Source organism: Geotrypetes seraphini, chromosome 5 (genome assembly GCF_902459505.1).
Source record: "Geotrypetes seraphini chromosome 5, aGeoSer1.1, whole genome shotgun sequence".
NCBI lineage: Eukaryota > Metazoa > Chordata > Amphibia > Gymnophiona > Dermophiidae > Geotrypetes > Geotrypetes seraphini.
This window is the reverse complement of record NC_047088.1, coordinates 250,618,763-250,832,502: the sequence shown is the minus strand read 5'-3', so window position 1 is coordinate 250,832,502 and position 213,740 is coordinate 250,618,763. Positions and strand designations below refer to the sequence as shown.

Here is a 213,740-nt window from a genome sequence, read left to right as displayed (position 1 = left end):
CACAATGCAGGTGTAAAGAGCCTTAGCCTATAGGAAGAGGAGATGCAAATGTTAAGAGCCTTAGCCAATAGGGAGAGGAGGAGAGAGTGGCTGTTGCAGACACCAGAAAGTATTTCTTCACAGAGAGAGTGGTTGATCATTGGAACAAGCTTCCAGTGCAGGTGATCGAGGCAGACAGCGTGCCAGACTTTAAGAATAAATGGGATACCCATGTGGGATCCCTACGAGGGTCAAGATAAGGAAATTGGGTCATTAGGGCATAGACAGGGGGTGGGTAAGCAGAGTGGGCAGACTTGATGTGCTGTAGCCCTTTTCTGCCGTCATCTTCTATGTTTCTATGTTTCTATGTAAACTTAAACTGCTGCCCCTGTGGTTTAAAAATCAGTTTCAACTCAGCTTTAAAATAGTTAAGTGAGAACAGTGCTGCATTTTTTAAATTTTATTATATATGGCTCTGTTTAAGTCTTTCTGCCGGCTCTTCTTGCCCATTGGGTTCGTCCATAATCAATCTTCAATATTCCAGACCTCGCCTGCTCCCCATCATGTGTATCATGAACATTGGAAAAAGAATTCATTCTGCATTAATTAACGGCCAAAGCTCCCATACTGAATCCATAATTTATCCTTATATTGTGCTTCTGCAGGATAAGCACGTGAGATTTCCCTTAATCCTTCTTTTATTAAAAATGTGCAAAGGTAATTACATAATGTGTGGATGAGCTGGGGGAGTGTTACTATAAATACTTTTGAAATTTCAAAGGCTCCACCAGTAGTGGTTTGATTTAGATCTAGGCCATAGAAATCACAGAGCAATTCTGCTGTATACTGCCTCACGGTTTTAGTAGCTTTCCTCTGGAGTCGGTCCAGAGGAAGGCTACTAAAATGGTGCGTGGTCTTCGTCATAAGGCGTATGGGGACAGACTTAAAGATCTCAATCTGTATACTTTGGAGGAAAGGCGGGAAAGATGAGAGATGATAAAGACGTTTAAATGCGCATGAGTCGAGTCTCTTTCATGTGAAAGGAAGCTCTGGAGTGAGAAGGCAAAAGATAAAGTTAAGAGGTGATAGGCTCAGAAGTAATCTAAGGAAATACTTTTTTAGAGAAAGGGAACATGCATGGAACAGTCTCCCGGAAGAGGTGGTAGAGACAGAGATTGTGTCTGAATTCAAGAAGGTGTGGGATAGGGAAGTGGTATCTCTTAAAGAGAAGAAGAGATAATGATTACTGCGGATGGGCAGACTAGATGGGCCATTTAGACTTTATCTGCCGTCATGTTTCTATAACCATAAAGTTCTATGACCTCACAATGCAGGTGTAAAGAGCCTTAGCCAATAGGAAGAGGAGGAGATAGTGGATGCTGCGGATGGGCAAACTGGATGGGCCATTTGGCCTTTATCTGCCATCATGTTACTATGTTTCTATAACTATAAAGTTCTATGACCTCACAATGCAGGTGTAAAGAGCCTTAGCCTATAGGAAGAGGAGATGCAAATATAAAGAGCCTTAGCCAATAGGGAGAGAAGGAGATAGTGGATGCTACAGATGGGCAGACTGGATGGTCCATTTGGCCTTTATCTGCCATCATGTTACTATGTTTCTATAACTATAAAGTTCTATGACCTCACAATGCAGGTGTAAAGAGCCTTAGCCAATAGGAAGAGAAGATGCAAATGTTAAGAGCCTTAGCCAATAGGGAGAGGAGGAGATAGTGGATGCTGCAGATGGGCAGACTGGATGGGCCATTTGGCCTTAATCTGCCCTCATGTTTCTATGTCAAGTTACCCAGTTCCGGGTTTGAGATTTTGGCACGGTCATGGATTTCTGACCACCTCATCCTGGTGCATGGTGAGACTTGCAGCACTGATTTCAAATGGGCTGTGGGATGTACAGGATGTACAGTTATGCATAGGTGTCGCAACATGGGGGAGAGGGGGGGGGCACAGGGGACATGGCCTCCCCCAAAATTGGTGGTTAGAAGAGTTGATTATGGCTCTACTCCCCCAATCACCATCTCCTGGCTGCTGTAATTTTAAATCTTTGGGCAGCTGTTGCATTCATTGCTGCAAACGAAGACTTCTGAAGACTTAGAAGTTGCGATTAGAAAATCTGGCAACCCAACCCCCAAACAAAATAATTCCGCTGCTATGTTTCGCAGTTAACACCTTTCTGGGTGTAAACCCGCGACAGCGTTTCCCTGGAGATTCCAGAGGTTGCTGTGTGACTGAGGGCTTGTCCGTTTAACACTTATATCTTAAATTACAGTTTTCTTTTTGGACTTATTTCAGTCTGGAGTCGGACTTCATCTCTTTCCCCTAATCTTTGTAGACTTCTTGGGGTGAGGGGGGTTTCTTGAATTCTCATGCTGAGCAGTGGAGCATTTAGCGCCTCAGGCAGTGGTAGAAACCTCTACCACAGCTTAGTAAAAGAGGGCATAAGGGGGTTTCCCCCCCTTATTTATTTGAACTGTGGCAACTGCGGTTGTGAATGAAAATAATGTTTTTGGAACTGTATTTCTAGCTGTATTCTTTCGGGGTGTGGTAGGGTTAAGTTTAATATTTTGTTATGTTGGATTTTTGTAGTACTGATTTTTCTCCCAGAGTGGATTTTGTGGACTGTGCTATTTTTCCTAATTTATTGAAAAAAACAAAAAACATAATAAGTACAGGTGGATTTAGAGCAGTTTTGGTGCTGCAAATTGGAGACCGATAGTGAATGAGGCTTCTATTATTTAATGACTGGTATTTAATAATTGCCTTCCACGCCACTTGGGAATTTTAGCAAAATTGGTGTATTTTGATCTCAGAATGAGGGGATGCTGACGTTCTCAGCCCAACCAAGTAGGGAATGATGTCGAACTGTGAAATGAAGAAGTTATCCCACATATGCACCCCCCCCCCTAAATTCAACACACTTGGCACATTGTCTCTTCCCTTGTAAACCGCTTAGAACTGTTTGTGGTATGGCGGTATATAAAAATAAAGTTATTATTATTGTGTCTTCCAAAAAATACTCTGATGTCTTGTCGCTGAAATAATGCTCCGCTGCTGCAATCGCCTCTGAATCGCTCAAAAACTTTCCCCCTTTCAAACTCTTTTTATGGTTTGGAAACAGAAAATAGTCAGACGGAGCAAGATCCGGTGAGTCTGTGTACTGAAACCCCGAGTGTGTCAAAACATCCATCGTTTTCCCAGCCTTGCGAGTCTTGCAAAAAGAGAATTTCTTTCCGCACTTCCCTCTTCTTTTTTTTTTTTTTTTTATCAATGCCTCATTTAATTGGCACAGCAAGTTACAGTAACATTCTGCATTAACCTTCCTGATCCCAAAACACTGCGGCCATGATCTTTCCTGCTGAACTTTGGGTCTTGAATTTCTTTGATCTTGGAGAACCGGAGTGCCGCCAGGATCATAGTGGTGTAACCATGTTTCATCAACAGTAACTAGTCATTCCAAAAAGTTGGCACCAGCTCGCTGAAAATGCTGCAAAATTAACTTATTTATTTAAAAATTTATTACTCGCTACATCCTACTATCCTGAGCAAGTTACATTGTAAAAACATGCAAAAAATGTAAACAAATACACAAAACATACCATACACTCATACCTCAATAAATCAACTTAGAAGTGTCCACTCGATGTCGCTTTGTCATTTGGGCACCCACTTGACTGACAGCTTCTGCATTCACAGCTGCTCTTGGATTACATTACATTAGTGATTTTTATTCTGCCATTACCTTGTGGTTCAAGGCGGATTACAGAAGAGGATTTCTGGACATGTCCAGAGGTGTTACAGAGTAGAGTGGGATGCTTCAGAGGATTGAAATGTTTCATACGGTGTTATACACCCAACACCTTCCCTGGATATCTGTAGTGTCTCAGCAATTGTTTTAGCTGATATACGCTGATCTGCCAAAATCAACCCTATTACCAAGTGTGCCAATTTTAACATACCAACCTTTAGAGGACCTTAAACAACTCTTGCAAAGTATTAACATTAAAGGCACAGGCTCTAACTCAATCTCTCCTCTTTTCATAAAACATTTCTTTTGCTTCTTTGGTCCCTTTATTCAGACAATGATTGAAAATAGTTTAACCACAGGATTTATACCGAAAGAATGGAAAGAAGCAATCATCTGTCCACTAATAAAAAAATCTCAAAGACTCAATTGCAATTGAATCAAATTACCGACCCATTGCCAATCTCCCCTTTATTTCCAGGGGTCTCAAAGTCCCTCCTTGAGGGCCGCAATCCAGTCGGGTTTTCAGGATTTCCCCAATGAATATGCATTGAAAGCAGTGCATGCACATAGATCTCATGCATAGTCATTGCGGAAATCCTGAAAACCCGACTGGATTGTGGCCCTCGAGGAGGGACTTTGAGACCCCTGTAACTAATAGAAAAGGTTGTTTTCAATCATGTAAGCAACTTTGTAGAAAAAACACATACATTCCATCCTAATCAGACAGGCTTTAGGGTTTAATCATTCAACAGAACACTCTATGATAGGTCTTACAACCAATATCCAATACCACTTGGATCACCATAAATCTGTCCTCCTGATCTCACTTGATCTGTCTGCAGCATTTGATACTATTGACCATCATTTACTCATCAAGAGACTGTCCTCCGTTGGCATTTCTGACCAAGTGCTAAACTGGTTTAAATCATATTTTCAAGATAGGTCAACCAAAGTTATTTTCAACAATTCATCATCAAACAACTATACAAATTCTTATGGGATACCTCAAGGTTCAATCTTGTCCCCTCTTTTATTTAATATTTTTTTGTCGCCATTACTCACTCTAAGTCAATCCATTGGATTCTCCTCTTTTGCCTAAGCAGATGACATCCAGCTTTTGTATCCATTAAATATAGCTGACTCCAATGAGATAATAAATATAAATAATAAGTTAAAACAAATATGTCAATGGCTTAAAGCCAACATGTTGGCCCTGAACGCATCCAAATCTTCAATAATGTTTTTTCCATGGAAAAAGGATCTTACACTTTCATCACAAATACTCTTAGATAATTTCCCACTACAAAAAGTAACAACAGTGAAAATATTAGGAGTCTTACTAGACCAAGAAATTTCTTTTCATGATCAGATTAGTTCATAGAAGATGACGGCAGATAAGGGCCATAGCCCATCAGGTCTGCCCACTCTACTGATCCACCCCCAAGTCTACTATCCTAGGAATCCCACTCCTGGTGACAGGTTCCCTTGGCTTAACCCTCTAAGGGATCCCACATGGGCATCCCATTTGCTCTTAAATTCTTGCACACTGTTTGCCTCGATCACCTGCACTGGGAGCTCGTTCCAAGGATCAACCACTCTCTCGGTGAAGAAATATTTCCTGGTGTCGCCATGAAATTTCCCGCCCCTGAGTTTGAGCGGATGCCCTCTTGTTGGTCAGTAGTTAAAAACTATTTCTATAAGTTACGTCTTATTAGATTTTTATCCAGAGTTTTAAAATCAGAAGCTCTTAACATTCTCATTCATTCCTTGGTCATTTCTAGGCTAGATTACTGCAACACATTGTATCATGGCATAACCCAGAAAGAAATAAAAAGGCTACAAATCATACATAATACAGCAATAAAAATTATTACTAACTCAAAAAAATATGATCATGTCACACCTCTTCTACAAAAAGCACACTGGTTACCAATTTTGCATAGAATAATCTATAAAATTGCACTGATGACCTTCAAAATCCAACAAACCAATGCACCAATATTTCTGGATCATTTTTTGATATCATATTCTCCAGCTAGGACACTTAGATCAACGGAACAGCATTTGCTGACTATCCCTTCTCTAAAAATAATAGGTACCAGAAGAGCTACAATTTTTTCAGTCATAGCACCCCAGCTTTGGAACAACTTACCAATCTATCTAGGTGGAGAAACCTCATTAGAAAAATTTAAAAGCATATTAAAATGCCACCTGTACAAAGACGCATTTGAGTCATAGATGGGATAATTCATCTATCATTAATCCCAGGCTCAAATACCTAATTTTAACCAGACCTTATGTAGAGGTCACAATCTCCCCTCTCCTCTTTTTTGGCTTAGCCACATTTTTAAAACATTCTTCATCACCCTCCTGATGTTGGTTTTTCCCTAAATGTACTCTTACTTTTTTCAAAGATTGTAGTTCACCCCTCTTCCCTTTTGTATCGCTAATTACTTGTGTACATACATTGTATGTTTATTTGTATAAATTATTTTATTTTTGTCTCCTAATTTTAAATTGTCATACACATTGAAGTATTTGATATTGTGTGTACAACAAACTTTTGATAAACTTGAGTTAATTTAATCATGTATTTTTTTTTATGAGTATAATAATCAGCAGACTGGATAGCCTGTTCTGGTCTTTATTTGCCATCATTTACTATGTTACCATGTTACATTCATGGATTTCTTTTGGAGTTTTCTTCTGCAGGAATAGGAACTTCATGACGGTTCGGAGCTGCACACGTGAAAATTCCACACTTTTTGTTGTCATGACTCAATCAATGATTTGAAACAATGTCAAAACATAGCATTACGATTCTGCAAATTGGCACTTTGCAAAATAAAATAACATAATGATTCAAAATGTTGTGTGATCGTGGCACCGAGGTACCCCCCTCTTCAAACCCAGCATGCACTCAAAAAGAGGGAGAAAAAGCCTCATGTAAAAGACTAATGTAGCAGTATAGAACCAAAAGGTACAAGTCAAAACTGCTTTTGGTACTTTCACTGGCAAAAAAAAACAGCTCAGGGTTAGAAAAGTCACCCGGAGGCACTTTCGAGGACTTAGCTGACAAAAGACGATTTGAGCTCCAATGCTGTCACGTCTTCTCCAATTTTCCCAACAAGCAACCTTGTTTCACCAGTATTTGGGCTCATCAGGGGAATAAACAATACAGCCTTGAAAAGTTGTGCGTCCTCGTAAAATTTGTTAACAAAATAAAATAACCCTCTTTTCAGCTACAGTGGCCAAATAACGCTCAGAATTTAGGAAGTTGGTTGGGCTGAGAACTTTTCAGCATCCCCTTGGGGTTTGCTTCCCCTGTTTGTGGAAATCTATGTGCTCAACCATATCTCACAGCTATGAAAACTGGGTGCTCATATAATACTTTAGACCAGTGTTCTTCAACCTTTTTACACCTATGGACCGGCAGAAATAAAAGAATTATTTTGTGGACCGGCGGTTAAAGAGCCAGACCCCACCCATCTCTACCTCAGACTCCGCCCCTAATTGTAACACTATTTTTTCCATTCATTTTTCATATATACACACAATATAATCTTATTAACAACACATAATGGTTAACCACAAAATTAAACTACACAAAGCACACTGTATTCTTCTCAACATTCATTCCTACCAGAAAAACAGATAACTAATATATACAAACAAAACCCTAAGATTCAAGACTCTTCATGCAGTACAACCCCCAGAGAAAAAGAAACAAATGCATTTCTTCCTGAACAGTGCATAATACAGACCAGCAGATGAAAATTCTCAAAATTGACACAATTCAATCACTAAATTCAAAACTAAAATTATTCCCCCTACCTTTTTGTCTCCCTCCCTCCATGCTGTGCCTTCCCTTCTGGCCTGCTCCCACCTGGCCGTTATATGCTGCCCCTGGTGTTATCTTCAGGCCGGCTCCCTCTTCCTCACTGACGCAGTGCACAAAGCTGCGGGCAGCGGCTCCTTGCGCGTCCTATGCCTCATCTGGAAGCCTTCCCTCTGACGTTGCGACATCATAGAGGCGGCTTCCAGTTCAGGCGCAGGACGTGCGTAGGAGCCACTGTCCGTGGTTTTGCGCACTGAGTCAGTGAGGAAGAGGGAGCCGGCCCAAAGATAACGCCGCATCGATCGCACCGCGAACCGGCAGTTGAAGAACACAGTTTTAGGCCTGATGCACGTGCTGGCCCTGTGGACCAGCAGGAAATTTCTGTGGACCGGCACCGGTCCATGGACCGGCGGTTGAAGAACACTGCTTTAGTATTCAAATTTTTTTTTAGATCCAGTATCTTTCTGTAGAACAACTAGTAAATTCTCCAGAACTATTATCGAAATAAAATGCTCAGGAGACAGATTATTTTTTCTGCTTTCAAAAGATCCACCACTGGGACATTATTAGAGGGGTCACTGTTGAATTACTTTAGCTTATTATCCAAACCCATCTGTCTTTTATTGTGCACGCTTTCACTTTACTTTGTCATCCCCTGTTCATATGCGGCAGCCGCACGGTTTCATATCAATTACTCAGACCACTGCTACCACTATGATTAAAAGCTAGAGTGACAGTTCTGCTGTGTAAAACAGCTGCATGCAACATCTGTACACCCCTGTGGGTCGAAAGTTCAAATCCCTCCATGGCAACCTCAGTCACTTACCCTTCTGACCTTGATATAATGAGAGCCAATTTAACTTGGGCAAAAATTGTATTTTCTTCACCTATAGTACTGTAAAGAAAAAGCAACTACTACTACTATGAATTATTTCTATAGTGCTAGCAGACTCACACAGCGCTGCACAAAGTCACAAAAAAGAAGAAACAGTCCCTGCTTGTAAGAGCTTACAATCTAAACAGGCAAGACAGACAAACAGGATGTCCTGGATACAGTTAAGGGGAAGGGTTAATCTGCTGTCTGGGTTGGAGGGCAGAGGAGAGTACAGGACAATCAAGCCATTGTGACATCACTGAGGAGGTTGGCTCTTATTGGTGGAATGAGGCATTATGACATCACAAGCTCAGCTCTGCTTCCCAAAGACTGAAACTGTTCACGCTACTATTATTAATTATTTCTATAGCGCTGTACAGAGTCACAAAGAAGACAGTCCCTGCTCCAAAGAGCTTACAATCTAAATAGACAAGACAGACAAACAGGATGTCAAGGATACAGGTAAGGGGAACGGTTAATCTGCTGGCTGAGTTGGAAGGCAGAGGGGAGAACAGGACAATCAAGCCATTGTGACATCACTGATGAGGTTGGCTCTTATTGGTGGAATGAGGCATTATGACATCACAAGCTCAGCTATGCTTCCCAAAGACTGAAACTCTTCACACTACTACTATGAATTATTTCTATAGCGCTGTACAGAGTCACAAAGAAGACAGTCCCTGCTCCAAAGAGCTTACAATCTAAATAGACAAGACAGACAAACAGGATGTCAAGGATACAGGTAAGGGGAACGGTTAATCTGCTGGCTGAGTTGGAAGGCAGAGGGGAGAACAGGACAATCAAACCATTGTGACATCACTGATGAGGTTGGCTCTTATTGGTGGAATGAGGCATTATGACATCACAAGCTCAGCTATGCTTCCCAAAGACTGAAACTCTTCACACTACTACTATGAATTATTTCTATAGCGCTGTACAGAGTCAGACAGGAGACAGTCCCTGCTCCAAAGAGCTTACAATCTAAACAGCCAAGACAGACAGACAGGATGTCATGGGTACAGTTAAGGGGAAGGGTTAATCAGCTGGCTGGGTTGCTCACCCCTGACCCCTCTCCCCCAAGCTATAATGGATTTTCAAAGTTACTCGGTGCTTGATTGGGTAAGCCAGAGATCTTTATTATTTTTCAAGTGAGGATCAGTTTGTCAAAAAAATAAAAATAAAAGTTCAATGTGACAGCCATGACTGTCACTAGACAAAAAGAAAAACATCCTGTCAACCTAAGGCTGGTGCTAGGGTTTCTGGAACCTGCAGTCTACCAGTCAGTGTCATTTCCCCCCCCCCTGTCCAGCATCTGTCTTCTCTCCTCCCCCCTCCCCAGGTGCAGTAGAACACCTTTTTGTTTGGGGGAACTTCAGCTCCGCCCCCAGCTCCATTTCTAATTCCTACACTGATTGTTTGCATGACAGAGTTGGACCATGAACGAATGCACGGTAAAGCACGCGGTGGACCATTTTGTACATCGGGCCGGCAAATTAGGTCGTCGCTAAACCAGTCTGACCAGTCGTTAGACGGTCGGAGAGTTTGTAGCATCCGGGCCTTATGCAAATTATACACCCCCCCCCAATTCTATAACAGGAGGTCTAACGTTAGGTGACATTTGCGAGTGTATTTTGAGGACTAGTAGTACAGGCAGTTCCTGAGTTACAGACGCCCGACATAAGTAAGACTCGTACTTAAGAACATGGTTGCAGCTTCATTTGATTTCACTGAGCAGTATTTCCAGATTCAGGAATGATGCCTGGCTATATTAAGAACAGTGTGTGGTTGTGCGTGTTGCACCTCAGAGGGAACACTGGTAGGGAGCTGGGAGCAGAGGTAAGCAGCAAGAATCTTAAAATCTGCAAGTTCTGAGTTCCTGTAGTCAGTGGCGTACCAAGGGGGAGGGGCGGTCCGCCCCGGGTGCCAGCCCTGAGGGGGTGCTCTCGGCCTTGCCGTTCAGTCCCCCCCCCACCCCCGAAGGACCGCTCGCCCCACTGACCTTCCTGCACCACCTATTAAGCAGCCCGCAGCAGGATCGCGACGTCAGCGATCCCTGAGCTGCTTGGGCGCTGCTTCCTGCGCCGCGGTCCTGCCTCTCCTCTGACATCAGAGGAGGGGCGGGACCGCGGCGCAGGAAGCAGCGCCTAAGCAGCGCAGGGATCGCTGACGCCGCGATCCTGCTGCGGCTGCTTCATAGGTGGTGCGGGGAGGCCAGGGGGGCGAGCGGGTCCTTCGGGGTGGGTCGGGGCATCAGGCCTTCAGGGTGGGGCGGGGCGGGCAGGCAGGCTGGCTTTCAAGGGGGAGGGGGGGGTGACAGGCAGGCAGGCAGGCCTTCAAGGGGGGGGGGACAGGCAGGCCTTCAAGGGGGGACAGGCCTTCGGGGGGTGTGCAGACCTTCAAGGGGTGCAGGCCTTCAAGGGGGAGGGACAGGCCTTCAAGGGGGGGCAGGCAGGCCTTCAAGGGGGGGACAGGCCTACAAGGGGGTGGGACAGACCTACAAGGGGGTGGGACAGGCCTTCAAGGGGGGGACAGGCCTTCGGGGGGGGCAGGCCTTCGGGGGGGGTGCAGGCCTTTGGGGGGGTGCAGACCTTCAAGGGGGTGCAGGCCTTTAAGGGGGGACAGGCCTTCAAGGGGGGGACAGGCAGGCAGGCCTTCAAGGGGGGGACAGGCCTACAAGGGGGGGGACAGGCCTACAAGGGGGTAGGACAGGCCTACAAGGGGGTGGGACAGGCCTTCAAGGGGGGGACAGGCCTTCAGGGGGGGTGTAGGCCTTCAAGGGGGGGGGACAGGCCTTCGGGGGGGGTACAGACCTTCCAGAGGGTACAGGCCTTCAAGGGGGGGCAGGCCTTCAAGGGGGGGACAGGCAGGCAGGCCTTCAAGGGTGGGACAGGCCTACAAGGGGGTGGGACAGTCCTTCAAGGGGGGGGACAGGCCTTCAAGGGGGGTGCAGGCCTTCAAGGGGGGACAGGCAGACCTTTAATGGGGGACAGGCCTTTGGGGGGGACCCTGGTTTAGAAGTACACGGAGGGAAGGGGTGTTCAAAGAGACGTGCATATGCCAAACTTTGGGGGGGAGAAGAAATAATGGGTCTGAAAATAGAGGAGAGGGAGAGAGATGATGGACCATGGGATTTAGGGAGGGAGGGAAGGAACAGAAAGGAAGAGAAATTGGACACAAGGGATGGTGTGGAGGAGGGATAGAGATACTGGATAGGAAGGTAATTGGGAAAAGAAAGGGAGAGATGGTGGACTCTGGGGTGGTGGGGAAGGAGGGAGAGATGCCGGATGAAAGGGTAGTTAAGAAAAGATGGATCTATGGAGGGAGATGAAAAAAAGGAAAGATACCAGACTTCCTGGGGAGGGAAGGGAAATGGAAAGGGAGGACAGAGTTGGCAGATGGATGGTTAGCATGCAGAAAGAAGAAAGAAGGAGACCCTGGCAAGCAAGTTATCAGAAGAAAACCAGAGCCTTGGACCAACAAGATTTGAAATATAACCAGACAACAAAAGGTAGAAAAATTAATTTTATTTTCTGTTTTGTGATTACAATATGTCAGATTTGAAATGTGTATCCTGCCAGAGCTGGTGTTGGACCGCAAACGTGAGCTAGGATTTAACAGAAAGAGGAAAAGTCCTTTTTGTTTCTTTATTTTATTTACACCACAACGCCAGTGTGGTTAGGAGAAGCCAAAGGGGGTGAAAAAGCTATAAAACCCACCAGGAGTTTTGAAAAAAATCACCCAACTGGGCAGGAAAATCGAATCAAAATTTTTTTTTCCTGAATCTGGCAGCACTAGTTTGCGCTACTGTCTTAGACTTTAGGACCTGGGATTGGGGAGAGATGGCATCCTCAGTACTTTATAATGCAAGTGAAACGAGGATTTGGTCAGACTTTTGAAGGGTCTGCAGAAAAAAAATATTGTATAGGCCAGGGACATGAGACAGCAGGAAATGGGAACTTTTCTTCCTTCTATTTTTGTGAATGGAAATGCTGAGGATGACAGAGAGTTCAGTTAAAATATGTGCTTTATAAGAAAATATAATAATGTGTTTTATAAAGTTTATAGCATAGCTGGCCTACCCAGTGAGGTGTTCCTAGTGGTGGTGGTGGCAGCAGCGTGTCAATGTGTTGAGAGGAAGAGGTGGTCTGGGAAATTCTGCTGAGCAAACTCCGGGCCCATTTCCACCCCCCAGTTAGTCCACTCCACTCAACTGGTTCACACACTGAGTGGATCTTTGGGTGTTGTTTTGGGATCTCTTCCAGTGGTTTATCAGTATCTCCTTCTGGTCCAAGGAAGGAAACTTTGTTATCCTTAGCATTGACCTACAGAATATGTTTGTAACAGCGCTGCTTGTGTGGCATTAGGCTATGTAGTGATCGAAAGAAAAAAACAGACCTTTGCACATTTTTGCACTATATGGTGGGTGTATGAGGAGATTCACATTTCCTGCACAGCTAAGTCCATGTGAAGTTACCTTGTGCTGTATTTGACATCTAGCAAGGTCTCTGTTTGAAAGGAAAGATCTAAACTTAAAAATGAAGTGGCCAGAAGTTATGGTAAAAGCAGATAGTGTAGCTGGTTTTAAGAAAGATTTGGACAAATTCCTGGAGGAAAAGTCCATAATCTGTTATTAAGACATGGGGGAAGTGTCTGCTTGCCCTGGATCGGTAGCATGGAATGTTGCTACTCTTTGGGTTTTGACCAGGTATTAGTGTCCTGGATTGGCTACCATGAGAATGGGCTACTGGGCATGATGGACCATTGGTCTGACCCAGTTAGGCTATTCTTATGTTATGTTCTCATCTGTAGGGGCCTTTGTTTTCACTTCTTATTTTAATATATTTTTTTTCTGGGAACTTATCAGTGTTTTTTATAATGGGAACAAAAATGGAAGAGAATTAATGTGTGTGGGATGAGGGGGTAACTAATTTCTTCAGCTAAATAATTCAATCCACCTCAAACAGACATAGGAGAACTCACGTACCATTCACACACCCTAACATAGCAACATAGTAACATAGTAGATGACGGCAGATAAAGACCCGAATGGTCCATCCAGTCTGCCCAACCTGATTCAATTTAAATTTTTTTTTTTCTTCTTAGCTATTTCTGGGTGAGAATCCAAAGCTTTACCCGGTACTGTGCTTGGGTTCCAACTGCCGAAATCACTGTTAAGACTTACTCCAGCCCATCTACACCCTCCCAGCCATTGAAGCCCTCCCCTGCCCATCCTCCTCCAAACGGCCATACACAGAAACCAAAAACGTCAAAAGAAAAAAACTGTTCGACAACCTCCTAGCCATTCGAGCTGCAAAACTCGACCCCCAACTCTACAACCAATTGACATCGACCACAGACTGTAAAACCTTCAAAAAGAAATAAAAACCCTTCTATTCAAAAAACACATAAAACCGAACTAACACAATCAGAACTGTCCCAAGCATCACCTGCAACTACTCCATATGTACTTCTGATGTCATGACAATTCAGACATAATTTATGTTATGTTATGTTTGGAATATAAGAAAATTTTCACTGCCTGTTTCTATTCTGACCATTTATTCCGTTTCATGGTCATTACAAAAAATATTTTTTTACATGGGGGGGGGTGTCAAAAAATGATGGGCCCCGGGTGCCACATACCCTAGGTACGCCACTGCCCGTAGTCTCTCGAGACTACGATGGGAACTCACGGCAGCCATTGTGGATGAGTGATCTGCACGGGGCAGGAGCGTGGGAAGATCACTTCTGCCCCGAAACACCGCTAGACTACCAGGTAAAGTCCGGGCAGGTCTGGGAGGCAGGAGGAAGGTGGGGTGATTCCGGTTTTAGGAAATCGTGAATAATCAAAATCACGAGTCCTAAAACCGCGAATCGGGAAGGGGAAGTGTAAAGGGATCCCTAGTTGGGGCCAGTTTTATAAAGGAAAGTAGATGATTACTTTTTGCTCTCTAGAATTCTACTATTACCCTGTGGCATCAATCAGTAGCGTAGCAAGGGTTGCAGGCGCCCGGGGGCAGTGGCACTCCCCCTAGTGCCCTCCTCTCCTTCCGCATACCCCACGCTACACTTGCACCCTCCCTTCCTCCCCTCGTACCTCTTTAAATCTTTGCCAGCGCATGCAACTTTTCCGGCCTGCTGCTCCAGTGTTGGCTTTCCCTCTGATGTCACTTCCTGACTCCACAACCTGGACGTGATTTCAGAGGGGAGCCAGGTTGAAGTTGCTCGTGCTTGTGAGGATTTAAAGAAGCACTGGAGGGGGGGAAGGAATGTGCGAGTGAGGCATGGGGTTGGAGAGGTGCCATCACCCCTTTCCCCACCTTATTATGTCACTAACATCAATTACTTTTAAGACTGCATGAAGGTTCGCTATATTCTGCAAGCTAATTCCAATGAATATCTGCTTCATTTTTTTTCATATCTATTTTTTTTTTAGGATAGGTGATGCATTTATATTACAATTCCCCTCTGTAAGGGGAATATGTTTATAAGTGTCATTATATGTAGGATGTACCAGATCACTCGGGTGATTGAAGGGATCAGCGACCTCTATTAAGATTTTACCTGAATTACTTTGCCTGAAGGAATGTGGGCCTTGTTCATTATTTTAGGATAAGTTTCATTTCCTTAGTTTGGTGCCTTTTCTGGGAAATCACGTGTTACATTTCTGTTTTTGCTGTAAGAAAGTGATAATGTACCCTCCTGGACATATATCAAAACTGCAATGCTTAGATAAGTTATTTATTATAGGCTCATAAGGACACCCAGATGACCAATGGTATGCTTTGTAGTAGGACCAATCATGAGTTGTAAAACTGTCTGCAACTAACCTATAGAAACCCCCCCCCCCCTGTAGCATCCCGACATGTATATGAGAATGGTATAAAAGAACTTGCTTTTCCTCATTTGGACACTTCTGAGGCCGAACCTTTACTGCACAGGAGTCCTGCATATGCTGAATAAAGATACTTTTGTACTTTCTTCACGTCTCTGGTTTTTGTGGCTGCCCAAGTGACCTTTCATGATAACTGCAAACATTGCAAAATACTGCAGCCAGGCTGGTCTATTTTGACTGGGAAATTTGAGAGCGTAGCCGCTTTGGAGATAAGAGTCCACTGGCTGCCCATAGAAGCCAGTATTCTGTTCAAGGTCAGCATCACTGCATTGAAAATCTTAAGGGATCTTGCTCCACAGTTTATGCTCTGGTTTGTACTTTTTCCTTCTTCTGACATATTAACAAAATTGAGAGATCCTATGAGATGACATTTTCTGTCGTCCGAGGGGGTTAAATAACTGAAAATCTTTAAATCATCTTTCACTTATATTATAGCAAGTCCATAGAATAATTCACCTAACCATCTCAGATATTTGAATGCCTATGTGCCTTGTAGGAAACAATTGAAAACCTGGCTATTTAGTAAAAGCTGATACTTCTCTGAGCTATCCCCAGTTCTCTTCGCCAAACTTAATATAAGCAAAGTAATGCTATAGGTTAAATGCATGCCTATATTTTAGGGGTGAGCATTTACATCAGCCAAAGAGTTGGTATAAAATACACCTAGACTCCTAAGAGCTGTGTGTAATTTACAGTATTCTCTTTTTCATGCATATAACTGTGTGCTCCACCCAGACTCCATCTATGTGTATGTTCACCTTCAAAGAACAGAAGAATAGCCTTATTGGGTGAGACCAAAGACCAATCAAGCCCAATAGCCCGTTCTCATGGTGGCCAATCCAGGTGACTAGTTCCTGGCCAAAACCCAAAGAGTAGCAACTTTCTGATCCAGGGCAAGAAGTGGCTTCCCCCATGTCTTTCTCAATAACAGATTATGGACTTTTCCTCCAGGAAATTGTCCAAACTTTTCTTATATCCATCTATGCTATCTGCTCTTACCACAACCGCTGGCAACACGTTCCAGAGCTTAATTATTCTCTGAGTGAAAAAATATTTCCTCCTACTGGTTTGAAAAGTATTTCCCTGTAACTTCATCGAGTGTCGCCTAGTCTTTGTCATTTTTGACAGAGTGAAAAATCGATCCACTTGTACCCATTCTACTCCGCTCCGGATTTTGTAGACTTCAGTCCTATCTCCCCTCAGCCGTCTCTTTTCCAAGCTGTAGAGCCCTAACCGTTTTAGTCTGTCCTCATTTGAGATGAGTTCCATCCCCTTTATCATCTTGGTCGCTCTTCTTTGAACCTTTTCTAGTGCCGCTATGGGCTCCTTTTAGTAAGCTGTGCTAGCGTTTATAGCGCGCACTGAAGATTAGCACGCGCAACCCTTGCGTTACACAGAAATACTAACGCCAGCTCTATGGAGGTGTTAGCGTGTAATAATAATAATCATTTATTTATATGCCGACATACCAGGAAGGTTCTAAGCGGCTAACAACAGGAAAGTAGTACATGCAATTCTAATAAATACATCAAGATAAAAATACAAACATATAAGTAAAATGAATAAAGTTAAAAAGATGTGTTAAAAAAAGCAGAGAACATTAAGATACAAGCCTAACGAATAATGGTGTATTTAGCAATTTTCTAAAATCTAAATAAGAGAAAGCTTCTAACATCATTTTGCCGAGCCATGCATTCAATTTGGCGGCCTGAAATGAAAAAGTTCTCTCGAGGAACCTCTTATAGTGACAAGATTTTATGGAAGGATATGTAAACAGATGTACTCTCCGTGTATTCTTGTAGTGCGCGCTGAAACCGCTAGCACAGCTTAGTAAAAGGAGCCCTATATCTTTCTTGAGATGAGGAGACCAAAATTGAACGCAATACTCCAGGTGAGGCTGCACCATGGCGTGATACAGGGGCATTATTATAACATTTCTAGTCTTATTAACCATCCCTTTTTAAAATAATTCCTAGCATCTTGTTCGCTTTTTTGGCCACGGCCGCACATTGGGCGGAAGGTTTCATCGTATTGTCTACAATGACACCCAGAGCCTTTTTAAGCGCCATGGTATGGGAGAGCACGTAGCCAGAATCTTAGCATTTCCATGTATAGGAGCATTGGCACCTTTCTTATAGAATTATCCTTCACATGTGCAGAAAGGTTTATAAAATCACTCTCTAAATGCAAAAGAACAATTATAGAAATATTCAAAAGTTGCTAAGATTAAGAAAGCATAATGTCTTGACTGATGAAGCCTTCACATCCTTTGTCACAGCAAACCCAACATAAGAACATAAGAATTGGCGCCGCTGGGTCAGACCAGTGGTCCATCATGCCCAGCTGTCCGCTCACGCGGCGGTCCTCTGGTCAAAGACCGGCGCCCTAACTGAGACTAGCCCTACCTGTGTACGCTCTTGTTCACCAGGAACTTGTCTAACTTTGTCTTGAATCCCTGGAGGGTGTTTTCCCCTATGACAGACTCCGGAAGAGCGTTCCTACCACTCTCTAGATGAAGAAGAACTTCCTTACGTTCATACGGAATCTATCCCCTTTCAACTTTAGAGAGTGCCCTCTCATTCTCCCTACCTTGGAGAGGGTGAACAACCTGTCCTTATCTACTAAGTCTTTCCCCTTCAGTACCTTGAATGTTTTGATCATGTCCCCTCTCAATCTCCTCTGCTCGAGGGAGAACAGGCTTCTCTAATCTTTCGCTGTACTTTGGTTTCAAAGATTTCCTTAACAAGGTCTATAATAAATTAAATCGAGCACACCTGTGTATACTCAGAGTCATTGAGCTTATCTGAATACTACTGGATGAAGAATTATCCTTGTTCTGTCCATGAAGCAGATTTGAAGCAAAAATTTTAAACTTGCCAAACTCGGAGCTGCTGAAAGAACTCCAGGATAAAGTTATTTTAAGGAACAGACCTGGGGGGAAGACTATAACAACATTTCAGTGTGTTTGAATATCACTTAAGACAATGCCAAGCCCACGATTACAATATGGAAATAGTGTGGCACCATCAACATACTGGCTCGGTCAGGCTGTCCTTCCATAGTCAGTAGCTGTGAGTTAACCAAACTGCTGAGGAAGGCCACTTTAAGGCCAAAGATTACTACAGAAACCTCTAAAGTTGAATCTTAGATGGCAGAGACCTCTAGTGGTTCTACTAATACATAACAGCATTTTAGAAAGGTCATACAATTTGGAACTGAGATGTCCAGGTCCATTTCAGAACAGGATCTGCTGATGTAGACCCTGGTCTACAATGCAGGGAGAAATGGGTGTTTATACACTTAATACTACTGCTTATCACTCTCCACTTTGCAACCCCTTTCTGAAGAGTCCAGCCACATCCCTTGAGTCTCGGTTGCTTACCACCAGAATCTAGAACAAAAGGGAGATACTAGCCAGCGTGGCACAGTGGTTAAAGCTACAGCCTCAGCACCCTGAGGTTGTGGGTTCAAACCCATGTTGCTCCTTGTGACCCTGGGTGAGTCACTTAATCGCCCTTTTGTCCTAGCCCACCAGGACAGACAGGGAAAAATGCTTGAGTACCTGAGTAAATTCATGTGAACCATTCTGAGCTCCCCTGAGAAAACAGTATAGAAAATTAATAAATGTATAGTATGGAAAGCTTCAGCCTCTAATAACCAGAGCTAGTATTGTGACATCATAAAGCCTCATTCCACCATTGCCTAAGAGCCAACCTTATTAGTGATGTCACAATGGCTTGATTGTCCTATATTTGGCTCACTTTTACTACATTTTGATTTCTAGAGTGGTGCACTGAGGTTGTGAGTTCAAACCTTGTGACCCTGGGCAAGTCACTTAATCCCCCCATTGCCCCAGGTACATTAGATAGATTGTGAGCCCACCAGGACAGATGGAGAAAAATGCACGAGGACCTGAATAAACTCATGTAAATCATTCTGAGTTCTCCTGGGAGAACAGTATAGAAAATTGAATAAGTGATTGTAATGTTAATAATACACTAAGGCCCAATTCTTTATTGAGGCCATAAGGTGTCACCATATCCCTTCCATTTATCATGTTTTCTTTTTATTTTAATAATTTCCTATCTCCCCCTCATCACAGAGAACAAAACAGAGAATATTATAATGCCTTCGGATCTTGAATATTGTGTGCAGTTCTAGTCACTGCATCTCCAAAAAGATATAGCCGAATTAAAAAAGGTTCAGAGAGGGGTGACCAAAATGATAAAAGGGATAGCATGACTTCCCTATGAGGACTCGTCAGCTTAGAGAGGAGATGGCCGAGGGGGGCTATGATAGAGGTGTTTACTCTTTCTGAAAGTACAGCGATTAGGAGGCTCACAATGAAGTGACTAAGGTAATCCATTTAGAAGAAATCAGACAAAAAAAATATTTCTTTATTCAACGTATTATGTTGAATCGATTTTTATTATCAAATAACACAGAACAGACCAATATGTCAGAACCACAGGAACAGAAGAAACATCAGAAACAAAATAGTAGATCCAACAATCCCACCCACACCCCCCCCCCCTCCCCAAACCCCCTAGTCTGAAGCGGGAAAATTATAGTGCAGTAGGCTTGGACTCAGATAGCCCACTGCCCAGTACAAGGAGTAACACCAACACTGAAAGAAAGAAGAAAGAGAGGAAAGAAAGAGAAAGAGAAGCATACCTGGCGCCCCTCAAAGATGGAAAACAAGCCCAGGTCTCAGAAAAAGTCACAAGGAATTTAGAATGTCACTTCTAGCCCGTGGTGATAATGAAAAAAGGTAAGAATCCCAGATCCGAAGAAAGAGTCGCTTCCGTCGTAAGCTGTAAGACGCATCTTTACACTCCAGCAGCAGCAGAGCATGCAAACGATTCCTCCAGTCCCAAAAGGATGGAGAAGATTCCCCAATCCAAACTGATAGAATAACCTTCTTCCCCAAGACCCCCACCCGTCTCATAAACTGCCGCTGACCCGAAGCAGACAAGCGGAAGGCCTCATACTTATCCAGCAAGAGACCAGCGGCAGAGAAAGGTAATGCATGGCCTAAGACGCTTATTCAACGTATTAATCAAACTCTGGAATTCATTGCCAGAGAATGTGGTAAAAGTGGTTAGTGCAGCAAGGTTTAAAAAGGGTTTGAACAAGTTTTTGAAAGAAAAGTAGATCGACTATTATTAAGGTGGCCTTGGGAAAATCCACTGCTTATTCCTGGTATACGTGGTATGAAATTATTCTATTCTTTTGGGATCTTGCCAGGTACTTGAGACCTGGATTGGTCACTGTTGGAAACAGGATACTGCGCTTGATGGACTTTAGGTCTATTTCAGAACGATAGTGCATATGTACTTATGCACCTATGTTCTAATAACAGTAGGTTTCATAAAAATATGAGATGGTGGGTGACGTTCAGGGCTCCTTGTACAAAGGTGCATTAGGGCCTTAACACACGGAATAGCGCGAGCTAAATTTCCACGCGCGCTAGCCGCTACCGCATCCTCTTGAGCAGGCGGTAGTTTTTCAGGTAGCGTATGCTAATCCGGTGCGTGCGCTAAAAACGCTAGCGCACCTTTGCAAAAGGAGCCCACAGTCTATCTATCAAAAATATAATTGAATAAACCTTCAACAAAATGAACTGCAAAATAATATTTATTAATCATTTCTGAATAGTCCCTCTTTCCATCTGGTACACTATCTTCTACGAGGGCAAGGTCCTTATTTTAGAAGCTCTGTTTGTATTTTGGCTGTCTGAAAACTGGCATTTGGACATTATTATTCCATGAGATGTCCAAATCCTTATTTTATGAAGCCGGGATATGGACATCTTAAAATGCTCCCGAGCTGGAAGCTTTTCAAAACCTCGACAACGTGCCAGGTTATGAAAAAGTGTTTGGACATGCCGGGTTTAGGTTTCAGGTTTATTTAAAAATTTGATATACTGCCTTATTAAAAATTTAAAGTGGTTTTACATTATATAAAAACAGAGCATAATAAAAATGTACATTAAAAACAAATTACAAATAATCAAACGCACTGACAAACATAAACTTACCGATACAAGATGGAGAAGGGCAGAAATACAATTTGTATGAAGAATAAGAGAGGGGAAAAGGGATCGAGACAAAAGGAAGGGGAACAAAGTATAAAGAGAAAGAGAGGGGAAGAGGGATTGAGACAAAAGGAAGGGGAACAATGTATAAAGAGAAATAGAGGGGAAGAGGGATCGAGACAAAAGGAAGGGGAACAAAGTATAAAGAGAAAGAGAGGGGAAGAAACATCGAGACAAAAGGAAGGGGAACAAAGTATAAAGAGAAAGAGGGGGAAGAGGGATCGAGACAAAAGGAAGGGGAACAAAGTATAAAGAGAAAGAGAGGGGAAGAGGGATCGAGACAAAAGGAAGGGAAACAATGTATAAAGAGAAAGAGAGGGGAAGAGGGATCGAGACAAAAGGAAGGGGAACAAAGTATAAAGAGAAAGAGAGGGGAAGAGGGATCGAGACAGAAGGAAGGGGAACAAAGTATAAAGAGAAAGAGAGGGGAAGAGGGATCAAGACAAAGGGAAGGGGAACAAAGTATAAAGAGAAAGAGAGGGGAAGAAACATCGAGACAAAAGGAAGGGGAACAAAGTATAAAGAGAGGGGAAGAGGGATCGAGACAAAAGGAAGGGAAACAATGTATAAAGAGAAAGAGAGGGGAAGAGGGATCGAGACAAAAGGAAGGGAAACAATGTATAAAGAGAAAGAGAGGGGATCGAGACAAAAGGAAGGGGAACAAAGTATAAAGAGAAAGAGAGGGGAAGAAACATCGAGACAAAAGGAAGGGGAACAAAGTATAAAGAGAAAGAGAGGGAAGAGGGATCGAGACAAAAGGAAGGGGAACAAAGTATAAAGAGAAAGAGAGGGGAAGAGGGATCGAGACAAAAGGAAGGGAAACAATGTATAAAGAGAAAGAGAGGGGAAGAGGGATCGAGACAAAAGGAAGGGGAACAAAGTATAAAGAGAAAGAGAGGGGAAGAGGGATCGAGACAGAAGGAAGGGGAACAAAGTATAAAGAGAAAGAGAGGGGAAGAGGGATCAAGGCAAAGGGAAGGGGAACAAAGTATAAAGAGAAAGAGAGGGGAAGAAACATCGAGACAAAAGGAAGGGGAACAAAGTATAAAGAGAAAGAGAGGGGAAGAGGGATCGAGACAAAAGGAAGGGAAACAATGTATAAAGAGAAAGAGAGGGGAAGAGGGATCGAGACAAAAGGAAGGGAAACAATGTATAAAGAGAAAGAGAGGGGAAGAGGGATCGAGACAAAAGGAAGGGAAACAAAGTATAAAGAGAAAGAGAGGGGAAGAAACATCGAGACAAAAGGAAGGGGAACAAAGTATAAAGAGAAAGAGAGGGGAAGAGGGATCGAGACAAAAGGAAGGGGAACAAAGTATAAAGAGAAAGAGAGGGGAAGAGGGATCGAGACAAAAGGAAGGGGAACAAAGTATAAAGAGAAAGAGAGGGGAATAGGGATCGAGACAAAAGGAAGGGGAACAAAGTATAAAGAGAAAGAGAGGGGAAGAGGGATCGAGACAAAAGGAAGGGGAACAATGTATAAAGAGAAAGAGAGGGGAAGAGGGATCGAGACAAAAGGAAGGGGAACAAAGTATAAAGAGAAAGAGAGGGGAAGAGGGATCGAGACAAAAGGAAGGGGAACAAAGTATAAAGAGAAAGAGAGGGGAAGAAACATCGAGACAAAAGGAAGGGGAACAAAGTATAAAGAGAAAGAGAGGGAAGAGGGATCGAGACAAAAGGAAGGGGAACAAAGTATAAAGAGAAAGAGAGGGGAAGAGGGATCGAGACAAAAGGAAGGGAAACAATGTATAAAGAGAAAGAGAGGGGAAGAGGGATCGAGACAAAAGGAAGGGGAACAAAGTATAAAGAGAAAGAGAGGGGAAGAGGGATCGAGACAGAAGGAAGGGGAACAAAGTATAAAGAGAAAGAGAGGGGAAGAGGGATCAAGACAAAGGGAAGGGGAACAAAGTATAAAGAGAAAGAGAGGGGAAGAAACATCGAGACAAAAGGAAGGGGAACAAAGTATAAAGAGAAAGAGAGGGGAAGAGGGATCGAGACAAAAGGAAGGGAAACAATGTATAAAGAGAAAGAGAGGGGAAGAGGGATCGAGACAAAAGGAAGGGAAACAATGTATAAAGAGAAAGAGAGGGGAAGAGGGATCGAGACAAAAGGAAGGGAAACAAAGTATAAAGAGAAAGAGAGGGGAAGAAACATCGAGACAAAAGGAAGGGGAACAAAGTATAAAGAGAAAGAGAGGGGAAGAGGGATCGAGACAAAAGGAAGGGGAACAAAGTATAAAGAGAAAGAGAGGGGAAGAGGGATCGAGACAAAAGGAAGGGGAACAAAGTATAAAGAGAAAGAGAGGGGAATAGGGATCGAGACAAAAGGAAGGGGAACAAAGTATAAAGAGAAAGAGAGGGGAAGAGGGATCGAGACAAAAGGAAGGGGAACAAAGTATAAAGAGAAAGAGAGGGGAAGAGGGATCGAGACAAAAGGAAGGGGAACAAAGTATAAAGAGAAAGAGAGGGGAAGAAACATCGAGACAAAAGGAAGGGGAACAAAGTATAAAGAGAAAGAGAGGGAAGAGGGATCGAGACAAAAGGAAGGGGAACAAAGTATAAAGAGAAAGAGAGGGGAAGAGGGATCGAGACAAAAGGAAGGGAAACAATGTATAAAGAGAAAGAGAGGGGAAGAGGGATCGAGACAAAAGGAAGGGGAACAAAGTATAAAGAGAAAGAGAGGGGAAGAGGGATCGAGACAGAAGGAAGGGGAACAAAGTATAAAGAGAAAGAGAGGGGAAGAGGGATCAAGACAAAGGGAAGGGGAACAAAGTATAAAGAGAAAGAGAGGGGAAGAAACATCGAGACAAAAGGAAGGGGAACAAAGTATAAAGAGAAAGAGAGGGGAAGAGGGATCGAGACAAAAGGAAGGGAAACAATGTATAAAGAGAAAGAGAGGGGAAGAGGGATCGAGACAAAAGGAAGGGAAACAATGTATAAAGAGAAAGAGAGGGGAAGAGGGATCGAGACAAAAGGAAGGGAAACAAAGTATAAAGAGAAAGAGAGGGGAAGAAACATCGAGACAAAAGGAAGGGGAACAAAGTATAAAGTGAAAGAGAGGGGAAGAGGGATCGAGACAAAAGGAAGGGGAACAAAGTATAAAGAGAAAGAGAGGGGAAGAGGGATCGAGACAAAAGGAAGGGGAACAAAGTATAAAGAGAAAGAGAGGGGAAGAGGGATCGAGACAAAAGGAAGGGGAACAAAGTATAAAGAGAAAGAGAGGGGAAGAGGGATCGAGACAAAAGGAAGGGGAACAATGTATAAAGAGAAAGAGAGGGGAAGAGGGATCGAGACAAAAGGAAGGGGAACAAAGTATAAAGAGAAAGAGAGGGGAAGAGGGATCGAGACAAAAGGAAGGGGAACAATGTATAAAGAGAAAGAGAGGGGAAGAGGGATCGAGACAAAAGGAAGGGGAACAAAGTATAAAGAGAAAGAGAGGGGAAGAAACATCGAGACAAAAGGAAGGGGAACAAAGTATAAAGAGAAAGAGAGGGAAGAGGGATCGAGACAAAAGGAAGGGGAACAAAGTATAAAGAGAAAGAGAGGGGAAGAGGGATCGAGACAAAAGGAAGGGAAACAATGTATAAAGAGAAAGAGAGGGGAAGAGGGATCGAGACAAAAGGAAGGGGAACAAAGTATAAAGAGAAAGAGAGGGGAAGAGGGATCGAGACAGAAGGAAGGGGAACAAAGTATAAAGAGAAAGAGAGGGGAAGAGGGATCAAGACAAAGGGAAGGGGAACAATGTATAAAGAGAAAGACAGGGAAAGAGGGATCGAGACAAAAGGAAGGGGAACAAAGTATAATGAGAAAGAGAGGGGAAGAGGGATCGAGACAAAAGGAAGGGGAACAAAGTATAAAGAGAAAGAGAGGGGAAGAGGGTTCGAGACAAAAGGAAGGGGAACAAAGTATAAAGAGAAAGAGAGGGGAAGAGGGATCGAGACAAAAGGAAGGGGAACAAAGTATAAAGAGAAAGAGAGGGGAAGAAACATCGAGACAAAAGGAAGGGGAACAAAGTATAAAGAGAAAGAGAGGGGAAGAGGGATCGAGACAAAAGGAAGGGGAACAAAGTATAAAGAGAAAGAGAGGGGAAGAGGGATCGAGACAAAAGGAAGGGAAACAATGTATAAAGAGAAAGAGAGGGGAAGAGGGATCGAGACAAAAGGAAGGGGAACAAAGTATAAAGAGAAAGAGAGGGGAAGAGGGATCGAGACAGAAGGAAGGGGAACAAAGTATAAAGAGAAAGAGAGGGGAAGAGGGATCAAGACAAAGGGAAGGGGAACAATGTATAAAGAGAAAGACAGGGAAAGAGGGATCGAGACAAAAGGAAGGGGAACAAAGTATAATGAGAAAGAGAGGGGAAGAGGGATCGAGACAAAAGGAAGGGGAACAAAGTATAAAGAGAAAGAGAGGGGAAGAGGGATCGAGACAAAAGGAAGGGGAACAAAGTATAAAGAGAAAGAGAGGGGAAGAGGGATCGAGACAAAAGGAAGGGGAACAAAGTATAAAGAGAAAGAGAGGGGAAGAAACATCGAGACAAAAGGAAGGGGAACAAAGTATAAAGAGAAAGAGAGGGGAAGAGGGATCGAGACAAAAGGAAGGGGAACAAAGTATAAAGAGAAAGAGAGGGGAAGAAACATCGAGACAAAAGGAAGGGGAACAAAGTATAAAGTGAAAGAGAGGGGAAGAGGGATCGAGACAAAAGGAAGGGGAACAAAGTATAAAAAGAGGACATGTCCGGGTAATCCTATCCCTATCCATAGTCTTATTTGAACATTCTGATCGGCTAAATAATTCAGTTTGCCTATTCTGCCTAGTATATCCAACCAAACTACATTTTCATTTGGCTTCCTATATCATTCACAGGATAGCATAAAACTGAAGGCCTGAAATGTTCCCTATACTATAGGGGGCCAATGATTAGCACTCCCAGTTTGAATAAGTTCCTTCACTATATCCAGGGAGGGGAAATTTAATTATTTAATTTTCTATACTGTTTTTCCAGGGGAGCTCAGAATAATTTACATGAATTTATTCAGGTACTCAAGTATTTTTCCCTGTCTGTCCCAGTGGGCTCACAATCTATCTAATGTACCTGGGCAATGGGGGGTGTGGAAGGGAATTAGGTGACTTGCCCAGGGTCACAAGAAGCAGCGTGGGTTTGAACCCACAACCTCAGGGTGCTGAGGCTGGAGCTTTAACCACTGCACCACTCTAGAAATCAAAACGTAGCAGAAGTGAGCCAAGTATAGGACATTCAAGCCATTGTGACATCACTGATGAGGTTGGCTCTCAGGCATTGGTGGAATGAGGCATTATGACGTCACAATACCAGCTCTGGTTATCAGAGGCTGAAGCTTTTCACACTATTTATTTATTCAGTTTTCTCTATTGTTCTCCCAGGGGAGCTCAGAATGATTTACATGAATTTATTCAGGAACTCAAGCATTTTCCCCCGTCTGTTCTGGTGGGCTCACAATCCATCTACCATACCTGGGGCAATGGGATGACTGGCCCAGGGTCACAAGGAGTGGTGTGGGTTTGAACCCGCAACCTCAAGGGGCTGAGGCTGCAGCTTTAAGCACTGTGCCACACTCTCCCCCTATGCGCATTGCGTTGGTACAGATGCTCAGCATTCGTTCAGTAGCGGTAGCCTCCTGCCGCAAGTTCTCGCCCGTGAACAGACTGCAGGGAGGAACACAAGCTGGCACCCTGGTGCAATCAGCAAACGCTTCATTCATCATCCTGGTCCTGCAACATATGGGCACTGTTAGCAGAAGCTCAGAACCTGAATCAATCTGAATATCTTTAAACAATGAAAACCATCAAGGATGGTCCTGTGAGATCATTGCATCCATCTCAAAGAAATTTGCTCCAGCTGCCTGGACTACAGGAAGTTAGATTGCTGTCTACCAGGAAAAGAGTCTTTTTGAATGCAGGCCCAGAGCTTTGGAACTTTCAGGTGGGCGGCTTTCAGTCTAATTGGGCTTAACGCTTTTCAGAAACTGGGGGGATAAAAAAGGATTTTGTTTCAGCAATGCTATGCAGATGCTTAGAATCTTTTCTTATTATGGTGAAGACCGCGGTTTATTTTCAGTTGTGGCTGCTGCTGTTATCTCGTGTTTTGATTAGAGATTGTTACACTTTGTACACCAACTAGTACTTATGTCAATTGCGATATATCACGTTAAATACTCGTAAATCCATTCCAACTGGAAAAGACTCAATAGGAGCCGTAAATAACATAGCTAGGCATAAATTAAGCACCGTAGAAGGAATCTACATTTATTATAAGGAGAAGGTGCCACACAAGTATAAAAAGGAAGAATGCGGGAAAAGAGGCTTCAGAACTATCCCCCTGTTTTACTAAGGTGAGTTAACGCACCTTAGTAAAACAGGGCCTATGTCACCCAACCAAATCTTCTTTGGGCTTTATTAAGAAAAATAATGATAAATGAATGCAATTTTATAATTTGGAGCCACAACAGGCAATTTTATAATTTGGAGCCACAACAGCGAGGATGAGAGGTCCCGGGGGTGGGGCCCCTCCCCAGCCCTCTTCTCCGCCCCTCTGCTCCTTTCCCACCCACCCCCTGCTGCTCATGCGCACTGCTTCCCTGTCCCCATACCTCTTTAACTTTCCCGGCATGGGCAGCGTCGCCAAGTCGGTGTCGGTTCTCCCACTTAGGCGTGGGGACCCGGAAGTGATGTCAGAGGGAGAGCCGATGCTGGTGTGAGCAGCAGGTAGGTGTTGCTCCTCGCACCGGCGAACAGCTAAAGGTATGGTGGGGGGGAAGTGAAGGCAAGCATGCGGCAGGAAGGAATAGGGGGGGGGAGCGGTGAGGAAGATGGATGCTGGCGACCCCTCCAATATGACGCCTGAGGAGGACCGTCCCCCTGCCTCCCTTTACAATGCCACTGACAACAGGGCACATTCAGTGCCAGTTCCATAATGGCATTAATCACGCCCAATACAAAAGCAAACCCAGTTGGCATGACCACTCATGCCGGTTAATGGCGGGCACACACTGTGTATTGAAATTTTCGCTGTATTTTTTCTTGTAATTCGCGACTTTTTCCTAACAGGTCCCCTCTGAAAATTCTTAACAAACTGTTTATTGTAATTTTCGCTGTATTTTTGTAATTCGCGATCTTTTCCAAACAGGTCCTCTCGGAAATTTCTTAGCAAACTGTATATTTTATTTTTTCGCTTTCGTAAAATTTCTGTACTCTGTATTTCCTCTGACTATCTGCATATTGTAACTCACTGAATGTCCAGCTCTCTTGAATGAAAACCGCCTAGAAGTCGCAAGATTGTGGCGGTATAGAAGAATAAAGTTATTATTATTATTATAGGTGCACTACTTCAGACTAACTAAGGATAGGGACACAAACAATCACCATTTATCTCAAAATGCGCCCTAAATAGAACATTCAAGGGTCTTATGGGACAAGGCAAAGCCACCCACACATCACACAAACACCAACAGATTGAAAAAAAGGAGACGCAGAAAAAAATGTGGAGAAAAAGCCTCAGTTAAACTTCATATGGCTAAAAAAAAACTCCACTTATGTGTCTTCACTCAATCAAAAACAATGGTGAAAAAATGAGGCACAGTAGCAGCCCCCCCCCCAAAAAAAAAACACCTCACATCCAGCACTCCAAAATCTCACATACAAACATTGTGTGAAAAAAGATTGCAGTCCAGAGGCACAGTCAGAAATATTGCGACTTGAGCAAGGAAAAAAGAAAAACTTAGCTGTCCAAGAAGTCCCAGCTGTCTCCAATCAGGCTTATTCGCAAGCCCCACTACCCAGGCCTCGTGGATAAGCAGCCCACCCGACGGGGAAATCTACGTTTCGCTCTTGCTGCATCAGGGGTGAAAAAGCTTCCTGCATCAAAGGACTCTCCGTGCAGATCCTTCACAGATTTCACAATCAATGCCTAGGTGCACCCATCCGTGTCCACCACTGATGTTATTCTATAAGTTGTATCCGTTGTTCGTCAACACACCTGTGGCCTACCCGTGCTCCTTCCAAATAGAAGCCCTCCTTGCCATTATGTGCTATAGCACTTAGGTCACAAAAAGTAGACGGGACGGGGCCTGAGGAGTCTAAGCAAATCAGGGCCTTCCAGTATCCACTAAAAGGGTTCCCATAATCATGATTAAAACCTAACCCTAACACTAGGTAGGAAGTGAATGTTATGAGTGTAGTGGGGGATCCTCACCCCTGACCCCTCAACAAACCTATTCAGTGTGCGCATTTGTCCGTGCACACAAATGTTGGGGCACAATTGTCCTACTCACATTTGATGAGTCACCCATCCTCTATAATAAAACCCTAAGTGCACATGCGCACTTAGGACGGCGTGTTCCCTGCGACCGTGGTGTCTGGGTCCATGCCGAATTCCATTTTCGAACACGGAGGCAGGGAAGACGCCGGCGACTCCCCCTCCCACCCTCACTCACCAACCGCTGCTGCTGCTGCTGCCACTCCTCTTCAAAGCAGCCTGCTGAGATTCGCCGGCCGGCTGTAGCGAACCTCGCAGGCCGCTCTCCACCTCGGTAGCACGTTCCCTCTGACGCGATCTGGGGGACAGACAGCAATCATGTATCCCATGCTGGTAAGAAGTGGAGGGGGAGAGGGAAAGGGGCTGCTTTAGGGGGAGGGGTGTGCTGAGGGGCAGACCGCAATCATGCTTTGCTCTGGGAGGGGGGGGGGGAACAGAAGGGGGCCATGGAGAGACAGGCAGGCAAGGCGCAACAGAGAAATACAGGCAGGCAGGGGGCCAGGGAGACATAAAAAAAAAAGACAGACAGGGGACCAGAGAGAGACTCAGACAGAAAGAATGACAGACGGACAGCGTCCAAGGAGAGAGACAAAGAAAAAAACCCAGACAGACAGACATCTATTCTAGCACCCGTTAATGTAACGGGCTTAAACACTAGTTTATGTATAGCACTACTTATTACTGGGATCAATGATATCATATGTGATATATGCATATTTCTAGGCATCTATTTATAATTGTCATATTATTGCTCTGTCATATTTGCTCAAACAATGGAATTGTCTTAGAGAGCTCTGATGGGCCCAATTTGAATTATTATTATTTTTGCTTAACGATTGCGCACCTCGGTGAAATTTGCTGGAAACCACTGTATCAATTCACTTGACATATCCATCCATTTTCTGGACAGTATCGCTACGATGCAACAGCTGTGTAATATCCCAAGGTAAAAATTCACTCCATTAACCAGTGTGCCTTAATCTGCATCTGAAACAGGACGAAAACAAGCTGGATGGATAATGCCTGGAATAACGAATTTGCTCAGGGCATTTGTGCATGAAATAGCTCAGGTGAATAAACAGCGTTGCGATTTTTTTTCCCCCTCTAACACAAGCTGTTGTGCCTCAGCTCTTTTGCTACCAATAGCAGAGTTATGTCAAAAAAGCCTATTTAATATGTTTTGAACAATTAAAAAACCAGATGGAGCTTTAGGGCATGCTCTCAGATATAAACAAGCAAGGAAGTACTGTAATGGAAACATTCAAATTGAATTTAATTGCACATTTATAGCCTGCTTAACACATAAAATTCAAAGCGGTTTACAAGTTACAATATATAACATCTAATATTTTTCTTATAACAAATGATTTGTCTGGTTAACTTTTCAACTTGTGAACACACATCAAGCAGCTTATTGCCCAGTTAAAATTTAGGCAGTATTATGTGAGGGATTGGAGGTGTTCCAGAGGAATGGTTAGAGATTACTGGATAGTGCTGATAACTACATCCAGGTATCTTTATACAGTAAAGTCTGATTGGGAAAATAACTGTGCTAAAGTTAACCGGAAAAGAGTACCAAATATATTCGAATATAAGCCCATCCGAATATAAACCTAGGTAACCCTTTCTCCCCCAAAACGAAGGAAAATGGTTGACTCAAATATAAACCAGGGGGTTAATATTCAAGTGCCCTGCCCTGCTTTGCCAGGCTATGCACCCAGCCCCCCCTCCCTCCCTGCCCTGCCAGGCTGCATCCTGTCATCCCTTACTCACTCTCTACCCTGCCCTGCCAGGCTCTGCACCCAGCCCCCCCAGGCTCTGTACCCAATCCCCCTCCCTCCCTGCCAGGCTCTGCATCCTGTCACCCCTTACTCGGTCTCTCCCCTACCCTGCCAGGCTCTGCACCCAGCCCCCTCCCTTCCTGCCCTGCCAGGCTCTGCATCCTGTCACCCCTTCCTCACTCTCTCCCCTGCCAGGCTCTGCACCCAGCCCCCTTCCTTCCCTGCCCTGCCAGGCTCTGCACCCTGGATGTTCCACAGCTAAATATTGACCTAAAACTTAAAGGCACAAATTAATTTCTAAATAGGAAGATGCTGTTGATTTCATTATCAATCTGGATATCTTTAATCTTCTGCTTTACATATTAACAACACACTGGTTTTAAATTTTTCTGTTTCTGGAAATACTTTTAAAACCAATAGGGGGGTAATTTTTTTTCACTCAGAGAATCATTAAGAAAGTCAAATTTCGTCAAAAAATAACAAACTTTTGTTTATAATGACGGGAGTTGCCATTCAGCTTATTATAAAGAATTGGAAAAATTGGAATAGATTAAATTATCCATTCTGGTGGGAATCCCTATGTTATATCTTTAAAACGGAAAAGTTTATGGCCATTCAGAAGGGTTATTATAAAAAATTTATGACAGTTTGGGAACCATTAACTAAGGGCTCCTTTTATCAAGGCGCACTACGGGGATTCGTGCGTTGGACATTTCATCATGCGCTAATCCCCGTGGCAGCCTAAAATCCTAACGCCTCGTCAATGGAGGCGTGGGATACTAGCACGGCAGGCGGTTTAACGTGCGATATTCCACGAGTTAAACCGCAACTGCGCCTTTGTAAAAGGACCCCAAATATTGTAAAGATTGATTTGTATAAACTGATGGAAACATACACATCCGGGGAGGGGGGAGGGAGATATGTTTTGGCATTTAAGAAATATAGAAGGGTTGATTAAAAGTATTTTTATGAGGTGTTTGTAAATTGGAAAGTAGGTGGGAGAAAATAAGTCTTGTTTTTATTCTATTAAGTATATTGTGCTGTAATGATAATAATTTATGTAAATGCATTTTCTTTTATGCACAATTGAAGTTCTAAAAATGAATAAAGAATTAAAAAAAAAAAAAGAATACGGTGGGAGGAGTGTATCTCTTTTATTATTGTGTGTTGTTGCTGGAAGACAGAGCGATTCTATACATTTGAAGAAATAAATACGCAATATTTTTCTCTTATAGAAGTTACAGGGAGTCAGATTGTTGGAGCAACGATACACCATGTCAAAACTATTCAGGCATGCCAACTTGCTGAGGTTTCGCTTAGCATTTTGTCCCAGGCTTGGCGTAAAACATCTATCTGGCACCCGCCTTTTTGAGTTCATAGACAACCCCGCGAAAGACAAAGGCACGCGCCGACAACTGAGCGCAAGACGAAGGCGCGCGCCAAAGAAAATTACAGTTTTTAGGAGCTCCGACGGGGGGGGGGGTTTGTTGGGGAGCCCCTCCAGTTTACTTAATAGAGATTGCGCCGGTGGTGTGGGAGGTTGTAACCCCCCCCACACACATTTTACTGTAAACTTAACTTTTTCCCTAAAAACAGGGAAAAAGTGAAGTTTTCAGTAAAATGTGGGGGGTTACAACCCCCCACACCCCCCACAACGCCCCCACAATGCGGCGCAATCTCTATTAAGTAAAGTGGGGGGGGTTTCCCCCCCCACGCCTCCCCGTCGTAGCCGTAAAAACTGTAATTTTCTGCGGCGCGTGCTGCGCTCAATTGTCTGCGCGCACCTTTGTCCTGGCGCGCTTTTGACCTGACACCGCCTTTTTGTGGTTAATTTAATCTAAGGTTATCACAAAATATCACTGCAGACAACTTTTTTACAATAATTTATGTTGCTTTTTTTTTTTTTGGGGGGGGTGTCAAAGAAGTGCTGAATATCTCAAGGCAACTGCCCACTTCTTCCTATGTGTAAGTCCCAAGGTTCCATCCTTCCACAATTACCTTCAGTCACGTAATCCATTATTCACGTCGCTGCGTCTCCCCTGAGTCTCTGAGCAAAACACACAGTAAGTGACATATTTCAGAACTGCTTTTCCTTTATTACAGGGAAACTCATCACCCATTGCATTTTTCAGCATTAGAGGAAGCAGTGACATTCTCACAGGAGTAGCCTGGATTTAATTAAGATGGGGCAGCTGAGTAGAGAAGGCTCATTTTGGGCAGCCAGAATGATGAAGTCTTGCATCAACTTGAGACTCTGAAGGGAGGGGTTGAAATGCTAGGTTGATGGCGAGAGAGCTTCCTGTTTTTGTAGATAAGGAAGACACAAAGCAGCTGACTCCCTTGACTCTTAAGATATAAACCATCAACATTAAGCAAACTTCTAACTTGTTTCTTGACAGTTACAGACTTGCCTACAAGTAACTGTAGAGATTTGTGAGTTTTATTTTCTCCTGCCCTAGATTTCCTCAGAGAGGCCTGGTAGTCTGAAGATTTGATTGGTGGATCATGGGAGGTCCTTTAACCAGTCAAACAATACTGGAAAAACCGAAAATGTAAGCTAGTCAACACCAGACATTCTTACCAAAAATACCTAGTTTAATGAACATCCTTTAACCAGGGTTCACGGAAGTTTCGCCCCCAACATTTCGCCCCTCACATTTCGCCCCCCACATTTCGCCCCCAGGTATGTTTTGCCCCCGGAACTTTCGCCCCCACACATTTCGCCCCCCGGATGTTTTGCCCCCACACATTTCGCCCCCGCACATTTCGCCCCTGAGCGTTTTTCCCCTAGTATGTATGTATGTGTGACTGCTACATCAATACCTGACCTAGATTTTAATGTTTGTGATGTATTCTGATTATAGTCGCCAGTGCTAAATTCGGCCATTTCGCCCCCGCACATTTCGCCCCTGAGCATTGGCCAATCTGGCGCCAAAATTGGCCAATGACTTTGCAAAATTTCGATAGGACCAAAGTAAATTATGTATTTTGGTCCTATCGAAATTTGATCGACTATCTCAGAGGAATAGCATACAATTTTGAATTTTGATTGACGTTTGTGCTTCAGACTTTTAGGTTCACTTTATCACTGTATTTCATTTTACTTGTTATTTGACGGTGTTGTGTTTGGACTGTTATTTCATTTGACAGGTTAGTTTTTGTTTTGCACAGTAAAAAATAAAAAATAAAATGATAAACATCACAGAAATCAATGACTTCGCTCTGGGGATAAAGGAGACATCTCCCCCAAATTTTCGATTTTTGAAACAAATCACCATTTTAACATGATAAAATAAAGCAAAAAAAGTAAATTATGTATTTTGGTCCTCTCAAATTCTGAAAAATCCGGTTTGGTCCCGGCGGACCAGTGACTTCTCTGACAAAAATCAGGTAAAAAATACCTACTTAATCATTTTACCTTTTTTTATTTTATTTTTTCATCATTTTAATCTTAATCATTCATCATTTTGATGTAGTACACATAATCCAACGCTCAGGGGCGAAATGTGCGGGGGCGAAATGTGCGGGGGCGAAATGTGTGGGGGAAAAACATCCGGGGGGCGAAATGTGTGGGGGCGAAAGTTCCGGGGGCAAAACATACCTGGGGGCGAAATGTGGGGGGCGAAATGTGAGGGGCGAATTGCTGGGGGTGAAATGTTGGGGGCGAACCTTCCGGATCCCTTTAACCAGTTTGTCCTTGTGTGAGCACAATCCAGTGAAACAGGCTTGAATTGGGCCCTGTATGTCTGATGAGGCCCAGATGCAGCCAGCTGAATCCACTTAGGCTAAATAGGGAATTCGATAAAGTTGTCTGGTTAATCTTTGGCTAGCTAGAGCTACCCAAACCACTGGGAGCAGTCAGGGCTCTGACTGGCCAAAGTGAAACCGGTTTTGGCTGAACCAGTTTTTTTCTATCCACAAAGCACTGTCAAAATTTCAGTTGTTAGGAATTGTCCATGAGATAGATGAGGAAACTCTTTACTATGGATCTTATGTAGTGTTTTTTTTTTTTTTTTAATATTCTTTATTCATTTTCAAAATTACATTAAGTGTAAAATATATTTATTCACAGTAACAATAAATATATCACTTATAAACAATCATTGGTACATTATATAAATTTTTATCCCTTCCCCTTTCCCATCCCTCCCATCCATATCTTCCATTATTATATAATATATGTAATAAGAAAAATACCCCCCTCCCTATATCCTGAACTGATAATTAAAAGGGAAATCATTTTACTTAATCCTTACAATATTTTGTTAATGGTTTCCACACATCCTGAAATTTCTTAAAGTATCCCCTTTGTAAAGCAATAAATCTTTCCATTTTATAGATATGGCATAAAGAATTCCACCAAAAGTTATAATTTAATCTCCTCCAATCCTTCCAATTATATGTAATTTGCTGAATGGCAACCCCAGTCATTATAAGTAACAATTTATTGTTGTTCGCAGAAATCTGACTTTTTGCACTCATTTCCATACCAAATATCACAGTATCATAAGATAATGCCACTGGGTTATCTAAGAAATTATTAATTTGGTCCCAAATTGATTTCCAAAAATTCATAATATATGGGCAATGAAACAATAAATGATCTAAAGTTCCTACTTCTAGATGACAATGCCAGCATCTATTAGACAAAGAACTATCTAATTTTTGCAACCTAACAGGGGTCCACAACGCTCTATGCAACAGAAAAAACCAAATTTGTCTCATAGATGCAGACACCGTACATTTCATCCTCCAAGACCAAATTCGTGGCCATTGAGATGCAGTAATGCTTTGAAAACAACATAAGAACATAAGCATCGTGCCCAGCAGTCCGCTCCCGCGGTGGCCCCCCAGGTCAGTGACCTGTAAGTGATCCTTTACTTAAGACATTTTGTCCTGTATAGTACCCCTCTAATTATACCCTTCAATCCCCTTTTCCTTCAGGAACTTATCCAACCCCTTTTTGAAACCCAAAATCATACTCTGCTCTACCACCTCTTCTGGAAGCGCATTCTAGGTATCCACCACCCTCTGAGTGAAGAAGAACTTCCTAGCATTTGTTCTGAATCTGTCTCCCATCATAACATGCAATTTAAACCACTAAAAGGAGATGCAATCTTTATAAATAATGGACTTAGATTTTTGAAAGTGGTATCTGCTGTCGTGGACCACCTTAAGAACATAAGAATAGCCTTACTGGATCAGATCAATGATCCATCAAGCCCTGTAGCCCATTCTCACGGTGGCCAATCCAGGTCACTAGTACCTGGCCAAAACCCAAAGAGTAGCAACCAATCCAGGGCAAGCAGTAGCCTCACCTATGTCTGTCTCAACAGCAGTTTATGGTCTTTTCCTCCAGGAACTTGTCCAAACCTTTTTTTAAAACCAGCTACATTAATTGCTCTTATCACATCCTCTGGCAACACATTCCAGAGCTTAATTATTCTCTGAGTGAAAAAAATATTTCCTCTTATTGGTTTTAAAAGTATTACTCTATAACTTCATCGAATGTCCCCTAGTCTTTATAAATCTTGATGCAGTAAAAAAATCAATCCACTTGTAACTCGTTCTATACCATTCAAGATTTTGTAGACTTCGATCACATCTCCCCTCAGCCATCTATTTTCCAAGCTGAAGAACCCTAACCTCTTTAGTTTTTCCTCATATGAGAGGAGCTCCATCCCCTTTATCATCTTAGTCGCTCTTCTTTGAACCTTTTCTAGTGCTGCTATATAATAATAATAATAACTTAATTTTTTTATACCGCCATTACCAGAAATTCTAGGCAGTTTACATTAAGAGAAACTGGGCAGTCAGCGAAGTACAATCACTCAATAAAAATACAAGTTACAATCTTAAAAACTCCTGCGTTAGATAATGAATTTATCAAACAGAGCACACTTGACTAATTTTCAAAAAGAACAGTATGACGTAGCTTGATGGATACATTCAGCTAACCAAGATTGCAGCTTGCCTGCTTGAAACGCTAATGTCCTGTCTAAGATAGTCTTATATCGACTACCATTTGCCTTGGAATAGGCAAATAAATGAAATCTTCTAGTTTCCCTCAATGGCCTATATAACTCAAAGTGGGGGGAAAGGTAAGTTGGAGACAATCCCGATATCAATTTAAAACAGATACAAGCAAATTTGAATACTCCTCTTCCTTCTAAAGGTAACCAATGCAGTAAAACGGGGGTGTCCAACCTTTTGGCTTCCCTGGGCCGCATTGGCCGAAAAAAAAAATTTCTGGGGCCGCGCAAACGCTGCAGCAAGACAGAGGAGGGAGCCGGCAAGACGGTAAACACCTGGGGGAAGCAGAGGAAAACACTGCATCACCCTCAACTGGGGCCGCACAAAATACTTCACGGGGCTGCATGAGGTTGGACACCCCTGCAGTAAACGATAGTATGGGCTGACATGGTCATTGTTTTTTAAACCAAAGATCAATCGGACAGCCGTATTCTGGATTATCAGTCTCATTAAGATTTTCTTAGAAGATCCCAAGTAGATGATATTACAGTAATCCAAGATGGATAAAATTAATGACTATACCAATAATCTAAATGATACTGGGTCAAAATATTTTTTGATGGTCTGTAATTTCCACAATACGAAAAATAATTATTTTTTTTTTTAAACCACTAAATTAGTGTGCTTGACCAAAGTTAGATGGTGGTCCAGCTTGACTCCCAGAATTTTGATGGAAGTAGTTATCGGGTAGTCATGTCCATTAAGATGAAGTAACATATCTGTTATTTTATCATTAGGACTGGCCAGGAAAAATTTAGTCTTTTCAGTATTGAGTTTCAACTTGAAGCTGATAGTCCACTGTTGAATCATAATGAACGATATCTGATTTATATCTTCGGTAGCAAAATTATTAACAGGAATCAAAATAGTTTTTAATTTAATTTAATTTAAATTTAATTTTATATTTATTTTTATTTATTGTATCTTTTAATGCATCATTTTTGTAAACCGCTTAGAAGCCTCACGGTTATTAGCGGTATATAAGAATTAAATTAAATTAAATTAAATTAATAACTTCGGTAGCAAAATTATTAACAGGAATCAAAATAGATTTTTTAATTTAATTTTCATTTTATATTTATTTTTATTTATTGTATCTTTTAATGCATCATTTTTGTAAACCGCTTAGAAACCTCACGGTTATTAGCGGTATATAAGAATTAAATTAAATTAAATTAATAACTTCGGTAGCAAAATTATTAAGAGGAATCAAAATAGTGAGATAAGGAGACCAGAACTGAATGCAGTATTCAAGGTGAGTTCACACCATTGAACGATGCAGAGGCATTAAAACATTCTTAATCTTGTTTACCATCCCTTTTCGAATAATTCCTAGCATCTTGTTTGCTTTCTTGGCTGCCACCACACATTGAGTGGAAGGTTTCAGCATATTGTCCACGGTGACAACCAAATCTTTTTCTTGAGTGCTGACTCCCAAGGTGGACCCTAGCATCTGGTTAATATGATTCGGGTTATTCTTCCAAAGTTGCATCACTTTGCATTTGTCTACATTAAATTTCATTTGCTATTTGGACGCCCAGTGTTTTAATTTCCTAAGGTCTTCCAGCCGTTTTTCACAGTCCGCATGCATTTTAAACAGCTTTGAACAGTTTAGTTTCGTCTGCAAATTTAATCACCTCACTTGTAGTTCCAGTTTCCAGATCATTTATAAATAAGTTAAATAGCACCGGTCCCAGTATTGATCCCTTGGTACACCACCATTTACCCTCCTCCATTGAGAAAAATGGCCATTTAACCCTACCTTTTGTTTTCTGTCCGATAATAAATTCTTAATCCACAATTGAACATTGCCTCCTATCCCATGACTCTTTAATTTTCTCAGGAGTCTCTTATGAGGAACTTTATTAAAATCTTTCTGGAAATCTAGATACACTACATCAACCAGCTCGCCTTTATCCACAGCAAATTGGTGAGGCAAGACCTCCCTCAGCTAAACCCATGCTGACTCTGTCTCATTACATCATGTTTGTCTACATGTTCCACAATTTTATATTTTATAATTGTTTTTACTATTTTGCCTGGCACTGAGGTCAGGCTTACCGGTCTGTAATTCCCTCTATCTCCCCTGGAATCCTTTTTTAAAATTGGCATAACATTGGCCACCCTCCAATCTTCAGGTACTACAAATGATTTTAGTGACCGGTTACAGCAATTTCATGTTTGAATTCTTTCAGTATCCTGGGATGTATACCATTTGGTCCAGGTGATTTATAATTGTTTAAATTGTTGATTTGGCTTAATACTTCTTCCAGGTTCACCAAGATTTCATGAATTCCTCACTACTCTTGAAAACCATTTCTAGTTCAGGAAGATTTCTTACATCTTCTTCCATAAATACTGAAGCAAAGGATTCAGTCTCTCCGCTAAGGTCTTGATATCTCTGAGCGCACCTTTTACTCCTTGATCATCCAATGGTCCCACAGATTCCCTCACAGGTTTGATGCTTTTGATGTACCTAACATAATTGTTATTATGATTTTTGCCTCCTTGGCAAATTGTTCTTCATATTCTTATTTAGCTTTCTTTATCAATGTTTTGCATTTAACTTGCCAGTGCTTATGTCTCTTCTTATTTTCTTCATTGGGATCCTTTTTCCATTGTTTAAAGGAGGTTTTCTTGGCTAAAAGAGCCTCTTCCACTTCACATTTTAACTACGCCGGCTCTCGTTTTCATTTCTTTCCACCTTTCTCAATATGTGGACTACATCTGGTCTGGGCTTCCATGATGGCATTTTAAACAACAACCACACCTGGTTTACACTTCTGACCTTTGCCACAGACCATTTTATCTTCTCTTTAACTATTTTACTCATTTTATTATAGTCGCCATTGCAAAAATTGGATATCGCTACAGTAGATATTCTGTACCGATTTTTTTCTGACACCATTTATGGAATTTAGTCCAAAATACTTTAAAAATTACTCCCAATGTTATCACCTCTGTTTTTTAGATATTTATATCTGGCCAAAAGTAAAAATAGAAAGTCAATCCAGCATTTGTTATCCTAAATAAGCATATGGCATTCAGCTTAGCTGAGCATTGGGATTAAAAAAATTCTACATCGGGAAGTAATTTAAATAATTATCTTTGTTTGGCAGGGAAATGGATGTAAATAAATGATGTCTGCACCCAAAGATGCCAGAAGCATTATGAACTACACAGAAGTTCAGAGCTGGCAAATGATAATTCCATATTGGGATAATGACTCTTTTGAAAGCGAAACTTACCAGTTTGGGTTCTATTTTTCATATACTTAATAAGGGGGCACAATTAATGATGGTGACACAGAAAATATTTGCTAAAGTATGTTTTAAAGATCAAATTCAGCCTTAACCATTTTAGTCGTTCTTCTCTGGACCCTTTCGAGTACTACCGTGTCCTTCTTCATGTACGGCAACCAGTGCTGGATGCAGTACTCCAGGTGAGGGCGCACCATGGCCCGGTATAGTGGCATGATAACCTTCTCTGATCTGTTTGTGATCCCCTTCTTTATCATTCCTAGCATTCTGTTTGTCCTTTTTGCCGCCGCCGCCGCACATTGCATGGACGGCTTCATCAACTTGTTGATCAGAACTCCCAAGTCTCTTTCCTAGGATGTCTCTCCAAGTACTGCCCTGGACATCCTGTACTCGTGCTTGAGATTTTTCTTACCGACATGCATCACTTTACACTTATCCACCTTGAACCTCATCTGCCATGTCGATGCCCATTTCTCGAGCTTGGTTATGTCACGTTGCAGATCTTCGCAGTCCCCCTGCATCTTCACTACTCTGAATAACTTTGTATCGTCTGCAATTTAATCACTTCACTCGTCGTACCAATGTCCAGATCGTTTATAAAGATGTTGAAGAGCACGGGTCCAAGCACCGAGCCCTGCGGCACCCCACTGGTGACGCTCTTCCAGTCCGAGTATTGTCCATTTACCCCGCACTCTCTGTTTCCTATGCTCCAGCCAGTTTTTAATCCACGTTAGGATATATTTCTATTGTTGAAATTTGACCTGATAATGCCTGTTTATGCTGTCTTGGAATTCTGTTATCTATCGTGGTGGGGATGTTAAAAATGTGTCTGTCCAGTTTGTCTGTTTGTGTTACATTTGTAGTGATCATAGGGAGCACAGGATAATATGTATGTAATGTGTAAACCGCCTAGTTATATGCGGTATATACATTTTTAAATAAATAAATATATCCCGCTTAAAACTAAGCAGGTTCCAAAAATACATACATAGACCATAAAACAAACATTAAACAAGTCATGTTTTAAACAATAAAAGCAAATAAAATCACACATTCTGTATCCAGCATCTTATAGGGGTCCTTTTATTAAGGTGCGCTAACCGATTTAGCGCACGCTAAAGATTACTGCGCGCTAAATGCTAAGGCATCCATTATATTCTATGGGCGCCTTAGAATTTAGCCCACGCTAAATCAGTTAGCATGCCTTAATAAAAAGACCCCGTAGTAATCAGCATCTTCATTTACAGAAAAGCTTCTACAAATAAGGAGGTTTTCAAGAGGCTTTTTTTTTAAATTGCTGTATATTTTTCACCATCCTTAGCTGCCAGGATTGTGCCACCTTTACTACCTGTAAAGCCAGTGTGGTAACTGCTAGGGGCAGGGCCAGCATCTGCCTGAGCAATAACTGCCTAGGGCAGACCTTGATTGCATGCTCAGTGTATTGCTGATGGTGTGGTTGTATCTATGGGTGGCATGTCAAATGCTCGCAAGACAAAAGCACGCAGACATGTGAGCGCAAGACATTTGAGCGCAACGACAATTGAGTGCAACCACAGTTGAGCACAATGACAATTCAGCGCAACACAATTCAGCGCAAAACACGTGAGCGCAAGGCAATTGAGCGCAAGAGAATTGAGTGCAATGACAATTCAGCTCAATGACAATTGAGCGCAATGACAATTCAGCGCAAGACAATTCAGCGCAATGACAATTCAGCGCAAGACATTTGAGCACAACAACAATTGAGTGCAACCACAGTTGAGCGCAATGACAATTCAGCGCAAGACACGTGAGCGCAACACAATTGAGCGCAACGACAATTAAGCGCAAGACAATTCAGCGCAAGACAATTCAGCGCAATGACAATTCAGCGCAACACAATTCAGCGCAACACAATTCAGCGCAACACAATTCATCGCAAAACACGTGAGCGCAAGGCAATTGAGCGCAAGAGAATTGAGTGCAACGACAATTCTGCTCAATGACAATTCAGCGCAAGACAATTGAGCGCAATGACAATTGAGCGCAACACAATTCAGCGCAAAACACGTGAGCGCAAGGCAATTGAGCGCAAGAAAATTGAGTGCAATGACAATTCAGCTCAATGACAATTGAGCGCAAGACAATTGAGCGCAATGACAATTGAGCGCAATGATAATTCTGCACATGGGCCCATCACTATCACCAGCAATGGGCACATGCAAATTTAGCGAATCTTCGCTACTTTCCACCAACCTCATTTGCATGTGAGATTTTTGGAGAATGACTCACCTTTTTGAAATTGCTACAATAACGGCTACGACAGTGGCCCATTGGATTTTACCGCCAAGTTTTAAGAATCTAGCCCAGAATGGTGCTCCAACTAAAACAATGAAATGCTGATTTTAGGAAAACTTTTGTGAAACTGATTCCCCAGGTGGCTAAAATTAGCCTAGTCCTGTGTAGATAGGTTAAATCTTATTTTCAGGCATTTGTGTTTTCCGAAGGGCCACTGCTATTCAGGACTTATTTAATAAAGTGCCGTGTTTTTTCAGGTAACTTGTTATGCAATTTTTGTATGCACTGTTTTTAGAATGAAAATGAAATATATATAAAAAAAATTTTTAAAAAGCCGTGTTACAATGCTTCATTAATATTTTCCTTTTTTTTTTTGGACCAGGTTTTTTTGTGTTATAGGCAGCGCCTACACAAATGATACTAGCATGTTTTTAATATCTCAGATTTAACATTAACAAGCATTTAGGCACTAGTTCAACTTTGTAAATAGGCTCCTGGTGTTTCTTAGATTACCGAGAGTTGTAAACATAAATGAACCATAGCTTTCCGAAGCGCCAGACTTCTGATCTGTTTTATTTATTTATTTTTCTATACCATTCTCCCAGGGGAGCTCAAAACAGTTTTACATGAATTTATTCAGGTACTTAAGCATTTTCCCTTTCTGTCCCGGTGGGCTCACAATCTACCTAATGCACCTGGTACAATGGGGGGAATTAAGTGACTTGCCCAGGGTCACAAGGTTTGAACTCACAACCTCAGGGTACTGAGGCTGTAGCTTTAACCACTGCGCCACACACTCCCCTGATCTAATCTAATCTTCCATTTCTGTGTTGCACATATCTATTCAGACTCTAGGCGACTTACTGAGAAGGGGTGAGAGGGGATCGGGGGGGGAGGAGATTAACAAGGCGGACGTGGAACGGGAGGCAGCAAAACTCAATTGTCTAAGAACTTCATCTAGAGAAGGAAGTGGAAAGTTCGTTTCTGAGAAGTCTTTTAGGTTCAGCTGTCAAAAAGGAAGGTTTTTCGCTTCTCTTGCTTGTGTGATGTTCCTTGGCGGCGTCAACTGCCTCCAGAGTTAGCAGAGGAAAATTGGCAGTGACTGGAAGAGGGATCCAGTGTTGCAACAGAATTTATTACAACCAGATGAGTTTTGATCATCGCTTGCGTGCTTAGTTTTCCACTTGGAACATCCTGATAACTTGCCCATGAACAGCGTTCACTTACAGACATGCAGTTCCGAGAGACTGTCTGCAATGCAACAAGAGTAATTTACAAAATATTTCAGGTGTGCATAAATATATGTTTATATCTAAGCCTGTGTTATCTAAATATCTTATAGAGAAGGGGGCTTACGTTCAATCCACTGGGGTTAAAATTAAAGCGGATATTCAATGTTAGTATCTAGACCAGCTGACGCTTTAAAAAAAAAAAAAGAAGAAAAAAAAAAGGTCTTTAAAATAGTGGAGTAGGTAGATGTGAGTCACTTGTTTACTCTTTCCAAGAATACTAGCAGTAGGGGATATGCGATGAAGCTACTAAGAAGTAAATCTAAAACAAATCAGAGAAAATATTTCTTCACTCAACATGTAATTAAACTCTGGAATTCGTTACCAGATAATGTGGTGAAAGCAGTTAGCTTAACAGGGTTAAAAAAAAAAGGTTTGAATAATTTCCTAAAACTAAAGTCCATAAGCCATTATTAAGATGGACTTGGGAAAATCCACTGCTTATTCCTAGAATAAGCAGCACAGGATCTTGCCAGGTACTTGGGACCTAGATTGGCTACTGTTTGAAACAAGATACTGGGCTTGACGAACCTGTGGTCTGTCCCAATATGGCAATGCTTATGTTCTTATGTTCTATTTTCACACATACTGGTCCTGTTATCTGGGAAGCAACAATATTCAGATAGTCAACTGGAAATTAGGAGAGCCATTTTGTTGGTTTATGGTTGATGGTCTGATTATGGCCGCTAACTAGATACCCGCTGGCTCTGCCCACAGACTGTCCTGGCAGTCACAGTACCACCAAGGAGTCCAACAGGATGGGAACCCATGGGCATAGTATAGCAGAGGAGACAGTGGGAACGGACAATGAGTAATCCGCCAGAACCGGCAGGGTAAAATCTTCTTTATTTCAATCCAGGACGTACAGTGATATGGACCCATATTAATAAGGTTCAAATAAAATCCAGAAAAGGGGCAAAACTGTGTCACATGGCAGGGCATTTTCGATAGGACATCTAAGGGCTCCTTTGACGAAGCCGCGCTAGCGGCTTTATCGCGCGCACGTTTTTAGAGCGCGCCAGCCGAAAAACTACCGTCTGCAAATTAGCGCGCGCTATTACGCGCGTTAAACCACTAACACAGCTTCGTACAATGGAGCCCTAAGTCTGACTTTGGAAGACATCCAAAGTTGGAGGCAATATAAACCCTACTTCGGCTTCTTAAAGTGTGTGTGTGTGTGTGTAAATTTTGTATTTAATCAATTATTGAGGCTGTTAAGGGTAATTTGCCAAATAACTCTATCTTTTACAAAGCCGTGTTAGGCTTTTTTTTTTTTTTTTAAATTCTATGAGCATCAGAGCAAATACTAAACTAAACTAAACTAAACCTTAGGTTTGTATACCGCACCATCTCCGCATGCGCAGAGCTCGGCGCGGTTTACAGAGGTAAAGGAGGAAAGGAAATTACAAAGAAGGGATATAGGAGAGGGACTGAGAAGATAGAGAGGGGCAGGGTACTAGAGACGGGAGGAGATTAGATTTTTGAGAAGAGCCAAGTTTTCAAGCGTTTACGGAAGGATTGGAAGGAGCTAGAATTTCTGAGCGGGGATGAGAGGTTGTTCCAGAGTTCCGTGGTTCTAAAGGGGAGGGATGTTCCAAGTTTTCCTGCGCGGGATATACCTTTTATAGATGGGAAAGATAGTTTCAGTTTTTGGGAGGGTCTAGAAGAGAGCGGGTTTGAGGAATTCCAGAAGAGTGGGATAACGGGAGGAAGGACGCCATGTAGAATCTTGAAGGCTAAGCAGGCACATTTATGGAGGACTCTGGAGTATACTGGGAGCCAGTGAAGCTTGGAGAGGAGTGGGGAAACGTGATCGAACTTGCCTTTTGCGAAAATAAGCTTGGCAGCGGCGTTCTGAATTAGCTGAAGTCTATGGAGGTTTTTCTTAGTTAGGCTTATATAGATGGAGTTGCAGTAGTCTAGTCTAGAGAGGATGGTGGATATATGGCCGGCAATAAAAAAGCTTAACATAGCTTCGTAATAGGGGGGTAAGTTAGGCGCCCTTTATAGAAACCGTCCCAATGTGTATGCAGAATTAAAAAAATAATTTCAGTGTACATTAGAAAGCTAATAAGCCTGAAAACAGAAAATCTATGCTTAAAATATTACCTAAATTCTTTATGCATGAAGCCATTTTAAAAGTACCGATGAAAGTAATTTCACCTCTTGAACATTTAAATAAGTTTGATATAAAAAAGCCACATAAAATTTTATTTAAAAAAATGTATAAACCACTTAAAATCTAAAGCGGTGTGCAGAATAACATACCTAATATTACAACAGACCATCCCCCTCTTTTACTAAGGTGCGCTAATTGAATTAGCGCACGCTAAACGCTAACATGTCCATAGACGAACATGTACCCGTTAGCGTTTAGCGTGTGCTAATTAAAATAGCACACGCTAATCGGTTAGTGCACCTTAGTAAAAGAGGGCCCAAATGCCCTAAGAATAGACTACGGGGTCCTTTACTATGGCGTGCTAACCGATTACGCGCGTGCTAAAGATTAGCAAAAGCTAAATGCTAAGGTGCCCATAGAATATAATGGCATATGGCGTTAGTGCGCCTTAATCAAAGGACTCAAGAGTCTCAAAACCCCAGGAAGCGAATTCCAAAGTTTTATGCTCACCATAGAAAAGATGGAGTTCCTCGATCTCACATAATGAATCTGTTTTCCTTATTAATCAGCCTCCCCAAAATACTGAACTTTTGAGAGACCCCTGCACGTTGTGAGACCCAAAGCGGTGGCTTATTTAGCTTATAGGTAAATCTGGCACTGCTTACAGCTAACTCCTGAAAAACAAAAAGCTTTATTTCATAAAATCTTTAATTGGCTCTGACTCCTCAACAATCTCATCCAGACAAACACTACTACTACTACAACTACTATGAATTATTTCTATAGCGCTACCAGATGCACGCAGCGCTGTACAGAGTCACAAAGAGCAAGAAAATAGTCCCTGCTCCAAAGAGCTTACAATCTAAACAGGCAAGACAGCCAAACAGGATGTCATGGAAAGAGTTAAGGGGAAGGGTTAATCTGCTGGCTGGGTTGGAGGGCAGAGGGGAGAACAGGACAATCAAGCCATTGTGACATCACTGAGGAGGTTGGCTCTTATTGGTGGAACGAGGCATGATGACATCACAAGCTCAGCTCTGCTTCCCAAAGACTGAAACTCTTCACACTTCTACTACTACTATGAATTATTTCTATAGCGCTACTAGACGTACGCAGCGCTGTACAGAGTCACAAAGAGCTTACAATCTAAACAGCCAAGACAGACCAATAGGATGTCATGGATACAGTTAAGGGGAACGGTTAATCAGCTGACTGGGTTGGAGGGCGAGGAGTAGGGTTAACGATTGAAGGCTATCAAAAAGGTAGGTTTTCAGTCTGCAGGGTTGGTGCCTTCGGTTTTTGGCAGATGTCGGGCTAAGGGCTGTGAGTTCCTATGTGACGGGGAGCTGAAGTCCTGCGTTGACTTGCAGCACTGTGGTCTTCCCTCTCTTGATCTTGCTTACGCACACTGTCAGTTGCAGCACTATGTGCGCTCGCTTCCTAGAGATTCCCTTTCTTTGGCCTTTGGGATGCGGTTTAGAGCTTTTTTGGAGGGGGGGGGGAGAATCCAGAACCTCAGATCTCGGTTTCTTTTTTTCATCGGCGGCTTGCTGCCCTGGGGCCTCCTCGTGATTTTTCCTCTGTCTTGGAGGCTGGGTGGAGGGATTTGGGGAGGGAGCTTGGGACGGACTGGTTGCTCCGCGCTCTCCGCCGGGTCCCAGCCTTAGTATATAATGCGGAGCTGCGTGAGTGCCATTACAGAACCTTGTTGCGGGCCTATACCTCCCAGAGCCGGGCTGTGTGGATACCCAGTATTGTCTCACCTGCCTCACTGAAGTGAATTCTTACTTTCATGGCTTTTGGAGTGAGAGTATTCAGGGTTTTTGGGGGGCTCTGGCCTCCTTCCTTCAGGGCCTTCTTCAAGTTCCTGTCCCTCTTTCTGTTTTTCCTATGCTGTTTGCTCACTTCCCTGCATTCTCTGTTTTTTCTTCTGCTGAAAAATTGTTTTTGAGCAAATGTTATATTTTGGGGAAGAAGTGTATTTTCAACCATTGGCTGGCCGATGTTCCTCCCTCCTTTTGGTATTGGAGGAATAAACTTCATGAGCTGATGTGCTGGGAGGCCAGGCTGGCTTGCTCCTCTCGTCGCAAGAGTAGAAACTTCATTCATACTTGGTCTCCTTACTTGGACAGCTTGCCGCCGGGGAGTCGTCGTCGAATTTTGAAAAGACTGCAACTGTATTCTGCTCCACCTGTCTGACCTGGGATTCTTTTTCTGTTGGGGGAAGGGGGGAGGGGGGTTTGGGGGGATGGGGGTACAGGTCTGTTGGGGCGTGTTTGGGTCTCTTTGATCCCTGAGAGGACATCAGAGTCCAGTCCTCTTTGGGGGGGGGGGGAGGTGTCCCTCTTTTGCCTGTTGTTGGAAAAGTTACAATCCTTATCTGTGTTCTGTGGTTGCGAGTTGTTATTCTCTTTACCAATAAAAAAAGATTTAATAATAATAAACAAGGGAATCTACTATTCTACTGTGCAGCTACTATGTATACATTTCTGATACCGTATCATGTTATTCCTATTATTAGGATTTAATTCTCCTTTCTGCAAATTTACCTCATTTATTGTATTTAAGCTTCTACTTGTTTATTTCACCGTCATTAAGCTTTTAACAAAATTGTAAGTTTTATGTCAAACTGTACCTGCTGTACGTTGCCTTGGGTTTATCTCTTCATAACGGCAGTTAATAATTTCCAGTAATTAACCCCCCCCCCTTATACAAAACCGCAAAAGCATGTTTTTGCACAGGCCGGTGCACCGAATACTCTGCGCTGCTCCCGACACTCATAGAGTTCCTGTGAGTGTCGGGAGCAGCTCAGAGCATTCGGTGGACTGGCCTGCATTAAACACTGCTTCTGTGGTTTTGTTTAAATGATTTTTTATTGAGCCCAAAACACTTTTCCCTCTGTATTCACGGTTTCAGCATTCGCGGTTTCAATTATTCAAGGTTTTTAGCTTGCTGGCTCCTCCCCCCCAAATGACGTCAGCTTGCATAGAGAAATCGCTGATTCCAAGCGTTTCCAGAGAAAATCGCCGATTCCCAGCACTTTCTTCACCGTGTTTTGCCTCTCCTTCAGGGACAGGCCAGGTCTCCCACCATGTTATTCATGGTTTCACCCTATTCACGATGGCTTTTAATAGAACACAGCGAATAACATATGAAAAAGTTATTTGCAGTTTTTCTGTATTTGCGGGTCTGTTAATCCCCCTATCACAGCGAATACGGAGGGAGAAGTGTAAACCTAGAGCTTGTATAGATAAGTGCGACATACAAAAGGAAGAAATAAAATAAAGTACAAACAGGCAACAAAAGGCTCAATTTTCAGGATAGGAATACAACCACTCCCCCAAACACCCCCCTATCTCCCCCCCGATCCCTCCTCCAGAGTTCTCAACATTAGACATAACAAAGCAGAGCAAAAAATCCAAGCAGAAACACGCCCCCCCAGGCCCGCCAAATTCCGCCCCGTTCTGCCTATGTCACACCCCGCTCTGCCCCGCCCCAGGCCCACCCCAGATGGCATCCGCGCATGTGCAGACACAACACAATGGCATCACCACGCTGTGTCCACGCATACGCGAATCCTCCTTCCCGACGCGATTTTGACGTGCTGCTTTTCAAAACCCACATCAATAAAGTGATCGAGTCCTCCAGAGAGAAACAGTGGGAGCATCAGAGTCCAGCATGTCCTTGAGAGCTATCAACACCGTCCTTGTACCTCTCTGACTAGGGCAGGGGTGTCAAAGTCCCTCCTGGAGGGCCACAATCCAATCGGGTTTTCAGGATTTCCCCAATGAATATGCATGAGATCTATTAGCATACAATGAAAGCAGTGCGTGCAAATAGATCTCATGCATATTCATTGGGAAATCCTGAAAACCCGACTGGATTGCAGCCCTCGAGGAGGGGCTTTGACACCCCTGGTCTAGGGTTATGGACAGGGGTAGTTCCAGATAATATCGTGACAGAATGACAAACAGTCATTTTGCTAATTGTGCTGACCAAAGGGAAAACTTGAGTCCAAAAGGCTGTCCTATGAGGACAAGACCAGACCATGTGACCCAGGCCCACCTTGGGTGACCACACTTAGCACAATTCGCTGTCAAACGAAACTTAGAAAGGAATCCGTGATTTTGTAAAAAGGGGGGTGGGTAACTCATTGAGACCCCCTTTTTTTTCAAGCCTCGTTAGGGTTTTATAAATCACCGGCTGCTGCAATAAATGCTCCGACACTCACAGAATTCCTATGAACGCTGGAGCTTTTTTTTTTTTTTTTTAATTAATTTTTATTAATTTATAATATTTCGCAAGTGATACACTTGTTTCAGAAATACAGAACATAAAATATAAAGAAAAAGAAAATAACATCATTAGTGGTATACAAATTATTGTCTTTCTTAGACCACAAATTACCAGGGAGATCCATTAAATTTCATGGAGAAAATTTTAAAAAAATGAATAGCGCAAAGCTGATTATGCTTAACAACGCCATATTTCTTAAATCCAGCTGATCACAACTAATCTCCGGAGACCTTTTTAAGGTCCAGAAAGGTTCTCAATTGTGATGGTAAAAAGAAAGAGTAATTAGTCCCAAGGTAACAAACCAAACATTTCCAGGGGTTTGCTAACAAATAAGACGCCCCCAGTTCCTTTGTTTCCTCACGCATAGAAAGAAATTTTTTTCTGCGGTCCTGTGTTATCTTGGAGACATCCGGATAAATCCAGATTCTTTGTCCAGAAAAATCCTGATGCGAGTTCCGAAAGTAAAGTTGGAGCTTTTACCTCAGCGGCCGGCGATAAACCCCCACCCCCCGGCACGGCTTGCTAAAAGGAGGCCTAAATAAATCTGAAGTCTGTGTATGGAAAGTTTTCTCCCATTTCGTGCTTGTGGGACAAGGTTCAACACAGAGGCTCTTTTGTGTAATAAGTCTCAGCATAGTAGACCGACACAGGACCGTCCCAACACATCAGAGGAACTTGTCGTAGGTCAAAGGTTAATAATAAGTAACTGAACTTGACTTGCGTTTTTTTTTTTTTTTTTGGTGAAAATGTGCAAAGGCAAACTGTTAGCAATTCAAGAAAGGCCTTCTTGGGGCAATGTGAAACATTAACAAGGGTTAAAAACTTTACACAGCAAAATGTTGGACGGTGAAGACTTCTTTTGAACACGTGAGGCCCAGATCAAGTTGGAAGATGTTGGGTTACAGCATTTCGATACTCAGACCGTGTGACTACAAGAGAGAAGACAGCACGGATGATTCGGGAAAGCAAAGAAACCTAATTCGATAGGAGGTCTTAACATTCCTTCTTTTTTTTTTTTTAATACAAAGACTGTTGAAGAGTTTTTACCAGCGGGTCTTGTAAAGATAAATATCTCTACAGGCTATGTTAGCTCTTCCACTTAGTGCTTAGAGATTGGAATTCAAGTTGGGCATAAATCACTCCTGTTATCCAGCTGCCAAGAAACTTCATAAAGTTGCAAACAGTGTTTTGAGGGCAAAGTTAAGTTTCTTTATATGTAGTCGTGTTGCTAGCCTTTCTCTTTTCTCACGTAAAAAATTGAAGTAATGCAGCTGTAGTCAGTTCTGCAAACTGTCCTTTTGTTTATATCAAATATAGCTATTTTTAACCGATGAACTGCTTAACTCTAGAGAGATGTACTGTACCAGTCCTTAGAAGACAGTGTGGAAGCATCTTTTTCAACTTCTTTTAACACAAATATAGGCGGAGCTGCCAAGGGGGCCAAATTGGCATCTTTGAAAATTGACTAGGGCTAAGATTCTACATGTAGATTTAAAATGGCATTTTCTCCTAAATTCAGGAGCCTAATGGTGGGCTCCAACAAGCGTAGATTTAGGATGGGGAATGAAAGTTACAAGCTTAGTATGGATTTTCAGCACTAGCTTCATACATTAGGCTGATACATTTGAGCAAATGAATGGCATAACCTTTCAGCTCTTACATTAGTTAAGCTCTGGAACATGTTGCCAGAGGTTGTGGTAAGAGCGGAAAGCGCATCTGGTTTTAAGAAAGGTTTGGACAATTTCCTGGAGGAAAAGTCCATAGTCTGTTATTGAGAAAGACATGGGGAAGCCACTGCTTGCCCTGGATCGGTAGCATGGAATGTTGCTACTCTTTGGGGTTCTAGAATCTTGTTACAGTTACTCTCTGGGATTCCGGAATCTTGCTATTCTTTGAGATTCTATATGGAATGTTGCTACTCTGGGGTTCTAGAATCTTGTTACTCTCTGGGTTTCCGGAATCTTGCTATTCTTTGAGATTCTATATGGAATGTTGCTACTCTTTGGGGTTCTAGAATCTTGTTACTCTCTGGGATTCCGGAATCTTGCTATTCTTTGAGATTCTATATGGAATGTTGCTACTCTGGGGTTCTAGAATCTTGTTACTCTCTGGGTTTCCGGAATCTTGCTATTCTTTGAGATTCTATATGGAATGTTGCTACTCTTTGGGGTTCTAGAATCTTGTTACTCTCTGGGTTTCCGGAATCTTGCTATTCTTTGAGATTCTATATGGAATGTTGCTACTCTTTGGGGTTCTAGAATCTTGTTACTCTCTGGGATTCCGGAATCTTGCTATTCTTTGAGATTCTGTATGGAATGTTGCTACTCTTTGGGTTTTGGCCAGGTACTGGTTACCTGAATTGGCCACCGTGAGAATGAGCTACTGGGCTTGATGGACCATTGGGCTGACCCAGTAAGGCTATTCTTATGTTCTGAATTTTCAGCTGAAAACGTAGACTGTTTTACTAAAGCCGCAGCAGAAGTGGCCTTAGCGCGTCTTTACCACAAGTCTTTTCCGTGTGCCACTTTTGCCACGGCTAGAAATAGGCAGATTTTTCCTATTTCTGGAAGTAATGGCTGTGTGCTAATTGCGCAATTAATGTGCGGCCATTAAAAATATTCCTGCGTGAGCCCTTACCACCACCCATTTTGTAGGTGGTAAGGATCCCTTGCTAAAGGCATGCTAACCAGTTAGTGCATGACAATGCCCCATGTGCGGATTAGCGCTGTCACGTCCCACTCTTCACCACCAAACATGCCCCCTTCCCTGGCTGAAAGTAGGGCACAAATTCAGGAACCTAACTTAAGAGCTTAGCTTTGTCTGAGTAGTCACCCCCTCTTTTACTAAGAACATAAGAATTGCCGCTGCTGGGTCAGACCAGTGGTCCATCATGCCCAGCAGTCCGCTCACACAGTGGCCCTTTTGGTCAAAGACCAACGCCCTAACTGAGACTAGCCCTATCAGTGTACGCCCTAGTTCAGCAGGAACTTGTCTAACTTTGTCTTGAATCCCTGGAGGGTGTTTTCCCCTTTGACAGCCTCCGGAAGAGCGTTCCAGTTTTCTACCACTCTCTGGGTGAAGAAGAACTTCCTTACGTTTGTATGGAATCTATCCCCTTTCAACTTTAGAGTGCCCTCTCGTTCTCTCTACCTTGGAGAGGATGAACAACCTGTCTTTATCTACTAAGTCTATCCCCTACAGTACCTTGAATGTTTCGATCATGTCCTCTCTCAATCTCCTCTGTTCGAGGGAGAAGAGGACCACTAACGCATCCAAAGACTAACATGCACATGTTAGCATTTAGCCCACGCTAATTCAATTAGCCACCTTAGTAAAAGAGGGCCTGAGTTTTCAAGAGATAATTTTCAGACTTCCTGCATGGGTGTAAAAGTGCCTGCAAGCCTTGCATATAATTTTTAAATATCTGCAGACTTCTCTTTGAAATATGCAAAGTAACTGCTTTCTCTGGAAGACAACATATTTACCGGTCGATGTGAAAATACAATCACAGGAGGTCATTTTACAAAGGCTTTCGTACTGCACGCGTTAATGTATATCCCACCAAATCCTCGCAAGTGGAATTCTAGGCAGGGTACAGATAATCGAAAACATTATTTTGACTCACAGATGGAGTTCTAGGCAGGTTACAGACAGTGGCATAGTAAAGGAGAGACAAGGGGACGGACTGCCCAGGGTGCCCTCCTTGCCTTCCCCCCTTGCCTCTAATTCTTCACAGGCATGAGTAGCATCTCTCCCTCTGATGTCACTTCCTGGACATCAGCGAGAGAGCCGAGGCCAGCGCGGGCATTAGTTTGGAGATGTTGCTTGCACTGGTGAAGTTTAAAGGGATATGGGGAAAGGGAATGGAAGGGGAGGCGTGCATGGTGGGGGGGGGGGGGTGGGGTGGAGAAAGAGCAGGGAGAGCGGGGGCCTCCTACCCTCGTTACACTGGCTACAGATAGTCTAAAACAGTGGCTCCCAACCCAGCCAGTTGGGTTTTTGGGATAGTCCTAATGAATATGCATGAGAAAGATTTGCATATAATGGAGGTGACAAGCATGTAAATCTACCCCATGCATATTCATTAGTGCTATCCTGAAAACCTGATTGGCTTGTGGTCCCCCAGGATAGGGTTGGGAACCATTGGTCTACTCTAAAACATTACTTTGCAAAGCTACAGTAGGCTTTTTCACAAAAATACCATCATACAGATGTCAGAAAGTTCGAGGTGGATTACAGATTGTCTGAAACACTACATAGAGGGTCTGAAAAAAAAAACCTACATAGGGTTATACATAGAAATATGTAATAGAAGCCAGGTTATTGTACTAACAGAGACATCTGGTATACTGGTTTACAAACATCATTACCTCCTTTCTGAGAGATTTCTGAAAAGCCAAGTTTCCAGTTTTTTGGTGGAACACGCTTTGGTGGTATATGCTTTTGTGACATGGATCTCTACAGGTAGTGAGCTCCAGATTTTGGCAATCTGATAATTAAGGGCTTTACTATGAGGCCATTTATATATTTTTTAGAGTTGGATATGGTAGAGTCAGGCGGTCAGAGTTGTGGTGCTCAGCAGATCTGCCCAATAAATCAGTAAATCTGGAGAAGCTATCTGGGGCTTCCCCATGTAGAGTCTTCAAAGTAAGACAATACAGCTTGAAATCTACTCACTTTTGTAATTCCATGAGCAGTGGTGTGACATGATCAAATCATGACTTACAAAACGCCACAGCAAAAACTTATATTCTGTATTAGCTGAATTTTTTTTCATTTGTTTCTCTGATATTCCTGAAAACAATGCATTGCAGTAGTCTAGTGTAGATAGGATAGTTGTTTGTACTAGTATTCTGTATTGCCGCTGGAAGAAACAGGATCTGATCCTTCTCGACTTCTGCGGTGTAAGAATCACTTTATGGACTAAGTTGTTAATATAATCTTCAGAAATCAGCATGCTATCTAGGATGAGTTCCAGGACTTTTGATGATCTTTCTGTGTTGAAACTACTGTAATTCCATTTGCAAGGTTGATAGTGTCTGGGATTAAAGGCTCCTTTTACTAAGCTGCGTTAGGGCATTAATGCGCGGAATAGCGTGCGCTACAATGCCGCACGCTAGACGCTAACGCCAACATTGAGCTGGCGTTAGTTCTAGCCGTGTAGCGTGGGCTTAGCGTGCGCTAATCTGCGTGCGCTAAAAACGCTAGTGCACCCTAGTAAAAGGAGCCCTAAGTGTGTGTGTTGATCAAACCATAGCAGTTTGATTTTTTTTTCTGTGTTTAGTTTGAGATGTTCATTGAAAATAAAATGCTGTATATAGACTTTTTACAGGGAAGAGAATCGGGGCTATCAGTCATTGCATAAGAACAGTGGTCCATCAAGCCCAGTAGCCCGTTCTCACGATAGCTAATCCAGGTACCTGGCGAAAACTCGAGGAGTAGCAACATTCCGTGCTACCAATCCAGGGCAAGCAGTGGCTTCCCCCATGTCTGTCTACAGACTATGGACTTTTCCTCCAGGAACTTGTCCAAACCCTTTCTTAAAACCAGCTATGCTATCTGCTCTGGAAATCCATTCCAGAGTTTAACCATTCTTCGAGTGAAAAAAATATTTCCTCCAATTGGTTTTAAAAGTATTTCCCTGTAACGTCATCGAGTGCCCCCTCGTCTTTGTAATTTATGACAGAGGGAAAAATTGATCCACTTGCACCCATTCTGCGCCACTCAGGATTTTGTAGACTTCAATCATAGCCGTCTTAGGTGCCCTGATAAAGACACCCGGGGGCAGTATTCTGTAAATTATGCAAGTAAATAGGAGCCCTGCCCAAGTCCCATCCATGCGCATGCCCCCCCCTTTTAGTTACATGCGATAGCACTTACACACCCCATTTTGGAATAGCGCTTGCAGTATTGCACACATAACTTCTCTTTTACTCTGCATTTACACTGCAAGAGATGCATAACTGCAGCTGCCTTGTTATAGAATTCCTTTATATGTATTCTATGGTTCACCTCAATTGCTGGAACTAGACCCCGTAATTTGGATGCTTTTAAGCATTTCTATTCTTTGTGGTTTTGACAGAACAGACTCCGGAAGAAGGTTGTTTCATACCGAAACACGGACCGTGTCGGGTCCATACCACAGACCTGATACTGTGCATTATTTGGATTTGTCGAGTATCGTATATGCATTGCTTTTATCCGTGAATACTTTTCACAATAAACTGTTTGTCAAGATCATCGCCTCCACAGTTTTGTTTTGTTCTTGGCTGTCTCCGTTGTACTGTGGATTCATTGGGTGAATTTCTCTTGTTTGTCCTGTACAATAAGTTCGACAGCACCCTATCAGCGCTTCATATATGCGACCGTTAGATAAAACATCTGGGAAGTACTGCAGACACCTCTTTCTTTTGAAACTTAAAGAGCTCTAGAATTGGAATGCAGGGATAGCATCATAGTGACATCACAAGGCCTTGTGCTTTGGATCTGTGGGATCCGTGGGGTCTGCAGGATCCTCGTTTTACTCCCTGCCGCATCGTGATAGTCCCACTTCCTGTGTGAACCTCCCAAACACACTTTGTTATGCAAGAACACTCAGGCCTAGATTCTGTAAGCGCTGCCTGCCACCAGTGGTATAGTAAGAGGGGGTGGGTGGGGGCATCAGCACCCCTCCTCCTTTCCACTCCTTCCCACTCCTCCCTTTGCCACGTGTGTGCCCCCTTCCCTTCACCACCATAAGCAACTTCAACGTGCTCCTAGCGACTACTTAGTCTCTCTCGCTGATGTCACTTCCGGGTGCCGCACACAGGAAGCGACAGCAGAGGGAGAGCCGATGGGGTTGCGGGGAGCATGTCGAAGTTCTTGTTGCTCATGGCAGTGAAAGACTAGAGGTACGGGGGAAAGGAATGGGGATCAGGGAAGGAGCGGGGAAGGGCAGAGACGAGGGCGGAGGAGGGGCTAATCGATTTAGCGTGCGCTAAAAGCTAAGGCAGCCATTATATTCTATGGGGACCTTAGCATTTAGTGTGTGCTTATCTTTAGCATGCTCTAAATCAGTTAGTACATCTTAGTATAAGGACTATAAAGAATTCAGCCAGTTGATAGCCAGGGCTGTATCTTATCAACATTTTAGAAAACTCCTGAGAATGCACTTATTTGATAAATTTTGATTGGAGAAAATTTGTATTTGTATTTGATATTTTTTTTTTTCCTGAGTGTATCTCGGCTTCTTTGAGCTGCGAATCGCACGGAACTGAAAGGTAATGCAGTATACACATAAAAGTGTTATGTTATATTGCATCAAAATGTAAACATTCGAGCAAACTGCTCTTACGAAAGAAGCCACCAACAGCTCCAGACCTGCCAGGAAACTTGGCAAAGTAAAAGGTGGCCGCTTCTTGCTTTGTATGACACCGAGTGCTCATTTTAATACATGAGCTCCTCGGAAGGCATTTGCATAGGATTCTTGGTAAAAGCCCCTGGAAACCATTTTGTTTTGCAAGCTAGACTGGCTACAACTTGTCTTACTGGTGTAGTAAGCTTTTGAGCGTCTGCCCCCTAGTCCATAAAGTTGTGCAGTCAGCTGGAACAACAATTCCTACTTGGCAATGTGCCTATAAACAGGCCAGCTTTCAAAGACGACCCTTTTGCATCGGTAAATTTTAGGACCGTGATTAGAATTAGAGGCACATCCTATATCCTACTGTTACTGACAGTGGGCGTAGCAAGGTAAGGAAGCACCTGGGTTGGTGGTTCCTGGCATCGCCACGCCGCAAGCCCCCCCCCCCCCGCACTCCTCTCTATCGCGTGCACCTCCTGCACTTCTTCCCCGCTGCACACCCCTATTCCCCCCCCCACATACCTTTTGAAATCTTCTCCAGCAGCAAGCAGCATCTTCTGTCTGCTGCTTGCGTCAGCCTCAGCGCTCCCTCCGATGTCACTTCCTGGTCCCGCAACCAGGAAGTGATCTCAGACACAGAGCCAAGGTCGATGCGAGCGGCCAGCATAGTTTTGAAGAGGTGGGTGGGCAGAGAGGAAAGGTGACAGCGCCCCTGCCAAGGTGGCACCAGGGGTGGTCTGCCCCACCCTCACCCTCCTTATCTAATGCACTGGCTATTGATAGAGCTGGTGTTAAACATGCTGGACCCAGGGTAGCAATTTGGGAGGAGGCCCGTTAGCAGGTTGCATTTCCTTAGGCTGCAGAAAAACTTCGGGCCCCTGTTTGTACCCCCTCCAGACACTACCCTGATTGATTACTGCTGTAATTGTCTATTGCCTATGTCTATTTATTCTTGTGGTACACTGCCTTGAGTGAATTTCTTCAAAAAGGAGGTAAATAGTAACATAGTAACATAGTAGATGACGGCAGATAAAGACCCGAATGGTCCATCCAGTCTGCCCAACCTGATTCAATTTAAAAATTTTTTTTTTTTTTCTTCTTAGCTATTTCTGGGCGAGAATCCAAAGCTTTACCCGGTACTGTGCTTGGGTTCCAACTGCCAAAATCTCTGTTAAGACTTACTCCAGCCCATAAGAAAATAATATGGGTCTGCATTAGCATGTTTTATTTATTTAATTTTCTATACCGTTCTCTCAGGGGAGCTCAGAATGGTTTGCACATGAATTTATTCAGGTACTCAAGCATTTTTCCATGTCTTTCCTGGCAGGTTCACAATCTATCTAATGTACCTGGGGCAATGGGGGGATTAAGTGACTTGCCCAGGGTCACAAAGAGCAGCATGGGTTTGAACCCACAACCTCGGGATGCTGAGGCTGTAGCTTTAACCACTGCACCACTCTAGAAATCAAAATGTAGCAAATGTGAGCAAGTATAGGACAATCAAGCCATTGTGACATCACTGATGAGGTTGGCTCTTAGGCATTGGTGGAATGAGGCATTGTGATGTCACAATACCAGCTCTGGTTATCAGAGGCTGAAACTTGACACACTGTCTATTCCATTTTCTATACTGTTTTCCCAGAGGAGCTCAGACCAGTGTTTACATTAATTTATTCAGGCACTCAAGCATTTTATGCTGTTTGTCCTGGCGGGCTCACCATAGGCACCAGTCCTGTGGGTGATGTGGGTGCCCAAGCACCCCAATATCTTTGGGACCGCAGACGCGCTAGTTGCCCTTGGCCCGGGCGGCTTTAGGGGGTCCTGAAAATGCCAGTATGCCCAGGGCAGGATTAACCAATAGGCCAAGTAGGCACGTGCCTAGGGCCCGAAATGGTCAGGGGGGCCCGATGAAGGAGGGCATCAACATTGTTTTTTCTAAATGGTGATGGGCCCCTCCAGCATCGATCGGCAACGTGGGCCCCCCCCCCCGATCGGCAACGCAGTCCCCCCTCCCCATCGACGGAAAGTAAGACAAGCAAGCAACGCAGGTAAGAGAGGCAACAATTGTGCAAGCGGTGCTGCTTGCCCAAAGCTTCCCTCTGACGCAGCTTCCTGTTTCCGCCTGAGCGCATGGTGGGGTGGGGCGGTGCAGGGGGCCCAGTGTACTTGGGTGCCTAGGGGCCCTCGATGAATTAATCCTGCCCTGAGCATGCTTCTCCCCGTTCTTCCTGGTCCAACCCCAAAAAGTAATTTTACAAGACAAAGTTCCAGAATTGGCTTTCTTCAAGCAAAAGTGGTAGGATGACTAGCAGCAGGTGTTTGCAGCAAGGGCCAGAGACCGGGTGGGGCAATCGATGCAGAGCCTTTCCTTGTTCTCCCTAGCACATAAAACTTTTACTTACTGTACTTTGTCCTTCATTCCAAGAAAAGCAACAGTGAAAACAAAATCCAGAAAAAGGGGGGGGGGGGGGAGTCTCAAATTGAGTTGTACAGAAAGCCCATCAATTTTACCAGCCTAGCATGCTCATAAATAAAGCCCAAGCAGGAGAGTCCTTCCACAATCTGTGTGCCACGCCCCTAAGCTCTCAAGGGCAAGAGGGAGAAGGTGCCTGTTTGTTTTAGGGTTAAACTTCACTAGGAAAAGGAGAGAGAGAGAGAGAAAAAAAAAAGGTCAGCGAAGCTGGTAACTTTCCCAGCGAGTGCAGTCTCTTAACAAACAGGAGTAACGTGTTCCAGGAAGGGAGATGGACCTGCCGCAAAATCCATCCGCCCGAGACACTCTCTCGCCCTTTTGCTCCCTCAAAGACGATGAGCGTTCAAATGACGTCTTTTGCGCGTCTAAAGAGGTGCCGGTGAGTAAAGGTCTACTCTCTGCTGAATTCATTTCCCTTAAATAGAGAACAAGCAAAAGGAACATGGTAAAAAAACAACAGGATTTGCAGGATTCTCAGGATCTCCAGGATGTTAGGTGGACCGGGATCCTGGAAAATCCTAGTTTTTCTCAGACCCGGTTTGCAAGTCTAATAGAAACGGACGATATACGTGTAAAGTCAGACCTCCATAACACAGATTTCGGTTGGAGGTACAGCAGGAAAGTTTCTCTTAACTCTTGAAAAGTGGTCAGAAATGCTGGCCAGAGAGCTGTCCCGGGCGACTAAGGTTTTCTTGACCTGCAAGTTAGAAACAAAACATCGTTACTCGAAAGATAGCTTGAGAGCTTGGGCTGCTCTTTGTGTAAGGGTGTAATGCTGGTGTTATTATCAGAGGACGTGCGTGGCATTTACACGTCGCTAGATAACCGCGAATCTTTGCGGAAGGGTCGAATGAATGAAGAAGAGACACTTTGAAAGGCTGAACCGAACTTAAAAGAATCAGACTTTCGGGGTGTGAGAAGGGTTTCCAGAGGCCGGACTCGCCTCGTAGGGAGCTTAGACCGGAGCTTAGCGGAGCCAAACACCTCAGCCGGTCGCCAAGAAATGCCAAAGGGTTTTGCCCAGCAGGGAAATAAGCTGGAAACGTGGCAGCGTCTCTTTCAGCCGGACACAGGCTTGAATCCCGACTGGGCCACCTCAGGGAAAGAGAGACTTAGGGTCTGGGTAAAAACCGGGATTTGCAGGATCCTCATTCGGAACCAATCCGTTCTTGGCAGTTGTCTTAGCTAATTAGGCAATTTCCTACGGAAGTGAAATGCAGAAATATCTTAGCTTCAGAATCTGACTCCCATTGAAGGACAGAAACACGGAAGATACCACCAGCAAACCATCCAGTCTTCCCACTCATTATACATTGTCTTTTTTCTTTAATATTTCTGGACAATAGACCATTGAAGCCCACTCCAGCCTAGCCTAACCCTCCTGTCACTGGAGCTTCTATCAAAGCCCTCTCTGGCTCATCCTAAACTGGGAACGCGGAGCTCACAACCTAACGGATCTTAATGACACGCCCTTAAAAATCTGAGGTCCGTGCTAGAGGTCTGAACGGGGATCGCAGGAGTCCCGCGGGTCCTCCCAGGGTTCCCGCGGGAATCCCCTCCATCCCACGGGACTCCCACAGGGACCCCCCTCTGGCCCACGGGACTCCCACGGGGACCCCCCTCTAGCCAACGGGACTCCCACAGGGATGGAAGGCTTTGGAAGCAGGGTTCATCCATATAATATAATGGACACGTCAGCTTTAGTAAAAGAAAGGGTTTACAAGTTAATTACCTGAACAGACAACAAAAAAAGGGTTCCACCAAAGAGATTCCACAAGGAAAACAGCAGTACAAACACAAAAGAAACTGTGGAATTGATGATCCTGTCAGAAGTAATTGTTGCTTTTTATGGGGATGGGCGGGGATGGAGGTAATTCCTTGCGGGGATGGGTGGAGACGGAGAGGATCCTGATGGGGACGGGCGGGGACGGAGAGGATCCTGGCGGGGACGGGTGGGGACGGAGAGAATCCTGACGGGGATGGAGAGGATCCTGGCAGGGACAGGTGAGGACGGAGAGGATCCTGATGGGGATGGGCGGGGATGGAGAGGATCCTGGCGGGGACGGGTGGGGACGGAGAGGATCCTGGCGGGGACGGGTGAAGATGAAGAGGATCCTGGCGGGGACGGGTGGGGACTGAGAGGATCCTGGCGGGGATGGGTGGGATTTCTGTCCCCGTGCAACTCTCTAGTCCGTGCCACTTTTAGTCTCAGCTTAGGTTATGGCTCTGATAGACCTCTATGACCCTTTAGGGCAATTTTCTATAAGAAGCGCCCAAGGTAGGCGCCTAATTAGCGCGATTCAAGTAAAATTGGGTGCAGTTTAATGAATCACGCTGCACGGAACATATTTTGGAGGCACCCAAGAAACAGGCTAGCTCTAGGCACAACTAAAAGTTAGGCGTCTAGCTGAGCACTTAAGCACGCTTAACAGGAATGATTCTGCAACAAGACGCCTTAACGTGTAGCCACGCCCACGCCTAACATGCATAGCGCCTATTTTTTTTGAAGGCCGCCTAAATTTTTAGAGGCGCCTTGTTACAGAATCGCGCTTTCTTGATAGGCGCCTATGTTTCAATCAGTGCTGATGAAAAAGCGTAATTGAGCTTGTTGGTCAATTTAGATAGGCGCCGATCTAGTTGGGCGCCTCCGAAATAGGGGCCTAACTTTAGGCTTTGGTTACAGAATTTTGGCCTTTAGCTCTGATGGATTCTAATGCTTTCCCCTCCCTATGCTGAGACCAAGGGCTTCTTTCACTAAGGCGCGCAAGTGTTTTTAGCGCACGCAGGATATAACCACGCGCTACATGGCTAGAACTAACGCCAGCCTAATGCTGGCGTTAAGGTCTAACGTGCGGGACAATTCAGCATGCGCTATTCCGTGCATTAATGCTTAGTAAAAGGAGCCCTAAAAGTGGCAAAACATTTGCCTTGAGGTCTGTGCCACTTTTTTTTTTTTTTTAAATTTAAATAATATCTTTATTGGGTCATGCAATATAACCATAACACAACCTTAATCTCAGCATACGTTGTGGCTCTGACAGACCTCTATGACACTTTAGCGTTGACAGATCCTAATGCTTCTTCCTCCCTATGCTGAGACTAAAAGTGGCACGGACCTCAGATATTTAAGGACGTGCAGTTAAGATCCGTGAGGTCCTTCTCTATGCCTTTCATGATTTTATGTCTCTATCATGTCCCCTCTAAGTCTCCGCTTTTCCTGGGGCTCTTTACCCTGGAAAAGCGTAGACTTAGAGGGGCCATGATAAGAGACTTATAAAATCATGAAAGGCATAGAGAAGGTGGAGAGGGACAGATTCTTCAGGCTAGCGGACACAACAAAAAGAAGAGGGCATTCAGAAAAACTGAAAGGAGACAGATTCAAGACGAATGCTAGGAAGTTCTTCTTCACTCAGAGGATGGTGGACACCTGGAATGCACTTCCAGGAGAGGTGATAGGACAGAGTACAATATTGGGTTCAAAAAGGGATTGGATGACTTCCTGAAGGAGAAAGGGATTACAGGGTATAGATAGAGGGTTACTATACAGCGTACTACAGGATTAGGATATAAACATTTTAGGCGGTGGAGAACTTACAGGTCATGGACCTGGGGGGCGGCCGCGGGAGCTGACTGCTGGGCACGATGGACCCCTGGTCTGACCCGGAAGAGGCAATGCTTATGTTCTTATGTTCATGTTTTCCCCCTTCCCTCCTAAACCAAATCACCACATATGGGACCCAGGTCGTGCAGGATTGGCTGATACCAGCCTTTTTTGTATACCATTCATTTCCTAAACTAGAGACCTTCTGTGTTCATCCCACGCTTTTTTGAATTCCATCACTGTTTTCATCTCCACCACCTCCCTCGGGAGGACATTCCAGGCATCTACCACCCTCTCCTTGAAAAGAGAGAAAAAGTCTTTTTTGTTTATTTTGTTTACGGCGTGGGGTTGGAGAGGTTGTAACCCTATGTAATGTTATATTGTAACACTGTGAATGTTAAACTGTAACCCGTTCTCAGCTCTCTGGGGAAGACAGGCTATAAATAAATACCTAGATGGGTCAACCTTCCACTACCATAACTGCAAAAGCCCAAGCAAGCAGCCTAGGATAACTCCCTTCCCAACCACATCTCTCAAGTGGTCTCTTCCTCATCTTACTACCTGTGTCAACTCCGGAAAATAACTACAGTAAAAACCTTGGATTGCAATTAACTTGCAAGTATTTTGCAGGACAAGCAAAACATTTTGTTAAATTTTAATCTGATATACAAGCAAAGTCTTACGATACGAGGACATACAGTATACACGCGTCACATCATCACAACTGAGCCGATGGTTCTTCTCTCTCGAATGCTGCGGGAGTCTAGTGACTGTCCTAAACAAGCGAGGTCTTGCAATACAAGTATATATACGTCACATCATCACAACTGAGCCGATGGTTCTCCTCTCTCTGACACTGCAAGAGTGTAGTGACTGTTCTAAACCAGCAAAGTCTTGCAATACGAGTACATATAGTATTTTGTATTAAAGTTTTTGGGTTGTGGAACGAATCGTCTTGAATGTCCATTATTTCCTATGGAGAAATTCGCTTTGATATACGAGTGCTTTGGATTACAAGCAGGCTTATGGAACGAATTATGCTCACAAACCAAGGTTATACTGTAGTTTACTGATTCCGACTTCACCCTTAGTCCTCTCCCGCATGGACTACTGCACCGTGCTATTCAGTGGTCTCACGGCGAAGAACGTACAATGTTTCCCAGTGTGTACAAAACGCGGCAATCAGACTTCTAAAAAAAACCCTCGATCCCCGCGACCCTGTCTCCCAGGCCCTGTTGTCGGCTCACTGGCTGCCTGTTGCCAAATGTTGCGTCTTCAAGGGCCTGATGCTAGTGTTGAAATCCTTGCATGACATGGCGCCAGGCTACGTGATGATCAAGCTTCCTTTGTACGTGCCAAACGGGCGCACTTGAGCCCAGGATGAAATACGCCTCAAAACACCCCAAGCTGTGCCCTTCAACTGCAAACCCACCAAACGACGTTCCTCCTTCCACTTCATACCGAACCACTGGAATCGACTGCCCCATAGATCAGATCCCTTGAATGACTCCTGAACTTTAGGAACATGGTAAAAACATACCTCCCGCGTTCCCCCCTCCCCCGAAAATAAGCCCTAGTCCCTGGATTCGCCGGCAGCAGCACTTCCCCCAGCCCTTCGCCACACAGCTGAACTGCCGAAACCCCGCTGACCCTCCATCCTTTCCTCCCATCTGAACCCCCACTGCCCGCTAGCCATAAATACCTTCCCGCAGAGCAGCGTCAGGCCAGCAGCACTCTAAACAGGATGCTTCGCGGCCTTCTTGTTGGAGAATTCTCTCTGCCGCGTCACTGATGATGTAATCAGTAACACTGCACACGGAAGGCCCCAACGAGAATGCCTCAAAGCGTCCCGTTTAAAGTGCTGCTGGCCCGATGCTGCTCTGCGGGAAGGTATTTATGGCTAGCGGGAGGGAAGGATGGAGGGTCAGCGGGTGTTTGGTTACATGGCAGGGATGGGGGGGCAGGTGCTCAAGGGTTCTGCTGCACAGGGGGATGGGAGGGATGGAGGGATAGAAAGATGCTGCAGAAGGAAGGCACAAGGGGACGGATGAGAGGGGAAGAAAGATGTTGCACATATGGGGGAGAGAAAGGAAAGATGAGGAATTGAGGTTAAGGAGAGGAAGGGAGAGATGATTATGTACAGTACATGAAAAAATTAAGCCCTGCCCAAAAATAAGACCTAATGCATTTTTTAGGCCCAAAATGAATATAAGACACTGTCTTATTTTCGGGGAAACGCGGTATTTATCTAACTCCCCTGCCCATGAACAATAGATTACAAAGAAATGTATATTGATACAAGATCCTCAATATGTGTCATGTTAGGATAAAAATTTGTACCTGAAACATCTTGTGTTGTAACTATGGGAAATTGTAACCTGTTAATTATATATTGTGCATGTTGACCTGTAACCCGTCCTGGGCTCTTTGGGGAGGAGAGGAGAGAGAAAATGAATTAAACCCCTCCCCCTTTTTACAAAACCGCAAAAGCGGTTTTTAGCGCAGGCCGGCAGGCTGAATGCGCTGCTCCCGACGCTCATAGGAACTCTATGAGTGCCGGGTGAAGCGCAGAACATTCAGCCTACCAGCCAGCGCTCCAAACCACTTTCATGGTTTTGTAAAAGGGGGAGGGGGTTAATGAAGTGTGACATGATTTTTTTTCCCCCAGCGTACTATCACAGGTAATAATTCATTTCCCTTCCGTAGGCATCGAGATTAGCTCCATTATTGAGTCAGGATTTTCAAAGGATAAAGGAGTTTTCAGCCAACACTATTCACTCAGGTATTCAAAGCCCTTTGTAGGGAAGAAGTGACAGAAATTTTACACAGAGCAGCAAGGGGTAGCCCATTCGGTACTCTTTAATTTCCTTTTTTTGGTGGGGGAGGGGGGTGCTGATCCTGTTCTTCGTATTACAGCGCTAGGAAAATGTAACAGCTGGTGGGTTGTTTCGCAGATCACTAGAGGCTTTTGAAGTGCTCGTGTTTGATCACAGTGTCGAAACGCATCACTGCCTCTCTCCTTTCACTTCTTATTCAGTGCATTAAGAATTAGGAAAATGTCAGGTACACACGACGCCTTTGTTAACCTTCTGTCATTCTAAAGCCAGAAAAAAATTGCAAATCTCTTTCCTCTTAAGCACTGAGGGCAGCCACTGTCTTTAAGTATGAAATGGGTTTGCCAGTTTTAAGAACCCCCATCCCTACCTGGGGTATATTCGCTAAGCCTACCGATCGTGTACCGACCCGATCCACTAACCTCTGTGCTGATCATCCTCCGATCCACGCATGCAAAGTAGGAAGGATGCGATTCACAAAACAATTTCAGCAACACCGACTGGGCTGCCCGATCAAAAAAACAAGTGATTGCTGAAGACCAGTCGCTTGTTTAAAAACTCCTGCTCTCCGCCCTGATTCTGCTTCTCCTGCTCTCCGCCCTGATTCTGTTTCTCCTGCTCTCTGCCCTGATTCTGCTTCCTCTGCTCTCCGCCCTGATTCTGCTTCCTCTGCTCTCTGCCCTGATTCTGCTTCCTCTGCTCTCTGCCCTGATTCTGCTTCCTCTGCTCTCCGCCCTGATTCTGCTTCTCCTGCTCTCCGCCCTGATTCTGCTTCCTCTACTCTCCGCCCTGATTCTGCTTCCTCTGCTCTCCGCCCTGATTCTGCTTCCTCTGCTCTCCGCCCTGATTCTGCTTCCTCTGCTCTCTGCCCTGATTCTGCTTCCTCTGCTCTCTGCCCTGATTCTGTTTCTCCTGCTCTCCGCCCTGATTCTGTTTCTCCTGCTCTCCGCCCTGATTCTGTTTCTCCTGCTCTCTGCCCTGATTCTGCTTCCTCTGCTCTCTGCCCTGATTCTGCTTCCTCTGCTCTCCGCCCTGATTCTGCTTCCTCTGCTCTCTGCCCTGATTCTGCTTCCTCTGCTCTCTGCCCTGATTCTGCTTCCTCTACTCTCCGCCCTGATTCTGCTTCCTCTGCTCTCCGCCCTGATTCTGCTTCCTCTGCTCTCCGCCCTGATTCTGCTTCCTCTGCTCTCTGCCCTGATTCTGCTTCCTCTGCTCTCTGCCCTGATTCTGTTTCTCCTGCTCTCCGCCCTGATTCTGTTTCTCCTGCTCTCCGCCCTGATTCTGTTTCTCCTGCTCTCCGCCCTGATTCTGTTTCTCCTGCTCTCCGCCCTGATTCTGCTTCTCCTGCTCTCCGCCCTGATTCTGCTTCCTCTACTCTCCGCCCTGATTCTGCTTCCTCTACTCTCCGCCCTGATTCTGCTTCCTCTGCTCTCCGCCCTGATTCTGCTTCCTCTGCTCTCCGCCCTGATTCTGCTTCCTCTGCTCTCTGCCCTGATTCTGCTTCCTCTGCTCTCCGCCCTGATTCTGTTTCTCCTGCTCTCCGCCCTGATTCTGTTTCTCCTGCTCTCCGCCCTGATTCTGTTTCTCCTGCTCTCCGCCCTGATTCTGTTTCTCCTGCTCTCTGCCCTGATTCTGCTTCCTCTGCTCTCCGCCCTGATTCTGCTTCCTCTGCTCTCCGCCCTGATTCTGCTTCCTCTGCTCTCCGCCCTGATTCTGCTTCCTCTGCTCTCCGCCCTGATTCTGCTTCCTCTACTCTCCGCCCTGATTCTGCTTCCTCTGCTCTCCGCCCTGATTCTGCTTCCTCTGCTCTCCGCCCTGATTCTGCTTCCTCTGCTCTCTGCCCTGATTCTGCTTCCTCTGCTCTCCGCCCTGATTCTGTTTCTCCTGCTCTCCGCCCTGATTCTGTTTCTCCTGCTCTCCGCCCTGATTCTGTTTCTCCTGCTCTCTGCCCTGATTCTGCTTCCTCTGCTCTCCGCCCTGATTCTGCTTCCTCTGCTCTCCGCCCTGATTCTGCTTCCTCTGCTCTCTGCCCTGATTCTGCTTCCTCTGCTCTCTGCCCTGATTCTGCTTCCTCTGCTCTCTGCCCTGATTCTGCTTCCTCTGCTCTCTGCCCTGATTCTGTTTCTCCTGCTCTCTGCCCTGATTCTGCTTCCTCTGCTCTCTGCCCTGATTCTGTTTCTCCTGCTCTCCGCCCTGATTCTGCTTCTCCTGCTCTCCGCCCTGATTCTCTTTCTCTGCTCTCCGCCCTGATCCTGCTTCCTCTGCTCTCTGCCCTGATTCTGCTTCCTCTGCTCTCCGCCCTGATTCTGCTTCTCCTGCTCTCCGCCCTGATTCTGCTTCCTTTGCTCTCCGCCCCGATTCTGCTTCTCCTGCTCTCCGCCCTGATTCTGCTTCTCCTGCTCTCCGCCCTGATTCTGCTTCCTCTGCTCTCCGCCCTGATTCTGCTTCCTCTGCTCTCCGCCCTGATTCTGCTTCCTCTGCTCTCCGCCCTGATTCTGCTTCTCCTGCTCTCTGCCCTGATTCTGCTTCTGCTGCTCTCTGCCCCAACTCCGTGGTTTTAACCCACGGTGCAGTCCCGCTTTCAACCCGCAAGTTAAAACCACAGGCTCGCAAATGTTTCCAGCTCTGTGATAACCACAACAAAAAAAAGTTTCAAGCTCTCTATTCGCAGTGAGCAAGCGTAGATCATCTACAGGCAAAGGAGATGGTCTGCGCATGCGACAGGATCTCTGGAGAGCGATCCGTGCGGTTGGTGTGTGTGTCTGTGTGTGGGGGGGGGGGGGGGAGGAGGGGCGTGCCTATGATCGCCCCCATTTGCATGAGGATGTGTTGAGAATTTGTCGGCCTGCCAAGGATCGGACACGATCGGGAAGGTAAAGTGAATCCAGCCCCTTGTCTCCTATCTTCATCCTCCCTTAAAAATAAAAAAAAGGAAATTCTGCTGTCCTATTAACATCTATTGTTTCTCAAATAAAACCGATTCCTGTTAATAGGGAATTCACATATACCTTGTAATTTAAGAAAATGATCTTTTTATTACTTTATAAGACATGAAGGTAGTTGTCAGCTCCAGAACTCCTGGGCGATGTGACTTTCCCCACTGCCCTAAATCAGCACATTCCACACAGTGATGACTGTTCAACATTAAAAAAAATCTCTCCGATGCACAACTTCTTGAATGGCGGCCAGTTGATAAGAAACAGACTTCCAGTTAATGGAATCCAGAAATGCAATTCACACATCACTCTACATGTCTTAGGATCTGCCTGAAGTAACCTCAGACTCTACTTAGGTCCTATCTTTCTTCTGCAGGTATCCTCTCATACCGTAAATCTATGAATTTCATCTCTTCCAGGCTCCTCTTTCTTCATTCATTCCTCTCTTAGGTCCCCTTTTTTACAAGGGTGCACTAGCGAGAGCCGCATGACAAATGCTTCGAAGCCCATTCAATCCCTATGGTCGTTGGAGCATTAACTGCGTCGGCCCTTGCTATCGGGCTTCGCTGCCCGGATGACACCATTTGTACCACAGAAAATGACAGGAGATGGAACTAAATACCGCCTCTCCTGTTTGCCCAGCCATTGCTTCCTCTCCCTCGGAGATCTTCTGAGCATGTCGAAAATGAAATGACATTGGACTCTTTGGCACCCACTGGATTTGGCGCCAGTGGACCCGGCTGAGCTCTCTCATGCAACATGCTGGCGACTTCTATGTATTTGCCCGATAGGGGTAAATTATTTAAAAGGCGACCGCGAAAGCTAGAAGGATGCTAGGGTGCACAGGTAGAGAGGTATGGCCAGTAGGAAAAAGGAGGTATTGATGCCCCTGTATAAAGACTCTGGTGAGACCTCATTTAGAATATTGAATACAATTCTAGAGACCACATCTTCAAAAAGATATAAAAAGAATGGAGTCTGTCCAGAGGAAGGGTCTCACTAGAGTCTTATACAGGGGCATCAATACCTCCTTTCTCCTACTGGCCATACCTCTCCCTATGCAACCTAGCATCCTTCTAGCTTTCACCATCACCTTTTCAACCTGTTTGGTCACCTTAAGATCATCACATACAATCACACCCAAGTCCCACTCTTCCGTCTTGCACACAAGTTCTTCACCCCCTAAACGGTACCATTCCCTCGGGTTTTTGCAGCCCAAATGCGTGACCTTGAATTTCTTAGCGTTAAAATTTTAGTTGCCAAATTTCAGGCCATTCTTCAAGCTTCGCCAGGTCTTTCTTCATCCGTAGTGTCCACGGATTTTGGTATCATTCGCAAAGAGTCAAATCTTACCTGACAGCCCTTCAGCAATATCGTTCACAAAAATGTTAAAAAGAACAGGCCCAAGAACAGAACCTTGAGGCACACCACTGGTAACATCCCTTTCCTCAGAGCGATCTCCATTGACCACTACCCTCTGTCGCCTTCTACTCAACTAGTTCCTGACCCAGCCCGCCACTTTGGAACCCATCCCGAGGGCACTCAGTCTATTTATCAGACGTCTGTGTGGAACACTGTCAAAGGCTTTGCTAAAATCTAAATACACCACATCTAGTGCACATCCTCTATCCAATTCTTTGGTCACCCAGTCAAAGACATTGATCAGATTTGTCTAGCGAATCCATGTTGCCTCCAGTCTTGTAATCCACCAGATTCCAGAAACTTCACCATTCTCTGTTTTAAAAGCATTTTCCATTAATTTGCTTACCACAGAAGTCAGACTTACTGGCCTGTAACATAACATAACATCGTATTTCTATACCGCATAACCTTAAGTTCAATGCGGTTTACAAAGTTATACATAATAACAAAGGAAGAAAGCATTAGAGATTTAATCGACCAAATATTTTGGAAAAAAGATGTCTTGAGTTGTTTTCTAAAATGTTCTTAAGAATGAGATGAGAAGAACAACGGTCGGAAAATCTTATCGTGGAAAGCTGCTTGAAATGAAAGCATATGATCCCTGCTTCTTTCTTACTTCCACTTCTGTGTAGAGGGGACCATATCCGCCCTTCTCCAGTCCTCCGGTACCACTCCTGACTAGAGTGGAGCCACCAGAACTTCCCTAAGTTCCTTCAGCTCCCTCGGATGTACAGGTATACCATCCGGCCCCATCGCTTTGCCTACCTTTAATTTAGCTAGCTCTTCACAAACAGAACCCTCTGAAAAACGTTCAGGGTCTACCACTCCTATTCACATTCTGCAATAGAAAGCAGAGAGAATGTGGCTCAGGGAGGGCTTGCATAAAACTTCCAAGCACAACTAAACCAGAGAGACCCATGGAAGACAAGCGATGCCTTCATGCCAGCAGATGCCTTCATGCCTGATGCCTGTTAGGGAAAGGGAAAAGGGGAAGGGATTTGATATACATCCTTTCTGTGGTTACAATCGAAGTGTTTTACATATTATATATATATTTTGTACCTGGAGCAAAGGAGGGTTAAGTGACTTGCCGAGTGTTGGCAGCAGAAGTTTAATTCCGATAAGCCAAGTTGGAACCTTGGAAGCTGTTAATCCTTGAGGTCGAGCCAGGTTTTGATTAATCCCTAAAACAAAACTAGTGCATACTGAGGCTGGGGGCCCTGTCAGGGGCAGGGCTGTAAGAAGGTTATTACATGAACGAAGACACTTTTGTTCTTAGTTTATTCAGTTTATGTAAGAAAGAGGCTTTATATACTTGTGAATATAAATAGTTTTTTGTTTTACTTTCACCACTCTGACCGACTTGCGGGGGCTCCAGGCCACACCCTCGACTACACCGATACATCCATAATAATGCATAATGTTTATTAATTTGATTAACTACAAAGCAGTATAGAGATCTAATGGGAAAGAAACAGGGTGTGCAAGGGGGCAGATATGTTGTTTTCGCTGCTTTCCAGGGCCACTGATTGTCGCAGGGATGTTCCCGGGCGAAAAGAGTTAGTTAAGCTGTCTTATTACTCCCGCCCCTCCGACTAACCTGCACATTTTTATCTTACGTTAGAAACTCTGTGGATCCCGCTATCCCATAAGCATCCCTTTCATCGTGGTCAACGAGTTCTGTGAACGCTTCTCGTACTATGGCATGAAAGGTATGTGAATAGACATTTCCTCTTTTCATTTTTGTTACAGATGTCTGGATTAGGGATACTCCCATCCTAAAATAAAATCAAAGCTGATTATTCATTTATATATTTAGCCTCTGTCCTTGTATCTGTGGTAAGCTACATACACGTGGTTCGGGTGGTAGTGTTGGATTTGTCTACAGCTTTTGACCTCATAGGCCAGTGGTTCTCAACCCTGTCCTGGGGACCAGCCGGCCGGGTTTTCAAGATATCCCTAATGACTATGCATGAGAGAGATTTGCATACTTGTCACTTCCGTTATAAGCCAATCTCTCTCATGCATATTCATTAGGGATATCTTGAAAACCCGACTGGTCCCCAGGACAGGGTTGAGAACCACTGGCATAGACCAGCGTGTCGCAAACTTTTTAAGCTGTGGTACACTAATCTCGGGGCAGCGGCTGGAGGGCACATGGAAATATCCAGATGTAGATGAGATGATGTCGCACGCATGCGCGGATGTCCTCCAGCCGCGGCCCTGAGCCTCCTATTACCGCCAGTGGAGGGGGTGGGGGTGCTACACAAGGAGAGATGAGGAGAAGGAGCAGAGGTTTCGGCGAGGAGGAGAGGCTCAGGCACTGGCTGACTGACCACAGGACTTGCCTCTGGGCTGACATTGTGGAATGATGGAAGGTGAGAGTAGTGGCCATCCATCTACCTATGTTCTCTCTAAGCAGAGCAAGTGAGGTCAGGTTTTAGATCTAATTCTAGTATTGAGACAGTACTGGCCACACTACAAGACTATCTTAATAGTCTATTAAGTAGGTGTATTGCTGCATTGGTGGCACAGGCAGAAACTCCAGGGCACGGAAGGCAAAAGCTGCCGCGAACAAGGCCCAGCACGACTCCAGAGGCACATGAGCGGCACATGGGGGGGTAGGGGGGGAGAGAGAGTATAGAGCGCAGGGAGAAAGGGATGGAGGCAAGGCCAGCCCGAGCCGCCGCTATCGCTGGAATAGGAAGGGCTGGGTCAGAGCACGCTGTAGGTGCCCACATGGCTGCCCCCCTCCCCCTCAGTGAGGACTGCCGAGCTACCGGCTGTCCATGCAAGGCCGCTGGAAGCTGCTGCTGCCCTTCAGGAAAAACCCTGGCCTAGGCGTCTGCTTAGGGCCACCAGATACACTGGTCAGTGAAATGAATATCACCAAATCAAGAAGCAGTAGATAAATTAAAAAATATCTACTGGACCCAGTTCAGAATGGTCAAATTCCAGAAGAACAAAAAAATACCCAGCAGCCCAAAACAAAAACACTTTTCCTTCTGTCTGTTTAAACAATGCACGTTGTGATTTCACTGTCCTGGGCTTTCTGGTCAACACAGGTAGGTATATTTCACCAGCGTAGGGTTACTAGATTTTCCGTTTGGAAAACTCGGACCCCTAGACCTGCCCACTCAGTTACACCCAGCCCCCCCCCCCTCCCCCACTGCCTTCTCTCATCCAGGCGCTCCTTGCTCGATGGAGATTTGATAGAAGCTTTTCAAAACCCGGAGAAAGTGCAGGACGTCTGGTAACCCTGCACCAGGGTAGTATTTTGTCAAGTCTTGCGGTTCACTGTCTCCGTCATAAAACATGGGGGGTTAATCAAGCGAGCGAAATAAACAGAACATCACCGCTTTGAAACTGGATGCTAAGGCTGCCTGCACCGCGGGCGAGAGCTTGGGCTCTGAGATAGCTCTATCCTAATACACAAAAGGCAGGCACTATCAAATGAAAACAGCCACAATGCTTTCATTAACAAGTGGTACGCAGGTTCGTGTTTGTAAGGAATAAGAGAAACAAGAGCCTTTGCAGCAGTATCCAAAAAAGCGAATTCAAAGATTCTCAGCATTGCACCGTTGTTCTCAGGTCTTTCCTCACATGAGTTTTTACAGGGCGGTTCCCTCCTTGCTGAGTTGCAGTACCACTCTGGCAGTAAAGGTAAGGGGGGAAATAAAGGCAATGCAAAACCAGAAAATAATGCCCAACTTGATAACACAGTTCCTTTCCTTTTAACTGGCTTTCAGCTGTCCTGGTGGGCAGCTGAAAGAGAACCCCCCCTCCCCACACACACACAAAACACAAAAATACCCCTTCCTTCCTTCCTCCTACAGAGCTTACTGCCTTTCAGCAGTGTTATTGAGTGAGAGTTCCCAAGAAAGGTAAATTTGACCATGTCTCCCCGCTCCTGGCCAAGCTCCACTGGCTTCCGATAATCGCCAGGGTCCACTATAAATGCGCCTGTTTAACTTTCAAAATCCTATATGGTATCCTCCCTCCCTTTATCCCTCTTTCTTGGAATTCCTCAAATCCTAATACCACCAGATCCTCCCACAAATTAAAACTATCCTTCCCCTCGCTAAAAGGCATTTCCCACACAGGAAAGCTAGGGACCTCCTTCCACTTCAAAATCACTGAGCTCTGGAACAACCTTACCTCCCCTCTTCGGAACTTGAGCTCTCTCCAAGTTTTCTGCAAACATCTGAAAACCTGGCTTTTCTCAAAAAATGTAAGTCTCCCTCCAACTTAGGAATCAAGGAAACTCTTATATCTTGGCATCCCAAGTCCTCAAAATTTTCTTCACACTTCTACCTCTAACCCTCTGTTGTAGTTCCTTCCTATTTCTCCTACTGTAAACCGCGTCGAGCTCTACGAACGTGGAGATGATGCGGTATACAAACCTAAGGATTAGATTAGATTAGATTAGACTTGGGGGTTATAGTTGACATGACAATGAAGCTGTCGGCACAATGCGCAGCGGCCACTAAGGAAGCGAATAGAATGCTAGGAATAATCAAGAAGGGTATTACAAGCAGAATGAAAGAAGTTATCCTGCCGTTGTATCGGGCGATGGTGCGCCTGAATCTGGAGTACTGCGTCCAATATTGGTCGCCTTACCTAAAGAAGGATATGGCGATACTCGAGAGGGTTCAGAAGAGAGCGACACATTTGATAAAAGGTATGGAAAACCTTTCATACGCTGAAAGATTAGAGAGACTGGGGCTTTTTTCGCTGGAGAAGTGGAGACTTAGAGGGAATATGATAGAGACTTATAAGATAACAAAGGGCATAGAGAAAGTGGAGAGGGACAGATTCTTCAAACTTTCGACAACTACAAGAACGAGAGGGCATTCCGAAAATTTAAAAGGGGACAGATTCAGAACCAATGATAGGAAGTTCTTCTTCACCCAACAGGTGGTGGATACCTGGAACGCGCTTCCAGAGGGAGTGATAGGACAGGGTACGATATTGGAGTTCAAGAAGGGATTGGATAATTTTCTGAAGGAAAAGGGGATAGAAGGGTATAGATAGAGGGCTATTATACAGGTCCTGGACCTGATGGGCTGCTGCGTGAGCGGACTGCTGGGCATGATGGACCTCAGGTCTGACCCAGCAGAGGCACAGCTTATGTTCTTATACTGTCATGTGAGGTCTCCCCTTTTATCCTTAAAAAAAAAAAGTTTTAATATAAACCACTTAGGATGTTATAGGCAGTATTTCAAGCAACATTAAACTTATTCAGAAATGTATTCATAAAAAAATGCAGTTCAGCAAACAACAATGCTATTCCTTTCCACCTTAAGGACCCACCACCATACACTTGGGAAGTGTTGCTGGCTCCTCTGGCCACCTGGTTATGTCCATTTCCTCACAGACTTCTGGTCCTTCTGTGGCTTGAGGCAGTCCTTCCTGTGCCATTTCCACCTCCTTGCCTAGCCACAGCTCAGGAGAATAGCTGCACCCTTCATGTTCCTGCCCCCCTTTCTGATTCAGGACCTGCTCTTTGTTTGTAATAGTCACGCCCCCTGCACCTGGGTAGGAGGATGGGGCTTGGCTTCCTTGGTTGTAGAACACAGATTTTCCCTGGGGCTGCCTTAAAGAGACAGACTTTCCCTTACGGGCAATAAACCTTGCTGGCTTAAAAATAAACCCGCTTTGCTGTCTGTCTGTTGCTAACAAACCAGTCTCTGTCTTGTTCAACCTCACTGTCAGAAGAGTAGACAGTTGACTCCTGATGTCTACCATTGACCTGGTCTGCTCTTCTTGTCAGGGAACGGATGATTTTACTACTTTTCTTTGGGACAAAGCTGGCACTGGGTTTGTCACACTGTGAACTTCACAAAAAGGGGTGCCAGATAAACATCTCACCAGAACTCCCTTATGGGTTATGTTGAGCCCCCCCAAAACTCACTATACCCACCTGTCTACAACCCCAATAGCCCTTATGGCTGCAGGTGGCACCTATATGGCAGTAGAGTAGGTTTTGGGGAGGGGTTGGTGGGCGCATATGTTCCACCATAAATGTAGTGGTTAGAGTGGCTTGTGGGCCTGGGTCCTCCTCTCTATGGTTCACTAGCCCACCCCACAGGCTATTTAAGACACCTGTGCATAGCTCTACTAGGCTTTCCTATACCAGGTGCTGATGTTCTGGAGACCGGTATGTACATTTTTATTCTGATCTTTGTGGGGGTGTGAGGAGGTCAGTGAACATTGGGGGAGTGCGGGGGGGTCTCTGCAGTGTCTATCTGGTCACTTTGGATACCTTTTTAGCACTTACACTTCTCCCTCATCATTCGCGGGGGATACGGGCAGAGCCGGACCGCGAATGCTGAAAAACCGCGATTATCCGGCTCTGACTCACCCCCACTTCCCTGCCGCCTTCCCGGCCTTTCCTGGTGGTCTAGAGGGCTTTCGGGGCAGGAGTGATCTTCCTACGCTCCTGCCCCATGCAGATCGCCATCAGGAAATGGCTGTAGGGAGTTCCCGATGTAGTCTCGAGAGACTACGGAAACTCCCAGCAGCCATTTCCTCATGGCGATCTGCATGGGGGCAGGAGCGTACGAAGATCGCTCCTGCCCCGAAAGAGCCTCTAGACCACCAGGTAAGGCCGGGAAGGCGGCAGGGAGGAAAAAAAAGATGGATTATTTTTACATTAAGACTGTTTTTTTTAAAATTTTCCCCCTCCCCAGAAAAAAATCGCGATTATATGAAACCGCGAGTGCAGGAACTGCGAATGGGGAGGGGGAAGTGTATTCCTGTTTACACATCGTCTAACTCGCCACGTATACTTTTCGTCCAGGAAGTCTTTGAAAACATTTGTTTATCCCTGCAGGACAACGAAGTCTAGGCTGGCCCCCATCCCGCCCACATACTGCCCTAACCACTCCTCCAGATACACCCCTATCAGCTCTGGGTACACAACAGCATTCAGAGGCATAAAAAGTCTCGCGGCACGTCCAGAAAGTTGGTTTGATTGTCGGCTCTTGGGCGACCTGTCTTTCAGGTCGTTCAAGAGCCGACTTGGCGGGTTTTTAAGCGTGTTTAAGTTTTGATTATGAGCCCCATAGCAAATGGGTATGAGATAGAATTGCATACATACAACCTGTGTTGTGGACACATTTATAGCATGCATAGTCATTAGGAATATCCTGAAAACCTGAACATTTTGCCTCCTTTAAGAGTCCGGGAGTGACGACCACAGAACTAGGCTTCCATAACATGAAGAATTGTAATTCTTTTGTTGTCTGTTTATTTTTCAGCTGTGTTGACTTTGTATTTCCTTTATTATCTTCACTGGGATGAGACTCTGTCCACTACCGTCTATCATGCCTTCAGTGGTCTCTGTTATTTCACACCAATCTTTGGAGCCGTTATCGCAGACTCCTGGTTAGGAAAATTCAGGTAAGTGATGCAATAAAACATCCCATCATTTTCTATTGTGTGCAAGTGTGTGGTAAGCAGAAGGGGAGAACGAAGACAACAGTGTCTATGGGGAAGGGTTACTTACCTCTAAATCAGTAGCTGAACAAGTAAGTTAGAAAAGGTTGGTTATTGTGAACTACATGAGATCACAGAAAGAGGAAGACAGGCAACAGAATCTGGAAAAGCTATGAAAAGCCGCACCTCAAATACTATGTGCAATTCCGGTCATCGTATCGCAAAACAGAAATAGCGGAATTAGAAAAGGTACAGAGAAGGGCGACAAAATTCATAAAAGGGATGAGATGACTTCCCTATGAGGAGAGGCTGAAGCGGCTAGGGCTCTTCAGCTTGGAGAAGAGGTGGCTCAGGGGTGATATGATAGGCGTCTATAAAATAATGAGTGGAGTGGAAAGGGTAGATGTGAATCACTTGTTCACTCTTTACAAATATACTTGGACTAGGAGACATGCGATGAAGCTACTAAGTAATAGATTTAAAACAAACTGGAGAAAATATTTCTTCACACAATGTGTAATTAAACTCTCAAATTTGTTGTCGTAGAATGTGGTAAAATCATTTAGATTAGCAGGGTTTAAAAGAAATGTTTGGCTAAATTCCTTAAAGAGACATCCATAGGCCATTATTGAGATGGCTTGGGGAAATCCACTGCTTATTCCTAGGATAAGCAGCATAAAATCTGTTTTACTATTTGGGATCAGGTTGGCCACTGTTGGAAACAGGATACTGGGCTTGTTGGACTTTTGGTCTGTCCCAGTATGGGAAAGAAGTCTGGAAAGTGAAGATACAAATAGAAGAAATTAACTAATAGGTAAAAATGGAATTTGGGTTGTCCAAAGGTTTGATAAAAGCATTGCAAGTGGCCCAAAATGCTGTAAGCGAGAGTTATTACATTACATTACATTACATTACGGATTTCTATTCCGCTTGTACCTTGCGGTTCTAAGCGGATTACATTGGGAGATAGCTGGACATTTCCAGGAAGTTACATTACATTGGGAGATAGCTGGACATTTCCAGGAAGTTACATTACATTGGGAGATAGCTGGACATTTCCAGGAAGATACATTACATTGGGAGATAGCTGGACATTTCCAGGAAGTTACATTACATTGGGAGATAGCTGGACATTTCCAGGAAGTTACATTACATTGGGAGATAGCTGGACATTTCCAGGAAGTTACATTACATTGGGAGATAGCTGGACATTTCCAGGAAGTTACATTACATTGGGAGATAGCTGGACATTTCCAGGAAGTTACATTACATTGGGAGATAGCTGGACATTTCCAGGAAGTTACATTACATTGGGAGATAGCTGGACATTTCCAGGAAGTTACATTACATTGGGAGATAGCTGGACATTTCCAGGAAGTTACATTACATTGGGAGATAGCTGGACATTTCCAGGAAGTTACATTACATTGAGAGATAGCTGGACATTTCCAGGAAGTTACATTACATTGAGAGATAGCTGGACATTTCCAGGAAGTTACATTACATTGAGAGATAGCTGGACATTTCCAGGAAGTTACATTACATTGGGAGATAGCTGGGCATTTCCAGGAAGTTACATTACATTGGAAGATAGCTGGACATTTCCAGGAAGATACATTGGAAGAAAGTTGGACATTTCCATGAAATTACATTACATTAGAAGGTAGTTGGTTTCAAGTTACATAGTGAGGTTTCAGGTTATTTTGTGACATAGAGAAGAAGATTCCAGCATGATGGGATTCATGTTAGGTTAGGTTAACCGAATATGTTTTTTGAATAGTAGTGTTTTTATTTCTTTTCGGAGTGCTTTATAGTCTGTTGTTGTAGTCAATAGGTTGGATATGGAGGGGTCAAGTTTCACTGCTTTAGTAGCTAGGAGGCTGTCGTATAGTTTTTTGCGTTGGGTACCTTTGAGTGCTGGGTAGGAGAATGGTGTCTGGGTTCTCCTAATTCTGGGTGAAAGGTTTTGATTTAGGCGATTGTTTAGGTAGGTAGGCGCAGTTCAGCTTATTACTTTGTATAATAGAATGAATAATTTGAACTGGATTGGATTCTGGCTTGTATGGGTAGCCAGTGTGAGTCTAGGTAGGCATTGGTGATGTGGTCAAATTTTCCGAGTGAATAGATTAGCCTGAGAGCTGTGTTCTGAACGGACTATAGTTGTTTAATTAAGTTTATTGGACAAGGTAGGTAGAGGATGTTGCAGTAGTCCAATAGTCCTAGTACAAGGGATTGGACTATGATCTGTATTGTTCTTTGTTGAAAAATTTTCTTATTTTTTGTAGGTTACACATGGTGAAGTATGCTTTTTAGTGGTAGTTCACTTATCACATCAATATTGAGGAAATTGCATTGGTTGTCGATTGAACAGTGAGTGTGCTATAAAATTTTGATATTGGTATTTGAAGTAATGAGCGACAAGAGTTTCAGTGATAGTATCATCAAATCTTAAATGGTATCAACCTCCCAAAGCTTTAAGATTGGCGAATAAAAGACTGCGTGATATTCATGCCACTTGTACAGTTAGGCTGGAAACATAGAGGACCTCTGTGTTTTTTTTATAGTAGGACCTAGGACAGGGGTAGGGAACTCTGGTCCTCGAGAGCCGTATTCCAGTTTGGTTTTCAGGATTTCCCCAATGAATATGCTTGAGATCTATTTGCATGCACTGCTTTCAATGCATATTCATTGGGGAAATCCTGAAAACCTGACTGGAATACGGCTCTCGAGGACCGGAGTTCCCTACCCCTGATCTAGGATGTGTGGAATGCCTTGCTAGAAAATATGCGTGAAATTCAACCTGTAATATAATTTTTTTTTTTTTTTTTTAATCTTTATTAATTTTCTAATATTAACAGTGCAACACACAGGTATAAGAACATATAAGTCAAGAAAAGCACATTCGACTTACAGATATTCAAAATCAATCACTTTATCCCACCCACCCATCGATTAATCAATAACAGAAATGTAAATACTCTTTCAATAACCTACACTTATTTAAAATAATACAATAGTACAATCCCACCCCTCTCCTTCCCTCCCACCCTGGATGTGTAAGGAAATGGCACAGAAATGAAAGACAAAAAACAGCTACAGAGAAACGATAAAGGATGTAAACGAGCCCCAAACCAGTTTAAATACCTTCAATGCCCCAGCATTTCAGCATTCATTTTTTCATACCTATAACTGGAGCATTGGTTCGCCCACCAAAAAGTAAAATTGAGGCGGTTCCAATTACGTGTTATCATCTCCATGGCTATCCCAGTCATAATTAGGAAGAGCCGGCATTTATAACGATCCATGGGGGGGCTTAATATGTAATAATGTTCCACATATGTAATACAATTAAAAAAAGAACTAAAGAGCTTTCTCTTTCAGCAGGTGTATAACATAATTGAGGAGTAAGACTGATGTACAGAATAAACTGGATGATATGATCTGAAACTGTACCTTTTTTGAATAAGAACATAAGAATAGGCTTACTGGGTCAGATCGATGGTACATCTAGCCCAGTAACCCGTCTTCACGGAGGCCAAACCAAGTCACAAGTACCTGGCAAAAACCCAAATGGTAGCAGCAATCCATGCCATCGATCCAGGGCAAGCAGTGGCTTTTCCCACGTCTGTCTCGTAAACAGTTTATGGACTTTTCCTCCAGGAACTTGTCCAAACATTTTTAAAACCAGCTACATTAACTGCTCTTATCACATCCTCTGGCAAAACATTCCAGAGCTTAACTATTCTTTGAGTGAAAAAATATTTCCTCCTATTGGTTTTAAAAGTATTTCCCTGTAACTTCTTCAAGTGTCCCCTCCTAGTCTTTGTAATTTTTGAAGAAGCGAAAAATCAATCCACTTGTACCCGTTCTACTCCACTCAGGATTTTGTAGACTTCAATCATATCTCCCCTCAGCTGTCTCTTTTCCAAGCTGAAGAACCCTAACCTCCTTAGTCTTTCCTCATACGAGAGGAGTTCCATCCCCTTTATCATCTTAGTCACTCTTCTTTGAACCTTTTCTAGTGCTGCTATATCTTTTTTGAGATAAGGAGACCAGAACTGAATTCAGTATTCAAGGTGAGGTCGTACCATTGAACAAGTACCTGGCAGAAACCCAAAGAGAAGCAACATTCCGGAGCTCAGATTGTGATGTCATAATGCCTCATTCCACCAGTGCCTAAGAGTCAAACTCATCGGTGATGTCACAATGGCTTCATTATACTATACTTGGCTCACATAAGAGAGTATGAATGGGCCCAGTCGCTGACCCTTAAGCCTTGCATTGAAGAATACTGGTGCAGAAGGACTGAGGTCGAGATAGACACTAAAGAATGACACAGGATGGTTGTGGGGGGGGGGGGAGCAGAGTGGCCTGGGCACCATATTGGTAGGGGCACTGGCACCTCTCATCTTTCCACCCCTGGAAATGAGAGGGGTCTCTTCAGTGCCCCTCCCACCTACATATCTCTTCAAATCTTCGCAAGCCTCATCTCCTAACTGTTGCTCATGCTGGCCTTGTCCCTCCCTCTGATGTCACTTTCTGTTTGTGGGATCAGGAAGTGACATCAAAAGAAAGGATTAGCCAGCACAAACAGTGTCTAGGAGATGGTGTTCATTGCTGGTGAAAATTTGAAGAGGTAGAGGGAGGAGATGGCACAAGGTGAGATGAGGCCAGGCCAAAGAGGGTGGGGCGCAGGTGGAGAAGAGCACATTATAGGGGGGGCACATGACATTATGCCAGGCACCTCTGCCCGGGGCGCAAACATCCTTCACTATATCACTGGCTTATACCAAGGTTGCTCAATTTATAAGTCACCTATGTGGAGTCTTGCCAAAAACTTTATTGAAATCTAAGTACATCACATCTAGCACCATGCTACTCCGAATACCAGAAACTGTACTATAATCGTCTATTTTACAGTTACACTGGTACCTCGGAATCAGAACGCCCCAGAACTCGAACAACTTGGAATCCGAACTATTTTTTTAAATTAAATTTTGCCCCGGAATCCGAACGCTGCTTTGGAATCCGAACTTACGGGAGCTGCAAGCGTTGCTCAGCCCAAAGCTTCTCCTCTGACACAGCTTCCTGTTTCTGCCTGGCAGGGAAGGTTTGGGCTGAGCAACGCTTGCAGTTGCCGTTGCCGATCTTGCTGTCTATGCCAGCGGGGGCCCGATCTTGCTGCCTATGCTGGAGGAGGGCCCGATCTCACTGTCTCTGCCAGGGGGGCCCGATCTTGCTGAGTTTGTGGGACCAAGGAAAGGATTAATCCAGTTTCTATTATTTTTTAATGGGAAAAATTGTCTTGGAGCTCGAACGTTTTGGAACTTGAACTGGGTTCTGGAACGGATTAAATTCAGATTCCGAGGTACCACTGTATTCCATTAATTGGCTAAGCACCAAGGTTAGACAATCTGGCCTGTAGCTAGCCATCCCATCCTTACTTCTGCTTTTGTGAATAGGACTCTCATTCCCACATCTCCTGAGTCAGACAGCAGGGCCGCCCAAATTTTAATTCCCCTCTATACTCTCGGAAGCATCTTATCTGCCTCCGTTGCTTGGCTTACTTTTACTTAAGCTCACTCTTCTGAAAATTATTCAAGGTCCATTTCACTTCCTTACTTGTGTTTGACTTCTGCAGTCCCTACTCCCGATCCGTCATCAGACAGAAATATCTGAGCGATTTTACTTCATCCTTATCAACCTGTTCATATTCCTCACCTTGACCCTCAAATCTAACAATGGCACTTATGTGCTTTTCATATTATTGTGGTCAGAGGGCCAGGTATGAAACTATACACCCTAGCTAAGTATCATCATAGTTATATTACATTATAAAATTGAAATAAGGGAAATATCAATTAAACTACAAAAAATGTAATAATTGATATCTAATAAGTCATACGCTTTAAATTGAATAAAATAGATATAAGGACCGATGATAGCTCGCGAAATAGTTACAGGCCAAGACCAGTTCTGTAAACCTGCAACTGCGAGCGCTTGAGATCCTATTTTATCAAGTATATTCAATTTAATTAAATTTAGTGTATGAGTTTTTGGGTCTCGCACTAGTCTTTCTCGGAAGGGAAATTGTGTGCTTTTCGTATTACTAACAAAAGAGCCTCATCATCCCCCAAAAGTGTCTTCCCATTTTACTCTATTAGCGATTTGTTTTTCTATTTACATCTGAGTTTTTCCAGGGTGACCTGTCAAATGTTCACACGACATTCGCGCCCCGACAATAGCATGCATGACAAATGTGCGCACTGAATGGGAGGTGACCCATCAAATGCGCCCCAACAATTGCGCTCCCCGATCACAATCCACAGCGGTACTATTTTGTCTTTTTGAGGGTTACAAAGTAACCCTCTTTATTGAGGGGGGGGTGGGGGACCCTAGGGTAAGGTTTAGATCAGGGGTGTCCAACCTGTGGCCCAAGGGCCGCATGAGGCCCAGTAAAGTATTTTGTGCGGCCCTGGTCGAGGGCGATGCATTGTTTTCCTCTGCTGCCCCCGGGTGTTTACCATCTTGCCGGCTCCCTTCTCTTTCTTGCTTCAGCATTTGTGCAGCCCCAGAAACATTTTTTTTGGCCAATGTGGCCCAGGGAAGCCAAAAGGTTGGACACCCCTGGTTTAGATGATAATTATGGGAACCCTTTACATGCGTATATATCTGGAAGGCCCTGATTTGCTCAGACTCCTCAGGCCCCGTTCCTGAGGCGCCTCAAGCCCCTCCCAAGGGACGGAGCCTGAGGAGTCTGAGCAAATCGGGGCCTTCCAGATATCTACTTATGTAAGATTCAGATTGGTGTGCACATTTGATGGGGCACAATTGTCATGCGTGGATTTGTCGGTGTTCTGTTTTCCAGCTTTTCATGGATTTTCTAGACTTTGTTGCCTGCCTTTTTCTTTCTGCAATGTCATATAGTTCATGAAAGTTAATCTTTCTTAATTTACCTTCTCAGATCCTGCTTTTGAAAACTATAGCAGGCTTTTGGCCTTCTTATTTACATTGACTTTCTTAACAAAGAGGTTGAGTTAGCTTAGCGGGGTTTCAGAAGGTTTGGATGAGTTCCCAAATTTTTGTTTGTTAACACCAGAAAAAAATGACAAAAGGTTTTCCTAGGGTAAGCTGCATTAAATCTGTTTTACTTACTTGGGATCTTGCCAGATACTTGTGACCTGGATTGGCCACTGTTGGAAACAGGATAGTCTTGTCTGTTTCAGTATTCAGATGAAAATGATAAAAGGGATGCAATGACTTCCCTATGAGGAAAGGCTAAAGCAACTAGGGCTCTTTAGGCTGGAAAAGAGATGATTCAGGGGTGATATGATAGAGGTTTATAAAATACTAAGTGGAGTAGAAAGGGTAGTCACTTGTTTACTCTTTCCAAATATATTAGGACTAGGGGGCATGCGATGAAGCTACTAAATACTAGATGTACAACAAACTGGAGAAAATATCTCCTCATACAATGTGTAATTAACATCTGGAATTCATTGCTGGAGAATGTGGTGAAATCGGTTAGCTTAGCAGGGTTTAAAAAAGGTTTAGACGATTTCCTAAAAGAGAAGTCCATAGGCCCTTATTGAGATGGCTTGGGGGAAATCCACTGCTTATTCCTAGGATAAGCAGCATAAAATCTGTTTTACTACTTGGGATCTAGCTAGGTACTTGGGATCTGGGTTGGCTACTGTTGGAGAGAGGATTCTGGGCTTGATGGACCTTTGGCAATTCTTACTTGTATTTCACTTAATATATCTCCTTTCACTTCTTCTCTCAGCTTTTATTTATTTAATTAATTTGTTTTCTATTCTGTTGTTCCCAAGAGCTCAGAATGGGTTACAGGTTAAACATACATAGGGCTAGATTTGCAAAGCAAACCGATTGGTTTGCGACCCCGGCCCGATTCACTTACCTCTCTTCCGACCATCCTTCGATCTGCGCATGCAAATGAGGGCAACAGCATGCAAAGTAGGCAGGGATGTGATTCACTACACAAAACCCTGCAACACCGATTGGGCTGGCCGATCAAAAAAAAAAAAGCGACTGCTGAGGACCAGTCGCTGAAGCCCTTTCCGGATGCCCTGCCTTCTGCCGCCCTGCTCTCTGCCATGTCAGCCGCTATCCTGCAGCTCCGAACGCACCTGCCTGCCTGCCCCGAACACGCTGCCTGCCTGCTCCGAACACGCTGCCCCGAACGCACCTGCCTGCCTGCCCCGAACACGCTGCCCCGAACGCGCCTGCCTTCCTGCCCCGAACGCGCTGCCTGCCTGCTCCGAACATGCTACCCTAAACGCGCCTGCCTTCCTGCCCCGAACGCGCTGCCTGCCTGCCCTGAACACGCTGCTCGAACGCGCCTGCCTTCCTGCCCCGCATTGCAAGCCCGTGGTTTTAACCCACAGGCTCCATTAAAATAATCGCCTTTAAAAAAAGAAATAATAATCTATGCCGGCCCTGAGGTCCAGCGCATGCGCAGACCATCTACAAATGGTCTGCGCCTGCGCGGGGATCACTATCGAGCGATCCAGGAAGGCAGATGGGGGCGTTTCTCTGATTGCCCCTATCTGCATATTGGGGCTTCAGGAATTCATCGGACCTGCCCGGATCGGGCCCGATCGGGCAGGTTCGTGAATCTAGCCCAAAGTATACAGTACAGTTAACAGGTTACAATTTGCACTGGACTTTTGCCATAAGCTCAGTACATGTTTACGTTACAAATTATTTTTCTAACGTAACACATACTAGGGATCTAATACTAATATACTATGTACCGGTTATAATTGACCTTAGTTATCCTCACAGTGCAAGTTTTAACCTAATTGACCCACAGACAGTTTACAGGTTGGATTTGCCGTAGTTACAGTACAAGTTTCCTTACGTGGCGCATATCGGGTTCTGGTACCAATATTCCTCTCTTTGTGATCCTAGGTTTTCCCATATATCTAGAGACTCCTTCAGGTACTCCACCATCCTGACAAAGTTAGTTTTCCTGATGTCTAGGACCCCAAACTAGAAGTTTCCATTTTCCTATGGCGGAGACCTAGTCAGCCTTACATTAAGAAATATTTTAAGGCAGTGCAGCTTTGTTAAAAAAAACCCCCAAAAAACCAACCACCTTACAACCTTGCAAAAGCATACTTGGCAGTGTTAATGATGAAATCTCAAATTTGATATTTTGCATGGGCCTAATTCTGAATTTTATTTTGTAGGACTATCATCTATCTTTCTGTTGTTTACGTCCTTGGGCATTTGATCAAGTCTATTGGCGCTATCCCACCTGTGGGAGATTTGACAACTCATGTGTAAGTAAAACATTTTCATGACAGGTTTTGTGTGCTTTATGTCAATACTAAGGTTTTACAATACATTTAATATTAGGCAGCAAATATAATCTACTAATAGCACATTTTAAGGCCCCTTTTAGACTGGTTGTTAATAACATAAGAATAGCCTTTCTGGGTCAGACCCAAAGGTCCATCAAGACCAGTAGCCTGTTCTCATGGTAGCCAATGAAGGTCACTATAGTAGTAACATTCCACACAGAATCTCAAAGAATAGCAAGATTCCGGAATCCCAGAGAGTAACAAGATTCTAGAACCCCAAAGAGTAGCAACATTCCATTATCTCAGAGTAAGCAACATTCTGGAACCCCATAGAATAGCAACATTCCAGGCTACCAATCCAGGGCAAGCAGTTGCTTCCCCCATGTCTTTCCAGGAAATTGTCCAAGCCTTTCTTAAAACCAGCTATGCTATCCAGTGGTGTACCAAGAAGAGGGGGAGGGGGGGGTTTGGGGGGACAGACCACCCCAGATTCACACCCTAGGAGGGTGCACAGCTGGCCGGGTCTGGGTCCAAAACCTCCCGCCCTAATGTACAACAGGACCTGCACCTCAGCGTGGTTGCTGGTGCACCCTCTCCGACATACTTGCTTTGGAGCAGAGTCAGCAGCCACGCTGAGGTGCAGGTGCACGATGACTACGTCTGGCGGCTCTGCTCTGGAAGAAGTAAGTTAAATTGGGGGGGGGGGGGTGGACCGGCAGATGCAGGGAGTTGCGGCAAGGTCCCGCGATGGCTGCGTCTGCCGGGTCCAACCCCTCCGACGTAACTTACTTCTTCTGGAGCAGAGCTGCCAGACATAGTCATCACGGGACCTTCCTGCACCTCAGCGCAGCTGCCGACTCTGCTCCAGAGCAAGTATGTCGGAGTGGGGTGGACCAGCAGCTACAGTCATCGCGGGACTTGCTGCATGAAGGAAGAGAAAGGAGCAGGATTGCTGGTATGGAAGAGTGGTGGAGGGAGAGAAAAGGGGAAGGGTGGTGCTCATGGAATTGGTCTGCAAGGAAAGGGGAGAGAGACATAAAGGGGAAGAATACTGGATGGAATTGGATTGGAGGGAAAGAAAGAGGGCAGATGCTGATGGAAGTGGGGGGAAGAGAGAGATAAGGGGTAGATGTTGATCGAAGAAGGGTGGATGGAGAGAGAAAGGGCAGACATTGGATGGAAGTGCGGATGGGAGAGATAAGAGAGAAGATGCAGGAAGGAAATGGGGAGGAGAGAAAGAGGGGAGCAGATGCTAGATGGAAGTAGAAAGAGCGAGGAGAAGGTACTGGATGGAAGGGGTAGAGAAAGAAGGCACATGATGGAAGGAGGGGATAAATAAAAGAGGGCACATGATGGGGGGGGAAAAGGATTGAGTTAGTGAAATACTGGAGGGGGTGTAGGAAAGAGGTGGCGAGCTGTAGGTAGACAGTGAAAAAGGAAATTGATGACAGGGTAGTAAGAACGTAATCTAGACAGATGCAGAAAATAAATTAAAAAGAAAAATGAGGGGAAAAAGGAAAAGGGATTGCAAAGGAGAGGTGTGGGAGAGGGAAGGAGAGGAGTGGAGAGAGATGCCAGACCAATGGGGCTGAGGGGAGAGATGGAAGGGAGAGGCACACAGTTTCTGGAAGGGGCATAGAAGGAGAGAAGTGTTGAGACTGGGAATTAAGCATTTATGTCAGGGTGTGCTCAATTCCCCCTGTATTTTACAAAAGGCACTGCTGATGCAGAACCTTTTGTAAAAGACACATAAGAATGTGCAGAAGCACATACATATGTTCTTGCATGTAAAGCAGGGGTGGCCATTTTGCAAATATACCTGTACACAAAAACTGTGCAATTTCACAACTTCCGTCTACAAGCGCCGGCGCATATTAAAAATATGTAACTGGGTGCTTCCATTTATCCTGAGCCCTGGTTGTCTCACACAAGTAACCCAGTATTGGCATACCTAACACTTAGGTGTCTGCACTTACACTGGCCCCCAGCTACCTACTACCTCACTTCGAATTCCACTCCTCTATTAGGCCTACCAGAAACCGTAACCTCTTTACCTACCCAAATATCATAGGCTGTAGATATCGCACTTTCTTTGATAGAACATTCAAATTCCAAGCAGGTAGACTGCAAACTTGGACAGGTTACTTCACTGATGCCGCCAGAGACTCATATAGTATCTTTAGGAAAGAACTAAAAATCACCTTGTTTAAGAAATTTATAACCTAACCAGACTTCTCCCCTAAAATCGGAGCCTCCTCCCAGCCCAAGGAGTCCATCTACCCTCTTCTGCCAAAATTTCTATCTTTAATTGTTACCAGTTTTTCCCACTGGTGCCCGTCCTTCGTTCAAATGTACCAAGTTAACAACTTACTTCTCATCAACATCTTATGTTATCTTTTTCACCTTCGCAGTCTTGCACCTTTGTAACTCAAAGCGCAATCTCCTTTCTCTTCTCCTACTTATGCTCTGAATATCGTCGACTGTATAATGCTACTCATTGTGAAACCGTGTAATACACAGACCCTGTAACTCTCCTGTTACTATCACTAGATGTTCAATGCTATACTCTGTAATTCGCTGTTTGTACAGTTTCTCTTCATTGTAAACCGCCTAGAAGCCGCAAGATTGTTGGCGGTATATAAGAATAAAGTTATTATTATTATTATTATCTGTAGAGCTGGCATAAGTGTGGGCTCGTACATGTGGCAGGTACACATATAACTTACATAGTAACATAAAATAGTAAATGACGGCAGGAAAAAACCCGTAATGGTCCATCCAGTCTGCCCAACAGTCACACTCGTTATCGATTCATGATTAAATTGGTTTTTCTTTGGCATTTCTGGGACATTAATCGTAGAAGTCTGCCTGGTACTGACCTACAAGTGAATTTTGCTCCACAGTTCCTCAGTATCTCTCCTCTCAAGAAGTGCGTGGGGGGCACCCAAGCGACGGGGAAGAGTGGAGGAAAAGCGCAGTAAGGACAGGCCCCACCGCCCTGGTCGCTAACCTCCCTCACTATACCACCGTCTCATCCAATTTGCTTTTGTAACACAACAGTTAACTTTACAGAGAGGTTGCTGTGGTACTTATCCCAACACATTATCATTAAATAGGGAATAGTAATATAACCCTCATAGTCCATCACTAATTACCCTTCCCATTTCTTCTTCCCCATTATGTCCCAGGTTTCACCCTTAGGCTGTAGTACAACTGGACTGATGGCTTCTAGGACAGTCTATGGCACCTTGCCTGGTCAGTATCTGCTTTGGCTGTTGCCTCACCCTAGAGCCCCGCCTTCTAAGCTTCAACTTTCCTGGTTCATCATCCATTATCTACTGGGCCCATGCTTAGGGTTACCCGATTTTCCAAACGGAGAATCCGAACCCATAACCCTGTCCCCAGGCCCGCCACATTCTGCCCCCCCAGGCCCGCTTCCAGCCCCACCCCCCTCAATCTGCACGAGCAACGTTGGACGGCATTCGTGCATGCACTGGTGTGACCCGATGACATCACCGCATTGCATCTGCACATGGGCGAATGCCATCCCGACATCACTCATTGCCAGAAGCTTTTCAAAACCCAGACAAAGTGCCGGAGGACATGTCTGGGCAAATCCGTACGTCTGGGAAACCTACCCGTGCCAGTGCTGTCAGGAATTGCCCACCATCTCTGCTGCTGGCATCAGCATTTCCCAGCTGCCTCTTCTGCTGAGCCCCAGAGTTCCGCTTGTGCTACCACAGACCACCCGTCGCCTCTGCCTCTGGATCCTGCACCGCCCCAGTCATCTGCCAAAGTCTGTACCGAATCTTATTAGGTTCACAGCTCTTGTAAATTAAGCTCTTTTCTTCACCTCGTTCTTTTAAGAATCTATTTCCCGGAGCTTCAACCTGGGGAATCCAATTCCCTCTCATCCAAAAGGTCAAAAGAACCTCCCAGATCACTGGGCACATCTCACCTCCCAATTTCCTGTATCCTTTTCGGTCTTGGGTGAAAAGAATGCCTCTCGCCAAATGCGTTCCTACTACCTCCATACAGCACGTATACCTCAACGCACAAACTCCTACCCTTCAACCTTGAAAGTTCCCGTTATTTATGTGTGCAAATAATCATGATTTGTGATTCTTTTTCTAACAGTGAAACTGGCAATTTGCATATCACCCCTGCTGTTTCCCTCTGAGCTGGATACAATAATTACCTAGTTACCCACTGATTTATATGATGACAGCTGGTATGACTTGTTCCCCTAGGCTGGAAATTGACAGTATTTCAGCCCTTCAGCGATAGCTCTCTGCTTTATTTCCCCAACAGTTTGGTCCAGCAAAATAATTATTCCCCCTCCCCCCCCAACAACCCCAGTTCATTAGTAATGTCTTTATCCTAAAATAAATGCTACCGGTATAGAGCAATGGTTCCTAGTCAGGTCCTTAAGAACCCCTCACAGATTTTGTTTTTAGGAAGTTAGAGGGCGAGTTGCTAAGCTATGGTGATGATCTCAAATTTTACTGCAGCTTAATTTACTGTGGGAGTTTCTAACCTACCATAATATAGTATCACAAGTTACTGACTCCCGCAGTTTAGAAGAGCACAGCTTCCAGACAGCCTCACAAGCTTCATTATCTTGCTCCCTGGAAGCATGTCTTAAAAGGGCTGGCATAGTTAAAATAGACTCTCATTTAATGTTGATAAATGTGAAGCCATCCATTTCCCTAACCCTCTTTGTCTGACTCCTGCTATCCCTTCCCTCCAGAGTCACACTCTTAACTTTTCAGAATACTTGGGGTAATCTTCACATAAGAATTGCCATACTGGGACAGACTGAAGGTCCATCAAGCCCAGAATCCAATTTCCAACAGTGGCCAACTCAGGTCTTAAGTACATGGCAGAAACCCAAAGAGTAGCAACATTCGTGAGCTGCGATTGTGATGTCATAAAGCCTCATTCCACCGATGCCTAAGAGCCAACATCATCAGTGATGTCACAATGGCTTGATTGTCCTGTACTTGGCTCACATAAGAAAATAAGAATTGCCATACTGGGACAGACTGAAGGTCCATCAAGCCCAGAATCCTCTTTCCAACAGTGGCCAACTCAGGTCTTAAGTACATGGCAGAAACCCAAAGAGTAGCAACATTCTAGAGCTGAGATTGTGATGTCATAAAGCCTCATTCCACCAATGCCTAAGAGCCAAACTCATCAGTGATGTCACAATGGCTTGATTGTCCTGTACTTGGCTCACATAAGAACATAAGAATTGCCTTACTGGACAGACTGAAGGTTCATCAAGCCCAGAATCCTCTTTCCAACAATGGCCAACCCAGGTCCCAAGTACATGGCAGAAACCCAAAGAGTAGCAACATTCTAGAGCTGAGATTGTGATGTAAAGCCTCATTCCACCAATGCCTAAGAGCCAAACTCATCAGCGATGTCACAGTGGCTTGATTATCTTATGCTTGACTCACGTAAGAACATAAGAATTGCCATACTGGAACAAACCGAAGGTCCATCAAGCCCAGTATCCATCTAACTTTTAAGTACCCGTCTATAAGGTACTCTGCAATATATTTCCCCTATCAGATCTCTCCTCTTGATGTTGTGTATCCAAATATTAATCATAGTATTGGTTATCACACACTTAGATTCCTGTAATTTGCTTTTTCTCTAGATTTCCGCTATCCTCTTTGGAAAGGTTACAACTCATCCAATCCACTCCGGTCAAATTACTTCCTAAAGCACTAAAATCTAATCATGTTGCAGCTCTTCTGATCCTAGAACACTGGTCACCACTATCAGCACTTCTTCGATTTAAACTATTCTCTCTTGTACACAAACGTTTGAAGCCCTCTGCTCCAGGTGACATTGCCAAACTATCATCCCAACTGGTCCTTCTACAGCAGTGTAGCGCAAACTTTGCGTCTCCTAAGATATAAGATGTGCCTTGAGACATTGGGGAGGAGGAGAGGCGCTGGCGAGGGCTGACCGCCTACAGGACGTGCCTCTTGCGGTGAGAGGCGCAACCTGTAGGCAATCAGCCAGCGCCAGCATCTTCCCTTCTCTCCTAGCATCTTCCGGCACCCCTCACAGGTGGCTCAGGGCCCATCAAGGCGCAGACATCGACGCGATGATGTCACGCATTCGCATGACTTCATTGCATTGACATCCGCTCACTTCCAGATGCCTCGAGCTGTGGTCGTTACGTTTAGTGCGCTGGGGCTTGACAAAGTTTGTGAGACACTGTTCTACAGTATTCACCACCTACCTGCACACGACTGCACAAAACACGTGAAACTGCCTTTGCATATGCTACCCCCAAACTCTGGAACACCCTCATAAGAACATAATAATAGCCTTTCTGAGTCAGACCAATGGTCCATCAAGCTCAGTAACCCGTTCTCACAGTGATCAATTCAGGTTCCTATTACCTGGCCAAACCCCAAAGAGTAGTAACATTCCATACAGAATCTCAAAGAATAGCAAGATTCCGGAATCCCAGAGAGTAACAAGATTCTAAAATCCCAAAGAGTAGCAACATTCCATACAGAATCTCAAAGAATAGCAAGATTCTGGAATCCCAGAGAGTAACAAGATTCTAAAATCCCAAAGAGTAGCAACATTTCATACAGAATCTCAAAGAATATCAAGATTCTGGAATCCCAGAGAATAGCAACATTCCATACAGAATCTCAAAGAATAGCAAGATTCTGGAATCCCAGAGAGTAACAAGATTCTAGAACCCCAAAGAGCAGCAACATTCCATACAGAATCTCAAAGAATAGCAAGATTCCGGAATCCCAGAGAGTAACAAGATTCTAAAATCCCAAAGAGTAGCAACATTCCATACAGAATCTCAAAGAATATCAAGATTCTGGAATCCCAAAGAGTAGCAACATTCCATACAGAATCTCAAAGAATATCAAGATTCCGGAATCCCAGAGAGTAACAAGATTCTAAAATCCCAAAGAGTAGCAACATTCCATACAGAATCTCAAAGAATATCAAGATTCCGGAATCCCAGAGAATAGCAACATTCCATACAGAATCTCAAAGAATAGCAAGATTCTGGAATCCCAGAGAGAAGCAACATTCCATGCTACCGATCCAGGGCAAGCAGTGGCTTCTCCCCATGTCTCTCTCAATAACAGACTTTGGACTTTTCCTCCAAGAAATTGTCCAAACCTTTATTAAAACCAACTACGCTATCTGCTCTTACCATGTCCTCTGGCTCAAAATGGAACCTTCTCATGCGCTCTTTAAGAAGTTGTTGAAGACCTGATAATTTCAACAAACTTATCCCACTGCACATAACCCATTTCTTTCCTTTTTTTCCCTGTCTTTTCTCTCTCAGGGGGGTCCCTCTCAACCATTTTGTTGCAAATTGCTTTTGTGCATGATTAATATTAACAGTGGTATTGCAAGTTTGTTAAATAAAATAAATAAAATAAATAAAACTTGCCTGTAATTCCCTTAATGCATGTTAGTACTACTCCCTTTAATTTATGAACATCATTTATAATTCATTTTTATAATCATAACATCTATAAAGCAAAGTACATCATAAAGCCAACATAAAATCATATATAATAAAACTTCCCACAGGGAACGCATTGGAAGCTTTGGGAAATTAAGTAAGTATAAAATGGAAGCCCTTACCTGGTTCTCCAAGATTTCAATCTTAGCTCTTAAGGCTTTAATTGTCTCTAAGCAGAGTTGTGTCTAATGGTTTCTCTTCTGCTTTTTTATTTTATTACTGACTTCTAAAGATGGCTTTAAAACCAGATATTTCAGTTTTATGTTCTTTTCGTTCGTATTTACTACATAGGACACAGCAGGCAGATATTGGGTTGTATCAATAGAAGTTTCATCAGCCGAAAGCCTGAAGTCATAATGCTGTTGTACAGGGCCATGGTGAGACCTCATCTGGAGTACTGTGTGCAATTCTGGAGGCCACATTACAGTAAAGATGTGCGCAGAATTGAATCGGTTCAGCGGACGGCCACCAGGATGATCTCGGGGCTCAAGGATCTCTCGTATGAAGAGAGACTAAACAAATTGCAGCTCTACGCTCTCGAGGAACGTAGGGAGAGGGGAGACATGATCGAAACATTTAAGTACCTCACGGGACGTGTCGAAGTGGAAGATGATATTTTCTTTCTCAAGGGACCCTCGGCCACAAGAGGGCACCCACTCAAACTCAGGGGCGGAAAATTTCATGGCGACACCAGAAAGTATTTCTTCACAGAGAGAGTGGTTGATCATTGGAACAAGCTTCCAGTGCAGGTGATCGAGGCAGACAGCGTGCCAGACTTTAAGAATAAATGGGATACCCATGTGGGATCCCTACGAGGGTCAAGCCTTTTTCTGCCGTCATCTTCTATGTTTCTATGTTTACCTTTGGGGTTAGAGCCTGACCCAGCTCAACAATGGCAAGCCCAGATAGTTTCCAGAGATGTTCTCTGGACGCTCACCACATGATATTCTTCTGGCAGAGGGCAGCACCTCGACTGCCCACCACGGGTGTTATATTCAATGTTGGACTGTTTTTGGTGACTGGCATTGAATATCTGGGATTTTCAAAGCCATCTGGTGCATGGCCGGTTAAGCTGACATTCAGACTTAACCAGTCATGGCTTAGAGGCCAAAGACAGGCCTGCTTTTTATGTGGTCTTATATGCTTAAATTCCGAATATTGGAACTTCAGCGGTCAGACTCCCCGAATGCCCCCAACATCGCCAGCTTATCTTTTTGGCATTAACTGGGCATTTCAATGGTGATAACCAGTTAAATGCCACTGAAAATGCCTAGTTGGCCAACAAGATGAGAATTAACCAGTCGGTAGCTGTTCCCGGCCAGTACAAGGATAAGAAAATCTGACCTGTATTTGAGAAAGCCAGACCAGCTGTTTAATTCAGTGGAGAATTTGAGCAATCAAACGCCAAAGCAGCAAGCCCAGGGTCTCTCCTTCCTTTCCAGCAGCAGCTGAAATATCTGCAGATTTTGAAAGCACTGTTTGCAGGCTCATTTCCTTCTGAAGAGTCTGCTTTGCACTCTGCCCGTCGGCCTGACAGACTGAAAACAAGATCGGTGCTCAGCTGAGCAGAAACCGCACTGGCAGGTAATGAAGTTCCTGGCTGCGGCAGAGGTGTTTGGCAACGTGGGCTAAAGGTGATCTTCATGACCATGAAATCCTCTGGTCTACCTGCCTGTGAAGAGACTTCAACAGGTTGCAGCTCCCTGGATTGTTTTTGGGGCTTCTCTAGGTTCCAAAAACCAATCGATAGAAACAGACCTGGAAGTAGCTCAGCCTTCTGAGGGAAAGGAGCAAGTTTCCCTCTATCTCTTCTTTCCCATAGCAAAGGATTAACGGTAAGGAGATAGCAGAGTCAGGGTTCCTGACACCATCTTAACTCCACCCCAGCATATATAACATGAGGGTGGTTTGAAAAGTTTGCATTGAGGGCTATGCACTTAGTCCAGGAAATTTCCAGATTTTTCTTAAGCTATTTTTCCTACGATAAAAAAAAACACTGGAAAATCGCTAGACTAACCCCCTCTTTTACTAAGGTGCGCTAACCGATTAGCGCACGCTAAACGCTAACGCATCCATAGACTAACATGCATGCGTTAGCGTTTAGCGCGCGCTAAATCGATTATCGCACGCTAATCAGTTAGCACACCTTAGTAAAAGAGGGCCTAAGTGTATAGCCCTCGATGGAGACTACATTGTTTAACTTGCTTTTTTACCAAACCTTTGAAACCACCCTCATAAAACAATGGTTAAAGCCAAAAGACAAGCACCCAACCATAGCATCTCAATACAATTCTTTCATCATGTGCACGCTAACAATAAAACTTTCAATTTATGAAGTCAATATATATATAAACTAATCTGGTTAATAGAATGCATTCTCCATGTCTATTCCTGGTGGATATCCTAAACCAGATCTATTTCTGTGCTTCCACCCTTGATCATCTTTCTCTCCATCCCTTCCATTCTGATCCCCAGCCCTCTGCCCTCTCTTACTCAGAATAGTAGGAGAGGAGCATCTCTCTTTCTGGTTTTAAGTGGGCTGCCAGCTCCTGCTTGTATTTCAGCCATTTTCCCTCCATCCCTTTCAGAGTTTTTGTGTTGTGGGAGGCTGTCTCTTGTGCCCACTCGTATTTACGGACGTAATCACTGGGTAACTTTAGAAAACAAATTTTGGAAAACTTGGAACCTTGGGCAGTAATGCTTAATAAACAGTGGAAAGTCCTTGAAACATAAAGGTATACCATTTTAAAATGTTACTTTCTTCAATACCTAAACATTTTCACTTTTATACAAAAGGTTCAGTAACTCAGCTTAATCTATAAAAAGGGTTAAAACAAACAGTTCCATGCAGCACTTTTTTTTGTCATCATGACTTGTAGGAATACATTGGAAGAATACATCTATTATGACACAATATTCATAGTTTTAGCGCTTTCTGAGCACTGTTATGGTAAATCACAATTCTGTGGTTCATTAACTTTGAAAATTTCATTATTTACCTTTTTTTAAAGTGGTGCATTTGATCTCACAGTACCTATAGAAATGGTCCATGGCCAAAGATCACCATTATTTCTGGAGCCTGGTTTGTATGCATTCTGAGTCTGACCAGTAGGTGTCACATTTGAGCAATGACTTGAACTCCCTCCCCTGCTTCCTCCCTCCCCGCCCCCCCCCCCTTCCCTCCTCAAGGACTGCAAACACTATTTGTGCTGCATCTGCAATGCTATCATTGGTCCATTGCTTGGATTATGAATGTTGGTGAATCTTTCATGTTAGATTGGAACTTTGTGTCTATAGTGTGAAAAGTGACCATGTGAATTATGGATGTATATTTGTTGGTAAATATAAATGACATTTGTTTATAACCTAAAATGAGAGGAATAAACCCTGAAATGATGGGTTGAATTTCAGCATTTTCTCCCCAGCTACTTTACAAGAAGAAATATTCTGCCTCTTGAGGGTCTGTTATAACCTGCCCATATATAGCTGTGTCTTGTATTTCTGGTACTCTTAGTGACTATTTCCTGACTGGCATTTAGTTCAAAGAGTTTGCTCATTGATTTTTTTTCTTCTTCTGTATTTTAAGGGCTTTGTCAATGACTGGACTGTTCTTGATCGCCTTTGGAACTGGAGGTATCAAGCCTTGTGTGTCTGCATTTGGTGGGGACCAGTTTGAAGCAGAACATGTGAGATTTTATTTAAAAAAAGGCATAAAAGCAGGTGCAAGAAATCAAATAATGCAGACAATGAAATAAGAGGTGACAGCCTCAAACTTCATAATATGAAAATTCAAAAAGACTACAATAATTTGCTAAAGTAACACTATTCAGGTGCACATATTCAGGGCAGTTCTTAAAAAGGGGTGTCTTTATTTAGACATCATTTGGGGCATAACCTCATAGAATGGTAGCTCATAAATGCATAAATGATGTCACTACCCCCCCCCTTTGTTAAACTGTGATTATTAGCGCAGGGAGCTGCGTTGAATGCTCTGCGCTTCTCCCAACACTCGTAAGAACTCTGAGCGTTGGGAGCAGCATGGAGCATTCAGCGCTGCTCCCTGCGCTAATAACCGCTGGTGTCAGGTCAAAAGCGCGCCGGGACAAAGGCGCGCCCAGACAATTGAGCGCAGCGCGGAGGTGTACGCCGCTCAAAATTCATGTTTTTAGGGTTCCGACGGGGGGGGGGGCGTGGGGGGGAACCCCCCCACTTTACTTAATAGACATCGTGCCGCGTTGTGGGGGCGTTGTGGAGGGTGTGAGGGGTTGTAACCCCCCACATTTTACTGAAAACTTCACTTTTTCCCTGTTTTTAGGGAAAAAGTTAAATTTACAGTAAAATGTGGAGGGTTACAACCCCCCAAACCCCCATAACGCCGGCGCGATGTCTATTAAGTAAAGTGGGGGGGTTCCCCAACAAAACCCCCGTCGGAGCCCCTAAAAACAGTAATTTTGAGCGGTGCGCGCCTCCGCGCTGCGCTCAATTGTCCGGGCGCGCCTTTGTCTTTCGCGCCGTTGTCTATGAACCATAACCGCTATCACAGTTTAGTAAAGGGGTGGGAGGAGTAATTGTACACGTGTTAGACTATTCTATATAAAGTGCACCTAATTTGCTTATTAAATTCTATAAATGGCGTTGAAAATTCAGCATTGATAAAACTTGGCATAAATGGTACCTTCCCAGCGGTTGTATCGTTCTCTTTGGCAGGCAGCATTAGAGGGGGCTTCTTCAGTGTGATGGCTTTTGCCTTTTTTCCCTTTCTTACTACTATTTTCCTTTTCCTTCTCTCTTTTTTTCTCTTTCCAATCACCTGGGTAGGGCGGGGGGATGGGGGGTTTGGTGTGGGTATGTGAGTGTGTGTGTGTGTATGTGTGGGTGTGCTTGTAGATTGGTGTTCGAATGTGTTCTGGTGCGTTTTTGGGTTGGGTCTCTCTTTCTGTTTATAAAAAATTGCAGAAAATGGTGAACTAGGGGATATTTTCTACCTGAATGTTGCCTTTCGTTTGCTGGTTGATGGATAGGGACGGGTCATGGGGAACGGTTTTCTTTGGGGGATTTGTCCTTAACCCCTGTATTGGATCTCTATGTTGATTTTTGTATCCTTCTTCTTCTGCCTTTGCATATCCATCAACTATGGGAGCCATGTTGGCTTGCTGTGTATGTTCATCATATTTTCTGTTTAATAAACATTACTTAAAAAAAAAAAAAAAAAAAAATGGTACCTTGCGACTAGGCAGCGTTGACTGCGGTTGACGATCATCCACTAGGTGCTAGATAGAGAATCACACCTAGTGACGCCTGCTGGCGTTAAAAGCTTAGGCGCACTGCCACTTAGGTCAGGGTTTTCTTGGCCTAACTTACGCCTTAGTAAAAGGACCCAGCATTGTTCTGATTTACTCTCTTCCGGAATATTCTCAAACTTATTTCTCTGTGACTGTAATTTGAACAAGGAGGGTTACAAAATACAATGTTTTCTGTGACTTTATTTAATATATTTGTGTTGACATTTTGGAAGTTATTGATCGAGGAAAAATTGTGTTATGCAAAGAGTCTAATTTAATATTCTTACTGACATTTCCAGGTAACTGAGAAAGAAACGTATTATGAAGATAGTCAAATATTAATTTCAGTGCACTGATGTTTCCATTTCTTCTGTTTTAGGCACACGAACGAAGTAAATTCTTTTCCATTTTCTATTTAGCCATTAATTTAGGAAGCCTTATATCTACATTTGCAACACCGGCACTGCGAGGTTGGTATTGTTCTACAGTAACTGCGGAGTTGTTATCAAATGCAAAAAGTGTGAAAATTTAAGTTTGGTCCTTGGGCAAAGAGTGGTAGTTGCTACATTTGTCCACATGTGTATGTGGAGAACAAGAGTCAACAAACAAGTCATATTTGACATGTTTTTATTTGACTAACTAGGTCACGAGATCCATGGTGGCCCTAGTGGGCCCTAAACTCTTCACCCCTCCCTTCCTTGACCCCATAAAGAAACCCATAGTGGGCCACGTGAGCCAATGGAGACTTACCCTCAAAGATCTCCCTAATGGCTCAAATGTCCCTCTTGAACCCCCCCCACTCTTTTCCCTCAATGCCATAATAAACCACGGCGGTCCCCCATCTCTAAAGTCAGAAAACAACAGGGATGCCTTGTGTTTCTGCCTTTGGAGCTACTGTCGTCTAGAGCAGTGGTTCCCAACCCTGTCCTGGAGGACCACCAGGCCAATCGAGTTTTCAGGATATCCCTAATGAATAAGCATGGAGCAGATTTGGATGTCTCTCACGGCCATTATATGCAAATCTCTCTCATGCATATTCATTAGGGCTAGCATGAAAACCCGATTGGCCTGATGGTCCTCCAGGACAGGGTTGGGAACCACTGGTCTAGAGAAATTGTGTGGACTCAGGATCTTGATAGCTAGCCTCATCATTAGAGAAGCAAGTCAACAACAAAGGAAATCTGGTTCAAATCCCTCTGTGCTTCCTCGTGATCTTGGGAAAATCACTTAACCCTCTATTGTCTCGGGTACAAACATAATGTGAAAGAGTAAGAAGTTATCTTCCACTAATGCTATCATTCCACCTCCATATAGCAGGGGCTGTTAGCCCAAAGCTGAGTGGACTACATGTCCCAGACTGCACTGGGCTTTACAGCTCAGTGCTGCACCACCTTAACAAGGTAACTGTGCTGAGTCAGGGGGGAGGGGTTCAGCAGGGAGGTGTTTATCTACCACAGAGGAGAATAATTAGGGAGAGGTCCCTTGTGACATAATCAGGCTTGAGGAATGGGCATCAACATGGCAGATGAGGTTCAACGTGGATAAGTGTAAAGTGATGCATGTAGATAACAAAAATCTCATGCACGAATACAGGATATCCGGGGCGGTACTTGGAGAGACCTCCCAGGAATGAGACTTGGGAGTTCTGATCGACAAGTCGATGAAGCCGTCCGTGCAATGTGCTGCAGCGGCGAAAAGGGCAAACAGAATGCTAGGAATAATAAAGAAGGGGATCACGAACAGATCGGAGAAGGTTATCATGCCGTTGTACCGGGCTATGGTGCACCCTCACCTAGAGTACTGCGTCCAGCACTGGTCACCATACATGAAGAAGGACACGGTACTACTCGAAAGAGTCCAGAGAAGAGCGACTAAGATGGTTAAGGGGTTGGAGGAGCTGCCGTACAGCGAAAGATTAGAGAAACTGTGTCTCTTCTCCCTCAAACAGAGGAGATTGAGAGGGGACATGATCGAAACATTCAAGGTACTGAAGGGGATAGACTTGGTAGATAAAGACAGGTTGTTCACTCTCTCCAAGGAAGGAAGAATGAGAAGGCACTCTAAAATTGAAAGGGGATAGATTCCGTACGAACATAAGGAAGTTCTTCACCCAGAGAGTGGTAGAAAACTATCAGAAGGGAAAACACCCTCCAGGGATTCAAGACAAAGTTAGACAAGGTCCTGCTGAACCAGAACGTACGCAGGTAGGGCTAGTCTCAGTTAGAGCACTAGTCTTTGACCAGCAGACTGCCGGGCACGTTGGACCACCGGTCTGACCCAGCAGCGTCAATTCTTATGTTCTTATGTTCTAGCTTTCCCCGAGATGTGGCTGCGGCAAAAGCCTGGGGAAGCTACTCCATTTGAGCTGAGAAAGAAAGACCATAGAAGGTGAAACAGTTACTGATGACATCTTAGCTGAGGGTATCTGGGCTGTATGGGTGGACCAGCTTTGCCTCATATGCGGTACCGAGAGGGAACATAGGAACTAACGAAGCCGAATGAAGGAGCTGACCTGGTTTGCTGATAGAATCTGCTGGAAGTAAGATTCTTCTATGTGGTAAACTCTGCCTATATTCTAATGCCTGACCAGAGATATGATTGAAGGCTGTCGTGAAATATAGCAGCCCGACATATTACTGCAGTAAAGAACCCAATCTGAGTGTCTGTTCCTGGGGCAATAGAGAAAGTAAATAAGGACAGATTCTTCAAACTGTGGGGAGCCACAAGCACTAGGGGTCACTCGGAGAAATTGAAAGGGGACAGGTTTAGGACAAATGCTAGGAAGTTCTTTTTTACCCAGAGGGTGGTGGACACATGGAACGCACTTCCAGAGGATGTGATAGGCCAGAACTCTGTACAGGGGTTCAAGGAGGGTTTGGATAGGTTCCTGGAGGATAAGGGGATAGAGGGGTACAGATAGAACTTGAGGTAGGTTATAGAAGTGGTCAGAAACCACTTCACAGGTCGCGGACCTGATGGGCCACCACGGGAGCGGACCGCTGGGCGAGATGGACCTTTGGTCTGACCCAGTGGAGGCAACTTCTAAAAAAAAATGGGGTGTTAAGTAATTTGCCCAGGGTCACGAGGAGCAGCGCTGGGCTTGAACCTGCAATTTCAGGGTGCTGAGGCTGCAACTCTAACCACTGGGCCCCTCATCCATTCCTCCTTCACTTTGTTGCCTCGATGGCATTTGTAATCCTTAACTCATTCTTATTTTTCTCTTCCCTCTCTAGGAGATGTTAAATGCTTTGAAGGAGATTGCTATGCCTTGGCCTTTGGGGTGCCAGCAGTACTTATGGTGGTGGCCCTCGGTAGGTTGCACTGGTGCTACTTTGGATACTTCGCTGAATTTTGGCAGTCATATTTCTTCAGTAGCTAAAACTGCATTTTATAAGATCGGGTTGATTCTGAAACGACGTGATTTGCCGTCATCTGCAAATTTCAGATTGGTTATGCAAAGCTATGTTGTGCCACACTTAGACTACTGTAACCCTCTTTTTTGTGGTTTTCCAAGAAACTCATTACAGAGCCCTACAAGTGGCACAGAATACCGCTGCTAGGATAATAGCCAGATTGCCTCGCTATTCACACCAGTCACACCAGTGCTTGCGGAACTCCATTGGTTGCCAGTTACACGGAGAATCTAATCTAATCTAATCCTTAGGTTTGTATACCGCATCATCTCCACGTTCGTAGAGCTCGATGCGGTTTACAGTAGGAGAAATAGGAAGGAACTACAACAGAGGGTTAGAGGTAGAAGTGTGAAGAAAATTTAGAGGACTTGGGATGCCAAGATATGAGTTTCCTTGATTCCTAAGTTGGAGGGAGACTTACATTTTTTGAGAAAAGCCAGGTTTTCAGATGTTTGCAGAAAACTTGGAGAGAGCTCAAGTTCTGAAGAGGGGAGGTAAGGTTGTTCCAGAGCTCAGTGATTTTGAAGTGGAGGGAGGTCCCTAGCTTTCCTGTGTGGGAAATGCCTTTTAGCGAGGGGAAGGATAGTTTTAATTTGTGGGAGGATCTGGTGGTATTAGGGTTTGAGGAATTCCAAGAAAGAGGGATAAAGGGAGGGAGGATGACTTTGGTTTTCAAATCTGCCAAGGGTAATTTCCTCCCTGCCACAGGCTTATGTACCATGTCGGCCTTTAAGATCACAATTTAGGAACCTATTGGCTGTCCTTCAGCTACGCTTGGTTACTAAAGTTGTTAATCGATCTGGAATGTTCCAAGTGGCCAGACTGACATTATGGAATTCAGTCCCAGATTCTATTCGTCTAATTTCTGACTTCCTGGTATTTTGGAAAAGCCTGAAGGCATATTTTTTCTGACTGGCTTTTCCAAATAACGAGTAATGTATAATGTGGTACTAATTGCTTTCGGCATAGATTTTGGGTTATTGGCTACCTGTTGTTTTTTTAGTGTGCATTGTCGTGTTTGATTTTAGTTGTGCATGTGCTATTGTTACATCATCATTTTTTTACATCATTTTTTTATTTATATACTGCCTAAACCGTACAGTTCAAAGCGGTTTACAGGATTTAAAAAACAAGGCGACAGAAATATTGGAAATAATATCATCAAGACAGACCCACATAGATGTTTGATATGCGGGCTATACATGTTTTAAATAAATTAGCCATGCTTTTATGATACCATGCTATCACCAGCTGGCATTTTCACTAGAGCCAAGAATCACAGACAATCCTATCTATCGGTGGCGTTGTTAAAGGGGAGGGGGGACGGACCTCCCTGGACACTATCTTGGTGGGGGCATTGGTACCTCTCATACTCTCTGCCCTCTGGATCCTGACGTGCGCCTTCCCTTCCCCTGTGCTTCTAACTTCTCACCAACAAAAGCAGTAGCTCCAACCTGCTGCTTGTGCAGGCCTTGGCTTTCCTTCTGAAGTCACTTCCTGGCTACGGGACCATGAAGTGACATCACCGGGAGAGCGGAGGCCATCACGGGCAGCAGGTTGGAGATGCTGCTCGTACTGGTGAAGTCAAAGAGGTGCAGGGGAAGGGAAGGAGCGGTGTGCGCACGGAGGGGGCGTGGAAGAGTGGAGGGGGCGCCGCCATCCCAGTTGCCTCCCACCCTCGCTACTCCTCTGTCCTTTTATTATACACTAGTGTTCTAGTCCGTTACATTTGTTACAGTAACGGGTGCTAGAATAGCCCCACCTATACCCTGACCCTGACTCTGACCCCACCCATGCCCCGGCTCTATCATGCCCGTACCCTGCCTCCCACTGTTCCCAGTCCCACCACCTCACCTTTCACCATTTCCTTTGTACTCTTTGGCCCTCATAGATCCTCCATTGCATTTATCACCTGACAGGGTCTTTACTTACCCGAGGCGGCAGCAGCAGTCCTGACGTAGCAACCTTTCCTCCCTCAGTGCCCCAAAGCAGCAGTGGACCTACCATTTCCATCTCTCTCTTTCACCCTTTCACACCCTCTACCATCTCTCTCTGGCCCTGTTTCACCCCTTTTGCCATCTTTCCCTTTCCTGTCCCCCTCTATCCCCTACCATCTCTCCTGGTCCCCCTAGTAGCCCCTCTGTCCTTCTCATCCATCTGTCTCTCTCTCCTTTCCTCATTTAAGTCCAACATCTCTCCCTTCTCCCACTCCCTCCCCCGAATCCATGACCTCCTGCCTCTGTGGACCTCTCGCAGCTCCTCCTCGTCCTCCTCCAGCCAAGCTTCAGCCATCTACACTGGCCCCGGCTCGGGCGAGAGAGAAAGAGAGAGAGATTTGTGCGCATGCGCACTCCTACCTGCGGTGCCCTACAGCGCACGGAAAACGGAACACGCAGGTGGGAGTGCGCATGCGCGCTTAGAGTTTTATTAGATTAGATTATTATTTCTATTTAGAGTCGGTTTGATTAAAATTTGATTATCTGAGGTAGTGTTTCCTAAGCCAGTTCTCGGGACATACCTAGCCATCGGATTTTCGGGATGCCCAAATGAATATGCATGGGGCATAGAGACAGATTTGCAAACAATGGAGGTAGCGCAAGCAAATTTATCTCATTGCAGATATCCTGAAAACCTGACTAGCTGGGTGTTTTTCAAGGACTAAGATGTGAACCCATGATCCAAGGTACACTGGTGGGGGGATTGGATTTAAAGGGAGAAAATAGAAAAAGTAGCAAGGGGGAGGAAGAAAGCAAATTGAATTACTTAGATTCATAGGGTCACTAGCCTCTTCTCTCTCAAACAGAGGAGATTGAGAGGGGACATGATCGAAACATTCAAGGTACTTAAGAGGATAGACTTAGTAGATAAGGACAGGTTGTTCACCCTCTCCAAGGTAGGGAGAACGAGAGGGCACTCTCTAAAGTTAAAAGGGGAAAGATTCCGTACAAACGTAAGGAAGTTCTTCTTAACCCAGAGAGTGGTAGAAAGCTGGAATGTTCTTCCAGAGGCTGTTATAGGGGAAAACACCCTCCAGGGACTCAAGACAAAGTTAGACAAGTTCCTGCTGAACCAGAACATATGCAAGTAAGGCTAGACTAAAATAGGGTCACCGTACATGAAGGACACAGTACTACTTGAAAGGGTCCAGAGAAGAGCAACTAAAATGGTTAAAGGGCTGGAGGAGTTGCCGTACAGTGAGAGATTAGAGAAACTAGGCCTCTTCTCCCTTGAAAAGAGGAAACTGAGTGGGGACATGATTGAAACATTCAAGATAATGAAGGGAATAGACTTAGTAGATAAAGACAGGTTGTTCACCCTCTCCAAGGTAGGGAGAACGAGAGGGCACTCTCTAAAGTTGAAAGGGGATAGATTCCGTACAAACGTAAGGAAGTTCTTCTTCACCCAGAGAGTGGTGGAAAACTGGAACGCTCTTCCAAAACACCCTCCAGGGATTCAAGACAGGGTTGGACAGGATCCTGCTTAACAAGAAGTGTGCTGGTAGGGCTAGTCTCAGTTAGGGTACTGGTCTTTGACCTGGGGGCTGCCGCGTGTGCGGACTGCTGGGCATGATGGACCACTGGTCTGACCCAGCAGCGGCAATTCTTATGTTCTTATATTCAGCTTATAATAAAAATGAGCCTGTATAGTCAATGCAAGGCCATGTCCGGTGACTGGCATTGATGATCCAGGTTTTTTTTTTTTTGGCCCCTATAAATTTAACCGGCTAAGGGTTAAATTCTCCAGAATCCGCGTTAAAAAACGATGGGCTGCTGTCCTAGCTGTTATTTTAGCAATTTTAAAAAAGCGAGTCATTTTCCCAAAAAATGCACATGCAAATGAGGTTGGCGGAGAGTAGTGTAAGTTCGCTAGATTTACAGGGGCCCATTGCTGGTGATAGCGATCAGCACATGCGCAGAATAAACGCACAAAAAAAACAAAACAAATTGAAGATCAGCAGGAGGGATGCCCACTCCTTTCAGCTGCCAAGCAATGACCTCCCATCAACACCCCCCTGGCAGCGGGAGAGATGCCCACTCTCTCCTGCCACGTTGCACAATTACCTGGTGCATCCTGGGAGGGGCCTAAGGCTCTGATTGGCCCATACTCCTAAGGCAGGGCTGCCCAAGTCCGGTCCTCGAGATCTACTGGCAGGCCAGGTTTTCGGGATATCCACAATGAACATGCATGAGAGAGATTTGCCTGCACTGCCTTCTTGGTATGCAAATCTCTCTCATTCATATTCATTGTGGATATCCCGAAAACCTGGCCTGCCAGTAGATCTCGAGGACCGGACTTGGGCAGCCCTGTCCTAAGGACTCTCCTATTAAACAACCTGGGCAATCAGAATCTTAGGGCCCCTCCTCAGTGCATCCCAGGATGCACCGGAGTAGGGAAGGCCCACCATTTTGAAATGGAGAGCCTTCTGGCTGGAGGGAGTAGGCGAGGGTCGTCAGAGGCATGGGAAGATGGGGTGAGGGTTGCATGGTGGTGGGAGGGAGTGGGCATCTCTCCTGCTACTGGGGTGTTGTGGGGGGCATTGCTTGGTAGCAGGAGGGAATGGGCATCTCTCCCACTGCTGTGGGGGTGTTGGGTGTGTGTGCGTTGCTTGGCAGCAACATAGAATGACAATTTCTCCCACCGACATGGGGGTGTTGGGGGTGCGTTGCATGGCTGCAGGAGGAAGTGGGCATCTCTTCTGCCGTGGGTGTGGCAGGGGTGCGTTGCTGGGTGGTGGGAAGGAGTGGGCATCTCTCCCACTGCCAGAGGGGCATTGGGGGAGGGGGACATTGCTTGGCAGCAGAAGGGAGTGAGCATCTCTCCTGCTTCTGGGGGTGTCGTGGGGGGCGTTGCATGGCGGCAGGAGAGAGTGGGCATCTTTTCCTGCTGCAGTGGGGAAGGGGGGGTTTGGCAGTGTTGGGTGATTGTGCTACGTGACTGGAGAGAATGGGCATCTCTCCTGCCAATCTTTGATTTGCAGGGGGCGGGGTCTGAGCTGTCAAACCTTACTGTCTTGTCAGTGTCTGAGCCAATCAGTGCTCAAGCACTGACCAGAAAGTAAGGCAACGACAGCTCAGACCTGTCGGCAAATTTTGGCCGCAAATGTCACACAGTGAGGTTAGGGAATCACTAGGCAATTGTAGAGAATCGCTCGGAGTGATCATTTAAATATTAATGACCTCGTTGTACCACATTTGCATGGCAGTATCGGTGACTGCTAGAAAACTCAGAAAAGACATCGGTAAGCCGTTTTGATAATCCACTGCTAAAATACATGTGTGCTAAACAGGCTGGAACCAGTGTAGCGATCACGTTAAAGGCAGATTTTAGTTTTGAAAATCTGTGTCATAGTCAATATTCAGTGCTGGAACGGGATAATGAGTTCCCGCGGGGACGGGGAAAAATTTGTCCCTGTGTCATTCTCTAGTACAGGGCTTAGAGCAGTGGTCTCAAACTCAAACCCTTTGTGGGGGCCACATTTTGGATTTGTAGGTACTTGGAGGGCCGCAGAAAAAGAAATGACAATTTTGCACGAGGTAAAACTCTTTATAGTTTATAAAACTTTCCTTTAACAGTTAAAAGGAAAGATATATAAACTATAAAGAGTTTTACCTTATGCAAAATTGTCATTAACTATTTTTTATTTAAAGTTTAATATCTTTCCTTTCTCAAAACTGACACATTTCAATCACTACATTGAAAATAAAATCATTTTCCCTACCTTTGTTGTCTGGTGACTTTATTTTTCTGTGCTTTCAACTATGTTTCCAAGGCCTTCTTGTCCTTTGACTGTTTTTCTCTCTGTCTTCACTTTCTGCCTTGCATCCATCTTTATAATAAATAAGAGACTGACTATAATGGTAATAAATACCAGTGGGGAGAGAGCAAAGGGCTCCTAAAAAACGCTCAGAAAAGTGAAACTCTGAAGGGGAGGTGGATACCTCCCCTTGGGACAAGAGTTTACCGTCCAGTCACTGCATTTATTTTATAGAACATCACTTTCTGACCACTGGTAAAAATATAATTTGTTTGAATGAATTTTGCTAAGTCGACAAAAAATGGTTCCAAATTGTTATGCACAAAAAACTCTTGCTCATTGGAGAAGTGATACCATACACTTATCTGTACAAACTTTAAGGTTTGTGGTTGTAAGGGCTCTTAGGGGTCTCAACGCGGCCCCGTTTCGAATGTTCTGCTTCAGGAGACCCAATACTACACACTTTTAAACCTCTGTTATAACCATGTCTTTCCAAGAGATGATCTGAAATTACAACATATATTTCATAAATGCCACACACATCGCAAAAAAACTCACATATAATGCGAAGAGGGGAAACTGTACTACTTATTAGCAAAAAAGTAGAAGGAAGAAAGCACTGCAAAAATTCACATACCGTTTATCAGCTTCAGAGATTTCAAACGACGGGGACCGCTCACCAACCCACCACTTTTATACTACAGTGGGGAGGAGGGGTGACCTCCGATGGGACGTGATGACGTCATGACGTCAAAAAGGTTATGAATGTAAATGAATCATTGTCACTATGAATAAAGATTATTGAAAAAAGGTTATTGAAAAACCACAGTTTTTTAAAAAAAAATTACTGTAAAAACTGAAAAAATGCATGAAAAAATGCAACAATAAGGGGAAAGTTGACAACTGTGCATTCACAGGAAAGCTACCCACTCAATCTCGTTATTTAGTCCATTGGGGTGAAGCGTGTTTAACTCAAAGATCCACTTTTGTTCTTTGCGCCAGAGAAGTTTAACACGCTTCACCCCAATGGACTAAATAACGAGATTGAGTGGGTAGCTTTCCTGTGAATGCACAGTTGTCAACTTTCCCCTTATTGTTGCTCCCTTAGTGCCTTGCCATAAAGTATTTTTAAGTTCAAAGACGTGGCAGCGGCTCCTATCACGATTCCTGCTTGCATCGGACTTCCGACGCAGATGGGGATCGTGAGAGGAGCCGCCGCCGTGTCTTTGAACTTAAAAATACACTACGGCAAGGCACGCAGGGAGCAGGCCAGACCGAACAACAGCACCTTGAGGTCCACGAGTGTGCTTACAGGAAAACAGAACCCTAAGCGCGCATGTGCACTCCTACTTGCCAGGGACCTACTGATCACGGAAAACGGAACACGCAAGTAGGAGTGCGCATGTGCGTTTAGGGTTTTATTATAGTAGATTATGCGAATCGCTGCTGGTCCATAAAAAAAGTCATTAATCTTGCTACTGTTCGCTGACAAAGTATCATAATACTGGAATCACCAAATGCCAAAATAGAAGATCCAAAATGCCTATAATTCAATAAGTCCTTATTTCAATATCTTCATCAGGAACCAGTGCTTGGGCAGTATGCTCAAATGACTGTAAGGGCGGACGTTTCATGGGGCAAGCAGTTAGCGACCTTTGTAAACCGATGAAGGAAACCTTTGATTATTTATTTATGAACACCATGACTTGTGTACAAAAATGCAGTCTATAAGTAGAGCTTAACAAGCCCATTACCCCAATTTCTTTTTCAGTTGTGTTTATTTCCGGAAGTAGCCTGTACAAAAAATATCCCTCCAAGGGTAACATCTTGGGTAATGTCTGCAAATGCATTGGGGTAAGTTTTTGGGTCTTTGCCTTTAAACTTTCTAGGTGCTACTCAGATTCAGTGACAAGACTTGTGAGAAAGATTTTGAGTGGTGATAAACACCCCCCCCCCCCAAACAAAAAGCATATTTGATATTGAGTAGGGTTAGCATATTTTGGGTAAAAAAAAAAAAAGAGGATGTGTGGCCCCACCCATTCCACTCCCACCCTGTTCCACCCACAGCCCTGCCTCGTTCTGCTCCCCAACTCTGACCCCACACAAACCTCGTCTCTTCAGGGCTGCATTTGGAGGGCACTCTCCATTAAATTCCTGACAGGAATCCTGTTTCATGATCCTCCATCGCAATTGACATCGACCACAGACTGCAAAACCTTCAAAAAGAAATAAAAACCCTTCTATTCAAAAAACACATAAAACCGAACTAACACAATCAGAACTGTCCCAAGCATCACCTGCAACTACTCCATATGTACTTCTGATGTCATGACAATTCAGACATAATTTATGTTATGTTATGTTTGGAATATAAGAAAATTTTCACTGCCTGTTTCTATTCTGACCATTTATTCCGTTTCATGGTCATTACAAAAAATATTTTTTTACATGGGGGGGTGTCAAAAAATGATGGGCCCCGGGTGCCACATACCCTAGGTACGCCACTGGTCTGAGGGACTCCATTGTCAGACTCGATGTAGAGAATCTATCACTCCATGGTGCGATCTCACCTTGAGCATTGCGCGCAGTTGTGGTTGCCATATCTCAAAAAGTTGTAGCGGAATTAGAAAGGTCCAAAGAAGAGCAACCAAAATGATAAAGAGGTTGAAACTCCTCTCGTATGAGGGAAGACTAAAGAGGTTAGGGCTCTTCAGCTTGGAAAAGAGAAGGCTGAGGGGAGATAATGATTGAAGTCTACAAAATCCTGAGTGGTGTAGAATGAGTAAGAGTGACTTGATGCTTCACCCTTTCAACAAGTACAAAAACCAGGGGATACTCAATGAAATTACATGCCCCATAATATTCAGCTGGTGGTAGTTGTCGTTTTTCTAAGTGCTGATCGCCGCCGTCTAAATTATGCTCTGATATTCTGTGCCAGGCCATGTTCTGACACTGGCATTGCCACTGAATATTGGGGCATAACTCTGGATAGCCTGGCTGCCCAGAGCCTATGTGGGCCCATCCAATAATCAACTGGGCCCACATAAGAGTTGTATTAATCGGGCCTGGCTGAATATCGGGCCGGGGCACACACAGTATATTTTTTCTTTAGAAAAACAAAACTAAAAGTGCCCTTTCATAACCCCCATGACCCTTCCCCCAGCCAGAGATGACAAGTCTCCCCAGAAGGCCCCCCCATCCGTCTAACCCACCTAAAGTGTAGGTAGGCCTCCCTGAACCTACCTACATACCTGGTGGTCCAACAGGGATCTTTGTAGGCAGGAACACAGTCCCCCCTACTTCTGCCTCCTCACGGCAGCCTTTCAAAATTACCACTGCGACCTCTCGCAGCAACTCGCAATACTACAGGAAGTACCACAAAATGCCACGAGAAGTAGCAGTGGCTGAAAGACTGCCATGAGGGGACCTACCAACACTTTAGGTGGATTAGGGAGGTTGGGGGGGTGGTTTGTCCTCAGTAGTGCTGCCACCTGCATAACCTGGGGCTCCTCCCCAGTGCCATCCCTGACCTGCCCACGTTTGGGTAGTCTGAGGGGATATTCAATGGTACTCTGTGCCACTGAATATCCCCTCTTAGAGGACCGGAAGTGATTTAAGTGGGCAGGAGAGCTTCCCACCCGCTTAAATTGCTCTGAATATCGTCCCTATGGAACTCGTTGCTAGAGGATATGGTAACATCAGTTAGTGTAGCTGGGTTTAAGAAAGGTTGGAAAAGCCCATAGTCTGCAATTGAGACAGACATGAAGGAAGTCATTGGTGGCATGGAATGTTGCTACTATTTGGGATTCTACATGGAATCTTGTTAACTCTTGGAATTCCAGAATCTTACTAATATTTGGGTTTCTGCCAGGTATTTGTGACCTGGATTGGCCAATGTAGGAAACAGGAAACTGGGCTTGATGGACCATTGGTCTGACCCAGTTAGGCTAGTATGATGATCTCATTTCTACATGGAGCATGGCCAACCCTTTTATATTTAAACAATGAAGCTGCCTTGTTTCCCTTCTATCCCCATAGACAAAATAACAATCACAATTAGGAAGTTACCTTCAATTTATAGTGTGAGTAGATTTATTGTCAGACTATCTGAGAGCACATTGAGTGCAAGTAATGAAAATGGATGTGCCAAAATGTGAAAGAGGAATAAATTAAAGAGACATGACCTTCAAATGCAGATCTGCAAGTTCACAAAGACATAAATCCCTCTCGGGCTGTTTGCTGATGAAGACTTATGGTCGGATGAATGTTTATGGTTGTTGATGACCAGTGGAATGTAGTTACCATAACCAAAGGGTCTCCTATATACCTGTATAGGGGAGTGTGTGGCGTAGTGGTTAAAGCTACAGCCTCAGCATCCTTGGGTTGTGAGTTCAAACCCACGCTGCACCTTGTGACCCTGGGCAAGTCACTTAATCCCCACATTGGCCCAGGTGCATTAGATAGATTGTGGGCCTGCCGGGACAGACACTGAAAAATGCTTGAGTACCTGAATAAATGAATGTAAACTTTTCTGAGCTCCCCATGGGAGGACGATATAGAAAATAAATAAATAAAAGAACGATTGAGTTTGCTCATGTCATACCTTTGTGCTTTGTACCTTAAGCAAGCCACATTATCTCTCTGGGATTCAGTTTGCTTAGGTCACGGGTCGGCATCCTTTTTTAAAGCAAAGAGCCAATTTATCCTAAAAATTTGACCCTAAAAGATTGACAAAGAGCCGCAATGGGTAGAAAAGGGAGTTAGAGATATTCCAGGTCTCTCACTCTCTTTTCTCCGCATTTCTCATAGTAACATACATAGTAGATGACGGCAGATAAAGACCCGAATGGTCCATCCAGTCTGCCCAACCTGATTCAATTTAAATTTTTTTAATTTTTTCTTCTTAGCTATTTCTGGGCAAGAATCCAAAGCTCTACCCGGTACTGTGCTTGGGTTCCTACTGCCGAAATCACAGTTAAAACCTACTCCAGCCCATCTACACCCTCCCAGCCATTGAAGCCCTCCCCAGCCCATCCTCCACCAAACGGCCATATACAGACACAGACCGTGCAAGTCTGCCCCAGTACTGGCCTTAGTTCAATTTTTAATATTATTTTCTGATTCTAGATCCTCTGTGTTCATCCCACGCTTCTTTGAACTCAGTCACAGTTTTACTCTCCACCACTTCTATCGGGAGCGCATTCCAGGCATCCACCACCCATAAGAACATAAGCTATGCCTCCGCTGGGTTAGACCTGAGGTCCATCGTGCCCAGCAGTCCACTCACGCGGCGGCCCGACAGGTCCAGGATCTGTGCAGTAATCCTCTATACCCCTCTATCCCCTTTTCCAGCAGGAAATTGTCTAATCCTTTCTTGAACCCCAGTACCGTACTCTGCCCTCTTACGCCTTCTGGAAGTGCATTCCAGGTGTCCACCACACGTTGGGTAAAGAAGAACTTCCTAGCATTTGTTTTGAATCTGTCCTCTTTCAACTTTTCCGAATGCCCTCTTGTTCTTTTATTATTCGAAAGTTTGAAGAATCTGTTCCTCTCTACTCTCTCTATGCCCTTCATGATCTTGTAAGTCTCTATCATATCCCCTCTAAGTCTCCTCTTCTCCATGGAAAAAAGACCCAATTTCTCCAATCTCTCAGCGTATGAAAGGTTTTCCATCCCCTTTATCAGACGCGTCGCTCTCCTCTGAACCCTCTCGAGTAACGCCATGTCCTTCTTAAGGTACGGTGACCAATATTGGACGCAGTACTCCAGATGCGGATGCACCATCGCCCGATAAAACAGTAGGATAACTTCTTTCGTTCTGGTTGTAATACCCTTCTTGATTATACCTAACATTCTATTCGCTCTCTTAGCGGTCGCTGCGCACTGTGCCGTCTGCTTCATTGTCATGTCCACCATTACCCCCAAGTTCCTTTCTTGGGTACTCTCATTCAATAATATCCCTCCCATGGTATAGTTGTACCTCGGGTTTCTGCTTCCCACATGTAATACTTTACATTTTTCAACATTGAACTTCATCTGCCATCTCGTCGCCCATTCCCCTAGTTTGTTCAAATCCTTTTGCAATTCTTCATAGTCCTCTTTAGTCCGAGCTCCACTAAATAGTTTAGTGTCGTCCGCAAATTTTATTATCTCAGACTTCGTCCCTGTTTCTAGATCATTTATGAATATATTAAATAGCAGCGGCCTGAGCACCGAGCCCTGCGGGACACCACTCGTGACCCTCCTCCAGTCCAAGTAGTGGCCCTTTACTCCCACCCTCTGTTTCCTGCCCGCCAACCAGTTTCTGATCCATCTATGTACGTCTCCTTCCACCCCATGGTTCTTCAGTTTCCGAAGTAGGCGTTCATGGGGTACCTTGTCAAAGGCTTTTTGGAAATCTAGATATATGATGTCTATGGGGTCTCCTCTGTCCATCCGTTTGTTAATTCCTTCGAAGAAGTGCAATAAGTTTGTTAGGCACGATCTCCCCATGCAAAAACCATGTTGGCTGGTTATCAGAAGCTTGTTTCTTTCAAGATGTTCATCGATGTTTTCTTTTATCAGTGCTTCCACCATTTTCCCTGGAACAGAGGTCAGACTCATCGGTCTGTAGTTTCCCAGGTCACCTCTTGATCCCTTTTTAAAGATGGGCTTAACGTTGGCTATCTTCCATTCCTCCGGGATCTCCATAAAGTAGAATTTCCTAACATTTCCTTTGAATCTACCACCCCTCAACTTCAAATTATGTCCTCTGGTTTTACCATTTTCCTTGAAGAGCGCGGATAGCGGTTCCGCCAAGACATCACACAACTCCCTGAGCACCCTGGGGTGTAGGTTATCAGGCCCCATTGCCTTGTTAACCTTAAGCTTTGACAGCTCGCAGTAGACACCGCTGGGTGTAAACTCGTTTAGTAATTTCGAGTTTACACCCAGCGGTGTCTATTGCAAGCTGTCAAAGCTTAAGGTTAACAAGGCAATGGGGCCTGACAACCTACACCCCAGGGTGCTCAGGGAGTTCTGTGATGTCTTGGCGGAACCGCTATCCGCACTCTTCAATCTCTCCCTTAGTACGGATAACGTCCCGTTGGACTGGAAGATGGCTAACGTCATTCCACTCCACAAGAAAGGCTCCAAGATGGAGACAGCAAACTACAGACTGGTGAGTCTCACATCAATAGTGTGCAAACTAATGGAAACTCTAATCAAACGCCAATTGGATACGATCCTGAACGAGGAGAATCTACGGGATCCCCGTCAACATGGATTTACTAAGGGGAGATCCTGCCAATCCAACCTGATCAGCTTCTTTGACTGGGTGACGAGGAAGCTGGATGTTGGGCAGTCCCTGGACATCGTATACCTGGACTTCAGTAAAGCATTCGATAGCGTACCACACCGCAGGTTGCTGAGCAAGATGAGTTCTATAGGATTGGGCGACACATTGACGAAATGGGTTGGGAACTAGCTTGGAGGTAGGCTTCAGAGGGTAGTGGTGAATGGCACCCCCTCTGAAATGACGGAGGTAATCAGTGGAGTGCCGCAGGGCTCGGTCCTGGGCCCGATCCTATTCAACATCTTTATGAGAGACTTGGCAGAAGGGCTGCGAGGTAAAATAACATTGTTCGCCGATGACGCCAAACTAAGCAATGTAGTGGGCAAAAGCACAATAGACATAAATTCAATGTCCGACAACATGATGCACGACCTACTCCTACTGGAGCGCTGGTCTAGGTCCTGGCAACTCAGCTTCAATGCCAAAAAATGCAAAGTCATGCACTTGGGCAGCCAAAATCCATGCAAGACTTACACCCTTAATGGCGAGATCCTAACAAGAACTGAAGCAGAACAAGACTTAGGAGTGATCGTCAGTGAGAACATGAAGACTGCCAATCAAGTGGAGCAAGCTTCATCCAAGGCAAGGCAAATCATAGGTTGCATACGCAGGAGTTTCGTCAGCCATAAGCCTAAAGTCATTAGGCCATTGTATAGATCCATGGTGAGGCCCCACCTGGAATACTTTGTGCAATTCTGGAGGCCGCATTACCGTAAGGATGTGCTGAGACTGGAGTCGATCCAGAGAATGGCCACCCGGATGGTCTCGGGACTCAAGGATCTCCCGTACGAGGAATGGCTGGATAAGTTGCAGCTGTACTCACTCGAGGAACGCAGAGAGAGGGGTGACATGATCGAGACATTCAAGTATCTCACGGGCCGCATCGAGGTGGAAGAAGATATCTTCTTTTTCAAGGGTCCCGCGGCAACAAGGGGGCATCTGTGGAAAATCAGGGGCGGGAAACTGCACGGGGACACCAGGAAATTCTTTTTCACTGAAAGGATGGTTGATCGCTGGAATAGTCTTCCACTTCAGGTTATTGAGGCCAGCAGCGTACCTGATTTTAAGGCCAAATGGGATAGACATGTGGGATCTATTCACAGAGAAAGATAGGGGAGGGTCATTGGGGTGGGCAGACTAGATGGGCCGTGGCCCTTATCTGCCGTCTATTTCTATGTTTCTATGTCTGGTAACTCTAGTCATATGGAAACATGCTGAGTGCAGAATGTACATTAACATCTTCAACACAAGCAGCTGAAGGATACCTTGTCAGGTCCTCATTTTGGGTCATGTCTGGTTACAGCACTAGATCCCAGCATAGGAAACAAGAGCAGTGGCCTTTTCTGAGGCATTTTATTAAGTGCATGCTGCAATTAATGTACATGGGGGTCCTAGTTTAGAAAGGATGTGGAAAGGGGAGTTCAGATGTCCGGATCAGACGGAAAAGAATTCCTAAGGGATTAGGGCTCAGTCAGATGTAGAACCTCTTGGAAAAAAAGATGCAGGACTGCATGTTAGTGGCTGTCCACATCCAGCGGAGTAGCTATTTGAAACAGCTGCACATGGGGAGAACAAGGAAGTGCTTTAGTTATTTCTCACCTTGATTATTGTAACTCTCTTTATAACGGACTCCCCCCCAAAAGAAATCCGACGCTTACAATTAATTCAAAACACAGCAATAAAACTCATCTATAAAACTAGCAAATTTGACCGTGTTACCCCTCTTTTGAAGGAAGCACACTGGCTCCCCATTACACACCGTATCACTTATAAAACCATTCTGCTCACTTTTAAAATCAGACTTTCTCACCTGCCTTTATATCTCGATAAGCTCCTCATCTCACAACGCTCAATACGTCTCCTGAGGTCGGCCGATCAGAAACTCTTGTCAATTCCTTCCGTAAAAGATTTCTTTACACTAGGAAAATAAACTTCGCAGTAGTAGCTCCAACTTTAACATAGTAACATAGTAACATAGTAGATGACGGCAGATAAAGACCCGAATGGTCCATCCAGTCTGCCCAACCTGATTCAATTTAAATTTATTTTTTTTTTTTTCTTCTTAGCTATTTCTGGGCGAGAATCCAAAGCTTTACCCGGTACTGTGCTTGGGTTCCAACTGCCGAAATCTCTGTTAAGACTTACTCCAGCCCATCTACACCCTCCCAGCCATTGAAGCCCTCCCCAGCCCATCCTCCACCAAACGGCCATACACAGACACAGACCGTGCAAGTCTGCCCAGTAACTGGCCTAGTTCAATCTTTAATATTATTTTCTGATTCTAAATCTTCTGTGTTCATCCCACGCTTCTTTGAACTCAGTCACAGTTTTACTCTCCACCACCTCTCTCGGGAGCGCATTCCAGGCATCCACCACCCTCTCCGTAAAGTAGAATTTCCTAACATTGCCCCTGAATCTACCACCCCTCAACCTCAAATTATGTCCTCTGGTTTTACCATTTTCCTTTCTCTGGAAAAGATTTTGTTCTACGTTAATACCCTTTAAGTATTTGAACGTCTGAATCATATCTTCCCTGTCTCTCCTTTCCTCTAGGGTATACATATTCAGGGCTTCCAGTCTCTCCTCATATGTCTTCTGGTGCAAGCCTCCTATCATTTTCGTCGCCCTCCTCTGGACCGCCTCAAGTCTTCTTACGTCTTTCGCCAGATACGGTCTCCAAAACTGAACACAATACTCCAAGTGGGGCCTCACCAATGACCTGTACAGGGGCATCAACACCTTCTTCCTTCTACTGACTATGCCTCTCTTTATACAGCCCAGAAAATGTATTATTTTTTTTTTTTTTTTTCTTCTTAGCTATTTCTGGGCGAGAATCCAAAGCTTTACCCGGTACTGTGCTTGGGTTCCAACTGCCGAAATCTCTGTTAAGACTTACTCCAGCCCATCTACACCCTCCCAGCCATTGAAGCCCTCCCCAGCCCATCCTCCACCAAACGGCCATACACAGACACAGACCGTGCAAGTCTGCCCAGTAACTGGCCTAGTTCAATCTTTAATATTATTTTCTGATTCTAAATCTTCTGTGTGGCTTTGTGGAATGCTCTGCCACAGCCACTCCGATCCGAACATCAACTTGATAAATGTAAGATAAGACCTTCTTATTTAGCGACGCCTTTTCCTGTGTTTAGATTTTCCTATTTTTTTTTTCTTCTTTTCCTATTCTGTCTACCGCTTTTATAAAGCGATCCCGCCCCATATGTTTTACCCTCGTCCCTCTCCCTCTTTTCTTCTTCTAACATGTAACTCTCCCCCCAATCCCACCTACCTTCCCTCACTTTCAAGTCTGTCTAGTTAATGTCCTTGGTGTGCACCTTTATTATATGCTAAGTATTTATTCTTTTTAAATTTTTATTGTAAACCGGCCAGATACTTGTTGATGGTCGGTATATTAAAAGTCAATAAACTTGAAACTTGCTGGGAGTAGCTTTTTGAAATCACTGCATGTTGCTTTGATCCTGCAGAACTTTAAGAATTTGAGTATTGCCATACAGTATCCTGTTTCCAACAGTGGCCAACCCAGGTCCCAAGTACCTGGCAGAAACCCAAAGAGTAGCAACATTCTAAAGCTGAGACTGTGATGTCATAATGCCTCATTCCACCAGTGCCTAAGAGAAACTCGTCAGTGATGTCACAATGGCTTGATTGTCCTATACTTGGCTCACATAAGAATTAAAGGTCCATCAAGCTCAGTGTCCTGTTTCCAACAGTGGCCAACCCAGGTCCCAAGTACCTGGCAGAAACCCAAAGAGTAGCAACATTCCAGAGCTGAGATTGTGATGTCATAATGCCTCGCTCCACCAATGCCTGAGAGCCAACCTCAGCAGTGATTGTCCTATACTTGGCTCACATAAGAACATAAGAATAGCCATGCTGGGACAGACTGAAGGTCCATCAAGCCCAGTATCCTGTTTCCAACAGTGGCCAACCCAGGTCCCAAGTAGTAAAACAGATTTTATGCTGCTTATCCAAGGAATGAGCAGTGGATTTCCCCAAGCCACCCCAATAATGTCCTATGGGCTTTTTTAAGGAAATTATCCAAACCTTTTTTAAACTCTGCTGTGCTAACTGATTTCACCACATTCTCTGGCAACATATTCCAGAGTTTAATAACAGCAAACATCCAACCCAGGTATCGATCCTGCCTGTCGCCATTACTGGCTTCTGATGCCCCCCTGTGAGGTATCTTATCACTCCTTTCCACTTTACCAACACATCTGATTACCCCCAGGCCTTCCTCCAGAAAGAAAACCTTCTACCCAGCCTCCTGGCAATGAAGAACCCCCCCCCCCCGAGGCCTCCCAGAAATCCCTTAGCCCCTGATTTTTATCCTCAGGTTCCTGTGGGAGCAGAAGCGATCCCTACTCACTCCTGTTCCTACAGCTCTGGGTAATCTCACTAAGGCTCGTGGCAGACAATTTCTGAACCCAAGGCTGTAAGAACAGGAGCAAGTACAGAATTTAGGTGCCGGCATTTAGTTGGTTTTAATTGGTGTAAATGGTCACGCCAAAATTCTAGTCGTGGGACCTGCTAAGCATTTTTATTCCATGCTGATTTTTCTGGCTTTTAAGTGAAATGCACAAATAGTAGGAAAACTTCAAATGGATAAGTTATCCTTTAATTTAATATATTGACCGGGTCCAAGAGTTATCCCTGAGGTATGCCTAAAATTAGTGTATATAGGGTTTGATCCTAAAATGTTCTATTACATCCTCGCTCTCAATCTCACGGCACACGGATTATTAAGGGTTCCCCTGCCGATTGTAAGCTTCTAATAATAATTAGAACAAGTTTAGGTATAGAGAAACAGCACAAGCAAAAAAGGATCACTGGAGACCTTGCAAGCTTTAAGATAAAGAGTCCTTTTAATGGGCTCTCCGGTACTTAACAAGTATGTACAACAGAAGAATAATGAAAAGGAAAAGGCAAATTGTCCGGAGAATTAAAATAAATTGCTTGCAACATTGATCATAACACTTCATTAAAGAAACATTTCTAGGTCTCTGTGATGTAACTTCGGCATTTTTCATACATTTAATATACTGAAAAGATGGTAAAGTATAATTCCGAAGGCCCAGATTCTCTAACCGGTGCTGGCTTTTTAGACGCTGGTAGGCACCCAAGCTCGGTAAAAAATGAGTTTCAAGGTGCCTAAAAAAAAATCGGTGCCGGAATTGCGCTTCTGTAGGTGCTTTAGGGCTGCCTAACGCCACTGTGGGCGTGGCTAATGCCGGAAGTAGTGTTAGGTGGCTTGAAGCGCCTACGTGGATGCGATTCACGACCAAGATAGGCGCCGGAAAACCCTGGCCTGCATTTCTGGTGACTATCTATCTTGGAGGTGTTAATCTCTATACAGTGCCGTCGCATGATTGACACGTGACAGGCAGATATCGATATCGGTGCCGTATACAGAATCCGGGCCTTACTGTTTATGATGGGTGTATCAAAGTTTCTTCTAGTTATTTTGCATCCCTTTCCTCCTGACTTAGGTAGATTTTTAGCCTGTAGTACCGCTCTCTCTCGGATGGGTGGTGACAGGGCTTCTGTGCTCTTTACCCAATGGTGTTTTAGTTAACTCTCCCATTGGTAGGAAAGGAGTTCTCTGAGTGCTGTATGCTTGCCTTGTGAACAGGTTAAAGATAAGCCCTGGTGGATAGGGTTACCCGACGTTCAGATTTACCCGGACATGTCCTCTTTATAGAGCACATGTCCGGGGAGCTTTTCAAAACCCGGCACTTTGTACTAATGCTTAAGCTCCATCCTCATCCGAACAAGCCTTAAAACCCTATAAATTCATAAGTAGCAACATTTCTAGAGCTCAGATTGTGATGTCATAATGCCTCATTCCACCAATGCCTAAGCTCCGTCCTCATCTGCACAAGCCTCAAACACTTTAAAATCATAAGTAGCAACATTCTAGAGCTCAGATTGTGATGTCATAATGCTTCATTCCACCAATGCCTAAGCTCCGTCCTCATCTGCACAAGCCTCAAACACTTTAAAATCATAAGTAGCAACATTCTAGAGCTCAGATTGTGATGTCATAATGCTTCATTCCACCAATGCCTAAGCTCCGTCCTCATCTGCACAAGCCTCAAACACTTTAAAATCATAAGTAGCAACATTCTAGAGCTCAGATTGTGATGTCATAATGCCTCATTCCACCAGTGCCTAAGCTCTGTCCTCTCAGCTGCACAAGCCTCAAACACTTTAAAACCATAAGTGCTCGAGGCTTGTGCGATTAAGGCAGAACTTACAGGAATGAGACAGGGACCGCAACAAAACTCTTTCAAGCAGGGACTGTCTTTTCCATGTTTGATATACAGTGCTGCGTAAGCCCCAGTAGCGCTACAGAAATGATAAGAAGTAGCAGTGGTAGTAGATTTTTATTCTTTGTGACGTTAGGTTTTAAAAGGAAGAGCCACAGTTGGCGTCAGATCAGTGGCACCAGAAATGAGTTTGCTACAATGTTCCGATTTTTGTAGATTCAACAAGGTAAACTTGTTCACATTGTGTTGTTTGCTCTTTCTTCTAGTTTGCATTGGAGAACCGGTGGAAGCATCGCTCGGGGCAGTACCCCAAGAGGGAGCACTGGTTAGACTGGGCATCGGAAAAGTACCCAGTAAGTCAACACATGTGTATGTACAAGTAAAAACCAAGTGTGTTTTTTTGGGGGGAGGGCTTTTATTGTGCTGGTCTGGAAATCGTGCAAGGCATTTTAGTTCTTTGTATAATAACTCTGGGGGGGAGGGGATTCAAACAATCAGACCGATCAATTGGCTGATGTGTTTTCCTCCCCCTCTCTACAGTCTGCAGTGGGTGGGCAGTGGCAGTGGCCGACAGTAATTATACTATCAATATTATAAAAACGAAAAAAAATTAATTTATTCTTCCAAATAAATATTCCACCCCCCACCCTCCAACCCACCCTGGATGTGCAAAGGAATCTAACATAAAGAAAAAAGAATCACTTTAATTATAATGTGACAAAATTAATTAATGGACCAATTGCCCTTTACATGGTTAAGTGCCCTATTTGCCCACTTTCTGGGCACAATCCGAGATGGAACGCCTACCTAACTTTATGGAGAGCTGGTGATAGTTGCTATCTGTGTAGCTATGCAATTTAAGTCAGAACAGCAAAAAGACTGTCCTAACTTAATCATATATGGCAGAATTAGGTGCTGAAAAGATCTATGCTGAGCCCCCTCTAGGGCATGCCTTTGATAGGACATACCACTGGGTTGGTCACATACACAGTCAGGAATCCACCATGGGGTGTTTCATGGCAGAGTAGAGGGGTGATTTGCCGTTGCCTTCTCCTGTGTGGTGTGTTGCCCAGGTGGTCTCCCATCCAGGTGTTGGCCAGGCCTGACCCTGCTTGGGGTGCGGGTGGCCAGGCTGTAGGCCTTTTGTGAAATACTTCACATTTATATTGACGTCCGTCTCTTCATACTGTATTCAGCAAACATTTGAGTGGGGAGGTGGAGGGTATTTATGCTTCTTATTTTATGTTATTTGATGCATTGTTGTTGTATTATACATAATGTGATACTCTTATGTTGTTTTTGATATTGTATGCATCAATAAAAATTGTTTGAATCTAAGAAACATTTCTTCGAATAAATTCAACAAAGACCTCAGCGGCTACACTCGGAACTCTGTTTACTTTAGTTATGAGACAGACGTAACCAACCTTCTCCTCGGTCTCCATCATCAGTTTCAAATCAACTTTTTAAAACGTGCTATCGTAGCAAAATGAAACTAATACTCCTCTTTACTACAGTTTAAAGACGAGTATTAGTTACAATTTCCTAAGATAGCATGTTTAAAAAGTTGATCTGAAACTGGTGATGGAGACCGAGGAGAAGACTGGTTACGTTTATCTCAATACTAAAGTAAATTGAGTTTTAAATGTGTTCGCTGAGGTCTACTATGTTGAATCTATATCAGCGTAAAAGACATTTGGAAAGCAGCATATTTCTGCTACACAATGGCCACGGATTTGGACTTGGAGAATGGGATGTACAGCGTCAGCATCTATGAGACAAACTTGGGGTTTTTTTTGTTGTTGTTGTTATATAGAAGTTTTTGGCCCCAGTTCGTTTACAAAAGTTGGATAGTTCAAAGTTTAATATGGCACTGTCATCTTGAACCTGGGACACTGGATCACTTATTCTTTTACTGTCCCTTGATACTCAATTTCTGGAAATCAATTTGGGGTAAAATTAACAGGAGGCTTCTATTCCACTGTCTTATGACATTGTTTTATTTGGGACTTTATTGAAATCTAAGAGTCCAATTGATGGACTGGCTTGAAGTTAGCTTGTAGCTATATGTATAAGAGGAGTGAAGGTATTGGACATGTTTCACCAGTGTGTATTTAAACTGGAAACTTTGTTTTGTTTTACAAAAAATGGGTGCACATTAAATTTCCAGTAACTAAGATACAGTAACATTGCCTTTACTCATCAATAGTTCATGATTTGTTTTTCTTTTAACAGAATAAGCTTATTCAAGAAGTTAAAATGGTGACAAGAGTCCTGTTTCTGTACATTCCTCTGCCAATGTTCTGGGCTCTTTTTGATCAACAGGTAACACAATGATACATTTGGTCACATTATTATTATGATAGACTTGGGAAAACCCACTGCTTATTCCTAGGGTAAGCAGCATAAAATCTGCTTTACACTTTTTGGGGTCTTGCCAGGTACTTCGATCTGGATTGGCTACTGTTGGAAACAGGATACTGGGTTTGACTGACCTTTGGTCTTTCCCAGTATGGCAACTCTCATGGACTCATGTTCAGTTGCTATGTGACCTCTGAGCGGGTGTTTCCACAAGAAGCACTTCCGGGTTGAATTGCAAACCACAGAGTCATTCACCACATTATATGTCTTTATATAGGGTTCTCGATGGACTTTACAAGCTCTCAGAATGAATGCTGACTTTGTAAGTATACACAGGTTCATTCTTTTCTGTGAGAAGATACATAGCTATAGGTGGTGCTAACTCACAGGATGCATCCTATGGAGTTTCATTTTCTACAAAAAATGGATGTCCAAAACATGGCATAAACTGGCACTTGGATGTCATACTAGTCAAAACGTCCAAGTGGCCATTTTCGAAACTTGACATTCTAGATGTCTTTCCAATCATTATGTCTCCCGTGTGTCTAAATCTTAAGGGGGGGTGTTAGAGCTTGTTTTGGGCGGGATTAGAGCAGGCTCAGCACTTGGACATTTTACAGCAATAAAACGTCCAGAGCACAATCTAGGCGTTTTGGGCTAGACTTGTTTTGTACCCAAATTAACGGATGAAAATATGGTCCCCCCATACACTCCCCCAGTGGTCATTGACCTCCTCCCACCCACCCCAAATATCTGCATGAAACAGTACATATCTTTCTCTGACAGCTGCAGATACTGTGGCCAGTCTTAGAACAGCTGCAAACAGGTCTCTGGAGTAGCCTGGTGGGTAGTTCAGCGGAATGCAGAGAAGGGGACCCAGGCCCATATGCCACCTTTATTAGTACTCTTGTGGTGGAAAGTCTGAGCCCACCAAAAACCCACTGTACTGCCATATAGGTGACACCTGCAGGCATAATGAGAGGGATAAGCATTAATGAGAAGGATAAGATTGATATGGGGGCTCGTCTGGGATCCTTTTTTTGGACCCTTGCTCTCTCTTGCCTTGGAGAATTTTGCCCTGGTAGACAGGTGGGTACAGTAGGTTTTGGGGGAGTTTTGGAAGGCCCGCCATATAATGTACGGGGATTATGGTGAGGTGTACCTGGCACCCATAATGTGAAGTTCACGGCAGTGCCCCGTAGAGTGCCCCACTGCACTGCTGGCATGTCTATGTGGCCAGTCCATTAAAAATGCTGCCCCCTCCCACATGCAAATGGCATGTTTTGGGCATTTTTAATCTGGACAGGTTTTTTTCAATAATGGCAAAAAATATTAGCCATCTAGCTGGGCCATGTTTGAAAGAAAAAAAGTCTTGTGGGTTTGAAAATGGACATTTCTCCACCTGATTTTTGAACGTTTGTCTCCACCGCCTCTACCAGGAGACTATTCCACACACCTACTACACTTTCTGTAAAAATGAATTTCCTTACAATACTCTTAACTTCGTGCTATGCCCTCTCATTCATTTCTTCATTTGAAAAAGACTCACTTCCCATACATTAACGCCACGAAGATATTATAATCTAATCAGGATTTCTTAATCACACTTCTCCAGAATAGGTTCAAGGTGATTTACAAGACACGAGGCCCACCTAGAAGTAACTAAAGAATAAAAGAGAAAATAGAAAGAATAAGATGAATCTAAAATCCTTTCCTTCCTAATGGAAAGCTGATGCTAAGATAAATTTAATTGGATCATTTACAGTAGTATCCTTTTTTTTTTTTTAAAGAAATTCCATTAAGTTTTCTCTAGGGTTGACTCCAACTGTGTCTTAGAATCCTTGGAGGCTCCAGGACAGTTCTGGAATTTTGGCATCCGTAGTCGTAGAACAGAAATGACAAGAGGGAAGCAACACCGAAGACCAGGCAACCACAGGGAAGCAATGGAGTAGGCCATGGATGGACAGAGGCAAAAAACACAACTACTTAGTTTTATTGACAAGGATCCAGTGTGGACCAGGTTTTGTCACATTGCCTGTATCAGGGGTTTATTTACATATAAAAATATATAAAGATAACATTTTAAAACAATTGTACTCAGTAATCCAACAATAAATAAATCATTTGAAACTCACGGTCAAAACAAACATATACACAAGAGGCTGCCGAAAATTTGTCAGTCCAACCAACCAACTTCCTCAATTCTGAGCATTATTTTGCCACTTTAACTGAAAAGAGTGTTATCTTATTTCATTAAGCTCCCCCCCCCCCCACTTTTTACAAAATTGTAGCGTGGTTTTTACCGCCAGCTGCGGCGGTAACAGCTGCGACGCTCATAGAATTCCCATGAGCATTTGAATTATTACCGCTGTGGTTGGCGATAAAACCGCGCTACGGTTTTGTAAAAAGGGGGTAAGTGCCAATTTGCAGAAACGAAAGTCTATGTTTTGACATTGTTTCAGATCATTGATTGAACCATATCCATGTCATTCTCTTCTTGGCTGGGCTGAGAACCTTTCAGCACTCCCTTGTTGGGTGAAGAGTTTCAGTGTCTGGTAACCAGAGCTGAGATTGTGATGTCATAATGCCTCATTCCACCAATAAGAGCCAACCTCATCAGTGATGTCACAATGACTCGAATGTCCTATACTTGGCTCACTTTTATTGCATACGAGGGGGTGCTGTAAAGTTCTCAGCCCAGCCAACTAACTTCCTAAATTCTGAAGGTTATTTTGCCACCTTAGCTGAAAAGAGTGTTATCTTATTTCGTTAAGAGCCAATTTGAAGAAAAGAAATTCTCTGTTTTAACTTTGTTTCAGATCATTGATTGAACCATATCCATGCCATTCTCTTCTTGGTTGGGCTGAGAGCTTTTCAGCACCCCCTTGTAATTCACATTTGTAAGTCCTTCCTCTCCAGTTATGTAATAACCCATTTCCTTTTTCAAACTGTTTTATTTAGGTTTATTAACATTTATCCAAAAGAAATCATGGTTCCATTCTATAAATTCTTATTTCATTTTCATTAGTCTTTGACAATCCCACGCTAAATCAGTTATTTGTCATTTTTAGTGACCCTTTTGATTATTTTGGTGCTGTTTTATTGATTGTTGTTTTAGAGCTTCTCCATAAAACTACTGCAATTACTGTAGGATGCATTTTATTGCTTATCTGAAAAATTATATGTACCGGTAATTCAATTTTATAGTCCCGTATATCCGTTATTAAGCGACATTTTGGGGTCCTTATACTAAGGTGTGCTAGCTGATTTAGTGCACGCTAATCGATTTAGTGCCTGCTAAATATTAACATGCGCTAAACACTTACGCGTCCGTAGACTATAACGGACGCATTAGCGTTTAGCGCGTGCTAAATCGGCTGGCGCACCTTAGTAAAAGAGGGGGGTTTATGACAGAAATTCATTCTCTTTTTGTGGATGCTTTTACTTATTTCTCCTATAAAATATAGGTTTTCTATAAATGTTTTAATTACTTTTCTTTTTTATTCTTCTTTTATATGTCTGGTTTTAGGTGAATGTTTTAGTTTTCATTTCTGTTTTTACATGTTTTAATTGCCTGAGTTTATTTTATGGATTTATATTCATATTTATTTATTGCTGTAGCATTGTGTTATAAATGTTTCTAAATGTTAATTGTACACATTTTCAATGTAAATAAATGCCTGTCACAGTCAAAATACTGTACCAAAACACAGTCCGTGTCAGATCCTCTTCAATAAAATTGGCTCCTCGTCCACCTTGTATTTTTGCCTATATCCATCCAGATCCTTATTTCCAGGGAGGCTGGCTGGTGATGACAGTGGTGTTTCCATGTGTTCTGGTAGGGCGGAGGGAACAGCAGGACACTAAGAGCTATTGCCATCACGTCTCTTTCATTTGAAGGGAAGCTCTGGAATGAGAGGGCATAGGATGAAGTTAAGAGGTGATAGGCTCAGGAGTAATCTAAGGAAATACTTTTTTACAGAAAAGGGTGGTGATGTGTGGAACAGTCTCCCGGTAGAAGTGGTGGAGACAGAGTCTGTGTCTGAGTTCAGGAAAGTGTGGGACAGACATGTGGAATCTCTTAGAGAAAGGAGGAGATAGTGGATGTTGCAGATGGGCAGACTGGATGGGCCATGTGGCCTTTATCTGCCATCACGTTTCTATGTTTCTATAATCATAAAGTTCTATGATCTCACAATGCAAATGTTATAAGCCTTAGCCTATAACCATAAAGCTCTATAACCTTATAATACAAGTGTTAATAGCCTTAGCTTATAACAATAATGCTCTATGACCTCACAATGCAGGTGTAAAGAGCCTTAGCCAATAGGGAGAGGAGGAGATAGTGGATCCTGCGGATGGGCAGACTGTTTGGGCCATTTGGTCTTTATCTGCCATCATGTTACTATGTTTCTATAACCATAAAGTTCTATGACATCACAATGCAGGTGTAAAAAGCCTTAGCCAATAGGGAGAGGAGGAGATAGTGGATGTTGTGGATGGGCAGACTGGGTGAGCCATTTGGCCTTTCTCTGCCATCATATTTCTATAAATTTATAGTCCACTTAGTATGCTGCCTTCATTACTGCATTATGACACACAGGGCTAATTCTATAAATGGCACCTAAATCGGCCGGCGCCTAGAAAAAAATGGCGCTGATCACTTGTCAATCACATTTAAGCACCATTCACAGAATTGCAGCTAGCGAAGCCTATGTAAAAACTTAGGCGCCTGAAATGTAGGCGAGGGTTTTAAAAGCCTACATTTCAAGCACCTACATTTTTGGGGAATCGTGCGTAGGGATTTAAAGGGCTTTGGGGCCTTTGCTGTGCGGCAACCGCTAGCGCAGCTTTGTAAAAGAAGGGGTTAAGTTGGGTGCCTTTTATAGAATCAGCCCCACAGTGTAAGGATTAGAAATTGGGGACTGTCAGAGCCATCCTAATGCTTCATGATCTCTAATGCTTAGACTTGTATTCTGTTTCAGGGAGGGTTCAGCATCAAAGCTGACCAAATGCAGGTAAAAATTTCTCCCATGTGTTTTCAGCACTGTTTATTTCCTTCTGTAACAGTTATTCCTTAAAATACTGGATGATCTTGCTGCCAAGGGTATCTATCAGTCAATGTCTTCACCACTCTTTGGCTCGCAAACTTCTCTCTTTAGATTTACTCTGCTGCCAAGTTACCCATTCCAGGAGGGGAAGACCTTTTTGGCTGTTCCTGAATTTCTGCCAACCTGGTGCATTATGGAATCTGCAGCACTGATTTCAATCATGGACTACAAATGCTACAGTGCTTTGGGATGCCAGTTGAAAACCAGGGCTGGCCAAAAAGTCTCCCTCCTGAAATGGATAACTTGGCAGCTCTGAATTTACTGCTTTTGGCCACTCCCAGGAAAGAGACTTGGGAGTTCTGATCGACAAGTCGATGAAGCTGTCCATGAAATGTGCGGCGGCGGCAAAAAGGGCGAACAGAATGCTAGGAATGATAAAGAAGGGGGATCATGAACAGATCGGAGAAGGTTATCATGCCACTGTACTGGGCCATAGTGCGCCCTCGTCTGGAGTACTGCGTCCAGCACTGGTCGCTGTACATGAAGAAGGACACGGTACTACTCGAAAGTGTCCAGAGAAGAGCAACTAAAATGGTTAAAGGGCTGAAGGAGTTGCCGAACAGTGAGAGATTAGAGAAACTGGGCCTCTTCTCCCTCGAACAGAGGAGATTGAGAGGGGACATGATTGAAACATTCAAGATACTGAAGGGAATAGACTTAGTAGATAAAGACAGGTTGTTCACCCTCTCCAAGGTAGGGAGAACGAGAGGGCACTCTCTAAAATTGAAAGGGGACAGATTCCGTACAAACGTAAGAAAGTTCTTCTTCACCCAGAGAGTGGTAGAAAACTGGAACGCCCTTCCGGAGGCTGTTTTAGGGGAAAACACGCTCCAGGGATTCAAGACAAAGTTAGACAAGTTCCTGCTGAACCGGAACGTACGCAGGTAGGGCTAGTCTCAGTTAGGGCACTGGTCTTTGACCTAAGGGCCACCACGTGAGTGGACTGCTGGGCACGATGGACCACTGGTCTGACCCAGCAGCGGCAATTCTTATGTTCTTATGTTTGTGATGTAGATTTCTTTCACCTTACTTGCTCTTTGCCTTTGGAAACATCTCCCTACAGTCCTTCAAAACTCATGAAGTTGAAAATCAAATTCTATGGTTTTTGCCTTCCACTAATCTGTCAATAATTATTGGTCCATTGTTACTATTTTGTCTATTGCTACTTGTTACGTAGGCCAAAGGCTTTGTAAGATGCCCTGGAGAAGGGTTTGTTAAATGCTGAAATAAATACAATGGATGTACCAGTGAATAAAAATAAAGTTAATAGAAAGGAAGTTTTCTTTGGCACAAAGTAAGTGTCGATGCGAGCATTGACAGCAAATCAGAATTTGAAATTATCGTCAACATACCCTGGCTTAAGAGAAGATTCATTCCTACGGTGAAATGTTTGAAACCAGTTCAGTCCTCCAAGGCTGCAAACAAGCCAGATTTTCAGTGTATCCCAACAGAAAGATGTGCTTGCCCACTACATCCATTATATGCAGATCTCTCTCATGCATATTCATTAATATTAATTATTTAGAAGCCGTAGACCAGGGGTGCCCATAAGGTCGATCGCGATCGACCAGTCAATCCCAAAGGCAACGCGAGTTGATCTCAGAGCCCATCTCGGCTCCACGATTGACTCACGTTGCCTTTGCATTCTCTCTGTTCCCCGACACCACAACAGGCCAGCAGCAACTAAAGAAATGCTGGGCAAGCCAGCCTCCCCCGACATCAGAATTGACGTCGGGGGGGGGGTGGGGGGTGGGGGGGGCTGCTGGCCTGTTGCGGCGGCAGGAAACAGGGAGAACTTGGCGGCAATGTCGGCGGTGGTTTGGGGGACTGTTTCCAGACATCGGCAGTGGCTTGGGGGCCTGTTTCCAGACGACAGCCCGGGTGGTGGCTTGGGGAGAAAAAAAGGGGAGACAGAAAGACAGGGAGGCAGAACAGGGAGACAGAAAGACAGACGGGGAGACAGAAAGGGAGGAAGAACAGGGAGACAGAAAGAATGAAAGGGGGGCATGGAGACAAAAGGAAAGAAAGAAAGGGGGCAGGGAGACAGAATGACAGCAGAAAGAAAGAAAGTAAGAAGGGGGGCAGGGAGACAGAAAAGAAAGGGGAGAAGGCAGGGAGAGAGGAAGGAAAAGGGGGAGGGAATGGAGTGTGGCAGGGGGCAGGCAGGGAGAAAGGAAGAAAAAGTTGGACTCATGGAAGGACAGCGATGTTGGTTGGGGAATGAAATGAGGTCTGGAGGAGACAAAGCATGCAAGAGGCAGAAAGGAGGGAAGAAATATTGCATGCACAGTCTCTTTAAATTTCTTCCCCAATGAGGCCATAGAGATGTAAAGCAGCATTGCTGATAAGGCTGATCCTTGTGGGACTCCTGTTTTAACTTCCACTGTTCTTGACACCACACCCTTACTTCTCACCCTTAAAGCTCTTACATTTAGATAACATGTGAACCAGTTTTGTTTCAATTTCACAAATAAAATTTCCAAATTTACAGTGTCAAATGCACCAGAGACATTTAAGGATACCATGAGATATTTGTTCCGTTTATCTATCCCTTCCCTCAAGGACTCCAATACTGATCATTAACAATTTGACAATGTGTGCATTTTGGAATCCAAATTGGAACTCATCAAGGCAATTTTTGTTTTAAGAATTTCAGCCATGAAATTAATGTAATCCGATATGTAATTCATCTGCGTCTGGCAGATCTTGCTATAAACTGCTCTGAACTGTCAATTGAATTTGAATACCAGTTTACCCTAATAAAATACTGTAGTGCAAACCCTCCCCCTGCCAAACCCAATATTCAGTCAGTGTTCCAATCAGTGTTCCAATCAGTGTCCCGTTTTTTCACACAGCTTTCTTCTCCAATGCATCAATATGATCTGTCGGCCAAACGTTCACTGTACTGCTGTATCGATCTTCAACACTCGATTCACTGGATACCATAGTAACATAGTAGATGACGGCAGATAAAGACCCGAATGGTCCATCCAGCCTGCCCAACCTTCTTCTTAGCTATTTCTGGGCAAGAACCCGGTACTGTGCTTGGGTTCCTACTGCCATTAAAACCTACTCCAGCCCATCTACACCCTCCCAGCCATTGAAGCCCTCCCCAGCCCATCCTCCACCAAATGGCCATATACAGACACAGACCATGCAAGTCTGCCCAGTACTGGCCTTAATTCAATTTTTAATATTATTTTCTGATTCTAGATCCTCTGTGTTCATCCCACACTTCTTTGAACTCAAGTCACAGTTTTACTCTCCACCACCTCTCTCGGGAGCACATTCCAGGCATCCACCACCCTCTCCGTAAAGTAGAATTTCCTAACATTGCCTTTGAATCTACCACCCCTCAACCTCAAATTATGTCCTCTGGTTTTACCATTTTCCTTTCTCTGGAAAAGATTATGTTCTACATTAATACCCTTTAAGTATTTGAACGTCTGAATCATATCTCCCCTGTCTCTCCTTTCCTCTAGGGTATACATATTCAGGGCTTTCAGTCTCTCCTCATACGTCTTCTGGCGCAAGCCTCCTATCATTTTCGTCGCCCTCCTCTGGACCGCTTCAAGTCTTCGTACGTCCTTCGCCAGATACGGTCTCCAAAACTGAACACAATACTCCAAGTGGGGCCTAACCAATGACCTATACAGGGGCATCAATGCCTTCTTCCTTCTACTGGCTATGCCTCTCTTTATACAACCCAGCATCCTTCTGGCAGCAGCCACTGCCTTGTCACACTGTTTTTTCGCCTTTAGATCTTCGGACACTATCACCCCAAGGTCCCTCTCCCCGTCTGTGCATATCAGCTTCTCTCCTCCTAGCATATACGGTTCCTTCCGATTATTAATAATAATAAGAATAATAATAATTTTATTCTTATACTAGTCTTTAAGCCCGTTACATTAACGGGTGCTAGAATACTGTTCACCCTCTATGTTGCCCCTTCCATTCACTGCCCTCTCTTCTCTTTCCATCCAGTGTCTGCCCCCTCTCTCTCTGTCCCATATGGCCTCTCTCCATCTCCTCCTTCCTTTTGCTTTGGTCTGGCATACCTTCCTCCTTCCCTCCAAGCCATTCTCTCCCCCTCTGCTCCCTTTCCTCATTTAACTACTTCATTGGGCAGCAGCAGCATTCACAATTCATTGCTGTTGCTGGCTTCAGGTCTTTCTCTCTGGCCGGTCCTGTCTTCATGAAAACAGGAATTAGGCAGGACCGGCCAGAGAGGAAGGGCTGAAGCCAGCAACAACAGCGAATTGTAAACGCTGCTGCTGCCTGAAGCACCCGAGGCAGATGCTTCTCTCCCCTCCCAGCCCAACCCCCGCTGACTCTGTGACCCTCCCAGCAAGATGATTTTAATATCAAACCTCCCTCCAGCGTTGGCAGTCGCTGCACGCTAAACAGGCTGCTTCTGCTTTCTCCTGCCTTTGAGTCTCTTTGTCGCGTCATTGATTACGTCATCAGTGATGCGGCAAAAGGAGAAAGGCCAAAGCAGCCTGTTTAACGTGCAGCGAATGCCAACGCTGGAGGGATGTTTGTACCGGTGCAGAAGCGATATGTCTCTCCCCCTCCAGTACCTGTGCAGCACTTTGCTGCGGCGCATCCTCCTATGGGGGAGGGGGGGGTTTGCACAGTGGGAGCGGGTGAGAGCGCCGATCTCCAGTTGGGTTTTGTCTTTTTTTTTGTTTTAAGTTGAAAGCCGGCGCTGCAGCTCCTCTCTCGATCCTGGTTCAGTTCGAGAGAGGAGCCGTTACCATTCACGGTGAGGAAGGCCGCCGCAGCTGTGTAATTTTTTTTTATTATTTGAAAGTCGCCGCGAGCAAGTGGTGACGTAAAACCCGCGCATGCGCAATCGTGTTTTCGCGACGGATCAGGGAACACGATTTTTTTAGTGCGCGTGCGCGTCCTACCATTTTATTATATTAGATACCGCCATACCCAGCGAGTTCTAGGCGGTTTACATAAATTAGATTAGGATCCGCATTGACATGCAGATTTACAACAATTTGTCAGAATTACAGCAAATTTGGCTGAATTTGGCAGATGAAAACGGAAGAGGGTGGAAGAAAGGGTTTTACCTAAATTAGATTAGGATCCGCATTGACCTGAACAACAATTTGTCAGATTTACAACAAATTTAGCTGAACTTGGCAGATGAAAAAAGGAAGGGGCATTACTCTGCATTTCTTTGTATTGAATTTTAGTTGCCAGGCATTAGGCCATTCCTCTAACTTTTGCAGATCCTTTTTCATATTTTCCACTCCCTCTTCGGTGTCTACTCTGTTACAAATCTTGATATCATCTGCAAAAAGGCACACTTTTCCTTCTAACCCTTCAGCAATGTCACTTACATACATATTGAACAGGATTAGCCCCAGCACCGAACCCTGAGGGACTCCACTAGTCACCTTTCCTTCCTCTGAGCGACTCCATTAACCACCAGCCTCTGAGGTCTGTCCGACAGCCAGTTTCTAACCCAGTTCACCACTTTGGGTCCTAACTTCAGCCCTTCAAGTTTGTTCAACAGCCTCCTATGAGGAACTGTATCAAAGGCTTTGCTGAAATCCAAGTAAATTACATCTAGCATATGTCCTCGATCCAGCTCTCTGGTCACCCAATCAAAAAATTCAATCAGGTTCGTTTGGCACGATTTACCTTTTGTAAAGCCATGTTGCAAAAGGTAAATCGTGCCAAACGAACCTGATTGAATTTTTTGATTGGGTGACCAGAGAGCTGGATCGAGGACATATGCTAGATGTAATTTACTTAGATTTCAGCAAAGCCTTTGATACAGTTCCTCATAGGAGGCTGTTGAACCGATCAAAAGACTTAGCTGACAATGTTCTTCATTAGATCAACTCTCAAAAAACTCTCATAATCGCGCCTGACATAGGACTGTGTTTTGCTCACTAGCGTCATCGGGATCTGTAACGAAGGAGGGCTCACATTATATTTTTAAATCTACACTTCTTCAGCAACAGACTAAGAATTCCACGTCAAACACTATCCAGGAACATTTTGGGCAGGGGTGCCCACACTTTTTGGGCTTGCGAGCTACTTTTTAAATGACCAAGTCAAAATGATCTACCAACAATAAAATAAAAAAAAAACACAAAGCACATAGAAAATGTTAATCATCATTCCTATTCCAGGGTTTTTCAAAGAGGTCAAAGCAGATGACTCTATGCACTATCATCTCAGTAACAACCATACAAAAATAGACAAAAATACCCCCTTCCCTTTTTACTAAACCACGATAGCAGTTTTTAGCGCAGGGAGCTGCGCTGAATGCCCAGCACTGCTCTCGACACTCATAGGCTCCCTGCGCTAAAAACCTCTATTGCGGTTTAGTAAAAGGGGACCTTAGTGTAAAATATAGACAGCAGATATAAATTCAGACACATTTTGATCACTAAATTTAAAATAAAATCATTTTCCCTACCTTGTCTGGTGATTTCATGAATCTCTGGTTGCACTTTCTTCTTCTGACTGTGCATACAATCTTTCTTCCCTTCTTTTAGCCTGTATGCTTCCTCTCCTCCAGACCTCATTCCTTCCCCCAACTTTTTCTTCCTCTTCCCTGCCCTTTCTTTCTCTCTGCCTCCCTTTCATTTTTTTCTGTTTCTCTTCTTTCCTTCTGTCTCCCTGCCTGCCCTTTTTCTTTCTTTCTCCCTGCCCTCCCCCCAAGCCACTGCCACTGCCATTACCATCGGGGACCAGGACCCAAACGCCACCAATAACAGGCCCCAAGCTCTCCCTGCTTCGGCCAACCAGCATTCCTCTCCCCGACGTCAATTCTGCCGTCGGGTAGAGGAAGGCTGATCAGCCCAAGATCGTGATCAACCTATTGGGGGAAATGCTGCCGGGTCCTGCCTTCGCGGAAACAGAAAGTAGGCAGGACCCGGTAGGAAGAAGAACAAATGCTTCACTAACCTGTCTCCCGCATTAGCCCGTAGCGAACGCTTGCTTCAGGGCTCTCAACATGTGCGTGCCGGCTTCCATTCTCACCCCCCCCCCGGACATAACTTCCGGTTTCGGAGGGAAGAGAAGAGAAGCCGGCACGCACACATTAGAGCCCGGAGCATAAGTTGCTACGGGCTGAAATCTCCAAGCCGGTTTTTTGGGTTTTTTTTAAATGTTCAGCAGCGGCAGATGACAGCTGGGCGGACCGCCCAGCTAAAAGGCCCTAGGGAGAACACTGGAGAGGAAGGCTGATCGGCCCATAGATCAGGACGGCAACACGAGTCTATCACAGAGCCCGGGATGGGCTCCGCGATCGACTCGCGTTGCCTTCCTGAGCTACTGGTCGATCGCGATCGACGCGTTGGGCACCCCTGATTTAGGGTAAACTGGTATTTAAAATTATGTTGTTAACTGACGATTACTGAAAATGTATGTTGAAAATTAGTAATAAATTAATGATTATATGAGTAAATGTAGTAAAGCCTCCGTGGAGATGGGATACTGGACTAGATGGACCATTGGTATGACCCAGTAAGGCCATTATGTTTTTACAAAATAAGCAGGTGTATAATATGTAAAGGCAAGATTTCCCCAACCCATGAAAAATATCTCTGAGGCCCAAGTGAACCCCCAAATTGCTCTTTTAAAGCTGAGAACCAGGAGCAATGCACACTCTCTCTTGCCTCTGTGCTGCCATCTTGGAACATCTTAGCATCACATGTTGTCAGTCTGCCAAGTAACACAATAAACCAAGGATGTTTGTGGGTCTTCACTAGTGGGAACTGCAAGTCTTGCACAAGACCTCAAATGTAGACCTATGTGTGTATGAGTCTAATGCATTTGGTCCCTGAAAACTTGGCTCTTCTCTAACATGTAATTCTAATTTCCCCCTTACTCTTCCTTTCTATATATAAGCTCATGTAAACCCTTTCCTTTCTCTTCCTATATTTAAGTTCTTGTAAACCGTGCCGAGCTCCTCTTCCGTGGAGATGATACGATATATAAACTTAAGGATTAGATTAGATTAGATTGTACATATTCTGTACCAACCAAATTGCATGCTGTTTGGTTACTATATCAGGAAGCTACGTTTTGCATTAGGCTTGAGTTAGGACACTGTGCACTAAGGTTTAGCACATGGCTATAATGTAAGCTTACGGATTGACCCTCAGTATATTCCAATTTATCTCATGCTTATTCATTGACACCAAGTGGCTGAGGAGTCACTGGGTCAGGTCACTGTATCTCCATATGCTTGTTTGCCCAGCATTTATTGAATATGATAGAAAATGTTTTTCTATTGAGGCTTTTATTTAGCGCTAGCTGATAACTTGACGTTGCCTGGATATTTATTTATCCCAACCTTCCGGTATCGATAGACTTGTATTCAGTGATTATGCCACCACAGCTGCACTTCCTTATATACTGTTAACTGACTGTGTGACATCATTCCCCAAGCTTCACACAATTGGTCAAAGCAGCTCCATTTATATATATAAAATCAGATATATCTGTGTGTGTGACCCCCTTCCCACCCCCACAGTATTTTTTCCCAGATAATAAGTGATATGTATACCAAGTTTGGTTGAAATCTCTCCATGCATTTCAGAGTTATACTGGAACATGCATACATACATACATACATACACACACACAGATACATCTGATTATTTATATATATATATATATATATATATATATATATATATATATATATATATATATATGTATGTCCTGGGACAGCAGCCTTAAAAATAAATACATATGCTTTTTAAAGACCTTCTTACAATGGAACTTGGGGATTTATGGCTAGAGGACACTTTTAAAAAATGTATACGTAAGGAGAATTTTTCTTTGGTTTGCAGACATTAAATCCTTTTCTGATCCTGCTATTCATTCCAGTTTTTGATCTTGGTATCTACCCACTGGTAAAACTGTGCAAATTTAATTTCAAGTAAGTGCATTTCTAAGCCATATGCCTAAGTTTCATATATTGCTAAATTATATATTACTTGCTTAGAAAATGGTTTGGAAACTTTCCTCCTGAGTACTCATGGGTTTCATATGTGCACAGGCAAAATAATTTCAATTTGCTTTTGTAGTTTTCAGAAAATTTCTTAATTTATGGATGTATTTTTTGGGTTCATGTTACACATTTGGCTTATTACAAATTTGTTAACATGCATTAAGCTTTTTAATGCACGTAAAACAACAAAAACACCCTCATAAAATTAACATTTCATGATATTTAAAATATGCGCAGTTCACACCAATTCTTAAGTTCTTCAATTGTCTCAATTGGCAGCAGTGTGCAATGTTCAAAATTCATACTCGATATCCAGTTATTATCATTGTGCTTGATCCTGGAAATCACTTTCCGTTTCACCACAGTCAGCGGCAGTTTCAGCCTGCCACAAAACTATGTTTCACCCAGAAGCGTCTTCAGGTGCTATAACTGAACAGGTCTCCCAAAATACTCTGTGAAACCTCTTAACTCATCATAATGCAACAGCACAGCGGAGCATGTCACTGGGCCACCTTAGTCATCCCTTTTCCTCACCCGGTAGTTCCGTGATTGTGAGTATTTTAATGAGTATGCACGAGGCATGCAAATTTGCCTCATGCATATTCATTAGGGATATCTTGAAAGCCCGGCTAAATGGGGGTCCCCCAGAACAGGTTTAAGAATCACTGTTATAGAATACCATGTAGCAAGATGTGCTTACAAATTCAAATTGGTTCTAATTAGAGCCAATTACCATTCAATTATTGACACTAATTGGCTCATTAGCCAACTTAGATGGACAAACATCTTGGATCAGCAGCCAACTTTGGGCGCAATATATAAAATTTGGGAGTAAATGGATACTAGCACTGAATATGTAGATTTCATTCAGCAGTAAAAGCAGTGGTTAGAATACCACCAACCAGTGGCGTACCTAGCATATATGACACCCCGGGCCCATCAATTTTTGCCCCCCCCCATCTGTATGAAATCATGAATCTACACGTCACACATGAGTACCTAGGAAAACGCAGCATCTTACATAGTGCAGTGAGCGGTACAACATCAATACACCCATTGTAAAACTAAACAAGCCAGACTAGTACAGATCAACCCTGCACAGTCAATCTTAACAGAAAATCATGTCTTTCGAACACATAGAAGGCAGAAAACACCTTCGCTTGGTATGGAATATGTAATCACAAACTAATCCCTCCCCCTTTTACAAAACAGTAGTGTGGTTTTTAGCCACGGTGGTAACAGCTTAGACTCTCATAGAATTCTGAGCATCAGAGCTGCTACCACCACGGCTGGCGCTGAAAAACGCTCCACAGTTTTGTAAAAGGGGGGGATAAAATAGAAATACATAGGCAAAGGTTAAATTGAACCACAATAAGCTGGACTCTGCATACAATGCAACGCCACAGAAACAGTGATGCATCTCCCCTAAAACAAAAAAAATAAATAAATATAATTTTTTTTTCTACCTTGACTTCTCTGGTTTCTGCTTTCCTCATCTTCTTGTCACTCTCTTCCTTCCATCCACTGTCTACCCTCTCTCTGCCCCTTCTATAGGGCATCTTCTTTACTTTTATTCCACTTCAAGAAACTTTATGCCTCTCCCTTCCATCTCTCCCTTCACTCTCATTAGTCTGGCATCCATCTCCTTCCCTCACCCCCCATGGCCTGGCATCCATCCCTCCCCCTCCATGGTCTGGTATATCCTTTCCTTTCCCTTCTTCCCATGGTCTTGGCATCTCTGGTTCCTCTCCCTTGTCTTCCTTATCCCTTCTTCTCTCTGTCTTCCCAATTGGGTGCTACAGCAGCAGCATTTCTTTCTCCCCCCCTTCCCTTCCCTGTGCAGCAGCAGCAGCATTTCTCCCCATCACTTCCCTGTGCAGCAGCAGCATTTCTTTCCCCCCCCCCTTCCCTTTGCAGCAGCAACATTTTTTTTCCCTGCCCTGTGCAGCAACAGCGTTTCTGGCCGGTTCCTTGCTGCAGCCGGTTTTCCATTGAAAGCTGCGGGCGTCGGCACCTTGCACGATCCGCGGCTACATTGGAAGCCTTCTCTCCGATGTCGTGACATTAGAGGGAACGCTTCCGACGGCTGCGTCTTTGAGCGGAAAAACTGCTGCAGGGAAGCCGGCCAGAAACTAAATACCCGCCGGAGGGAGTACAAGCTGGGCCACAGACACCCCTGAAGTTTACTGCCATTGCAAGTTTCAAGTTTATTAGCATTTTATGAATCGCCTATCGTAATATCTAGGCGATGTACATTCTAAAAGCCACAGATGGTGGTTTCACATATAATTTTAACAAATTAGACTTATTACAGACAATACAAAACATAATCAAAAATTTTAAGAAACAGTCAATGCAATACATGTAAGGTCAAAAAATAACATGTCTGGGTAGGAAAGGAGGCAAAAGTTACATCATTTTTATCTATTGAAATTTACATGAATAGGAAAACACAATATGGGGTAAGGGGAAAAAAAAAAAAGTGCAATGTTTGTAATAAAATGTATAAAAGTTATGTGTGTTATATCGTGTGTTCAAATGCATCTTGAAATAAAAAAGTTTTTAAAAATCTTTTAAATGTTTGTAAGTCTTTTTCTATTCTTATGTAATTTGGTAGTGAGTTCCACAACGTGGGTGCCATAACTGAAAAAATGTCGTTTCTTCTTATACCAATAATTTTCAAGGAGGGGATAGATAATAAGTTCGAAGCCGATGATCGTAAGGAACGTACGGAATTGTATGGAATGATCATTTTAGAAATAAATTGCGGTTCATTGAAAGTCAGAGTTTTATGTACTAACAGTATAATTTTAAATGTAATACGGTGGGAAATGGGTAGCCAATGTGATTTAATCAATAATGGAGTGACGTGATCATATTTTTTAGCTTTGTGAATTAATTTTATTGCAGTGTTTTGAATTATCTGAAGTCGTCTTTTTTCTTTCTGAGTTATGTTAATGAAAAGGGAATTACAATAATCTATTTTAGATATGATAAGAGAATGAATCAGAATATTGATGGATTTGGAGTCAAGAAAGGTGGAAATTGATCGAATAAGGCGTAGTCTATAGAAGCATGATTTAACTATTTCGCTTATATGATTGTGAAAAGATAGGTCTGCGTCAATTATTACTCCGAGAATTTTCAGTTTAAATACAGATTCTATAGGGATGTTGTTTAGAATAAATGGAGATGTTGGTATTAGATTTGCTTTCCAGGTGAAAAGCATAGTCTTAGATTTCTGTATATTTAGTGCCAGTTTGTTACAATTTAACCAGTTTTTTATTATTTCTAGTTTTTTGTTAATGGCTTGTATTTCTTCATCTTTTTCTGGGTCAATGGGATGTATGAGTTGTATATCGTCTGCATAGGAGAAAGTTGTAAAGCCAAGTGATTGAGAAATAGTAAGAAGAGGTGATAAGAAAATGTTAAATAGGAGAGGAGACAATATTGATCCTTGCGGTACCCCGTAGGTAGAGGAGTAATCTGATGAAAAAACATCATTAAATTTAACTCGGGAAGTACGGTCAGATAAAAATGAAGTTAGCCATTGTAAAACTTGACCGCCTATGCCTAGTGATTGCATCCGATTTAATAAAAGTTAAGGAAAGCAGCAGCAGCAGAATAGGGAGGGTGGCCAGCTGCGCACCCCCTTGGTACGCCACTGCCACAAACTGCCCCGGCTGAAGGTTGACCTGTAGATTTATTAAGCCATAGTTATGAACCAAGGCATTGAAACCCATATTCTGTAGATGGCAGCTAAACTTAGGTGCTGGTAAATGCCCTTCCAGCGCCTAAATTAAGTGTAAAATGCCATTTCAAAAAAAAAAAAAATTCAAGGTTCCTATAAAAATGGCACTTGCCTCATGCCTTCAGAGGCGCTTTGCAGTGGCTAGGGCTCCTTTTACGAAGGTGCACTAGGGCTTTAACGCACGGAATAGCGCGTGTTACATTGCTGCACGTGCTAGCCGCTGCCACCTCCTTTTAAGCAGGTGGTAATAATTTTGCTAGCGTGCACTATATAGCGCGCAGTAATTTTGTGCATGCGCTAAAACCACTAGCGCACCTTGGTAAAAGGAGCCCCTAGTGTCACTGTAGCTATGGCTAATACCAGATGTTGCATTAAGCGTCATGAAGTGCCTCCGTAGGTCCGATTCACATGAAAGGTAGGCACCAGAAATGTAGGCCTTGAAAACCCTGGCACTGTCACGTGATTGACACGCAATCGGTGGCCCCTTTTAAGGCGGTCGCCACCGACGGCGCCATTTATAAAATCTGGGCCTTGTTCTATAAAAGATGGGTTCATAGTCTTAAGACAAACGAGCGCCGACAATTCAGCGCGCCGCAGGAAAACCTTCTTTTAAAGGGCTCTGACGGGGGTGTTGGTGGGGAACCCCCCCACTTTACTTAATAGGGATCGCGCTGGCGTTGGGGGGGTTGGGGGTTGTAACCCCACATTATACTAGAAACTTAACTTTTCCCTGTTTTTAGGGAAAAAGTTAAGTTTTCAGTATAATGTGGGGGGTTACACCCCCCCACCCCCCCAACACAGCAGCGCGATCCCTATTAAGTAAAATGGGGGGTTCCCCCCCACACCCTCCATCGAATCCCTTTAAAAAAAGGTTTTCCTGCAGCGCGCTGAATTGTTGGCGCTCATTTGTCGCCGCGTTGTTGTCTCACGCGCTTTTGTCCCGTCACCAAAAGATGCCTACAGTTAAGTGCCTGGATCGACGTGCCTAGCTGATCTAATTGCCTAACTTAATTTTTTTTTCCATTGGTTCAATCGGCACTATTAATTGAACATCAGCATTAAAAACCAATGGAAAAAAAATTAATTTTCAGATAGGTGTCGAACTTAGTAAGAGCAGTGTAAGGTATGTACACCAGAAAATTAGGCGGGATTGTGGGGGCAGCGTTTGGACTTTGAGTTAGGCACTGGTATTTTAGGCCAAGAAAATCCTGGCCTAATGCGCTAGCCCCTGTTACAGATGCCTACCAGCGCCTAACTCGAGTTAGGTGCCTCGAGACTCGATTCTGTACACAGCGCCTGACTTTGAATGACACGTGACAGGCGCCATTTTCCTAGGCGCCTTCCGATTTAGGCACTGTTTATAAAATCAGGCTCCAAATGAGTCCAAGTGTATTTATTTCTAAAATTTCTAGACTGCCTATACCAGGGGTAGGCAATACTGGTCCTCGAGAGCCGGAGCCAGGTCAGGTTTTCAGGATCTCCACCATGAATAGGTTTGAGATGGACTTGCATGCACTGTCTCCTTGAGATGCAAATCTATCTCATGCATGTTTATTGTGGATATCCTGAAAACCTGACCTGGCTCCGGTTCTCAAGGACCGGAATTGCCTATCCCTGGCCTATACCTAAGTGGTTAACAGTAAAACATTCACAATAGTTCAAGACAGCATACACGGATAACACCATCAATTACAGTACGATCATTACCCCCCCTTAAGGTAACCAAAGGAATCTACAAGTTATTAATCTTCGCTAAGTTATATCGTGATAAACGCAGTTCAAGCTACCTTAACTGGCTGTATAACAAGAATTCAGGAAAAAGCCTCAACGTATACCCCCCTCTTCTACGAAGCTGTGCTAGCAGTTTTTTAGCGCAGAGAGCCACGCTGAATGGTCCGCGCTGTTCCCGACGCTCATTGAGTTCCTATGAGCGTCGGGAGTAGCACAGCTCTCTGCGCTGCAAACTGCTAGAAGGGGATAGTTCGGGCTTTAACATTTTCCTGAACTTTAGGCGGTCAGAACAGGTCCTCAGGATGCCAGGGAGGTTAATTCCACAGTTTTATTCCTGCTGCTCTAGATTTAACATACCGGACAGTATTCTCCTTCATAGAGGTCAGTCTCATAGTACCTTCTGACCACAAAGTTTGAAAATTCACTGGCACAAATCCATACAGACTCTGATGTATTACTGATAACATCTTAAAGCAAACCCTTTGAGCCACTGGAAGCCAGTGATGTGTTCTCTGCGTGAGATACCACAGAGGGCAATATTCAAATAGCAGCTAAGTTGGCAAGATGGCTGGCTGAGTTATAGCAGATTTTCGAAGGCTAATTTTCAGCTACTACCTGGCCAGCTGAAAGTCAGTTCAAAACTAATCAGCTAAGCTTAAGCTGGTTAGATGTAAGCAAAATTCAAAGAATAGGCAAAAAAATGAGGAGAGGAGGACACCTCTGCTCATATATTAAAGAAAGAGGAGGAAATCTTATTAATAAAACATAAAAAATGAATAAAGTATAAACTGTGAAAAAAATCTATAAAGAAGAAATTTTAGAGACTTCAGTATCGGGGAACTGTACTGAAATGGAAAGCCTTGTGACAGTATCCCCCGGGCAGAGCAATTCGCGATGGCTGCTAAAGCTCAAATAATTTCGCCCGATATGTCACATTGTCTTTTAAGTAGTCAAAACATGCTTGAAGTAAATACTGGGACACTTAATAAATGAAAAATATATGAGTTGACAGTTTATAACTACTGTAATTAGTTTCCCTCTTTCAAAAAATCCTCAAGTTCACAAAAGTGAGCTCATAGTTTTGCCGATTCTTTGAATTTCATTTATATGCGGCAAGTTTTTTTGGTTTTTCCTTATACCATTGTAGATTTTAGCAAGCAATCCTTGCCTTTAGGGACAGTTAGCTAAGTTGTATGTCTAGTGATGAGAATTAGGGGTGATGCTAACTTTACTCTTCCGTCCCTGGTTATTCTAGGATATGTTAAGACTTTGATTATAGAGGAGTTTGTGCCTTGCAATTTTTTTCCATGAGCTCAAGTAGTCATATCAGCATAAGTAAGATTTTCTTGACTGCGCCTTGGAAGGTGAAAAAAATCCTCTATAATAAAACCCTAAGAGCGCATGCGCACATACAATGCCGTGATCCCTGACTCCGTGGCCGTGTTCAATTTGCATTGCACGCGACGGCTTGTGGTGCGTGCGGTGGTTTGAGCGGCACCGAGAGCAACAGCAGGAGGGTGTCCTTCATCCTGGACGAAGTGGACAGGATGTGGGTGCTATGAGGCGACCAGCTGCTACTGCTGCACAGGGAAGTGGAGGGGGAGAGGGAAAGGGGGATGCTATGGGGGGAGGGGTATGCTGGGGGGGCAGGCAGCAATCTTGGTTTGCTCAGGGGAGGGGAGACAGAAGGGGGCCATGGAGAAACAGGCAGGCATGGCGCAACAGAGGGAGATAGGCAGGGGGCCAGGGAGAGAGACAGATAGAAAGAAAGACAGACAAACAAGGGGCTAGGGAGAGACACAGACAGAAAGAATGCCAGAGAGACAGACAGAAAGACAGACAGTGACAAAGGAAAAAAGACAGAAAGACAGCGCCCAAGGAGAGAGAGAGACAGAAAGAAAGAAAGACAGACAGACAGCGGTCAAGGAGAGAGAAAGACAGACACATCTATTCTAGCACCTGTTAATGGAACGGGCTTAAAGACTAGTAAAAAATAAAAAAATTAGAATGCAACTTTGAAATTAGAAACTTTGAGTTCTCTACTTAAACTCAGAATTCAGATGTTAAAATATCTCTAACTGCTGTGAAAAGGAGTTGCAAAATATTTCCTGGCTAATTTGGTTATTTCAGAAATATGTATAAAATGTATTAGTTTTTTCATCATTGGTTTTACAGCCATGAGCGAGTGGAAGAAAAGTAATATTTGTAATCTTTGACCCCAAGTGGGTGCGCTGCCGTGCATGTAGACCTGCATTCGTTTTTGTGGCTTAAGCCGTTAGTTTTGCAGCGATTGTCGGGGGAAGTGAGGAGCTCCACGTTTTCGCGTCCTCTCCGTCTCATGGCATCATGCCATCATCGTTGATTTTAATTGTTCTTGACTCTAGTTCTTGTTGTAACCTGCTTTGAACTTAACGGTTAAGCGGGGTAAAATGCCGATAAACATCCATGCCACGCTGCTTTGGACTAGTTAACACACTGTTTTTTGGCACTTTGTCCTGATTTTGACAAGCCTCCTCAAATTGCGTCGGGCAGGGAGGAAGTCCACGCCTGCGTGGATGCCACGTGATGCGCGTGACATCATCGTGTGGCATCCATGCGGGTGCGGACTTCCCCCCTGCCCGACAAGAGCAGGTAGTGGGGGCGGGATGGGGGTGGGATTAGAGCATTTCAGGGTGAGGATGGGTGGGCCTGGGCGGGCCAGGGGGGCGGGTCTAGTTTGAGTGGGCCCCTATTACCAGGACTAAGTTGGAAAACACTGTACTAACCATATTCTGTCTGAAAGTTCTAAGGTTTGAAAGATGGCAAAGAATGTTTACAATGGCTTAATGTTTAGTGAGTGTCTCCTTTCTTTTGCTCTGCAGACCCATTAGGAGAATGACGGTGGGCATGATCCTGGCCGCTTTGGCATTTGCCATGGCAGCCATTCTAGAGGTGAAATTAGATGTGAGTACCAACAATCAGGCAAGGAGATGCCACATGGAAAGACATACAGCCTCCTCCTAGCATTAAAGCATGTTTCTTTGTCCGAATGCTACAATAAAGATGAAGGGACCTGTATATTAGTTAGCAATTAAATGTACAAATAGTATTCTAGTAATATAATCAGAGATACCACATCTGAGAAATAATCATACAAAAAAAGAAAAGAAAAGCAAAGAAAGGGGTGAAAAAGGAAAAAAAATGTCCTGTGGCCCACAAGTAACTGTATAAGGCAACTCTGTTTATCATAAAAAGCTTCACCCAAAAACTGCACAAAAAAATATCAATGTTTTCAATGAAAGAAGAGGGGGAAAAGACATGAGTAAATAGTTTAAATGGGTCATAGGATAGAAGCATGATGGCAGATAAAAGCCAAATGGCCCATCTGCAACATCCACTATCTCTTCCTCTCGCTATTGGCTAAGGCTCTTTACACCTGAATTGTGATGTCATAGAACTTTATGGTTATAGAAACAAAGTAACACGATGGCAGATAAAAGCCAAATGGCCCATCCAGTTTGCCCATCCACAGTAATTATTTTCTCTTCCTCTTGGGCCAAATGGCCCATCCAGTCTGCCCATCCGCAGCATCCATTATCTCTTCCTCTTGCTATTGGGCCAAATGGCCCATCCAGTCTGCCCATCCGCAGCATCCATTATCTCTTCCTCTTGCTATTGGCTAAGGTTCTTTACACGTGCATTGTGATGTCATAGAACTTTATGGTTATAGAAACAAAGTAACATGATGGCAGATAAAAGCCAAATGGCCCATCCAGTCTGCCCATCCGCAGTAATCATTATCTCTTCATCTCTCTAAGAGATCCCACGTGCCTATCCCACGCTTTCTACAACACACAGTCATTCCAGACCCGGAGACCTAGATAAAATTTCCATCATTTGTCTAAACCCACCTTTCTCCAAAAATAAGTATTAACTCACTATTAAACATACATTTATTTAAAAAAAAAAAAATCCACTTTAAATTTTTTAAAAAAAGGAGTCCACTTTTCTGTTCACAATACAGAATCAGTTTAATCAAACACCAGATGCTAACAGCCAACAAGCATTTTGGTTAAAAAAAAACAAAAAACCAACCCCCCTGCTTCCGGGGTAGTTATTTGGGCCAACAATCAGACTTAAAGCGGCTCATTCTTGTGTGCCTGGAGCTTCAGAAGTGGCGTTCTGCCATTTTGAAATTTGAATGTGGACCCACATGGTTGAGTAAACATCGGTTTTAATAGTGACATTAGTATTTATTTTTGAAGGAAGATGGCGGAAATTTTTTTCTTGGTCTCCGGATCTGGAACAACTGTGTGCTGTAAGAGATCCTGTGACCTGTTTAAATTATTTACGGATGTCTTTCCTCCTCCTCTTTCACTGAAAACATTGATAGTTTTATGTGCAGTTTATTTGGGTGAAGATTTACCCCTCTTCTATGAAACCGCACTAGCGGTTTATAGCGCAGACCGCGCTGAATGGCCCGCGCTGCTCCCAACGCTCATAGGAACTCAATGAGCGTCGGGAGCAGCATGAGCCATTCAGCGTGGTTTTCTGCGCTAAAAACCGCTAGCGCGGTTTCGTAGAAGAGGGGGTTAGTAATGAACAAAGTTGCCTCATATAGCTAGTTCTGTGCTGCAGGATATTTTTACCCCTTTCTTTGCTTTTTTTTTTTTTTTTTGCTGGAAGTTTCTCTGCCAGATGTATGAACGCAAAACTACTCTCAGACGTTACCCTAGAAAGGGTAAGCAGAAAAGGGCCAGATCCTGTCATTGGCGCCAGTGGCGTAGCGAGGCACCCGGGGCCCCCCCTCATCTCCACCCTCTGCTCCTTCCCCGATCCCCCTGTCGTGCACACCACCCCCTCCCTTCCCCCGCACCTCTAGTTGCTCAGCGCCGCAACCAACAACTTCAGCGTGCTCCTCGCAACCGTGTCTTCTCCCTCTGACATCACTTCCTATGCGCTGCAACCTGGAAGTGATGTCAGCGGGAGCCGACATGGTCGAAAACCCCACATTTTGGACTTCTTTTTGAGAATGGACATTTCCCTGCTGTCTACTTTCTAGGGCTTTAGGCCAAAACAGAACTTAGACTTTTTTTTATTATGTCACTACACGTTTCAACCACTAACAATAATTTATCAAGTATCTGTAAGTTTGAGTCTACATTCTCCAATTTTTCAACAACTTCCTGTGAAAAAATTTGATTAATTCCTAATTTTAATAATCCATTAATTCTATAGTTAATATGCCAAACATCTTTTAGGGAAATTTCCTGTGGCATCTCTGGATCCTTGGACACCATTCCCTGAGAAGAAAGAACATGAGGCATTGTCAAAAAAGAAATTTTAGTAATAGAATGATACGCTAACTACTTGGGTCAAAGATTGGCTGAGTGGTAGACTTCAAAGGGTGGTGGTCAACGGCACCTTCTCTGTAACATCGGAAGTGACCAGCGGAGTCCCGCAGGGCTCAGTCCTGGGTCCACTCCTTTTTAACATATTCATAAGGGACTTGACACGAGGACTTCAGGGTAAAGTAACATTATTCGCCGATGATGCCAAAATATGCAATATAGTAAAGGAAAATAATTTGCAGGATTGTATGACGCAGGACCTGCTTACATTGGAGAGCTGGTCCGCAACATGGCAGCTGGGCTTCAACGCCAAGAAATGTAAGGTCATGCACCTCGGTAGCAGGAATCCATGCAAAACCTATACCTTAAATGGAGAAACGTTGGCTAGGACGACAGTAGAGCGAGACTTGGGAGTGATCATCAGTGCAGACATGAAGGTTGCAAATCAGGTGGAAAAAGCATCATCCAAGGCAAGACAAATGATGGGATGTATCAATAGAAGTTTTGTAAGCAGGAAACCTGAGGTCATAATGCCACTGTATAGAACCATGGTGAGACCTCACCTGGAGTACTGTGTGCAGTTCTGGAGGCCACATTACCGCAAAGATGTGCTTAGAGTCGAGTCGGTTCAGCGGATGGCCACTAGGAATATCTCGGGGCTCAAGGGTCTCTCGTACGAAGAGAGACTGAACAAACTGCAGCTCTACACTCTGGAGGAAAGCAGGGAGAGGGGAGACATGATTGAAACGTTTAAATACATCACGGGTCGTGTCGAGGTAGAAGATGACATCTTCCTACTCAGGGGACCCTCGGCCACAAGAGGGCATCCGCTCAAACTCAGAGGAGGGAAATTTAGGGGTGACATTAGGAAGTATTTCTTCACGGAAAGAGTGGTGGAGCACTGGAATAAGCTTCCGGAGCAGGTGGCCAAGGCCAACAGCGTGCTTGACTTTAAGAATAAATGGGACATCTACGTGGGATCCCTACAGAGGCCTAGTAAGGCACTCAGACTTGATGGGGTGGGTCAGTAGAGTGGGCAGACTTGGTGGGCTATAGCCCTTTTCTGCCGTCATCTTTCTATGTTTCTATGGGATAGTCAACTTAGGATCAACTTTGGACCCTAGTCCACTGGAAATATTTGGAAGGGGTGGAGGAGTTCAGTCAAGAGAACAAAGAGATGCTCCAGAAATAGAAACAGAGTCAGATCTAAGTGCTTATGGAGAATGTATAACAGAAGGAATCACATGTCTATCTATTGAGTCAGAAATAACAGGGTGGAAAGTTTAGCTTTGGCCTTACGTTTCCCCAGAACTGAAGGCAGAACAGTACTTAAAAAAAAAAAAAAAAGCTCCAGCACTCCATCTCATGGCTCTAAGGGATTTTTCCCCTTAGGGTACTCCCCTTAGGGTACTCCCCTTAGGGTACTCCCTGCAGTCATACACTTGTAGCCATGCGCTGCAGCAGTACCTGCTGATTTCAAGAGTGGGATAAAGTCCTCATTGACATCACCAGGTTGTCCACACCAGTGCCAGATGTCAAAAGCAAGCCCCGGAACATTCAAGCCTCAGATGGAATCAGGACACAAATCACTGAGATGACAAGAGAAAGTGGAGAGGGACAGGTTCTTCAAACTTTCGAAAACTACGAGAGGGCATTCAGAAAAATTAAGAGGGGACAGATTCTGAACCAATGTAGGAAGTTCTTCACCCAAAGGGTGGTGGACACCTGGAATGCGCTTCCAGAGGGTGTGGTAGGACAGAGTATGGTATCGGGATTCAAGAGGGGATTAGATGATTTCCTGAAGGAAAAGGGGATAGAAGGGTATGGATAGAGGATTACTATACAGGTCCTGGACCTGATGGGCCGCCGCGTGGGCAGACTGCTGGGCGTGATGGACCTTTGGTCCGGCCCAGCAGAGGCACTGCTTATGTTCTTAAGCAAACACCTCTCCACCTCTGGTCGCCTTCAAGAGCACCATCTCTGTTACTCTACAACAGCGTTGGCTGATTTTGAGAATAGGATAAGGCCCTCAATGATGTCACTCGGCCATCCACACCAGTGCCAGATGTCAAAGGCAAGCCCTGGAACAATCAAGCCACAGATGGAATCGGGAGTCAAATTGCCACGATGACAGTCGGAAGCAAACGGTCAACTTCAAGATTACCACCTCTCTGATATTTTATTGATATTGATTGTTTTATGTATTTAATTTACAGTTTTATATTCCTCCCCTGATGCTAACCTAAGGGGGGCAAAACAGAACACTTCTAATTATAGTGTGTGTGTGGGGGTCCCCTCCCACATACACCCTCAGAGCGCTAACAGGAAGTGTTTTAAGGTGGAGCACATAAGTCCTGTGCGGGATTGTCAGCGTGTGATTTTCGGTGCGTTTTTATCCCGCGCAGTTTTGACGTGTCACCTTCAGAAGGTGTTCATTCTTAATTTTAATAAATTTAATACAAGTTTTACTGCGCTGGTCTTTCCTGCTTTTGTTTGGACTGGATCGTACAGCAAACCATTTGCTTATTTGTTTTGGGGGGACAAAGTAAGGGTTAGTGAACACTTTGCAGGTGATACCTTTCCACTGGACAAGACTTAGAATGCTTGTGACTGCCTGTGAAGAGTTGAGCTTCTTTAATCTGGTTTGTGCAATGACTGCTTGACAGCTAATCATTAAGTGGGTGTCAGCGTGAGCCAGTAAAGTCTTTATTTCAACCAACACGATGACTACATAACCTCATCCCCATCAGCACTGAATGATGTATACACAGAACAATTATTTTTGTAGACCATGTATTATAGCATGTATTTAGTTGTAAATTAGCTGTGTTCGATAGATTGAAGGCCTGTTGGTAACATATATCCCGAGATGTTAGGAATTATTAAGGGGTCCTTTTACTAAGGCGCGTTAACCGATTTAGCGCACGCCAAAGGACCCCTAGGAAAGGAATGGAAAGCAAAACTGAGAATATTATAATCTTTATTGATTTTTAATCTAAAATAGTGTCATACAAATGAACAAACAGTAGGTATTATATACATTACACTATATATATAGATATTATAATGCTTTTGTATCACGCCATGGTGTGCATTTTGATCATCTTATCTCAAAAAAGATATAGCAATTTTCTTTTTACGCTTCCCATGTAAATGTATAATAAGATATCGAGATAATAAATTTGTGGGGGTTTTTTTGAACCGGCTCAACTTACAGCTTTCTTGACGCTGAAACGTTTGGAAAAGGAAGGAACAACATAATAACAACAACAAATGGACTTGATTAATAGAATAAAGCTCCTTAATCCAGTCACTAGATACTTTTTATCTTGTATAGAATTTATTAATTGATTTCCTTAAAGTTCACTCATAAATCCTTGGATCATCTTTTTTTGAGGACTTGAGATTGAGTAGAGATTTATTATTACGGAAATTACTTTCCTTTTTATTTTTCTTCCTTTTTTTTAAATATGTGTATGATCAGACAATCTTTCTGTACAAAATGTTTGATTTTGTTAAAATTTACAATGATAAATAAAGAATTAAAAAAAAAAAAAAAAAAGATATAGCAAAATTAGAACAGTACAGAGAAGGGTGACAAAAATGACGAGGAGAGGCCAAAGCGGCTGGGCCTCTTCAGTTTGGAGAGGAGATGGCTCGGGGGAGATATGACGGAGGTCTGTAAAATACTGAGTGACATGGAAAGGGGCCCAGATTCTATGAACAGCGCCGTCGGTGGCGGCGGCCTTAAAAATGGCCGCCGATGGCACGTCAATCCCACGATGGTGCTGTTTAAAGAATCACACCTTGGGGAAAGGTAGGCGTCTTCCTTTGGAGGCACTTTACAACGCCTGACCCCCCCCCCCCACACTTCCGGCGTTAGCCGAGCCCACAGCAGCCTTTGGCGTTGTAAAGCGCCTCTGTAGGCGTGATGCAGATGCCAGTAGGTGTCTTGAAGTTTTTAAAAACCCTTGTAAAATGGCGTTTTAAAATGACGTGCCGGTAAGGCTCCTACTGATGCCTAAGTGAAGGCGCCGTTGATAGACTATGGGCCAAATTGTTTATTTAGTCTTTCTAAAAAATATACAAGGACTAAGGGGCACACAATGACACTATTAAGTAATAAATTTAAAACAAATCAAAGAAAATATTTCTTCGCTCCGCATGTAATTAGACTGACGGCCTCTTTTACAAAGCCACGCTAGCGGCTGCGCTGCGCTAACGGCCCCGAAGCCCATAGAGATTTAAAGGGCCTCAGTGCTGTTGCCGCACGGCAGCCGCTAGCACGGCTTTGTAAAAGAGGCCGTGAAATTCATTGCCAGAGAATATGGTAAAAGCACTTAGCTTAGCAGGGTTTTAAAAAGTTTGGACCAGTTCCTTCAAGAAAAGTCCCAAAGTCGTTATTAAAATGGACGGGAAAATTCACTGCTTATTCCTTGGATAAGTAGTGTAAAATCTTTTTTTTTTTTTACTCTTTTGGGATTTTGGCAGGTATTTGTGACCTGGATTGGAAACAGAATTCTGGGCTTGATGGCCCTTCAATCTGATCCAGTATGGCAACGCTTATTATTTTCTTATGATGCCACAAATGTAGTACCTGGTCGTGGTTGCCTGGCTCTCCTGTACTGTCAATATCATTATTCCTTCTATGCATTTAGCTGTCTTATCCAGAAGCAATTAATTTATACACAGCAGTAAAAATAAATCTGTTATTTCAATTAGGAATCCAATATGTCTGAGCCGGTTGCTAAAGAAAGTCTGCTGCAGGTTTTGAATTTGGCAAGCGAGCCTGTTGAGGTACAAATCAAAGACTCCAGATCCTTCAGCCAAGCCAGCCTTAAACATCAGGTAAGAGCAGCAATTGCACCTATACTGGCTCTTCAAAACTGCAATTCATGCCCTAGCGCAGTTTTTCTCAACTCGGTCCTGGAGTCCCCCCTTTGCCAGTCAGGTGTTCAGGATATCCACAATGAATATGCATGAAAGAAATTTGCATATAACGGAGGCAGTGCATGCAAATTGTTTTCATGCATATTCATTGACTGGCAAGGGGGGGACCCCAGGACCGAGTTGAGAAATACTGCCCTAGCTGATGGCATCGCTAGGCATCTGAGTTACCGTGTTTCCCCGAAAATAAGACACTGTCTTATATTAATTTTGGGCCCAAAAAAGGTCTTATTTTTTTTCATATACAATGATTATCTCTCTCTTCCTCTCCTCCACCCCAATTCTTCCTATTTCCTTTCTCTCCTCCCACATGTGAAACATCTTTCCTCCCCTCTCACCCATCCCCTTGCGCAGTATCTTTCTATCCTTCCCCCCCCCATCCCCTTGTGCAGCAGAACCCTTGCAGCTTTTATCCCTTCCTCCCATCCCCCCCCCCCGTGGAGAATTTTTTAATCCCTCCCATCCCCCACTGCCACCGCTGCGCACCCCTCCTCTCCATGCTGACCTTTTCATCTCTCTCACCCAGCCGAACCCCAACTGTGTGACTGAAATACAGTGCCTTATAACAAACTGCATCATCGGCATCACAGGCCCCCATCGTGGCTTTCTCACGCCTGGGCGTTCCTCTGCCGCATTGCTGATGATGTCACATAATTACGCATATTATTATGTGATATGGGGGCTCAGCATATTCATAAAGATGACTATTTTCTGCAATGTGTGAGTCACTTTTGTGGCTACGAAGGGTGTTTTTTTTTTTCTTTTTTTGCCAGAGGTTACTCCGTGATACTGAGTTTGGCATCTTATCAACTTCCCGACAAAACAATTTCATGGTCCCAAGTGATGAAAGAATCCAGGTTCTGCACCCTTCACACACATGCCCAGAGAGTACCCCACATGCAGTGGCGTAGTAAGGAAGGGGGGCAGGGGGTGCGGACCGCCTCGGGCGCCGTGTTAGCGGGGGGCGCCAGCACCTTTCCATCCCCCTGCCACACCATGACTTGCTTGCGCCATCCCTCCCACCACCCCGTTCCTCTGTTGATTTTCGCAAGCGCCAGCAGCTTCTCCTGTCTGTTGCTTGCGCCAGTCTGGTTCCCCTCTGAATACTTCTGGGTCACGGGGCCAGGAAGTGACATCACAGGGAAATCCGACGCTGGCGGGAGGAGCATGCTGGAGAAGCCATTCACGCCGGTGAAGATTTAGAGGTATGGGGGGAAGGGAGAGCATGAGTGTGGGGGGTGGCGGGGATGTGGAAGGAGCAGGAGCATGGAGAGGAGGGAGCGATTATGACAGGAAGCTTTTCCAAAACCTGGACAAAGTGCTGGGTTTTGGAAAAGCCGTCAAGACCCCCGGACATGTCCTCGAAAAGGAGGACGTGTCCGGAGAAATACGGATATCCTGTAACCCTAGCCAAGGATGCCCCAGTGCTCTACTGAGTTGTCTGTCTGACCAGTCTACTACAAATGCTGGCCCCTCCTACATTCCACTGGCTCGTTCTTTGCGTTTTTCTTTTGGATGTGTTTTTATGAACGTGGTCCAAAAAGATAGAAGTAAAAACACCTTCATTTTTTAAAAAAAAACCAGGATAGACATTTGTAGTTTTGAAAATGAATATGTTTGGTACTGGATTTTTGTGTGTGTTCCGCAAAATGTCTAAACTTAGATTTAGACGTTAACAGTATACCCCCACGAAGTCGCGGTTTAGAGTTTGCGGCCCCAGTCATTCGTGGTTTTTCCCTTAGCAATTACAATTAGAAAAATATCCTCCATCCGCCTCTTCTGTGACCCGGGACCCTGTCGTGCACCTCCTACGGTCTCGCGACATCACCGATCCGCTCTGCCTGACCTGCGACCTGAGCAGTGATCCCGGCCCGGGTCGGAGCCGCAAGTGCCACCGCCCGCATCGCCGTTGCCGCCCCTGCAGCCCTCTCCCGCCTCTGATCCCTGCTCCTTTTCCGCATCCAATAATCGCAGTTTTTCTCAATTCGTGGTCACTCCAAGAACGTAACCCCCGTGAATTTTAAGGGGGAGTACTGTGTATCGAAAATGCCCCTCCACACCAGTTCTGGGGAATCTGAATCTAAATGGCTGTTAGCGCTTAATTGACTAATTAGTTTACACGCAGATGTGGGATCCACACCCAAATCTGGGTGCCCTCTACCAGGTTTGGGGGTCGATGTATAGAAAGAGATTTCGTAGTTGCTGCAGGTGATAGAAAAAGTTTTGACAATTTGCCTGAAATTGCAAAGATCAAAGCAAGAGATGAGGCTATCAATTTCCCAGGGTTCCCGACCTGTGATTTTAGGGGGGAGTTCTTAGTTTCCAGAAGGGATTTTGATGTCGGGTGCTGCCTTTGTTAGAAGCCCACAAAAGCTGTTTCAGACAGAGTGGGGTTGGGTTTTATTGTCGTTTTACCCATTCTTGGGTTGATGTTAGGCCGTCAATTTATTCAAAGTTGTAGGCAGATCTGGTTCAGTGGTTATGAGCAGAAGTATATCATCAGTGGAAATATAGAATTTTGTGTTCAATCTAAACAGCTCAGTTTATTTATTTATTTAGATTTTTATCCCGTCCTCCCAGTAGCTCAGAATGGTTTACAAGTAAATATTCACAATGGAGTGAATTGGACATACAAGATTATACAGTAGATTTAAATACTTGGACATACGAGACTGTGCAGCAGTGTAAATATAGGGACTATACAGCAAATTAAGAACAGTAGTTTAAATATAAGTAGTTTAGTTTAGATACGAGTTATTTGAGTATAGGCTGAGAGTGGACTATACAGAAATTTAGGCAGAAGATTAGAATGGAGAAAGAAGGGTAGAGGTGGGGTTTAAGGGGGTTGGGTGAAGACTGAGGGTGACCTTTAGTTGAAAAGGAGGGTCTTTACCATTTTCCGGAATGTCATTAGTGAGTTCTGTAGTCTGAGTTGAGGGGGGAGTTGGTTCCAGAGTTGGGGAATGAAGTGGCTGTAGGAGCGTTTGCGGGCGGTTTCTGAGAGGAGGGACCTTCCGGGGGGAATGCATAGGCGTATCTCCTTTTCCGAGCGGAGGGTGCGGGTGGGGATGTAGATGGGTAGCTTGGATGTAGATGGGTAGGAGGGGGTGGTGGCATAAATTTTTTTGTATGCTATTGCCAGGGCCTTGAATGCACAGCGTTGGCTAATTGGGAGCCAGTGTTCAGCGCGGAGTGCTGGGGGAGATGGGATCATGGTAGTTGAGGCTGTGTAGGAGGCGGATAGCTGCATTTTGGACCCGTTGTACCCGTTGTAAGCTTTCAGTAGGTATTAAATAAAATAAGCGATAAGTATTCATTCCTGAGGTACTGTGCAGGTCACTGTCCAAGCTGATGATAAGATGTTGCCAAACTGAATGACTGTTCCTTATAGACAGGATTTAAACCACAGGCGTACTGTGTCACTGATACTTCTTTCTGTCAGCTGTGCAAGCACGGTATTGTAATTCACAGGGCTGAAAGATGCCGAGAAATCCAGCAACGCTAGTACCAGGCTGGATCCCCTGCCATGTTTATGTGGAAATCATCTAGCCAGGCAGTGGCGTAGCGAGAGTAGGAGGAGCCAGGAGTGGTGGCACCCCCTGCACCCTCCTCTTTGCCATCCGCGCCACGTTCACGCCCTCCCTTCTCCCACATACCTCTTTATGAAAAATCTGTTTTTTAAAAAAAATTTAAGATAAAGTGCCACTGAACAACACAAGAACATAAGAAAAACAATTGCATTGATCAATAAATATACCGTAAAAATCTCCCCCCCAAAATCCAAGTAAGCAGAATGTTACGAAATTCAATAGAGAAAGCTAATAAAAACACATGGTTATATCACATTTACTATAATAAAATGCTAAGCGCGCATGCGCACTCCTACCTGTGTGATCTGTGATCCATAGGTACGTGGCCAGCAGGAGTGCGCATACACGCTTCGACTTCCCCCCTCACTTACTGTACGGCAGCACTCACTGTAAGGCAGTTCATCATCGTCACCCCTCGCCGGCGCACCCCTCCTCAGCGCATCCAAACCCCCATGACCCTCCCATCCGACCCTCCCACCGCGAGACGACCACAAACCTCCCGACTACAGCAGTGTCTGCAGTACTCTAAACACGCTGCTTCGCGGCCTTCTACTGCCCTGATTTCCTCTGCTGCGTTCCTGATGACATCAAGACAGAGACGCGGCAGAGGAAATCACGGGCAGTAGAAGGCTGCGAAGCAGCGTGTTTAGAGTGCTGAGATGCTGCTGGAGCCGGGAGGTTTGTAGGTCGTCTCGCGGTGGGAGGGTCGGATGGAAGGGACAATGGGCGGTGGTAGTGGCGGAGGAGGGGGAGATGGAAACATGCTGCTCAACGGTTCTACTGCACAGAGGGATGGGAGGGTAGAAATGGAAAGATGCTGCTCAAGGGTTCTACTGCACAGGGGGATGGGAGGGAGGGAGGCAGGCAGGCTTGCTTCTGGGGGAGGGGCAAAGTCTGGAAGGCAGTGAGGGGTACATAGGAAGGAGGCACTAGGGGCAGTAAGGAAGTAGGAAGGGGTACTAAGGACATGGGAAGGAGGCACTGGGGGCACTAAGGACATAGGAGGGGGCACTAAAGACATAGGAAAGGGCACTAAGGACATAGGAAGGGGCACTAAGGACACTAAGGACATAGGAAGGAGGCATTGAGGGCACTAAGGACATAGGAAGCACTGAGGGCACTAAGGACATAGGAAGGAGGCACTGAGGGCACTAAGGACATAGGATGGGACACTAAGGACATAGGAAAGCGGCACTGGCGGAACTAAGGACATAGGAAGGAGGCACTGAGGGCACTAAGGACATAGGATGGGACACTGTAGACATAGGAAGGGGGCCACAGAGAGACAGGCAGACATGGCGCAACAGAGAAATACAGGCAGGCAGGGGGACAGGGAGACAGAAAGAAAGATAGACAGGAGGCCAGGGAGAGACACAGACAGAAAGAATGACAGACAGACAGCGTCCAAGGAGAGAGAGACAAAGAAAAAAACCCCAGACAGACAGACATCCATCTACTCGAGCACCCGTTAATGTAACAGGCTTAAACACTAGTATATATATATATATATATATATATATATATATATATATATCATGTAATAAGAAGATTCCAAATCAACATCACCACCCTACTTCCCCCCCCAGCTCAGAGTCTGGGAACACAATTAGAATTGATTGCCAGACTCTATAATGCCATTCATTTCTCTTCATTCCTCGCTTTTCACTATGTGCCTGGTTTTCTACGCTTGGGACTTTTTGCTGTTTACATATGTGTTTCTTTAACACCTTTATCTTGTGCAATTTTTAAAGTTCACCTATAACTCCATAATTTTAATAATTTTGTTGATCTTTTATCTCTTTCTGTTTAAGATTCATTTACAGTTTATCATTTATTATTATTTACTGTTATTTTATATTAATGTCTTAGGACCCGTGAGGAAGGTATCATACCGAAACACAGCCCATGTTGGGTCCGTTCCACATTTTTAGTTGCGGAGTTCCACAAGGATCCCCTCTATCGCCCATACTTTTCAACCTCTTCATAGCATCCCTAGGCACGGCCCTAGACGCCCTAAACATTATATCCTTCAGCTACGCGGATGATATAACCATCCTCCTCCCCTTCGACATCCAAGACCCCACCTCCAACGGACGCCTGAAAACAACATTAGAAACTGTAGAAAAATGGATGACGAACCACAAGTTAAAACTGAACGCGGAGAAAACCAAATTCCTACTACTAGAGAAGGAACAAAAACCATCCCTAACAGAACTAGATGTAGACACAATCAAATATCCAATACAGAATACTCTCAAAATTCTGGGAACACACCTAGACAGAGGCTGCACAATGCAAACACAAATACACAAAACCATAAAAAAAGCATTCTTCACCATGCGAAACCTAAGAAAAATAAGTAAATTATTTTCCAAAGAACACTTCAAGATCATTGTACAATCCCTCATACTCAGCTCCTTAGATTACTGCAACAGCTTCTACCTACCTTGCCCAAATACTATGATAAAACAACTACAGACTTTTCAGAACACAGCTATCAGACTCATCTACTCTCTCAGCAAATTCGACCACGTCACACCCGCCTATGTAGACTCTCACTGGCTTCCGATAAAAGCAAGAACTCAATTCAAACTCTACTGCTTACTTTTCAAAGTAACCCATGGTATGGCCCCCAATTACCTGAACAACCATCTTTGCCGCTACCGACTACCCAGATCAAGAAGAACTCAGAATCTTTTCACCTTCCCCCCTCATAATGGTACCCGACGTAAGAAACTTTACGACAGCCTTCTAGCAATTCAGGCAGCGAAAATTGACCCCACCATCATCAAACTCATGATCAAAACAACAGACATCAAAGTGTTTCGGAAAGAAATCAAAACATTTCTTTTCAAAAAACACGTCCTTACTTAATATTCCCCTCCCCAATCGCACATGCACTCTCCCCCGCAAATAACACACTAGTCATCCCCTTGAACCTCATTTACCAAAAATATCCAAACTCCTAAATAAGCATCTCCCTTAGGTATCCATTTAACCTTCTCCTAAATAAGCATCTCCCTTAGGTATCCACTTAACTGATTCCTTCAAAGTTAGGTATCTTTCTTCAGTTGCCTATATTGTTTTCCCCACTGAACCTTGTAACTACTTGAACCCTGTCAAGTTATTCTATCGATAAATCCAGATATCTTATACTTGTATTTCTATACCACAACATGTAATTTACTTAAATCGTTGTAATGTAATTCTCTCGGTAATGTCCTGATCTCTTTTAACTGTAATCCGCTTAGAACCACAAGGCACAGGCGGAATAGAAATCACAAATGTAATGTAATGTAAAACGAAGATTCTGAACATTGATTTGTTTTCACATTTTTGTTATGTGTTTGGTTTTGCCTTTTTATTCCTGTGGAGACTTGTGTCTTCCTTTCTTTTGGTTTTCATTGACTTGTCTTACCATTGACACAGCTGGAACAAAATACAAAGGGAAAAAGAAAAAAAAAAAGGTAAAGAGGAAAGTCAGAAGGCATCAAAAGGGGAAACACAAGTTGAACGGAAAAAAGCAGAGAATTCAAGAGATCCATAAAGGTCTCATCCCTAAGGGGATGTATTGCCTAATTTATTCAAGATTTGACTGCGGGTTCTCGATGTCAAAGATTAAAGATATGGATCCCAAATAGATAAAATTAGCTTCCTCCGTTTATAGATTGCCCAAGTATCCTTCATCTCCCAATCTATCAATTTAGAAACATGCACTCTCCAAGTTCAGTAATAGAGGGGTTGTGAGGTTGTCCAAAGCTGCATTATGGTTTTATGTCCCAATACACTGAGTTTTCGAATTCATGGTAAAGTATCCCTCCATACCCCTTTAAATCTTTGCCAGCGCATGCAACTTCTCTGGCCTGCTGCTTGCACTGTTGTTGGCTTTCCCTCTGACATCACTTCCTGACCCCGTGACCTGGAAATCATTTCAGAGGGGAGCCAGGCCAGAGAAGTTGCACGCACTGGCGAAGATTTAAAGAGGTACAGGGAGGCGGAAGGGAGGGTGCAAGGATGTCGACAGCACCCCCATCAAGATGGCACATAGGGAAGACCACCCCCTACCCCCCTTACTACGCCAGAACTGTTTCTTTTTCATATCAAGGTCTAAATTGAAGTTAACATCCAATCATGATACTGGTTTTAAAAGCACTGACAGGTATATTATCTCTGATACTGGCATCCACATTACACATCCATCAACCATCTCAACCACTATGGTCTTCAAAAACTAACTTCCTTGACGTGACCCCCTACTCAAAAAAATCCAGCTTGAAGAGCCCAGGAACTCATCTTTTACATTAAGGGACCCCAGGGGTGGAACCAGCTCCCAGAACAGATTAGCTTGATAACTGATCTTAAGAAATTCAAATTCTCACTAAGAACACATTTATTCAGAGGTACCTATCCCACATCCCACCTCCTAATCTGTGATGGACAGACCAAAGAACTTGATCGGAATTCTTAAAGGTTGATGTCACTTTTATAGGTAACAAAATATATGTTGGGCATGCCCTAGGGCATTGCAGGAAAGTTAACTCCCTAGACTCCACCAAAAATATATAAACCTCAAATCTAAAATTTTAAGATAAGGAGCATCCTCAGCGTGAGTTTGAAAGCTTTAAAGAGCGACTCAAAGAGCAGCTCTAGTGCTTAGAATAGCAAACACTGCTCTTTGAGTCGCTCTTTAAAGCTTTCAAACTCACACTGAGGATGCTCCTTGTCTTAAAAATTTAGATTTGATGTTTATATAGTTTTGGTGGAGTCTAGGGAGTTAACTTTCCTGCAATGCCCTAGGACACACCCAACTTATATTATGGTGTCTTTTAAGGATATTTTGTCTTGGGGACTTTTATAGGTATGCAATTACGAGAGAGGTAAGGCGAGGTGCATTCAAACAATTATCAATCTCACCCTGCCTTGTATTTGTTACCCCTTAATATTATGTCATGTGTCATCTTAAATTATGTATGTCGAGCTGTAATCTACCTAGAAATCGACTGATAATGCAGAATAGAAATCCTTTAAATAAATAAATGTGGATCCAGCCACTTTCTTCCTTCTAGCCCAATGCTCGCTAATTTTTTGGTGACCATGATCTCATGATAAAAGCCAAATTGTGTGACCCCTCCCCCCTATCTTGGAGATGCATCTATGGATAGCTCACCCAACCGATGACTCCAACTGTGGGTTTTATGACCCATTTGGGGTTCCCACCCTAGTTTGGGAAGCTCTTTTCTAGCCACTCACGGAGTTGAATGCAGACTGTTTGATGGAACATGGGGATAGGGGTAGGGTTACCAGACATCCGGGTTTTGAAAAGCTTTACTGGGTTGACGGAGCTTTGTGCATCAGGGCCTGAATGTTTCAACCTGTTTGTGTTTTCGTTGTCTAGGATCCCGACTACTTAAAGCTGCCAGTGAAGACAGAAAATGAGAATTTCAATTTTAACATGAAATACCAAGGAATATATTCGAGTTGCAGCCATGCCCTGTCAGACAGACAAGCGTACAGTTTGATATTTTACCAAAATGATACCGAGCCAGCCTGCAAACTGGTGAGCACTGAAATTAATTGCGTAATTATATGACATCATCAGCAACGTGGCAGAGGAACGCCCGGGCGTGAGAAAGCCGCGATGGGGCCTGTGATGCTGATAAGAACATAAGAACATAAGAACATAAGCAGTGCCTCCGCCGGGTCAGACCACAGGTCCATCCCGCCCAGCAGTCCGCTCCCGCGGCGGCCCAAACAGGTCACGACCTGTCTGAGTAACCAGAAGGGGCCCCCTTGCCACCTTGGTTTCCCATTTTAGTCCTATCTTCCCATCGAAGTCCTAACCCTCCGATCTTGCACATTCACGACTTGGTTGGGTTTCCATACTTATTACCTGGTTAGCTTTCTATACTTGTATTACATCCCAGCACCTCTCTCAGTATCCCACAATCCCTTTATCCCTCAGGAATCCGTCCAATCCCTGTTTGAATCCCTGTACCGTACTCTGCCTGATCACTTCCTCCGGTAGCGCATTCCAAGTGTCCACGACCCTTTGGGTGAAAAAAAAACTTCCTTGCATTTGTTTTGAACCTATCTCCCTTCAGTTTCTCTGAATGCCCCCTCGTACCTGTTGTCCCCTTCAATCTGAAGAATCTGTCCCTATCCACCCTCTCTATGCCCCTCATGATCTTGAAGGTCTCTATCATATCTCCCCTGAGCCTCCTCTTTTCCAGAGAGAAGAGCCCCAGCCTATCCAACCTCTCGGCGTATGGGCAGTGTTCCAGCCCTTTTACCAGTTTCGTTGCTCTCCTTTGGACTCTCTCAAGTACCGCCATGTCCTTCTTGAGGTGCGGCGACCAATACTGAACGCAGTATTCCAGATGTGGACGCACCATCGCTCGATACAACGGCATGATGACTTCCCGCGTCCTGGTTGTTATGCCCCTCTTTATGATGCCCAGCATCCTGTTGGCTTTTTTCGAGGCTGCTGCGCACTGCGCAGATGGCTTCAGTGATGCATCCACAAGCACACCCAAGTCTCTCTCTAGACTGCTGTCTCCCAGCAATGCCCCCCCCAATTTGTAGTTGAACAACGGGTTCTTTTTCCCTATATGCATGACCTTGCATTTTTCCACGTTAAAGCGCATTTGCCATTTGTTTGCCCAGTCTTCCAGCTTGTCCAGGTCCCTTTGCAGGTCCTCACACTCCTCCCTGGATCTAACTCTGCCGCACAGTTTGGTATCGTCTGCAAATTTTATAACCTCGCACTTTGCCTCCTTTTCCAGGTCATTGATAAATATGTTGAAGAGTAACGGCCCCAGCACCGATCCCTGTGGTACACCGCTCGTGACTCCCCGCCAGTCAGAATATTGTCCCTTTACTCCGACCCTCTGCAGTCTACCCGACAACCAGTGCTTAATCCATCTGTGCACATCCCCTCCCACCCCGTGGTTCCACAGCTTTCTAAGCAGCCTTTCATGTGGCACCTTGTCGAAAGCCTTTTGAAAATCGAGGTAAATGATGTCTATGGGTTCCCCATTGTCCACCCGACTGCTTATTCCCTCAAAGAAGTACAAAAGGTTCGTTAAGCATGACCTTCCCTTACAGAATCCGTGCTGGCTTGTTCTCAGTAGGCCATTTCTCTCGATGTGCTCGCAAATACCATCCTTGATCATAGTTTCCACCATCTTCCCTACAATTGAAGTCAGGCTCACCGGCCTGTAGTTGCCGGGGTCACCCCTCGATCCCTTCTTGAAGATAGGTGTGACATTCGCCAGTTTCCAGTCCTCTGGTACCTCTCCAGTTTTCAAGGATAGGTTGCAAACATGCTGGATTGTGCCCGCTATTTCTTGTTTTAGTTCTTTCAGAACCCTTGGGTGGATCCCGTCTGGGCCCGGCGATTTGCCGCATTTTAACCTGTCTATCTGTTTGAGGACATCCTCCTTACTTACCTCTATGTGTTCCAATTTTTCAGCCTCTTCCCCACTTATGAGTTCCTCTGAATCCGGTATGTTAGATGTGTCTTCTCTCGTGAAAACCGACGAGAAGAACGTGTTCAACCTCTCAGCTACCTCTTTATCCTCCTTAATCACTCCCTTCTTATCCCCATCGTCCAACGGCCCCACCTCCTCTCTCGCTGGTCGCTTCCCCTTTACGTAACTGAAGAATGCCTTGAAGTTCTTCGCCTCCCTGGCCAGCCCCTCTTCGTAGTTCCCTTTTGCTTTTCTAACCTCCCGGTGGCATTCCTTTTGGCATTTCCTGTGCGCCTGGTGATTTTCCTCCGTTGGGTCCTTTTTCCATCTCCGGAAGGATACTTTTTTGTCATTTATTGCCCTCTTTGCTTCTGTTGAGATCCAAACCGGGTCCTTTGATCGCTTGTTCTTGCCGCCTTTCTTGAAACTGGGGACATACATTCTTTGTGCTTCCTGCAGGGTGTCCCTGAATAGGGTCCAGGCGCTTCCTACAGTCTCCATCCTAAGGATGTTTTTGAGCTTCCTCCCCACCATTTCCCTCATAGCAGCATAGTTCCCTTTCCTGAAGTTGAGCGCAGTTGTTGCGGTCCTCCTTACTGTGGGTGTCCCCCTTTCTAATGTGAATCTGATCGCATTGTGGTCACTGTTGCCTAGTGGTCCTCCCACTTCTACCCCTCTCGCAGGCCCCCCTAGTCCGTTTAGGATGAGGTCAAGAGTAGCACTCCCTCGTGTCGGTTCCGTGACTAGTTGCTCCATGAAGCAGTCCTTCACAACTTCTACAAATCCCGTTTCCCTAGTGCAGTTGGAGTGACCTGTACTCCAGTCAATCCCCGGGTAGTTGATGATGCGGTTTGTTATAAGGCACTGTATTTCAGTCGCGCAGTTGGGGTTCGGATGGGTGAGAGAGATGAAAGGGTCATCAGGGAGAAGACAGAGGGGGGGAGAAGGACGCTGAAAGCACATGGGGAAGTCAGAGGGGGGAGAAGGACGCTGAAAGCACATGGGGAAGACAGAGTGGGAAGAAGATGCTGCAGGAAAATGGGGAAGAGAGAGTGGGGAGAAGACGCTGAAGGGAAATGGGGAAGAGAGAGTTGGGAGAAGACGTTGGCAGGGAAGAAGACAGAGATGCCAGATATGGGAGGAGCGGACGGAAGAAGATGGGTGTCAGACCAATTTGGAAGGAGGGAGAAAGGGAGAGGGACAGTAACAGAGCAAATGGAAGATGCAGAGAGAAGAGAGACAGTGGATGGAAGGAAGAGAGTAACAAGAAGATGAAGAAAGCAGAAACCAGAGAAGACAAAGGTAGAACAAAAATCTTCTATTTATTTATTGCTTTAGGAGATATGTGTCACTGTTTCTTTGGTGTTGCATTGTATGCAGAGTCCAGCTTCTTGCTGGTTCAATTTAACCTTTGTCTATGTATTTCTATTTTATCCCCCCTTTTACAAAACTGTGGAGCATTTTTTAGCGCCAGCCCGTGGTGGTAGCAGCTCTGATGCTCAGAATTCTATGAGCGTCAGAGCTGTTACCACCATGGCTAAAATCCACACTACTGTTTTGTAAAAGGGGGAGGGGTTAGTTTGTGATGACATATTCCATACTAGGCGAAGGTGTTTTCTGTGTTCTGTGTGTTCGAAAGAAATGGTTTTCTGTTAGGATTGAAGGTGTAGGATTAATCTGTACTAGTCTGGCTTGTTTAGTTTTACAATGGGTGTATTGATGTTGTACTGCTCACTGCAGTATGTAAGATGCTACCTTTTCTTAGGTACTCATGTGTGACATGTGGCTTGTTACTAAAAATCATGTTTTTTGTACAGATGGGGGGGTGCCAAAAAATGATGGCCCCAGGTGTCACATATTCTAGGTACGCCACTGCTACCGATTCAGGACAAGCAGTGACTTCATCCATGTCTGTCTCAATAACAGACTATGGACTTTTCCTCCAGGAACTTGTCCAAACCTTTCTTAAAACCAGCTACGCTATCCGCTCTTACCACATCCTCTGGCAACGCGTTCCAGAGCTTAACTAGTCTTTGAGTGAAAAAATATTTCCCCCTATTGTTTTTAAAAGTATTTCCCTGCAACTCCGTCGAGTATCCCCTAGTCTTTGTAATTTTTGATGGAGTAAAAAAAATTGATCCACTTGTACCCGTTCTACTCCACTCAGGATTTTGTAGACTTAACATTCTTAGACTTGTTTAACATCCCTTTTCTAATAATTCCTAGCATCTTGTTTGCTTTTTTTGGCTGCCGATGTACATTCTGCGGAAAGTTTCAGCATATTGTCTACAATGACACCCAGATCTTTTTCTTGGGCTCTGACCCCCGAGGTATACTCTAGCATCTGGCAACTATGATTCCCATGTGCATCACTTTCCATTTGTCCATATATAAATTTCATCTGCAATTTGAACACCTAGTCTTCCAATTTCCTACTGTTTGCCTGCAAATTTTCACAGTCTTCGTGTGTTTTAACAAATTTTGTACAGGTTAGTGTCATCTGCAAATTTAATCACCTTACTTGTCATTCCAATTTCCAGTTCGTTTATAAATAGGTTAAATAGCACCGTTCCCAGTACAGATCCCTGCGACACTCCACTATTTACCCTCCCCCATTGAAAAAAATGGCCATTTAACCCTACCCTCTGTTTTCTGTCTGATAACCAGTTCCAAATCTACGACTGAACACTGCCTCCTATCCCACGACTCTTTAATTTTCTCAGGAGCCTAGACTGCAAAAAAAAAAAAAAAAAAAGCTTTCTGAAAATCTAGATATTCTATATCAACCAGCTCATCTTTATCCACATGTTTATTCACACCTTCAAAGAAATTGGTGAGGCAAGATCTCTCTCAGGTGAACCCATGCTGACTCTGTCCCACTAAATCATGTTTGTTTACGTGTTCCACCATTTTATTTTTTATAGTTGTTTCCACTGTTTTGCCCGACACTAATGTCATGCTTACCGGTCAGTAATTTCCTGGATCTTCCCTGGAACCCTTTTAAAAATTGGCGTAACATCGGCCACCCTTCAGTCTTCAGGGTCTACAGATGATTTTAAGTGACAAGTTACAGATCACTAACAGCGGATCAGTATTGTAACTCACCTTGAATTAATAATGAAAAGGTGTGAGCTAAGTCCAGATAAAACAAAAGGTTTCAGCTGAAGGGGGGGAGGCTTTTGGTAAATGTGCTGTCACTTTTGAAACAACCTTTCTTCGCTGACCTTTTTTTACCACTTCTTATGCCTTTGCAGGAAAAAGGAAATTAGGTCTAGGGCTGTATAGAACTATATATTTTGTTATTTATCTATTTGCATTTATATTATAATCACAAGTAAATTCTTGCAACAAAAAAGAAATTTATGTTATAGGAAATTTATGTTATAGGAAAACAATTCAAAAACAAGAAATCAAATACATGTGTTTGGAGGGCCTCTGCACATGCGCAGATGTTGAGGTCTGTGTGTGGGAGGGGCTGAGGCAGAACAGGGCGGGGCTGGAGGCAGAATGGGGTGGGGCTGGGGTAGAATGGGGCATGCTCAGGTGTCCTCTTTTTTTTTTTTAAGAGGAAATCTGGCAACCCTAGTACTGACAAGTGCTCACCGCATGCTTCCATTTCACAAGCAATAGCAAAACGGCATCTTCACACAGATACTTCTCACGAAAGTGGTGAAAGAAGAGATTTCAAAGAACAAGTGAACAGCTGAAGCTTGTCAGTGCTGCCATCTGTTGATGGATTATGGAAATGGAGGCATTATTTTTCATTTAACCCTTCTATAGTGTGGGCAAAAGTATAAAACCCATTTCCACGGCCAAACCAGTGTTTTACTCATGGAAAAGTGCTTAATTATTGCTCTCAGCGTAATAATGAGTAGAAATCGGTATCTGACATATGCTTGATTTGAATTTTTATTTCTGTTCTAGGTGAAGGACTCAACACAAAAGCCATTGAAAGGACTTGCAGCTTTAAGGTGCGATTTAGCTCTCTTGGGCTATTGTGTTGTTAGACAGTTGAATACACTAGCTATTTGACACGATTCAAATCTAGCCCATATTTTGGATTCAGCACAGTCTACAACCATCTCTTTGAGGCCACTCTAGCCAGCGGAAGCACCAGCAATGCCAGAAAATATTTATTTCCCACTAAGTAGTATCAGGGTTGTGGCACCGTCTGGTTATGTTGCCAAAAGGCTACTATTGTCCAGACTCTTCCAATTACCATTCAATGCATCTTGCAAATCTCCCAAATGTTTTTTTTTCCAGCAGCTCATCATATGTTCACCAATCAAAACTTCAGTCACATTGATTTAAAACAAAAAAAAAAAATGTGACTTACTGTTCCGTTTTCTTATTCTGAGCTTGAAACATTTTTGTTGAGTTTTTTTTTTTTTTTTTTATAAATTTATTCATTTGTTACAAAAGATAACAATTTTATGAAACAAAAAGCAATTCAAGGAAAATATTTCAAACTAAAAACAAAATCTTTATCAAGTCCACATTATATGAGGGCTACTTATCCTGATGGAGGCACCAAAAAGTCAAGAAAATTAATAGGGCAACAATTATTCATTAAACTTCAAGTCAGGCGATAAACAAAAAACTTCTATTTTCACTCAACCTCAACCTCAACCTCTGCATTAGTTACAGGCAAATTATCTACTTTAATTTTATCTTGAAGAAAATTTTCCCAATGAGCTGGATCAACAAAAATATATCTAACAGTTTGATATGTCACCAAGCATTTACTTGGAAATTTAAGGAAAAAAGAAGCCCCCACACCCATGACTCGAGTCTTGAGTTGTAGGAACTGTTTCCTCCTGTGTTGCGTTTGCTTAGAGACATCTGGAAAGGTGTTTATTTGCTGACCACAAAACAAGGCATTCTTATTTATAAAATACTAGCTGATGCCCCGGCGTTGCACAGGTATTTAATTATAGCATTAACACTGTAAATGGATTTAAATAAAGATACTTTATAGTGGTGAATGAAATAATTTTGTTACAGCTTTATAAAAAGTAAAATATTCAAAATATAATGTGAAATATTTGACAAAATGAATACAATTCAACTAACACAAAAATTGATTATAAACAACATTTTTAGTTTCACCTCCAGGAGCAAGAACATATACATTCTTGGGTGAACCCACCCTTCCCACATGTGCAGGTGGGCCGCGAGACCCCCAGAACATATCACCCCAGGTAGTGAGGGATCTGCATACCAAGTTTCGTTCAAATCGGTCCCACAGCTTTGTACATTTTTTCCAATGACTTGAATGGGTGAAATCTGATTTTCTGTTTGTAGCTCCGCCCACGTGTGCAGGTGGGCCGCGAGACCCCCAGAACATATCACCCCAGGTAGTGAGGGATCTGCATACCAAGTTTCGTTCAAATCGGTCCCACAGCTTTGTACATTTTTTCCAATGACTTGAATGGGTGAAATCTGATTTTCTGTTTGTAGCTCCGCCCATGTGTGCAGGTGGGCCGCGAGACCCCCAGAACATATCACCCCAGGTAGTGAGGGATCTGCATACCAATTTACGTTCAAAGCGGTCCCACAGCTTTTTACATTTTTTCCATTGACTTGAATGGGTGAAATCTGATTTTCTGTTTGTAGCTCCACCCACCTGTGCAGGTAGGCCGCGAGACCCCCAGAACATATCACCCCAGGTAGTGAGGGATCTGCATACCAAATTTCGTTCAAATCGGTCCCACAGCTTCTTACATTTTTTCCATTGACTTGAATGGGTGAAATCTGATTTTCTGTTTGTAGCTCCGCCCACGTGTGCAGGTGGGCCGCGAGACCCCAGAACATATCACCCCAGATAGTGAGGGATCTGCATACCAAGTTTCGTTCAAATCGGTCAAGCCGTTTTTGAATTACTGTGAGAATGGCAGCTTTTTACATTTTTTCCATTGACATGAATGGGTGAAATCTGATTTTATGTTTGTAGCTCCGCCCACGTGTGCAGGTGGGCCGCGAGACCCCCAGAACATATCATCCCAGGTAGTGAGGGATCTGCATACCAAGTTTCGTTCAAATCGGTCAAGCCGTTTTTGCGTGATCGCGGCACATACACACATACACATACACATACACACATACATACCTCCGATTTTATATATACTGTATATAGATAGTTTAAGGATGTCTTGCTTTTCTATCTCAGTTTTAAAGGTGACCAATAACGTTGCGCTTTTGGCTATAAAATCTTTTGATGATTCCAGGAATTGATAAATATTTAAACTATCAGGAGACACTAACTTGACTTCTTTGACTGGGTGACCAGTCATCTGGATGCCGGGGAGTCCCTGGACGTGATATATTTGGACTTCAGCAAAGCTTTCGATAGCGTTCCACACCGCAGGCTGTTGAACAAACTAAAATCGATGGGATTAGGGGATACATTTACTACATGGATAAGGGATTGGCTAGATGGTAGGCTTCAAAGGGTGATGGTAAACGGTACCCCCTCCAAAACGTCAGCAGTGACGAGTGGAGTACCTCAGGGCTCCGTCTTAGGGCCGATTCTATTCAATTTATTCATAGGAGATTTGACCCAAGGGCTTAGAGGAAAGGTATCACTGTTTGCCGAAGACGCCAAACTATGCAACATAGTACACAAAAGCAGTGTGCCTGACTTTATGACGCAGGACCTACGGCAGCTGGAACAGTGGTCATCAACTTGGCAGCTAGGCTTCAATGCTAAAAAATGTAAAGTAATGCACCTAGGCAAAAAAAATCCACACAGAACTTACACACTAAATGGTGAAACCTTGTCCAGAACCACGGTGGAACGTGATTTAGGAGTGATCATTAGCAATGATATGAAGGCTGCCAATCATGTGGAGAAGGCTTCGGCCAAGGCAAGACAAATGATGGGCTGCATCTGTAGGGGTTTTGTCAGCAGAAAACCTGAAGTCATAATGCCACTGTACAGATCCATGGTGAGACCTCATCTCGAGTATTGTGTTCAATTCTGGAGACCACACTACCGGAAAGATGTGTTGAGAATTGAGTCAGTTCAGCGAATGGCTACCAGGATGGTCTTGGGGCTCAGGGATCTCACGTATGAAGAAAGGCTAAAAAAACTGCGGATGTACTCACTGGAGGAGCGAAGAGAGAGGGGGGACATGATTGAGACCTTTAAGTATATCACGGGGCGTATAGAGGTGAAAGATGATATCTTCAGTCTTACAGGGCCCTCGGTAACCAGAGGACACTCGCTGAAAATCAGGGGAGGGAAATTTCAATGTGATGCTAGAAAGTACTTCTTCACCGAAAGGGTGGTCGATCATTGGAACGAGCTGCCTCAGCAGGTGATTGAGGCCAACAGCGTGTCAGATTTTAAGAGAAAATGGGATATTCACGTGGGATCTATAGGGGAGTAAAAGTCGGGGAGTGGGTCTTTGGTATGGGCAGACTCGATGGGCTATGGCCCTTTTCTGTCGTCAATTTCTATGTTTCTATGTTTCTAACTGATCCTTTCCCCCCTCTTCTGAAATCATTTTTGATCCACTGGGTATATAATAAAAGTTATCTGGAAAAAAAGATTCTATCTTAGAGTAGGAAAGTACATCCTTCAAATACATTTTTAATAATTCCAGAGGAGAAAAATAATGAGATATAGGAAAATTCAGAAATCTGAGGTTCCTGGATCTCATAGCGTTTTCCATTTTTTCCATCTGTAAATGTAATAAGTAATATCCTTCTCATTAGATACTGCACAAGATTGTATAACAGATGCATCCATTTTAACTAATTTCTTTCCAATTAACGCCAATTGAGCATCATGCTCAGTCACTTTACTTGTTATTTCAAAGGAAAATTGGCACAATTTTACTACTGTGCCTTGTAATGAATTCTCAATTCTGTTTTCAACTGTCCAGATGTCTGGAAGTGTAACAGATTTTTCACCCAACTCGGGCCTAATAAAAGGACTAGTAGGGAAAAAAAACAGGAGATATAGATAACAATTGTTTGCCCATTAAAGAACTTTTTGAGTCCAGTTCAAGAAGATGAGTCAGAACCTAACATGGAAATGGACCTATCTTTCTCAAGTAAAGATTGAACAGGTTGAGGTGGCGGCGTGGGCTCCCCAGATGAGAGACAGATTGGGTTTGCGAAACAGTCTTACCTTCCAACGACAGTCCAGGAATTGGGCACAGGTGGCGATCCATTGGTCCTGAATTAATAGAGGGACCAATCTTTGCCTTCCGTTTGCCCATAACTTCTCCCAACTGCTCCCTGCTCCTCCTGGCTCCGAAGGGGCTCAAAAGGGGCGTGTCCTGCCCCTTTGGCCGCTGCCTCGGGCACGCGCCTGCGGGCCGCGTTCAGCAGCTCACTGGTGGTGATATCCTGGGAGCGAGGACCTCTCCTCCCAATTGGCAAATGCTGGGTGGTGGCTGCAGGGGTGCCTGACTGAAGAACCATGTGACCGACAGCTTCAACCAGCCCTCTTTCTTCCGTGGAGTTTTCTTCACACTTCCTCACAGTAATGCATCCCATTTCGGCTGGTCTCATATTTCATAGATAGGTGCACCAGCAAAATATTTTGGTATATTTTAACTTGGTTCCATTTTCTTTTTATACTGATCATTTTGATTTTGGTTTCCATTTGTGTTGGCCCATTTCATCTGATGATAGCGTGCACCATCATTGAACAGTTTGCATTGTTTCTGAATAATGTGCAGAAAAAGCATGAGCTATTTACTGTGCACTAAATGAAATAGCATGCATTATTACAGACATTAACAAAATGATACAAAAAGTCCATTCTTAAATATGATCGTTCCACTGCTCTGCTAATATCAATCTATAGAGGTATGGCATCTTAAAAATATGTCAAACAGTTATCAGACTGTAAGGAGTTGGGAGTATAATAATTTGATTATGTTATAAGATGACTGCATAGTAGAGGTGTGCATGGGAATGGGGACAACAGAAAACCCGCGGGAGTCTACGGTATTGGTAACAAAACAGCCACTAACGCCATGGGAGTGGGAGGAGACAGATACAAAGTGGATGGGGATATGAGGGATTGGATCAGAAGTGAATTGGGGGTGGGAGGGATTGGGGACCAGATTGTGTCCTCATGCACATCTTGATTCAGAAACTTGAAATACCAGCACCTCAAAAAATCGAAAGAGGAATCCGTGCTAATAATATGTTTTTCCTGCATATTTAACAAATGGCTATTGATTTGTGTCCAATTTTAACAACTTATAGGATGCGTTTTAAGTTTTGTTTGAGTTTACAAGATCTTTTAAATGAGGAGGTACGTGGATGGGAAAGAAAACTGGGAGGGGGCGGTACCAGTATGATGGGTATGGAGCGGGGACAGAAAAGAATTGACTGGGAACAGATGAGGATGGGGACCAGATTATGTCCCTGTGCGCACACTGCTGCATAATTCATGAAGAGTTCTTCTGGATGTGAATGTGTTCAGTGTTCTGGCTTCTGAAATATAGATTTTGTCTTTTTGGCCCATTCAGCCAGTACTTCTCTGAGCGTGTGTAAAGGAGCTGACTCTTGAACAATTGAGATTCAAACTTCCAGGGCACTTTGCAAACACTACATATGCATCTCATACGATGAAATTAAAAGTCTCTTCCAAAAAAAAATCTTGTACATTGAAGACCACATTTAATATAACAATGATGAGCATGGGTGCAACGGTTTAGAATCCTTTGCCTGAAAAGATTAGATGTACTTCAGATTATATGGTTTCTGAAGACTAGTTAAAACTTGGGTGCTGGCAGGGGTGCCAGCACCCCTTCTCCGCTTCACCCTTGCCTCTTCCCACCCCTCTCCTCATCACGCACGAGGGCCTGGGATAGGCACGTGGGATCTCTCAGAGAGAGAAAGAGATAATGGTTACTGTGGATGGGCAGCTCTATGATCTCACAATGTAGGTGTAAAGAGCCTTAGCCTATAGGAAGAGGAGATGCAAATGTTAAGAGCCTTAGCCAATAGGGAGAGGAGGAGATAGTAGATGCTGCGGATGGGGAGACTGGATGGGCCATTTGGCCTTTAACTTCCATCATGTTTCTACGTTTCTATGTCTTATAAATTTTTAAAAATGAGTTTTAGTTGATATATTATTTTATACTTTTGGTGTAATGCTGTACTTTGTCACATTGTATGATTTACTCGTTTGTGAGTCTTCCTTCCTTTTGTAACCCACCTAAAACTTTTGGTCAAGCGGGTAATAAATGTCGAGGTTAGATTAGATTACAAATAGATTTTCCGCTGGAGCCCTACTAATAATTGTGAGCCAATATGTGTAAGTTATGGTAGAGCAGAGGCTTGGAGCATCCGGGGTACAAAGAAAGCAAGGAATTCTTATTAACAAATATATTCACTTTTGCATGTATTAAAAAAATATAAATCATACCATCAATATGAAGCTTGTAAACAGTCGCCCAATAAAATAACTTTCCAAAATCATAAAGAAGTGTTTCTATTGCCAGAGGCTTCACACAACCTCATTTTAGTTTAAGAAAACAAATGGTAATTCTATAAATTAGTGGCAAGATTTAAGCACCCCAATCCCATGCATATAGTATAGCAAAAATTCTATAATGGCTTCTTGGTGCCAAAATGTCATTATAGAATACTCGTCACAAGTAGCAAGCCTTAAAGTGCCATACTCTCAGACCTCAGCGGTGCAGTCGGTATGAGTTTTAAACTTTGTTCACATACCGCAAGTCAGCACCAAGATCGTCATTTGTCTCATTTTTTTATCTTAAATAAATATGTATTCATCTTTAAATAGTTTCAAGTAGAAAAGATACTTTTAGAGTAGCTTTATACTCATCTTAGTCTACACGGATGGGGGTTATCACTCCGACACAGAGCTATGTTTCGCCTGTATCAAAGGCTGTATCAAAGAAGTCCCCCTTTAAATCATCAGACTCATATTCCCCACATCAAGCCTGGTATAGGCGAAACATAGCTCTGTGTCGGAGTGATAACCCTCCATCCGCATAGAGTAAGATGAGTATAAAGCCCCAAGCCGACTCCTGAAGCAGGCCATCTTGGCCGAAACATGTACATGTCGAGTCATTGGGTTTTTGAATTAATAAAAAGAGACTTGTGAAATAAATGTAGTCCACCAGTCTTGATTTGGACATCTCCACTTCTTGTTTTTGTGACTGCTTAAGGCTAATCATTGTAATACCTAAATTTGGGTGACCTTTATAGAACTGCCCGCATTTGGTTATGAGTGTTTATTACCCCTGATGCAGCCTCAAGGCGAAACATGGCCAAGCCAGGTTTTGTTCTGTGGTTTATTTTATGTTTAATTATTTGTTAATAAACATTCCTTGCTGGTCTTTGTTTTCGATTGATAGATTACACCACCGGCCTCTCCTTTCTTTTGATACTTGGGGGTACTTCAGACTCCTGTTAGAAGTAATTCTCAGGCTTTTTTCCACTTTCAATGGTTACTTTTATGTACTGTCTTCAAATCCACTGTGATGTAAATAGCTGCACCGAGGTCCCAGAAGTGATTTGTCTCAGAACTGAATTGTCCCAGAAATGCGCCGTGTGGGTTAGGAATTGCTAACGATAGCATACGGTAACAACAGTTGCTGTTCCCCGACAGATTCATTAACGCAGGCAGCGAAGCTGCGGACATCACCTTGGGGAACGCTGACTTTGGGAGCATCGCTGGAAACTATGGAGTCTCTGCGTACCACACGTTGGAGAGAGGATAGTAAGAATTTTTAATTCTACAAGGGGGATGTTTTAAATAATGTGAGATCTTTCCGTGGACTAGCGCTGCAGGTCAAACGTCATTCGTCTTGCAAGTTGTTCCCTGCCTCCCTCAAAAGGACGTACATAAGTGATCATTTCAGAGAAAAGGTAAACAGATTAGCGCTGTATTTTGATTATATCCTGTTTAGGTAGAATTGCAGAGATTATTAGAAAGAAAGCAACATGTCCTATTTATGGGTGCATAAGTTAGTTTTAAGTGGCAAAAATACTGTAATATTCCCATACTGATCTGTGTCGGGTGTATAAATTTAGGGCCTGTTTTATGAGCGCTGCGGTAACGACCCCAAAGCCCATAGAGGTTTAAAGGGTTTCGGGGCTGTTGCCACGCGGCTTCATAAAACAGGGGGGTTAGTGTAGAATGTATTATAAATGTACTAGTCTTTAAGCCCATTACATTAACGGATGCTAGAATAGATGTGTGTGTCTTTCTTTCTCTCTTTCTCTTTCCTTGGCCATTTTCTGTCTGTCTTTCTTTCTGTCTCTCTCTCTCCTTGGACGCTGTCTGTCTTTCTTGCTTTCTTTCTGTCTCTCTCTCTCTCTCTCTCTCCTTGGCTGCTGTCTGTCTGTCTTTCTTTTTTTGCTGTCTCTCTCCTTGGCTGCTGTCTGTCTGTCTTTCTTTCTTTCTGTCTCTCGCTCTCCTTGGCTGCTGTCTGTCTGACTTTCTTTTTTTGCTATCTCTCTCCTTGGCCACTGTATGTCTATCTGTCTTTTTTTTTGCTGTCTTTCTCCTTGGCCACTGTCTGTCTTTTTTTTGTGTGTCTCTCTCTCCTTGGCCGCTGTCTGTCTGTCTGTCTTTCTTTCTGTCTCTCTCTCCTTGGCCGCTTTCTGTCTGTCTGTCTTTCTTTCTTTCTGTCTCTATTTCTCTCTCTCTCCTTGGCTGCTGTCTGTCTGTCTGTCTCCTTGGCTGCTGTCTGTCTTTTTTGTGTGTGTCTCTCTCTTCTTGTCCGCTGTCTGGTTTTTGGATTTTTTTTCTTTCAATCTCTCTCCCTGGCCCCCTGTCCTTCTGTGTGTGTCTTTCACTCTCACCTACCTGTCTTTCAGTGTGTCAGTCTGTCAATGTTCCGTCTGGTTTTTTTTCTCTTTCAATCTCTCTCCCTGTCAATTATCGTGCCCCATCCTACCTTTTTTTTTAATCACGCGTTGTGTTGGGAAGGACAACCGGCACACAATAACTGCTGCTGGATTAGGTTAAACCGCCATTCGAAGCAAATCGTCATGCGCGTATGCGCCACACGCTTTACAATTTCTCTGCTGGCCACGGAGCTACAGACACACAGAGCCATGAAAATTGAAGTGCACATGCACGCTAAGGGTATTATTATATAGGATTATAAATGCTGTATATACTTGAATATATAGATATTTTTGGCCAAAAAAAGGCATCAAAAATTGAATCTCAGTTTATATTTGAGACCTTCTACCATTCCACTCTTCTGATAGCTGGCATTACTCTCCTTCCCTTCCTCCTCACAGTATACTGCCACCACTGCTGCTTGCCCCTCCCCTAAAACTGGCAGAGCTCCCACTTACTCTCTCCCTTCCTCTAAACAGGCACAGCTACCACTTACTTCCCCCTTCCTCCCTCTGAACAGATGAGCCCTCCTTCCCCCCTCCCCCCGGGGTCACTATGCCGCCCTGGTAGTCTATTGGTGCATTAGTGATCCCCACTCATTGCTGCCCACGCTGTCTCTGTAGTAAAAATGGCTGACATAACTTCCAGCGACAATATTGCCCCTGGACTTAAGCAGAAGTGCTGATTAGTGACTAGTGGGATGGAGCAGACCCCTTTCCGTTCCCGCCATATTGGCTCCAGGTCTGAAAATGGTAGTAGTAGCTAGAGATTGACACAGGAACAATTTTTTACCCGTCCCTGCCGGAATTCATTTTCCCATCCTGTCTCGGAGAGTTCTTTTCCTGTCCCTGCTCCATTCCTGTGAGTTCCGTTCTCATCTGCACAAGCCTCAAACACTTTAAAATCATAAGTAGCAACATTCTAGAGCAGGGGTAAGGAACTCTGGTCCTCGAGAGCCATATTCCAGTCAGGTTTTCAGGATTTCCCTAATGAATATGCATGAGATCTATTTGCATACACTGCTTTCAATGCATATTCATTGGGGAAATCCTGAAAACCCAACTGGAATACGGCTCTCGAGGACTGGAGTTTCCTACCCCTGTTCTAGAGCTCAGGCTGTGATGTCATAATGCCTCATTCCACCAGTGCCTAAGCTCCGTCCTCATCTGCACAAGCCTCAAACACTATAAAATCCTAAGTTGCAACATTCTAGAGCTCAGATTGTGATGTCATAATGCCTCATTCCACCTATGCCTAAGCTCCGTCCTCATCTGCACAAGCCTCAAACACTATAAAATCCTAAGTTGCAACATTCTAGAGCTCAGATTGTGATGTCATAATGCCTCATTCCACCTATGCCTAAGCTCCGTCCTCATCTGCACAAGCCTCAAACACTTTAAATCCTAAGTAGTAACATTCTAGAGCTGAGACTGTGATGTCATAATGCTTCATTCCACCAATGCCTAAGCTCCGTCCTCATCTGCACTTTAAAATCATATGTGTTCGAGGCTTGTGCAGTTAAGGCAGAGCTTACAGGAATGGGACAAGAACAGGGACAGCGACAAAACACACGGGGATGGGATGGGATGAGGAAATTTAGTTCCTGCGGGGACGAGGACAATTTTGTCCCCGTGTCATTCTCTAGTAGTAGCTCCTAGCAGTAGTACCATGAGTAGTACAATAGGGATCTGTGCCGCTATTTTGAGATCCAGAGCCAACAAGGCAGGAACAGAGAGAGGACTGATGGGCACATGCGCAGAAAAACGCCGTAAGAAAAAAAAAAAAAAAAAATATCCCACTCTCCTGCTGTACTATTGGACGAATGGAAGGGAGAGAATGGGAGAAGCAACATCAACTTTTTTCAATCGCTCATAAAACATGCCTTTTTCTCCAAAAAAACTGCTATAATTCAGGTAAATCTTGTAGTTTGTTTTTAGTGCAATAGTTAATCAAGACCCACAACCAGAAACATACAAGACAAGGGTATCATACACGCGCTCAACGTCGGCTTTTAACAAACGCACATGAAAAATGCCTGTCTCTCCCAAAAATTCAAAAGCATGATTTTACTACCCTCCACTAAAAATATATAGATACACATTTTTTTTTTTCATTAGCCACAGTCAAAACACGAGTGCTGGCACTGTAACGGCACCCCCGGACCAGTCGCTGCTTTGTGTCGCCTAAAGCCAACGCCGCTCTTCGAAAATGCCTCGGCGATTTTTAAGAATCCACCGGAGGGCTCACTTCAATGTTGAAGTGCACATTTGCATGCCATTGTCGGAGACTGCGAGAAACCTCGCTAAAGACAGCGATAATCTGTTCTGATAATCCGCCGCTAAAAATGCGTGCAGGCTAAACCGCCAGAAAACTGCTTAGCGATCACGTTAAAGTTTTGAGAATCGTGGCCTGAGTCCTTAGTCTCTCTAAATCAGGGGTGTCCAACCTTTTGGCTTCCCTGGGCCGCATTGGCTGAAAAAAATGTTTCTGGGGCTGCGCAAACGCTGTAGCGAGACAGAGGAGGGAGCCGGCAAGAAGGTAAACACCCAGGGGCAGCAGAGGAAAACACTGCATCGCCCTCGACTGGGCCCGCACAAAATAATTCACGGGGTCGCATGTGGCCCTCGGGCCGCAGGTTGGACACCCCTGCTCTAAATCTTCCTGCCCTTCAGTCCATCACCAGTGCTCTATCTGGTCTCCAGACTGCATTCCTTCCCAAATGCAACTGCTTAGCCACCGGTTGGAATAGGTGGAAGGAGTTGGGGGGAGGGGGTGGGTGAACTCATCAGTGTCCTACTGGGCATAATGCAGTACAGTTTGTAGTTTAGAATAACCAAAACTATGCCAGTGTTAGAATCCAGCTGACATTAAAAAAAAAACTACAGGCACTGAAACTAAAGGTCATAACCTCTGCGCATTTTGACCACAGCTTAGTGATATAATATTTTTCTCTCTCTCCCATTACTAATTGCAAATACCGTTTGCTTAGAAACTGTATCATGGCAGTACATGGAAACAGTATCTTGGCAGTGGAGAATTTATCTGCCTTTGCTGTTTTGGTTTGTTTTTTTTCTGACGTCTAGCGAAGAGCTGGTGGTTCTGAGCTTACCGCATGCGTGTGCGTGTTGACTGCAGTACCCACTGTGAAGTCCCGGGAGGAGGATTATAAGCTCAAGATGGGATAAGCAGCATGAAACGAAAGCCACTGAAGGCCAACGCGGCTTCTCCTTTTCATCGCAGATGACTAATGAAGTTGAGAACTGCAGGAAATAATTTATAACTGAGGACAAACTTTGAAATGCTGCAGCGTTTCCTGTGATATAGGCACATTTTTCTTAAATAAAGGGACATGAGTTTTAAAGGATGGACCCACTTGAAGAACGGTCTGAAATTTGGCAGCTAAAATTGAATGTGAAGAAATGCAAGGTCATGCATTTGGGCTGCAAAATCCGAGGGAATGGTACAGTGTAGGGGGTGATGAACTTATGTGCACAACGGAAGAGCGGGACTTGGGTGTGATTGTATGTGATGATCTTAAGGTGGCCAAACAGGTTGAAAAGGTGACGGCGAAAGCTAGAAGGATGCTAGGTTGAATATGGAGAAGTAAGGCCAGTAGGAAAAAGGAGGTATTGATGCCTCTGCATAAGACTCTGGTGAAACCTCATTTCGAATATTGTGTACAATTCTGGAGGCCGCATCTTCAAAAAGATATAAAAAGGATAGAGTCAGTCCAGAGGAAGGCTACTAAAATGGTGTGTGGTCTTCGTGGTAAGGAGACAGATTTAATGATCTCAATCTGTATTCTTTGGAGGAAAGGCGGGAGAGGGGAAATATGATAGAGACATTTAAATACCTAAGTAATGTAAATGCGCACGAGTCGTGTCTCTTTCATTTGAAAGGAAACTCTGGAATGAGAGGGCATAGGATGAAGTTAAGAGGTGACAGGCTCCGGAGTAATCAGAGGATGGTAGATGCGTGGAACAGTCTCCTGGAAGAGGTGGTGGAGACAGAGACTGTGTCTGAATTCAAGAAAGTGTGGGATAGGCATGTGGGATCTCTTCGAGAGAGAAAGAGATAATGGTTACTGCGGATGAGCAGACTGGATGGGCCATTTGGCCTTTATCTGCCGTCATGTTTCTATGTTTCTGAGATACACGCTGCAACACCCATTAGCACAGTGGTTTGCTCTGGATTTTTCCTGCGCTAATATTACTCCTAAAACAGCAAGAATTGTTTTAAAGGGCAGCACAGTGGCATGCAAAATGCATACAAATGACTGAATAAAGAATTGTTTTTGATGTGAAAAACTGTACCTCAGTCCGGGATGGTTTTTACTCCTCTTCTATCACCGAATCTTCATGTCAGTTCAGCCTGGTGTGAAGATGCAACATGGGAGCAGAAAGCGATCTGAGGTGTGCGACACTTCACCTCAGACCACCCAAGATCTCTGCTGTGCCCGCAGACCCATCAGCCCCTCACAACAGCAGTTCCTGATGGCCCAAGAAAGTGGAATACTGCGTCCAATATTGGTCGCCGTACCTTAAGAAGGATATGGCGATACTCGAGAGGGTTCAGAGGAGAGCGACACGTCTGATAAAAGGGATGGAAAACCTTTCATACACTGAGAGATTGGAGACACTGGGTCTCTTTTCCCTGGAGAAGAGGAGACTTAGAGGGGATATGATAGAGACTTACAAGATCATGAAGGGCATAGAGAGAGTAGAGAGGGACAGATTCTTCAAACTGTCAAATAATAAAAGAACAAGAGGGCATATAGGAGACAGATTCAAAACAAATGCTAGGAAGTTCTTCTTTACCCAACGTGTGGTGGACACCTGGAATGAATTTCCAGAGGATGTAATAAGGCAGAGTATGGTACTGGGATTTAAGAAAGGATTGGACAGTTTCCTGCTGGAAAAGAGGATAGAGGGGTATAGATAGAGGATTACTGCACAGGTCCTGGACCTGTTGGGCCGCCGCGTGAGCGGACTGCTGGGCACGATGGACCTCAGGTCTGACCCAGCGGAGGCATTGCTTATGTTCTTATGGGAGAGGAGGAGATAGTGGATGCTCTGGATGGGCCATTTAGCCTTTATCTGCCATCATGTTTCTATGTTACTAAAGTTCTGTGACATCACAATGCAGGTGCAAAGAGCCTTAGCCTATAGGAAGAGGAGATGCAAATGTTAAGAGCCTTAGCCAATGCGCTTCCAGAGAGCGTAATAGGGCAGAGTACGGTACTGGGGTTCAAGAAAGGATTGGACAATTTCCTGCTGGAAAAGGGGATAGAGGGGTAGAGATAGAGGATTACTGCACAGGTCATGGACCTGTTGGGCCGCCGTGTGAGCTGACTGCTGGGCACGATGGACCCCAGGTCTGACCCAGCAGAGGCATTGCTTATGTTCAATGTCTCGACCCCCAACCCCTAATCCTACAAGGGCAGGCCCTGGTGGCTCGAGTGGACCCCGGACCTCCACCCCTGACCTCTTACTCCACAATAGCAAACCCTAGACCTACCCCTCAGGCTCGCCCAGTTCCACCCATCTCTGCCCCATTATGGCCCAGTCCCACCCCTAATTCCACCCTAGCCCTGCCCCAATTCCACCCCTGATGCTTGCTCTCGTCGGGCAGGAGGGCATCCGTGTGCGCGCACAACATCGCGTTGCATCCATGCGTGCACGGATGCCCCCCCTGCCCGACGCGATTTCGAGGAAGCTTTTCAAAACCCAGTCAAAGTCCCAGTTTTGAAAAGTCATCCGGGCCCCCAGGCATGTCCTCGAAAAGGACATGTCCGGAGAGATCCGGACATCTGGCAAACCCCCTCCCTGATCTTCTAGGCCAGGGTTCTTCAACCTTTTTACACCTATGGACCGGTGGAAATAAAATAATTATTTTGTGGACGGGCAGACTACAAAGACTGAAATAAAAAACCCCCATCTCTGCCCCATCCCCACAGCTCGGTCCCCGTTCCGTCCCCGGGAACTCAGTCCCCATCTCCATCCCGTCTACAGGAAGTGGGGAAAGAGAGAGCTCGAGATCCATGGTGCATCTCTTCCACTCCCTCTACTGCCATATCAAACTTTTCCCTCTCTCATCCCCCGGATCATGTGCAGTTATTTTTCACGATTGCCCACCAGCCCCCGTGCCCAACTTTTTACCTTCTATCACCCCTCTCATCAAGGTCTGACAGGAGGGGGATTTCCCATTCCTCACTGTAAACGCCTCATGATTTCAACCTTAAAAGGAATGACAAGATCCAATTTCTATCCCAAGATCCAATTTCTATCCCAAGATCCAATTTCGATCCAATTTCTATCCCAAGATCCAATTTCTATCTAGTATTCAGATCATGGACCTGCATTACAGGGAAGCTCATATCCAAAGCCAAGAAGTTTTATCACGTAACACCCCTCCTCAAGAAAGCGCACTGGCTTCCGGTTGCTCACCGGATAACATATAAACTATGCTTGCTCACATTCAAATCCCTTCTTTACAAAACTCCAGCTTTCATTTATAAGCTATTAATTCCATATACTTCCAATAGATCGTTGAGATCTATTGAACAGCATTTGCTGACGATTCCCTCTCTTAGAATTATTAATACTAGACGACAACTGATTTTTTCTGTTACAGCCCCCCAAACTTGGAACTCACTTCCTATTTACTTGAGGGAAGAACACAAGTTAGAAAAATTCAAAAGTAAACTAAAGAGCTTTCTTTTTAAAGACGCCTTTGAAAATTAGCCATTTAGTCTTCCAACTAATTTTACTTTTTCTGCTCAATTTTATTGAAGTAATTTTTAACTTCCCTTTCCTTATGTATCTTCCTTGTATGTCCCTTTAACTTTCAAATAATTTGTAGTTCTTATCAAGTTTATTAGGTTTTATATACCGCCTATCAAGGTTATCTAAGCGGTTTTTACAATCAGGTACTCAAGCATTTTCCCTCTCTGTCCCGGTGGGCTCACAATCTATCTAACGTACCTGGAGCTATGGAGGATTAAGTGACTTGCCCAGGATCACAAGAAGCAGCGTGGGGTTTGAACCCACAACCCCAGGTGCTGAGGCTGTAGATCCAACCACTGCGCCACACACTTATCTCTTCCTTCCCTTGTGTTCTTAGTTCTGTTAAGTTTGTCAATAATCCTGTTGGACCTTGTTCTTGTTATGCATTGTATTGTTCCCCATACTTTGTAATTTTATTATTATGTACATCGCTTAGAATTATGATTAAGCGATTAATCAAATCTCTATTAAACTTGAAACTTGAAGCTCCTGATTACTAAGAAAAGCTTCCTGCCTTTTACTGTTCTCTCTGGAAGGAACGTCCTTCCCCGACCCCCCACTCAGAGAGAAGCTCCCTGTCTCCTAAAGAGAAGTTTCTTATCTCCTTATTTATCTTCTCTCTTGTTCCCTACTACACCTCGAGCTAATTATTATAATAATAATAATTTATTTTTTTTGTAGGCCGCCCAACCAGCTGTTCTGGGCGGTTCATAACAGAAAAAACTGAATCATTTCAGCGAAAAAGTACAATTTCATAATAACACTACGACATACATCAATCAAATATAACATTGGTTAAAATATTATTATCAATTAAAACATAGGATAAAAAATTTTAAAAAGATAAAAACCTCATCGTAAATATAAAATCAACATTATTGCTTATCAAATAAGTGAGTTTTTAATGATTTCCTGAATGTAAAGTAAGAGTAGGTTTGAGCCATCCACGGATTTAACGAGGAGTTCATCTTCCCAGCCTGATATTCCAGTGTCCTGTCCAAAAAAGTCTTGCAACGGCAGGTCCTTGGGGTAGGGAAGATGAACATACCTGAGTTTCTGGTACATTTTGAATAAGACAGTTTCAGATAGGAAACCAAATAAGAGCCCAAAAAGTGCCTAAAATCCCAAATAAGAGGGCACTAATTTTTCTACTTATCTTGTAACCTCTCCTCAAAATTTAATTATGTAACCAGCTCCATTAATTGTAATCTTCTTCCTGGAAATGTCCAGTTATCTTCTGTTGTAATCCACTTAGAACTGCAAGGTACAGGCGGAATAGAAGTCAATAATGTAATATAATTACTATGCCGGCCCTTCTCCTTTTTCTACCCTAACACTAAAAGCCCGTCTCCTCCTATCTTTTATGATCCGCCGCAGGTCGACTTGACCACAAGGTTCTCTTACTCCATCTTCACCTGCTTTATTACCTCTGTCCGCGGTTCTCCGGCCCGAATCCTGCCTCTGATTCTGATCGGCCATATCTGCCGCTCACTTTTGGTCCTGGGAATAAATCTTCCAATGGCAAGTACTCTGGTTATCTGCCAGACCCCGAACCCACTAATAATTTTCTGCCTTCAGCTCCGCCTACGGCTCTAACTCAAGCCAATAAGAACTCAGCTCCTTAACTCCAGGTCCGTCCTCAGCTCCTGGCATCAGCCAATAACAGCGCAGCTTCTCAACCGCCCACGCTCTGCCCCTGGTTCTCACGCTCATCAATAGCGGACCACTTCAAACCCAAAGCTCCGACCTATTTATCATTCTTGATGCCAACCATAACAGCATAGCTGTTCCCGACTTCTCCAGCTCCACCCCCGGCTCTCACACCTGTCAACAAGTATGACTTTTGCAAGGCGGCAGGAGGGTTAGCAATTATAGACAATCCTTCACGGACCGGCAGGAAATTTTTGTGGACCAGCGGTTGAAGAACATTGTTCTAGAGCCCCTGATTGCTTACGATTCTCTAAATGGCGCTGTTTTTTTAGGTGCCCAAGCTCAGTAAAAAAACACAGTTTAGATGACGTTTTTAACTGAGTTTCAAGGTGCCTACTGGCGCCTACAAAGACTGGGGCTTGGAATCGCACCTCCGTAGGTGCTTTAGGCATAAAGCTACTATAGGCATGCCTAATACCGGAAGTGGCATTAGGCGGCTTAAAGCGTCTGTGGAGGCAGGATTCACATCAAAGGTCGGTGCCGGAAAACCCTCGCCTACATTTCCGGCACCTCCCTTTGTTGGCGGCTCAATTCTGTAAATGGTGCTGTCATGTGATTGACATGTGATCAGCGGCCGCTTTTAAGATGATAGTACCAGAGGCAGGAGTAAATGGGTGTCACTTTTGCTTCCCAGCTTGTGGGGGTGCAATGGGGGTGGGGGTGTCAGGGGCTCCATGAGAAAGGTCCACTTGGGCCACCATGGCCTGCTTTTGTGGGGTCAGGGTATAATAGTACTATTACTATTTATCACTGAAAGGTGTACACAGCACTTTACATTTTGACATTTATAGACGGTCCCTGCTCAGAAGAGCTTACAATCTAACTTGGACAGACAAACATGACATATAGGGCTGGGGATGCAAAACCCAAGGTGAGAGGAGTTAGGAGTTGAAACAAAGAGATGGGCTTTTAACTGGGCCTTGAACACTGTCAGAAACGGAGCCCGCTGTAGGGATTCTGGCAGCTTGTTCCAAGCATAGGGCGCAGCAAGGTTGAAGGGACGAAGCCTGGAATTGGCAGAGGAAGAGAAAGGCACAGATAGGGGGGGGGGGACTTACCAGCTGGGGGAGGGGGACATAGAGGGAGATAAGTGAAGAGAGATAGTGAGGGGCAACTGAGTGAGTGCATTTGTAGGTCTGTAAGAGGAGTTTGAGTTGTATTCGGAAATGTATGGGAAGCCAATGATGTGAAGCCATGTCCCACTCGGACAGCTCCGCATTTGGTGAGGTGAGGGGACTATAGAGCTACAGCCTGACGAAATGTTTGTTGCCAGAATCAAACCAAAATGCAAAGCACGCTGGACGTGTGACATTGCGGCATAGCCAGGCTGCCTCAGTATGAATCATGTGTATGGCTTCTCAGCCTTGAATCTAGCTAAGAAGACCTTGAAGCCGCAACAGTATTTTCATCATCTCACCTGCTTGGCACACTGCATTCCTTGTCTGTACTTGGTCTCTCGTCACAGAAGATAATATGAGATCCAATCCATCCAATCACAGACACTGCTTCTAGTGTTCAGAGATTTACATACACCACTAACAAGAACATAAGAAGAGCCTTACTGGATCAGACCAATGGTCCATCAACCCAGTAGCTCATTCTCAGGGTGGCCAGTCCAAGTCCCTAGTACCTGGCCAAAACCCAAGGAGTAGCAACATTCCATACAGAATCTCAAAGAATAGCAAGATTCCGGAATCCCAGAGAGTAACAAGATTCTAGAACCCCAAAGAATAGCAACATTCCATGCTACCGATCCAGGGCAAGCTGTGGCTTCTCCCATTCTCAATAACAGACTGTAGACTTTTCCTCTAAGAAATTGTCCAAACTTTCTTAAAACCAGCTGCGCTATCTGCTCTTACCACAACCGCTGGCAATGCATATCCAGAGCTTAACTATTCTCTGAGTGAAATTTTATTTCCTCCCATTGGTTTTAAAAAGTATTTCCCTGTAACTTCATTGAGAATCCCTTAGACTTTATGATTTTAGAGAGCTAGAGCCCTTTTTGTTTTGCCATATTTTCCTCTCACAGGTTACCACTGAAGCTGCTCCCATTGAGAAGGTCCTTGCAAATGGGTCAGCTGACTCACTACTCTGCCAGATTCAATATGTCTTCCCTTGGGAAGGGCTTAATTACGGTTAAGGGTCAAAGTTACCTTACACAATAAGATAGAATGGGGTCAATTTTCAAAGTGGTGTTGGGAATTGTACAAATAAGATCAGGCTTTATAGTTTTCTTTATTTTTGATATACCGTTTATCATACAAGTATCTAAACGGTTAATAATAAAATAGAATATAAAAATGAAAAAACTTAAAATAAAAACATGGCTAAGCTAAAAGGAGGGAAGCACTTACACATGTACGTACATGATAAGGATGGGAAACAAGGGGAGAAGAGAGTTTATAAAATACATCGAGATGGAAAATAAAAATAAAGGGAGGCAAAATGGGGAGGGAAGTACAATTGGATACAGGGGGGTGGGGTCGCTTCAAAAGAAGCGTTGTGATTGTCAAAGAGGTTTTACGAAAGAGGAACGATGGTTGTGGAATTCTAGGTTTACAAGGTCTTTAAAAAGGAAGGTTTTGAGTTTTCTAAGCGAAGATCAGCAGGAAGGGCATTCCACAAAGTGGGAGCTGTAGCAGAGGAGATGGATGTGTGAGTAGTGTCATAGAAGAGTTCTCTTATTGAGGGGATGATGAGGAGATTTTGAAGATTAGATCGAAGAGTCCTACAGGATGCATATGGAATTAGAAGTATATCGATAAAAGCTGGTTGGTGGGAATGTTTTGTTTTGAAAGTAAGTAGGAGACGATGTGTAATGGGCATCCAGTGGGCTGTACGGAGGAGAGGAATAACGTGGTCAAGTTTTATTTGTGTGATAGATTAGTTTCACTGCGGTGTTTTGTATTAATTGTATTAATTGGACCCGACGAATAGCTAAAACCTGCCTATATGGATTCTCAACTTGTTAAAAGTACTGTATACACTTTTATAACATGTACTTCTAGCTGTAATTGTAGTTGGGGGGTGAAGATCGTTGTAACTTGGTGAGAGGAGAAAACTAGACAAGCAGATCTATTTACACTTCCATTGGGCATGACTTAAAATATTCCACCAGATCTTCAAATTAAAAAAAAAAATCTACCTTTTTTAAAACCCTGCTAAGCTAACTGATTTCACCACATTCTCCTGCGATGAATTCCAGAGCTTAATTACACATCGTGTGAAGAAATATTTTCTCTGGTTTGTTTTAAATCTCTTAGTAGCTTCATCGCATCCCCCCCCCCCCCCCTTAGTCCTAGTATTGAAAACGTACCTCGATATAATTATACAGCTTCGGCCACTGGGATATGGATTACTACAACACTTGCTAACTTCATTGGGTTTATTATGTTCTGATTGTGGTAATGGCTAGCTCCGACTGCTGGCAATTTGGGCTGCTTTTCTCTCTTATCATCATTTGAGTATTTATTTTGGAATGTGTTAACATCTGTGAACTGAGATTGTGTTACTCAGATTCAGATGTTCATTTCCTTTCTAGCTACAACCATGGGAAGTGCAGAATTGGGAACAATGAATTTTCCTTGGACCTTGGTCTGCTCGATTTTGGAGGCTCTTACACTGTTATATTAAAGCAGGTAGGTTATCTTTGATTTGAATATACTCCCAGTCTATTTTCTTTTCTAATGAATTTTATTACTTTCATATTGTTCAGCTCCAAAGGTATGTTGGCTCATGTCAGTATTTCAACTAATTCTCTCCGTTCTATCGTCCTCCTACTTAACAATCTCGCTCTTACGCTGGCCCTTGGTAGGAGACTATTACTACAATTTATTATTTCTGTAGTGCTACCAGGTACACATAGCTCTGTACATTAAACACGCAAGAGACAGTCCCTGAATGAAAGAGCTTACAAACTAGTTATAGCAGACAAACAGGACAAAGGTAAATCTATACATGCTGCTGAGATAGGAAATTACATGGGGAGTAACGAGGAGAAAGGGTAGAATACGGGGGGAATGACAAACAGAATGGGCGCTTTACAAAGGGGCTGGGGGTTAGGATTTAAATGCGGCTTCATAAAAAAATGGGCTTTCGGCATGGATTCAAATATCACCAGGGATGGAGTCTGACATGCTGAGTTAGGCAGTTTGTTCCAGGCATAAGGTGTAGCAAAGCAGAAGGGAAGGAGTTGGCAGTTGGCAGTAGAGGAGAAGGGTTCAGCCAAGAGAGACTTACCCGAAGGAGGGAGTGTCCAGGGAGGAGGGAGTGTCCGGGGAGGAGTATAGGGAGCGACCAAGAAAGCAAACAGGATGTTGGGCATGATAAAGAAGGGAATCCCAAGTAGATCGGCATAATGCCGCTTTACAGAACAATGGTCAGACCACACTTGGAGTACTGTATCCAGCACTGGTCTCCCTATCTAAAGAAGGATATAACCCTGCTGGAGAGGGTGCAGAGGCGAGCCACGAAGCTAGTTAAGGGTATGGAGAATTTGAGCTACAAAGAACGCCTCGGAAAACTGGGCTTGTTCACCCTGGGGAGGAGAAGACTGCGAGGCGATATGATAGAGACTTTTAAAATAATAAAAGGATTCGACAAAATAGAGCAAGAATCAACGTTATTCACGTTGTCAAATGTGACTCGGACAAGAGGTCATGGACTGAAATTGAAGGGCAACAGGCCCAGGACAAATGTCCGGAAGTTCTGTTTCACACAACGAGTGGTGGACGCTTGGAATGTTGTGACAGAGACCACCATTCTGGGATTCAAGGGCAAGTTGGATGCACACCTTCTTGCAAATCACATTGAGGGGTACGGGCAAACAGGGTCTTCATCAGGGGACACCTAGCTTAGCCTCCGCGTGTGCGGGTCGCCGGACTAGATGGACCTAAGGTCTGATCCGGAGATGGCGCTTCTTATGTTCTTATGGGTCTTCATCAGGGGACACATAGCTTAGCCTCCGCGTGTGCGGGTCGCCGGACTAGATGGACCTAAGGTCTGATCCGGAGATGGCGCTTCTTATGTTCTTATGTTCTTATGGGTCTTCATCAGGGGACACCTAGCTTAGCCTCCGCGTGTGCGGGTCGCCGGACTAGATGGACCTAAGGTCTGATCCGGAGATGGCGCTTCTTATGTTCTTATGTTCTTATGGGTCTTCATCAGGGGACACCTAGCTTAGCCTCCGCGTGTGCGGGTCGCCGGACTAGATGGACCTAAGGTCTGATCCGGAGATGGCGCTTCTTATGTTCTTATGTTCTTATGGGTCTTCATCAGGGGACATCTAGCTTAGCCTCCGCGTGTGCGGGTCGCCGGACTAGATGGACCTAAGGTCTGATCCGGAGATGGCGCTTCTTATGTTCTTATGTTCTTATGGGTCTTCATCAGGGGACACCTAGCTTAGCCTCCGCGTGTGCGGGTCGCCGGACTAGATGGACCTAAGGTCTGATCCGGAGATGGCGCTTCTTATGTTCTTATGTTCTTATGGGTCTTCATCAGGGGACACCTAGCTTAGCCTCCGCGTGTGCGGGTCGCCGGACTAGATGGACCTAAGGTCTGATTCGGTGAAGGCTTTTCTTATGTTCTTATGTTATGTTCTTATAAGTGAGGAGAGGAAATGGGGAGCTGCAGAGCGAATACACTTGTAGGCCAATAAGAAGAACTCGAACTGTATGTGGAAATGGCCGGGGAGTCAGTGACGTTTTTTTGAGGAGAGGGGTAATGTGAACCTGAAGACGCCGGCAGAATATGAGGGCATGCCAGCAGCATTTCGAACAGATTGAAGGGGGGAGAGAAGGCTTCGCGGAAGACCTGTGAGAAGCAATTTGCAGTCATTCGTGCGAGAGGTGACGAGAACGCGGAGCAGCGTGCTCAGAAACGAAAGGTCGGATTTTAGCGACATTGCAGAGGAAGAAATGGCAGGTTGGTTTTTTTTTTTTTTTTGGGGGGGGGGGGAGGGTCTGTTGGATATGTGAAGAGAAGGAAAGAGATGAGTCAAAGGTGACGCCGAGGGAGCAAGCCAGTGAGGCGGGGAGGAGGAGAGCATTATCCACAGGTATGGCGAACAGAGGCAGAGGAGAGACGGGTAGAGGAGGAAGAGGTTCATTCTTGGCCATGTTTAATTTTAGATGGCAGCGAAACATCCAGGTAACTGAAGAACCATGGGGTGGACGGAGATGTGCATAGATGGATCAGAAACTGGTTGGCGGGTAGGAAACAGAGGGTAGGGGTGAAGGGCCACTACTCGGACTGGAAGAGGGTCACAAGTGGTGTTCCGCAGGGCTCGGTGCTCGGGCCACTACTATTTAATATATTCATAAATGATCTAGAAATAGGGACGACGTGTGAGATCATAAAATTTGCAGACGACACCAAACTATTCAGGGGAGCTCGGACTAAAGAGGACTGCGAAGAATTGCAAAGGGACCTGAATAAACTAGGGGAATGGGCGACGAGATGGCAGATGAAGTTCAACGTTGAGAAATGTAAAGTACTGCATGTGGGAAGCAGAAACCCGAGGTACAACTATACGATGGGAGGGATGTTATTGAATGAGAGTACCCAGGAAAGGGACTTAGGGGTAATGGTGGACATGACAATGAAGCCGACGGCACAGTGCGCAGCGGCCGCTAAGAGAGCGAATAGAATGCTGGGTATAATCAAGAAGGGTATCACAACCAGGACAAAAGAAGTTATCCTGCCGTTGTATCGGGCGATGGTGCGCCCGCATCTGGAATACTGCGTCCAATATTGGTCGCCATACCTTAAGAAGGATATGGCGATACTCGAGAGGGTTCAGAGGAGAGCGACACGACTGATTAAGGGGATGGAAAACCTTCCATACGCTGAGAGATTGGAGAAACTGGGTCTCTTTTCCCTGAAGAAGAGGAGACTTAGAGGGGATATGATAGAGACTTACAAGATCATGAAGGGCATAGAGAGAGTAGAGAGGGACAGATTCTTCAAACTTTCAAAAAATAAAAGAACAAGAGGGCATTCGGAAAAGTTGAAAGGCGACAGATTCAAAACGAATGCTAGGAAGTTCTTCTTTACCCAACGTGTGGTGGACACCTGGAATGCGCTTCCAGAGGACGTAATAGGGCAAAGTACGGTACTGGGGTTTAAGAAAGGATTGGACGGTTTCCTGCTGGAAAAGAGGATAGAGGGGTATAAATAGAGGATTTCTGCACAGGTCCTGGACCTGTTGGGCCGCCGCGTGAGCGGACTGCTGGGCATGATGGACCTCAGGTCTGACCCAGCAGAGGCATTGCTTATGTTCTTATGTTCTTATGGCACTTTATGGCTCTTCCGTCTGCTGCTGTTGGAGGAGAGTATGGACTGACCATATTGTAGTTGCTGTGGATAGGATTGGGCTGTGAAAGTGAGGATGGAGGAGCATTCCTTGGCACTTGTCTACTCCATCTAATAGGCAATCCTTCACTACAGAGTACTGTACCCCCAAAACTTGAGAGGAGCCTGTTAGCGAGGAGTGGGACATGGAAAGAAACTTGGAGAAAAGGGATAAAGAACATGTCCTCTCCCTTTTATTAAACCGCGATAGCGGTTTGTAGCGCAGGGAGCCGCGCTGAATGCTCCGCGCTGCTCCCGACGCTCATAAGAACTCTATGAGCATTGGGAGCAGCGCGGGCCATTCAGCGTGGCTCTCTGTGCTACAAACCGCTATCACGGTTTAATAAAAGGGGGCCATAAGAGAAGATGAAGGATGATAATGCTCACCCCATCTGCTCCCCTCTGTGTAATATCCTAGATGTATCATGCGTGTTTTGCATTCAAGTCAACCAGATTAATTTTTCTGCGTATAGATTGAAATGACGTAATTGCTGAAAATCCTATGGATATGCACAGTCAAAGACTTGTGTTTGTTTTTGGATTTTTCAGACTTTTTTTTTCTCAATTCTTTGACTTTGGGCTCCTTTTACTACGGTGCGTTAGGGCCTCAACGCGCGGAATAGTGCGCGCTACATTGCCACGCACGCTGGATCTTAACGCCAGCATTAGCTGGCGTTGTTCTAGAAGCATACCGCGCGGTAATTTCACGCGTGCGCTAAAAACGCTAGCGCACCTTAGTAAAAGGGAAGACTGGATGGACCGTTCAGGTCTTTATCTGCCGTCATTTACTATGAAACATAGAAACATAGAAATAGACGGCAGATAAGGGCCCACGGCCCATCCAGTCTGCCCACCCTAATGTCCCTCCCCTACCTTTGCCCTGTGAATAGATCCCATGTGCCGATCCCATTTGGCCTTAAAATCAGGCACGCTGCTGGCCTCAATCACCTGTAGTGGAAGACTATTCCAGCGATCAACCACTCTTTCAGTGAAAAAGAATTTCCTGGTGTCACCTCGTAGTTTCCCGCCCCTGATTTTCAACGGATGCCCTCTTGTTGTCGTGGGACCCTTGAAAAAGAAGATATCTTCCTCCGCCTCGATGCGGCCCGTAAGATACTTGAACGTCTCGATCATGTCCCCCCTCTCTCTGCGCTCCTCGAGCGAGTATAGCTGTAATTTGTCAAGCCGTTTTTCGTATGGTAGATCCTTGAGTCCCGAGACCATCCGGGTGGCCATTCTTTGCACCGACTCCAGTCTCAGCACATCCTTGCGATAATGCGGCCTCCAGAATTGCACACAGTATTCCAGGTGGGGCCTCACCATGGATCTATACAAAGGCATAATGACTTCCGCCTTACGGCTGACGAAACCCCTTCGTATGCAGCCCATGATTTGTCTTGCCTTGGACGAAGCCTGCTCCATTTGATTGGCAGACTTCATGTCCTCACTGACGATACTATGTTATTGTAAAACTGGATCTACAGCGTCTCCTTCTGAAGACAGCTGCTTTCTCTCTGGGGGAGTGGGAATTTGGAGCTCAGGGCAATGTGGCATTGAGGGCGATGGATGATGGAATGTCCGGATACGTGATTGCAGATGCATTCTTGCCAGTTCGATGTTTGGAGGGGTCCACCATGCTGAAGTAGCAGTTTGATTGAGTGGTCAGTGGGTTCCTGCCAAATTCTTGGGATAGCAAACTTCACTTTTTCCCTCTGTACCATCCTGTGAGAGAGCAAAATGAAGGGCTCCTTTTAAGAAGTCACGTTAGCGGTGTAACGCGCACGCTAAACTGCTGGCCGCGCTAGCCGCTACCACCTCTTCTTGAACAGGTGGTGGTTTTTCGGCTAGCACGGGGGTTAGTGCGTGATAAAAAAAGAGCCCTAAATGGTGGTAATAAAAACAATAAATTTATTTCACCTATGACTAATAACATAGTAACATAGTAGATGACGGCAGATAAAGACTCAAATGGGCCATCCAGTTTGCCCAACCTGATTCAATTTAAATTTTTTAAATTTTTTATTCGTAGCTATTTCTGGGCAAGAATCCAAAGCTCTACCCGGTACTGTGCTTGGGTTCCAACTGCCGAAATCTCTGTTAAGACTTACTCCAGCCCATCTACACCCTCCCAGCCACTGAAGCCCTCCCCAGCCCATCCCCCACCAAACGGCCATACACAGACCATGCAAGTCTGCCCAGTAACTGGCCTAGTTCAATATTTAATATTATTTTCTGATTCTAAATCCTCTGTGTTCTTCCCACGCTTCTTTGAACTCAATCACAGTTTTCCTCTCCACCACCTAGATTCTTGCAACATATTTCATATATGATATCTTTTCAAATAACATTGAAAATTTTTAAATTTAAAATATTTTTTTAAGTTAAACATTCTAAAGCCATTTTAGAGCAGAAAATTCCACCATCCTAGTGAAGAACAAAATTGTCTTACCTTCCAGAGTATTTTGGCAGTGTTTGCATGTGAAGTGAGGTGCCCGAGGTTTGTCTTGACCCCCAACAGACACGCCAAAATATGTCTCGTAGACTTCGCACATCTTCGCAGATGCTTTTATGGAATATTTTTTCCCTCTTGTCTTGAAAAATTGACCACTTACATAGCAAAATGCATCTGCTGGATGTTTGCAGCCTCTGGATACCATCTAAAACCAGTTATGTTTCCACTTGGGCAGCTGGAACTGAACTGAGCTGGTGGGCTTAAGATCTCTATAGTTGTACAATACATTACATTACATTACATTACGGATTTCTATTCCGCCTATACCTTGCAGTTCAAGGCGGATTACAAAAGATTTGACTGGACATTTTCCAGTGAAGATACAATTTTTTTTTTTTTTTTTGACAGAGGAGAGATAGTTGGATAGATTCCTAAGGGGATTTAGGGGTTGGATAGTAAAATGACAGTGCTGAACTGTGTGATATGGACAAAGAGAATATTGTTAGAGTAGGTAAGATTACCATCTAATTTTTGGGTCTGTTTGCTTGGAAGGTGTTTAGGTGGGTTATTTGGGGACGTAATATCTTGAGGTAGGTGAAGAATGGTTAAGATATTTGGATGAATTTTTTGAAAAGCAGGGTTTTGATTTCTTTTCGGAATGTTTTGAAGTCGTCCGATGTTGTCAGCAGATTGGAGATGGTATGGTTGAGTTTTGCTGCTTGTGTTGCCAGAAGGTTGTCAAACAATTTCTTGCGTAGTGTGCCTTTGAGTGGGGGAAAGGTAAAAGGGTTTGGGGTTCTTCTGTGTCTTGAGGTGGAGATCTGGTATAAGCGGTTGTTTAGGTAGGAAGGGGAAGAGCCATGTAACGCTTTGAATAATAGGCAGTAGAACTTGAATTGAATTTGTGCTTGTATGGGTAACCAGTGGGAGTCTAAGAAGGCAGTAGTTATGTGATCATATTTTCTGAGTGAGTAGATCAGTCTGAGGGCGGTGTTTTGTATGGTCTGGAGTCTTTTTATCATAGTGGCTGGACAAGGAAGATAGAGGGAGTTACAGTAGTCCAGCAGACCTAAGACTAGGGATTGGACAATTAGTCTGAATTGTGCTGGGTTGAAGAATTTTCTGATTTTACGTAGATTTCTCATGGTTAGAAAGGCTTTCTGGGTCGTCTTGTTGATTTGGGACTGCATTGTGCAGCATCTGTCTATTATAACTCCTAGGAGTTTTAGTTCGGGTTGTATTGGGTATTTGGTGTTTTTGATTTTCAGTTCTGTGATGGCAGGCGTTTTGGCCTGTTCGAGCAAGAGGAATTTTGTTTTTTTCTGAGTTTAGTTTTAGTTTGTGATCCATCATCCATTTTTCTACTGTATCTAAGGTTGTTTCCAGCTTTGTTGTGGTGGTGGTATCTGATGGGTCGAAGGGGAGGAGTATGGTGATGTCGTCTGCGTAGCTGAAGGATGTGACATTTAGGTTATCTAGAGTGGCTCCTAGGGAGGAGAGAAAGAGGTTGAAGAGCATAGGTGAGAGTGGAGATCCTTGTGGAACTCCGCAGGGGTTTGCCCATGGCTCTGATTTTATATAATTGTACTTTACCCTGTAGGTTCTTGATTTGAGGAACCCTTGCAACCAATTGTAGACCTTGCCTGAGATCCCTATGGTGTCGAGTATTTGTAGTAATATGGTGTGGTCAACTAGGTCAAATGCTGCGGAGAGGTCTAGTTGTATTAACACCATCTTTTTTCCCTTACTGATGTGTTGCCGGGCTGCATCTAGAAGTGAGACAAGTAGTGTTTCTGTACTATGGTTAGTTCGAAATCCTGATTGTGAGGGGTGGAGTAAGTTATGTTTTTCCAGGTAGTTAGTGAGGTATTGAGCTACTAGACCTTCTATTATTTTAACGTATATTGGTATTGAAGCGATAGGTCTGTAGTTGGCGGGGCTATCTATTGGGCCTTTGTGATCTTTCATGATTGGAGTGATTAAAATCTCTCCTAGTTCCTGTGGGAATTGGCCTTCTGTCAATGTGGTTTGAATCCATAGCATGAAGTTAGTTTTGAATGTGATGGAGGCGTTTGATAACAGGTAGGTGGGGCAATTATTTAGGTCGCTGGAGGCATGGCTGTATTTATTGTATAGTCGATTCATATCCGACCAAAGTAGGATTGGGAAGTTGGACCAGCTTCTGTCTGCAACAATGGCTTCCCCTGTTGATGGGTTTGTTGTTATCTTTTCGAGATGGGTGTGTGTGTTGATGAATGCGGTTCTGATGTTGGTGATCTTGTTTTTGAAATGGTCTGCTAGGTGGATTGCTGTCGGTGGGTGGATTCCTTGTGTGGCAAGGTAAGGTTTGGTATCAGTGAGGTTCTTTACTAGGTTGAATAGCTTTTTTGTGTCTGGGGTTTTTGTGCCTATCATTTTGGAGTAGTAGTTTTTCCGTTTTTCCTTGAGTTTGGTTTTGTATTGGTTAATTTGATTTCTCCATGCTGTTTTAGAGTGTTCAGAGCTCTTATTTTTTTTCCAGTCTCTTTCAAGTTGTCTGCATAGCTTTTTTTCTTGGAGAAGTTCGGAGTCGAACCATTTATCAGAAGGTCTGCATATTTTAAATTTTAGTTTTTCTGGGGCTAGCTCATTCAGGATGGTTTCGCTTATGGTTCGCCATTGGGATGTAAATTCGTTGGGGGCTATGTTGTTGATGGCGTGGTCTGCTTTATCCCAGAATGTGGAGGGTTCGATTTTTTGGCGTGCTTTGAAGGAGGTTTTTTTTGGAGGTTGCTTGTTGATGCTTTGAGGCCAGTTGATGTTAAATGTGTATTTATAGTGATCTGACCAGAGGGAGGGGTGCCAGGTCCCATTTGAGATATGGATTTTGGGTTTGTGAGGGTGTTGGGTCATGTAAGCAGCGACATCTAGTTGGTGGCCTTTTTCGTGTGTGGGTTGGGGGTTGAGGGTCTGGTAGTTCAGTGCTTTGAGGTATGAGAGAAAATTTAGTACTTGATTAGAGGTGTGATCTTCTAGATGGAGGTTTATGTCTCCTAGGAGTAGGTTGTGAGGTGATGTTATGGAATTCTGGTAAATGAATTCTTCGAGAGCTTGTTTATTTTCATTCCATTTTCCTGGTGTTGAGTAACAGAGGATGCATGTTAATGTTGATATTGATGGAAAGTTCTAGAAAGTTCCTCTAAGGGGCTCTTTTATTAAGACCTATGGCCAAAATTACACCTCCGGCCGGGCTGCCCTGGGTTGGCCCGCTCTTGGAAGCTAAACAGGATCAGAGCTGGCTAATACCTGGATGGTGCTGTAGGCTGCAGAACCCTACATTGGGCACAGCGACATAGCAGAGCCACACACTGCCTGGAGAAGGCAATGGAAAACCACCCCTTCTACTAATGCTATTAATTATTTCTATAGCGCTACCAGACGCACGCAGCGCTATACAGAGTCACAAAGAGTAAGAAAACAGTCCCTGCTCAAAAGAGCTTACAATCTAAACAGCCAAGATAGAAAAAAAGGAAGTCATGGATCAAGTTAAGGGGAACGGTTAATCTCCTGGCTGGGTTGGAGGTCAGAGGGGAGTACAGGACAATCAAGGCATTGTGACATCACTAAGGAGGTTGGCTCTTATTGGTGGAATGAGGCATTATGACATCACAAGCTCAGCTCTGCTTCCCAAAGACTAAAACTCTTCAAACTACTACTACTACTACTATGAATTATTTCTATAGCGCTACCAGACGTACGCAGCGCTGTTCAGAGTCACAAAGAAGACAGTCCCTGCTCGAAAGAGCTTACAATCTAAACAGCCAAGATAGACAAACAGGAAGACATGGATCCAGTTAAGGGGAACGGTTAATCTGCTGGCTGGGTTGGAGGGCAGAGATGAGTACAGGACAATCAAGCCATTGTGACATCACTGAGGCGGTTGGCTCTTATTGGTGGGATGAGGCATTATGACATCAGCTCTGCTTCCCAAAGACTGAAACTCTTCACACTACTACTACTATTAATTATTTCTATAGCGCTACCAGACGTACTCAGCGCTGTACAGAGTCACAAAGAAGACAGTCCCTGCTCCAAAGAGCTTACAATCTAAACATAGAAACATAGAAACAGCCAAGACAGACAAACAGGATGTCATGGATACAGTTAAGGGGAACGGTTAATCAGTTGACTGGGTTGGAGGGCAGAGGAGTAGGGTCAAGGATTGAAGGTTATATCAAAAAGGTGGGTTTTCAGTCTGCTTTTAAACAAGGGAAGAGAAGGGGCTTGACGGACAAACTCAGGTAATTTATTCCAGGCATAGGGGCAGCTAGATGAAAGGAATAAAGTGTGGAATTGGCAGTGGAGGAGAAGGGTACAGGTAAGAGCAGCTGATATGAGGAACGGAGTTCTCTGGGAGGTGTATAAGGAGAGAGGAGATATATTGGGGGCAGCAGAATGAACACACTTGTAGGTCAACAATAAGATCTTGAACTGTGTGCGATGGCAGATGGGGAGCCAGTGAAGTGACTTAAAGAAAGGGGTGACATGAGCATAGCGAGGTTGGAAGAAGATGAGTCGCGCAGCAGAGTTTTGCACTGATTGCTAGAGGGAGAGGTGACACTGAGGGATACCAGTTAGGAGTGGATTGCAGTACTCTGCCTTGAAACATCACAGGGAGGATTCCTCACTGTAGGCAGCCATGGGTCAAGGGTCAATGGTCAACTCAAAGGCATACACAGCCAAAATTGGCACAAAAAAGGGCAAATTTCAAAATATCAATGCCCCTTGCCACAAAAGAAAATTTTGTTACATAGTATAATTAAACTTTATTATGACCACCTATATATAAAAGTAAATACTAATGGTTCTTTGAGTTACTGCAGCTGTTATAACCTTTTGTTTTCCTTTGACTGCCGCTGCTCTTTGCTGTCTCCAAGAAGCTGCTGCCCTAGGCAACTGCCTAGTTCTTGCCTAATGAATGGGTCGGTCTAGATGCACACTGACAAATGCACATCTGTTGGAGCTTCCAACAGCTGAACTCAGGTTTCTTGTTTGTTAGGGCAAAACAGTACCGCTGGGTCCTCGGGGCAATTTGTCCCCATGCGGGTTTCACCTGCCATCGTTCCTCATATCCTTTGTGCCTTTGTGAAAGCGGCAGAGCAAGATGTCTCAGCACCTTTTATCTCCCTGCAGTTGATGTTTCTTGCTTGGCAGATTAGCCTAATGTTCGAGATGTCTTTTTTTTTTTTTAATAAATCTTTATTGATTTTCAAGTAGTAACAGTGCAAAACATATGAATCTGAATGTATAACAATGTACGAGATGTCTTAATACGTGGTGCCAGGACAATGATGACTGCAGCAAAATCACGTTATTAAGGTGGCTGCTAGGCGCTGCGTAAATTCTTCCCCGGTGCTGCCATCACGTATCGTGAAATAATGCTCACTTCCTTTAAATTGTGATTGACATGAGGATGTGGCTCGGTGCATAATTACTGCATCTCTCTTCGGCCCTTTAAAATCTGCATACTTGCCCTCGCTCGTCATCGTGATGACTCAGTGCAGCCTGTGAACATTTCTGGAAGCCTGAATCGAAGTCTTCGCCGCACACTTCTCGCCTGCCAGTCCTAAAGCGAGCCAGAGCATACGCTTAAGAACTGTAACCTAAAGGTGTGCCCGACTCTAGGTGATTTTCTTGCTAATTATCACCATGTTCCTTGCACCGTTGTACTGGCATGCGCACACACGTGCCTGTTACAGGCAGCCATGATAAGTGCACAACTCAACCCACGCCTGGGGCATTTCTTTCTGATCACTGGCTCTGTGGAAAATGAAAGTGCACCGGTGCAACAGCGATCGGTGCATTTTGCAGACACACAAGAGGCAGATTTTCATAGAAACATAAGAATCGCCATCAGTCCCAGTATCCTGTTTCCAACAGCTGACGATCCAGGTCACAAGTACAGGGAAAACAATGGTGTAGTTAGGGGGGAGGGGGGTGGTCTGCCCCGGGTACCATGCTGGTGGATGCACTTGCACTCCTCCTCATCAACGCCCCCTCCACCTCTTCCCATTCCTTCCTTTGCCAAGCGCCCCCTTCATTTCCCCCAACCTCTAGTTGTTCACTGCCGCGAGCAACAGCTTCCGCTGACATCATTTCCGGGTGCCACGCGTAGGAGTGATGTCAGAGGGAGAGGCGTCGGGGTCATGAGGAGCACGTTGAAGTTGTTACTAGAAGCGTGGGGGGGGGCATATGCATAGCAGGTGGGAGTGGGGAAGGAGTGGGGGGGTGCGGACGCAATGCGGTGATGTCACGCACACGTGCACTTCGGGGAAATCTGCTAACCCTATGTTTGCTGAAGGAAACCTACGTAATGGTCTTTGTTGGAGTCAATTATATCCCAGTTTTTATTTAGATTAAAAAAAGCAAGGCATCTTTGAAGTACTGGATGACTGCTTTTTGGTAATTCTATATAGAGGGCTACTAGATTTTTCCCGAAGGAAAATCCGGACCCATGGCCACGTCCCCAGGCCCGTCCAGTTCCGACCCATTCCACCTGTTATGCCCCTTCCCAAAGCGATTTTTGACGGGAAGCTCTTTAAAACCCGGACAAAGTGCCGGGTTTTGAAAAGCTGTCTGGACAAGTCCTCGAAAAGGAGGACATGTCCTGGGATATCCCGACATCTGTCAACCCTACCTATATGGGTCGTCAAAAGATAGGTGTGAATTAGGCAGCAAGGGCCGGATTCTAGAAACAGCGCTGGTAGCGGCGGCTGCCTAGAAGATGACCGCCGATTGCGTGTCAGTCACACAATGGCGCCGATTGGAGAATCCCGGTTATCTCAAACAGAGGCGCTGGAAATGTAGGGCCAGGTTTTTTTTTGAGGCCTATATTTCTGGTGCCTTTGTTTGATGTGAATTGTGTCTACAGCAGTGCCTAAGGTCATTTCCCACATGAGCCACATCCCACTTCATAGAAACATAGAAATAGACGGCAGATAAGGGCCATGGCCCATCTAGTCTGCCCACCCTGATGTCCCTCCCCTACCTTCCTCTGTGAATAGAGCCCACGTGACGATCCCATTTGGCCTTAAAATCAGGCACGCTGCTGGCCTCAATCACCTGAAGTGGAAGATTATTCCAACGATCAACCAACCTCTCAGTGAAAAAGAATTTCCTGGTGTCACCGTGCAGCTTCCCGCCCCTGAGTTTCCACGGATGCCCTCTTGTTGCCGTGGGACCCTTGAAGAAGAAGATATCTTCCTCCACCCTGATGCGGCCCGTGAGGTACTTGAACGTCTCAATCATGTCTCCCCTCTCTCTGCGTTCCTCAAGCGAGTATAGCTGTAATTTATCTAGCCATTCCTCGTACGGGAGATCCTTGAGTCCCTTGGCCATTCTCTGGACACTTTGACCTTAGGTGCTGCCGTAAACTCGATCTAAGTGCCTGGGAGGCACCTACAACTTTGGTTTTAAACAATTTTAAGGAGGTTTTTAAAGGGCTTTGTTTCATAAGTTAGGCGCCCTACTTACGGCGCCATTTCTTGAATATGGGCCCAAATGTTTGGTGTGGTAGTGGAAGTTATCGGATGCTAGGTGCCAAAATGAGGTTCACACAGCAGTCCAGCGTCACCACGCACTTAGACACTATTTTCTAACTGGGCTCGCAAGCGTTCTAGCGCGTAACTTAAAAGGGGGCATTCCAATGGCAGGGGCGTGGGAGGGACATGGGCGTTATGACTATTTCAGCGCTTGCTTTATAGAATAATTGCATTTATAAGTCCAACTGCTGATTTTAGGTACCGGTATTTACACGAGCTATAGACTTGGTATAACCGGTTGTACCTAATTTGGCATGAAATCGCGGACTTGCGCTGGAATTCTATGACGGTGTTTGTCAACTCGGTCCTGGAGTACCCCCTTGTCAGTCAGGTTTTCAGAATATCCACAATGAATATGCATGAAAGAAATTTGCATATACATTGTGGATATCCTGAAAACCTGACTGGCAAGGGGATACTCCAGGACTGAGTTGACAAAAGTTCTATAATATATTTGATGCCCAACTCTGGCATTATAGAATACTAGTTTAGTGCCCAGTGTTTTGCCATCTAACTTTAGGTACTGTTTGTAGAATTCCCCTAAAAAATACTATTTATGAAGAGTTGTTTCTTACTAAGTTACAAATCACCACTTTTGGGCAGACTCCTTTGATACGGTTGCACTGTCTCCTATAACACTGCCCCCTGGTGTACACCTATGGAAACTGCAGCATCTATCTTCCTGTTTGCCCAGGATTTTCCTTTTGAAATGCAAAGCTGCAGGAGCATTTTGCAAACTGAAATAGTAGCTCTTCCTCAAGGCAAACGCCTGACCCACCTCTTCCCTTTATCACTCTTAGGATTCCAGGGGAAAAATTATCATCCAGAAATCAGAAGACATCCCAGCAAATAGCATTCACATTGCTTGGCAAATTCCCCAGTATGTGCTGATCAGTGCCGGGGAGATCATGTTCTCTGTCACAGGGCTCGAATTCTCATACTCCCAGGTACAGTGTATATCAGTTTATTTTAAGGGTCTTTTGCATATTTATTTTATTCAATTTTCTATATCATTCTCCCAGGGGAGCTCAAAACGATTTACGTGAATTTATTCAGGTACTCAAGCATTTTCCCCTGTCTGTTCTGGTGGGCTCATAATCTATCTAATGTACCTGGGGCAATGGGGGGATTGAGTGACTTGCCCAGGGTCACATGGAGCAGGTTGGTTTTGAGCCCCCAGCCTCAGGGTGCTGAGGCTGTAGCTTTAAGTTTCAAGTTTATTATCAAATTTGATTAATCGCCTATTCCAAATTCTAGGCGATGTACAAATAATTAAAATTACGGAGTTGGGGGTAACAGACACAGCTAACAAAAAACTAAGTCTACTAAACATGATAAAAAACCAACTTATACAAACATATTGAAACATGAGGAGAGGAGAGGAAAGAAATACAATCTGATTATAAAGAAAACAATTAAGGTTGAATACGATAGGAAAGGGAAAGAAAAACCAAAATATTTTTGAGGATAAAAGAGTGCAAAAGAGTATAAGCAATTCATTTATTCATCAAATGCATCTTTAAAAAGAAAACCCTTAAGTTTACTCTTAAATCTTTTCAAGTTTTTTCCCTCTCTTAAGTAAATTGGAAGAGAATTCCATGTTTGTGGAGCTGTAACGGAAAAAATGGATTGCCGCCGTGTATTGATAATTTTGAGAGAGGGAATGACCAATAAATGTTGGTCATTCGACCGCAGTAATCTGGATGTGGTATGAGGAATCAAAAATGTATAGATAAAAGCTGGGGTTTTAAATGACAGAGATTTAAAGGTAAGCAGACTTAATTTGTACATTATACGATGAGCTACTGGAAGCCAGCGGGCCTTTTTAAGCAGCAGGGTCACATGATCAAATTTTTTAGCTTTCATGATAAGTTTAACTACTGTGCCATACTCTCCCCCCTTTTGCTGGGTCATTCTTTGTAGGCTAGCATGCTATTTATCAGACAGATGTTATTATATCAGTGTGATGGACTTCACATGAAGCACAAGCTTTAGGTTTTTCTCATGTTAGTCCAATAGAATGCATCCCACACTACAACTGCTTTTTCTGTGTGGTTACAATCAAAGTGGTTTAGATATTTTAGACAGGTGCTTATTTTGTACCTGGAGCAATGTAGCATTAACCTCCCTCCCTCCTTTTTTTACTAAGCCGAGATAGAGGTTTCTACCGCGGCCTGGAGTGCTAAATGCTCCAATACTCATAGGAATTCTCTGAGCGTCGAAGCATTTAGCGCCCTGGGCCACGGTAGAAATCTCTACTGCAGATTAGTAAAAAAGAAAAAGGGGGGGGGGGGGAGGAAATTAATGTAGATTTATTCTCCTAATGCTGGGATGCTCTCTGTTATGGTGCTAGGTGGAACAGCTTACCTAGGGAACTTAGGGTTAAATTCACTAAGCCCACCGATCAACTTCTGACCGCTTAGTGACCCCTTTGTGACCCGAATTCCCTCCGACCCGATTCACTAAACTCTGTCCTGATCATCCTCCGATCTGTGTATGCAAATGGGGAACGGCATTCAAATGTAGGCAGGCAGCGATTCACTAAAAAAAAAAAATGAGGGACACCGACTGGGCTGACCGATCCAAAAATAAGTGACTGCTGAGGACCAGTCACTCAGGTCCTTTCCGACTGCCCTGCCTTCTGCTGACCTACTCTCTGCCCTGCTTCACTGCTCTCTGCCTCCCCGGCTCTCCTGCTCTCTGCCGCGACCTGCTCTCTGCCTCCCCGACTCTCTCTCTGCCTCCCCGACTCTCCTGCTCTCTACTGCGACCTGTTCTCTGCCTCCCCGACTCTCTCTCTTCCTCCCTGGGTCTCCTGCTTGCTGCCTCCCCGACTCTCTCTCTCTGCCGCCCCGAGCTGACTCTCTGCCTCCCAGGCTCTCCTGCTCTCTGCCTCCCGACTCTCTCTTTGCCTCCCCGGCTCTCTGCTGCGACCTGTTCTCTGCCTCCCCGACTCTCTCTCTTCCTCCCTGGGTCTCATGCTTGCTGCCTCCCCGACTCTCTCTCTCTGCCTCCCAGGCTCTCCTGCTCTCTGCCTCCCGACTCTCTCTCTCTGCCTCCCAGGCTCTCCTGTTCTCTGCTGCGACCTGTTCTCTGCCTCCCCGACTCTCTCTCTTCCTCCCCGGCTCTCTTACTCTCTGCCACGACCTGTTCTCTAACTCCCTGGCTCTCCTGCTCTCTGCCTCCCTGACTCTCTCTCTGCCTCCCCGGCTCTTCTGCTCGCTGCCTCCCCGACTCTCTCTCTACCGCCCCGAACTGACTCTCTGCCTCCCCAGCTCTCTTGCTCTCTGCCGCGACCTGCTCACTGCCTCCCCGACTCTCTCTCTCTGCCGCCCCGAACTGACTCTCTGCCTCCCCAGCTCTCTTGCTCTCTGCCGCGACCTGTTCTCTGCCTCCCCAACTCTGGATTTCCAAGTAAATGCTGCACAACACTGCCCTGCTTCTGCCCGGTCTTCCCCTGCAGTGCAAGCCCGTGGTTTTAACCTGCAGGTTTAAAGTGGGTTAAAACCATGGGCTCGCTATAAAAAGTTAAAAAAGTAAAAAAAAAAAAAAAAAAGGTTGCTGCTTTTTAAGCATGCACAGACCATCTACAGATGGTCTGCGCATGCATCGGGATCGCTATTCAACGATCCGAGCAGTCGGTTGGGGGCGTGATTCTGATCGCCCTCATTTGCATGAGGGCAATTCGTGAATCAGCCCCCCAGACATGGATCTGATCCGTGGCATTAGTGAATTTAGCCCTTAGGCTGGAGAATTATGTGAAACTTTTAAAAAATTTTGAAAACTTGGTTTTTTACAGCCTAGTGATCCACTAGCGTATAATTTTTATGTTGGTTATCGCCTCTTCACGGGAGGTTATTTTTTAATTTACAGTTGTAATGTGGTAGTTTTTTGCTTATGAACTTTTTTGGGCGTTCTGCTTTTTATTTATAGTTTATGTAAACCACTTTGTAGGGGAGGGGGGAGGGTTATTGGGGTGGGCAGACTTGATGGGCCGTGGCCCTTATCTGCCGTCTATTTCTATGTTTCTAAACTTTTATGTTGTATAGTGGTTTACAAGAATTTTAATAAGGATAAAGATTTATCTACATCTTCAATGAAAAAAAATCAGGATATCAAATAATTGTACCTATACTATTTACAGAATCAAACACGGAACAATTTTCACCCACATGAAGCTAATGAACCAATGTTTTCTTTATGCTCCTTTTTCCCAGGCTCCTCCAAGTATGAAGTCAGTCCTGCAGGCGGGTTGGCTTCTCACGGTGGCCTTCGGAAATCTCATTGTGCTAATTATTGCCCAGACTGTAGCCCTGGAGCAGGTAGAGCCTCGATGCATCTTGCTGAATAGTATTTAATTTCACCTAGACGGTGATGCTAAAAGTTAGGTTATAATGGAGGGAGTCCTATTCTGGTGATTGGCTCTGGGTACGTGGAACCAAGGAATTCCAGAGCTAGAATCAAATCTGTGTCGCTGACCCTGTTTGAAATGGTGCATATTGTCCTGTAGCTTTGGTTTCAAAGACACTACGGCATCCTTAAATCTTGCTATGTAGCTAGACAAACCTGACAAATCAAGCGTGGATGGGACAAGCACTAAAGAGATCTTACCCTGTTTTCCCGAAAATAAGCCTTAGCATGACTTCCATAGATGCTCCTAATATAAGCCCTACCCCCAAAAAAGCCCTGTTTAAGATCAACCCTCGAAGCCCCCACCCCAAATGTTCCCAACACTCCCCGACTCCATCCCTGACACTAGTGCTGCCCGCTTTGCTGAAAAAATAAGACTCGTCAATTCAGCAATCCCCACCCCCGGTGAGACCTGACATACCTTCGCTCCGAGGCCTCCTAAAGCAGCGGCAGTACTCTGAACGGGCTGCTTTGTGATCTTCCCCGTTGGGGCTTTCCCTCTGCCGCATCACAGTGGGTGGGTCAGTAGGGTTCTGCTGCACAGGGGGATGGGAAGGAGGGATAGAAAGATGCTGCACAAGGGGATGAATGAGAGGGGAGGAAAGATGCTGCACATTGGGGGGAGAGGGAGAAAGGAAAGAGGAAGAATTGGGGAGGAGGAGAGGAAGGGAGAGATGATTGTTGTACATGAAAAAAAAAAATAAAGACATTCCTAAAAATAAGCCCTAATGCATTTTTTGGGCCCAAAATTAATATAAGACGTCTTATTTTGGGGGAAACACGGTAGTAACACAAGGAGGGAGCAGTGGCGTAGCAAGGATAGGAGGTGCCTCAAGATGGTGGCGCTCCCACTGCTCCTTCCCTACCCCATGATACACTCATGCACTCCCTTCCCCCCTATCTCTTTAAATCTTCGCCAGCACAAGCAGTTTCTCTGGCCTGCTGCTTATGCCGAGGTGGCTTTCCCTCTGATGTCACTTCCTGGCCCCATGACCCGGAAATGATTTCAGAAGGGAGCCAGGCTGGCATGAGCAGCAGGCCGGAAAATTTGCTCACGCTGGCGAAGATTTAAATAGGTACAGGGAGGGGGAGGGAAAAGAGAGGGCGAGCGGGGGCTGGGGGTGGAGAGGTGCCAGTGCCACCACCAAGATGGCACCGGGGGCAGTCTTCCCCCCCTTACTACTTCACTGAGAGGGAGAAGCCCACTGATCAAATTGTTTGTGATAGTACAGAAGTCAGCTACAAATGGAAACACAGACAGGGTAAGACCAGTGCTTGTCAATCTTATTGTGGTTATGACCCATAAAACTGTGGAACGCACAGAGGGGAGCAAAAATGGAACCCTATGGAGAGTAAAAATGAGCATACCCCCACAGAACAGCCATAAGGAAACGTGAAGGAGGAACGAGAGTGACCAGTTCAATGAACCACGCTCCTGCTTCACTACAAAGCAGTATTTATGACATTAGTGGCCTAATAATCTACTAGTAAGACTCATAAGAACATAAGAAATGCCTTCACCGGATCAGACCGAGGTCCATCCTGTCCGGCGATCCGCGCATGCGGCGGCCCATTTAAGTACACCTTTTAGGAGACCCGGATTTCCCGTATCCCTCAATATGATTTTCAAGAAGATGTGCATCCAACTTGCGCTTGAAATTCGGAACAGTAGGCTCCGCCACAACCTCCTCCGGGAGAGCATTCCAAGCGCCAACCACTCGCTGTGTGAAACAGAACTTCCTAACATTTGTCCTAAACCTGCTGATACTCAGTTTCAGGCTATGACCCTGTGTCCGTGTCATCTCCGAAAATGTTAGTAATGCTGTTTCCTGGTCTATTTTATCAAATCCTTTTAATATTTTAAAAGTCTCTATCAAATCCCCTCGCAATCTTCTCTTCTCGAGGGTGAAATGTGGTTTTATTGTATGGCTGCATAGGACTCCTGATGAAGGCTGATTAGCCGAAACACGGACTGTGTTGAGTCCTTTCTTGGAGCTCAGTATAATACTATTTGCCTTTGAGCTGGGCTTCCTGCATTTCCTGGCTCACTGAATTGATCACTCCCATTCCTTCTTGAATTCTCCTTGTGGTTGCACCTATAGGGAGCCTACCCAGGTTAGAACCACAAACATGGGTTTTGTGACCCCCCCCCATTTGGGGTTCTGACCCAGTTTCTTATCTGCAGACATCTCTTTTTTAACTCTTACATATATGTCTCACATATGTTTATTGATGTATGTTAAAAGTTACATGCTCACACTCTATTTGCCTTTTTTGTTTGTTTTTTTTGCAGTGGGCAGAGTTTGTCTTGTTTGCAGGCCTTCTGTTTGTCGTATGTATAATTTTTTCCATTATGGGATATTTCTACATTCCTGTGGACCTTGATGGGTCTCCGGAAGACAACAGTGGTGACTATGAAAAGAAGCCCCCCAGTGGTGAAATGATGTTGAACCTACTTAAGAAAAAAACAAAACTATAATATGTCCTCATTGTACAGGACCTGTCTGTAACCACCCGGACCACTAGGTCACAGAAGAGAACCATTCTGTACAAGTGGTTCCTTCTCATGGAAACCATAATAAATTGGGTAGATCTTCCGATGAACTGGCCTTTGTTTCCCATTCAAGAACACGGTAAATGTGGTTCCCATGCAATGTTCCTCTACTTAAAGAAGTGACAGCAAAGTTATATGTCCAGTTACTGTTTCTATAAAAAGATGTACATATATCCCTCCCATTCAGTTCCTGATTTCATACAGACAATAGATTTCCAGTGGGCACATTCCATGATTCCTACATTGACTGCTGCAAATGCCATCAACGCTGTGGTGGGAAAAAAAAGGAAGAGATAGCTTGACGTCAGAACCGAAGGCGACCATCCTGAAACTCGCTATGACCAGAAAGTTGCAGATGTGTGCTGCTGTCCTAAAGGAGAGTGTGGTGTAGTGGTTAGAGCTGCACCCTCAGGTTGTGGGTTCAAACTAGAGAATGACACGGGGAAAAATTATGTCCCCATCTACCGCCCCATCCTTGGACCACCATTCTCTGCACCGCCCCGTCCCCGCTGTCCCTTTCACCGCCCCGTCCCCGTCTTCAGCGTCTTCTCCTCTCCATCCCCCCACCCCCAGCATCCTTCTTGCGGTCCAGCAGCTCCCTCCCACCGGCCAGCCGTGCATTTCTCTCCTTTTCCCTTACCTTTTCTTCTTAAAATGGCGATTTCTATAAGGCTACGAGCTGTATTACAGCCGGAGCCTTGAAGTCGCGTCGGGTTGCCTGCTAGAAGTCTCCTCCGATGCAACCGGAAAAAGGAAGTTGCGTCAGAGGAGACTTTTACCACCAGGCAACACGACGCGACTTCAAGGCTCCGGCTGTAATACAGCTCGTAGCCTTATAGAAATCGCCATTTTAAGAAGAAAAGGTAAGGGAAAAGGAGGGAGGGAGATATATGGACGGCCAGTGGGAGAGAGAGGGCTGCCAGTTCGAACGCTCGGTCACCGCGCGTTCAAGATTGTTCACCGCCCCGTGCTACCATTCACCGCTCCACGGGGCGGTGAATGACCTTGTCC

General features: G+C 44.3%; 1 protein-coding gene across 5 annotated transcripts; it reads left to right on the top strand.

The window, feature by feature from the left end:
- Nucleotides 1–44,039: 44,039 nt before the first annotated feature.
- On the top strand, nucleotides 44,040–213,342 carry SLC15A2 (solute carrier family 15 member 2). 5 transcript variants are annotated; one of them, XM_033946704.1, is made up of 22 exons: nucleotides 44,040–44,368; nucleotides 73,014–73,101; nucleotides 78,652–78,793; nucleotides 88,042–88,134; nucleotides 99,270–99,369; nucleotides 101,345–101,435; nucleotides 104,199–104,276; nucleotides 111,905–111,987; nucleotides 124,020–124,106; nucleotides 125,989–126,078; nucleotides 126,392–126,436; nucleotides 131,100–131,132; nucleotides 140,057–140,145; nucleotides 148,561–148,642; nucleotides 155,752–155,877; nucleotides 164,962–165,123; nucleotides 170,960–171,006; nucleotides 178,644–178,754; nucleotides 191,925–192,021; nucleotides 206,566–206,712; nucleotides 209,983–210,087; nucleotides 212,469–213,342. In XM_033946704.1, exons 1-22 carry the CDS (start codon nucleotides 44,312–44,314, stop codon nucleotides 212,652–212,654), a joined length of 2,139 nt encoding a protein of 712 aa, XP_033802595.1. In that variant the 5' UTR covers nucleotides 44,040–44,311; the 3' UTR covers nucleotides 212,655–213,342. The 5 variants fall into 5 exon arrangements, with proteins under 5 accessions (XP_033802595.1, XP_033802597.1, XP_033802594.1 ...); XM_033946706.1 differs by lacking the exon at nucleotides 44,040–44,368 and adding an exon at nucleotides 51,755–51,774; XM_033946703.1 differs by lacking the exon at nucleotides 44,040–44,368 and adding an exon at nucleotides 60,730–60,975.
- Nucleotides 213,343–213,740: the final 398 nt, after the last annotated feature.

Bases quoted from the DNA above. Each gene is read 5' to 3' on its own strand.
- SLC15A2 (XM_033946703.1), top strand. From the start codon at position 60,868: ATGGACCTGCCGCAAAATCCATCCGCCCGAGACACTCTCTCGCCCTTT. The intron at 99,370-101,344 runs GTGAGATTTTAT...CTTCTGTTTTAG, and splicing joins ACCAGTTTGAAGCAGAACAT to GCACACGAACGAAGTAAATT. The intron at 210,088-212,468 runs GTAGAGCCTCGA...TTTTTTTTGCAG, and splicing joins AGACTGTAGCCCTGGAGCAG to TGGGCAGAGTTTGTCTTGTT.